The sequence below is a fragment of the Numida meleagris genome, chromosome 4 (genome assembly GCF_002078875.1).
Source record: "Numida meleagris isolate 19003 breed g44 Domestic line chromosome 4, NumMel1.0, whole genome shotgun sequence".
Taxonomy (NCBI): domain Eukaryota; kingdom Metazoa; phylum Chordata; class Aves; order Galliformes; family Numididae; genus Numida; species Numida meleagris.
In genome coordinates, this window is record NC_034412.1 from 65,379,891 (window position 1) to 65,599,601 (window position 219,711).

The 219,711-nt window shown below is 39.6% G+C and overlaps 3 protein-coding genes and 3 long non-coding RNA genes across 22 annotated transcripts; 2 read left to right on the top strand and 4 right to left on the bottom strand.

Annotated features, from left to right (window-relative positions):
• Positions 63–85,801, top strand: RAP1GDS1 (Rap1 GTPase-GDP dissociation stimulator 1; the record flags this gene model as incomplete). Its single annotated transcript, XM_021396366.1, is given in 15 exon segments — positions 63–151; positions 28,929–29,036; positions 44,723–44,845; positions 47,490–47,615; positions 61,039–61,185; positions 68,402–68,530; positions 70,900–71,025; positions 73,698–73,841; positions 74,104–74,235; positions 74,642–74,776; positions 76,190–76,315; positions 77,304–77,443; positions 80,558–80,684; positions 82,186–82,314; positions 85,135–85,801. Coding segments are annotated over 15 exon segments (1,824 nt in total). The 3' UTR covers positions 85,263–85,801.
• On the bottom strand, positions 163–25,120 carry LOC110398589. The gene is made up of 6 exons (XR_002438490.1): positions 22,414–25,120; positions 18,655–21,746; positions 12,486–18,443; positions 12,282–12,340; positions 5,230–5,271; positions 163–2,550 (listed from the first exon to the last, which is right to left on the bottom strand). It is a non-coding gene; the product is annotated as an uncharacterized LOC110398589 (long non-coding RNA).
• On the bottom strand, positions 29,052–43,780 carry LOC110398587. 3 transcript variants are annotated; one of them, XR_002438488.1, is made up of 7 exons: positions 42,912–43,780; positions 42,613–42,736; positions 37,279–37,393; positions 37,095–37,189; positions 32,472–32,556; positions 30,152–30,241; positions 29,052–29,487 (listed from the first exon to the last, which is right to left on the bottom strand). It is a non-coding gene; the product is annotated as an uncharacterized LOC110398587 (long non-coding RNA). The 3 variants fall into 3 exon arrangements; XR_002438486.1 differs by having other exon boundaries at positions 42,613–43,780; XR_002438487.1 differs by having other exon boundaries at positions 29,052–30,244; positions 42,613–43,780.
• Positions 88,118–172,504, bottom strand: TSPAN5 (tetraspanin 5). Of its 15 annotated transcripts, none has more exons than XM_021396380.1 (9): positions 171,986–172,002; positions 113,155–113,205; positions 112,179–112,273; positions 103,667–103,813; positions 101,852–102,022; positions 99,807–99,932; positions 94,706–94,753; positions 94,465–94,581; positions 88,118–88,290 (listed from the first exon to the last, which is right to left on the bottom strand). In XM_021396380.1, exons 4-9 carry the CDS (start codon positions 103,730–103,732, stop codon positions 88,159–88,161), a joined length of 660 nt encoding a protein of 219 aa, XP_021252055.1. In that variant the 5' UTR covers positions 103,733–103,813; positions 112,179–112,273; positions 113,155–113,205; positions 171,986–172,002; the 3' UTR covers positions 88,118–88,158. The 15 variants fall into 15 exon arrangements, with proteins under 15 accessions (XP_021252055.1, XP_021252053.1, XP_021252054.1 ...); XM_021396378.1 differs by lacking the exon at positions 171,986–172,002 and adding an exon at positions 171,789–171,875; XM_021396379.1 differs by lacking the exon at positions 171,986–172,002 and adding an exon at positions 128,493–128,649.
• Positions 172,006–181,934, top strand: LOC110398588. Its single transcript, XR_002438489.1, has 3 exons — positions 172,006–172,118; positions 180,168–180,265; positions 180,762–181,934. It is a non-coding gene; the product is annotated as an uncharacterized LOC110398588 (long non-coding RNA).
• EIF4E (eukaryotic translation initiation factor 4E) lies at positions 195,562–211,563 on the bottom strand (the record flags this gene model as incomplete). The annotated part of the gene is given in 6 exon segments (XM_021394520.1): positions 195,562–200,842; positions 202,711–202,850; positions 205,295–205,408; positions 207,322–207,385; positions 209,255–209,350; positions 211,457–211,563. Coding segments are annotated over 6 exon segments (636 nt in total), but the record flags the coding sequence as incomplete, so codon positions are not given.

Below are 219,711 nucleotides of genomic sequence, written 5' to 3' on the forward strand. Positions count from 1 at the left end.
GCACGCAGCCACCCCGCCGCTGCCGCGCTCGCTCCGCTCCGCTCCGCTCCGCTCCGCTCCGCGCACAGCGCTCCCGCGCCTCCCCGAGAGGCGGCGGCGGCTCCAGGACGAGGAGGAGGAGGAGGCCGCGGCGCCACCACCACCACCATGGGTGAGTCCCCGCTGCGCAGCCCCCGCTGCCGCCCCTCTGCCCCCAGAGGCCGCCGCCCGAGCTCGGCGCAACTTCCCCGCCGGCTGCGGGGCTCGGGGCGCAAAGTTTCCGCGGCGCCCCGGCTCCGCGCAGGCCGGGCCGCCCCGATCCGCACGGGGAGGGCAAGGAGGGGCTGCCTGCCCGCGTGCCGAGGGCGGCTCGGGGCACGGAGTTACGTAAGGCGGCCCCGGGACCTCTCGCCGACCGCTGCTGGCGTGACACGGAGGCGGTCGGGGTAACGCGTTGGGAAGGTTGCGCTGCGGTCCCTGTCCGCTGTTTGAGAAAGACGTAAGGATCTTCGTATTGCTCCGGCTGTGAGGAAGAGCGTTAGTCAAGCCTCCGAATGCAGCCATGTTACCTCTGCCTCTTTTTTCTCTCTTAATGTTGTAAATTAAGTAGTTTCGCACCGATCACCGCTTGGATGGAGCTTCCAGCGAACCCCGCGTGAACCCAGGGAGCGCAGCGTTTGATTGCCTTTACAAAGCGCTCGCTGGGTTTCTCCTCGCTTCCCCACCTCCTCCTCTTTGCACGGCGGCCACCATCAGAGGTTCCCCCCACAGCTGGCTGCAGTGCGGGCGCTGGGGCAGGGGCGGCCCCGCCGGCCTGCGTGGCACCGCGCTCTGGGCTGTGGATCCCGGGGGCGAGGAGCTGTGTGCTTCGCAGGCAGGGTGCCTGACTTCGGCTCAGGACATTGAGATCAGCACTTCCTGCAGCCTCAGGTGCACCGGTTAGTTTCTTTTTGCAGATCAGGCACATCTTTCCCTTTCAACTAGAAGTTTCCATGGGAAGAAGCACTTGCAGTGCCTCAGTTTTCCTGGTCCTGGAATGGCGGTAATACTTGTTTGCTTCCTTTAAAGTGATGGAGAACTTCTGGAGAACGGTTGCAGATAGAAGCTGCCAGGGTCAGGCTGTCAGGTTTGCTCAGAATAAGGAACAACTCTAGCAGTGTAGCAAAGGTCTCTTTTCATGCATCAGGATGCCGGGATTTAGTGAGAATATATTTCCTGTCCCTGTTCACAAAGTCTGGCTGCTAATCTGAGTGTTCTGGTCAACATACAGATGTGACCAACTCTATTTTGGCTCTCAAAAATAAAAACTTCACAGTGTTAGCTAAAACCTCTTCAGAAATGCAGAATGTGCAGGGCTCTGTTTTAGATGAGACTACATCTCAGCTGCAGACAAGTTCGAAAACAGCTTGAGGATCTGCTCCAGCTTGCTGTATAAGTAAGAGTCATTATAACATTTCCAGGAAGACTGAAATAATTTTTCTACAGAATCTGTTGTCACCTGTCTGTAACTGACCAGAGGTTGCTTGTGAAAATACAAGAGGAGCCTTTGTTTCCCCACTCCTTCGCAAATCGGGATCTGACAGCCTTGCCCTTAGAATCCAGGCAAACTCTACAGCCTCTGCAGCAGCTCTTGTTGCTCCAAGGAGCAGAGACTGAAATTAGTTTCACCTTGGCTAGCAGCTAACAATGCTCTCCGCTGTTGAAGATCTATGTTCAATCTCATACAGTCAATGCAATAGCTTCCCCCATTCTGCTCATAGCATTCTTTGGGTACTACATCACGTAACAGCTGCAAATCACTAGAATTAAAGTGAGGATGAATATTTGCAGTGTTTAATTTGTTCTTCCTATGGCTTGCACTACATTCCATAAATCATGCTCAACAAACAGGCATTTGTAGCAGAGTGCAGAAATGCCTTACAGTTAAGCATATGCTTTATTCTGTGTTCAAAAATGGAGGTTTAGTATTAGCTGATCTGTATACTGGTGATGTAAAATGGAAAGCCAAGTAAATATATTTTATTTCCAGTCAAAAGATTTCTGCCACTAAAAATATTTGCGTATATATGGATCTGCATTATCTTTGCTGTATAGAAATCTCTCTGCTGCCACTTCAGCCCCAAGTGTGTATTCCTCTGAAGTGACCCTCAAGGCAGTCATTTCCTCCTAGAGGACAGCGGCTTCCTCTCATTAATATCGGTTCTTCCCAAAATTGTCACTTTTGTTGCTTGTACTTATAGAGTTTTTAAAGTCATGTACACAGAATGGCACAGTTTCAACAACGGTCATCTCTTGCCTTTGTGAGACAAGTTGCTGAAGTGCTCCTGGTAGATAACACTGAGTACTTGAGACGACGTATGCTATACTTCTATTTTTATAAGAACAATTACAGGTTTTTACTTTTCAGTTGCTGATGTCATGCCTCAGTTTCCTGATGAATAGCCCTTTTCTTTGGTCAGTCCTCATCTTTTAAGCTCCAAAACCACAACCTGCATGCTCTGTCACAAGCACATTGTGGCCAGGTACAATGTTTTAATGTTTTCAGGCAGTAGTCATTCCACAAACGCGAATCTATAAGATAAATTGGTATTATGCATTGGCCACTCAACAGTAATGCGCTGGCCCCAAAAGATGGAGAAACATCATTTGTGAGAGTTCATACACAGAACAGAAATACAGATCACACACAAAATTACTTTTATGGTACGTATAAGTTGCAGACTGAAATGTAGATGAAGATCAGTAGCAGCGAAAGCTCATGAAAAATATTCTTGCATTTCAAAGTGCTGGTTGTGATAGCAAGAAGTGGAAGGTGGCCTCTGTTCTGATTAAGCTTAACATGTACCTAGGTGCTTAGCTGGGCAACAAACCGTGAAAGCAACCTGCCAGTTGCACAAAGAGGTCGGGGAACTTCTTAGATTCTCTTTACAATACCTAGCACTAATATCATGGTGACAAGATACTGGAGATACACAGGCTATAATGTAAATGGGTACTGTGCATTTAGTTATGCTGTTGTCAGAACAAAGGCTTATATTGCCCCTCTCCTCCCAAGGCACTACGTTTCCTCTCCTTGTTTCCATACAGAATTACCACAGTTGTCAAGCTCTGGGGCCAGCCTGGTGGTCATGAGCTCCAGATCAGAATGTCACAAGCCACTGCCTGTGTTCATGACATTGGCTCACTCGGTAAAAGAGTGAATATTCTGGCATGGCTGTGTGCAATATCACTTTTGAGAAGATGGGAATAAGCCTGTGTGGTTTTTGTGAGTAATCAATAGCCTTAGATATGAGAGGAACGAAAAAGTCTTCCTTCTGCTAGTTTTCTTACAAGAGATGCAAGTCACTTTCATAGATTGCTTGTAAAAGTGATATATTTATTGCAAAAAAAGATACTTTTTAAAATTATTTTAAAGCTTTTGCAAAAACAGTGGGACTTTGTATAACACTAGCATATTAGTTCTACCCAGCAGGAATACACCAGTTAAATCCAGTATGAGATGTATTAGCACTTCCCGAAGACAAGACTGCATTTGGCAAGAACCTTGTCTTGAAAACAAAACCAGAATAAACTGATTTTAGGCTGTGGTTCTGTTTCCTCCTCAAATAATCTTCCTCAGTGTGTGCCTCTGAAGCAGCCAGAGAGGTTAGGTTAGTTCTGACTGCTGTTAAGTATTCTTAACAAATACTGTTCCTATTTTCAGGCCAATATTTGTGATCTTTTGTTATTATGTAAGATGGAAACCAATCAATTTTATCTTCTGCTTTAGGTTAAGGGCTTCATTCAAAAGTATGTTTCCTAAGAACAGAATATGCAGCGGTAGCTTCAGAAGTCTGTAAGGAACATTTGGCTGTGTAGTCAAAATAAAAGCAAGGGAGAAAGGGCAAAAGAACAGATGAAACCTGAAGGAAACAAAGCACTGATAGTGAAAATGAGAAAGCTACCAAGACAAGAATAGAAAGAACAAAAATCCCTTAAAGGAAATGTGTGGAGGGAGAGAAGTACTAGAAGAAGGGAAAGACAGGGTAAGGAATGAATGAATAGAACAACAGAGAACAGAAATGGCAGAAAGAAATTAGGAGCTCTACTCCCTGATCCGCTCCCAACTCCCAGTTTGAGAAAATAGCCAGGGTATGAAAGATGTAGATTAAACCAGAGCATTTTTACCCTCTTTCTTCGTAATTCATTCTGGCTGCAGCTGACAATCTTTGAGAAGATTTGTTATAATTCTCAGCCTTCCTCAAGTAAAGCTGATCTATTTCTGGAAGTTCTGAGAACTTAATTATTTATGAATATGTAAAAGAAAAATAAATATGAGATGAACATAAACTAATATTTGTTCAATAAAGGACAGAATAATGTCACCATTCGACACAAGACAAAGCTCTGAAGTTCCATCTGTGGCATTTGACAAGGAGGTTGGGTATGATCCCTTAACTCTCTTGCAGGATGCGGTTCTTGTGTTAGGGACATTAACTGGTGACCTAATTACTTGCGTAAGAGAAAATCCACTTTCTAATGCTGACAAGTTCACCCAGGCCTGTGCGTTAAATATCCCAGCTGTTTTTATGCTGTTGGATGCATTACATTTAAGAAGGTACCTCACTTCCAGATTAAAATTGATTAGTAAATACATATAAACTTCTGAAAATTAAAATCTTGGTATGCCTTCTTCAGCTACTGGAGAAATTTTTTAATGATTCTTCGAATGTTAATTAGGCAAGGAGCTTTTCCTATGAAGGGATTTTGTCCTTGCAGTGAAGCTGCTACATATAATCTCACAGGGCCTCTTCTTGTTAAATACGGTCTAGAAACTTGTTTCTGTTTACAAATTTTAATGATAGCAACCAGATGGAATTGGTTTTGGTAGAGTAAGATGACTGCAAAAAAAAAAAAAAACAACCAAAAAAAAAAAAAACCACACAGACTTTTGATCGTTGAAGTTCCACTTAGTCCAAAAAATAGCTGATATGTTTTAGAATTTTCATGTGCTCTAGATATGCCTAACTGAATTTGTAAACTCTCTGAAACAAATGGCTTTGGTTCAAGGAGCTTCAAAGCTGTGCGCACAGCCTGGCGACATTTGTTCAGTCTGAGAGTCACAGTTCCACTTTAGGGAGCTTTGAAGTTGTGCAGAAACCCTGGTGATCTCAGCCCACTCTTAAGCTGTAGTTCAAGAAGATTACGGGCTCAGCAGAGAGCCGGTAGAATTTGGCACATGTATAAACCAGATAACTGCCATTTGCTTACCTTCAGGTGGAGGATGGAGTTTAGTGAAGGATTCTTTGAGATCTGCAAAAAAAATACGCAGTGCACATTAACTATTCACATAAGTACATGTCTCAGAAATGTCCCTGACTTGGAACAATTTCAGATATTTCTTAGGAGAATTTGCAAAAACGTATCAGGAAATAAACATCTGTGTGTATGTGCCTGTTGCAGCTGAAATGCAAAACAGATAAATAGAGGAAAAAGTAGACGTCTATATGAAGTTCTGTTAAAATTTGCAGCCTAAAATGAATGAGAGCATTTCAAGCTTTCCATCTCTAGGTAAGACAAACCTATTATAAAGTTTACATTTACACACTTAAAAATAAGGGAAAAAAATACTATTTTGCAAAGGAAATATTTTACTTGATCCCTTTTAATACTTAGTCCCATTTTCCTCATATTTCAAATCCCTCAACAAGCTTACTGCTTCCTAATTATGTATTATAGGAACATCTAAGGCATAGGTCGGTTCTGAGCTTTTGTTAAAACACCAAATCACTTCTTGTGTGAGTGAAAGCTCTGTGAGATTCATGAAAGTTAATCACAGTTGTATACATTCATCAGTTGGTTTTGGCCTCTGATGCTTGCCAGCTTGACAGTCACAATCATTTTGAAGAAATTTGCCAAATTTATTTGTTTCTTTTTGTTTTAATTTTTTTGTTTACGTTTCTTATCAGTTGATTCGGATTTGGCAAGCCATGTCAGTATCTGATTAAATGCAGTTAAGCAGGTGTTTAAGTTCATGTGGTGAATAAGCAGTCTATCTTTCAGCCTTATCGCCTTTGCTTTTGCAAATATACTTGGGAGTAAGACTGGACAGAGAGAAACATACGAGTGAGAGAGATGGAGACTGAATGAGAAGGCCCAGGCTGATGGAGGAGATCAGCTAAATGACAGGATGTACGGTATGATGAGGATTGAACAGAACTTTGGAGAAATTTGTTGGGGCTGCCAGTAACTGTGGGGGACAACAGGCCTTTGTTGATACTTGAAGAGTCTGTGCCCACTGTCAGCTTCCTCTGCATTTTTACAGCTCTCCTGATACATTAATGTGGGAGCATCGGGACACAAAACCTACAGTTGAAAACTCTCTCCTCACTGAATTCTTCACCTTTCAATGAATGCCTTTCTCTCTGCAATATCCCAGTCCAAAAATAACCCCACACATAACTGTACTGTACTAATCCTTCCCTCATCATATCTTAAAGTAAGGGGGGGGCTGCAGTTCAAAGAAAACTCTCATATGCAGCACATTACAAACTCCCATTTGCCCTTAACTATATCCAAACTAGAAACTAAAATTGCTTTGTATCATATGGATTAACTCTGTGACAATGTTTTGTAGCTGGAAGCTTAAAATTTTTCTAGTTTGAGCATAAATATAATTAGACATAAAAGAGGAGCACCTGCAAGGCCCTGTGGTCTCCAGGTTCAGTGGAGCGTTTGCCTGAGGTGAGCACAGTGCTGAGTGCGGCCTGCTGACTGGCAGCCAGGAACTGCTCTTGAGAGCATATTTAGATACGTTTCCTGTCTTTGGTGTTGTACCAGTCTTGTGACATGACAATCCAGTGACTTTAGCAGAACTAGTTCAGAATTTCTAGCCTTCAAAGCAACCTTACAAGTACATGTCACTATTTCAGGGCTGGTAGCACTCCTGTTCCCTTCCCTAAGTTCATGCTTGTATCCCTTCTCTGTTGAGAAACCCAAGATGGTCTCAATTTGCAGCGCCCAGTGCCCTGCAGGCAAAACTGAGTTCAGCACTGCCAAATAGCTCCTTGTGCTACATAAAGGCTCTGGAACTATTTCCTTGAATCAAAACACTGTTTTATCTTGACAGCAGGAACAAAGCATGCACAGAGAAAAGGGCTTTAAAACCAAAGCGGGAGTGTACACATCTTTCTTATCCAAATCTTCCCTGTCCACAGAATGTTTAACTTACACCTGCTGGGCCTCTGGAGGAACTGACTGAAGTCGGTCTTCTGAGCCCTGGTGTGCGTAGAAATAGCATCTTCAAAGCTGTGACCCCTTCCCCAGGCATACCCCTTCTGGATTTCAGTGAGAAATTTAAGAGGAAATGCAGGGAGTGAATGTGACCATCAGGAGGAGCGACACAGTGATGAGCAGTTTTGGGGATATTTCACACTTGCCCCCGCCTCTTTCTTAAGTAACAAGTAGCCATAATTGTTCCTCCTTCCACTCCCATCTTTTCTATCTTTATGCATTTAACCAATTTTAGGATCAGGCTATAGTTCTACCAGAGGGAAAAAAAAAAAAAAAGGCAAACTGCAACAGAAAATTGGCCTTTGAACACATTCATTGTAAAAACATCTGCTATGATTAAATGAATTTAGAAATACACTTAATAGGCTTTATATACAAATATGTTTGATCTTACGCTGCAAAACCTGTTGAGCCTTTGTTCCTGGATCTCCTTAAAGGGGGATACAGACATGCTGGCTCCTGCCACATGAAATTAGGAGGAAAGTAGAGAAATGATGGAGATTGAGAGCAAGGTATGCAAATACCCATGAAAAATGGCTGACAAGAACCAAGGAAATTCAGTTGTTCTTTGCAGGTGGTGGAGGTGGTATTGTTTTAAACTTTTGCAATACAAATTTCATCACCTGTTTACAGCAGGATAGTGCTTCAGTTAAATCAGAGATACTAATCATTAAGTTTACATGCAGCAGTGCCCAAACTACTATGTGCTTTCCAGGCAAAAATGACATTTCTCTATCTGATGCTATAATGTCCTTATTTTCTTCAAGTCATTTCTTTTTTTATTGTACTCTTCCCACTATCTTCCAAAGCCGTTCTATTCCTTCAGTCCTTTGCTCCGCCCCTTATTTCATTGCCCAGTTTTCTCTAACATCTTCCTCCTCTCTACCTCCTCCAGTTGTCTGTTTTTCTGTCTTTCCCATCTCCCACTCTCTCCTCTTCTTGGTGCTGTCCTTATTAATTATCTGACAGCTTCTTTCTTCATATTCATTCCACTACCTTTGTTAGAGAAAGAATTGAAAAACTGGTGTTCCACTTTCTAATTTTCAAGAGCAGAAGGTTTTTGGTTTTTTTTCTTTCTTCTTTTTAGTTAAATATCAGCTAGTTAAAACCAGTTTAAAATCATTTTTTAGTTCTGCCTAATGTACAATAAGCAAGACTGCATGAAAGAATGTATCTTGTAGGAAAGAAACAGCACAGAATTGGGTCCTACTCATGTAAATGCTATTTATACAGCATTCTTGTACCCACACAAAGCCCACACTGAGTACCACTGAAGTCACTGGGATCCTGCTTTTCTGACTCAGCTATAGTGGGCCTCAAACTATACCATTTTGGTGAAATTGTGCAAAATGGCATGTACTGCCCCATAGAAATACATTAGAAATATTGGCTCCCCAGTTTATACGGATGGGAGGACGGAAATGCCAGACATTGGAGTGATTTTGAGAAGCACTGTTGAAATGTCTTTTACTGGTAAGTATGATACTATCCTGGTGTATAGTATGTGAAGAAATGAAGAAAGAGCCATACTCTGTGCTGAAAAAGATGATCTGTTAAACTAGTTTTTTCTTAAAAATTGATGAAATTGTACAGCTTATAGCAACATGTTATTTCAAGGAAGAGACCAATTTAATATGAAGATAACATTAGAACATCATTCTGTAAAAGGGATAATAAACACAGTGTCATATGCTATTAATATACATAAAGTTCTATCTTGTAGCAGCATAGGAAAAAAGAAAAAATATGTTTCAGAAATGCATTTTGCAGCCATTAGGTAGTGTATTTTGGTGCTTTCTGATATTTTCAGAAAATGTTAGGAATCCCACTCTGTAAGACTTACACACATTATGCTTCTAATGCCACATAGAATGGGGACACTTAACATTCCAAGGGCAAGAATGCTGTGGGAGGAACAAAAAACAATTCAGTGCACTTCCTCAGAATGCATCATCATCCTAGAAATGATCTGAAGTGCTTGTTTATCTTTATGAAGGCTATAACTTCTCCTTTTACAAGGAGAGTGAAGGCATCACAGTTCCCGTTTCTGCTGTTAAGAACAAGGTAGAATTTAAGACTTTTTGTACAGTCTCTGAAAGAGTTCTCTTGTGAATGTAAAATTTGAGTTCTGTGCGTATACCCAGTTCAAAACAGATGGCTCGGGGAAAAAATGCCCTAGATAATACAGCACTTTATGTTAGCAAGGGGTGGCTGTTTTGTTCTGCTTTGTTGTTGTTGTTGTTGTTGTTTTCTTTTTCAAAAGGTTTATTAGGTTGTCTTTCTGATACTAGATAGCCTTTCTGATAAAAAGCAACAGATGTGAGCTGCTGGATTACTTTTTGCATACTCAAATTCTGAACAGTTCGCTGCGCTCAGGCATCGTAACAAACAAGGTGTCAGTCAGAAGCCAGCACACTTCAGCAACTTTTAAACTGCTTGCTTTTCTAAAATCAGAAATGGTCATCAACAAAACAGAACTTTGGCTGTACACAGAGAACTTTTCCTGAAAGTTGATTAATAGGCACATTTTACAAAACGACTTAAGATTTGGCAAGTTGTTTGAAAAACAGCCTTTTCTTTTGGACCCTTCTTATGTCTTAAAAATAAGTAAATGAGACTATCAATATTTTTTTCCCCTTACTGGAAATATATTTCTTACAATCAGAAATATGCTGAGGAGCCTGCATGCAGATTAAGTTTGGACTACATTTGAGGGTGCAGAGATTTAACTTTCAGATCAAAGATTAGATATCAAAATTGAAAATTTGGGGATTCTTGCAAGCTACCCCCTGATATTTCCCTATTTATTTCTCCTCAGAGTCATGTTCTTCTTGCAGAAGCAGCTACTGTGTCAAAATAGGCCCCTTCTGATTTTGGTCAACAGTTTGGAATGAAAATACAGTAGCAATTTTTGTTTAAGCTCTTAGTGGTTGGACTCACAGAGATCATTCAGAATATGTGGTTATTGTATTTGTATAACAGTAAAAGGTTCTGTACTTCTTATGCTTTGATCACAAAGCATGTGTTGAACTTCAGTGTTAATTTTTAATACCTTAAGGATGCAAGTGCAAGTTTAGAAGCCAAATTCCGCTTGTTTACATGAGCATAGTATTATTCCACTCTGTACCCATGGAACTAATTTGTCCCCAAAGTCAGCATATCATTTGAATCTTTTCATTAGAGATGTTTCTGCTGCTTCATCTAATACAACCTAAGGGTAATGTAAAGCCATCAGACAAGAAAGTCTGGTTGCTTTGGTGTGAAAGGTCTGCATGCGCAACACAGAGCTTATAAAATAGCATTAATTTAATGAAAGTAAGGCTTTTTTTTTCAGAGCTGAGACATGACGTCTTTAAATTTAATGCAGCAAACTATCAAATAACATTTTTAAGTGTGTGTTGTAGATTTAAATGATGCTGTATTGCAGTGCTTTAACTGACCTGGTTGCAGAGCATTCAGAAAAGGTAATCTGTTGTAACAAGCTTTGCTGCTGAAGCCTCCATGTAGTCAGATTATGGCCTCAGTTCCCATTGCCCTGTATTACACATAAAGTGACTGCAAATTTGATTTAAATGGTAACTGGTCCTAAATTGTAGTTTTTATATCCTGCCTGGGCATAAACGACTGTAGGATAATGGGCAATAAAGTGATGGGTAATAAAATGATGTCCATAGTGCCTTTGTATCTGAGATGACTTGAAGAAGTCTTGTTTTTAGATACTTGTCCTGGTTTAGTAGAATTAATGGTTAAAGATCTGCATAGAGTTTTGGGGGCTGCAGTGACTCACAACTGTGGAAGCCAAAAAAAGCTGCAGATGTTCAGTGTGCTGAAGAATTTGTGGCACCAGGGAATTAGGAGTTGCATTCTCAAAAGACTGTAGTCAATCCGGTGCACCATGGGATCAGACACAGGTTGGAAGAAATCTGACTTTACATGTGTTACGGAGAAAAGGTAGATGCACTGGCCATGAGTGAAAAATAACAGTCCTGAGCTCTAGCATTAAAAGATTCCTCTTCAGAGGGATTTATAAACACTAACTCATTAAAATAGATTCTCATGCAAGATTTACAAGTGAACGGACTGCAGAAGGCTGCTTTTGACCCAGATAGGGACACAGGAAGTAAGCAAAAACTGGTTAGTTGATTCCTGTCATGAACTCTGAAATATGAAGGTAAACAAATAGCCGAAGAAATGCAATGTGCAGTGTTCAAAAGAGACGCTGGTTCAATATTTATGACAAAGTTTGCTCCCAAAATGTGTTTTTCAGTGTGGCAGTGTACCATTAAGAGAGGTATCAACATGCAAATGTCATAATGATTGCTAGAATTAAAAGCAGAATTGTCAGGCTTGAAGGCCTGTGTGCAGTCCACAACTCCTTAGTTACCTCAAAACATAAGGCTTATGGGTATTTTCTTAATTATTTCATGATATTCACATCAACTCCTAACAATTAATAGGCTGCAAAATTTCAGTAGAGTTAATACATTTTTGTAGTGCTACTAGTAAACAATTCACAGAACTGCCTCTGTGGTACTCATGTTCCCTTTGTGTATTTTTGTCATGTATGCCAACACCTCACAAATTTTGCTACTTTTTAAACAGAGTCACATTTTAAACTGTTTTTCACATTTTAAGTTACAGAAATCGTATTTTTTTCCAAGAATTTAAATCTTGCTAAAATAAATAAGCCTCATTCCAGCTATTTTTTCTGTATTTACAACTGAGGACGACAGTGAAAAGGAGTCCACCTGGTCTATATATCAGTGTTGTGCTCAGATCCTTCTGGAATAAAATGAAGGACTTAACCAATCAAGGTCATTCATAATATACTCATACTCAACACGTTGTATTTTTTCCAATGGTAAGACCTAGCCTCCATGATATTTTATAGTTGTACTGTCTGTCTCCTCTTATGTAGGAACTCAGGCAGTATGAAAAATACATATACTGCTGAGTAAATGCAAGACAAGAATCTCATAATAAAAAATAACAATATGTTAGTAAGAGAAAGGAAATAATGTTATACATACATATGAATGCTCTCTTATCTGTGACTGAGCCCAACACTGTAGAACAAAAGGGTGCTTGTCTGTTTAAAAAGAAGAGGAGAAGATCTGTTACCTAAGAGTTAGACAGCAGGAATAGTCAGATCAAGATTTTTCCAGTCTGCACTCTGCTAATTTATAGCAAGATGAAGCAGTTAACGGTTTTGTCACACAGCAGTACAGACTTACCTATAATAAGGATGTCCTACTTGGATGCTCTGTTAGGAAGCCTGTAGTAGAAACAGTGGAAGTGTTTGAGCTGAAACTTGAACGGATTCACGGATTCGTAGAAGGAAAACAGAGGTGTCATTTGGAAGGATTTTGAAGAAGGGCAGTAAGGATTTTGAAGAAGGCCAGTGCTCTAACCGGGTCGACTATGACTCTATGTAGCTACATCTTGAAGCCTCCATAGTCTTTTTGCTATTTGCTGTGTCAGATGATTCCCTGATTTAGCATTGTCTGCAAAAGATCACCACTGTTCAAATGCATGTCTACCTTCATGCTATACTGTTTTCAAACAAAAAACCCACACTTAAAATCTGCAATTTTTCCAGCCCAAATAGAGCTCACATTTGATTTTTTTATACTGTGAAGTAAAGCAATGATAAACACTTCTTATTTGTGGCTCTAGAATAACAGAAAAATGATTACATACTTGAAAAAATTGTTTGGGAGTATTTGTTAGACTAGCATCTGCAGTTGCAAGTGAACGTGAATTATTGGTAATCACTTAATTCAAGTGAGTAGAGGATGACAGATCTTGATTTGTAGACACCCAACCGACTTAAGTCTGCAGAATAACACTAATGATGAAATATGGATTCTCAGTGTAGTCTAAATGGGACGTCAGCTTTTTCTGTGCTTCTTTACTTACTTAACTGGTGAGATGTGCAGAGAATGACTTGCAGTAGCAATTCATGGGAAACCATTGAGTCCAGATCTCCAGTCATCCTACTGAGAGCCTTACTCAGCATGCCACAGTTCCAATATTGCCTACATCCCCACTTTTCTTTCTGGATAACAGGGGGGAGTACATAACTTGACTTTCCCTCATGTGGGATATGAGCCAGAACACATACTTTGAAGTTCTCCTGACTCTTCCAGTTTAGTCATAGCACAAATCCTGGCGCATACTTGGCTTAACTGTAGAGGTGAAAGCCCCTGGCTAACTTAGGTTCATTTACTCAACACATTTTGCTTTTACCTGTGGTTTTGTTTTATGTTAAGCTTAGGTAATATTTTTTTTTATCAAGCTGGAACAAAAGAAGGCTTTTTCAAGACAGATGAGTCTACACTAGTAGCATTATCTGTTAGTATCTACCACTATTTTTATTCCTCTGCAGCACAGTGTAGACCTGAATAGGATGATCATAGCTTTTGCTCAACTAGATGAGGGAATAATTCATTTTGACAGTGGCATTTAATACTTCTCCAGTGGGGCATAGACTGAACTATTTCAAGGTATTATCACAGTGCATTCTACACACAGGGAAGACAAGCTTCACTATAAAAGAGTGGCAGTGCACAGGGCACGCTTTTCCTGGGATAGTGTAGATTCTTCAGTGCTGGTAGAGGTTGTTATTTCTCTCTTTCTGGGTCTTCATGTAAGCTTTTCTTTGGAGCATTCAAACTAAGATTACAGATGGGAAGTGCTGACAAAGAATAGGGGAGTGTTCAGTCTGAGAAGGCCAGCCATCTAGATGAGAAATAGAAGGAGCTATGCATGCCATGTTATCTGCTGTATATATAGGGGATTTAAAATTACCAGCAGCTACCAAACTACTACTCTATGCCTAACTGCCTATTCAAGTGAGAATGGAGAAAGGAGAAAAAAAATTCTCTTGTAGCTGAAACATTAGCAATTTTCCTGATAAGTATTGCTTTAAGGATCAATTGCTGGCTGTATTAATTAATATTACCACAATAACTTTCTATATGAGGCTTTTGTGTGGTAGTAAAATGGAGAGGAAGGATATTAAAACTGATAATGTATAGGTTTGGGGTTTTTTTTTAGTATAAGCAGCTTCTGGAAGTAAATGAAGTATGGCTAGCAACAAAGCATCACTGATTTATGCCTGCTGATACAGAAGCATCCTGGTCTTTTCCTCTCATTTCATTAAGACCTCAGCATGTCAGTGGTAGTTAAAAATGACAGCAGCTTTTGGCACATGCGCAAATCTACACGTTTACTCCATGAACTATGTCTGTAAGCTTTACCCATATAACGTGACAACTTCTGAAATATTCTTTTCTCCACTTTTCCTTTCTTCTGCTTTCAAGGGACCAGTTGTAATTGACCAAAAAAAAAAAAAAAAAAAAACCATAATTGGAGAACTTATTAGGAAAGATTGTTCCTTCAGCTGTCATCTCTTTGCACTGTTCCAGCACTGGCTGGCATCAGTGGGAATTATATATGCTGACCAAGTGGAATTCCCTCCACACAAGCATTGTAAACATATGCTATAGAGAAGACTGTGTCGGTCCCTGATGTTGCTGCGAGATGCCTCCAGGAGGAGGGGCTAGGACACATTGTTGGAGTTTTTCTGACAACTGACTGACTGTTGCAAAGCTTCCTATGTGTCTCTTGACTGTCAGGCAGTGTGTAGGTAACTCCTCAGTACACTGAGTTATGCAGAAATCCTTGTGACATGCGGGAACTGGTCAGGAAATCACCTCTGCCTCTCAGTCTTGCTGGGTTTTGACTTCTGTTCTCTGCTTCTTTGCTTTCTGAACTAGCACTGTATCTCTCAGCCCTAATGGTAAAAAGATTGGCAGTCCATCAGTAGCTCAGTCCTTTAAGTGTCTGTTTTGGGTAGTTTACTGACACTGTAGAGCAGTCTAACAGCAAAACTGCATTTAATAGGGATGCAGTGCTCTGAAGTGTTCTTTGAAAGTAGCATAAAATAACACAGATATTGGGAAATACGGCCATAGACATTTTTCTGTAGACTCGTGGGTAGGGATAGACTGCATTACACATATGCTCTGGATTTTAGGTGCTGGTTCCCAGTATGGCATTCAGAAATCCAAGGCAGGTGTTTTGGCTCTCTAAACACTGCCTGCAGATTTCAGAATAGGATCAACTACCAAGCTCAGCAGGAAGACACTCATAATTAACATGCATACCACTTTCTATTCAGCATTATTTCCACCTCAGGCCAAGGGCATGGAGTTATTTGAGAGATGGGTGCCTGCATCTTTTCAATGAAAGCCTGAGCCTTTGTTACTCCTCCTTTTCAAACATGAATGAAGGCGGAGGCCTTACCTCCTTCACCTTCCTTGAGATGGGCTGCAAGCCTCAGTAGTCTTTTGAGTCATACATCTATGAAAAGAAAAAAAAAGGGGAGAGTAGTCCAGTCCTTTTCTCTGCCTGAACTCAGAGCTCTGCCATGAAACATCCAGGATCTTGCTATGCTTCTGTGAAATTGTGTGAAGAGGACAGCATTGAATTTGTTTTTTTTTTTAGTGTTTATGTTAATGTGTAAAATGCACTTTCAGTTTGGTGTCATTTACTTTCTTTTGGATGCTAGTATTTTCACTAATATTTCCTTTGTGGTCTGTGAGCATGGGGCACATTGTGCCATGGGGCCAAGAGGACTTGCTTCTTAGAGATCCCTATCAGGCTAATGCGTGGAATTGGCTATGGAGCCATATCCTGAGACGATGAGAAGAATTGTGGATTTGGGCTGAAGGTTAAATTTCTCCAGAATTTGGTGACAGGTGAATGCGATCATTGGAAGTAGGCTTCCTAGAGTCATCTCTGTCTATAAATTTAATTTCATTTTTTTCTCCTGCAATTTAAGGGTTAGTCAAGACATGCTTGGTCATCAGAGGAATAAACAAGTATCTTTGGAGTGGTACCGGATGTTCTTCATTTGAGGGCCATAGCATTTGCAGCTTTGAGGCACTGGCACAGGCTGCTCAGAAAAGTTGTGGTTGCCCCATCTCTGGAGGCACTCAAGGCCAGGTTGGATGGGATCCTGGGCACTCTGATCTACTGGTTGACAACCCTGTCCGTGGCAGGGGGATTGGAACTAGATGATCTTTGAGGTCCCTTCCAACCCAAGCCGTTCTATGATATTATGTATCCAGTTGCCAAAGAACTTCGCATTCCTTGTGAAACATATAGCAAGGACCTGTTTGTGTTTTTTATCTCCTTTAAGCTCTGCCCTTCCTTCCTGAGGCCTGCAGATCGCACAGAGAGCCTGCTTCCTTCCAGGTGCTGTCAGTAGCTCCTTGCTTAGTTTAAGGGATGGTTATTATGCAGTGAAACACAGCGCTACTCCACTTCTCTGCAATACACTCAGATCCTGCTTGTGGGGGCAACAAATTACTTGCAATTTAACACAAGAAGTGGCATTTTGCAGAAATCTTTTGTCTTTTAAAAATATATTTCTTTGAGGGAAAGAAAAAAATCTTGGTTGCCTTTTTTTTTTAACTGAGCTTCTTACAGACGTGTCTTATGAGTATTTCACTTATTTTTGGGGTATTGGCTAAATACAGCTGATTAGCTGGAATGGAGAGTTAATAACTTAATTAAGAGTCATGAGATTTAAGGCATGTGTAAGCCTTTTCTTTCAGAGATTTATTTTTCCTGATTTGCACTGTCAGATTGTCTTGCTCCAAAACCATATTTTCAGTGGATACGTACAGCATCTTCTCACTCAATCAAATGTTCATTGAAATGGTTTGAAATAATCCTTGATGCTTATAACATTTGGATGATGATTTACCCAGCTGTGCACACGTGCCTTAATGTGCAGCCTCAGAACATCAGTCTCATGTTTACTGCTCTGTCACTGTTGTGTAATTTTTACTAAATAAAGCTCTTAAATGCTGTGCAAAGGTTAACAATCACTTATAACTGCAGTAATCACGCAGAATACTAGTGGGTTTTGTGGAAATATTTCTTTTAAGTCTGCTATATTCAGCATTTTGCTCACCATTTTAGTTTTGCCATCTGATTCATCTTCACGTTTGTGTCAGCCTTACATGAAAACTCAGTTGAATCCTTTTCCTCTAGAGGGTATCTGAGTTGATCCTATCAGTGCAGTGCTTTATTGATGCTGTATATCCTATGCATTCCTGAGTGAGAACAAATGACTGTATTAATAGGTAAATATTTATCGCCAGTGGGATTAACCACAGATGTCTATTAATCTTGGTTACACCAGGTTTAAGGCGATATGTGATACCTTTAAAAACAAACTCTAGAGTACATTTTGGCCCTAAAAGCTTCTCGATGAATGATATCGAATTCTGAACATTCAAAAGCCAGTTGTAAATGACTCAGGGCCCCAGTCTTCCATTTCCAATATGTGGGCACCACAGTCTGCCTGCAAGTACGCATTGTTTATTTGAGGCCATCTTAGCCAATAATTTGTGCTAAACCACTGAATTGCATCACGCCACTAATGGCGTCACACCATCTCACCAGCCTATAGCCAGCACTTTCCAAGATTGACTTATTTTCCTTTGTATTCTTCATTAACTTTAGAAAATATTAAGATCCTTTTTCTCCAAGGCATGAAGAAACAATCACATTTTATCAGACCTTCTGTATTTAAAAGAAATTTTTGAATTAGAGGTTTTAACAATTGGGTTTTCAAGAGGAAAGGCTATTCATTCTTATGTCCATTCTTTTCTTGGGCCAAAAGTGTTTTACCAAGAGTAACTTAATTGGAAAATACAGATGGGCACTTAACACCACACGGATTTTCAATTGTAAGATGTTTGTAAATAGAGGTTTTTGGCGTCACCTATTAAATTTGCAAACTCTGTCTTTCTAACATACTGTCAAGGGACAATAGCATAAATAGATCAATTTTTAGAAAAACTTCCAGGAACTTACAGGAGTGAAGCTGCACAGTGAAATGCCTTATTATCTTTTATTTTAGGAGCAGTTTAACTAATCTCTTTTCTGACATTCTCTGTTTATGCTTTATTTTACCGGTGAGATATATAATATTACGTATCTACATAAAGTGTAGAAGAACAGGATACAAAGTGGCCTTTAAAACTTCAGCAGGCTAAATATTTACTCTCCTTGTTGAGGCTTTTGCTAATGTGCTTTGTGTGAACCCTCAGTCTTTCAGTTTCTAGTTCCAGGTTCTGTCAGGTATCAGAGAGGTTTATCATGGAGCCTGCCTGCAAAGGGAACAGCACAGACATCAGCAACTGCAAAGGAGAAACTCAGATCAATAGCTGGAGGAAGGGAAAATGCTTTGCTAGAATACTCGAATCAACCTTGAATTTAACACCAGCAGCTTGAAAATCCAGCATACAAAACAACTTTTTCGCTCATAAAATGTGTGGGAAATACAAATCTATGTATTTTAAGAGTTTTTAAAGGACTTACTGTTCAGAAAAATGCTCAGGGTCCAGACTTTCCTCTAGGATGGCAAGCATTTGTAGGCTAGTGCAGTTTGTATCCAGTAATCACATGCGAAAGGACAACAGCAAAACAAAGAAATGGTATTAATAGATTAAAATTTAAGATCTCTGACCAAGAGTACCGAAGGAGATTACATTAATTGTTAATTTTCAACAACAACTTCATCTTAAGATGTCAGGATATCTCTAAAAATGTAGTGCCGAGTAATTATAGAATATGTAGAAAGATCATAATGCCCTGCCATTCGGTCTTTAATAGATTTTCCTTAAAGCCTCAGAGCATTTCCTAGATTAGTCACTGTTTTACCACTTCTCAGGCTATGTTATTTTCTGTAGCAGAATATTCTTTGTGTCCTAATCATCTGTCTGATGGCTCAGAAGAAATTTGGAGTAGGTAGATCTACTTAAATCCACAGCCAAAGGCTGAAAAGAATGTCAAAAGTGAAGATCTTATGCAAATGCTTTCCAAAACTGTTTTTTTTTTTTCAATTGGCCACAAATTAATTAAAACAACAGTAAAAATATTCTACACTTTTACAAGTCCTATTCCCTTTTGCATTTCATTTATATTAGGACCTCCAACTGTTTATGCATGTGTGGAAGACAACTTACAAAAATACTCCAGTAAGAATGAAAAAGTTGCTCACATCTAACTAGTGGCAGAATCAGGCCTTTCTGGATCCTTATCCTACAGAGATTTAAGACATAAATTGATCCCACTGATTTAAAGAGTTTGTGCTTGATTAAGTTAAAAGGTGTTGAGGGATAGGAATGAGTGTTACTAATTCACTTCTTATAACTAAAATAGGTTTTTGTCTCACTCTCTCTTTCTCAAATCCCAGACCAGTGATTTTCTAGCTAAGAGTTTGGTGGAGCACTGAGTATTGCTTTACTTGTCCCTTGACTGGATATGGCGCTCAGATGGATGGCCTAGATTAAATCTGCCAGTCTTGCAATGTTTTGAATCCTCCTCAACCATTCAGCTATTGCTATGATTATTTTACTGGCTGTTTTGCATTGAAGTCTGTATACCAGGCCAGGCAGCTCAGTGTTGTGTATGTGTGGTGCGTACAACCTTACCAGATGGACTCAGAGCATCACATGAAAAAGCAGATCATTAGGGATATGGGAGGTCAAGCAGGGCTAACTCTGAAGCTAGATCAGGTGGCTCAACATTTCTGTTTATTTACTTTTTTTTTTCTCAAGCCAGTTTTGTTTTTCCAACATAAATTTGAATATAAGTTACAATGCAGAATTTATTTATCATTATTAAATGCACATATTGTAGCACAGTGATTAAGGAATAATTCTATAACCGATTTTGGCACTAAAAGATACATGCTTAATGCATACTGAGTGCAGTACTCATCTGTAGCTGAAATCTCTCTCACTTCAGAGTGAAATTTGTTTCCCCCATGAAGGTATCTGTCACAGGTCATTTCTTTAACTTGCTGCCTACTGTGACATTTTCACTACCTACTCCCATTCCGTTGGCCTTGAGCAGGCTGAGCAGTCTTATGTTCACATTTTTAGAACAGCCATGCACCAGGTCTTCGCTTTCACTTTTGTTTTGCCTAAAAAGGAAATGGGAGCAGCAGTAGACTGAACAATCCTAAATGTTAGAAAAAATACATAAACCCAAGCAACAACCCAAAGCAAAAACTCAGCAGTTTACTTTCAAGGGTAGTTTCAAGCTTACATGCAAGTAAACTTGTTAGAACCTAGCCATCTGTAGTACATTATTAGGTGTGTATCTGACAAAAAAAAAAAAGGGATAAATAAAAAAGCTGTCAAATGACTCTTGAACATTCAAATGGCTCAAAGACTCTTTGTGTGGTAATGTTGGCACAGCTCCTAAGTGACCAGATGGAATTTTGTTAACACTCAACAGGTCAAGGGCTGAGATTTTGTTTTTTAGCTTACTATATTTGAAAAGCTTACACAAAATGTGTCAGGAAGCTTAATATCTTTTTCCTGTTATGCAAAATTGCACATATACCTTCCCTTAAAGCAACTATGTTGGCAGCTTCAGAGGTTGTCACTTCTGTAAGGTGGGTAAGAAGAGAGATGTGAGAGGCATTTGTTATTTCTGAAACTGATGGCAATTAAAAGAAAGAAAATAGATACAGATTCCTGTTATAGATTTGGCTATGTATGATAATTTAAACATCACAACTTGTTAGTCAATTTTAAGGTGTTTTTATTTACACAATTAGTGATTTTGTTAGAAACAAAATTTAGAAACAGACTTTGTAATAAACAGGCAAAGTCTGTACTTTTGTAAGAGATAACAAAAACATCTTACATACTCAAAAAAGCTTGGTTTCTGGTATCAGTTACCACTAGCAGTAGTGATGTCATATTTCCATTGAAAGACACTGGTAAAGATATAAAATTGCATATTTCTGTGAATCTCCTTCTTCTTCTGACTTCATCATGGCTTTATCATCATAAGAATATCTGAAAACTGAAAATCTGCATTGTCTCTAGGAAAGCTCTCAGGATGGCTTTCAAACCAGACAGCAAAAAAAAAACCAAGAAACAAAATCTCTGGCACACCATGGATGCACTGTTTGCCTTTTAAGTGCCTCATTTCCATATTCAGGGCTTTCAGGGAGCCCACAATAGGGAGAAACATGCTGTGTTACAGATTAGTATTTCATAACATCTGACTTCTTAGAGTATCTGAGGCTTCAAGAAGAACACTAATGCAACATCGAATCAGAGTTAGCAATATTAATTCTGAGCCCGGGTATCACATTCAGGAAAATTCTCGCTGCGGACAGAGTAAGATGAGCCTGGGGGCTTTGCGTACAATCTGATCCCTTATTTGTTCAATAACTCAAACTGATAGCATAAATATAATTACGACAGATACTGTACTGTGTACTTAGACTGTATAATTTATATGTACTTACTTGCATAGCGTAGGCCAAAGATCAGATCTAGAGCTTGTTGAAGTCAATAAAGAGTTTTTCTTAGCTTCTTCAGTACTGGAACATTGTATCCTCAGCCTTATACTGTCCGATTTTCATGTATTTATTTAATGCCCAGGTTCTATGTATAAATTAAATGTAGGAGAAGATGATAGGCCCGGTATTTTTAAAAGAGGAACAAATAATTTATTAAAAAACTAACAGTAGCTTAACTTTGTTAAATAGATGAGGCATGAATACATAAAATCTAAATCCTGCATTAAAGCCTCATGTGAATGTCCATTCAGCTAGTGTTATCTATGTGTTATTTTGCTGTTTAACAAGCCTTAGTGTGTACAGAACTTGGAAAAGGTATAGAAAATTGGGAGGCCCATTAAAATATGCAAACAAAAAATTCAGTGTTTGTTCTAATGCATCAGGGAAATAATTTGAAGGAAAACTGAAAAACATTTTCCAGAAAGTGTTTTCCTCTTGCTTGTTTATGCAATGTCTTGATTAATTAACATTTGCTGTTTGTACTCAGCTAACTTGAGTCACATTAGGATCAAAACTTTCAGAGTAGGCACAGTCAGAAAAGGTTATAGTAATACTGTAATCTGCGGAGATAAATCACTTGAAGATTGTCTATAAGAAACTTTAACAATAGAGAATGGAAGATCTCTATCCACTAAGGTCATATGAACATGTATGAATTAAGCTGGTGAACGCAGAGGAGAACTGCATGTTTTTTCTATAATTTTGACTAGCCTTGATGCAGCACATCACTTAGGATAAAAGAGGCAACTTACCTGGTTTGTTACCAGTTTATAATGCAACAGTTAATAAAACCACTGAAGGGATTCAGCTTTGCTTGTAGATGATGCTGTGCGTTTCTATCTGGTGAGAAACTGAAAAGCTTTTGTTTAACAAAGGTCCTAATTAGTATTTTATGTTCATGCCCTGCATATCTCCTGGGTTTTGGTTGTGTGGAAGATCAGGCATCTGAAATAATAAGCTATATGAAAAGAGGATTTGCAGTTATTGGGCAATTAAATGTATTTTTTAAGAAATTGGTAGCCATCTTGTATATCATTTTTTTGTTCTATTCCTACTAACAGAGTACCAGAAAAGATCTTTTCATAAACTTTCATAAACATAAATGAAGACCGTATGTCTTCATTAATTGAAATAAGTATATTTTCTAACATTAGCTGATACTCAAGTGAAGTTTTAGTACCAATTCTCTGTATTAAACAATATATTTTTGTTTTATTTGTGAAAAGATCTATTTTATCCTCTTCTAGAAAATGTTTTAAACACAACTTTTAAGGGCTTTTGTGTTTTCAAACACCATACACCTCAGTAAAGTTGTAATACAATTTCTCCAAGTCTTCAGCGTTTCATTACAAAGTATAAAGATACCTAAATCTGCATCACATTTTCTTTGGGAAGGGAAAAAAAATCTTCCAAGATCCCTTACAGTCTTCTGAAATGTCGTTTGTGTTGCCTTGCCTTTGCAACTCAGGACTTAAGTAAGAAGGAAAGGATCACTGGCATGCAGAAACCAATCGCAGCAGCTACAGATCAATGTAATTATGTTTGTATTAATACTGTATTAATTAAAAGGTTTGACCCTTTTAGTTCTACTTACATGCAAAGGTATATGTTTCTTGCATCTTTGGGGGCATGTTATTGAGGGAGTTCAGAGGTTAAAAAAAAAAGCACCCTTTTTTGCATAACATTGCTGCAAAATTCTGAATTGGCAGATTTCAAGTGAACGAGTACTGGCTGGTGCTTTTTTGTTTAGGTTTCTAGCTTGGTTTTGAATACAAACTAAGTAGCTGTTAGCTTATATAGGCTGACCTGATAATTACTAAAAATAATTATGTAGCTTACTGCACAGGTGGCAATGAGCCATGCTGTATCAGTACTTTCAGGTAATAAAAATGAAGCTCTATGAGAGATTGAGGTGTCAGAAGAACAGACGCTGAAGGAAACAGATAAATGAAAGAGTAACAAGTCTTTAAGACCAGATGGTATATATCTAAGATTCAGAAAGTGTTTAAGAATGAAGCAGCTGAACTGTTGTCAAAAATAGGCAATCTCATTAAAATTAGCTACTATGCTAGAAAAGTAGAGCAAGCGTACCTAAGTTAAAAACAGGTTGCAGCACGAGCCCAGCAAGTAATGATCTATCAGTATTTCCTTAGTACTAGTAAAACTGGTTGGGAAAAAAAAAAACCCTAACTCATCTCCGAACATGGTAGGACACAGACAAACTAGCAGGATTTCTGTTTTAAATTTAACAACAGCAAAGTACTCCTGGATTAGGAAGTCCAGATTCATGGATTTAAGTGCTAATCTGGTTTAGGGCTAGGGTCAGCCTCAGGACCTGTTCAGCACCAAAAATGCAGCTGATAAGACAGGAATTATGTTTCTCACTGTGGTAAAAGTCTTTCCCAGGTTGTTAGGTTGAAACAGATGGCCCAGCAAAATCTAAGCACAGCTTGGGAGATTTGTTTGACCATCTTTTCTTGGTGAACTGGACCACTGAGACACAATGTGACAGTGCAAATGCCATAAAGCCTCCCTGTAGCCCGGTGTGTCGTACCATGAATTGAGGCACCTATTTGTCCAATTTCTGACAGAGTGCACAGTAGTGTATGTCTGGGAAAACACTGGGCAGGGTAGGGACAGGATGAGGCGAGTGGCCTGCTCCCAATTTCTAGTAATCTGCAGATTAGGAATTTCCCAATCTGGAATTTCTGTGCATATTTCAGTATTAGTAGTCATGCATGGATTTTAGTTTCTTCATGAAAAAAATTCTCATTGAATAAATTAAATGAATTCGTTTACAGTTCCAGCTTCATAACAGTTACACAGTTTAATTACATGTAGTGTGAAAATACACTTTCTCCTTTAAGCTTGTTGCTTGATAATTTCATTTCTGTATTCTAGTGGTTGCGTTAGAAGTAATAGTAAATAGCTTTCTTTTCATCAAGTTAGTGCTGTTCATGATTCCATATATCTCAATTGTTTTTACTCAGTCATCTTTTTTACAACATGAAGAGCTCTTACTGACTTAACTTCTTGAGGTACTCCTTACTTTTGCTCAGCTGTTCCTGTGCCTTTTCTACTTCCGCAGGGTATGAATGACCCTGGGTGCCTGGAGATACCTACAGATATATCTAGCACGCCTGCTACAGCACCCATGTCTATTTGTCTGCTCTCTGAAACATTTATGTCTGTGCTTTGAGCTCCTTTACTGACATTACAGACAGAACAATGTCTGCAGAACAGTCTGTAGTTCCTGGTCATCCTGGTTCAGTACAACAGGAATTCAGAATGAATAGGATAACTTGCAACTATAGTGTATTAGTACCTGTAATCACAACAGTATACCAAGTGTCAATCTAAAGATACAGGAAATATTAATGATACATTCAGTTTGGGGTTTTTTTAATCACTATACTGGAAAAAGGTCACAAAATAGAGAAAAACAAACTGTTCAGACCACAGTTATCCATCTAAATACTCTTCTGAAACATTTATTTATTTATTTATTTATTTATTTATTTATTTATTCGTTTATTTTTAATGTCAGTCTTAAAAGAGATCTTTTTGGTGTACCTTGACTTTCTCTGTGGTTTGGATGAAGACGCTTTGGACCCAAAGCAAAATTAGCATGTTGGTTCTTGGGCACAGAAGCTGTGCCGGCAGATACACTACTGGCAACCTCGTAAAACTATTTGTAGCTTATCCAGCATTCCCGAGGCCCTGACCCAAAACAAGGTTGATGAACTACCAATTTTTTATGAGATAAAGGAACAGTACTTCTGTATAAAAGAAATTAGTGATTGAAAATAGGAATGAGTCACAATAAAGCTCTCAGAAATAAGGGTACAGTGAAATGAAATGGAATATTAAAGCATTCATTTATGTGAATCGGTTACTATTCTGTAAAAATGCCTGTGTAAGAGATTGTAGTAATAATGCCATGCAGCCAAAAGCAACAGGAGTTACTAAAGGAATGAATCCATTCCATTTTGCTGAGTGTTTGTGTAATTATTAAGGAAACTCAAAATGCAGCAGGAGGTGGAATGGCCAGTTGGGTTTGACAACTTGCCAAACTCCCCTTCCTGACATAACAGTTTGTATCATTAGGATATATGGTATTAAATTCTGTGGAGTTCAGGGCTTTCCACATAAGAGAACTAATGATTCTGACAGCAATCTTGTAAGCCAGGTGTAAGTAAAAGTGACTCCCTGTGCTTGGGGTCATCAACAAAACAGTTGATACTGCTGTTAAACTTCTGACTTGATGCTTCACAAACTCACAACATGATAACAGATTGCTGAGCAACTACACCGTACAAATGACAGCTAGCCTTATTTTTATCTTTACCATCTTGACCTTGTCCCCTTAAATCTTCCCAACCAAATGAGCTTTCACGTGACCCTACGTACTGACAGAATCTACTTATTCACATTTCTCTGACACTCAGTTAAAAAAAATGCCTTATATTGGTTTTGTCCTGGGGATTTTTTATCTCTGAGAACCTGATCAGTCTCTGCAGTAACAAGCCTGCTGGAAACAGCTTCTACGGAGAGAGAGAAAGAGATGGAAAGGTAAGCAAGAGATGATCACAAGAAAACAATGGGGTTTTTGTATGTGAAAGAAAAGCATCTGCAGCTTCCTCCCTAAATGACAGGCTCAGTGCAACTGTGAAACTGCAGAGATCAGGAAGCCTTGTGTAATTATATGGTAGGAACCCACTGGAGCACTGCTGCCTTTTCACTCTGAATATCCCTGTCAGTGTCATTTCAACTGTAAGGTTTGTTCTTTTCAGAACAATGAAAGGAGGAGAGGGGAAAAGGAACGAAACCTCTGAATCTGTTTAAGATGTATTTGCATATGTCCAGTATTCCACGATGTCAAAGAAAAATGCATCTTTCAAGGCACTAACCTTGCTTAGGAAGGAGAAAGCCCTGGCTTTGGCAAGAAGAGACAAAGTGAGCAAATGACATGTTTCCTGAAGAGTACTTCTTCTCTCTGTCCTTGTGGCCTTGTGATGTTGTGGCCAGAGGCTGGTGTTCCTGCAGTATTCCTACTCATGGTTGTTGGTTTTTTTTGCACAGAATAAGAGATATGTCTAAAGATACTATAGGTTTAGAATTGTAGGCTTGTTAGAAGTTCAGATAGTATCATTATTTATTTTAAAAACACACTTTATGTGCAGTTTCTAATTTAATTTCCCTGTGTTGTATTTTAAAAGTACTTAGAAAATCTAATCTCATTTTGTGAATGGCAATTTGGTTTATATTGCAACAGAGTTTCATAAAACATTTTAAATTAATATGGCATACCGTTGCCACAAGCAGACTGATTTTTGAAAGTTAGATGTGTATGTATGTCAGTGAGATATGCATGTGCTAAGTACCATGACAAATTGAGTCATTTGTCCTAGGGACTGAAATCTTTAGTCAATCACATTTGAAAATTACATCATGCTGCATACCACATGTAAGTGTAGAGTATTAAAATAGTGGACATTCCCCAGAAAAAGGAAGCAGAAAGTGGTGGTGTAGGAAAAGAGATGGGGGAGACATTCTGAATACCTGCTGTAGGTTCTGACGTGGCAGTGCGTGTTGAGCTGTTGATGGAGTGCCATTCAATAAACATGCTGCATTTAAGGCTGCTGGGCAATACCATAAGCCAGTACTGGGGAAATTTGTCTTTTTTGCTGGCTTGTTCTAGGAGAGTGAGGAGAGGTGGTAGGGAGACTGGTGTGTGGTCTCAGGGAGCAGAACCATGTACAGCTTCCCTAGAGGTTTTACAGAGTTGAATTTAGGAGGAGGAGAGTTCCTGTCTGTAGGGTAGCTAAGAACATGCACGTTAGTGAATAAACAAACTAACCACCTGATAAACAATTTCATACCTAAACACCAGGAACTTCAAAAACAAAGCATCGTACTTTTATCTCTATGGGATATTGGGCTGCAAAAATGGAAGTGGAACAAAAGCCCCAGCTCTGGCTGAGAAACAGAGTGGCTCTGGGAGGAATGCAATTCCTCTCCCTCCATGGTACATGTCCTGCAACTGCAGTGGGCTGCCAGTGCCTCACAGGCAAATAACGGCAGCATCAGGGAACCTCTGGCCATGCCTCCCTTCCTTGGCACCATCCCTTATGTGGGCAAGTGAGGAGCAGGGAAAGTGCGGTTGCTGCCAGCTCCCTCAGAAGGGGCTTCCTACATTGGTGTGAGGCTCTGAGGCAGCTCTGGCTGCCTTTCAGGCCCAGAAGATGTGTGGCAAAGAGAGCGTACCTGCGGTTCTGTAGGGCTGGGGTGAAGACTTTCTGATTAGTCACTGGGGAATGGTAGGTGGCTAGACACTATTTAACATTATTTGTTTTGAGTAACAGTTCCTGCCTACTGAGAGAGTTGGCATGGAAACTGCTTCAGCACTTATGTTTTAAAGGGTAGCCCATTCAGCACCAGGTTTGTCATCGGCACGCAAGGTGAGGAGACTCGGCCCGCAGCTGCCAACACTGCTGCTTCACTCCCAAATACAGAGAATACTCAGAATGGCAGCAGTGATACTGCCCTAACTTTTATGAGAATAAGTGGGCAGCTGTTGAGAGTTCCATTACATGGTTTGAGTTGATTTGCGGTTGTTCTTTTTTTCCTAAAGAAGGAAGGGTTATTTAATTATCTGAAATTCACAGAAGATTTCTAGAAAATGCCTTATATTTTTACAGATGAACTGAATTTAGAGAGTTAGCACAGTTTGTATAAACAGTGCTTAGAACAATGTGGTGGAAAATGGCATAATCCTTAAAAGGCTGTAAGCTCAGCACTGGGGCTTTGTGAATGTGTAGCCGAGATGGAAACATACACAGCACACAGAAAATGGCACTGTCAATTATTTTCCCATTGTTGATGGCAAAAAAATTCAAAATGTACTTATTTCCATCGTTTTTTTTTCCATGTACAAGGATACAAGCAGAGATACTGCTGCTGGTTCTCTGAACCAACTCGGCTGAGAGAATATTGATGGCTAAATTGCTGCTCAGCAGCATTTCATAAAGTGCCTGCTGGCATCCTGCTCTCAGATGCAGGAGGATAAATGCATGCGTAAATTTGAAAAGTTTAATTTCATGCGTACCCTTTGACTCCCAGCTTTTTATATCCTCAGAATGCAGAACATTAATTCCTTTTTCACTGATACAGAATTTTGTTTACTTTACAGTTACTGTTTACATTCAGTGCTGTTACCAAATGGCTAAGGACACTGATTACTCTTTTCTTTGTGTTTACCAAACAGATAATCTAAGTGATGCCCTGAAAAAGCTGAAGATAACAGCCGCTGACAGCACAGCTGATAGCTTGGAGGGATGCTTGGACTGTCTGCTTCAAGCTCTGGCACAAAACAGTAAGTTCTGTGGACCTTTCAATTTTTAATCATACCATGCTATCAGTGAATAGAGACGTAATAAATTGTGGCTAAAAGGCTCATGCAAGCAATGGGCTGCTAGACTGGTTGTTCAGGGTTTTTGTTATTGTTGTTTGTTTGTTTTTAAATATCTATTTGTGACATTCAGGTGGCAGTGAAGACAGTGATAAGTAAATACCTGCTATTTGAAATAGTTGTAGTCCAGTCTTTTTTGCAGTATTCTGAAGTAGCACAAGAAATTTCCCAACCGAGGAAAGAACAAGGATGGACAAACGGGCCTAACAAGACAAGGAGAGGGGATATGGGAGCTGCTTGCTAATTCTGGCGAAGAGAGCATCGTTTCCTATTGGTAGTTGGCTACTTCTCCTCATGCTTCTGGTTAACATTTCTTATTTCCAGTAGTCTCAGGCAGCAGAAGTGCGCTGGATACCTAAAGGTGGTCCAAATTTGTTGTGTGTTATGATAACAAAAGTAACTTAAGAATGAAACAAAATGGGGGTTTTGTTGTGTGGTTTGTTCGGTGTTTTTTTGTTGTTGTTGTTTAGTTGGTTTTTATCCCCAAAAAGCTGTGAAATGTGTGTCCCTTCTCCAGGAACTACTGTTAATCCTTGTTTCTTCTCCATAATGTTATTCTGCAAATCACAGCCTTTTGGCTTTCTTGGTGTAAAATACTTCATGAGCTTTTTCACAGTAGAACATAAGCCCCATTCATATCACATCAAAGATGTCATGTGGATAATAACAGTATTTGCATTTAATAGTAGTGCTTTTTTCATTTTAATTATTTTGCAGGGAGATGTTAGCCAGAGATCAACCCACTTTTTTGAAAATGATGAATCATTTTTGTTATAAGTTTATTTATTAGGCATATCCAACACTTTAATCCAATTTTCAATTGGTTTTGGTATTTCCAATACTTCTAAGTCTAATACTTAAACAGAAGCTTAATAAAAAGGAAATGGTATGAAAAAATGATGATGTATTTAGCATAAATAATACAGATTATCATTTTCCCTATGAAAGTTGCATAGTTTTGTAACAGCACGAGTTTAGAAGATGCAAAATGATTTTGTCTAATTGTACAACAAACATACCAGTGCTTCCTCGCAGCAAGATGACTCTGTTCTATCACAGTCTAGGGCTTTGCTCTTCCTTCCAAAATCTTTTCTCTTCTGGTCTTGTGGCTGCTAAAGCAGATAAACAGATTAAGATTTTGACCCATTTCTTTTGGGAATTTTTACAGTATACAGCTATAATCCCTCTGGAGTTTAAACTAATCCAATAGATTGGTTCAAGGAGTATTTATATTATGTAATTATTCTTCTAAACATTGTGGTTACTATTGGGCTAACAGTGTATTGTGAAAATTCGTCTTCTTCGACCAAGCAGCCAATGAATGTCCTTTCTCATAGTTCTCATCCATCCAGTTAACTTCTTAACATAGATTCATTTATTTGACATACTATATATCATATATAAACAGGTTGTATATATGGTAATATCATAAAGATGTGATAGAAGCTGTACCTCTGTGTCTATGTATCAGTACATCTCTATCTATCTACATATCTCACACAAAGAAGATTTTGGGCTAAATGATCACAAATGTTTTACCATTGATGAAATTTACATAAGTAGATACTAAGAGTAACACATAAAGCAATGACAAAGCAAGACAACATGACAGAAGGGCTTAAGGGATGACTTCCATCCCCTTCAGAGTACATAGTTTAAGCAGACTAAAGTCAAATAATCATCTTGTCATTTTAAAATGAGGAATTTCTTTTCTTCATTTTCTGTATATACACTTACATATACATTTGCATATGTGTGTCTGTATATACATACCCATATATATTTTTATATATGTGTATATATTATGGTAAGTGAAGTTTGTGAGGACTTCTCCAAATACTTCATACTGTACAGACTGTTCCCAGAGTGCAAGGAATAATGCTAGTCTGTTCTTTGGAGGGCAGAATTAAATAATGTCTAGGGAGATAATGTGAAATATGTTTTATATGGGAAAGTTCCATTACTTATGTTTACATGTAACATTAAAATAGAAATGTTTCCGCCAGCAAGCCTTCAAAGAAAGGTAGAAGGTGAGTAATAATAATTAGAAGTCTGATTGTTTATGCTAAATTATATATTAATTGTAACAGAAAAAATAATATTAAGATTTCTCAAAAAATGGTTCTGCTTTTCTTTAGGATATTCCCATGTGTATGATTATATTAATTAAGTTCACATTCTGATTATAGTTCAGTAAATTGTTGTATTAGAGTAAGAATAGAAAAATAAACTATGCAAGGAATAGAGTATATTTAAAGAAAATTTTGTAGGACTGTGTTTTCATTGAGAGTTCACCATGGTATCTTAAGTCATGTAACTTAAGTTCAATTCACTTCATTAAGACTGTGGAACATAAACATTATTTTAGGTATAAAATGTAGTGTATTATTATTACATTAATGGAAACCATTCCCATCTACCAGCAGCCAAAAATCCAGTGTATGATTGTGATTTTAACAAAGGAATAAAAATGTTTCATTCCCACAGTTTCAATGCAGGCATACTGCATGTACACAAGAATATTCCTGAGACTATTTCACTGCTTTTAGTTGCTGACTGCATGCATGCAGCATAGTCTTCTAGTTGCTGCAGGAACATATGGAAATTTCCTTTGTCTCCAGCAGTACAACAACAGTTTTGGTTCTATTTGCCTTGCATGCAATCTTTTAACTTCTTATTATGCTAAAATATTACTAATCACTTCGTTCCAACACCGTATTATGTATGTTATATTATTGTTACAATACCATATAGAAAGAGATGGCAAAGCTGTGATGAATGGTGTAGCTTTCAATTTCTTTTTACGCAACCTGCTGTTTCTCCTTTTGTTTTTTCATAATTCTTTTGCCAACCCATCTTTTGATAACAGCAGACAGGCTGAAGTGCTGTGGAACGTGATGCCCCTTGCCTAGCCTTATGAGCTATTCTGCCATTTGTCACACCAAACAAATTCAGGCATATGCATACACACGTACTACAGTACACTAGGGTGAGTCAAGTAACGATTTGTGATAGCTACAGATAAACAATTTGCAGGTCAAATTGAAATGTTTTTGGCTACTATTTGTCTAGGGAGATGGCTGTATAGCCCTTCACATCTGACACCTGTGCCTGAAAAGCCTGCACAGATGGTTTCTTCAGGAGACATTGTTTGGAGAGATGCTTATTCCTGTTTATGCAGACATTTATTTCTTCAGTGCTTCTGGCTGAGGTCAGTCATATGTAAACTAGCTAGAGCCACTAGACAAAACTAAGGGCTATAGGCTGTAAGAAGGAACAATGGCAGAGGAGTAAGAGCTAAGCGCACATTGCAAATGCTACACAATTATAAAAACATACCTTATTTTGTGGACTTCCTTCATCATTCCTAGTGAATACAACTGGCATAGCTGGGTACTTTGCCACCATTCTGTCCACCATATGTCTGAAAGGAAAACACAAGTGCTTGATCTCTCTCTATCTGCCAGCACTCATCATCTCTAAACAGATAAACTTTCTGTGCTTCAGATCTCAAAGGGCAGGCTGTGGTGCATGATCCAGAAGCAAAGTTAGCAGCAAAGGAACAGTCAGTCACTGTCCACTGAATGAAATACTGCCTTCTAGCAAATTAGAGGGTGAAATTCACTTATCACGTGTTGACTTTTAAAAATTGTATATTAAACAAATGACTCCACTGTCTGCTCTGTACTTTGTAGATTTATAGGCATGGTTTGGTGTGTTAGTGTCAAGAAAGAATTTTGCTGACCCAGAAGCAGGCAGCTTACTGTAATATGAAGTGCAGAATTATCATGATTGGAAAAGACAAATTGAAAAGAGAAGTTACGTTGTCAGTGAACTTGATTCTGAGGTTCTGTACCTTTTTTTCAATTCAGCTTAAAAAACACGAAGATTAACTGTGTATTGAAAATGTGATTTCATTTTGTGTTTAGTATGGTAAAATTCCTTCCATTATAATTTGAGACCCCTACAAACAGGGATTGTTTTCTCCCCTTGTCCCCAAAATAGCTTAGAGTAATGAAAAGCTTATGTTGTAGCTGCTTTTTAATGTCTGTAAAGAAAAAAAGAAAATAATTGAAGTCTGCAGAAAAATTTATAGGAGAAAATCAGGGGAAGAAGAACTCTGGTATGTGGTTCTGAATGCATTTTTCTTAGAGAAACGTGGTCATGTCATAGACTTATAGAATCATTAAGGTCAGAAAGAGCACTAAGATCATCTAGTCCAACCATCAACCCATCGCCACCATGCAGACTAAACCGTGTCCCTAAGTGCCACATCTTCACATTTCTTGAACACCTCCAGGAATGGCGACTCTGCCACTCCCTGGGCAGCCCATTCCAGAGCCTCACCTCATCTCCCTGTGTTTACAGTGGAGTGAGGGGCAAGTTCCTCCCCTGGGATGTCAGCCTGCCCTCTGACACCACTCAAACAGCGTGTGCTTGTCTGCAACCCAGGGGCAACTGCCTAACATCTTGGGTGTAGTTTCCAAAGCCGTGTATTTGGTCTGATGTTTCTGCTAAATTTTCATATTAGCAACTTTGGAATGAAAGGGTATTTAGTGTTTTTGTTCTAATTACAATTACAGACGGATGTTCTTCCCATACGTACAAGTGGAAGTGAAAGTGTTGCTGGTGGTGCAAGGGAGGTCTATTTGTTTTCCTGACCAAGTGAAATTGTCAGTGCAAATACTGTAGAAAAATGACAGTATTAAACACTGTCTCTAGTGGCATCATTAGGCTTGTATTACCGAACAATATTACTTTTTGAATAACAAAATGTACCTGAGTATTGCATGCTCAAATTATTTTCTGTTTTGGAACCAAAACCTATGTTACGAAAAAGGAAACAATTATTTGGTTTCAAGAGTTTTGTTTTAAAAGCACAACGTTATGTGGACTCAAAGGACATAGTAACTAGAACTTAAATTGCTTTGTGTAGGAAGAATTCTGTGACACAGTGGATACAGCTTCATCCATTTACAATTTTACTGGCTCAGATATTTTCAGTTTAGCCCTTAACCATTGACAGCCTAAGTTAACAGAAAAATATGATCTCTGAACGTGTGCATTGCAGCTAGGAATTTAGGGAGTTTTATGTATAAAAACTGGGGGGAAAAGAAGACTAAAGCACTTTTGCACTGGATAAAAGTATTTTGAAAGGTTATAGACTTATAATCTTATATAATTCTCACTTTTTGTGAGAAGTAGAAAATGCCTAATTTTTGATCTCAAGTCTATAAAAAACATGACTATATACTGTTGGATTTTGGAAATAATAGGTTAATTGTGTAGAAAAATACAAGAGAAAGCAATATCCATCACTGCACATCACTATGTAGTGATTTATATTTATTAAGCTCTACCTCATAAATGTTGTATCTATCAAAAAAAATACAGCTATGAGATACTCAAATAGAGGTCCACAAAAAAGGACTGCATGAGAAAAAGAAAACAAGAAAGAAATACAGGTTTCCTTTTAAACCACAGACCTTCTGGGACAACAGAAAAAAAATGAAAATGTTATTGCTAGTCCAGACATCCTGCGTTTCAGATACAAGAGGTTAGAGCAGATATAAATAACCCAGATTTGACAGATGAGAAATCTGAAAATCTGCTGAGAACATTATTTTTGGCTCTGATATACTCAGTGTAAGAGGCTGAAAATGCCCACTAATCCCAGCCTTCAACACCTGGCTCCAAAAAGTGTCTGGCATGTGAGTGAAGCAGAAAGGCAAGTACACACATTTCCAAACATTTTTTACACTTAGTTTTTTGGAGTGTAAGCCTATGAGTTCACACATTTCTATGTAAAAATGCTAAAGCAGAATTACACCAATAGAGATAGGCTTAAATGAGGGGGTGGGGCCTCATTTTTGGAATAAGTTTAGAAATTTTGGAAAGCACTTACAGTACAGTGAGAAAGGCTTAAAGTAACACTTCACCTTGTAGATGTGATTGGAAAAGATACACAATTTTCTATTTGTTGAACTGTGCTAATCTCTGATAACTCAAGAAACTATCATATTACTCATGAAAATTATAATTTCAGCATCTATTGTAAGACTTCTTTGGCATGTCAATTTTTCTCCCATAATAAGCGTGATTACTTTGTTTTATATTTTTTCCCCCAAAACGTATTTTGGCTACATACTTCCCTGTTTCAATTGGATGTATTCTCTATGTTGCATCAGAGAAAATATATTATAAACTTCCTGAGCAACTGCTAGTAGGTCTCTTCCATCACTTCCTGCTGTTTCAGCTTTCTAGTGTTGAGATCATGAGCTCAGCCCTCCTACCTAAACCTTCTGTTCAGGTTTTCTCTTGCAAGTCACCAGGAGGTTTTCTAAAACCCCATGGTTCCTATTTGATGGCATCACAGAGGAGGATGTGTTAGCATCTGCTTAAGAAAATGTTGAATTTCAGCGGAGATTGCTGATTTCTCACATTCCTTCCTCAGAGATGAGACTTGCTATCCTATGTCCCAGATCTCCTGTAGGCACTTGCTTCCAAAGGCATCTACTTTCCCATTTTTTATGTCTTGGTGGATTTCCAGTTCTCACAACCATATGTTAACACAGAGGTTATATCTGAGTTGGAAATTCTTCATTATGTTCTGTTCTTCATAACTGTGACTTTCATATGTTGTGAATTAGTTAGTACTTCTGCTCTTCCTATAATTGACATTACTTTTTCTGATCTTCACTGGCCATAGAAGACAGAAGAATTCCTGTTCTGGAGAGCCAAAATCACAGAAAATTCAAAGATAATTTTTTGTAATTTCTAAATTCAGACTTCAAGTAAAAAGATACACTTCTCTGAAATATTTCAAATGTCACTACCAGTGTCTTTGATTCAAGGAAAAAGTTACTTTTTTTTTTTCTATTTACCTATTTTTTTCTATTTCCCTTTTGCACATTCTTTGCAGTTCAGCGTACTCTTATTTCATTCATCACTCAGTCAGATAAGCGTCTATAAGCTGAATTTCAAGCACATCAGAGTGCCATGTGGTTTTAGAGAAATGTTGTGCCTGATTAGTATTTAAGCAGGGGTCATTTCACATTTTATTTCTATGGAAGTAAAAGGTTGGCTACTTTCCCACCCCAAACATCGAAAAAAATAATTTGTAGAATGTTCAGTCCTAGCAGAGTTATTCTAAGAAATAAAAATTACATCTAAAAATTCATTCATTCCCATTGTGGAGGCATTTTAGGCTAACTCATTTCCCTGTATGAAGTGTGGAGAAAAACCTCAACATTTCACAGCTTGCTCAAGCAAACTTGGCCATAAACAACACTAAACTAACCTCCAGTTTTGCAGTCAAATTTGAGCAGAGTAAGAGTAAGATGAGATGTGTCATTTCATGTAGATTGAACCTTTGCACAGCAGCAGAGCCTAAAATAAAACAATAACCACCTATAGGCGCTATTTTGACACTCACATGTAGGATTAACTTTTGGATACTGTCATTTCACGTAGAAGCACCTGCCAATTTAATGCTCGTTACTAACAAATAAGCTGCAACACCACAAGCCAGCAGGCAAGAATGGCAGGACAACACAAAACGAGTGAGCAAACAATGATACCAGTTAATCGCTGGCTTATTAGTATGTAGCAGAATCAAGGCCAACATTAAATTTATCTCCCCTGTAGCACTGAGCTACCTGCCACACCTTTAACAGCACACTGTCTGTGCATATTGGAGACATGAAGTGGTATCTGTTTGGCAGCTGCTAAGTCTTGATCCAGCTTCTTTGGATTCGGTGATGCATAGATAATTCGTTTAATCTGTCTTCTGAAACCAAAGGAGGGAGAGGGAGTGGAAGTGGGAAAATATGAGACTAAGTGGAGGAGTAGTAAGGAATAAAGCAGTGCATATTTTTAGAGGAAGGAAAGAAATGAAAGAAGGGCAGGACAGATGTAAAGATAAACATTTTGAAAGAAAACCATCAAATTAAATCCAGGTACCTGAGTGGTGATGGATGCTGTATCTTCATAATTCCCACTGCCTTCTGCAACAGCTGCTCACACTCAGAATTTCTACTGATTTCACTCAGTTACTGCTGCACAAATGTTCAAACCACAGAGTAAAATTAGTTCAACAAATAGAAAGAAAGGTCACGATTCTGCCAACCTTTGCCAATATTCTTACCTTTAAGGACAAATTCTTATGTACTGTTAGTCCCCTAGAGCTTGAGTTATAGTTGTATAAAGTTATGTACATAGGTTGCTCCGAAAGTAATGCTTCCATTTTATTTCCATGAAAACTGCAACAGATACAAAGAGCACAATAACACTATTTTATAGAGCACATTCTCAGCTACAAAACACGTTTTTTTCGCAACAGTCACCACCATTAGCCAATTTGTGAGGATGAGCTGATTGAGACACTCTTCATTTCATGGTATGACAGCTGTGCATGGCTGTCTGGAACATAGCTCGTCTTCCCTGTTGCTGTCACCACTGCTGAAACACACCACCCACTGCCTAACTGCGCTCACATCTACTCTTTGGTCTCCATAAATGTTCAGCAAGTGTCAGTGAATGTCAGTGTATGCCATTTTTTCCGCATGGAGGAATTCAGTTCCACACCTTTGCTTCATACGCACTCCCATGTCAGACGCCATTGTGTCAGACCGCCCCCTGCTGCCATCTGTCACACGGCAACAGAATGTAGTGGAATATTGGTGGGAAGGTTCAACCTCTACTGCCATACCACCGGCATCTGCCTCTGATTCCATGAGACAACAATAATAACACAGGAGGCATTACTTTCCGAGCAGCCCTTGTGGATGACAGAGCACTTAAAACATTTGGATATAAAATGAGTGCAGCTCCTTTTTCAATTCCTTTGTTTTGCAGCACCATCAGTCTCGATTCCTATATGACAGCAGATGTCAAGAAAAGTATTCTTTCTTCAAAGGTGTATTTCTAGTTTATTTCTCAGTACACGGTCTTTGCTGAGCATCATATAAACCTGGTCTTCATGATGGGGAATATAATGCAATAAAAAGTAAAGCAAAAAGCATAACATAAGCGTTCAGCATTTATAGTTGAATTATATTTTACATCTGTATTATCAGAAAATAATATAACATTTAGCACAATTAGGAGTATTTTGCATAACAAAAAAAAAAGTTTTGATTGGCCTGTAAGTATAAAATCAGTCGTATGTTCACATAGATGATAAGTTTAGGTGGTAGCAGATCACAGAGGAAGAAATTTTTGACAGAAGCATTTTTATAGACTGAGTTTTGATGAGAAAAATGAAGATGGTACATAAAACTCTGAGGAAGATTTTATATTCTGCTAGAGAAGGTTTGGAGAAGATGAAGACTCTCTTAGAAAAGATTCAGTTTCTACTGGCTAAAACATTCCTTTGCTACGCTACCTTACATCACATCCCTCAGAAAGTAACATTACCCGGCAAAAACACCTTACTTACTTTTCTAGCACTGGCAGAATAGCTGCATCAGCAGTAGGGGTTTGTTAGTAAGGAAACTGTCAAACTGAAATGACCATATCTTAGACTAGCATACTCAGACGAACAAGAATTTCTAGTCTGCCTTGGATGCAGATAATCTCTTGTAGCAGAGCCAGAGGTTCAAATCTAATTGGGCCAGCTCAGCCAGTTAAGCTTATTGCAGTCCATTAAGTTTAACTGATAAGACTTACAGTCAAATGCTTTTCTGAAAGTTGGGAATCCCAATGGATATTTTGTAAGGGAGTTTTGTCTCAAATACTGTATTATAAATTGTTCCTTCTTTTTGCTACAGATGCTTATTGCATCTTAGCTCATGGAACTGTGTCTTTTCATGGCACTGTATAACACATAATGCAGAAATGTTTCATCACAAATGCTGTGTATCATATATTATTACAGTATACATATTTAATTTCAACATACTAAATCAAAGCGACTGCTTTTTATTGGACTGTCTCCCAGTAAACTGGCCTAGCTTAACGATACTGAATGGTAATCACTGCTGCTTAGTAGGGTTATATTTTACATAAATTCCTCTTAATAGTGATGTGTTTTGTTAGTGCCGAATAGTTAAATGATGTTTATCCAAGTGTTAAATTCCAAGGGCTATTCATTGAATATACAATGTGCCAAATAAAGATTAAGTGTTATATATTTTTTCTTCTCAGAAGGCTTCAGTGAACAGTAGTTTCAGATAATAGAATATAAAAATTTCTTTTTAGATTACATTTTTGAAGTGCAGTGCAGAAGCAATTGAAAAGCCTGTTCTTTATTTTAAAAAAAAAAGTATTTAGAGAGCATGTAATACACCATTTTAGGTCTGAAATTTCATTCTTAACTTTGGCTCAGTCCCTTATGACTTACAAACATGATTTCTTTTTAGATTAAGCTTTTCCTTAAGCTGCTTTGGCAACAAAACTTTTTTTGAAACATCGGTAGCTAAGAAAACACCTTTGTGTGTAGACAGTTGCCCAGTAAGCACCGGGGAGAATTTTTCAGTAGGCATTTGATCTTGTTTGAGAGCACACTTAAGAGATTGCTTTAAAGGAATATGAAACATTTCCTGCATATATAATGGACAGCTTTCAAATCTGATTTCATTTTTGACCTAAACTAAATCTGCAAAAAGGATTTTACACTATGGGCCTCATATTTCTGTTATACAGACTGAAAAACTGAAGCGTGAGAATGCTGAAGGTTTTACTCAAGGTCCCGTAATAAATTCAGTTTGTGTAAGTAGTGGAGGAGGCATATTAAAATGTTCATACAGGCTGAGTTTGAAACACAAAATTGCTCATGGATGACATTTGTACAAAGATGCCAGACAATGAAGAAGGTAACTAAGGCACTAATTATCAAACTATTTAAGCAACTGGACTACTAAAATGGTTACCTCCTACAGAGGGTGGGTCAGAAAGGTGGACAGGGAGAATTAAGAGTTCAAATAAATCCACCAAACCACATGTCTAGGTGCTAAACTAGATCCAGTTCAGGGTAAGAGAATCTTAGCTGCTTAATTTTAATATTCTGCCTTGTGCTGCAAAGCCCCCATGGAAGTTTTAATGCGCATATTTCTTCATGGAAGGCAAAGCTGGCGTGCATGTTTATTAACTTACTTCATTGGTACCTGCAACAGGCTGTTTGAGGCACGGTTCTCATCCTGCAATTCACTTTTATTCTTTGGATACTGCTCCTGGAGAATTTAATCAGCGGGAATCATGCAGCTCTAGCTGGTTGGTGAATCTGTCTCTCCATCTGTCCTTCCTTCCTTGTTAGAGCTGAGATTTTAATTACCAACATCTGTGCACTATCTCTGTCTCTTCATTAAAAATTAGAGCTGAAGTTGCCCTATTGCTGCTGCCATAGACAGAACAGAGCAAACGCCATGATAAAAGTGTTCACACAGCTGATGGAGAATCCTCCCTCTGTCCTAGAGGTCTAGTTTGAAGGATGTGTTAGCAAGCAGATTATATTTATGAGAAGGAGCGTGCCAACAGAGATATATGTGTGCATTTAATTATATGTATTATTTTTTCTGTTAAAAAAATATTGAATTGGAATGGTCTTTTTGGCTCCTTTCTCTGCAATGTATGCCTTGCTGCAGGAGATCACATCATTTGCTATTCACGGTCTACTTTTTGTCTTCATTTAGTCAGACCAAAATCTCCATTTTGTGGTATGGAAAAAAACAGCAGGAGGGCTAGAGAGAGACAGGAAGGCAGTATACCATGTGAGCATCAATACTTGCTCTTGGTCACATGAACCTTTTTTTGTTTTTTCTTTCTACTTTGGTGGATAGAGGATGTACCAGTTAGAAATACATCCCTTGCTCCCTTTGTTCTGCCTTGCGAGAGAGCCGATGAAAGGTTCCTTTCCCGTTATACGTGGCTCCTCATCATTATTTATTCATGTGTTCGTCCTCCTCTTTCTCATGAGAGCACATGTGGGAGGGACATTATAAAGCCACGGTAATTTTCTACAGTGGTTTCTGGTGGTTTACAAAACAGCTCTTCAGCTAGAAATACATACATTTTTCAAAAGAATACACTGCAAACACGGTTGGCTTAATAAAGAGGACACTGATGGAGCTGCTCATTTACAGTTCTTTTCTCATGTAAAGCTCCACAGCATGGGAATTGCTGCAGTGATAGCCCTCACTAATATTAGGTTATTTTAAATTCTTTTTTTGCTGGAATGAGAAATTGTTTGCACCAAAAAAACCATCTGGTAGTACAACTTACACTCATTGTTCAAAGGAACTGTGCACCAATATTTTTTCTGCTGCTAGCGAGTGCAAAGTAGCGGTATTTGTGACAGATAAGCCTTTCCCTTCCTGATCCCTGCCTTTTCTTTCACTTGAAGATGAAGAAAATGATGCAGAGAGGAGAAAAGGGTGAGACAGGAGTAAAATTTAACAGGAAATAGAGACGAAAGTGTACAATCTAATTGGACTTTTCCCTGTAATGATTTCTGCTACTTAATTAAGCACTCTGATAGCCCCGGTGCTCAGCTCTCCAGCTCTGATCTGTGGCATTAAAGAATTTCCTGCTCACACCCTTTATTATTCTGACTTCAGGCACTGCAAAAACCATGAAAAGTAAAGATATTGACATTTTAATCACATTGTTATGACATTAATAAGATTTTGGCACTGTATGATCTAACGTATTCTTCATCTTGATATCTGGTGATATAAAGAGAGATCCAAAGCTGCAGGTTTGACCTTAGGGTTTTTTCCCCCAATTATGCTGCCATGGCACAGCACTATACTGTATTGTGTGCAAAAGGACTGTTTCTAAAGTAGCATTATCACAGCCCTACAGTTCCTTTCCTTCAAGATAAGAGCAGTAGGTACTCTGTGGGTGGGTTGCACGTGCAGATTGAAAATCAGGCTTTAAAGGAAAGCATATGGAATCTGGACATGCATTTATAGCAAAAGGATTTTTTGAGGTGCAGCACCCTAATATCAGGCAGCCCAGGTTGTCAGGTTTCCTTAGAACAGAAATTGAACAGATTTGTGAGGGAGTGCAGTTCTGATAAAGGAGTTGAAATGGCAGCTTGTTAATACATCATTAACATTGTCTATAATTCCTATTTTCACCATTACAGAAAATATAAAAGGAGATTACGTGGCAGAGGTTTTGTCCAGATCTCACTTGCTCCTATAGAAATATTTGATTTTACACAGCTACAGTTGACAGTACACTGAAACAATTCAAAAGATGACACCTGAAATAAGATTCCAAAATAAAGCCTCAAATGAGTTACTAGGAAGCTCAGAATGAAGCTAGAATGCAGCAGATATGCATCTTTAGCAAATATTACCTCTTTCTTGCATATGCACAGAAACAGGAAAGCAGGCCTTCTTCAGCCTATGAAGAGAATGAAGGGAAGAACTGAGGGGTGCCTGTGCTAAAGTCATTTCCAATTCTTAACAAATTCCATCTTAAAACCTCCAATTTGTTATTTTCTTCTACAGACATATGTTTGAACAGTTAGTACCTGAAATGCAAATGTGCAGTTGACTCCTCAGTCAAGTGAAACGATTGCTGAAGATCTTCATTTGGACGTCCCAGTTTCCACAGGGCATGCCCATGTATCATTTGCTTGTCATTAAGTCCTCCTTCTTTAAGAAAAATACAAAAAATACTGAGCAAAAAAGCTAGATATAACAAAGCAATTTTAAGTTTATATATAAGCCAACTTGTTCCAATTAAAATACCCTTCCTTCTGTAAGTATTTCAAAAGCCCCCCCAAAAAATGTTGAGTTTCTATACCTACATTGTCTTCTAATTACATACCTTAAGAAATGAATTTGTACATTTCAGCACGTTGTAACTAGCAAAAGTTTCGATGTTGGTGCTCAGCCAGGACCAGTGGGATGTTGGTTTTGTGAAGGGGAGAGTATATGCAGGCATGGATCCTGTAGTGCTCAAGAGTTTAAAAAAAAAGTAAAGAAAAGAAAAGAAAAAAGAAAATAGAAGTGAATGTTCTGTTTTCATCTATGTGATACCAGGTAGCTGATATCCCAGTTTCCAACAGGTCTATTAAGCACTATGGTTTTTGTTGATACACACTTACTTATCAGAATAAAATAAATCAGAGCCTATCTGCTACACACAACTGACCTGGAGAAGCACTTAGTTTTATTTACCCATTTCTTGCAGGAAATATTTTGTTCCAGTTGTGTAATTTATTTTTTGTGCAGTAATACATCCATCAAACTACAGTTCATAAAATAAGACTGGATGTCTCAGAAGCATGGTAGGGAAAACTTCATTAATGTCTCCTGCCCACTAACTGCGGTTAAAATCACATGGGCTCACAGATACCTACATTTCTGTCCTTTCAATTTTGAACTTAAGGGAGAGGAATCTCTTCTTTAATAGATTGTGCTTGGAACAGTCTGTAATCCTGACACGATTTCTCTGAATTCAAACTTTCATTTCATTCTTACATATCCATGGGAGAACATACCTAACAATGTGTATGCTAATGTCAGAACTTGAAAAAGCTTCCATGTTAGTCAGAACACATTGGATCTTCTGCCGGGGCCAGCCCAAGCAGCTCTCCTGTGCTGGGAGCATGGGTTGTCTTGGAGCTGCCACGAGGCCAAAAGCCAGTGGCAGTGCTGAGAACAGGAACAGGAAGGAAGAGGAGGACACAGGAGATGGTAAGCCCAATGACATGCTGTTAACTGTTTGCAGGTGAAGCACAGCTAAGAAATGATTGCAAATTGCTACTCTAGATGACTCCCTGGTCTTCTGTGCTGCATTCTGAAGCAGTAGCTGCCATCTAATAATCTATCACACTAATATTTAACTCAAATCCGCAAACTATTTGAAAGCATTTGCAAGATATGTTTTAGTATCCAGTACTTGATCTTTAACTGCAGTGAATCAACGTTCATTTATAGTTTGTATAGAGCTGCAGGCCAACAACGGGGCCTTTACTGTGGAGCAACTGCACAATTCCTTCTGTATAACAGGCAAAAAGATGAAATGATTTGTTCTGAAATCTCCAGTCTAAGTGTTACTTTTCCCTTTCCCTTCTACTGGGACTGTGTTGGAGCTACTGTAGCCTAGCAAAGTAACACAGAAGATACACGTACTGAGTATAAACGAAGTCTAGACTAGGATCTGCTTAGCTCTCCTTCTTCTCCAGTTTCTGCTTCCTGTGCTGCATTACACTGAGCCCTCAAATGTTGGGATTTCCCCATCATTCTTTGAATGTCTGCCATAATTATACATTTCAGAAAACTGTTCCTTGATTTTTACACAGTACTTCAGGCTGCTGCACATCCTATCTCTCCATGGCCTTTGTTTTCTCCCTGTCTCCCCAGTAGTGGCTCAGTGCATGGATGAGTATGTTTGTATATTACTTATAAGCATATAGTCACCCTATAAAGATTAACTGATTCGGAATGGCAAAGTATAAAGTTCTGTGAATGCATCATATAAAACAAATGTGATCACTGACGTATGTCTTCTTCTTGTATATAAGAAAACAATAACATTGAGAATTACATTTCAGAAGATTTACCTTCTTTTCTTCCTTTTCCTCCTCCAAGCAAGCTGATGCACAAGTCATTTTTGTGTGATTTGTTTTTCAGATATGGAGACAAGTGAAAAAATCCAGAAAAGCGGAGTTCTTCAGGTGTTCGCGAATCTGTTGATGCCACAATCTTCCTGCACAGCAAAAGTAGCTAACATCATAGCAGAAGTAGCCAGAAATGGTGAGGTTTTCTACAAGAACTTTTCTGCTGGAACATCTTCAGTTTTTCACCTCACTTGTCAGTATGTTTTACTTCATTTATGTTTTCATTTTGTAGATTAGACATCTTTCATATCTCTCCTTCTCACTCTTTTTGTTTTTGTTGTGTCAAATTTTGTTTCTCAACTGTTTAATACAATCAAAACAGCATTTGGCTGCTGCAATATTTTTAGTCCTCACTTTCTTGCTATTTAGTTTTTAAGATACTCAGTAGTATATATTATTGGACAGAAATAGCATGCCATTGGCTTTATGAAATGTACAAAGAAAAAAAGATGTGCATCATTTGTGCGTCATGTAGCATGCGCAGTTACAGCAGTAGTATATATACATGACCACCTACAGTCACTTGTCTTTTGAGTGTGAGCACACTGAAGGCTCAGATGCATTTGCTAAATCCTTTTCTGAGGTCTTTTCCTCTTCTTTGCCAGACTTAGGAATAAGAAAACCATCTTCATAGTCCGTAACACTACAAAACAATTAGATCCCTCTTTTAAAGCCTTGTCCTCCATTGGTTTATGTTACTCTGTCCTTCAGTGATTCTCCTAACTTTTTAAGTGATTCTTCAGTGTTTCCTTCAAAGGGTCTGGTTCATTTCCCCTCCAGGTTAGTAGAAACCTAAATGATTCTGCTCTTGGTTACTTTCTTTTCATCTATTACTTCTGTGCAAATATATTTGCAGTTTTACTACATGCCCATGAGACAGCAACAGAGTTTTACCATGTATGGCATCACTTCTTTTACTTCCTACCTTTACATGACCTTGATAAATATAAGCGTCCTCAGTGTATTACCTAATAATTTAATTTTTTTTACTGAATGGGAGGCTGAAAGCTTCTCTTCACTCCAGATTGAGGGAATGTAGAGAAAGGGTTTCTTACCTCTTCTCACTGCTCGAGCAAGACCCTAAGCAGCAGCACAGACTGAGACCCTAGATCTTTTAAGGGTAGAACAAGTTACTATTTCCTCTCACAGACCAGAAGTTAAAAAAATTATATGACTAATGATGGAGAGATTATGATAAAGTAGTGAGTATAAAACAAAATGATACAGGGAGAGGCCAAGGAACAGAAAAGAGCTTTTATCTGCAATTAAGATAGGAATTAGTCAAGGGGACAGAGAAGACAGAGGGAGAAAGCAACATGTTTAGTAAATAAACATTGAGATAGATAAGAAAGTGAATTATAAGAAATAAATAGATAAAAAGTTACAAGGGCATCCAATCTGGTAATGACAAGTGATACTATCACCATTTAGGCCATCTCATTTATCACAGTACGGTATCTGTCTACAGTTTTTAAAAGTTTAGTATTTTAGGGGAAAGGGTCAATTTTGCTGACTACCATCTTCTGTTAGACCTGTGCAAATATAAAGATGTTGCTTCATCTGCTTGGTGGTATACCATTGTGTATCAGCACCAGAGGATTGGTTATCTCTGTGACAATTACTTATTTAGCTAAAACAATACTACATGATTAACTACAAAAGGTGCAGTTCCTAATGTAAAGAAACAACAAAGTACGATGTATTAGGCACAACAAAGAAAATATCTAAAGTGTTTTGTACTTGTATGAATTCTCTGAGGTCTTGGCGTTTGGGATTCTGTTGATCCAAAGTCAGAAAAACTTTCTCATCTCTTTATGTAAGGATTCTACATCCTAGTTCATTCATTATCTATGACTAAGCAACACAAAAGTAAACTGGTTGTTAAAGATCCAAGACAGTTCAGGATCAAGAAGAGACATAATTTGCAATTCACAACAAATCAAAAATGTACTGACCTTTTGCCTACTACAGTGCTACATCTCTCATGGTGCCTCAAAGTAAACTGCTCAGTTTGCACTAGTGTCTGAGGGGCTGCCTCTGTAAACTTCCCTTGTAAAAAGAACAGCACAGTGCCTGCCTGACTACAGATCCTCCTGGAGACCAGTATCCAGATTATTTCAGGATAACTGTCTACCTGTGACTTGCACAGATGCAAGAGAATTCTTTGGTTCCCTGGCACCGAGGGACACAGCAGGAAAGGACAGAAATACAAAAAGGTACCCAGTAGATGGGTCCTTTACTTTTCCTCCCAAGAGGAAAGGCTCACATAAATCCCTCTTGTATTTCTCATTCCTTACCTTCAAAATAAAGAACCTTTTACTTAGCTTTCTTTCATTTTTTTTTTTCTAAAGCAAAAGCTTTGGGGGAGTTCTATGGAAATAAAGGGTAAAAAATGCTGCTTCTGTTGCATAGTTTGAGTCATCTCTTGTGTAAGTCAGTAGTTTAATTTATGTTTAGTTTGAGTGGAGAAAAAGGATGTGGATTCACTGTTCTTTTCAACATTTCTTTCTGATTCTAAAAACATGCTCAGTCTGAGCTCTGTTAAGTTAGTTTCCATGGTAGTCAATTAAATATTCTTAATTCCTTCTAAATTAACAAATAATAGAAACAACAAACCCCTAAATCCCAATGTTGGGTTTGTTCTTTAGAAACTTGTGTGCAAACTTGCATTGTTTGTCTGTACTCTTCTTACAAAAGGCCCTGTTGCAATGCCAGGGTAACTAGAATGGAAGAAACTGAAAATAGCAGGCTTTCTTTGACAGGTATTTCATTATTTGCAGAATTCATGCGGAACCCATGTGTGGATGCTGGGTTGATCCCTCCTTTGGTGCAGATGTTAAACTGCAAAGACCAGGAAGTATTGCTGCAAACAGGACGTGCCCTGGGCAATATATGCTACGATAGCCGTAAGTGTTGAGATATACTGTATGTTGTAGATGATGTTGGTAGAGGGAGGGGAATGTTTGGGGGAACTTCCATTGTCTACTGGCATTCATTTTCCTCTTTTCTTGATTTTTATTTACTTTACAACTATTTTGATTTCACAGGATAATTGTACATCACACTTGCATTATGCCTTTTTTGACAGTAAGAAAAAAAACTGCTATGATATCATGAAAGATTTATGGGCTTTAGGTTTTTTTTTTGTTTTTAAACATAAGAAACTAGCTTTTCAGAGAGCACATGCAGTGACCTGAATAGCTAATTATTCTCAAATAGGCTCACAGGGGAAAAGTCAGAGTGAGAAGGGAATATTCATATCTTGCTAGTCTCATTGCTGTGCATAGCTACAAATGTGGTTGAAAGGGAAGCTTCAACTATGTTGCTGATTCTCAGAACTCTTAAGTGGCCAACCAATTGCACCAAGATTACATGTGGTTAATTTTGATAGTCAGGACTTGGGGGTTAGTGACTTGTTTTAGTTTTTTTGTGGGCAAAATAAATTTTGAATTGCCAAGCATTAGCAAATTGCAATGCACTTGTGACTCCATGTGTGGATTACACACATGAACACATGATTTGCAAAAACAAACCAGTGGTTGCAGTGTTTTGAAAATGCAGTCTCCATATTCACATGAAGTAATTAGAATCCTATGGATGTCTGCAGATGGGAAGTGAAATGAAACTGCATAAGCACTTCATTATCTTCAGATTTATTGTCTTATTTCACACTGCAAGAAGTTTTCTTTGTGGTATATTTTGCATTTGCTAAAAGTTTTTGCTGTTCTGAATTACTGTCTGTTTCAAAACCAGAATTATCGGTAGCCTCTTTCTTACTACTTTTTTCAAGCTAGTTTGGAAATTTGCATTTTATGTTGTTTGAAATTACTTTGTCTTTGACCTCAGGGAAGCTCATCAGATTTTCCATGCCGGCGTTTTCATTTACAGACAGCTACTGGTTGAACTTTATAATACTTAATTCTTTCATTTAGGGTTTTATTTAAGGTGACTGATCAACTGAACACCTGCTTCCCCATGGAAACTTCAAGAAGAAACTATTGAGCTTTCTATAACAATTTACTTACTAAATTTTATTTCAGGGTCATATGTGATATAAAGCTCAGTCCCAGGTTGCAGTGGTTTATTTCATGTTAGTAAAATCTACATAACTATGTTATTCTTGTTCAACCCACATTTTTACATGAAATCTAATAAGGCCACATTAAAATGGTTTTCAAGTGTCAGGTATTGTGGACTGCTTCCTGTTTTTACAGTGCAGGACTTACACAGCACAGAAGAGCTGTACTATATGCCTTGTGTTGTTCTTCTGTGGAGCAAAAACCTACAGCACACAGCGATGTGTTCTGTATGCCATGTGTTGCTGCAGTCCTGTAGGACAGTCACAGCCCTCCCTGTGCATTTAAATGAGAACCATGAGCAAGCTGTAATAAAATGCCACAAAAATCAAGACTGGCGTCTTGGATTTAAGTGGAAGAGGCTATTCACAGAACTTGTTTATCACATCCACCCTATCTTGCTTTGTTTCGGTTGTTATCTTAAAGTGTAATGATTCTATAGTTAACTTATCCTAGAATCTTATTGAAGACAAGCACTTTAAATATGCTTATTACTATAAAATTTAGTATATTCTCATTTATGACTTATTTATTTTTATATAAATTACTTTTGTCTAACAAACATTTAGTGGAGGACAGTATTTCTAATCACAGGCATTATGTACAGATTGTCTTTTTCTTTTCAGCTGAGACAAAAGCAGATGTTACTTTTCTGATAACTGGGACTCTCATAAAAACCTGAAATACCTCAGGAACTCTATTATACCATATACATTACTTTTGTTTTCCACTTCTACATCCCATACAATTATAGCATGCAATAGTGTAAAAAGTTCTAAAGGTCCTAAATCAGTGTTCGTGTAAAATCCTGAAATCAAGCCCGCACTGAATAGCTCATAGCAACATTTCTATTCATTGGAAGCCCCAAATATCCTCTATTTCATCTCAGCAAGTACGTATCATTTTGTTTAGTGACAAAAGGAGCTAATAAAGTCTTTGTTTTAGAGGGAAGTCTGTACAACACTGGATGAAAGCTGTGTGTAAAGTGTTTTTTTCCTGTGGGGAAAACCCCAACAAAATGATCATGCAGAGAAGGACAATTCCCTGATCATTTTCTCTTGATAAAATGAAAATGGCACTGTTTCTCAGATTTCCTGCATGAAGGCAAGGCCATTTCCACATAAGTTCTGGAGTGGTTACTCCTGAAACGCTGCTGCCATGGGAGAGCTATTCATTGCTAAATCCAAAAGCTCAGGTTTAATACTCTTCCACAAAGAAACAGGGGAATTACACACTTGCTGGCCAGAGATCACACTGAAAGATCTCCTTAATGAAAGATCTCCTCACTGAAGACATGAAATGGAAGCTGTTACTTAGTGACATTCTCTTCTCCATTAAGTTTGGGGTAACATGCACAGTGTTATCATCTAGGTGCTCCTCAGTTTTAGACCCCTAAAATAATGCTGAATAAATTCTTAGAGAAGTGAAGAAATAAAACAGAATAAAATGCATTTCATAAACAATTAAAGAGAAAAAATAGGTCAAATTTATCACAAGCAGCCATGAGAGCATCCTTTTTAAAGCATTTATGTTGTGAAGAAATCTGCTTTATGTGAGTCTCTGAACATCAGCAATACAGGCAAATATAATTGCAAAGCAGAATAGAAGAAAGCTTTGTTACTTCTGATGAGGCTTCTAGTCCCCCAGCCTTCCTCTTATAAGCATAGATGAAAGAAACAGTTGAGGCAGCCAAAAAGATTTTAACACAGGAGCAATCACACTATGCAAACTGTTCCATGCTGTCCTACAATTTAAGAACAGATACGTTGCTGCATGTTCCTGTACAGCCTGAGAGTGTTCTAAATGCTTTATCTAGTAATGCCGCATACACCTCGTTCCCCAAATCTTGGTCAAAGCAGAAAGTGCAAAGCAAGGAAATGGAGGTGTGATCTCTCTGTCCTCCCACCTGCTTTCTCTCCCATTACAGCCTGTATCGAAAAGTCACTTGAACTTCTGTATCCCAAGACAACGGATTCCACAGCCTCACTCAGGAACAGAATTTTGTCTGAATTTTATGACCAGATGGAAAAATCCTAGCCCACTCATTCCTTATAACCACCAGTTACTTTTTGCTTACAGGCAAAGGTAAATTCTTGGACTTTGTCTAGTCAGAACATAAGACCTATCTTTGTAGTTGTTTTGCCACTCTTTCTCCATGAAATAAATCAAAGCTACCTTCCTACTGTCCTCCTTTCCAAAAACCTCATGCCATTCTACCAGCGCTGTTTCTTTTTTTAAGGCTGTTATAGATTATAGGTCTTATAGGAATTATAGAAACACCCCAGTTTTGAACTGATTGGTTGACAAACCTCTTCCCCACGTTTTTATACAACATTGAGCACACTGTAGAAGCTACTGTAATCACAGTATAAAAGTCATAAGAGGAAGTGAAAAGCTAGGATGTTCAGAGCCTGATTCATAAACCATACGGACCAGAACGAGTAATTCACATTGACTTCATTTGAGACAGCATCTTACCCATTAAAAAATAATTCCTTCTTGCTGTTCAGAACATCTAAATATTCTAAATATTCTGAAAGCTTTCACAGTGAAATAAACCCTCCACATATCTTATAAGAGACATGAAAGAATTCCCATTCTGCAATTCCATAGAATTCATATCAATGGTAGAGCTTAGAGACCTCTTCAGGGGTTCTCAGATCAATTACTATTTGCTCCATTCATTCCCTTGTTTCTTCACGAAACCACCAGCATGCATGCACGTTTTCACCAACCACACTTTGTGATATAAACAGCTATACAATTGGAAAGAAATTAAAAATGCCATCTTGTTCTGAAAGGGCTGTCTTCTGGCAGCTGCTTTTCTACCTTTTCTGCAGGATATGTACTGGATCCTTTTCTTCCCAAGCCATACATTTCTATCAACCTAGTCATACTGTATCGATGGCAAGACCCTTGCTATATCTCACCTATATGGCCTCTCACATAGACTCACATCTGTCTTGATCCCACCTTTAACATTAGACCATGAACATTATGCCACCTCTTAAGTTAAAAAGAACTTGGGTGCTATATATTCTATATACTCGGCTGCCCATCCTAGAAGGATGTACAGACCTCTTGCAGAAGGAAGGCTATGTACAAAACATACAAAACTACTCAACTGTACAGTTTCATACATCTTTCAGGAGACAAGATTAATTTCAGGATCTAAAGCTGAAAACCAGGCACTTAAGAATTAAACATACTGGAAACACATCAAATTCATTCTTCAAAAAATGGCATAGCCTTTCTCTGTACCATATGGAGAAACAGCAGAATCCTAAAACGCAACTGGTGTCAATAATAGCACACTACTGGCTAATTATTTTTATGAAAGTCACCCTGATTCATGCAGCGAGGCAGCACCTTACCACAGTCTTTCACTTTGCTTTGTACTAGATCCTAACGAATGCAAATACCACCTACTAATCAAGCAGTATCATGAAACTGTGATCAAAGGTTGTAACTCACTGCTTGAAAACTGACTGTTTGCAGAGGTGTAAAATTCTAATTTTCATAGTACAGCAATACTGTGTTACCTCTAGACCTGTCCTCTCTAAGGTATGTTTCAGTCTTAGAAAACTATGCTATATTTTTTAAGCTTGGAGTCCCTGATAAAACACTATTTTTTCCAAGCCTCAGCAGAACAAGTATTGCATCAGCTAGAAACCTGAGTATACCATATGCATGCCAACAGATATTTTCACAGTGATATTCAGTACTTATCAGCAATTAGTCACAAATGTTCTTAGGAAGCTATTAAACAATATAATTTTAATTTATGGCTGGCCAAAATGGAATCAAAATAAATCTTCCTAGAGCACTGGAAAGAGCTGTTTGAAGGGTGACAAAAACATGAATTCTCCTTCTAAGGCTATTACTCTTTTCAGACTTTTATTCTACATATTGACCCTACTGAAACAAGTGACAAAATTCTTACAACTTAAGCCAAAACTTAAAAGCAGCCCACATAAGAAAAGTAAACAAATAAATGCAGTTTACCATGTATTTGAACTTCTTCACATCTTTAAAATGAATATATGAGGCTGATTTTCTTGCATTTTAAAGAATTCAGGTATGAAGAGTCCTGTATATTTTCTGCAGTGCTGTTTTTTTTCCTCTTCCAATATTCTTTCCAGGAAGGTTATTTGAATACGTAGATCAGTATTCTGTCAGTACAGGAACCAAGACTATAAAAGTAACTGAGAAACAAAGCAGATTTTTTCCAGTTCTTTACTTTCTTCCCCTCTGGCATTTCATTCACAGACTTTAAAGTTTGTGCTTTACTCACATTCCAACATCCCCCTTAATACTGAGGCTGCTGCTCATCTCATCAGTTGTCCAGCCAGCAGAATGGCCTGAGGAGTCAAGGTGGATGTGAGTGCCCTATCTAGAGCTGTACTCACTTCCATGCAAAGTAGTTACATACCTGAGATGGTGTCCAGTTCATTTATCAATGACAACTTGGCACCTGGCCTCCTGAGTGTGGGCTGTTCTGCGGTTGCAGTGCATTCCTTGTTGCCCTCAAGTCAAATCAGTGGGCTGCCTTCTGCTAAGGAGGTAAAAGATTTCCTAAAACAAAACACTTGCTGGTCTTTCCCAAGCTGCATTCCTTGAAATTGGAGCATCTCCTACAGTCACCAGGCTGCACGCTGCTCCCTGGAATTGCTTCAGAAGGCCAGATCTTCTCGCTCCTTGCAGATTCATACTGTGGGGCAAGAGTAGCACTAGCCCCAAACCCAAGACTCTCCACAGCTTTTCCCAGGGCCACTTGTTTACTTGGTACTCTGAGAAAGTTTTTTTCTTCTCAGGCCTAGTAAGATCTGCAAACATGCTTTGTTGGTTTTTTTGTTGGTTGGTTGGTTTTGCTTTTTGCGTCTTGGCCTTATTTCAAACTTCTGTGGGTCACACACTCTGAATTTGCCTCTCTGGCTGCTTTGCTGGAGGACCACAGCTCCCTTCAGCTGTCAGCACTGCTCCCTCACAGTGCCAGGCTGAGCTTCGTGCTGAGCTCCTTGCAGCAGCACCCAGCAGAAGGTCTCTGTTTGGCACTTGGTTTTGGTCTGCTCAGATCCTCGCTCTTGGCCAGATGTAGCTGAGAGACATCACTGCATCCAAAACCCAGGAGTAAGAAATCTAAATTAATTGATGTGTGCAGGTTTATTCTGTTAATAGCGTGAGATGCTATAAATGCCCACCTACCAGCATAGAAAAACTGTTTGATGGGTTATTGTATAATTGGATTCCATGATTTATTTCATACTATATGAAGTAAAAAGTATAGGCTGGCTTTAGTTATGACTAATGCTCTCATAAACCTAGAGTAATTTGTTTGGCTGCAGTGAAACAACTCTGGAGTTGCGTGGAGTCAGAAAATCCACAGAAGAATCTGCTATGAGCATTAAACATGGAAAGGAAGGCAGAGGGGAGTGCTGCACTGAGCCAGGAGGGCCTTTGCCTGTCCTTGGCTGAGCTACTCTAACTTATTCATACTGCTTGTTTTCCTTGCTTTTTAATAGAATTCATGAGTGGAAATTATTACACTTTAGAACAAAAGTCTCCTTGTTCTTTTGTCTGAAATTAGAAACAGGTGATTTTTCTTGTATCTGACAGAAGAGGAATCGGAGAAACAAGAGACTTTTCGGAAATAAATTGAGAATTTCATTGTGGCTTGCCTCTGGCTATTGCCTCAGCATAACTTGATGGACACTGTGATACTGTCACATTTAACCTGTCCCTTCAAATGTTCAGCCAAACTCCTGACTGAAATTCCATGATACTTGCCAATGGAGATGAAGGCTTGTTAGCACTATGGTGCACTCAAAATTTAACATATAATAAGTCTTCTAAAAACATCACTAGATTTTCATTTAGATAGAAAATTTTTTAAAGTGATTCACTGGAAGTGTTAGTGAACACCTGACAATTTATTTTAGTCAGTGTTTTATCCTTCCTCTGCCAGTCCAATACCCAAACTGAACCAGGCTTCTGTGTCTGCTAGCAGCCTCTGGGCCCATACACCACTGCTTCAGTTGTCACTACCCAGTAGATATGCTGGCAGCAATTTTATCCAGAAAGACTGATGCTACACATTTTCAGTCCTTGAAGATATTATATTAAAATACAGTTTTCTGTTTGCATTTCAAACTTACTGTTCACCTCTTTACTATTTTAGCAATTGTTTCTGAGACAGTACTCTCAATGAAGCTGGAGTTAGAGCTAATGACAGGTGCTGGCAATTTGAGATCAACCAACTACAAGACTGTTCTATTTCTGTCTGCAGCAGGCATGGCTAATTGAGAATGATTTTTTTCTCCGCAAAGGAAGAAAAAGACAATAATGATTGATTTTAAACAACAGGCAAATTTAAAAAATTGTACTTCTGGCAGTCACATTCATATAATTCCTGAAGTAATTAAATAAATGGAAAGGAATTTCAGTACGAATAGAGCAATCCCAAATCAATTTGACCATTCAAGTCATAAAACATTAATACCGAAGTATGGTGTTGTTATGCCCTGTTGCTTGTAGACAAGTACACAGAAGACGTGGAAAAAAGCAGCAAATAATACCGTCAGTGCAATATAATTACATGAAATTACTTTCCTTGAAAAAATGAAATTAATGGAATGCTGCTCTGTGTTCTGCAGTGCAGTTGTAGACTGCAGTCAAAGAACTGATAGTACAGAATCTACTGATTTAAAAGCATACACAAATAAGTTAAAAAGTCTAGTCAAGTATTAAAATTGAATGGCAGCATTATAGTCAAAGTTTCGCCTTCACAATGTTGAAATAGAAAAAAATAATAGTAAACCCCCAGTTAATACGAGTGATTAAGGTTTTCCTAATATCTGCGTAGATAATGTGGTTTATGCTAGGTAAGAGTTTGCCCCCAGAATTTAAAATTTTCATTCTACTTTCTTAATTGAAAGAGAAAGAAAAAACATGGAAGTGGGGCCTTTCTTCCTTTGGAGTTCTGCTCCTGTTGTTTTTTTTCACCACATATAGTCATAATTTTCTGAATGTCACATCATAATTTTCTCTGCAACAGCCAGTTTGATGTCACAGAAAATTATGATTTCAGGTGAAAGCAGACATACAGTGGAAAAAAAACAACTATACAAACAAGTCCAATAAAAAAAAAAAAGAAAATAAACACAGAACACGAAGAAAGAACTCTTCCCCCCTCCTCCCTTGGACTACTGCAAATTCATCTTATATTAAAATAATGTTCTCCATAAAGCACTGGTTCAGCCTAAGCAATGTTTTGACCACAAAGAACGCAAGATTAGAGCCAAATGCAATAAAGCTGAAGCACTTCAATGAAAATAGTAGTATGCCATTTAAATGATTTAATCATTACAGCCAACTGCAGAGTAAAATGATTTTAAAATACATACTTAAAAGAAAAGTTACATTTTTCTGTGTCACCAGAAGTTGCTCTCTTGGCAGTTTGGTTTATGCAAATCAGGGACTCTGTCTGACAAATTGTGCTCTCCCTCAGTGCATAGATCAGTGCAGCTGTGTATGCCAATAAAATTATATTTCTGTCCCAATCTGTGTGAAATACATGTATCTGCTTCTTTAAACATCACTTGGATTGACAGAACTTGAACTTTGCATTAATAAAGGCTGGTATAAGAACAGCAAAGTTAATTTAAGCTTTAGGTAAAAGAGCATTGGTAACCTATTTGCAAAAATATTTTCTGATCTGTCTGTATTGTGGCACAGTCCTTTGCCTTATATCATTATGTCTCCAGAAATATAGCCTTACAGTGGTGACAAAAATCATAGAATTGGTGTGTGTTTTAGAAATAACTCATTAGCTGCATGCAGCTCATAATTTATGTTGTTTTCATATTTTAAGCTGTATGTTTTTTTTTTTCTCTTGATATCTTTTAGGGTTTGGTAGTTGGTTTTAGAGTTTAGTAAACTGGGGAAGAAAACTCAATGAAAAATGATGCAAACACATCTATGGGAAAGCGAATTTAAGCTATTCTAAATTCATGACATTAAGAGCTCCGGGAGTACAAGTTCAGACTGACAAACTGCATCTGAATTTCTGCGGCTCTGTCAGATACCTGAGAACATATTAAGCGCATAGAAAAAGAATTTCTGTATTATCTAACATAACACATTATTTTAGTTATGCATATCAATCACACTCCAGCTGTATGGCAATATCTTTATATTTTTCCTGAAAGTCTTCAGTTGTTGGAGCAAAAACTTTCTACGTTACGTATCGTTGAATGAAGAGCAGACAAATCGCATGAACAGAGGGTGGACATAGAAGATACTCTGCAGTGTGAAAGCAAAGATTTGATCAGATAGGAGAAATGTTTGCACCAGTTTTTGCAATAAATGAAGGCTGAACAACTATAGGTTCTAATGTATACAACAACCCCTCTGACAAATAAACCCAGCCTGGAGGAGGGCCAAGCATGGGTCCTGAAGAAACCAATCCTCAATGAAGAGAGGCTGAGAATCCGTAGAGAAATAAAGGGCTGCCACAGAGAGGTTTTGCATTGGCTTGCTGCATCTTCCGAGATGACAATCAAGGGGAATAGGTGGGCAAGGCACTTTCCCTGAGATCTACTAGTCAGGGGCAACAAAAATTTTGCTCTTTGGCTGGTGCATCCCTTAGATCCTACAAGAGTGGGCCACAATGAAATTTGACAGAAGTGTGCATAGGAGGCATGAGAGCCATCACAGCTATTTGATAATCCATATTAAAACCCAGTTCTGTGTAAAACTCCTGTGAGTAACTAAGGATAGATGAAGAGACTGTATTCATTCCTAGAGATGGTTGTGTTGGACTAAAGGACATTGGGGAAATAGCAACTTGTTCTATAATAAATCTCACAATACATTTCATTGTAGGAAGAAAGCCATCCCTCTGCTCTCTTGGGTTGCTGTCATTTTGCCATTTTTAAACAGTATGGTGTTTACTTAAAAAAAAGTAATAATGCAACGTCATTGCCCTTTGTGAGCTCTACTGAAACATTTTAAAGCAGAAATGTGAATGCTCATTAAACTGTTCAAACGTTGGTCTCATAGGAACAGCAAATGTTTATTTAAAAAGGTCACAGGAATAAACTTGAACACAGCTTCTGTGAGGCTGGAAGCATTCTAAGAGTGGGAGTTCATAGAGCTGTTGAACTGCAAGGTAATAGTTGGACTGAGAACAAGACACAGCAGCATGCTGTGGTCTTGTTTTGACTGTAAATGATTTGGAGTTCGGTGAGTATTCTTGTGTGCAAAATCTGTTTCTTAGCAACAGAGCAGGAAGAAGCAAGGCCGTAATAAGTACATGGAGTACTCTGAGTCAGAAATTAGCTTTTTGCTTGGGGATGCAACAGAGTGTCATAGCCTGAGCTTGGAGCGAGTAGTCAAGACCTTGTGAGTTTTCCTCCTACACCTGGTACAAGATTCTTTGTGGCCTTCCACTAATGAGCTGAGTTAATCCTCCGGGGCATAAGGAGGCAGCACCAGGAGTTCATAATTATAGCACCAGCCCAGGTCTGCTCTTCACCAAGCTGCCTTGGGCAGAAAAGCAGCTATACAGGGTGAGCCTAGCATGGGAAAGAGATGCAGCAACAAACTCAATTAAGGCACCTCTTCTACTTTAGTCTGCCATTTTATATGGTCGTGTCAAAGCTGGCACTTAGATCCAGCCACCTACCTGGGAGAGGTCCTGCAGTTCATTTCACCTTACATTTGGAGTATGCTACATATATATAATTTCTCAGAGTGAGATTTGTTGCTAAATCTTTCCACCTTAGTTTTGCTGTTGGTACAGTGTAAGTTAATTATCTATGTAACAAAAACCTGGTGAGGATTAAAAAATGTATCATACATTGAAGTGAGAGACTACCATGTACTGAAAGATACAGATATAGCTGGTTTTGATATATAGCTTCTCTGACAAAACAGAGAACAGAACTGGAAGGATGTTCAGATCTTCATTTGTTTTAAGGTATTATCGCACAGTAATTTTCAGTGGAGCTGTGTCAAATTCTATCCAGGTAAGGAACTTGGTTTATAACTGTTTTTGGTGGGTTTATGGTCTTTTTCTTTTTTTCTTTATTTTTTTCTTAACTCTTGCTTCCAAACTCACCAGACTATACCTTTGCTAAAGTATTTTATATGCAGTTCCATACCTAGACATGTAATTAGTTTGACAACTGATTTTTATCTCAAGCTTAATTTTATCGTGGTTTTAGTTCAATTATTTCAATTGTATTATAGTAACTTGAAGACCAGTCAGTCTATTTGATCCAGAATCAGTGATTCAGTTCTGTTTTGCACACCTATTTTGACTCATAAAAAAGGTGAGTCAAATACAAAATCATGTATTAAATCTGCAATCAAAAAAATTCCAGAAGATACATAAAACAGTATGCTGGAATATTCAAAGTTTCTTTTTTTCCTTTACTGATTTGATAAACGTAAGCACTTAAGCACTTAATGTGAATAACTATACTGGCATACTATATTATGATGTGGAATTGTATTTCATTTCAGCATTATGCCCATGTCTGCCACTGCATCAAGGATGTGAGAGGTTTATTCCTTTTGTATTTCTCCTTTTTTCACACTCCATCCTTGACACAGAAGTTCTTATCTTGAATTTGTTAGGCTGTAAACAGATTTCAGTTTCTAATTTTTCAAAATGAAATATACATACGTGGACTGAATCACAGTTCCCTAACGTTCCGATCAGGTCAGGCATAGAAACAGTCACGGCAATGACATCTTTCCTCTGCTACGCATCTGATTTCATGGATACCCTGCAAAACACTTATTACTGTGGTAATAAACTTAATAGCTGAGATCCACCAAGAATTTCCCTTATTCCTCCAGCTCCACTCAGTACATTACCTGAAGTCCCTATAAATATATATACTTCTTTATATATACAAATGGTTATCACTATGGAAGAGTTTTTCTATATAGCTATATATTATATATATATGCTATACTATATACCTTATATAGAGAGTAATTATATATATAAAACTATAGTTATAACACTTTATTTAGATATATATACATTTTATATATGGATATATAAAATTAATACGTTATACCTCTTATACTCCTTACATTCTAATGCAATATGCCCCTTTTAAATGGTATTGACAAGAATTGGGAGATTTAGAAACTTTTTAAAGAGCTTTGTCCATTTTTTAGTGGAAGATCATATTATAAATGAGGACAACCTTGGTATATGTACCACACATGTTGCAGAATTGGGAAAACTTAACAGCTAAACCTCCAAGCATCTCCATTATGGGGAGGGAAAAGCGATGTTAAGAGTGTGGAACAGCAAAGGAAAGATGAGATCTTCAGTTGGACCATTAAGAAATGGAGGGCTGAGGAGCAGCGCAGATTTTCATCCAGATTTTCCAGTTTATTCCAATTGTACCTCACTTGGAAATCTCTGCTTTTAGAAGCCATGCAATTAAGGTTATTGACTGTTGTCTATTGCCTGCTGGGAAAGGAAGCAGTATAGTTGATTACTGTAATAAAGGACAATTTTTCTTTTATTCATACACTGATACATCAAATTGGATTTGCTGTACAGAGAGTTCCATATAAAGATTATGGTGTGTTATTTATGAAACTTCAGAATATTGTAGTATATTGCAATGAGAATGAATTTTCTTTCAGCCGTACAAAACCCATCTGATAGTGGTATTAAATTCCAGGTACGGAAGTATGAAGAACACGCTGTGTGCCAGTGAGTGCTTGAACAGAGTTTGTCACTGGGAGTTGATACCTCTGGTCTGCTTTTCCATTTTTTTTTCCCATATCCCCTTGCTCAGGGGAGGAAGTTATTCTTTATTTCAATTTCTCAGTCCACATAACAGCAGGAGTAATTTAGCTTGTCCACAAAGCTTCCAGGATACGTGTACTAAGTTTTGCAAGTGCTCAGAACCTTCCTCTGGCAAAATCCAATGTATCTTCAGAATATTATTTTTCAGCTTCAGGGACTCTGCCTCAAACTAAACATCTGTACAAAGATATTAGCACCAAGTGGTTAATCCATTTTGTTGTAGGTGTTCTCACCTTCCCAGCTCTGTTGCACTAGAAGCTGGCCATCAAGTGTCTTTATAGAGGAATTTGACAATACTGAAGAAATGACTTCACTGTTTAAAAACTTGGCTTTGTATGATTACTGCAATGTTTGGGGCTCTGTGGTGGGTTTTGGTTTCATTTTTTTTTAATGTAATTCTTTGTTTTACAGATGAGGGCAGGAACGCAGTTGACCATGCAGGTGGTGCACATATTGTAGTAGACCTTATAAGGTCGCTGTGCAGTAAAACAGATCCAGCCAGTGAGAAGCTCTTGACTGTCTTTTGTGGCATGCTGATGAACTATAGCAATGAGAATGGTAAACAACACCAAAAAACTTGCTTTATGTCTACCAGGAGAAAAACCCCATCCAAAACCAAAAAAGATAAACATTAAAGCCAGCTGTAGGTCTATGTTGTGGAAACTAACATTAAATTATTTTAAAAGATCAACTACCTCAATTTACATATACACTTTTCTGTTTCAGTATAATTACATTCCAAGAAATACTTGATATCTTCCTGAGGCAATTCCTAATAGTATGAAGTTTTAAAATCATCATCTGTAATTTACTTTTACATAAAAGCAATACATATAGATGCATCATACACCTGAGGAAAAAACAGATTTGCAGAAGCAAACTAGGCTACGTTGCATCCTCTATTTCATTTAGTATCAAATGGCACTATAATATTGTTTTTTCCCAGGCACACAGTATTGTTTTGTTGATAATTTTGGTTAAATATACCAGTTTTTCTTAACCATTTTTCTCCTTGAGAAATGTATACGAAACCACATATGTTACTTATGTTACATATGGGGAATAATTTATATGCATGTCCAACACTAGTCTGTGCCTACCAGTTATGAAATTAGGTTTTTTATCACACTAAGTGGAAGTGTTTAGGGGCTGGGACAACAAAACATGATAGTAGCTTAAGTTAGAAACCCTAGACCACTGAGGCAAAGAAAGCAGTGTTCAACACTAGCTGTACAAATGTCCTGATATTTTAGTACCTAGTTTGCTTCTGCGTGCAAGTGTGGTAATATGCCAAGGCAAATTTTGCAGCATTCACACATGTCCAAGTTTTTCTAAATGGGAATTTCTAAGAAAATGGGGAGAAATGAGGAAAGCTGAATAGAGACTGTTCTCCTGACTTCTAATGGCACAGATTACAAATGTTGTTAGCTAATCACACTGTTTCTTCAATCATGCTCATCTCCTGATTTGTAGTGCTTTATCTTACGAAAAAATAGCTTCTTTATTAGCTATTCCCTGTTTCTTTACCATTGTAACTTACCACTTCCTGCGACTCACTTCCCGTGACTCACTTCCCAAACCTGTGTCCCCAGCTCTTCTGCTTTTCAGGAAGGTCTAAGGACCTTCTTAATTTTTTGACCTTTATTGTATGAATTTTTAATCTACTTTGTCATCTCTTCTGGTATAGTTTTTCCTCACGCATTTTCTGCACCATCTCTCCAGCCCTCTCGGCTCTTAGTGTTACTTCTCCACCTCTAAATGCCATCGTTGTATGTATCTCATTTCTTTCTCTTGTTCTTACATTATTTTTCTATCCTCTTTTCCTAGTAATATCCAAGAATACTTGTTCATAGTACTTCTGCCTTATTCAGCAAATAACAACTGTCTAGTTCCTTTATTTCATGCAGTCTTCAGGAACTGTTTTGCTTGATGTCTGTGTGTCACATATTTCTAAATTTTATACTGTTTAATCCATTATTTTCTTTGTTTAAATACGTAGACCAAATAGATTTTCTCACGTATAAGATGCCACGATCCTCTGCATTAAGACTGACAAGCTTCCAGTATATTTGGTAGTTCAGGACAGACCAGTTCCAAAGTGCAGTACAGAGATACTGCATCAGTTTTGCTTCAGAGACCCAAGTTCTTAGCAAGTCATCCATAGGTAAACTAGTTAGGAAATAAATCTCTGAAACAACAGTTTGACTGTTTTAAACATGGAGTAAATTACTCATCCCATCTAGTAAGCTGGCTTCTTCTGATACAGTCTATAAAGAAGTTGTGTAGTTCAGTGACAACTAGGAGGATTCACTAGCTGTTCTGTGCTCTGCTAAAAGACATCTTTCATTTCACATCAACTAACAAACTGTCACTGGAGCCACTGAAGCAGGGTCAGAAGTGAGAAATACTCCCAGATCCTGGATCTGTGTGCAGACCTCCACCCCATCCCAACACCACATCAGGGAGGAATGTTGGAGGCTTACCAACTCTCACCTTCACCCCCCATACCTGGTGGTCTCTGTAAGGGCTTTCTATAGGGACCCATTGCTATGTCGTGTAAGACTCATGTCCTGTAGCTCCACTGTACTCAGTGAATCTGCCCGCCAACTGTGGCAACCAATAAAATGAACCCCGAATAATCTGCCAAGGAAAAAAATAAAATCATAGGATACAATTTTAAGAAGAAAACTCAGTGACTGTACCTCCAGCATGTGTATGGAGAGACAGGTGGTTGGCCTGCTTTCCAGATTTGTTTTAGGAGCCACAAGTACAGCTGCACAACTGTTGTGAACTGCTCTAAAAATACTACCTGCCAACCATATTAAATTTTCAGGACTCTAGTCTTTGTCAAATATGAGCCCAAGAAAACCACTGACTTCCATGTATTACAGAATCAGTTGGATAAATGCTGAGTAAGTGCAGTTCTTCGCTGACCTGTTAAAGAGGAAAACTCAGGTCACCTTGACAAGGAATTGTACTCACAGATTAGCTGATGCTGTTTTCCAGGATTTACTTGCAAAAGCTCAATCCTGTGTTACTTACAAAGAAGGCAAACGCTGCATTAGTTTTACTGAGGAATGAGAAGCATGGGATTGCATCCTAGAGTCTCAGACTGTTTTACCCGTAGTTACGGAAACAAATTGGACAAAAAAAGTATTGGAAGTATGAGAAGAAACTGTTTCAGTCTTTGAAACAGCACTTTCTGTTTTTACTCTTTCTGTAATCTTCCCCTGCTCAGCATGCTATGTTACCAAGTTACAGGTGGGGACTTTGAAGATTTCTTTACCTTTTCTAATGACTCATGCTCTCTGAAGTTGCACTTGCTATCCAGATAAGGATGATTACAGTGCATTTGGTGTAGTTGCATTTAATTATCCGTGAACACCCTAATATTTTCTAATCCTTAGCAATTTATGAGCAAAGAGCTTATGAATTATTTGATTCTAAACATCTCACTATTCACAGTATACTAGTTGCCTTCTTTTTACAATAGTGACTGCTTAATTTTTAATAGCAATTAACTACCTTAATTTTTTTTTTTACATTAGAGATTCATTCTTAAGTGCTTCACATTTTTTGATTAGCATAGGGCATTTACCACACACGAATTTTACAAAAATGGCAACTAAAGAGCAGCTATGAGTAATATTTTCTTTTCCTAAACAGAGCAAATTAATCTAGTATTCTTATATCTTGTGCTGGTTCTGCAATTGTAGCTTCATTCATAGTGTTGCTGTCTAAGCTTTAAAACTCAGATTTCCTTTATAAGGTTCTTGTGCCATCTGCTCATGTTCTAGAATTATTTTTGCCTGATGTCTCTCAGTCCTTCCCTTTGCTTCCTTAGTAGCTTATCATTTCATTAGGTGCTACAGTGTTAACAGAACAAACTTGGCTTTGCACTTCTTTTAAGCTTTAACAAAAAAAAAAAAAAGTGTTGATTTTTAATTGCATTGATAGAAAACAGGGATTTTTTGATGGGATTCATCCCTTTGTCTTCAGTACAGATTATCTTGACCCTCTCTGTCATAACTGTATTTTACTACCTGAATTCTATCAGACGCAAATAGCTCATCCCTGTGTTCCATTATTATTTCTCAAAATGCAGAGTTGCAGGGATGGCTAGGAATGGGACAAGCGTGCCACACAATTGTGAATGGTTTTGCTCATGCTGTAATTCTGTTAAGAAGCAAGTCTTGGCAAAAGTCTGTAAAAGTTCTTTCTTTGTCAAGCCATGCAACAGCTGTTTTGGCACCTTTGTGTGTTCAGCATAGAGGTTGTCTTTTTCATTCAGTGCCTTTTTAAGATGTAAAGTTATGATGTTAAGTCATATAACTGCCAACCTTTTCTTATTATCACAAAATTCTCAGTGACTGGAATGAAGGCTGGGGACTGTCTTGCATTGTTTACCGTCTGCAGAATCTATGTCAATACACAAAGAATGAAAGGGAGATTTATTGTTCCATGATTATGGTCTAATAGCAATATTTCAGTAGTGCTTCCTTCTAAGACTTACCTTTGCTAATTTTCATGCTTGCCATGGTTTTTGTTTCATTTCATCACTGCTAAAAATGTATAGCGTGCTTTCAAGACCTAAATATACTTTAAATGCAAGGTAACCTGAAGCATGTAAAAGCAGATTAAAAGTATGTTTGTTTTTTTTTTAAGATAGTGATATAATTTGCTATATAATTACTTAAATAGATGTGATGATAGCAAGCAGGTTTTTGCAGGTTATTAACTTATGCCACCTATTTGTAGAAGACAGATTTTCCTGTAGTGATATAATCACTGTTAGTAATGAAACATGATGACTGGATGTTTTCTGAAATTTTGTCCAACATCAAGCAGTAGCCTAAATCAGCATTTTGAATTCAAATGCCCCCAGTAAAGTTCTCAATTTGGGATATTCTCCTCAGATCTTACTCTTTGGAGTTTCCATGTGTGTCACCGAAGGACATGGAGCCATTGAAATTCAAGTTTTAGGTAGGTAACTATTTGTGCTGGCGCATGTATTGATTGCCTTTTATCTACCTGTATATGCATCTGTGCAGCATCACTATCAGTGCTTTTCAGCCCCGAGAGAACACAGGCGTTTTTCCAATGCAATATTTGATAGCAGTATAATGAGAGAGTTTCTTTTCTGGCTTTAAGTCAAATTCTGAAGTGGTATTCAGGTTTTCATGCTTCCTGTTCAGCATGCATCCAGCTCTGCTTAGGAAGCTGATAGAAATGCTGTTTCATCCTGAGACGTGATGTTGCCTGGCCTTGAGCTTTAGTTCAGCCCTACATCAGACAGCTGCTTGTAGGACAGATGCATGTTTCCCCTGAGGTTGCCTCCTGCTCTAATAGGGCCCTAGCACTTCATGCAGTGAAGGGTTGACGTTACGCAGTTATTCCAGGTTTTGCCTCCCATGCGGCTTTGTGACTCATGAGGTTGTCCTGTCTTTGTGAGGAAAAAGTATATCCTTCTGCTTACTGTGGTAAGGCATCGATATTCTGCCCAGATTTTACATTATTGGAAATTCCTGTTAACCATTTCCTACGCTGTAGGCTATTCCTATGTTCAGGTGCTATCCTTCCACACCAGGGAAAAAAGCTGGCGTGGAGTCAGATACAGCATGTGACTTTTGACCTAGTACAATTATTCTCTCATGGTATATTTTCTTTTTCCCTTTTTCCTCTTTAGGAATTCTGGAGTCCCTTAAACCAATGCACTCCACACTCTCTTAAACAATATATCTTTCCATTTGGCTCTTAAGATTCCTTTTTCCTTTCACGGACGGATGTGATTTCCCTCTTCCCCATTTGTTTTTTGCCCTTTAGACTTTTTGTATCTATTGTGTTAAAAAAAATAAAAGAGCAGAAAAAGAGCACTACTCAAAATACAGAGTTTATGTTTCTGATGTCAGAACACTTTGCCAAATGAAGCCCGTAGAGATTACTCAGAGATTGAAGCATAGTCTAGTAACGAAGCAACATCTTTCCACATAATTTTCTATGGCATTTGTGGTTTGTGTTTTTGTTCTCCTGCTCTCCATGACTACCATTTTTCCTTCACAATTTTTAAGTGTCTGCAAGGGACAGTCAAAAATCAAGGAGAAAAACAGATTATTTACCAGTAACTTGAGTTCTCCTACACAAACATTTTCTCCACAGAACCATTCCAGTTCCCCCTCCCAGGTTTTTTGATTAAGAGTTAGATTTTTACAGTCAGTTTGGAATGAAATAGGAGGCGTTGTAGTGACTCACACATCTGCTGGAGGTAAAATGGCATTCAATGCATGCGCTAGTGCAATTTGTACTTACCTGAAATTTGACAACTTCAACAGCTCTTTGATGTCTCAGATGGTGTTCTCATAAATTTCTCTAAAGACCATGAATCTATGGAAGAGGTAACACCCTCCCTAAAAAAAAAAAAAAAAAGAAAAGAAAAGAAAAAGAAAAAAGGGAAATTCAGTTACTGGTAAGTAATACAGTTTTATTAAAGACATCAAGCCATAAGAATTCCTGCTCATCCCCAATAACCTGTAATAACTGCAACATTTATTTAGTATATCAAATTGATTGTTATTCAAAAAGTGTTTTATACCAAGTATAAATAAACTAAACATTCCAGAATCTTTTCATAATTAAATGAAAATTTCAAAACACATGTGGCAGAATCTGGAAGATAAAGAGGTTTCTGAGCACATGAGATGATACTAAGTCTGCTAGACTTCAGCTGTAAGGTGTTTTTATCTTCCTATAAAAATCTGAAGTTTCTATGGCTCTGATTCCACAGAAATAAAATCTCCAACTGATTTCAGCTGCTCAGGAAAAAAAAGAACTCCCCTGTAGGGCTTGATCCAAAGCTAAATGAAAAAGCAGAATTCTGCTGTATTCACTAGGCTTTGGATCATTGTCTTTTGAGTCTATAACATTAAAATGTAGTTGAAGTGCTTAGAAATAAAGGAAAAGAGATGCTTAGGAAAACTACTAAACATCTGGTGTGTTCATGTCTGCTTCATTCTATTCAACTGTGACACAATGTTTTTCTTCTTTGCTGTGTTATAGGTAATGTTCAAGATAAAATATGGTTATAAATAATCCTTTAAAACAATCATGTTTCTGCCTAACCATCAAAGCATCTTTCTATTTGCAGACATCTAGGAGCAATAACTTTCTTACTTGTAAATACTATAAACTTTCATCCTATGCAAGAAATTATCAGAATGGCTTCTAAGGACTTTTCTTAAACCTTCCATTTTTTGTCTTTATTAAACTTTCTTTTTTCTCAAGCTCCTCATAATCTACATTGTGACTTCCTATGTTTATAAAACTTCTCATGTTTATTTCAGTGCCAGTTTATATTCATTCTACTTTTAATTTTCCAGTTTTTATCTTTAAGGGAAAAAAGTTTATAGAACCATGCTCTCAGATAAATAAGTTTTTCACTGACGTAGTTTTATTTCACTCAGCTAGTCTCAGTCAGCTAAGAATCAAACCCAACTATATTAGGAGCCACAAAATTACCAGTAGCCGCATGATGCACTATACCTTACTGCCAGAGCAGGAGGGAATAATTACGGGAATATATCCCATCACCAGGGGAAAGGGGAAGTCTGAGTCCACATCCCAGGTCTGGACCAAATCCTACTGCAGAATAGTAGAGGAGACAGCCATTTTAATAATGCTTAGTCTAGATGTTGCTTTGCGTGAAAAATGCTGTTCTGATTTAAATAACAGTACTACAAACACAAATACTAACTCATTGTTGTGCTTTCTTTTTACATAGATACCCTGCAATCACAGCTTATCAATATGGGTGTTATTCCTACATTAGTGAAATTGTTGGGTATTCATTGCCAAAATGCAGCTCTGACAGAGATGTGCCTTGTTGCTTTTGGCAATTTAGCAGAACTTGGTAAGTCCGCAATATTCATCTCAAACTTAGATCCAGTTTTCTTAAAGTTCATTCTTATGATTAACAGAAGTCTTGTCTCAATGCATTCCTACTGGTAAATATGAAATTTAAAGCAAGCAATTTCTGCTTCTTATCTCTAAAATTCATAGTTGTCTCTTTTTCCTTTAGTTACTCAGATTTATTTGGGTACTTAGTATGCCTTATGTTTTATGCTAACATTCTTCAGTGCAACTAGGCACATCTTAAATCATCTAAACAGTATTTCCTGAGCACTGCTATTTATAGTGAATTATTTATTAATAATATAAATAATGTATCCTGGTGCAGCCCCACTAAGTCCTATCAGGATTAAATTTACCCATGGAATTCACTGAGTGAAAATGAGACAGGCACAGTTTTTAAGTCTGTTTGTACAACATTCGTTTAGGTGTTGAGTTTTAACACGTGCTAATTTACATACTTGCACATACATACCGTGATACTTCCAAGCAAGGGATTGTGTTTTTTAACAAGTTTGTGTACAACTTCATTTAATTTGAAGTTTGTGATGATGCTTCTATCCAATTCCTTTGCAATTGCATAAGTGTTCATTGGAATTCAGCAAGGTGTAAATCAACAGGTTGTTAGGGCCTGTATTTTATCACTTGTGTTTTACATGGGTGTTGACCTCTTACAAACCTATTTTGTCAAATTTTAGTCCTATTTATTTACTCTAGAGTGTAACAATATAGCAGCTGGGATTATCATCCTGCATTTCTAAGGATATCCTGCAGTTCAGAATATGAAAAAGATATCTGTGAGTTAGAATTATTTGGAGGCCTGAAATTATTCAAGCTGTCCTACATTTGTAGTTTTCAAGGCCAGAGAGAATATTATGTGGCCATCTAGTCTGGTCACGCACATAATGCCTTTATTCATAGGAGGCAAGTTTGCAGAATTAAACAACAGAAAAATTCATCATTAGCACTATAGAGATGAATAGATCAGAGATCTTCAAAATAGGCACTAACGTATTCTGTCTATACAGTAAAAAATGTAATACAACATTTGCTGGAAATTCTACTGCTACTAAATCACACCTAAAAACGTAAAGATATTAAACATGACACTGGGCACTACATTTTCTTTCCCTCTTTGGGAAGAGTCAGCACCGGCCAGCTGAGCAACAAACCTGGGAAAAAAGCTTAAAGCAGTTGCTTCCCTTCCTGTTCCTGCACAGTGAAAAGCTGCTTGCTCTTTAAGATTGGCACAAAATTAATTTAGCTTTTAATACTTTAATCTCCCTTAAGCAATAGCTTAGCCAATCACATTGCATCTGTAATATTTTATTTTTGCCATGTAACTTCAGGGAACTTTATTGTCAGGTTGTCATCTTTCATCACTTGAAAGAGACAACTGCATTCTACAGATCCCATGAGAAGCATTATACGAAACTGTGTCAAAGTAGGGGGAAAAAAAACAATAGAGAGAGTGGTGGTGGTGCTTTTAAAATACCAGAAAGGTCAAAAATCCACTTAGAATACACAATGCAGTCATACATATAGAGAAAAAGCAGCAATGGAATGTGCACAAAAGGGGCTAGGTCTGCAGTTTATGCTTTTTCTCAGTCCTAGATCAATTCTACATTAAAATAATCTCTAACCATCCACTAGAGTATTAGCAAAGGTTCTGGAAGATTTAATTACAGATGGCCCTCAGGAGGTGGCAACTGGAGAACGCAGAACACCGGTCCCACCATCTGCATTCCCTGTAAAACTGCCAGTTAGGAGGAATCAGATACAGGCAATAGAATTAGATGCCTCTGTTGAATCCACAACACGTGAAGAACCACTATCCCATGGGAAATCTCCTTGTAGCCACCTCACCCAGCTGTAAAGCTGTGTTATGCTATCTGTGCAGTATGAAACTGCCCTACAACAGCCATGCACGGATTTTAAAGGAAATGTCACTGTCACAAGACCATGTAAACACAAAAGCTTTCAGTATGACTCTTCATCTCTCCCAGAGAAAATACAGTATATGATCTGCTGGTCTTCCTCTTAAGCTTAGGGTAATAAAATAACATCTTTATTTTTGTAACATTACTGTTTCTATAGCTACCTTTACATTCGCTTGGACAGAAACAGCCCCAACAGCCTTGATCATGTACATAGATCTTTTCGAACAGCCTTATTCATAATTGAAGTCAGTACATTTGCTTTAAAGCATTAGACTATTTCTTTCCATTTCGTGACAAACACGAGTCTATTGTTCTTGCCTGTGAAGTACATTATTAGTCATCTCACTGAGTAAACCTGGTAAAATAGAAAAAAAATCGTCCTAGCTTTTGATTTGGTTTGTTTACTTGATACGAAAGTTTTGCTTTGCAGAATCAAGCAAAGAGCAGTTTGCCTACACAAACATTGCTGAAGAGCTTGTGAAACTGTTCAAGAAGCAAATAGAGCATGATAAAAAAGAGATGATCTTTGAAGTTTTGGCTCCCCTAGCAGAAAATGGTGAGCATTTGATTTTTTTCTCTTACAGTATTTTTAATTTAAAAAAAAAAAAAGGAACGGACATGTTTGTCTCTCTCAGGGACTAACAGCAGAGCAATTGGCTGCTTTGTTCGGCCATCCCCAGGGTTGATCTGTGCGATGACAGTTTCAGATGAAGCAAATGTGCTTACTGTCTGAGCACATGACAGGGGCCTACAAATTGCTGATGCTGATTCCACCTCTGATTCATTCTGTATATTTTATTTCATTCTACCTGCAGTGGGAATATCAAAAGCAGCTTACAGAAGAGTTTACAACATTTATCTACAGAATACTGTGAATATCAAAGACACCTATCAGAGCTGTTATAGGACCGTTACTTTCACTTCAGCATCGTATTCTTATCCTACATTTTGAGCATGATCCATTTGCTTGACAAGTTGTGTTTTAAAATCAGTGGAGCTTACTATTGATTGTTACTTCTCTGAAGTAGCCAGCAGATTTCTCTCTGTGAAATACAGAGAGCTCCATTTCCCCCTTAAAGCTTACAAGAGGCTGTCACAGTTCTGTAAGCCCTGAGGAGCAAAAGAATAGGCACAACCATCGGCTGAAGCGTTCATAATCCATTGTAGTACCAATAAATCAGTCACTGCATCATTTGCTGGGATCTCAGAACCCTCCCCCAGCAGCTACGGAAATATTTTTGCAAGAGATAACTTAATTGCAGAGCTAGGAGGACATTCTGTGCTTACTTTTCATTGCAAAATCATTTACACTGAATTTGGTGTTTGGTGAAATATATTATCATCAGCCCCAGGAGACTGAAGTTTATAGTCTGGCTTGAGCAGTGAATGACAGTGACGCAGGACCATCATTCCAGCATGTACCTCTGGAAAGACTCACGGGGGTTTGTATAACCTTCTATCTGCCCTCAAGTGAAACCAAAACATCAATTAACCTGTGGAGCTGGGTCTGGAAAGCAGCTCAGGGTAGGAAAGATAGGACAGTATTTGATAATTGTAGACTCAGAAGATTTAAGTTTCATCCTACTCTTTTCAGTATAAATCAAGACACATTTTGACATCAATTTAAAGATGGGATAATGTCTATTTTTGGCAGCTCCTTTGTCTTTTATTGCAAGTTATATGTAAAACAGGATTCCTTTTTTTCAGTTCTAAAAATGTACACTTTGCCACAATATATTCATTTATTATATAATTACTAGAAGCAGATCTAAGAAGTTCCAACCTTGGAGACCGACACAGAATTGGTCTACCATTCTGTGACTTAGACATATTTCATTTCAAATGCTTAATTTTTATCTGTTTTACAGTCATTGTAAACTTTCATAGGTTTACTGCTGCTGAATGTAACTCAGCTGCTTGTGCTATGAGGCAGTCAACTGAACTCCTCCACTGTGAAGCCAAGGCATACCTAAATGAGCACGAGTTCACTGTGCTAGTGCTGTTAGGTGCTTTTGATTATAGATCATTGGCAATCACCCACTAGGCAGAAACATCTAGATGAATTATTGGCAGAGTAGATTGAGGAGGGTTGTCTTGTTTGTTTGGGTGGGTGGGTTGGGGAGGGGTGTTACTGTTTGGGGGGTTTTGTTTTGCTTAAAGAACCTCAGTGCAAAAGTACCTATTTAAAAATATCCCAATTAAGTATTTTGCATTCTTTAGAAGAGTTCATGAGAAGGTCAGCTGCTCTGGGAGAAACAATTTAACTCAGGCACAAAGCTGAGCAACAGCAGTAAATGGACAGGATCAGGCATCTCCTTTGAGACTGTGCTCTCTGAAGTCAGGATGGAAAACTAATGAAATCACTTTCACATAACAAAAAGAGGTGGCACAGCATCTGGTGATTTGCCATTCTGACTTAACAGGAAGGGAATTTATGTGTGTAAAGAAGGAGATATCCAGCTCTAAAGTCACAGGAAAAAATGTGTTAAAAATTGTGTTCTAGAGACAGAAAAATTACTGCTTCAAAATCCTGTATCGCTACCTAAACAACCCATTCATCACCTTCTCTGTTGAGCTTCATTTCTAATAACTAAGAAATGAGCTTGCCTCAGCAGTTTCCAGCTTTTCTTTGATCACAACAAATTTCTCTCCCAGCCCAGCCTGCTGGATTTGGCCTTTCTGTACTCCTGAAGCTCTGAACAAATGACAGAAATCTTGGCTCAACTGAAAGAAACGGGTCGTTACTTGCTCTGAAATTTCATTTTTTAAAAAAATCTGTATTTTATACTTGGGTGGCTCAGTAAAGTCAGTGGCTCTTCTGTACACAAAACAGAAGATGCTCTCCTAGGTTTGTTCAGCAACTCAGTCCAAATTCTTTGGACAGCCCAAGCACAGCATGGCCCTTATCAGTGTGCTGTGCAAAGACCAAGATGCCAGATAATTTCTGCAAAGAAATTTGCTTATTTTTGAGAAGAGCAGCTCCACACTGCTTCACAGTGCATAGATGGGGTCTAAGGGCAGTGCAGAGCTGGGGGTGCACACCTGCTTGATGAATTATGATGGAAGTTGACTCTAAGAATGCACAATAAAAAAAAATCGTGGTTTTATCTACACAAGCTGTCAGTGAAACACTTGACATTGCTACTAATTTTGGCTGTCCTGCAAGTAGGTACAATGGCTGTATTTTAAATTATAATGTTGACTCCTTCTATCCCTACTATTTCACAGATGTCATTAAACTGCAGCTGGTTGAAGCAGGCTTGGTGGAGTGCTTACTTGAGATTGTCCAGAAGACTGTCGACAGTGACAAAGAGGATGATGTTGCAGAGCTTAAAACAGCTTCTGATCTTATGGTCTTATTACTGCTTGGAGGTAAGTGCAACGTGTCACTTCTGCAAAGCAACAGCAGACACCTGTGTGCCATTTGGCTGCTGAATGTTACTACTTATTAAACAATTTTCAAATAACCTAAAGGACCTGGCAGTTAACATTTAGTAAGTTAGGTTAGATTTCATCTCTCATCGAATGCAGGAGTGGATTGATTGCAGTGAAGGTGGTAGAGCTTGACAGATATAAAGAGAAAAATTTTCCCTAAGACTTCTTTGGCTTGCTGACTATCTGCTTTTTATCCCAGATGAATCCATGCAAAAGTTATTTGAAGGAGGAAAAGGCAGTGTGTTCCAAAGAGTACTTTCATGGATTCCTTCCAACAGCCATCAGCTTCAACTTGCAGGAGCACTGGCTATTGCAAATTTTGCCAGAAATGGTAAGAAGTCGCCATACTATCTTATTTGTGTTTAGCTGTGCCCTTCTATCATGCTACATCTGTAAAGATACAAAGAAAAGATATAGACTGTGGTAAAGCTGGTAGTAAACTGTATAGCAACATCAGTAGTTTCATATTTCACTATCCTGAAAAGTATTACGTCTATTTTAAAAAAATAACAATTATAAAAATGTTCGACATCTATAATAGATGTACAGGGAATTTCTGCCTTCTGCAGTGCTTCTATCATTGTTCTAAATTTATCATGAGCACAACTCTCATTGACAATGGTGGTCAAATGCTCCAACAATAAAATCTGGACAGGAGCAGGGAACTGACACTTCTTTTCTTAAAAAGCTCTCATAAAAATCTTTCATTCACAAGTGACTTCTCTCATCTTGCACAGATGGAAACTGCATCCATATGGTGGATAATGGCATAGTTCAAAAGCTGATGGATCTGCTAGACAGACATGTGGAGGATGGAAATGTAACTGTGCAACACGCAGCTCTGAGCGCGCTCAGAAACCTGGCTATTCCTGGTAAGCCTCCCTTTGCTCTGCTACCTACCCAAGGGGAAATTCTGCTCTCTTGACTTTAGAGCTTTTGCACAGCAATAGCAACCAGCAGTTTTAAATACATCTCAGATCTGTCAGCCATCCTTTGACACTTCGAAGCCACAGTCTCATCCCCCACCAAGGAAAGGGCAGGGAGCCAAGGCCTCAGAAAGGCAGAGCACTGCTTTTTTGTTTGTTTGTTTTTGTTTCATTTGGGTTCTCTTTCACAGCCCAAGGTCCCCACCAGACAACAGTGAGGAATATATTGAAACACTGCATCCCCCTGTAACTTCCTAAAGCTTTGACTATTCAGAAGGTAGAGCTGGAGGTGAGCTGTTAGAATAGCCAGCCTGTTCTGATTAGTTACTGTTTGGAGACAATGAACTGAATGCTAATTTTGTCATTTTTGATAACTTCATTTGTGACTTTTGATTATGCAAACATAAAAGGCAGAGCACATGCACATAAAACCAAAACAAACCTATAATACTTGCATATTCTTTCTCATACAAAGCCACAAAGTCTTTCATCCATTTAACCTTATTTTACTTTTCAGTTTTGACAAACAGTAACTTTCTAAAAATGATTGTGCATACATATTAAACTCATGCAGCTTTTGTGCTACACCATTTGCTTACCTTGCTTAGGTAATTCTGTTAACTTGCATCAACTGGAAAGCTTCCCTGTAGCCTGTGCTCAGGAATGTCAGCTAGAGACCTACACAGGACTTAATGAAAGTCATTATAGAAAAATGAGCAAGGAGTAAGTGGCCCCAGTGATGAACTGCTTGTTAAACGCTACTCTGAATATGAAATAAACATCTTTTTCTAACTACGATATTGGACCAAGTTTGCACCTTACATAGATTTCAGAGAGCTCCATGGAAGCAGAGAATGTAGACTAGTGGAAGGGATGAAGGAGAGCTCGGGGAGGCCACAGTGCTGTTTGTATCGAATATCACAAGTGGGAAGAGGTCACTCTGCTAATTGGATGCTTTAGTTCCTTTCCCTGTACCAAAGAGAAAAGTGTTGTTGGGAATCAGAGAAATTTCCCCCTATTTTGGGGTGTAGGTAAGTACTGGCCTGGGCTTCTGCTGGGTTCATTTTGTGGAGGGCTCCTTTCCTAAGCCGTGGTGGGGAAGTCTGGTCTCCACGTTCACGGTGAACACTGGAGGTTACGTTTGCATGCTAGGATAAGGCACTTCATTTCACACGTGTGTCTCAGCAATCACAACATTTTCCTACAACACAGCATCGTCAGCACACACTCATGTTCCTGAAGTCTGTGTTCACAAGCTATTTTTCAAACTGTCTGAAAAATTGCACCAAGACTGTCTTGGAAATAAACTGCATCTTCCAAAAACGTTCTCGAAATCATTCCTGTTCTTTATTCATGCAGTTGTAAATAAGGCTAAGATGCTATCAGCCGGCGTTGCAGAAGCAGTATTGAAATTTCTCAGATCGGAGATGCCCCCTGTTCAGTTCAAGCTGCTGGGAACATTACGAATGTTAATAGATGCACAAGGTAAAAATAAACTGTTCTCTATGTTAAGTGATTCACTTTGGTTCACTCTGTGATATACTGCTAAAACTCTTGTACGAGAGAAGCAGAGGGTTTTTGTTTGTTTTTTTAATTGTATTCCTGAAGTTTTGGAATAAATACATATACAAAGGGAGAGAAAAATGTGGGTTGATGATTTTTTTTCCCCTCAGAACTCCCAAACTGACTACCAGGGACCCTCAGAATAGGTGTCAAATGCTTATTTACTTTTGTATTTCAGACCGCTCCTACACTGTCACAATGTGAGAATGCACTGCAGTGTGGGAGTTGTAAGCTACCACTCCAGTTTTGCTGCTCACTTGCTGCATTTTCTAGCTGTACCGAGCTTCTTGGAATGTACTAATGCACTTTCTAAATGATAAGTTGCAATTTCAAAATGACGAAACACCTTTCGGTTCTGCAGCTTATTCTGTACCTACAATGTGTATTTTTGAAATCAGATGTCCGTTAAGTTATTAATGAAATAAATTACCAAATTGTTTTTAACCTAGTGCAGCAGATTTCTGGGAAAACAAAACAAAACAAAAAAGAACCTCAAAACATTGTAGTTTACCACAGCTATTAGCTATAAATAGAAATTCATTTAAGAAACTTATGCAACCTATCATCTACAAAATTTAGCTGATGACAATAGTCCTTTAAATTTTTTAGCTATCTCAAATGGGAATGTGGCATCACCTATATTTTCACTGCTGTTAATCGATGCACAAACTTCAAACTGGGCTGAGTTAAACTGAGTTTCACTTGGGAACTGGGTTATGAGTGTTTTTGATATTTGTCTCCATTTTCACTGGCTTTAATTGCTTCCATGCAAACTAGATTTTTCACACAGTACAAGCTGGCGAATTTCTACTTAAACTCTTTCTAGTAAGTAACTTTCAGCTTATTTTTCTAGCGCTTGCTTAAAAAATGACAACTTCTCTGTTGTGTTGTTGGCTCCGGCAATATGTAGCAGAAGCAGCTGAACAGCTGGGAAAAAATGCAAAACTGGTGGAACGATTGGTGGAATGGTGTGAAGCCAAGGATCATGCAGGTGTGATGGGAGAATCAAACAGACTACTTTCTGCACTTATACGACACAGCAAATCTAAAGTAAGTTAGTGGTGAAAAAGTTCAGCTTGTAAGAACAAAGAGTTACGTCTGCACTTCATGCTGTTGGCAGCCAAAGCCTCTTGTATGTAAGTCTTCCTGAGAGCTAAGTTGGTTGATTTCCTATTTCACATCCTCTCTATCTCCAGAACCTGCCAGTCCGAGAGAAGCACCAGGTTTAAACACTCATTGGAACTATGTAGGTAAAAAAAAATACAGAAGCCAGTCAAGGAACATGTTAGGGTGAATATGGCTAAGTCTCAACCTGTTAGAATTTGCTCTGTATCCAGCACAGCTTCAGCATGCCACATTTTCTACTTAATGATAATATATGAAGAGTCATTGCATTTAATTATGATGATGTTGCTATATAGATATGTATCAAATTGCTGAGATCCAGAAATAGACTGTCCCTCTGCTTTTCTCATGCAATATTTCAGAGTTTTAAGATTTTAATGAGTCATTAGAAATGATCCTCTTCTCTGAATTCTATCAGAAGCTTGCTTGTACGTGGTACAAGGTATGACATTAGGAGAAACTGTGACCAATAAGTTTTGTCCCTCCCATTACTTTTGTATCAGCTTTTACATTAACAGTCTAAGTTGTAACATCCAAGCACATAAACATCCAAGTCTTCAGTCCTTGCTCAGGGGGAGCATTAGGTGAAACAGAGCCTTAGAAGGAACATACACACCTCCCCTAGAAACAAGATATTCCAGGCTCTGACTTCATTGACTGAGTTCACTGATACAAACACAGGTTGCATCATGACTGAGCTTAACAGGAAGAAGCGTGATGTGGAGAACTCAAACCAACAGTGACTTCTTCATTTGTCCACAGTGTTTGCAAAGTGAAAAACAAAATGTGGACCCATTCTATGCAATATCTCTACAGAAACAAATCAATAGGACTTACAGAGACCTACACCTTTACTGATTTCTAATATTACTGTCTCTTCCTAATGCTCATTCTCCATTTCATGTCCAGTTTTCAATTTTCAGTTTCAATTTATGTCCAGTGTTCCCACTCTGAGTTCTGTTCCTTCCCCTCACACCACCTACAAGGTGCTACATGTAGATGATGTAAGAAGCCACAGATACAAGTTTTTTATACCCTCTACAAGAAAACAGAATTTAATCCCAAATGCAGAGACAATGGCTTTAAATAGATATTAAGATAGCACTTAGCAGAATTATCACAGTTGTATTTCTGTGTGGTTTAAGTACTTATATGAGAAACTTCTTTGATAGAAGAAAACAGCTGAGAAGGCTCTTGGTTTTTTTTTTTTTTAATGCATTTACTGCCCTCTAGGTTTAGATTGTGGACATAACTGGTTCTTTAGTGCACATTAGATTTGAAATCATTTTTTAATTTAATAGTATTTGGGCTAACATTGAGAAAGGCAGCAGTGGTTTAGGAAACTTCTGTTCTGTTGTAACTCACGAGTACATACTCCCTTTGTTAAGTTGCACGAGTCCCGAACCTGACTTATCTGACTTATTACCTCTTATCTGCTTGGCACTGCCATTTCGAAGGTGATGTTCAACTACAAAGTCATTAAAATGTTGATGTCAAGACAAATAGCCAAAATTCCCCACCAAGTCAAACAGAAATTAGCAGCTCCCAGAGTACTCCAAGAAGTCCCAAAGCAACTTTGGATTTCCACCAGAAATATCACAATTAAGAAAAGCTATCATTTTAAGTAAGAAAAAATATAGAAACTACTTAGATGCTTGCAGACATGACACCATTTAAAAACTTTTTTTTTCCTCAGTGATAAATTCTTGAGTCATTAGTCTGTGACTTGTGCCACAAGCATCTTCAATATGATCACCTACAAGTATTTTAGTTTTCAAGGTTGTGATCATATTGTGTCTTTTTCCTTGCACAAAGAATGTCACCAGACAGTCCGTGCAAGCACTGGAACATAAATTATTCTAAACACATGTATCAGTTAATGAGCTGGGCTTGTGGTTGGAATTGGAAAGGGATGTGTGCTTTAAATGGAAATTCAATGGGGTTATAAATTTAAATTGGATTCTTATTTCAAGAAACAGCTGCTGCTTCAAATCTTTGCACCCACAGAACAAATAAAAAATAAATTAAAAAGGCAAACCACATTTCCTTGGACAGTTGCCCCTTGGCATGCAAAGTTACCTGACTTCCAGGCAAACCATTTTCAAATATTTTCTGTGCACATGATGATGAAAATTCGCTTTAGGTGCAAACTAGTCTTTTAATGATAGCATACAGGTAATCAGAATGCAGACACCAGAGATTTTTGGTCATCCTTCATTACATATGTAATGCAGATCAAATTTTGAACTTGAAAAGAGAATCCTGCTTGCATACTTTTGAACTGCTTTAATGTCACTTAACTCAGCCAGCATTTTCATTTCCTAGATCTTAGTCAACAGTCCATTTTAATTGCTGGCTTTAGAACAAAAACTGACTCATCAGTATCTCATAACTGTCCTTTCCTAGCCAGCCTTGTATTTGAAGCATAATTCCACAATACTTCAAGAGAATGTTGTTCATTTTTCCTACACAATTTCTATTAAGTAGTAGGTATAATATTTGCGATCTCACCTTTCTGAACATCTGGTAGAAACTCTGAAAATCCATGGAGAGATGAAGCATGGAGAGGTGTCTGGATGCCAGCGTCACTGAATTGTATTCTTGTATTGCCTTATCTCAATCACACAGTTTGTTGGGTGCGTTTGATAAGCTGCTCTCAACATGACAACTTAAAGGGAAAAATTAATCATCTTTGAACACCAGCAAAGTTCAAACACAGCAAAGGGTACTCACTGTTAGGCAACTGACCGTTTGCCATAAGAACTTGAGTTAGACAGTAACTTGGAAATGTGTCTTAACTCAAGCGTGGTTAAGTGGTGTGGTTTAATAAGTTCTATCTTATAATTGCAGAGTTAACAGCAGATTATTTATAGGCTCACATGAACATACATTTACATATAAGGTGATTAAATGTGCATATAGTCAATGTGTATCCTTACCACAATAACTTTGTTTAAATGCAATGTTTAATGTTTAAAATGTTTAAACTTTGTTTGTATGTAATGCAGAATTTTTTCATTTCTATGCCATTTATTTTAGGATGTAATTAGAACGATTGTACAGAGCGGTGGCATCAAGCATTTAGTAACCATGGCAACCAGCGAACATGTAATAATGCAAAACGAAGCTCTCGTTGCCCTGGCACTAATAGCAGCTTTAGAGTTAGGTGAGTATCCCAATAGCTAACTCTGTCTGTGTTCTTCTGAGCCTGTGCTCAAGAGAATCCCTACAGGGAGAGTCCTGCGAGTTTATTTTGCAGTGGTGCTGCTTCCACCTGCCTTTCAGTAGCATGGAAATACATGGCAATTTACACGGATAAATAGGCAAGCAGTAAGTTTATGCAGAAAACTGAAGTTTGCTGGTTATACAGTATCTAATTTTCTATTCTGGTAGGTGATCACAGAATCTAGAACAACCTCTAGATTTCAGATAAAACCCAACAGGATAACAGTTAAGAAAATTGTAATTTAGAGTGGAGACTATGTGAACGTGGTCTGGGTACACTGAAATGGTCAATCCCCTTTTGAGAGGGCTTATCAAAGTAAAGCTTTCACTTACCTAATCAGTGAGAGCTAAAGGGTACATATAGAAGTGGATGATGCCCCCAGAATATGTCTATTATTATTATTAAATTCCACAGAAGTAGATGCTAGAGTTGCCATATGAAGGCAGAGATGATTAAGTGTCTTGACCTGCCTCAGCTTCACAGAATGGCTTAGGTTGGAAGGTACCTTAAAGACATCCAGTTCCACCCCCTCCTGCCATGGGCAGGGCTGCCACCCACTAGATCAGGCTGCTCAGGATCCCATCCAGCCTGGCCTTGAATGCCTCCGGGGATGGGGCATCCCTAACTTCTCCAGGCAGCCTGTGCCAGTGCCTCATTGCCCTCTTGAGTAAAGAATTTCCTCCTAACAACTAACTTAAATCTCCCCTAACTTGGCTTACCAAACAAAGAAGGGTAAATGCTCAGTGGGGGCTTCGTTTGTCCTGTTTGCTTATTAATTAATATCATGAACAATTATTACATACTTTTGCTCTTGATTTCATCTCTTATCACTGCATACCCACAGAACTCTACATTCAACTTCCAAATCGCTGCCAATGCATCAGAGAATTTTTTTTTATTGAATGAAAATGATATTCTCACGAGTCTTTTAACCTTTCAGACATCTAAAGGTTGCAAGCCTGAATTCAGTATGTTTCTTAGAAAACTAGAAAGGAAAAAATTCATACCCTGATCTTGCAAAGCCTTTCACAGTCTTAATAATAGACCTTGAGTTTTCCTACCATGAAGTCAAGAATTCCACTCTCTGTATTAAACTCAGACAAACTGTCTAAAAGGAAATTCAGGAAGTAGAAGTCTTGTATGCTTAAATATTGCAAGTGTTGGCCTAGGTAGCTAGAAAGCCAGGCAGATTTTCCATTAGCTCACTTCACATTTGACATTGGATTTTATCATTGAACATAGTGATTGTCTTTCAAGCAGTTAGGTTATTTTGCATTTTTATAGCAAGAGCTGTGATTCGTATCATCATACCATCTAACATGTTCTACCACAGCACCAGTTTCACTACAGTGAAAGATCCATGCTTCCATAAATGGCTAAAACATGAAAGTATCAAACAAAGCACCAATTCCAGTTTCACAAGTTTTCACTTGTATTTCAGTCACTGCTGAAAAGGATCTTGAAAATGCTCAGCTTGTTCAGATTCTACACAGACTGCTATCAGATGACAGGAGCGCTCCAGAAATAAAGTACAACTCCATGGTGTTGGTCTGTGCCCTTATAGGATCTGGTGAGTACCTGGGAGGGACTGCTTTCCTAAGACATTTATCTAATCTTTTTGTAGCCTGAACATAGGGCATGTACAAATACACTGAGACTGGTTCTCTGATCACTATGAATGTGCACAGAATGGCTCAATTTACTGTGACACTTTATTTATAGGGTCAAGAAAAAGAGGTTGTTAACTCTGTTTTGCATATTAACTGCAGAAATTGGATTCTGGCTTCTGCAGGAACTGTACAGTATCAGGCTGTCTATGCAAGCATGCAGATAACAAGTTAATTTTCACCTTTAGCTGTAAGTTCCCTGTAACTGATGTGTTATGGTGTGATGGCTGGTTTGTTGTTTTTATTCAACTTACTCAAGTAAAATTAGGTAGAAGAGAAGTTTGCAAGGTACCTCTTGACTTTAAATTCCTACAAGAATTGCAGGAAGTAAATAAAGACACATACAAATGAGAACTTAGTACAACATGTAGCTGTAAGTCCTGCCCTAGGAGGGATCCTCACTCACCTTCTAGGAATGGTCCTTCTCTTGGCAGCCTGAACATGCTCCAAGCACAACTGTTTGTGGTCGTTTTGGAAGATGAGCAGGAGGTGCTGTAACACATGCCACTGCCGGACACGGCGATGCAGGGAGTGGAGCAGGGTATCACAGGGAAATTTGATCTTCAGCTAAGGATTCAAGAAGTGGCTACATTTCTTTCATTCACTGTGGTGTTCTCGTATGCAATGACAACAAAAATAATCATCCTCAGGAATTCTGCCTGACACTTACATTTTCACTTCTCTGAGTCCTGTCACCTGCAAGATTGACTGACAGTGTTATTTAAAGTCAAATAATTGTCTCTCTATTCCAACAGAACAAAGAGCAGTCTTCCCTTATTTTTTCAGGATTATCCAAGTGGCAGAGATCAGTCTGCCACCACACTGTAAGCTTTGCCTAGACATGAGGCATCTTGGCAGTCTCCCAGGGAGCAGACAGCACATTATTGCAGTGCACAGCTGTGAAGAACTTCAGAGTTCTGGGGAACCAGAGCTTCCCCAGTGTTCAGCCCTGCTTCCTCATGAATAGACCTGTGTAAAGATAGTCAGTATATAAGAGCAACAACTGAGGAACCCTGGTATTAAGTTTTGTTTACCAATTCATTTTAATCAGAGGAGAGAAGTGAAATCACAAAGAGCAAAGTCCGCTCTTGCATGTGAAAATATGAAATGTATCTCTTCCAGCTCTGCTGCCTCTAACATTTTCCCTAGTCTCCATATTTTTCATTTACAAGTTCCCATGTTCTATTGTAAACAGACTTGTGTAGCCACAGTTCTGTAAAAGCTAGAAAGTGGTTGTACTGTTTCAATTATTGATAAGTTTAATTCTCCAGTGTCCACTCTTGTTACTGTTCTTTGTTATAGAGTATCTGGCATCAGATTTAACTTGATACTGCCAACAGCTGTGCGTTAGCAGTAAATACACATGCATAAATATATGATTTTTGCCACCTGAAGTTGCTGTTGCAACTGAGTGAATGGGTGGGAAGAGGGAAGAATGAGGGCAGCAGAGAATGGAAGTGTGCAACCTAAGGAATGAGCCAAAGCAGAGTATTCCTCTCTAGCACAGTCACTTGTGTGCAATGGTCGCAAAAATGCACAGGGCACACCTGCTCAGCCACTGTAAATCACAGCAAGCTCCTAAAAGGCAGTTCAGTAACACCGCTTAAGCATGATGATATCTTAGAAAGGGAGATGAAAGTGCCTACACAGCCTAAGCACCCAACAGCTTCACTGATGCTGTTTAATATATACTGGTTCCCAGGTGCACAGCAGTGTGAGAGTTCCCAACACACAAAGACAGGGATAATTACAAGAAAAAAAAAAGTGAAATCATGTGAACAACAAAGTAGGAAGGGAAACAAATGCCCAAGTGTGCTGTAAGGAAAAGCCGTAAACATGTATAACATATATAGCATAGCTAATCTGAAACAGATGGTTCTGGGAAGCTTCTGGGAAGCTCAGGGATTAAGGCCCTGGCAGCACCTGGGAAGCAAAAAAAATACATGTGGGTGTTTGTTAGGTGTTTGTTGCTGAGTGGGAATGGACTAAACAGGACACAAAACAAAACCAGCTGCTTTGGCTCTTAACTGTGGGAAGTCTAGAGCATAGGGTTTTGAGTAAGCTCCCTACTTTAAAAAACTAAATAAATTGCATCAGTTTTGTGGGTTGTTCCCAACCTTCCCTTTTTGACATCAAGTAGAATGCTACCCAGGATAAGAACCATGAAACAGTCTCAAAGTCTCAAATACAAATTCTGTATACATACGCCCAACACATTACCCGATGTGTTATACTTGTGACAAGTTCAGAGCTGAACCATAAATGGGCAGCTACCAGTGATCAAGTGGTGACATATCCTCTTCACACTCCCACACAACCACCCAGAGCTAATTTGATACAAATGAGCTTTGCAGTGAACCCTTCAGGCAAATTTGTTCACTCCATCAAAACAGTTTAAGGAATCAAACAAAAACATTCAACTAAAAAACTTCCTAAGCATCTCTTCTGGAAGGCATTCCAGGTGGATTTTTGTAACTCCTATGCAGAAAATTCATCCTTCATCTCTACCTGAAATCTATGGGGTCTGGGCAAGCCCAAGGCCCCAGAGACTTCCTCCATTCTTAAGAGCAATTCAAAAATAAAAAGATGACATTTGTGGGCATATGCACATACACTGGGTACAGGGTAGTGCTGATACTTAGCAAAGCATGATGTGAGGCACCTTTCCTGTTCTCTTACCCATCTCATACAAAGCACTGTTTCTTTTACTGTTTCTTTTCCAGAATCTCTCCAAAAGGAAGTGCAGAGCATGGCTTTCCTAGAAGTCGTATCAAAACTCCGCAGCCATGAGAACAAAACTGTTGCCCAGCAGGCCTCGCTAACAGAGCAGAGACTTGCTGTAGAAAGCTGAGGAAGGTCTTGTTTTCAGTGCATCCCATCAGAGATTCCACCTTCATCCTTTGTCCTGCTGTCGCTCCTGCTATGTTTTCCACTGTATCACTTGTGCATGCGTGTAATGTCCCCACACAAATCGATGAACTGCTGTAGGTACCCATTCAAAAAGGTTTCTAAAAATTCATAGGTGGTGTTAACATGAACCTGTCTCCACCCGTAACTGTTCTACTTGTATTCTTGTTGCTTGGGCCACATAGTAGAATGTGCATGTTGTAGTCCTATGATGATGTAAAAGTGGTACTACACAATGACTCTTTCCTCACACCCCCGTAACTGCATAACAGTGTACTACTAAATTAGGGACAGTACAAGATGCAGCAAGTCCAGGCTAGTGCACTGACTGTAGGATTAAGAAGTAAATCTAGCTCCATTTTTGGTGCTCTGAAGAGACAGGTTTGAATGCAATGTACTGCTGCTCATTCACTGGTCTTGCCTATTAATGTCAAATTCGTGATACCTAGAGGTAACAATAAAAATTTCAGTGCTTTCACTTTATCCTGTGGTTTGTCCTTTTCCATACTCACACACAGAAACTGTGACTGTACCAGCATCTACTGGTGAGGAGCCCTTCTTGTTCCTGGCTCTGGCCCCAGTGCAATCATTGACTGCCTTTCAGCTGCAAGAATACAAAGGAAATAATTCCAGCCTCTTTCACTGTGTATGCTCGCGCAGAGGCACTGTGGTAGCTTAACAATTGTGAGTTGCAACAGCAGTACGCTATGCAATCCTTATCCCATAAAGCTGTGTGGGTACAAGTGCTGCTGGGCTTGCTTGGGTTGGGGTGGTTTTTGTTACTGTGTTTTGTTTTTTTTTTTAGATGGATTTTAAAAGGCATATCTTGCAGCAGCTTATCAAGAGAACCCCATCAAGTGAGAAATGCATGCTGCTCCTCACCTAAGTAAAGGAGAATTCAGTGCTCCTGGTGCTACCCAAAGTCTCAGGCTCCTTGCTTATCAACACAAGCCAAACCTAGAGGCAAAGCACCCATGCGACTCCATACCACATCGTTGCAAAACACGGCTTTTGGCCTTCCCAAATTCACTGCTGGGCTCTGTGAAATCACTGGGCATCCCACACTGTGATGGGAAGATGCCACTCATGCCAGGAAATGAGTTATGCGCATAAGCTGCGTATGAAAAGAGAATGGATGCTTACTTCAGTCTGTTTCAGATCTGAGACTGTACCAAAAATCCAACAGATGCTACAGGAGTGTTCACACAAAAGATCAAATTTCATCCATTTAATCCAGTGCCAGAAATTAACTGGCAACAATCAGTAAAATGCTCAGAAAAAGCCTCAAGTACCAACTGTACAAGAGCCTCTAATTAAAAAAAGAAAAAGCACTTAAAATACATATGTTAGTAACAGTTTGCAATAAAGCCACCTCCAGAACGTAGAGCTGTGGACACAGACCGCAATCCTGTGACATGGTGCTGTGAATAATGCAGAACCTCTACACTGGTAAATGCAGCCTGCATGTTTATAATCATGTTTCATAGCAGGCCCACACGTGCCCAAGTTTTCTCAGGCATAGAAAGAATTTCCATTAATTCCAATAGATTCCAAAATACATTAGAAAGACCATTTATCAGTGACTTACCCAGTTCTAGAAAGAGATTCTTCATTCCTTTAGACACTGGTATAAACCACAAGTGCTCACATGAGTAGGCCATAACAAAGGGGTGACAATTCCCATTCACCTACTTGTCTAACGACTTCAAGTTAAACATCAACCATATCCTATCACTGAATTTTTATTAGAGATACTATTAGCACAGCAAGGGTAAAGGCCAACAGTGATATCCTTTAATTTTCAGATGGTTTCGTTTCCCAAGACAGAATACCAAGTGACTTACACTTCTAGATAAAGACCATGCTAACTAAGCCTGCACAAGCGCAGAGATGGTTTTATGTCATGGCAGAAGAAGGCAATTGAAGAGACTATCTGTCCACAAAAATGCTGCACTGATCTGAGGCATGTACCAGCCTGCAGGACATTTCTATGTAGTTGGCAAATCATTTGTCCTCTCAGCTTCTCTTAATTAGAGAAATAGGATCTAAGAACAACAGTCAAACAACACAATACAAAATAAAGCCAAGTTTATGCTGCACTTTGGTGTTCAAGTCTCTGCCTGCAATAGGACTAGAAAGAAGCATGTGCACTGGGGCGGCACGTAACCTGTCACAGCCAGAAGCTGTCACAAGAGAAATGATCATGATCACTTGGCCCAATTGACTCCAACTCTCTGATCGCACCAGATCAATGGAAGATGACAAACAGCTCACTGGCCCCTAGGAGTTCAGAAATTGTATTTCTTGGTGAAACTTATGGGAAATGCCTCTCACAGAGCCCTATTGGCCAGAACAGAGCTGCAGGCTTGTACTCAATGCAGGATCCTGATCAAGCCAGGCGTCGTAAGTGCTACTAAGATGGAGGCAAGCTTTTCCACTGCAGGAATAGTGGTGATAAATACTACAAGGGGAATTGAATCTTGACCTCCCAAGAACATTTGAAAACTCCTTCCAAGAGGTTTTGTCAATCTGTTTTTCAAAGTGCCCCAAACTGTAGCAAACCAATGTTAAAATGTTAAAACTATGCTTATTATTTACTGCAAAACAATGCAGGTTGATGAAACACTATTTTAGAGATATTGAATTGGATTTGCTTTCCCTATAGCGTTTGAAATACTAAAAAGTTTTTTTCACCTGTGTCAACAAGTACAAGACATCATTACACGCTTTTACCTGCACAATTCAATAAGCCAGCTCTCACTATTTCTGTTTCGAAATGTTACACTTAGAAAAATTAAATTTCCACTTCCCTTCACAAAAGTTTAATTCATGACAAAATGCTATACTCCCTTTGTGCTGCTCCCTGCAGACATACAACTTCTGAACACTTCACGGTCACTAAAATGACTATGGTGGGAGCTCCAACAGCTGTACTGACCAACAGCCACAGCAGCGTGAGGAACACCAATGACCTGTCAGAAACAAACAGAGCACATTTGTTAGCCAGACGTCAGTAACAGCTGACACTAGATGTGAGATTTCCTCTTTTGAGGATGTGTTGTTGAGATATTAGTTTATTACTCATTTAAGAGCAGCCATTGGCAGCACAAAACATGCTTTGTGACTACTTCAGAATGTAAATTCTACTATGTGCATGTGAGATCCAGGGATTTATTTCCCCTGCTAGTCTGGGGGAGGGAAGAGGGTGGCTTCTCCCAAAGGAGTTTTGCCTGAACTTTGTGTCTTCAATATTAAGTGCTGCACCACGAGTACACATTCACAACACCGTATTTCACGCAATTTTATTTATAAAATTGTAATTATCTAACAAATTGCATATAAAATGATTTACTTCAAGTAGATACAGAGTACTGCACAACTATTAAAACTATTGTGTTGCCCATCATAAGTGTATTAAAACATACTTAAAAAAATGCATCTATTAAAAAACAAAAACCCAAGAACACAAGTAGCATGACCAAGACCACTTTCAATAGCTTAAAATGAATTACCAGGAAGTATCATTAACTTCCTAAGTATACTCCAGTTACATCCATTGAGATCAGCATGTGATACAATACCACAGTCTAATGCTAAAGATGACAATACATATGCACCTGATCTATGCTTTTCTCCTAGACCGAAGATAACTGGTCTGAAATCAGATAACTAAAGCTCAAGTCAAACTCTACTGGGCATGCAGTTCTGTTATAGCAATACTTTCAATCAGTAAGTGTAGTTGGCTTTTACAATCAATTTTACATCTGATAAAAAAGGAACACAAGAGAATACATTCATATAAAAAGGAATGATACACAAAGGGTAAATATCAACACCTTTCCTTATGCCATTGGATGAACCAAGTGCAGAGATTCAGTTGGAACTGATCTGGAACACACTTATCAGAGATGGATCTGAGCCACAAAACCCAAACCTCAGCCTCCCCAGAGATCAAGGCAGTATCAGGTCCATCTCTGTTAAGTACAAAGAATGAACATGAACATACATACATACAGACGGAACTTCTTGTCATCAACTTTGTATTGCCGAAACACAGTTGACATTGCTGAACACCTGCATGGTGCATGCTGGCAGTCACAATGTTGCTTCATGTTAAGGGAAGAAGATTTTTATTTTCTTCAAGTGGCAAAATTTGGTACATAGCAGATCTACCAATGTAGATTCTTTTGTTTGCATTATACAGTTTTGCTACCAATTACAGACACCCCAAAAAGCTTCAGAGAGAAAACAAAAATGGGAGAGAGAAACTGGAATGCTCACCAGTTCTTGACACCTGTTGAGATCTTAAACTCCCCTCTAATCATTTGCAGAACTACCACTGCAATGCACCCAAATGGCACACATACAACAAGAAAGGAAACTGAATTAAGAATACATATGAGAATTTCTCTTGTGATCAACGTTGTTCATCAGAATCAATTTTGCCAAGGACATCTCTAATGAAGTAAAAATGCAGATATTAATTTGCCAAGACTGCTGTCCATGACGACAGCAATTCAAATAGCACCAAGCTTAGTCCTGCCGCAAGTGATGGTTACCTCCCAAAACTGGTAGGGGGGCGCCGACTTTGATTCTCCAGTTTACAGTCTAATACTATTCTCCTAATGCCAAGTAGCGAAGGGAAAATGCAAGGGAGGTCCTGTTACTAACAGAGCTTCACCCTCTCCGACTGCTTGCTGCAAGTGGGCCCGGAGACACTAGGTGGCAGGCGACTAAAGAGCTTCTGCCTCACCGGCAGGACGAGGCAAAGCACAAACGGCCACTTACTGCACTCAGGTTCGGTCAGTAAAGTCACACGGTGGACATCTTGCTTGTCAATGTAATCATTTCGAGGGTGAAAAGCAGTCATGTGCAAGAATCATTTAATCTGCATGCTACTATTTACATTTCAAACACTATTTACACACCAGAACCACAATTAGCATCTCTCTTAAGGGGAGAGAAGGCTTTCAGGACAGAGCACACTTGAGCAACGTCTCCACTGCTTCAAACTCTAAGGGGTACAATCAAAATTACGGATTTTGAAACAAAGATATTTACTCTCTACTGAAACAAACACACAGGCAAACCAAACATTTGTTCATTAGGTATTAAAAAAACACACACACACATAAGAAAAGGCTTGTGAATATGGAGAGAGAGTATTTAGAAAGCAAAGGAGCAAGGATTGTGGTGCCCTTTGCTAGGGCTCAGTGGAGAATTCAGAAATGGCTTTAAAATCAGGGCTATCACTGAAGCAACCAGACCTCTCAGCAGCAACACTTCCATCACATAGGAAGTGCCCACCAAACAGCTGTTTCATGCTCCACAAAGGGCCATAAGCGTGACAACAAATTTCTGAGCAACCGCTGCAGATTAAGGAAAGTTATGCTGACCTCTGAACTCGCATTACCCACTAGCACATCAGGCAAGCTAGACATGGCCAAAAAGTCGTACTGCCTACCATATCTTATTGCTTTGGAAAATGAGCCCATGTAGCCAGCAATTGTGCTCTAGTTGTGCTCACCTGAAATTTCTGTAAGGTTTTCTGGAAGAAAGCTTGACTGATTTTGGTAGGCTCTGAACATAACAGACTGACCTCCAAGGCCTCCCACAAGCTTTCCAAACTGTACACCTAAGCTGCCAGTAGCTGGGACATTTCTAGGACATCTAATCCAATCTGTAGACAAAAATGTGGGATTTAAATGTGCGATACAGGCAGGTAATCCTGAACATTCAGTATTCATGCATCAAATAACTGTAAAAATGAGAAAAGCTAAGGGTGTTGTGGGGTGGGGGAGGGAATTAGCATCTGCAGCAATAAATACAAGGCCTAGAAAAATAAATTTAGTGGTTTTTTATAAGAACAGTCACTCTGAGTATCACAAGGTATATTGCACATTTGTGTGTACATGTGCAAGTGCTGAGAAAAAGACTTGCTCACCTCAGATCATTTACCTTCCTATCAGTCTAACACTGCCAGTGCACATCCAGCAGACTGGAGCTCAGAGAACAGCACAACAAGACAGAAGGCCAATACAGTACAACTGCAGAAATTCAAGCAGAGGAATGGAAGTTGTTTTCAGAAGCCCAGAGCAGCAACAGCAGTATTCAAGATCAGTGGCAATAAGGAATGTTTCTGTAATACAGACTTTTTTTCTTCAAAGCAAAGCGCTGGGTCACAACCAAGGCTCTTGAGTGAAGAGCGTTCCTGAACCAGACTTCCCTGATTTCTCCCCACACCATTTCATCAGTGCAGCAATATAGGTGCTGATGATCTGTCTGTCCTGCTGCTATCAGGCAAAATGGTGTGTCCCTTTGTGGGAAACAAACACCAGTAACTCCTCAAGATGAGGAGTGACTAAGAAAAACATAACACTGTGGTGAGGTGGAACCATTTTTATTAAGGACAGTGAATTATAATTGCTTGCAAAGGCCTTTAAAAAAAAAATACTCTGAGTCATGGCTGGCCTTTAACAGCAGACACCATAGGATATGGAGGCTGCCTGACTCAGAGACAGTCAGTGGGAGTTAACCAGAAGAGAATGAGGTAATACTGAGAGACAGAAGGACCACAGGACTTTCTATAGCATCTGTGGATGGATCGCCAGTGTGCCCAACACCAGTATTTGGAGGGGGAAAAAACACAGTCGACTAAAGCACAGAAAGGCAAAATGTACAAGGGTACGTATAACCACATGTTTAAGAGCCGTGGGACCAGAAAAGACCTTAATAGGCCACCACAGCAGCCTCCTATCCATCCCCCACAGCAGGGACACTTGGAAAACAATGCATTAATCTCTTCTAATCCATGTACTCCTTAGAAAAGTCACCTCTTGCAAAGAGGTGCTACACACCTTTTTAACCGCTCTTTTACCAAAGCAGGAGCAATGTGCGCATAGCTTTCAAGGCTGATTCTGCAGATACTGAAAAGGGTCAGAAAAGAAGCTTAATTTGTACAAAGTGTGATGAAACTACCCAAGTCATGGCCACGTTTGTAAATTCATTATTATTTTTGAAGAACAACAAATCAAACTTTAAGATGGATGGAGTCTGATCTAATTCTTCTTCCATTATTTGAGCTTGATTCCAAATTCTGCTCCTTTGTCCATTTCAAGAGTATGTTTTCCATTTTAGAACTTCTATTCAATTGCTTCAAGGAATTTTTTTGTTGCATTTTAAGGAACAATGGGACACATATCTTCATAGCAAGAATTTGTCCACCGGAAGTAAGCATTTACTCTGGTAAAAGCTATTCTCTCCAAGTTCCAAAGGAATGGGATATGATCTTCCCATAATCACATGCATTTACCAATAAATAAGTTTGGATTAGACTGTATTAAAACATATGCACAGAATTAAAGCACTGGAGTGTCACAGATTCTTACTCTACAGCTCATGCAAGTGAAAAGAATTGAAGGAAAAAAAAATAAAAGAGAAAGACCAAAGCTTCAGATAGCAACAGACCAAGAAATCATCTTAAAAGAAGTTTTGTACAAGCATATCAAAGCACTAATATTAGTGAGATCCCTAAATATATTAGGTTACACTAAATTCCAGAGAAAAAAGATTTAGCCATATCAGATACATATGCTTTGATTATTTTTTTAAGTTAATATATAATTCATTCTTTGAATAATAATATTCACTTGGACCCAACATCCACATTGCTTTCATACATTTATACAGTTATATCCCATTCTTGCCTTAAGAGACTGATGTCCTAAGATGTGGCAGCAACCAAAGGCTCTACAACCCTTGTTTGTCAAATATAAAACTCCTTTCCCTTCATACAAGGGTGGAGGAAAGGAAGAAAGACGCTGATAAAATTAGGCGGTTCTCTCTGTGAGCTTGCTGATTCCACCTTCAAAGTACTACACGGAGATGGCTGGAAGCTTGCGTTAAAAAAAAAAAACACACACACACACCAAAAAACTAACTTTCCCTTGTTTTAAAAACAGTTTCATTTACTGTACAATAGATGCATAGAAAGTTGCTTCCTGCTTGATGAGTTTAGGCCTGTAGCTACGTTTATCTGTGAAGAAGACTGTTCCTTTTGAGAGTGGTGAGGTGAGTGACCATCTCAGGAATATTTGGCAGCTACTAAGAGCTCACAACATGAAGAATAAACAGTATATCCACAGATTACAATGATGCAACTCTGTCCCACTGCACACACCGATTTTTAAAAAGTGTCCACTTGTTACTCAGGATCAAGAATACAGTAGAGATTCACGGCTCAACAGCTTTCAAACTGGTGGCTTAAAGCAAAAAAAAAAAAAAATTGTCAGTGAGCAGCAGATTTTAAAGAGCCCACTCCTCTCTTCCTCACCCCAAAGAAATAAGAGTTCACTGCAATATCAGGAACTTAAACTTGAGACTATGTGGGAGAGAAGGTTTCCCTGTCACTCGTGTCCATACAGCTTGGTGTCGGAGCGACACACTGGAGGTTTCAGAGGGTTTCGGTTGTCCAGTGTCTTGTTGTGGTTACTTCAGCAGTTTTTACCAGCTGGCTCTGACAGCCTCAATGTCACTAACCAAATTCTGGGCTAAGCAAATCCCAAATATCTGGAAGAGACAACAGTTTATTCATTTGGAGCATTGGACAACTCTTTACACACAGGCAAACTCCTTCGGTTAGACAGAACTTTGATAGGAAAACAAGTAACAGAAAGTCAGAAATTAAGTTAACAGTATGTGTTGACAGAAGAAAGTATTGAAAAACTCCTGTAACCCTCATATTTTTATAGTGTTGCTAGGTTCCAGGAAATTGAAGTGTTCTATATTTGCTTCACAAAAGCAACTGTAAAGGCAATCCACTGCTCATTTAAACACTATCAGAATCTGTAGACCTATACAGGCTTAAAAATCTCTGTCCAATCTCAGTCTAACACAGAGTGTTGATTTTGACCTGTGAACAGCTGAAAAGGAAAATCTCTACTGACAAAAATTAAATTCCTCTTAACACATACAAAAAAAAGCCTCAAGCATTTACCACACCTCACTAAAATCTACAGACCTTATATTTCTAGGTGAAACTCGCACCGTATTTCCAATTCTCATATTCAGTCCCCACCCAGCACCTACACTGTTTTATTTCTCTGCTGTTCTTCTATGCAACTCATTACAAGGAACACAACATTTACCTGCAGTAATGCTATCCCAATGAATATACCCGCAACTATGGTAAGATTGTCCTGCAACCATTTCTCAAATTGAGGGACACAGCCTTTAGTGTAGATAACAATCTGCTGATCAACTTCCTGTCAGGAAATAGGAAGAAAACAGAGGTAATTACATTCAATTATCCCACCAGTAAAATAATCTGTTTTTGCAAGAGGGATTCAGATCCTTAGGACACATTAGAAGAGAAAGAAAAATGCTTACTGGTTTTTGCCTTGCATCATAGCCACACTGGGTATTAATAACATCTTCCTAGGAAAGAGAGACAAACAGGAGGCAAATGAGTGAAAAGAAATGTCTCCAAAACATCATGTGCCAACCTGAGTTGGTCCTGTATGTAGTAATATAACCACCCCAGTTTTGGTCTACATACTACTTTTTAAAAGATTCTTCTCTCTTTCATTCAGTGCTGTTAATTATTAGCAAGAAACAAAAACACAAGGTGAAAAATACTTTCAGCTCTCAAAGGAGCACAGTTGGAAAATCAGCCCTCCACCTGGGTAAACCCCACATTCCATATGCAAGCATTTGGAAATCAAAGCAAAAGGATTAGGAAGCATCTGATTGAAGAAAAAGAACTTTCCACTTAAAAGGTTTTGCCTGTTTACAGAAACTGCTGTTAAAATTTGTCAGGGTTCAGTCATGAAGAGGTGAGAAGGAGCGGTTCCATTCGCAGAAGCTGCAATTCTTACAGGATGTCTGTAAAAATATACATAGAACCTAGTTCCTTTTCAAAACAATAGAGGAAAAAGAAGAAATGGGTAATGTTTACTAGTGCCCATTCTTTCTTACGGGATCCTAATACCAATGGGGAAGGAGTTTTCTTCCTACTGCCTCTGCTTCAGCACATCTCAAGCGCCGTTAGCAGGCTATGACAGACTTTTCCTACTGAACAGGTGCTACCCAGTGGAAGCTGAAGCTGACTTTACTCTGTATATACAGGTATTTCAGGGCAATAAAATGAAGCAACTACTTTGCTGCAACTGCAGCAAAATATTAAGTTACTGGCTAATATAATAACAGTGAGCAGAAGGAACTGCTCAAGGAAGTCAGAAAATCAGCCAGTATTAGCCAGGTGTACTGAACATCACAATTTAATCAAATTGTGGAAAGTTAGAAACACAGCCAGGAGAGATAGATTTTAAATAACAGCCAAACAGAAGAAGAAATCTCCTATCAGCACTTAAGCTCCTCAAGCGTTTTTCCACTTTTCAGGAAGTACATCAACAGGTACCAGTCCTGTCAGTTGCCCAAGCTGAATTCCCTCAATGGACCCTTAGGATTTGAGTAATTTTTGTTTTTTAATGAGATGAATGCTCCTGTTCCAGGGCCTAGAATATCATAAAGCCACGCGCTTCAAGGCTTCAAAAGCAGGTAAGATTCCAAGAGAGGGATTTTAAGCTCTCTTTTTCGTGCTGAACATCTACTTGCTTTATTACCAGTGTCTTCTGTCTTTAACTTCAGGATCTGATAACTGAAAGAAAGTATGAAGAATGAAATGGAAATACACCAACTTTCCTAGGCCTTGCCTGTAGAAAAACATAGAACATTTCAACTTGTTTAACTACAAAGTGAACTAAAGGAGTCTAAATTTGTTTCAAATGAGACTTGCTTTGGCTTAGCTTAGACTTTTCACTTCCTGATTTAAGCAAAATTAAATGCTATACCAAAAGAAAGTCCTGTTCAAGAAAGCATGCACATAACTATTTGCATCGGTCCAACACTGCACTCTAATTCCAAAAGAGAGAAATGTGCTTTCCCATGGAATAGATCTGTGTACGTCATTGCACATAATAAAGCTATCACAGCTTGGTTACATTTATATTCATTACATGCATTAGGCAGTTTTTATTTTAAAAGGTAATTAAGTGTGCTGCTTCTCTACAATGAATAAGAATGAGGCTTATCTTAAAGTTTCTGGTTACTGCATCACCCCCTTAAGAACATGAATAACTACATACACAGACAGAAAACTTTAGCACAGATTATGTATTTATAGCATTACATTGTAGCACTGTCACTGGTTTGGTTTTATAACAACTATATTTTTAAAACTGGGTTGTGATGACCTCTGTGTGTGGGTGGGTGGGCAGACTGGTGAACGTTAGGGGAAATCCTAAGCTTAAAGTAAGGCTTTAGCCTAACATGCTTTCCATTTTGTTATAATACTTTGTTAAGAGACATATAGATATTCACAAGGAATATTTAAACTAGTGTGAAGACGCATTCAAATGCAGAGGAACCGGAAGGCAGCATGTGCACATGCAGGGCAAAGGAGGGTGGCAGCAGAATTGACTACATGCCAAAGCAGCAACTGCTTTGCATTAGCAAGGCAGGAAGCACCTGAGCTGCCCGCTGGCAACTCGCCTGATTTTAGTCAGTTCTATGGACTCAGATATTCAAGGAACTAGAAGTCATTCCAGGTGGAGAAAAACTACCTGAGCCACATCTGAACTACCAGATAAATGAGCACTCACAGTCAAATATATGCAGTGTTACATGGAATTTACACAAAATTGCAGGGGTTGGAAGGGATCTCAAGAGATTATCAACTCCAACTCCCCTGCTAAAGCAGGTACCCTAAAAAGGGTCACACAGGTAGGTGCCCAGACAGGTCTTGAATATCTCCATAAAAAGAGACTCCACAACCTCTCTGGGTAACCTGTTCCAGTGCTCCATCACTCATTCCATAAAAATATTCTACCACATGTTTCTATGAAACTTCCTGTGTTCAAGTTTTAGGCCATTACTCCTTGCCCTATCACTATGCACTACCAAAAAGAGCCTGGCCTCATCCATTTGCCTCCCACCCCCCTTCAGATGTTTATAAACATTAAACAGATCTCCTCTCAGTGTTCTTTTCCCCAGGCTAAACAGACCCAGGTTACTCAGCCTCTCCTCATACAGGAAATGCTCCAGGCCCTTTATCATCTTTGCGGCCCTCCACCGGACTCCTTCTAGAAGAAGGAGTCTTTCTGTCTTTTTTGAACTGGGGAGACCAGGACTGGTCACAGTATTCCAAATGTGGCCTCACCAGGGCAGAGTAGAGGGGGAGGATCACCTCCCTTGACCTCCTGACCACACACTTTCTAATGGACCCCGGGATGCCATTGGCCTTCTTGGCCACAAGGGCACACTGCTGGCTCATGGCCAACCTGCTGTCCACCAGAACACCCAGGTCCTTCTTCGCAGAGCTCCTCTCCAGCAGGTCACCTCCTAGCCTGTACTGATGCGTGCAATTATTCCTCCTCAGGTGCAAGACTCTACACTTGTTCCTGTTAAACTTATCAGGATCCTCCCTGCCTAACTCTCCAGTCTGTCCAGGTCTTGTTGAATGGCAGTGCAGCCTCCTGGTGTGTCAGCCATTCCTCCCAGAATTGTATCATCAGCAAACTTGCTGAGGGTGCGTTCTATCCCTCCATACAGATCACTGATTAAGATGTTGAATAAAACTCAGTCCAGTATCAACCCCTGGGGAACACCACTGGCTCCAGGCCACCAACTAGATGCTGGGCCACTGATCACAGCTCTCTGAGCTCTGCCAGTCAGCCAGTTCTCAATTCACCTCACCGTTCACTCATCTATCCCACACTTTCTACACTTAACTACAGTGTTTAGCAAGACAGTGTCAAACACTTTGCTGAAGTCAAGGTACACAACATCCATTGCTCTCCCTCATCTACTCAGCCAGTGATGACATCATAGAAGGCTACCAGCTTGGTCAAGCATGATTTCTGCATGGTGAATCCATGCTGACTACTTCTGATAACCTTCTTCTTTCCAATTGCTTGGAGATGGCATCCAGAACAAGTTGTTCCATCATGTTTCCAGGGACAGAGGTGAAGCTGACTGGCCTGCAGTTTCCCAGATCCTCCTTCCAGCCCTTTTTGAAAACTGGAGTGACGTTGGCTATCCTCCAGTCTTCAGGCACCTCTTACATTTGCCAAGATCTTTCAAAGATGATTGAGAGAGGTTCAGCAATCACCTCTGCCAGCTCCCTCAGCACACGTGGGTGCATCCCCTCAGGGCCCATGGATTTGTGTGAGTTGATTTCGGCTAGATGCTCTCTGACCAGATCCTCCTAGTTCAACGGGAAGTCTTCCTTTCCCCAGACTCTCTCTCTTACCTCCAGAGTCTGGGATTCCTGAGGGCTAGCCTTAGCATTAAAGACTGAAGCAAAGAAGGCATTCAGAATGTCCACCTTCTCAGCTCCATTACCAGGGCACCCACCTCATTTAGTAGGGGGACCCACATTTTCCCTAGTCTTACTTTTACTGTTGACATACTTACAAAACATCTTTTGTGTTATCCTTTACCTCTTTTGCAAGGTTTAACTTCAAGAGGGCCTTGGTCTTCCTCATCACATCCCTACAGGACCTGACAACATTCCTATATTCTTCCCACATTTCATGGACCTTCTTTCCTTTTAGTTTATCCATGAGTTCCTTGCTCATCCACACAGGGCTCTTGCCACCTTTCTCAGATTTCTTACTCGTAGGGATGCACTGATCTTGAGTTTGGAAGAAGTGGTGTTAGCCATGTAACAGCCTCTAGGCACACACCTATCCTTATTCCAAGTTTTTCACTGTCAGTGAACTGCTTCCCTATGCTCCTGATCATGTCCATACTATTAATGTATGGCTCCAGCATCTTCTGCTTGATAAACCAGAACTATTTAAAAGGACATGAAAATTTATCAAAAGAGCTGCTCCTTCAATCAACTTCTGACACTTCAAGTCTGATCTTAGGTGACTGCTGGACAAACTAATTTTAAAGGGAGACAAAGAGTGCAAAGACTTCTGTGGCTGTCTCAAGACTGTAACACAAACATACACCAGTTCTTCAGAACACAGGCTGTCACTTATTACTGCACCTAGCACAAACCAAGCCAATGTGACTGCAGTCTCTGGACACTCCATTAAATAATGAGCAATATCTGCTTTAGAGTGTCTGACCTTACAGTTGTTCTTTAAGGCGGAAAGTGAAATATACTGACGATAATCAATTATAAGCTCATATCCTTCAACTCAATATGGATTTCTGCTTTTTATACTTGCTAAAATTAACATGTACATTCAGCTAAGCTTGTGCTTCTCTCATTCTAATGAAAAACAGCAAACATGAAAAGCATACAGTGAAGACTTAAGTTAGTTCAGGATTTTTGCTGGTGGAAGAGAAATTAGTAGTTACGCTGTGCTTCAAGTTAAAAAAGGTAGAAAAGTTAAGATCAAGCATGACTTCCAGAAAAATCTCATACAATCATTTAAAATTGAACAGCAGACCCCTCCTCCAGACTGCGACTTACGGCAGGGTCTTTAGTGCAGCAAGAGAATGGCACACCACAGCGCTCTCGACTTGCATTGGAATCTGTGCAATTGAAGTAAATATTAAGGTTCCAGTCATCAGCTCCGAAAGCCCCGCAGCACTGCCACTAGAACACAGAAAGGAGAGCTTTTTGACTTTCAGTATCAACAAATCTCAGCATTAAAACATGCACAATTGCTGCCACTTTCCTTCTAGCTTTCCATAAAGAATCTGAGATTCCCTCATTTAATTGCAGATGCATTATTTAATTTTTTAAGACCACTCCAAACTTTTAAGTTGTTCTAAAACTACCATGGAATTCAAGTTCTGTTCACACCCTGCAATGTTGCTCTTTGGAGAGAAAACTAAAGAGTGAGCTGATGTTCTAAAACCACAGAGTTGCACAGTCCTAGAAGCTCAAGCCCCAGGGACAGTATAGTCAAGTGTGATATTCTGCCCGGTCTAATGTGCCATGAGTTCCTAACAAATCTGATCAGCATCAAGTGCTGCACTAGTATAGCTACTCCATTTGCCAATTTGAAGGAATCTTTGCTAGGCTGTAGACTAGTAAGAATTCAGCATTTATCGCACATAATGGATTGCACAAGTAACACCTTAACTGAAGGAAAGCAGAATCCTTCAAAAAAATGCTTCGAATGTTACACTTAGTCTCTGGTAAAAAAATGCTGAACCTGTAAAGAACAGACTGGACTTCAGTGGAGCACTGATGATTTACAGCACTCCAGAATCTAGCCCCAGGACCCCATCTACACCAACTAAAAACATACTAATAATAAATAAATAAATCCAACTAATCACATTTTTAAACTCTAGGAATGGCAATTCTCTCCCTCTGGATGTAAATACAGTTCCATCTGCATTACCAGAAATATGTTGTCTTCAAGTCTCATCTCTCCTAGCTGAAAAAGTAGCTTGCTCTCCAGGCTCACGCTACCCCGAGTTAACTGTCAAGAGTGGTAATCCAGTTATCTAGTGTCAGACTACTGCAAAACTGGATTGTAGCCTTTTGGTTGCATACATATGCCCCACTGCTTTAAGACTTCCGGCCTTCTTCAAACTGGAAAAGATTCAAATGAGTACAAGGATCCGCATTCTATTACTCACTCACATTTTCCCCAAGGCATATAGAAGCAAACCAAACACTGAATAAATTTATTTGCAGAATATATAACAATAAAGGGACATTACAACTTCAACCAACACTTAATGATGCAGCTATGCAGGGCCAAATTCAAAGTGAAGTTCATAAACCATAGACCAGAAGAGAGTAGTGGAGCAAGAATGTACTGGCAAAATGGACTGCGTGTGAAATCCAGTGCAAGATTCCTTCACATGCTGGCAAATTTGACCTCTGAACCTGCACAAGCATGTGCATCTGACTTCACTCTTCCCTCCCCTTCAGGTGCTGCTGGAGTGTCCTTTAGAGATTTCTTAGAAGGACTTTTGGAATTGCCCACCTCATTAGGCTAAAGGCATTAAGTCTTCTTGAGACAGAACATCAGTTTCAACAAGCCCCCATAATCTCTGTCACTCTGCAAAGTGGTGTAGCACCTCTAATGTTGTTTAAACATCACTAACATTCAATTTATAACTGAATACGTTTTCATCAAGCTTAGAAAATTTTTTTGTGTTTGTTTGTTTTTTTAAACAAAAGTGATAGCTCCTACAAAAAATATTTTGAAAATAATCCCCCCGAACTATCTTTACAGACACATACAAATATGCTCCAACAATCTGAACACAAAACTCTTATGGTAACTAGTCAGTTTGACACACTTATCTTTAAAAGCCTTCATGAATAAATCACCCCAACTCTCCACTTTAATTGTTACGCTGAATAATACAACGAGAAATAAGCCACTTTTCACAGGTACTGTGAGTTTGCAGAAGTTCTGTGAATACGGCTAGAATTACATTCTAGTATATTTTTGTTAGTCCCTGAAGAAACCAAACAGACAGGAAGTAACAAACAGAGAAGGTATTTCTTTAAAGCGAGCATTAAAAAATGAACACAGTCCTACTTACATATTCCTGCGTAAAGTCTATGAGGTTTTGCAAATCAATGTCATCTCGGTATGCTCTGATGTTGTTGTTTATAAAGAAATACAGCTGGTCCTTGATCCAGTCTTTGAAAACAAATGCTAGAATACCAGCAGTGAGTTCCAAGAAGAAAATAATTCCAAGAAACACAGAAAACTACGAAGAAAAAGAAAAACATTAAAATTATTTTGCTGTCTTGCCAAAAATTTATTTTTCAAGGCTCACAATTATGCCTGGTGGTAAAGCTTTGTCTGTTTCAGAGCAAACTCAAGCTACTCATGCAGACAATAAATTTTAAATTAAAAATACATCTTTTTTTCATTAGAGCTGTAGTACCATACTCTTAACTTTATTCTAGCAAATAATAAAAACACCAGTGAATTCAAGCATTGGCACCTAGAGCAGGACATTTCACTGGAATTTCCAGAGAAGTCCAAAATTGTTCACTCTAAATTTCAACAGAGATAGCCACCTGCCAGGCTCTTTGAAAACTCATGTTAAATTTCTGTGTAGGCACTCTCATTTTCAAAGGCACCGAACAACAAATAGAACAAATTAAATGCTGTCTATGTGACCTTCTCTTTAGACATCCTCACTGGTAAAACTCTGCCTAAGTGGGTAAAGCAAAAATTGCTAACAACAGAAATTAATTAATGACTGAGTCAGAGAGGAACGTCTATGGAATGACTCACATCCACATTAAAACCAAATGAGGCTGTGATGATTAATGCAAATACAATGGATGCCAGAGGCATTACTAACGATCTGCTGCTTTCTCTATGCGTTTCTACTGAGTTTTAAAACACACAGGGGTCTCATATACTGGAATTCCATCCCTTTTGCAACTGTGCCTTTAAGTCTCATTTTAATATGCTCTCTGTGTTTGCTCAGATGCATTTTTAATTCCTCTGTCAGCTGCTGTATAGGAAGCTATTTCTAGTGCAGCAGATGGGTATGTTTTAGAGAAGATGAGAGAAAGAAAGAAGAGGAAAAAAAAACAAAGTTTACAATAGCTTCTCTCTCTTTTTTTTTTTTAATAGAAGTAAGAAGAGAACAAGTTAAAACTATCTCAAGCAGCTTTATAAATGGCTCAAGAACCATCAACTGCCTCCTCCTGAAATACAATGTGTCAGTGGGAACCAAATACGTGATCTGAAAGCTGATTTTTCACTGGAAACCTTTTTGTGTATATACTAACAGTTAATGGTTATGAAGACAAATACTATCCTGGCTGTGCTCAGCTCTGGAAGGTGCGACAGGAGAGGAAAATATCTTGAATTTATTCTGCATCTTAAATTTACATTAGGCAATGAGATCTTTTCACATTATCTATACAGTACAGAGCCGGGTCTTATCAGCAAGCAATGCCTTCCTAGCAGTCCTATCTCTTCTGTACCATGATGGGAACTTGCACAGCAAAAATTACATGGTTCACATTCAGTTGTGTATTAAACATTCCTCCTAATTCACAGGCAGCTGGTTATTGACTTTAAGTTCAATTCAGGTTCTTAGCGACAAGAAGGCAAAATGTTAGGCTATATCCATATGAAAAGCACTAGTTCCATGCTATGATTCTTACCATTGATAGTTCTAAACATTAAAAAAAAACAACAGCAAGCAGCAGAGATTAAGATCTATAAAGTGTTAACAGTTAATCAAAAGAGATTTGGAGAACAGTCTTCTCACATCAGTAACACCTCCTGCTCCCCAAAAGGCATTTTAAAATCTTTACACAGTTAAGCAGGAATACCAAACATGACTTTTGCCATGTAACTACTGAATGCCACAGTTGCTACTTACAAATTTGAGGAGAAAGGTATTTTCTCGCAAAGCTCCAATGCATCCTGCAAATCCCAAAATGAACATAACTCCTCCTACCACTAGGAAGAGCCAAACTGGATCAAAGCCACCCAGGTCAGTGATGGAAGAGATGTTGGACAGCACTCCCTGGGAAAGAAACAATACCAAGAGATAACACACGTGGCCAAGGTTTCTGTAGTAAACATTCAGCTTGCATTTTTCTTTTTAAAAAGGTAGAGGTTTAAAGTAAACAAATGCTCTTCAGCACAGCAAGAAAATGCAATTCATAAAATCTCTGCATTAAACAGAGAGATAAAAAGGGAGATTATGTTCAATATTTCTGAATCAACATATGGGAAGAACAAAAAAGCATTCTTCTAGAATCCTCTGCAAAAAGTCAGATTTACACATTTTAATAAAATTTAACTCGATCTTATTACCCATGGGGAGATGCATTTTAGGTATCAGACATGTTGTTCATGTAAGCACAAACTTACAAATGTTAACAATAGAAAAAGCAGCCAACAGCAAGAGCCTTTACACTCAGTATTTACAACAACTGACAGAAATTAGAAGTGAGCTCCTCAGTTAAATGCAGCACTTTGCAACAACAAATTTTATGTTATATTTTGACAATTTAGATACCTGGCTGATTAAAACTTCAGTCACCCACATGCCAAAACCTCATTACGTAAGTAAATTATGGCTACTGTCTAATCAGTTAACATCAATTTCAATGTATCTTTTTGCTAAGTTTCTTAGTAGGACGGAAGGCCATTTTAGGACACGTCTCAGGAGATGGTATGCACCAGCTTGGGTTAGATTTATCATATGGTAAACATACTTTGGATAAGACAGTCAGCACAGCCCACTTATAATGCCATTAATCCCTTAGGTACAGAGCTTGGGTTGTGATGCCAGGAGTCTTGAGGACCTATTTTATTGATCTGAAAACATTTTAACCGGAGTTGAACAGATGGGTCATATCAAGGAGCAAATGCAAAGTCTTCCTTATTCCAGTGAGTTTGCAGAGGAACAGTTACAATTACACAAAGCCTTCTGGCAGCAAAACAGCTGAAGCATCACTGTTTCTTCATTTAACTCCCTGGTGTCATAGGTCAATACAAAGCACACTGCTGCAGTGGACATTTCTTCATGTGTTCCTTCAAAGAAGTCTGAACACAGGCTGAGTGTTTTGGACTACTGCTTTCTCTATTAACTCCTGAATTAGCTATGCCTTGAAAAGCAACAATACAAATCTTCTCCTCTACAGCTTCTTATTTGCAGATTTATTCTCAAGTTTTTCATCCTTTTACTTGTTCCTGCTCACATCCACTTTGCTTCTTTTGCTCCCAGAACAGCAATTGTTTTGAATGATGTTACCATAGCATCATTTCCAAAAGTTGTTAGTAACACTGTTAACAGGTAACTCTTCGTAACTGTAGTTTTGGATCTGTGATTTTGTTTTTTAATACTCAATTTGAGCCACCCCAGCATGTAAATAGTCACGCACCCAGTATCTCCAATACAGCACATCAGTCTGCACTTCCATAATTTCCCACACAAAACTGATGCTGAGTAAACTGGAAATGAAGACAGTCCGTAATACTGTTTACTTCTGAATGACAGACTGGATGAAACAGGTGCCTGAATTTCTCCTATGCACACAGCAAGGAGTCTTGGAAGAGGCCAGCATACCATAGGAAAAAGAAAAAGAACAACAACAGAACAGAACCTAACTCTAATGTACAAACAATAAACAAGAACACGAGTCAACATTCTCAGACTAGATTTTCCTCCTACTAGGAAGGCTACTGCCTGACAGAGGGATGAAAAAAATATATTCACTGCTTTCCTCCTACAACATATACAGTACTAGACATTGCCATTCATTACAAAGGAAAAATAGATGTAATGCATAATATAACACAACGCTGCTCAGACCCAGTATTGCTGTCAAAGCAGACCAGCTGGTATGCCCCCTTTTCTAAGTAACCAGTGATGAGGTGGTACAAGTCAGAATGAATTGAACACTTAGCAGTAGTGAACACTTAAATCAATTTGTACAGAAGCTTACCACCCCTGTTTCTTAATTACACGAGAAACAAAAAAAGAAATCAAAGACACAAATTTCTGGCTAAGAATAACAAACAATAAGCAGCATAATCTAACATACAAATCTCTGAAAAAGGCATTGGTTTGGACACATGCAAGTCAGAAATCACAAGCTCTGTCCCAAGGAAAAGGTCTGCTGTAATGACTTCCAAGTCATTGGAAGTCCATGACAAGTTTGGAAGTCCTTTCTATGTTTCCCCCCATCTCATAACATGAGAACAAGTTATGCCTCAAAGCAAAAACTACTCCTAATTTCTTTTAACATTAGCTCATTTATTTTTCACTAAAGCGCTATAGCAGAGTGTAAAAACAGTCACTGGAAAAAAGACATTGCCTATTGCAATTATTTTACTTCAAAAAAAAAAAACATTCAGAAGGATGAACAGTCATCTAAGTCTCTCTTCATAAGACACTTCTCTCTTGGATTTTCAAAGAAAAGAAAGAACAGTCTAATCAAGTTATTTCCATCTGAAAGTAGTAAAATACAAATGCAAGATGAAATCCAAATGTAATTCAGCTAACACCTGTAGATCCTGCTCTTTGAGAAGCTCGTCCTTATATAGATAAGCGTTAGTAAGAAGAAATATACAACTTCGTACTTTGTCACACCTAATGACAATAAAATTTAGCAAATTGGTTGTATTTATTTTCCCTTTCTGATCATGCCCTTTCCCACCTTACTTGATTTTCTAGCATTGGCAGTTTCATGCCACTCTGGCATGTCACAAGCTGGCCAGTCACTCGGCAAAAGTCACTCATCTCAGCAGAGTTCTCCTCCAGGCTCTGACTATTCAGGACAGCTGTGATTTGACATGCACTGAAGTAGAACAATATAGGCTTTATCTGCCATTGTTTGCTACCCTTGGAGAGCACCTTTATGTGCATCTTTTGCTAGTCCACATATGGCAATCATAAACCAAGCTTGGACAAACTCCAAGTAATGCATCCTGACAGCACAAAGCATACTGTGTAGTTCTCATTTGTACTGTGTGCTGTTCGCATATGAATCCCAAGTTACCAGTATTCTGGAGATACCTCAGGATATAAAGTCTTCAGAGTGGCTTTGGCAATAGAACAGTTGCTAGCAAGAGGAATGACAAACACAGACAATGCTCTGTGCATACACCTAGGCTTGCACAGAGGTGGTGGCTTATTCTGGGGAAAGTACATGAGTCTCATAGTTGCCAATTCTTTCTTCATCCCATCTTCAGCCAAAAGCAGAAGGAAGCATGTATGGAGCTGATTGAGGAAGAGGAATCTCACAAGATAACACCGCTTTCTCCAGTGACACTGAATCCTCAGGGCTACCAGTCATGCATGTAATAGATGGTGATTGTTCGCCAGCTCATCTCTTCCAGGGATGAAAAACCTAAACACACCACCTGTAAATCTTTTAAAGTTGGACTCTCTGCAAATGAAAAGGAATTTTTCTCAGCAAAACTACTGCAGCAGTCCAATCTTTACCACAAAACAGCTGCAAGTACTATTGATATTCTGGCATCTAAGAGGAAGAAAAACATTTTTTTTCCTAAACCTATATTCACACTTCAAAAGTATGGTAATGTTTCTGGAGTACACACACAGCACTTCTTTGGTAGTTTAGACAAATGCCTAATCTTTACTTGGCAGAAAACGCTTTGTGCAGAGGTGCACATGCTAATACTTCTATTCTCCTAGTGCCACCAATCCACTGCAGTCCCACAAGGAGACCAGCAGGACGTATGCTCTGGATGAGCTACAGCTCATCTGCTTGCTCTGCTCCCCCAACCTCAATTGCCTGCTGTACATTTGAATGTCGGGGTTCTTAGTCTTTTCATCCCTCGCAAGTCACTACTTGCTTGGCGTTATGAAGGAGCAAAATCATCATCCATAAATGAACTACAATCAATAATGGTGAAATTATGAAAAAGTTGCTTTATTTGTGAAGAGTATTTGATTTTGGACACTAGGACAGAATGACACAGGTATGCAACTAGAAAGACTGGAATCATATTCCTAACCCACCCCACACTCAGGAGAACAGTCGAATGAAACAGCAGGACCTGCTCCTTTCTCCAGCAAAGGAGTGGTGGAGAGGCATTGGAGGTGCCTTCTGCCACACCAACAAACACCAGATCACCAAGCCAAGCCCATCAGAAGCACCTGCAGGAAAACAGGGAGGTGACATCATCTAGTACAGGAGCAAGGGCAGAGCAAACCATTTTAAGAGAGATGCCTGAATCTAGTGACTGATCCTCTGTTCTCATGCTGCTTTCTTCACGTGGCCAGAGCCGAGCACCCTACAACAAGCTGGATCTCATGCATAGCTCAAGGCAAAGGAAAAATATTGGTCTTGAAGACAGTTATTTGATAAGGCCTCTCCCGATATTATAGCTGTACTGTTGCTTGCTTTTATCCCATCAAAAAAGATGACGGATTCAACATATACTTCAAAAAGGATAAGGGTCACACCCTTGCTGCTTTCTCCATCCCACACAGAGTTTGCTGGGACCTGTACTGCTTTCCAAAGACAGATCTCTAACTGCACATCCAACCTTTGATATTTGATACACATCTATATTAGCATTTCAGTTCGTTTAAAGGGACTCCCCATAAGCTATGATATATATTCAGTTCATATTAATGGTCTTAGACCACACAAACCAGATTACTGACAAATGAAGACACGCCCCCATAATCTACAACCTGTGCTCCAGACACTTGGAGGCATTCAGTCCATAGGATCACTCTAGAATTAGCCTGAAGAAAACAGCAGCACGCTCAGCAATCCCCATGACAAACAATATCCCAGAAGGCCATAAAAAGAAGAAATCATCACAAGTAGAATGGAAGAACTCAAGAAGAAATGCACAAAAATATTTAAGATGGAAAAAAGCCACTAAACTGCTCTGCTGCAGAAGTGCATCTCCACGGTGAAGAAGAAAGTGAGTAGTCAGAAAAAAGGTTCAGCAATACAAGACCTTCAAACATTTCTTCTCTGCAGACTAAGGATTAACCTTTCCACAAGCCTGTCTGCAAGACTTAGACATGCTGGCAAACAGAAACACACAGGAGTGATTTCCAAATGTATTACTTTAAAATGGAAAAAAGATCTACTTTCACAATCATAAAATTTTTGCAGTTTCTCCATTCTGTGCCTCTGAATAAGCATGAAGAAGAGAACAAGAGTCATCAAAATACGCCAAATTAATTCCACTCCAGCATTTTGTCTCTGCAATCAAGAAACTAGGTGAGCGATGTTTACAGAACTTACTTCCTTGTTTTTTGTTGGTTTTGCATTTCCTACAACAAATAGTAATAGCAGCAGAACTTTAATTTCCAAGCTTCTAGTGAAGGAGACAAGCCTAGCTGCCTTGTTGTGGCAAAGCAGAGTTCAATAGGTGAATGACTGGTAGAAATACATACAAGATACAGTTTTTTTACATTTAGCAGGATTAATGGTTACAGGGTGTTGGAACACTACTAAAAATTATTTGAAAGTGTCATTAGATAATGAATCTTTATGTACTGAAATCTAAACTTAAATGTACCAGTGAGATTTAATTGATGTGAAAAAGTTAAGTTTAAAACTTGAGATCCAGACCAAGAGCTCCTACTCACCAAGAGCACCATGCAGGCACACAGACGTACCACACTGGTATTCCAAACTGTGCAAGTCGCCTTCTGAGCCAGAGTATATTCTAGTTACTCTGATTTAACAAGAAAAACTTTGAAACTAAACTTACGCATGTAATCAGCCTCTTCCATGTCTCCCACTTCATTTCAGCCAGCCTTTTAAGTGAACTAAGGCTAATCAACAAATTTTGCAAGGATCTAAACATTTTTCCCCACTTTAGCATCTCTGCTTTTACAACCTCCTACCTAATGCAGACTCCAAAACGTCAGTATTTTCCTTCTAAAAGCTCCCACTCCACAGTCCCCAAAAGCCTCAGAAGACATAAAAGCAATTCATCACTCATTCTCACTACACTTGCATATAAATCTCCTGCAGGTAGTGAGAGAACCACAAAGTTTGTTTCCTAAGTACCTACTGGCATCATACCATGAATGCTCTCAATGAGCCTTAAGACCACATTATTTAATATTCACAACCAAGGAGGGAAGTAGACATTTTGTACAGGGTTAATTTGTTTGTAAAAGGCAACAGAAAAAATTGCTTGAAGTGGTTTAAAAAGTTAGTGAAATACGACCGTATATTTTCCCCCGCTGCTGAGCAGACACAGGGTAAGTAGCTTGGGCTTAGTACAACCTCTTTATATGTTAACAAGCTGGGGGGAGGGGGAAAAGGGGGGTGTCAGCTGCTCAGTGGATGAACTTCTTTCTCCTTAAACGGTACTAGACCAAGTCTAGTGTGCCTGAAAACACTGTGAGATTGTGAGCTACACAGCACATCTATGGTATAGACAGCTTTATTCATCCCTCAAGTTTATTGTCCCCACCTCCAGTTCTCTTTCTGAGTCCACGATTCAGAATGCTAATTGCCCAGTTTTTGTTCAGGCCTGGCTGGCTGGCTGTCAAGCCAATTCTACTGCCTGGTTGACAAATGAGCTCTTCTGCCTCCCTGCAAAGGAAGGTCACGAGACTGTACAGTGTGGCTTTTTTTTCCACTTTTTTTTTCTTCTTTATTTTAAAGTCTAAAGAGAATTCAAACCAATCTAGCAAAAAACGAAAACCAGCCACCAAATCAACAAATCTATCACAGTCTCACCTGGCAGCAGACAGGCTTTCTGTAAAATGTGGATTACTACATTACATCCTGCATTTTTAACTTGGCCTTGTACGCTATTTTTCTGCGATGCAGCAGAAGTGCATACAAGTCAATGACCAGGACTCAGAACAACACAGCTAGACGTGAAACCAAATTATTAAACATAGAAATAAATCAAAAGCCTCCCCACTACTACATCACCTCAAAGTACAGAAGTCCTTCTGAAGACCTACTCTGGCAAAAACATGATAAATTTATGTTTACATATTATACAATAGTACTACTAAGTTCAACACTGACAAAGATTTAGTTCATTGGGACAGCAGCAGTCTTCACAGCATAACACACTGTTCAAACAAAAAAAAAAAAGGGTTGAAAGGGTTTCAAGGTCCTGGCACAGCACATCACTGACAAGAGCCTGGCTCCATCTTCTTCGCACCCTCCCAACAGGTATTTATAGACAGATCCCCCCCACCTCAGCCTGTTCTTCTCAAGGCTGAACAGGCCCAGCTCATTCAACCTTTTGTTGTAGGAAAGGTTCCTTATCTTCATGGCCCTTTGCTGGACTCTTACCAGTATGTCCATCTCTCTCTCCTGCTGAGGAGCACAGAATTGGACCCAGCACTCCAGGTGTGGCCTCACCAGTGCTGAGCAAAGGGAAAGGATACTCTCTCTCCACCTGCTGGAAACCCTTTGCCTAATGCAGCCCAGAACACCATTAGCTAGAGCTGCCTTTGCAGCAAGAGCATGCTTCTGGTCAACCTGGAGTCCGCAAGGATCCACAAGTCCTTTTCTGCAGAGATGCTTTGCTGTCTTACAGTGTACCACTACAACAGACCACGATGCCTAAGAGATATTCACATCAGCCTTACACACAAAGCAGAATAGCTAGAGGAGTGCTTTTCAGTCAAGTTACAAATCTTCCAAGTATTTGGCTTCACCTGCTTGTCTGTCACCTCCAGCTCCCCAGCTGCAGCAAGAACAACTCTGTATGGGATGTAGCTGATCTACCTCTCCAGTTGCATGGGGACTACGATTACCTGGCACCTGATCCTAACTGCAGTTTCTGGCCACTTCCTGTCCCCAGGAGATGCTTAAGATGACACGATAACAGATATACAGATCTTGAGTGAAAACATGAACCTTGGACCCTGGTTATTTACAGTTACGAATTGAAAGCATTCTTCCTTGGAAGTGGAGGTGGTTTCACATATAGACAATATAAAAAAACAAACCAACCATCTTTCAGTTAAAACAACCTCTAGCTGCAGGGGTAGTGTATTTCAGACTTCACAGACTAGACTATAGCTCTTTTCCCTTTACCTGCTCATTTATTCCAAATAGAAATAATTTGTGTTACCATAGAAATGATACAAAAATGTTAAGATCATTTCTAGTAAGTTACTCTGAAATGTATTACTTCTCTGAGGTTTAGACACAGGCATCATAAGCTCTATGAGTATGCTCAGATAATTCAGTTAAACATGTTTTTACATCTCTGCTGAATGACAGCACCACTTTCCAAATCTATTCAAGCCTTCCAACATGAGCATCATGTGGTAGGTAAATATAGATGTATAACACACTTAAATACAAATGTGTATATGGTGTGAGATAGTTAACACTCTATTACTAGCACTGAGAGTTAGTTTTTGCACAGAGCAATTAGAATTTCAGTCAATAACTCACTTCTGAATCAGCAAAACACGTCCTGAATTTAAGTGGCAAAACTCCAATGTTTCCAATGTGGTGTTTTGTTCTGCTGCAAGTGCCAGTTATTATGCCTGAAGTGAACATTAGTTTGAAACTAACTTAGTGTTTTCCATCAAAAAAATTACTTAACTAAATATCATAGCACCATTGTTATCAACCAGGGTTGGATTTTGGCTAGTTGTTGGTGATTTTTTCCCCTCAATTTTTTTAAAAAATAAGGAAACTCTGGCTTTAATTTTAGCAGTTGTATTTTGGTAACCTAATACATCCTGACTTGTTTTGTATTTTATGTTTCGATACTTTATCTTCTAACTTCTGCAGCAAGCAAACTAAAAATCAGGCTTTGGTTCGCAAGTGAGTGCTCTCTCTCTCTCTCTCTCTCTCTCTCTCTCCACCTTTTCCTTGCTTTATTCCCATTTCCATTTACAGTCTCAAAACAGAGAGCTTTCCAACGGACAACATTATATTCTGCATAAATATATATATATATTTTTTCTTTGCCTCAGGTTTGGTTTGGTTTTCATTAACAGAAACAGCAACAAGCATGCTACATGCAGGCAACAAAGCAGAGAATGCTCACTTTCAAGACATTGCCTTCGGACACATGTAGGCTCCTTCTCATTCCTAGGGACACGTGCAACAGAGACACACTGCCAAAACTGCCTTCAGTAGAGCATTCTATCATCTGTGCTGCTATTTGAGCGTGTGTGGATTGAAATGGTTATTTTATGTGCAAGTGTCAGCCATGATTTCTTGCCAAAGCATTCTTGGGAAAAATGCCTCGGATCTTCCCCTAGGTGAACCTAGCCAAGGTTGTGTTTTATTTTCTTGACAGAGAAGCTTGATTTTGTTTCAGCAAAAACTGTGTGGGGACACTAAATGTACAGCGTACTAGTATTCCAGTATTTCATCAGAAAGAAAAAACATTTGTTTGCTGCTATATTCAACTTACCTTTTCATTCCATGCCCACAATCCAATCCCAAGAAATGCTATGCCAAGGAACTAAAGGGAAAAAGAAATGAAGAAAAATATTAGAATAGGAACTATAAATTTAGAGATTAATTTATTTTAAACATACATATTACCTCATCCTCTCTGGTGGATAATCAATTTTATCAGGAATTTGGGGTCTTCCTAAGAGTTTTAAAACACTAATATAGTTGCATTTTCTTTATTTTACAACTCAACCATTAGAACTGGAGGACTTTACATGTTGTACAGCTCATTCAGTGATATCCCGCATAGAAACAGTAGACACAATAAATGTCACTTTCTCAGCATCATGCAAGTAAGGCTTCTCAAGCTTGACGGATTAGCTCCAAACCGAACTTCACAGACAAGTAACAAATTATTTTCCCATTGCATTATCCACTACCTGTCATCACACCACTTACAGATCACACACATTAAGAGAAAGGGATTTTTAAAAAGTCCTCAATACACTTATTATCAGTTTAAGTAATGTTACCCACAAACACAGAAAACTGTTAAACATAATATGACCCAAGATTTGAGGGAAAAAAAAAATCTAAAAGAGTAAAAAATTTAAAAAAAACTCTAAAGTCAACATAGAATATCTTTTTAAAACTGAATTTCTAGTATTTAATATAGGAAGATATGAAAAAACACCCCTTCTCCACCAACAAGACTCAAAAGAGAATGTTTTCCCAAACAATGGAAAAGGGAATAGCATTTAGGGTTTTGTTATGTCCCTGTATCCTCCATTCCACTGAATAATTCAAGTGCATCATTCCCCTCTCAACACTACAGGATTTCCACATAAAACCCATATTCAGAATCTGTGAAACAAGCAGAAAAGGCAGACAAGCACTCCGTCTCCTGACACCACCACTGTATATTTGGCCTGATACAGTACCAGCAATCATACAGAATGTTTTAAACAAACGTACTCTGGGCATCTGAGCATATCTCTGAACATTCACCTGTGCAACTTTAATCCTTGTTTTTTAAATCTCATGTGCTGGCTTAAAAGAAAGTTATATACACTCTAATTTCAGGACATGTAACGGAATATTGCTTGAACATCAAACTCGTGCTTTCTTGTGGTTTCCACACAGTGAGGTCCACAGATTTATTTTGGCACGTAGTACATTTTCTCTTAAGATCTGCGTAAACAGTCAAGTATCCTAACGATTTTTTTTCTTTTGCAAAACAGGACAGAAGTGTTTTTCTTTGTTCAGAAGTGGGAGGAAGCACGAGTATGGACTTCTTTCCCAGAAGTGATTTCAACAACTTCAAAGCAAGACTCCTGCTTCCTTATATACACTTAAGTGGCAATTTTAGCTTCCATACCACAAGAATTTATATAAAGCATAATTCAAAGGGGAATATACTCACTGCGATACCCTGAAGTTCCCAAATACCTCTCACATCTGTGAGACACTGTGCAAACGTACTCTGCCTGCTGAGCAAAGAAGGCACATACTAGACACTGCTAGCTCACCCAGAAGCACATCTATGCTACTCTCCTTTTTGATTTGAAGAGTCGTGCCTGCTAATTTAAACAGTACTACAAGCCAGCACTCCTCAAAGGGAACTGTCACAGGCTTGGCTATATTAAATGCGTGATAAATGGAAAATTTTCTTGAATGGAAAAAACAGAACTGCTGGTCAAGACAGTCTGCTATTTCAGCAGCCTTGACTGTCTATAAAGTACAAGAGATGGATTGGGAAGTACAGCCTCCTGTGACGTACAACACGAGCAAGAAAAGGTTATCTTACCTGTACCAAGAATGCTTTATGATTGGACAGCTTGCCAGAAGTAGGCAATCCTTCTGACTGGAGTGATTATTTAAAGCTTGGTGAGAAAAAGCTGTAACAAGTTTCCAAATCACTTTCAGGCTAATGCAGTTATTTTGCATTAACTGGATCTTTTCCTTCTTTCTTACATAGCCAAAAGCACCAAGGACTAAGGAATAGGAGGGGGGGAAAAGAAAAACCGAGTTTGGGAATGGTGAATTTTCATTTCTACAGAGACACAAAACACTGTTCTGTGAGCAGCTGAATGTAGTTTTGAACCGAGCAAGCAAGGAAAACTAGAAAGAATTTGATCAGTGCCTATATATGTAACTTAATAGCCATACACATCAGCTGCAAGCCTGGCTCAGATCCACTAACTGTATTAAATGTAATCCAGTCAAGTGTCCTTATCATTCACCAGATGTTGAAGCTTACAAGGGTAAGGTATTACTTCATGAGTTGCAAAAGGTAACTTGTAGACTACATGGATCTCAAGACAGACTGATCTCATTGTTCAGTTTGTAAAGCGAGATGAGACTGCACTACGCTAAGCTGAAGCACCTACAAAAACTGATACTGTCAAGCTTCTGGCAAGCCTGTTAACAAACACGAGGAAGCATTCTCTTGAGAACACTCAGAGAGGACTCAAAGAAATGCATGCTGCTCTGTCCTCTTCATACTACAAAATGGAAATCTCAGTCCAGTTGCCTTTTGAGCAGCTGATGAAAGAGCAACAACAGACAACAACCATTAGGAGAAGAAAATATTCAGGATGGAATCATGAATTCTGTCACAGGATGCTGTAGAAACTGAATATTTCACGGCATTCAGAAGCAGGATTAGATAAATTCATTTAGGATCCACAGCTATCAAAGAGTGACTTCAGCACAGTTTCTGGCTCAGGAAGTTTTTAAACCAGAGCTTATCAGGAGAATGTAAGCAGGAAAAGATCCCCGTACAGATGCTCTGTTGCTCCAACACCTTATTCCTTTGGCAAACACTTACTTGCATTAGTAGAGTCAGAACAGTGAGCAAGGCATGCAGCTGGCTTAACTCCCAACACTCGCTCCCCAGAAATGCCTACCCTCACACAAACAGCCTGCTGAGCAGATGAAGCTCAGAGGAATGCTCTCAGTAATCCCCACTGGCAGAAGAGAGATGTTAGCTAGGAGACTTATGCCTCTTCCCAGGATTAACTTGAGAATTCCTTGACAATTATGAAATAAACTTTTGTGCGGCCTAACAAATGTAGGAAGTGCTCAGCAGAAATCCCTCTGTATTTTTGCTGTTAGAAGCAGAGGTAAGGCAAGATGCATGCTCTGCTTATCTTACAATTCTTCTGCAGACATCTCCATGAGGGTCGTATTCTGTTTGTTTGTAACCAAAAAGAAAATCTCTTCGCCCTAAGCACGTGGAAAGAGAATGGCATAATAGACATTTTCTCAATTAAGTCTGGAAAACTTAATTTACATCCTTTAAATTATTCCAATGAGTAATCAAGAGGTGGAAGTTTGCCTCATTATTACAGGAAAGATAGCCTTAATTCTCCCCAGAGAGAATAAGACCATTTAGTCTGACTGTAAATGGTCACTGGATCTAGGACAAAGCTTATAAAACCTTGATTATTTTTTTTTAAACAATAGCTTGCACGAGAAGATTAAAACATTCCTCCAGAGTATCATGGCATTACAAAAGACTTGCACAATAGCACTTTTTAAGTCAAAGGATTTTACTCCATAAGCACCAAATAAACGTGTTCAAATTTTTCTTTTCTAAAGCACGTAGCAATATTTGTACTCCTGCCCTACTCAAAGTTTATGTGCAGTTTTCAGAAGTGGACTGATCAATAAGTGTTTCATGCCGCATATATCTTATTCCCAGTCTTCGCTGCATGGAAGAAAATGATTTTTTGTTGCTAGGGATACAGCATTATACAGAACACTATTTCCTTTGAAGGATGCTGGAGTAAATACTAATGTAAACATGAGGTACAATTTCAGAGAGAGATGCGCTTAAGTAGAGTGATCAGACATTTCTTCATACACCAAACTTTTCATTTCAGCTGACGTTCTTAGGTGACTTGGCAGCAGTTTTCAGTCAAAAGTAAGACAATCGCAGACCGAACAGCAAAAAGGTTGGTTAATGTGCCGTAAGCCAGTGCATGTCCATGTGCGAATGCATTATTGAAGAGTTGTGAGAGAAGGAACTAGAGCACAGCTACCTTTTTACCTTTATCACACCATACAAACACACTAGCAAAAAGCATGTCAAACCTGAGAAAGCTCAGAGACAGAACTTCCTAACAACTGCTTTATTAAGTTGCATCCTTGGCGAGCATGCAGATTTCTCATCTGCCCTGTGTGCTTCAAGAGCTGTGTGTAGTGTTCACAAGGAGACTCTCTCAGGATTCCTACAACTGGTTCTGTGTTTCTTCCTTGGCAATATCCTGCAGGTTCTTCACACTGCAACACTTCCTCCCGTGTGATTCCAGCCAGTACAACGAGGGACACCAAGGTACAGTAGTTTACCGATAAACACAGCAGTGATCAGGACACTATGAAGAGCTATATTTCACATCCCAAAACACAATCAGGAAAATACAGCACTTCTGAGCTTTGCACATACATAAAAGCGGCACTGACAAGTTCCTAACCAACTCCAAAATCCCAGACGAATAATTTTTCCCTAAGCACTTCCTCTGTAGCAGCCTGTGTTAACATGCACCCGCAGAAACTTCAAAGTCAGAACACTCACTGCTTTCTTTAAAGTATTTTATACTACATCAACCTCTTGGCTTTTCAACCAAGGGCAAAAAGGAGCTTAATTACTCCATCAGAGCACAAAAAACTGTTGTTACTTAGCTTTAGGTGGTCCTGGCAGAGAAAGGATACCAAAATGAATTTAAAATAAAGGTTCACGCAGTTTATTTCTGCTCTTTATGCCACTGATGTGCATCATGCTTTAAGTACGTCAATTTGTATGCTTTCAAACAAATGAAATAAGACACCGTTTCAACTCTTTTCTCAGCCTCACAGCTTTCACCAGGACCAGTATTACACAGGAGGCAGACAGCAGAAGTGTGCTTTGTTCCTGTTTCCCTACACTGCAGTTCCAGCATTTTTTCCGTTCTGAAATCAGCCTAGCACAGCATTTCATTTTCAGGTGGCTAAACACATGTTGTGGCCACACGAAAGGCAAACTGCTCAAAGTGTACGCATACATTTATATATTTATGATAATGCTTACAACAGAAGTGTTCACCTAAAGCCCACGTCTTGCTCACCTAGAGACATTACCAGCAAGACAACTTGATGTACTACAGTTAATGAACAAAGCTGCTGCAAAGGTGACTAATTACCATTTTGGTTCATAGCGACATTCAGGTATAGACTGAATATAGGCTAAAAGATGTCCAATTTATATCCATTTTATGTGCAGCTTTTAGAAAAATATTAAACTACATTTCACAGATAACTGTCCTTGTAATACCTGTTATCTCCCAACATAAATCACACACATGGGGAAGAAAAAAAATCCCAGTTTTCACACTCTTTTTGTTCAGCTGTACAACTGATTTTATAGAATCATCCAAAGTAGAAAACCAGATCTGAGAACAATGAGAAAAGCCACCTGCTCCATCCTGCAGGACCCTTAGCATGGTATTTTCTAATGAAGAATTAAGCTTGTTCGAACCTCCATTTTCAGTGCAAGGTACTGTGGCTGTTAGTGCACCTACTATTTGCACCAGTATAAGGTTTTCTGTTTCATTTGTTTTAAAAGTAAGCCAATTGTACTCTCTTCTCCTGCCCCAACTGCACAGCCATTTGCCATTAGTTTTCTTACTGCCTTCTCCTGTTCTTTAATTGCAAAAGCAAGACATCTGCTTTCTGTTATAGTTGCTCTATGTATTTATTTTATTACTTTCTGGTGGTGCAATCGTAAGTACTGCCAATCGGCTTGTAGCAAGAGTCCCTAAAGACTGAAGTTCCTCTCCTCTTGTCCACACAAATTGATATACTAGAACACATAAAAAGGAGGATGAATTAGACTCAATTTCTCCTGCTCCAACTTTTGAATAACAATTCCCCTCAAGCCTAGATAAAATAAATTTAACTCTTTCCAAGCTCACATTAAGACTCTCCAAGCTCAGGTCCTAAGTGGGAAGACAGAAATTCTGCTGCATACACCTCTCTGTGGGCCTCTTCCTTAGCCTCCCATCTGAGTTACACTAAGTGCTCGGTCTGCCTCTGCTTTTCCTCTCCAGCCTTGTTCTCTCTCTGTACCACCTCTGGCTTAGGCCCCTCCCCTGCAGCTTTTCTGCCTCTCTGCCTGAAGCCACTTTCTATTTATAAAAAGACCCCAAAATCCTGGAAGTGGTGCTGCAGCAAAATATGAAAACAGTATGGGATTAAAACATAACCACAAGGAGCTGAAGTGCCTGGAAGCTTAAAATAAGAGAACTGAATGTTGTATCTCTGCTCTCACTGCATTGTCCAACTGCCGAAGAGAGTCTGAAGTCTAAAACCTAACTTTTCATCCTGGTCTGCAAATAAGAAAAAATGCCAAGGTAAAGAACGTATGTTCTCCTTCATGCTAGGCTGAAGTCGAGTGTCTCAAGAGCAGTGCTGTGAAGGGGTTGTTGCCCAGGGCTAGCAGCTTCCTGCCCCTGAGGTCAGTGAGACCTCATCTGGCTCCATTCTTGTTGCTGCACGCACCTGGTTTGCTCATTTCCACCTGAGCTATGGGCTATTCAGGTGCGGCCCCACCACCACTCTTCATACCTTTTTTTTCTAGAGCTATTTTTCCATTAAAAGAAGGAAACAACAACTACAAAACAAAGCATACGTGAAACTCTCTTTGTGAAACTGATATACAAATACTCATTTCAGCCATTGTAACATCTAACTCAGGCATTTGATATAGCAAACAGAAAAGATCTGATCTACCTTTTTCCTTGGTAACAAATTGATTTAAGTAGCAGAGCCAGGGAACACAAACAGGTACGTTTGTCAACACAGCAGGATGCTTCCAGCACTCAGCAACGCCCCCAGGGACAGCAGCCGTAGCTCCCAGCTGCGCAGGCTGCCAATGCAGCAGGAATCCCCAGCTCCGCTGTCCCGGCAGCTGCGTTCCCGTATCCCAGGTCATTTCCAGGGACTGCACTGAGATCCATTTATTAACGGGAAGCCAACATGTGCAGGGTGTGAGGGAGGCGTGAAAAGCCTGGGCAGTTCTGGATAGACAGGCACACTAAGTGAACGCCACCAGCTTTACAGGTAAACTTGGGCTGAACAGTTTAACCCGGCACTTGGTGTAGTTTGAGAAGAAACTACACAGAAACTGGAGCACACGCTGCATGAACGTGGATGGTAAATGCACAGCCAGCCTGCAAATACATCAAGCTTTTTCCAGCAAAGCCTGCAGTAGTTCTTACCATCACCGAATACTCCCTCCTAGCTCTTTTTTAGGAGTCCCCACTCAGAAAGATATTCAAAGCCATTTACATAGCAACTGGTAGCACAGTACCCTCTTCCAGGAATAAAGGGAATATAAAGGGGCTATGGTAAGCTTATCGAGTTATTTGACAACACAGCAACTGTTCTGTTGCCAATGTTGCAGCCAGATGCGCACTACTTTTGACAATACAAACAAAAGCATAACCTCAAAAGCTGGGCCAGCTGTGTCCATACATGCCTGTATATCCCTCTTTTTCAGAGATGTGGGGAAAAGAAATAAAGCCAAAACACTAATTAGCCAGGTATCAAAGTTATTTATGATAACCATACACAATTACTATCAGCCAGCCAGATACACGAGGTTCTGTCAAGTTACTTATTGTTTTGCATCTCATAGTCCTTGAATAGAGAGAAACGCATGGTTGGTGGTGTTAGCCACCATCAAACTCTCCACATTTCCCACATACCACACCACAAGTGGCTAGAACTGAAAAGTTCAGATGAAATATTAAGCCTGACTCTGTGGGTCTCTCAGCTCATGTTTCAGGGGCACCGGTGGTCTGTGGACCACAGCTCTGACAAGTTCTGTTCCAGACAATGAGGTAATTTAACCCAGCATTTCTTCTTGGAATGCACTGCTTTGCAAATCTAGAGCTAGTGGATGCACCCTTGATGCACACTACACAAGGTTATCCGCCAAATTAATTCAAATTTTTACTTGATATCAAAATTAAACAATGCTTTATTAGATAGTTCTATACTGAAAGATAGCTTCCTAATTTCCAGATCAAGTAAAATTTACAGAAGTAGACTTCAATTTGTCATTTCACCAATAACATTACTTGGCTGGGGGCAGAGCAAACAAAACTGTGATTTCAGTTTCTTCTCAAATAGAAGCAACGTGGAACAAACAGGAGGCAACAAATGGTCACAACACTATTTAGCTGAAGGTTTTATTCCTAGGCAAAAGTTCCACACTTTGGCAGCAAACAAAAGCAGCTATAAAACAGCTGCTTGCCTAACTGAAAGAGGGCACTAACCTTTTGTCTAGTCTGCAGACAGCAGCAAACAGTGCCCCTGTTATTTCTCATTCTCAACAGAAGAATTGGGGGCTTGACTAAACACGAGAAGAAAATGCTCTCCACTACCCTAAAGGTGCCCCTTCAAAGAGCTGTTACTTCGTGTGATACCGCAGTCTGAGGATGATTTGCTCCTAACACTTGTGCTGGACTTGTTTTGGAGATTACAAATTACTATCCACTGCAACTTAATTTGAAGGCCTTAAACTTGATTTAAGAATAAATTCATTGAGAAAACAGATCTATGTTGTAAGATTTCCGGCTCACTATGGTAGGGCCTATTCTTCTCATCCAACTTCAGCTCAACCAACAGCATGAGCACTATTTTCTAGGTCATATAAAAGGCTCATATATTAAGTACAAATTTTATCTCTCATTTTATTGTCACTTTGAACTACACTATTTCCATAAATTCTAACTCTTGACGATTGGATTATCTTTGCTTAATGTAAAATCTTCTGGCTTGCACAAGTGCTAATAGCTAATTCCTCCTGCTGACACCTATCAGGAAAAGAAAGCATTACAAAGTCTGTTTAAGGGAAGTGGAAACGCAGCTGCAGTACATACAGATGGCTCGCTAGGAGAAAAGCTATAAAAAGGAAATGACGCTGCCTTGCCTCCTTTTGCAGAGCTGTGCTACTGCAGTCAGTCAGTCTTTGCCTACCCCTCCCTCTTCCAAGATCAGGGAGGCATGCTGCTATCACAAAGATGCGCAAGCGTGCACGTGCCCACCAGACAGCCTCATTTTCAGCCTTGCCTGTAAAAGCAAAGTTGCTGCACATAAAATCCCAGCTTTACCTCCATAGTCATCACTGAAGAGGGCAGTACCACAGGCTGGATGTGGCTCTGGGCAGCCTGGTCTAGTGGTTGGTGAGCCTACCTACGGTAGGGGGGTTGAAATTAGATGACCTTTGAGGTACTTTTTAACCCAGGCCATTCTATGATTCTATGACGATCATTTTTTAAGAAAGCTTTGAAACAGTAGAATGATCTTCAAAATGAAGCCTTTATTTTTTATTTTAATTTAGTGCTAGAGTGCAATTCCTCCTTCCATACCAAATGTAATTTTCTTGCTATTTTCTTACTTCCTACTCTGCCCCAGAAGAATTTCCAGGCACAAAGTATACAACAGCACAAAGCAGCCTCTTCATAGAAAACAAAGTATGTATCCGGGGTAACTTTCCATGCCTATTTGAACATTCTTATAGAAGAGAAGAAAAAGCATTTAGTTTTCAGTATTTGGGTGCCACAGTGTATCTGTTTCCCATGGAACATTTGTCCCACGCAGAATCTCAAGTGGGACCTCAGCAATCCACAGACTTAACATAAGCCTTCCAAACAAAAGCCACCATATTTAGCTCAGCAGGTTCAAAGATAACATGACCAGGAGAACTCTGCCTTTAAGAGTCCCAAGGGAATTCACTGGCCAGTGCCCCTTAGGGCATGCTGCACAATAGCAATGCACTAGGGTACAAACTGAATAAAACAGCAGACCTCTATCAGACTGAGGGACTCTGAAGGCCTCCTGACCACCCCAAGCGCAGGCATCTCATCCTCAATATTCAAGTCAAGGCTACAAGGAGATGAAGCAACATGTGCAATAACAAACCTGTGACAAGCAGATGCACAAAAAAATTATGGCATTTTTCTCAACATTGCTGAAAAGACACCATCTTCTTACGAAGTAACTCCACACTGCAAATAACAGCTTATGCCAGTAGTACATTTACATGGAAAAGGTGATGCATCTCAGCTGTTAAGACAAATAATTCCAGTTAAAAATACCAGTGTAAAGAAGGTATCCTGGCAGAGTTAGCATAAAAACTTGAGCACAGATCTAAAGGAGAATATGTGCAGCATACATCTGCTAAAGCAAACAAAGTTCAACACCTCCCTGCCTGCACTGCAATTTGAATCCAAGTTAGCAGAGAAAATAAACATTTTGCAGCACAATAGTACTGACCTAATGCTACAAAGAAAAGACAGCTTAGTATTTCAAAAACATGACTGAAGTTTTTCCTTATCTGGAAAAACACTACTTAAGTCTTACCCTAAGGTAATGATTTCAGTTTCACTGGAAGCCCTGCTTTTGTTTAAGAGCAAGCACATTTGGAAGCCACTTCCAAACACTCAAGAAATAAATGCAAACAACAAAAATTTAACAGAGCAAGGAAAAGCAGTATCAAACAACTTTTTCCTGTTTCCCAATAATTTCATCTATTGATCTCCTTACAAAAGAGCTGCATTTGTGTCTTGGCTAATACAGCCAAGAACATGCAGAACAGTCTGCTCGCTTTCTCTTTCATTTCAGGCATTCCTCTTCCATTCCAGAATACTTCAGAGTAGGAAGCTTCCATCTTCATCTGTGTCCTAGTTCAGCCACTAAAAACGTAAAAAGCCTTTTAGAGTGTAAATTATTTCCCTTTGCCTTTTCTATTATTATTGTATTTTTAAATATTTCTTCACTTGGACTGAAGCATCTGGAGATAGGAAAAGACTTTCAAGCCTGGTCCCACCCTGCAGCACAAACATAACAGTTCATCTGTGTAAGGCTACAGGGAGAAAAACTGAGAGAAAAGGTCTTGGGCTCTACCCAGTCTGTGACAACCTGTCACCATGGCTGCGGAGCCATCAGCAAGAATCCTTCCCCAGTACCTCACGTCCTTCTCCTCCCATAGTGAAGAAAGGTGACCCCAAACAAACTGTGGAGGGCTGAACATATGGGAGGTGCAGATGGAATGGAATTTAACAATCCAAACACAGCATCATGTATTTTAGGGATACAAAAATATCTGCTATAAGCTGAAAACTTACTCCCTGGAAAGATGACAGAAAACAGCCTTAGAATTACATGCATCCATCTGCAAGCTAGTAAGGTGACGGGATGTGAAAAAAGGCAAAATAAGACTATGAAATTAAAAAAAAAAAGAAAAAAGCATTCTCAGAAAAAAAAAAATGTATAATTGCTTTCTGTAAGTTTCCCTCGATCCCTCTAACTCTACAAAGGTTTAAAACAGCCAGCACCACTAAAAATGTCCAGGATGGCTGCAGTCCCCTACGTGACTGCAGGCTGTTCTTTCAAACATCACATCAGCACTGTACAGCTGGACCCTGCCAGCACCAAGTTAGTGCATGCATTACAACTCCTGTATGAGACCCCGCTGTGCCCCATCAATATTCAGTAATGGAACACGTCTCTTGAGATTTTTTTGACACAGGCTCGTAATGCTTAGGATGTAGCTGGATCTACTCATATAAAAATTCGGGTTCATTTATTATAATTTAACATAAGCAATGCTATGAAGACATCCCAGTGAGCATATACTTAAATGCAAACACAGAAACGCATACAGAATAACACTCCTACCTCTCTAGAGTGCCTGGGTTTTGTTTATTTTAAAATTAAGCAGCGCATTTCCAACAGCCCCTCCACTGACTGTTACACTTAGGTCTCCATTATTCCTCTAACCCCAGCACTCTTATTTTAGCATTCTTCTCTATTTAGCATTTGACTTTGCATTCAGGTTATATCTGACCCATCCAATACCGGTAGCTCACTCGGCTTGTTTCACACAAACAGCAGGTGGATGGTTTTCTAGGATTAGGCCCATAATTACTGTGTCCCGACACAAACGCACTTCACTGGATGCTTTTTAATTCAAGCCTCCATTCACTCAACTGTTGTCAGCCCTTTCCTCTTGCCCCAAATGTGGTTCCAGCTTCAAGCAGGTTTCCTCTGTGTATGCCACATCTCCATAAAAATTACAGATTAATTCCAAGATACTTGGTACAGCAGTGCTCCCTACTCACACAGCATCATGGAAGGGGCTCAGTGCAACGTAACCGCGGCCCTGGCAGTGATGTGCTCTTCCAGCAGCATCATGTGACCTCCACTTGATTTCGGTCACTGCCAAACAGGCAGGGTGCTGTGTCAGAATCTTTGTGATGCACCAAATCAAGCTATTACGCTCTCCAGCAGTCACCCTCAGGGCATTAGAAAGGGAGAGACTGGGGAACAGTGTGTGTGAGGACAGAGATGCCACCAATAGCTTTTGGCCTTGCCTTCAGCCAATACAGTAATTAGCACTACCACCTCTTGCCTCAGTCAGAGCAGAAGGAGAAGCTGCACATCTGTGTAAGTAAGTGATATACCCCAAATTAAGGAAAGGAGTTATTTCACTATCCCATCATTGTAGTCAATATATCTGATGCTTATGTAACAACAGAGGACAACATATCTATCACATAGCTTTCTACACTGTCAGTGTCGTCTATCGCCGCCTTGTTGAGTGCTCCTACTCTTGCCTCTCCTACACAGCTCCCAGTGAGACACACATCCCCCAGGATACACTAGAGGAACTCACAAGCCCCATTTTGTTAAGCGAGCCCGTGCACTCCTCCAACACCACCGTGTATGTGCGCAAACAAAGAGCTTACAATGAGGCGTGAGGCCATGTGGAGGCTGGAGCTGTGAAAGCAGCAGCAGCAGGAGAAGGCCCACACTCTACAATGCTTCCAGCGACTAAAAGAGATTGGGTTTGGCAGCTGGCTAAGCCAAGTGTCTGTTCCCACGAGACACTGCATCCACCAGCAATCTAGAGGTACACAATAGCCCCGAAGATGTTTGAAAAAAAAAAAAAAATTTTAATTATGGGAAAAAAGGAAATAAATTTGGAATCATTAGTTCTCCAGGCAAAGCATATACAATGATAAGGATATACAAACATACTAAACCCTGACATAATTCTCCAGGTTTTCCCTCTTGACTTCAAGGGCAGCTGAGAGCTACTAGAAGCTTTTGAAAATCCTCCCCATCATTACTGCTAATGTCCGCTGTAGCCAGCTTAAAAGAACCAATTTATTAACACAAACATAGCTAAACCAAGAAGTGGTAAACCAGTAAGCTTGTCATTATTCAGAGGCCATCCAATAAGCTAAAAATAGTACTGCTGTATCTGAAGCCACCTGCTGCATCTCCTCTTCAAAAATGTTTTCTTCTGAAAGCCAAATTTTCATCGGAATATTTACCACCATTCCCAGATCTTCTACTCTGTCACTTTAAACCACAAGCAATCGGTTTGGCGGCTTAAAGGGTTTTACCTCCCAGAATAGCTTCCTGCATTTTTGCATTATTTCATAGACTGCATCGGTCTAATTTACTTTAAATGCTTACCTCCTTGGAAAAGTAAGGCATCTTACAGATCCAGGAGGAAAGAAAACATCATATGCAAGGATCGTTCTTTTCACCAGTTTTAAGATTACCTCAGTTCTTGACTCCCGGTAAATGTGAAATAATTTTATCCAGTTTGAGTCAGAAGAATATACTTCTATAAGCTTATTAAATGCACTGATTTCTCTCTCAGTATAACTTCACTGATCAGTTTAACACACGCTTAGGCAGAGACACTGGTGCTCTTCCTACTTCTGCCACATGAATCAGCAGTAACTTCAGAGGAAAAACCAAAGACCCAAGCTCCCACATAGCTTGCTCTACGCAAAGTAGTAGTATTTTTAAAGCTCTGCAGGTTTTCCATAAGTCAGGTCTGAGAACACTGGAAGTCTGTACCAAAATAGTGTGACAGCTACGCTGCGGGTCAATCTCACCTGACAGAAGCAATACAATTAAGAGCTCAGCTTAAGCTTGGGGATATACTTTCTACTTAATTCACTCCTCCGAATCCTGTCACCAAGGACTTGATGAGAATCCAGCCATTCTCCTATTCCAGAGTTACACAGGAAATACAATGATACAGATGACAGAACTGTCGGATATGGATACATACATGTATACTCACCATACACGCACTTAAAACTTTGTATAGTAGTTCTCTTCTCCTATACAGCTTTATAAGTTAAAAACAACATCAGTAAATTCAAAAACCAGAAAAAGCTTTGGCATATTTTTGACGTAATAAGATTTTTCATATCGGTCAGAATATTTCTGTGGCTCTGAAGAAAAAATATAATCAGGACCTATTAAAAAAAAAATCCCGTATTTCAGACTTCAATTTTTTCCTTCCTTCTCCTTTCCCCTTTCTTTTCTTTAAAGTGAGTCTGATTTCTTTCTAATATTTATACTGTAGTTAAACTCAAATCAGTTTGTTTTCCAGTGCTCAGTGAACTTGAAAATTGCCCATCTGAAGAAGTCCCCTTGGAATTACAGTAAGCAACTGCTATTCTTAGCACAGCCTCACCACATACAGCAGGGTAAAAGCTGCAGGATAAGCATCCAGGTAAATTCTCAATAGCAAGAATTTTCATTTCATAATGTAACGTACCACCCTGTAATTTTAATGCAAATGATGAAGATTTGTCATAAAAAATGAAAATATCTGTTTTTAAAAGCTTTAAAATGGTCTGTGGTCAATGAGAGACTCGTACACGGCCATCAGCTTGGCCTTTTTCCTAAGGAAAAAATGTGCTTCCGTTTTCCCACACCTGTGGTAGGACTGCCAGCATGCAGGCACCCAGGCTGCTGTTCCAGAGCAACCTGAGCTGCTTCAAGTCCTGCAAGACAGCTGCCAGTCCCACAGCAATAGCCTGGATACCCTTCCTCTTCTGAGATGGTGGTATTTTAGTACTCTGCCTTAGTAGTCAATGCCTTCCAGATTTCATATGCAGTGCAGTCCTTCTTATAAATTACAAATTTTTTTTTTAAGTGTCTTAGTTATGCCATGATTTCAGCTTGCAATTTTTTACCCTAAATTTGCAGATTAGAAATTGCAAACTGTCATGTTATCAAACTTGACAGTTTAACCAGTAGTCCCTCATCCATTTCTCTCACATCATTATAAAAGGGCACTGAGGAAACGCTTCTATGTAAGTTGTCACTATTCACATTGCAGAAAGACAGCTATTTTTAATGCCTTTAAATTAACAAGGTTACTGCTATACATTTTGCACAGGAAAAATTACTTATAGAAGTAAAATTCTTTCACCCTAAGAGCCAACATCTACAAAAAGAAGTGCCAAAAAATGTTTATACACAGGCAACCTCATAACTTCCATCAGCTCTCCGTTTGCACAGCAGTAAAGTTTTGAGTTGGTTCACATGCTGTTGGCAAAGTCATCAATCAGCATTTTACTCAGGACAAATTATCCCTGGTCCAATTCTCAGAGAGCACTCTTTGAACAAGCTCTGCCAGTGGAAATGAGCGAATTTGTGATGTCACAAGCGTATTTGCGCTGTATGACATCGCCTAGCAATAGCTCAATTCCATTCCACAAGAGAAAGGCTGTAACCTGGGTAATAATTAAAAGGGTTCAAGAAACATCTAATTAATTAGTAAGGGGAATCTTTCAACTTTGAATTACTGCCGAGTGAATAAAGTACATCTTTAGATCAAATTACAAGAAAAAGAAAAGCATACATTTCAGTGCAATTGTATAATGTGGGGTATTTTTAATCCCACAGAGTATCTACAAAAAGGGATTAAGAGCAAGAGCTTGGGCCATTATAGCAAACAAATAAACAAATTATTGTAATCTGAGCTTTTAATATATTTTAGAGATCAGAAAAAGACCTCAAAGGTGTAGTATTTTTTTCCTAAAATTTACTAAAAGTAACATCTAACACTTACTAAACATTTTGCTACGTATCACTGCTGTATTCCATTGCTGAAACTATTAACTCTAACTAGGCCTCTTATAAAAGTTCCAGCTATGGTTCTGGTAGAACTGACATGAAAGAAAAGACAAGGAGTGCTACTTCTAATTGATTTAAGCTTGGTTGAATGAAGAACAGAACTAAAAATAAATTTGTTTCACATTCCCATGTTCCATTAGGGATTTAGAATGTTTTACACAATATTCAAAAGTCTTATTTAATGGTATTAATTTGTAACCCTTTTCATTATTAAAATTTTATCCGTCTACTAAATCCAGTTAACTGGGGATTAGGCCAAGAAATTGTAAACATATTTCCCTTCAAAATAAAAGTAGCACTGGCAATGCTGTAGACAACGTGATAGAAAATGAACCTCCACCAACGATTAATTTCTTTTTCTGTAAATTCTAGAGCATAGAATTTAACACAGATGAGCACTGTCAGCCCTGTTGGTCTTATTTTCTTTTTGTGGTGAGTTAAAGACATCAAGCACCAATGTTGCAGGTTCTTCAGTTTGAGAGTTAACTGTTTCCAAACAGTTGGATTAATTTTTACTGTGGCACGAAACACAGAGGATGGCAACTGCGTAAGGACAAGATGCTGCTGCTGAAATTGCAGGAGAGGCACGGTAACCGATCGCTCGTCTTTCCGTGTGTACAAAGGGTGTGCCCTTCAGTTCTGGGCTGTATATTCCAACCGACTTCCATCCTGTTTTTCTCCCACTTTGATGCTCTCATCCCTTCAGTTGAGAGACGGTGGATGAACAAAAAGCATTTTGTTTTGATTTATAGATGAGGACTTTTTTTTTTTTTTTTTTAAAGTCTAAGACCACCTATACTACGAAATGTAAACAACTCAGTTTTACACATGCAAAGATGCGCACAGTTAAAATGCAACTTTGGTTCAGATCCTATGCTGCACCCACAAAAAGCGTAAGAGTTCACTACCATTAAACAAACAAATGCTTAAAACTACTCCCATACTGTTTAAATCCTTACTATGTCAAAGAAACTTAAAATAACTGTGGAAGATGAAATCACCAAAAAGAGGATTACAACATATGGAAACAGTTGCAAGCTTAGCGAAGTTAAATATTGGCAGCAGTGCAATTCTGCAGTTGCTGATAAAAAGCTTTGGGCCTCAACTACAAGGCACTGTTTTCTTCACCTTTCACTGACCTTAATATAAAACAACTGCTAAAACATATATAAGTCTTTTTCTTTTTTAGCGGTAGTAACCTGAATCAGGAACTTTTATTAGTATTCCCTAAGGTCATGAACTTTTATTGACACACCAGACTGTTTGCCACGCAGTGTCAATAATCTGCTGATTAAAGGTCTCTACTAAGTCCCTCAGACACGATAGACCGTGACAGCTTAATGATCCGCTTATTATAACCTGGTGCAAGATCCTTCTACAAATTAACATTTTCTCATTCCAAATTAAGCTTCAAATTTATGAAGTTTAGAAACGAGACCAAAAGGCCTGAAGCTGTAGATTACGTGAGTAACTGAAAGAAAAGAGATGACAGCATCACCCCAATGAAGTCACGGAGCAGCACGACCTTCAGTACTTGTGTTGCAAGTTGAATATCAAGAGCGCCTGGGAAGTGGCAGCCCGCAGTGACAGCTGGTGGAGCAGCAGCGAGACGGCAGCTCCAGCGCCCGAGCCCTCTCCATGGTTTTGCCACTGACCTGCAACAGGGCCCCGCACAGGTCACGTCCTCTCCGTGGCTCACTTTTTCCTACCATTTTTTGTCAGCTAAATAGCCAGAGCTCTTTGCAACAAGGCCAGCTCAAAGCCGCTGGCCGAGCACAATGCCATCTCTATTGTATAGGCAAAAAAAAAAAGTAGTTTCTCAGGCTCAGCAAGGGCAAAGTGTTAATGAAACACTGGTTTCTTATTGTTCGCTTCGGCAAGACTGGATTGGGGGTTTTACAACAGATTATTGCTGGTTCACTTCCACTAACACTTTTATTACTGAACATACAAGAGAAAGAAAACAGCACGTGAAAAAGCATGTAGCAAAGGGTTCGTTATAGCAGTACTGCTAACACTCATTTGGTTTTAGTAATATAGTATTACAATAGGGGGAAAAAAAATCCAGTGTTTGATAGATTTTAAGATATCAAAAAGACAATACCAAAGGAATAAGGAAGACAAATGTGCTGTTACAGAGTGGTACTGTTGTCATGTGACAAAAAGATTTGGGGGAAAAATGAAAGACAAAACACACAGGGGCCTATCCTTTCCAGTGGCCTGCCTTAAATGCCAGCACAAAATAAACCTAACAGCAGCCTTATCAACTGCTCACACCTGACAAACTTTCAACAGCATCAGGACATTAAAGGCTGTTTTGATATCTTTTAGTCACAGCAGACAGCTATACTTTAGAAGACGTAATTACCTTGTCTGATAAAGCCAGACGTGTCGTCTTCTTAATAAAAGCCTGAAATTCAAAGGACAGAGAAAAGAAAAACAAAGCAAAGAACATAAAAAGCAGGAGAGTACGTGATTCGTATTCTCTAGTTTCTTTTCTGCTTGCCTGTCCTAATTGAAGTGCATTTGGGATCAGCACAATGAAACCCAGTAATGCCACAGCAGATCCCAAGAAAGCAATGGCTCTAAGGCTGGTGGTCACGAGCTGCATGCACCTGCCCTTGCCCAAGTAACACAAAGTGCTGACTGGACTGAGAACTGACCCCTGTGGTATCAAAAATAAAAATCGTGGAACTATGGGGTGGTAGGAGCTGAAAGCACAGACAGGATCCAGACAAGTCAGTGAAAATATGCTAGCAACTGCACGGAAACAAAAGAAAATAAACCCCCAAACTGTGCGCTCTCTTCTTCTAATTTCTCTCTAAGGCAATACAAATTACTTATTTTTTCACTTCCAGATTTCTCCATCTGGTTTGCATGTCCACCCAGTTCCCAGAAAAGGAGAAATTTCATTATCAAATTGGGCTTGCCGCAAAACCCGTTCTGGGACAGCAGTTTTCTTCCACTTCATTTCCACCGCAGACTGCATTCACTGCATTAGATTATTTAAAACTAAACAAAAAACTCCACCACCATGCACAGAAACTTGTTTTGACATGCCTTTAGGCAGCAACTGGCTCTAATCTGCTTCTCCAGAGACACCAAAAAAGCGTTCAATGCCCATCCCAGGCCCTGCAACATGACACCCTGTGAATCAACTATTCAGTGTCACACTGTTCTTTTCAATACTTTCTGACATTGTTAGCAAAGAAGACTGCAAAAACAAATTACCCAGAGTCTTCCATATCAACTACCAACTTGAAGAAGCTACTACTAACTTTGCGTCAACTTAGCTGAGTATTTGCTGCACAGTCCCAATAGTTAAAGAATGTAAAGGACATTTTCAGTTTTGACTGTTCTTGATGTAATTTTCAGATTTCCTTAATTTTGAGGGCTGATTAATTTCCTCTTGCAAAGAAGAGAGCTTTCTAAAGTTTAATTTTTTCTGAAAATTTTTCATTAGGACTGGCAGGGTAGTTAGAGTGGATCAGATACATGAAGTAGCACTCCATAAACCTGAAATGGTTGATAACTTCAGAAGGTAGTGACTCCTGAAATATTCCTATATATATATATATATTTTTTTAAATCCCTATAGCCCTTCAAGGCATTCTTGGGGGTCAGTAGTTAAAAAAAGAAAGGGATTTTTAAAAGCTACTGGTTTCTAGTTTACGGAGTATACAAAAATCAAAACCTAGGTTCCTGATGACCAGTTCTATCATGTTTGCCCTATACCAAGGCAAGCTTCTGCCAAGTCTTGCTCCACTTGAAAAAGCAACAGAACAGCTATTTATTCAGATGTTTATCAAATTTCCAAAATCAATAATGGCTCTGAAACAAATCAAATAATGAGTAATAGCCTCGTTTCCTTCTTTCTGAGAAGGGCAAACATAACAAGAAAAATAAATAAAGAAATAAAAGACCTGACAGTTGTCTTTGTGTTCTTTACAAAATGAAAGCCGACGAGTTTGTTAGGACGAGTATTCTTTCTATTTTATGCACCGGGGCCAAATTTCCATTGTGCACATCAGGTGTTCTTACAAGACACTCACTGCATTTTGATCAAAAAGTTTCCCTGAGGACAGACACTGCAGCTGTGCAATGCACAGTTGAAACTATATGGATTAATGTTAACATACAAAATAAAAAAAACCTGTTCTTATAGCAGTATCCACCCACAATTTCTCTTGTACCCGTTTTGGGCCCCATTATCACCAGCAAGACTAGTCTTGAGCATTTTGTAGGAATTTGAATTAACACACTCTTATAACCAAGGTTGTGGAAGGTAATTTTTACTAAATCCACTAGGACAGCAAGAATGAGGAGAAAAAAGCTAGGCCATGGAGTAATTCACCGCCCTTCACTGGCAAAACGGAAGGCTGTGACAGGCAAGTTTCCAGAGGCCTGTTCTATGTCCAGCATTATTCAACATTTTTGTTAACACCCAGAATGAAGGAAAAGGGAGCATTTATCAAGTTTTCTTATGGCACTTACAACGTGACTTCAAGTTTCTTTTAGCAGAGTACAGAAATCTTGACAGAATTAAATAATCCATTCAGAGCAGACAGTGTACAGGGAGTTATTTGCTAGCAGAAGAAGGCAAGTGCAGAAGTGCAGCACTGAGAACATCTGAGCACATGGCAATTCCTCAGAAAAGCACCCAACACAGGATTACTCGAATGGCTGATGGCTGTTACGACACTCACTGCAGGTAAATTCTGCCCAGATTTCAAAGTCTCATACCCATGTTTAGCATTTTCACCTTTCTCAGGAGAATCCCCCACTTCCCTTAGCTTTCTTGCTCTAGGAGAGCAGCAGCAAAGCCCTTCTGCAATTTCAGACACAGTAACAGTTTGCTTCTCTGGCAAATCTAGCATCATACAACACTGCTTCTTTACTGAGAGAATATGATAAAACCTTTGTTGTTGCTGCTGTTAGTCTTTGTTTAAACACCTGTGGTAAACTGTAAGCTGAATGAGTCAACAATAAGAGGCTCATACTAGGAACCACACTTCACACAGAAGCTTATAAATGAAGCAGAATAAGCCTACAAAACAGAGTAATCCTTATGCTATATTTAGGCCACATAAGGCTTAGCTAGGTGTTACACCTGGTTTTAGGCACTTGGACAAAGACATGGATCACTTAGAACATCTAATGACTGTTGGCCTAAAAAGAAGGAAGAGACAACTGAGGATCTTTATTTAAAAACACAAAGGAGAGAGAACTGGTAAACACTGCAGAAAGAGGGAATAACCTGTGGTCTGCGTTCACAACCCAAACTGCACTAGGCTGAAATTTAATCAAGGAGGTTTTAGACAAGACATCAATGAAAGCTTTCTAACAGAAGGACAATAAAACCTCTCAGCTTCTCTGATGAGCCCCTGCCTGTTGCTCTGTGAAGGGCGGCAGCCTCCTCCCCTGCCTGCATCAATACGCCCACGGCCTGAGAGACTGAGGCCAAAAATGCACTGAGTACTTTGGCCTTCCCTGGGTGAGCCACCACTAAGTTACCTCCCCATTCAACAACAGGGACGTGTTTCTGGGAACTTCCTTTTGATTCTGGCATACTTGTAGAGACCCTTCCTGCCAGCCTTTATGTCCTTAACCAGCTTTCATTTCAGCTACACTTTGGCTTTCCCTCATAGCATCCTGGTGCCCAAAGGAGGCTTTTACACACTTTGTCTTGCCTGTTCTTGATTCCATTTCCTCTATGCTCTTTTCTCACATTTGAGCTCGCCAAAACTCCTCACTTAGATAAACATGCCTTCCCCGAAATGCTTTACACCCCTGTACAGTCGTATGACTTGTTCCTGACCTCTCAGTGAGCCTTCTTAAAGACTGTATTAACAATATCGACGAAAGAACAAAAGCATCAAATTTTTGCTTTATTTTTCTGAGATCCAAGCTACAGGACAGGGTTAAAAATTCTGCAAAGGCAAAGACACAAAAAAAACCTTGTACGTAAGTTATAACTGAAGTTACTATAGATCAACTTAAAAGCTGTCATTGTAATTATTTTGCCATCTCTCACCCCATCTCCTACGCCTTCAATGAATAGACATTCTTTGCTTTCGAGCTGAAAGCTCTTGTGGCGAGAACAAGTTGAATGTACTGAAAGGTTTTTTGACTGAGACAAAACAGTACAAACTGAAGAAACCAGTGTGAGACCTCAAATTTAGCAGCGTACACTAAGGATAATAAACCTTTACACATCAACACTTACAGTATTATTCTTTAAAGGCGGGATTTTTTTTCCTTGCTATAAAAGACTTAATACATTTTTACCATGCTGCAAATGATCACTTCAAGAAACCTGATGATTCTACTTTTATCCCCAGGTCGAAAAGGGAGCTAGTTCATCTGTCCAAGCAAGACTCTTCTTGGCCATACGACTGCCTTTGTCCTCAGACTGGGAAAGACAATAGATCCTCTTAGGAATCATGGGTACCAAAGGCCTGAAATTGTTCAATAGATTTTCATGGTGTGTAAATCACATCCCAACTACCTGCCCCGTGAAAGCTTTTTCTCATGAACCTTGCTCCTTCCACACAATACAGTGGTCTAGAATAAAAGAAATATTTACAAGTACAGTTTGTCTTGCAGAGATTTATTTTAAGATATTACTCCTACCAAAAATATACAAACTGCACCAACTGGAGAACTCTGAGAGAATATGCTATTGCAAAATGCCAGCAGCTGTCACATTGGTCACCATAATATCAATTTTGTAAACTGTAACCTTCTCCAAGCATTCCCCAAAAGGGACATTTCTAAGGCACATGTAAGATACACAAATGTTATTGTCAAAGTTTATTTGCAATGTCACTGCTTTATCCCGTAATTCCTTTATTGAATGTGGTCCCCACTCTCATTAGGAAAAATACATTACAGAAAAACATATTTCAATTACCAGAGGGAAATAAAAGGTAACTTGAAAATATGACAGGTGCCTGCTGCAGTCACATTTATAACAGAACATTCAGGATTTTTCTCTCTCTTGAATGAAAAAGATAATTTTCAAGGAACAAATGAAAAAACATTCTACAAACTGGTCCAAGAAAGAAGCAAAGCAGGTTGAAAAAAAGCCAAGAATAAGATGCACCACAAAATTTCTGTGATATAACCCAATTTACACATACAAAATCAAAAATGCACATACAGATACCTGCATTATCCTATCATACATCAGGTTATTCCACCATTAATGAGAACTTCCAAGAAACCTCTGAATTGTGTGAATAATAATAACACTTTTCCAGACAGGACTGAAAGCTAGACAACCTTCTATGAGGAGTAAAGTGCTATCTTCCCAGACTACTCCAGAAAAGAAGTGAAAACTGATAAAAGTTTATCTGATGTTTTTTATGCAAGAAATGAATCTCCATCCACTGATCAATGTCAGTGGGGCTTTTCCTACCTAGAAAGAAAAAGCCTGGTGTTCTGCTCCTCCAGGTCATGAACACTCAGCTCTTTTCAAGTAAGAAGGAGCAATAGCACTTGAAGCCCTTAAGGCTTTTCTCAGATCTCAGGACTAGAGAACAGTGATCTTCAAAATACAGAGCCACCGACTCATGAGGCTGTTTTGCAGACCTCATGATAATTACGTTTTGCCACTAGCTACTAGTAACTTGTTATTCATTACTCAAGGTTCTCAGTTATGCTTGGCTCATTAGTTTTCACAAGCACAGAAAATATTTAAATTTAGTAGTCCAAACTCTTCTCAATATTAGGTTAAATTATGGCTGTCAAAAACAAAAGGATAGTAAGACAAGAAAACTCCACAGAACACAGGTTTTAATCCTTCAGTATGTATATTAAAAACCCAGTATGAGTCACTCTGTTTTTAGTAGATGCAAATAAAAACAAATGAGACAACAGATTGCACTGAGCATTGAAGTCATGGGGTTGATGAACAGAGAAGCTGAGGGCCATAATGAGATAAACTGTTACTACATGACCAGGAGCTCTGAACCCAGAAGGAACTCTATGCCAATCAGCAAGCATTTTGAGAGCTTCACCGGTAATCCATTGGTCAGCTCCATTGAAAGCAGTTACGTCATCTTATACAGCTAAGCAAAGGCAATACCCTACCACTACCTTATGAGTTGCCGACAGTGCTGATTCAGAATGATTCTACAGTTGACAATCAGGCTGTGTACTGCCAGAGGAAGACCTAGAAACGAGCTAAAAATTCAAATGGATAATATAAAAGAACATTATCAAGTCTTAAAGCAAAAACATCCTCGACCTAGAAAAGATGACATTTTGATACCCTGCCAGGGTCTCAACAACTTAACAAAAGGTTTCTGTTCCAGAGCAAGAAATCAACAAGTTTCTTTGATGGATAACCATGAAAGTTATCACCACAAAGTAATCAAGAGCACAGCTGCTTGGAAACTTGCTTGGTATGCAAGAGATTCTGTTCTGTTTAATTCCTCAATTTTTCTGAGCCAAGAGCTGAATCTGATCTGAACCTCTTCTGCTCACAGAGCAAAGAAATAAACCAGGTTACCAGCCAACCAAAAGAATTCCACACTGAAACAACAAGGAAATTAGGAGAATTCTTTCCTCTAAAGATAAACAAAAATTAAAAATAAAATTAAAAAGTAGATACATTTTAGAAGTAATTTTAACAAATTGATTTTTTTAATGAGTAAATTAATTGATCTTAGAAAGGGAAGTATTCCTTTATTTATTATTATCAAAATGGTTTAATTCAGTAACTTACAAAGGCTAGGATCCTTGCCTGGATAGATACAGCTCTGGCAAGCAGAAGCCTTTGATGAGCTTCCAGCTAACTGCTCAAGAGGATTTCTTTAGGGCTCCCACTGTTGTAACACAGCATGAAAGAAAGTTACTCTGTCCGTAGAGTCACATGACAGACTCTGAAGACGTTTTTGTTTTCAGGGAGTAATGACCTGGCTAACACAAGCTCCTTCTAGTATTTTTCAGCCCTGAGCTGCTTTTGCTATGTGGAACTTTATGTAACTCACACAAGTAAAATCGTCAAGGGCCTGACTGACTCATCTAACCACTGAGGATAAAATGCGGTGTCCCAAAGGAACAGTGTTAGTACTTCTCCAGCTGAGAAACTGTAGTGGCATTTGCTCAAGCACTTCTGCTGCTGTTTTTCCCATAATTACTTCTTCAAGCCCTAATCTGTTTTCATTGGTATAGGTCCATGGCTAGCAAGGAAGCTATCAATGCTTCCTTTGGGGAAAGCTGGGATACAGCTTCACACAAAGAAGCTTTTAAATAAGTAGCACGCTTTGCAGACCAATTGGCAAGTACTCAATATCTGCTTCTATTTCGGTAAGTATCACTGAAAATACATTAGCAGAATTCTGCCCCTTTCCTCTGTAACATCTCCTTAGTCTGAGTCAGGCCACTTAAAGTGACCCGTATCAGAATTCCTGCCCCAAATATGACCTTAGCTAGACAAGTAGACATCAGCACAAACACGTAACAAAAATAATTCTTTCTGCTGCTTCCCTCAAAGATCATGCCAGTCAAGGCCTGATCCATGGCCCGTGTCTAGCTGGCCAATTGCACTTCAGACACATAAAACAGATGGGTCATGAGCTACTGGATACTGAAAAGCTTAGACTTAGAAAGAAAGGATATTTGTATTTAAATCCACCCCTGAAAATCCGCAACAAAAGGCAATTGTTCTTACTGGTAGGCATTTCATCTTGATGCTGGATCAGGGCCACTGGTGGTTCAAAGGCCGCTACATTGATAACTCAGAATTGGTTGTCCAGTTCATTCCCAGTCCAAAAAACTCTTCCAGATATCTGAAATTTCCCAGTCTACTCAGAAGTCATGCAAAAGGCAGCCAAGATGACAGCTGAACAAATGAGGCTAAAATTTTGGATGGAAGCCAGCAGTTCCCAGAAAACAGATCTTCCTTCTATATTCCGTTCTTCCAAAGCAGCCTACAGGACAAGAAGCAGCAAGCAATTTCTTAGGGGAACATTAATCCCTTCAGAAATTGGGAGGAGAAGAAAAAAAAAATCAGAATCCATGAAGATAAAGAAAATAACCCTGAAGTAGAAGTAAGGGAGAAGTGACATTTTCAGGTTTATTTCAGTTGATTGGGCAAACACACATCAGCTGTGCCTTTTGTTGAGAGCAAGGGAAGACTTGAACAAGATCATGTACAGTAGAAACTGTTTCTTGAAATGTTTCTTCTTTGCATGATTTCATGTAAAGTTAGCAAGGCAAGTGAAAAAATAACCCAGACTAAAGAACAAATTCAGCCAAGAGTTTATGTGAGGCCAAACTAGATCTCTATTTATGAAACTGAAGAAGACTTAAATGACTGGCTACTTATGAGTAATTATCACAACTATTATAAAAAGATTCGTTAAGAGAATTTTGGCTGTTATATAATTATCCTATGGGTCACCATCTGTCTTTAAGTCTTCAGAAAACTAAACATATGTTGTTTTCACCAACTGCTGTAGTAGATTCACATTCTCATCCTGCTTACGTGCTGCAACATGAAAAGTCTATTCATATCACTGAGAATATACTGGAGCCAAATATCAAACTATGCTCTGTGAGCAGGTTATTTTGAAAACCAGGCCAGTTCCTTGGGTGTTCAGCTCAAAACTCAATGGTGCATAGTGCAGAGACCTTTCACTAACTCAACATTTGTAGTTTTACATATTGCTTTGCTGAAGCTTTCCTTTGGCAAAAGAGATACAATCAGAAGTACTGAGGAATGCTTACATTATTCTTAGCTTCCCACACCTTTCAAATTCTGGAAGAACATGGCTCAGAGCTGTAACTGATCAAAGGGTTCCTACCTATAAGCTCCTGAGACAGGGTTCCTACTCCATCCTTTTAGGCAAGGTGGTAATTGTGAGAACTCCCAATGCTGCTCAGATGTGTGCACTCCTTTTCCTCTCAATAAATACCACATACATGGTCCAAAGGGTTTCCAAATGATTACAGAAGAAGAAAGAGGGGAGCCAACAAACACGCAGCACATTATTTCCTCTGCATTCTATCCAGCAGATCAGCAAAAGTTTGAAGATTAGTGTTTGAGTGGTGGTACTTGAATTATCACACAAATGCCATCTCCCAGTCCACTGGCAGGTGATAATACAGGAATGAGATGCACAGTTCAGTATACACCCTCCCCTAAAACAGTTATAAGTTGTCATAAATTATGCTAGTTTCTTACACATGCTTTGCTGCTTTGAGAAACTAAAGTAAAAATAAAAAACAAAGTGGTTGAATGGAGGAACAGCATTAGAAGAGCTGGCTGAACTCTACAGAAACAGGATCACATACAACACAAAATATGGAACAGAATTCTTTACCTATACCTGTGTGTATTGTGTGTTTTCACTTCAAGAATCCTCAGAAACAGATCAAGATAACAGTGCTACTGAGAAAGAATAACCCCAACAGAGTATTATTTGGTAAAGCCAGGCCTTTACCGCAAGTTTATATTTCTTCTTTTGCGTGCATGTACGTGTGGTTTTTTCTTCCCAAAAACATGAATTTAGGAGAGTTGCTAGAATTTACCATAGTCACTAGGACAGCCACAACATGATTAACTGCAGTAGGATGTCCCTCTTGCCAAGTGCTTACAAAAGTAGCAAGAGTCTCAGACCCTGCATTTATTTTCACTTTTATAAATTTGCCAAATGATGATTTTATAAAACAATGGCTATCAATTAAATGATGGCTAGATAGAAGTAAAATTATCTTAACTAAAAATCAAACTTTTGGCTGAGCATGATACTTGAATTATTAGCATATGTTAGAGACTGATGACAAATCCCCCAAATATCAGCCTCATATAGAAAAGTATCTACATGCCTTTAAACAAAGAGGTGCCATACAATGCACCAGATTATATGAATGAGTAGGAAAAACAGTTACTTGATTCCAGCACTATACCCTTTAGAGAAGAATTTTAAAAAATGTACACAGAGCCACGCATACTAACTAGTACTGGGGAAAATTATCTTCACGAGCCATCAGCTTCAGGTCTGAGAAGTACACGCACAGGGCTTAGTTTGTGTAGCCACATACATGATTAATGAGTGTTTTTATAAGCAACATTCCATTCAGTTGAGAAGGAAGGACACCTCATGTGCAGGAACAGCACCCAGCATGCTTTTGTTCTGCAGGAACAAAAAGAAATTATGAGCATACAACCCAAGGACAGAATAGGAGCCGCCTGGTGCTAAGCCTGTGCTGGGTGGGCAAGCAAGGCTCTCTGGCTACTTGGAATGGTTTCTCCTTACTCTCCTGACACTGGGCAGCATGGAAGAGCCCAGCTGATCCATATGCAATTAGGATATCTACCCTATTAAGAGATGCTTCTGACAAATCTCCATTAATTCCTTCTCTCTTCCTGAACCCAAGTCAGCTTGCAATTTTTCTGCAATTCACTACTCCAAGAGTAAAGAGGAATACAGGATTAGTGGAAGAATTATTTTGAATCTCTCCAAGCACCAGCATCCTCTTGTCAGAATTCTTCAAAATCTAAAGACAAAGTAATCAAGTAGGGTTTTATGGGCCAGACTACTGATATACTAAATGCTTACAGCTCCATCAACAGTGTTGTGGCTGGGAGCAGGTGAGGGGTAAAGTAATAACTGTATATCCATTGCACCCAAACTGCTTCAGCATTACATCTTAAGTCTGACACAAAATAGAAATTTAATATACTTTCAGCTCTGTAATCTAAAGAGCTAAGATAATTCCACTTGTGAGGGAGCTGTCCACCAACAATAAAGCCACAAACCAAAAACCCTACAGACAAGATTATCTGCAAGCAGACATGTTTTTCCAAACATCCTTGCTAATAATGCTAACTTTCCCCACATTCATTCCTTTCAAGATAATGCACCCTTCCTAAGAGACTTTATGTAACTTCCCCTTTTGCTCTCAACTGAAATAAAACCCACAGAAGAAGACATCACTCAGAGCAGCACTCATCTCTACCTAAAGTTTAATGTGTAACATAAAACCATTTAGAAAGTCTCCCAAGTAATGAGCAATCAGCAGTGGCAGTTGGATGAATTTAGGTTTTTCAGATCACATTCCTTGTAGGCTTCATTCTCAGGTACAGTTACATTTACATACCATGAAGCAAAGCCTCTGGAACAGAAACTGTTTTGTGAGGAGGGGAGTTGAAGAAAACCTATTCCTCTACCTGCAATTTCCCTTCAACTCTGTAGCCGGTACAAAAATCATCAGCCCACAACCTGTAATTCATTCCTGAGGTCAACTTTAACTTGTACCTTGCATTAGATTTCTCAGTTTCAAATGTAGTAATTTCTGCACCACTTAGCTGTTTTCTTACCTCTTCATCATACTGCCTCTTACAAAAGGACTTTCTTTTCAAAGTACATCCTTATAGTTCGTGTACATTGCATAAGTACCTATTACAGTGCAACACGGACCATAAAACCAATAACACATTTTCCTTACACAGTGAACAAAGCAAGGAATTAGACTACAACTCCAAATTCACTCTTTATATCACCATACTGCAAGTACTACTGAAAGCCAGCTTTCCAAAATAAGATATTTTACAAGTACATTGTCACTATCAGGCAACTTTCCTCCAGGAAATCATTTGATAAAGTTATGTTGGATAACTAAAATTACGGAATTTATCATTTTAGTAAGGCTTGTCTATCCAGCGTTAGGCACCCTGCTGTACAGTTTTTAAGCAAAAACAGTCATGCATCTATTATACACTTGAAAAAGCTCAGTCTTCAGTGCTGATACATGCACTACAGTTTGATCAGTAAGGACTGGAGCACAGCAACGTTTCCAATGCATGAATAAAATCATCTCCAGTAAATGAATGCTGGGAAACATTACTTCAGAAACAAATCCATTGTTAGAAAAGGTTCTTTCTTTACCACTAGTTGCTATAGAAGTATTTTGATCAGTGCTCTTTTGTTGATTGTTTGTTCCAATCACTGTGCTTCCCTAAAGATCATTCAAAAGAGGGTAGAAAACAATTTCTTTGAAACAGAACCTACGAACAGAACCTGAATCTCAGCTTTTGCAAAGGATTTAAAAGCATTCACCTAAATTTACTATTATGCTGTCCAGTGAAGCAGGCTTCAGTTATCTCCCACTACAAAGCAACTCATAACAGACTCAGCAGTACAGCCTTTGGGTGCAAACATTATGGTAAAGACTCACTCCACTTGATTAAAGAAACCTGTGCACTACAAAAGCAAGAATACCAGCCTTCTCACATGCAGTTAGCTCTGCTGTTCTCCTGTCAGAAAAAAAATGAAGTTTCACTACATCACTTCCCAGCCATAGTGTTTCTTGACGTCTGCCAAAGGCATGAGCAGCTAAGAATGTGTGCAAGGGTGACAGAAGAGCTTTGCAGGTAAAAGAAAAGTACACCTAACGATATCTGGGTGAATTAAGACCGGAAGATCTTGGATGAACTAGCAAGAAAGCCTTTGCAACAACAAAAAAAATTTTCATCTGCTTCTTCAAGAACACAGGGTTGTCTGTCATGGAATATCGTTGCTGGAGAAGTACATTGTTAAGGACAGGGCAGGAACACAGCATGCAAAGCTGATCAAGGAAGCAACTCAAATCAGCACAAACAACAACCATCCTATGCTTTCAGTACAGGCAGAAGAGAAAGGTTATATACCATCATTAACAGGTGTGGGTGTCTCAGTCCTATTCAAAGAGCTAATAAAAGTGGTATAAGAGTTGTGTACCGGGTATACAGAATCTCTCTTGGCAACATTCACACATTTATTTCACATACTACAAACTTCATCAGAACAGGCAACAAGGTGAAAACATTCATGCTGCTAAAGAGCCATCATTAACCTCGTAAGTCACCACATTGCTACACTTAGCTGTCAAAAACTGCCTGCTGAACATTGCATGGGTGCGCCTCCATCTCCAAGCCCATCTCCTGCTTGCTTCTTTCAGGGTACGTGATCTCACATCTTTTGAGAGAATGGAGGGTAGATTATTCTCTACTGCTATATCAATTTCTTACTATTAAAAAACATTCATCATGAATACATGTGTCAATAATGCCATCTACACTTCAATAAGTTCAAAGAACCACTTCTTAGTAACGATGTTAAATACAAACAGGGCAGGAAGGTGCTTCCTATCTCTGTATCAGTCTCCCCATTCAGTATATACGTACTGGTCACTGTGCATATGTGCACGGTGCAAAGCAAAAGAAAGAAAGATCAAGTAGTAATGCAATCCTAAAAAAAATCCCCAACATTTTCATGTCAAAATAACCCAAACCACGTATGCTGCTCTGCAGGTCGCTCCCCTCTTTTTTTCTAAGATAAGAGGTAAAAATGCAGGCTGACAAAGCTCAAAGCAGGTTGCAAAACAACGCTGAAGAGCAGAGATTCACATGGTATGGAGAACTGCTGATCTACTAAGATGAAGCAGACAACAAAATGAAAGCTCATTGTATAATTACGCTAATACATGGCAATTTACTTGAGAGGAAGAAGGATTAAGTAGTCTTGCAGCAAGCAACTTGTATTAAACAGAGGGGAAAAAAGAATTGAGGATGAGCAGGAGCCACGGTTTAGGTACATGAAAAGTAAATGGAGTAAAATAGATTTAATACTCACATTAAAAACCACAATCTTCAATAGACTTGTCAAACATCCATCAATTATCACATCTGCATGCGAAATAAGCCTTTTAAAGTTTTAAACGTTTCAAATTTGTGTGCCATTGCATTTAGCTTGCAAGCTGAAAACAGTGACAATACTGAGCAACACCACTATGTTTCTCCATGACTGACCCTGATTCTCCTTCCAAAGGTTACATATGGGCACATACTGGTGCCCTTTCTGCACAGGACTTAGTCTGTGGTTATGTAAATAATTTTTCATCAGCAGTAGATCTTAGGCCTCAGACCTTCCCTCCATTGCTCATTCCTGCTCCACCCTGGGACATAAGCTACCTCTTCCTCAAGGCGCTAGCACATCTCTAACTATTCTCTAAACTAGAACTATGAACTATGTTGTTTGTTTTTTTTTTTAAAGGAAATAGAAAACATATAAGGAAGAAACCTTTGTGTATCTGTTTGCAGCCTATATCACTTCAGCATTTCAGCTTAGAGGGCTGTCAAACATTTATGTCAGTACAATTAACAGTGTCTCCTACCAGCAGATGCTGGATGAGCACAGCAAAGACAGGGATAATAATTTCTACCAGATCTACCACCAAGACAGCCAGTCACTTCATATTGCACCCAGCTGAAACTCACGGAAATTATTCTGGAAGTAAAGAGGCTCCTCAAAAAAGCGTAAGAATTATTAAAAGGGGCAGGATTTTCTGTTTTACTCTTCGAGGAGTTACAGACTCTTAATTCAGAGATCTGGAAGCACCACAAAACACAGTATTACTGCATGGAGATTAGCAACTAAAGAGCTGTAATATCCAAGTACTTCAAAATAAAGCACCAGGCATAATTCACACCTCACTGCTTTCTTGCATATCTCTTCTACTGGGACTAGAATGTACTTGACAATGATCCAGATGCACACACAGCACTTAGTGTAACTGAAGTTTTGAGGAACGGACCACAGTCATCAATGGTGAAGAAAACAAAGGGTCAGCACACTTGGGAAGAGTCCTTCTTTTCTGCTTCTCATACCACCACAATGTCTACCCCAAAGGGAACCCCAGTGAGGAAGGTAATCTCTAGCACACACTGCCACATCCAATTCACTCCATGCTATCAGAGCCCACTAACACCACAGCTGCTAGGAGAATATATTCCCATATCATTGGTGGCCATTCACTTCAACGTGGGAACAGCACCCACTGCTTGACATTCTGCTCCTTTAGCTGACCAACAGTTTCATTCCCTCAGTGTACCTGGATTAAAACAGTCTAGAGAAAAGCTATTTTAGCAGTGATAACACGTTTTAGCAGATTTGAGAAACTCCCTGTAATTATGCTACAACACCTTCTTCCACATTTCCAAGTGTACAGCTCATTTCTCCATGGTCCCTAGGGATACAGGCCATGAATACAGCTCACAGAAACAGCCTGCAGAAGTTAATTTTGCTTTCCTTTATAAAACTGAAGTAACAAAGGGAAAGGGAAGCAAACAGAAATCATGCTGTGATAAAACCACGAGGGTGGAATGACATTTGGACTAACTGCTTCTTTACGTGCAGATCTGTTCCTTTCTACCCAGAGATGTAGTCCAGATCTTCAAAGTGGAACTTCTTTAAAATAGAAAAAAAAAGTATTTGAATAGTTCCCTACACTCACGTTATTGAATGTATGATGAAAAGCATACTGAAACTAGATTCAGTTGTAACTTTCATGTAAGTATGAAGTATTCTAATGTTGCATCAGAGCTGCTCTGAGTTTTACACAGCACTGTGGAACAGCAAACGTGAAGAACATACAGTGCAAAAACTCCTCTGCAAGTTTGACTTTTACTAGAAGAACTGATTCAGATAACAATAACCAGATGTTCTGGTTATGTAATGAACTCTTAAGACGTTTCCATGCATATTTTCTACTGCAGTACAGATCTCATCTTAAGTGCCACTTTTGGTTGTTCCACAGAAGAGTGCTTGTGCTCTGTATTCATGTACACAATCAAACACTGCTTTACACAAGCACCTCAAAAAGACTGAACTATGGAACTTTTATACTTGCATAAAAATACTCTGAGAGCAGCAGTGGATGTGCACTGTATGCACTATTAGTAAAAGAAAACCCACACCACGTAAATGAAATCAATAAATAAGGTACTGAAGATCCAACAGATGGGAATTTTTAATAAACAGGCAGAAGTTACAACCTCATTTGTTACAATCGTCCACAACCTCCTTTCCACCTGCTCTAGAAAGCGACAAGAAGAAAAGACAAGGGAAGCAAGCACCAAGTTTGGACAACATTTTGAAAGAAATCAGCTTTCGACAATGTTAACGAATGTACCTTCTGAACAGAGTCTTACTGTACATGTGGCATGCTGCAGTTTGCCATGGTCACTGTTCAAAGGCTTTAGCTTATCTTAGAAAGCAAGGAAGATCCCCCATGCCACATGCTTGATTGGCCTCACCATTTAGTCAATGCACCCACGGGTAGTCAAAACATTGAGTTCTTGCCAGTACTCACCTACAGTCGTTGGGAAACAGCAAGCTCATCAGCAACTTCTCATTACTGCTTTGTTCATTCACGTGCTGAATATTTACTATGCAAAGGGACAGTTCAACAACAGCTTATTGCCTTAGGTCACGCAATCTAGATATTTTACTATTTAAAAAGATTTGATGCACAGATCTATTTTTTCCTCTCTCTCTCTTCAGTCTTAAGGGCTGAAAAACTACTTTAGATGTTACAATCGTGTGAAAATTAGGGACTTATATTTTGCGTTGAAACTTGAAGTTGTTTGCCTACTATTGAGTCTAGCTGGGAAAGTCTTGCTGGGTGCGTACATCAGCCAACAACATCAACAGTTCCACAGGCACACAGCTCTCACAAGAGGTCAAGGACATATCAAGTGCAGCTGCTTTTACAAGAATTTTTATCACTTACAGGGATTCTAAAAATAATAATTGTGTCTTCAAATTTGGTTTCAATTTCACCATGTTCATTAGTAACCAATAAAGAGTGCAGTGGCATAAAACATGTCTCTCAATACGGTGTCCAAGAATGTCTCTATACAGAAAAAGTCTGCACGTGAAGAGACTTGTAATACATTTGTTAGCATTCAGCCATCTTTTTCGAAGCAGAAACAGGCACTCAGGAACAGCAGTTGATAGTGGAGTTGAATATCCAGAGCAACTTTGGTAACTTATTTTCTTTCTATGAGGTAAAACCACATTTTAAGTCATATGACCATGTGGAGAGATCGGTATGATTCATTTGCGAAACTTACCACACAGAATCCAAACTTCCCATCCAGGCTGGATGGGGCTTTGAGCAACCTGGTCTAGCAGGAAGCGTTCATGCCTATAGCAGGAGGGTTGGAATTAAACAATCTTAAAGGTCCTTTCCAACTCAAACCATTTGATGATCACCACCATGAAGAGCTGCTTCTTAAGAGAAATCATAGTTTCCTTTCCTTCACAAAAGATGTTCAGTTACAGGAAAACTATCAGAAACAATAACCTTGGATATTTTGACCTTGCAAGGCACCATGAAGATGACCATACCATGACTACCCCAATACTAAACAGGAAAACTTGGGAATAAAATTTAGGAATGTGCTAGGAGTCCCAAGTGAAATACGGAAGTGTCAGAATGTCATCAATCATCAGGGCATGTCACACATCCTTCTAAGAGCAACCTTTCAAACAGCTGTGACTATCTGCTCAGAGCAAGGCTGAAGCTGAAAGTCCACCGTTTTCTTGCTCTGCACAAGTGTAATGATAAGTAACAGCTGAGGCAACAGCTACAAAAAAGCAACTCCCCCTCTCGGCAGAACCCAGAAGAGCTCTCTTCAGCCTCCAGCAGCAGCCTGACATCACAGACTAGTGGCTTTATGGTCTAGCAGGCCTTGCCACAGCCAGGTGGATGTGGCTCTACACTGGAATGCACTTTGCTCAGCCACCCTGCTTTACCCTTCCTTCACTCCCAGTTCTTGCACTGAAGATACAGTCTCAATACTCACCCTGGTTATTTCAGAACTTTACATTTTTATTTTAAAGTCTTCCACAAGATTTTCCAAGTCTGGTATATGCCTTCAGTGCAGTTTATTATCAAAAGGTGTTGAGACTTTTGAAAGATATAACCCTTGGGGAAGGCAATAAGCGTGCATTATATCCATGTTACTGACAAATACAATTAAAGAATTAGCTCTGCTGAATTACAAATCCAAAAGCAATAGCAACAAAACAAGCTCCGTTCCCTACCACATCCCCTAATTTTGCTCACCTTTCTAGAAGGCTTGTGATCATACACTGCTATTAGCAAGCTAACCTTACCTGAGAACAGGGGCTGAATAAAGTGCTGCAAAATAAAGCCCTGGCAGGGAATCATGGAGCTACACAGATTTATCTCCTCACTGAACCATTCCCTTCTCAATGCACTAAGACTGAGAGAAAAGGAAAAGGATCACAAGGATAGCTATTAAAGCTTGAAACAACAGCAAGAAATAAATGAAATATGAGAACATAAAGGTTCAAACAACCCACCCACAGCAAGCCATAGCCACAAAAGTGACACCGCCTGCAGCACACAATTCAGGTATCTGTAAGGGATGTCACTGAGAGATTGTCACCATCTGCTACACACTGAATTTCTTCAAGCAGTTCAGAACAAACAGATGAAGTTACAAATTACAAAAGATACAGCTTTAAGCAACATGCACCATGGATCAGAAGTCCCTCCATGAGAGTTTTTGAAGCTACAATGTGGAAAGAAACTGCGCTGTACTTTCAAAGCCAAGAACTCACTTCCTTTGTCACGCACTACCAGAAGCTCACAGATACTAAGCAAAGTGGAGGAGAAAGGAATGGGTCTTCTCAAACTCAGCTTCACTCCTCCCACCCCTTCTCATTAGTTGATAATTCCGTTCAACCAGGATTACCAATCTCCAAACCACTCCCACTCTCACTGCATCAACGTTAGCATTGCAACAACTACACCTATTCCTCTTAATGTGGCAACAACAAACACTGGGCTAAACAAAAACACCAACAGAATGACAAATGGAAAACAATAGTTTTTACTTTTTTTTTTTTTTAAATTGTCACCCTCCCCTTGCTCTTGAGCTACTTCACTGACATGAATACCATTTCAAGAAGTTCACTCTCATCCCAAATTCTGCATTGCTATTACCATTCCAGGTAATTCAAAATAAAATGCTGCTACAAACATATATCTGCATGTTGCTCAGCGTGGATGACAAACAAGTTACCATTACTTAGTTACTCAATCAGTTTCTTTTAGTATGCCTGGAACAGGAACAGATATACTAGTTTCACTAGAGAAGCTATTACAACACAGAAACATGAACACCACTACCGAAGAAAACATTAGGGTGTTGCACAGTCGAGTGAAAAAACACACCCTTGTGCCAATTTGGTCAATAAAGATGTTTTCAAAAACTCCTGCTCTTTCTCCTTTAAAGCATTTCACCAACAGAAGAGCAATGCTTCCAGACAGGCAGCATTCTCCATGCAACAACTGTTCTCTACTATACCAGGGCACACATTTGTTTCCTAGGAAACATGCAAAAAAAAAAGTATCTAGCATGTTAAATATGCAAATAAACTAGGTCACGCCAGCCATATTTCACTCAATGGAGCAAAGAATTCACAACTCATATTTTGGAGCACAGCATTAGTTTTCCAGTAACTGCTCAAAACTAACCAAGCTTTATTCTTCCATGGGCACCTCTGATATACGCTGCTTTTAATGACTAGCAAGGAAGAGCTTCAGTGAGAAAATACACATTGTTTTAATGCCAGGAAAAAATATATTCTTAATGCAAGTGTATTTGTACCAGATAGATATCTGCAAAGCCTACTAAATTCTAAGCAAAGCACGTCACCAAACCAAAGCCTGTTACTCCAGTCCAAAACTTAACCAAATACTAAGCAAGTTTCCACCATAATCGCTAGTCAGAGCAATTGTCTTCTTAACACCCAGACCAGGCCAAGCTTCACCACAGGAGGTGGATGAGGAAACAGAACAGGGCAAATGACCCTTTTGAACAATTCTTTTCAGTGTTCTGAAGCAGTTGTTTCCCAGGTTTCCTTTAAAAATAGACAGGGTCCAGCAAAGGGTGAGCAGGTCAGTTCTCAAAAAGAAAAAACACTTGTGTCCTATTCTTTCTTAAAAAGCCCTCAAAATCCCACTTGCTTCAAGAGAATTCTTATTTTGGAGAAGAAAACCAAGGTGCCCAACTACAAGATAATATTTTTAATAATTTGCTTTTTATTATTACATTTGGAATGACATTACAAGAATATGCTAGGTGAGAAGGAAAAGCATATTTATCTGTTATTTACAGCACCTGCAGTAGTACCCACAGGCAACATAGGCAAGTACCACTAACCCAAATCAAGCATAACAAAAATCAAAACCTCACAGTCAGCCTGCCTGACAGCATGGCAATCTCCTAGCACAATACTAATGAACAAAGCATCCTGTGTTGTAGAAGGACCATGCCAGCAAGCCTAAAAACTGTCAGCTGGATCATACGAGTATCATTTTCCAGAATAATGAATTCTATACTACAGCTACGCACTCCCTTTCTGACTCTGAGCTACTGCTAAAGAGTCTTTTCAGCTCATATTAGACAGTGAGCTGTAACAGAAGTGCACTGGTCACAGCTGAGAGCAGAATGAATATTGCCTCGAAAAGAAAGCTATTTATATTGCTTCTACAGCCTTTACAAATCTCACTGTAACAGCGGGCAAGTACAGTCTACCAAGTACTTCAAATACCACTCCTGATCTTCCAGCCTGCAAAAGAGACATAGCTTGAACATCAAAGGCAGGTGCCCTCATGACCTCTTGACATGTTTTGTTAGCCAAGGTATTAAGTAGGAAAAGGATGCGGACACACTGCTCAGTCCTCTTCCTCACCTTTAACAGATAACACAAACAAAGCTATGTCAAAAGTTCAGGGAAATGTTATTTATTTAATCAGCCAAGGAAGTACAGGAAGGAGCTTTATATAAAGCCAATCTTCTGAACCCAAAAGAAAGTCCAGCAAAACTGGTACACAAAAATGCATTCAAAGATGATACAATTATAGAGACAAAAAAAGAAGTTAGCAGCATCAGCTGACAGAAATGGTACAATTCCTGCAACTAAATTTATGAGTCCTCAGCAATCTTTTTGGATGTCTCACCACACCTCATACTTTTTCTATCACAATATTCTTCATAAAACATATTTGGGCTGATCATCATTAAGCAGAAATCTGTGGGCCTTCATATCACCGCAATCAGCAAGCCAGTGCACACAGTATTTCTCATTCTGACAATAGTGAAAGTTTAGTGTTTAAAGAGGAAAAACAAAACATAACACATCAATAGTCTGTTAAAACAGCAACTCTCTAGATGAATAGCTAATAAAGAGCAACTCACTCAATCCAAGTGCTAGCTGACAAGCTCACATCAGAGACCTGGCATGGTTGGGCTGGGGTGAGGTTCCCAGGAAAAAGCTATCAAGACCTACAGAACCATCCTGCCACTGCTCCTCTGCAAGGATGCTGCACAGAGACTCGCTCTCCCACTCATCCTGACATACCTGGCATAGAGATACAGGATATCAGCAGGCAGGACTATTCATTCAGCACATGCAAATAATACTAAATTTACTGAAGAAAAAACACATACACTTTTGTGTTTGTTTATTTGCTTTCATGTAACAGCTTACTTGCACAATCTTGTCCTCTTGCTGCACCAGCAAGGTAGCTCGCAGTAGCCTTATTAGCATGATAAAAGGAGCAGACAGAGCAAGTCCGGATCCTGCTACTTCCCTCCCCAGAGCTTTAAAATCAATTACATTTTTTAAAAAAAGTCAACACATTTTAATGCAACACAAGTGTAGAGAAAAAGGAAAAAAAAAGAGGAGGTGTGGCAGGATTCTGAGCTTCGGTAAGTTTAATTTTTAGGCTTTCACAATGCAGAATATTGTATGACTAAATGAGATAGCGTATGTATTCGTTCAGAAGAGTTATCTGAATTACTGGCATTTGTTCATTGCTTCCAGATTTGAGGAAACAGACGCAAAGAAACTCAGTAACTGCTTAATCCTAAACCATTTCAGTCCATTTAGTGAATCACCCTAACGGAGCAAGGAGTAATCAGCTCCTCCCCATCTAACCTTGCAACAACGTAATCCTACTCTGAGCAATGATTACTGAACATAAATATAAATCACTGTAAGAAGTGAGAAATGCTGTGAAATTCATTACATTACAGTCAAAGACTCAAGAAGGTACTGTGAAAGAATTCCCCCCCACACACATACTTTTTAAAAAAAATTAATTATACCATTCACCCAAGGGACTCTGGGTAAAAAAAAAATGCAGCAATTTTCCAATGGTCTTGGAAGACCATTCACCTCAGCATCAAGCTTTAAAAAGAGCACTTTTTGAGCATCTGCCATCACTAGCACCACATATGAAAACTGAATAAAGACATGTGAACATTGACCCTGCTTCTTTTGCATACACCTGAGTACTGCATACAGCTGCAGTAGGCATCAGTGAAGATATTCCAGATACCTAATATGCGAGTAGGGGAATGGAAACTGAGCCCAAGAAGCAGCTACCGCATTAGCAGGCACTCTGGCAAGGCCACTGTTTCATTAAGCAGCAAGGAAGCAGTTAAAGCACTTAGCAGTTGACTCCAGAGGTATTTTGTTCAAAGACATTAAAATAAATCTGATTATGAAGGTAGTAATGCCATTTTGTTCTTGTTAAGTCAAACTGGTAGATATAACAGCAATTCCATGGTTGGTCCCATGATTATTTCCAAATATTACTACATGCTTATACAACTTCCACAACTACCACGATAGTGTTAAAAAAAAAAATTAAACAGGGGAAGTTTTCAAAGAGCACTTACATCATTTACAAATCTATCATAGAATCATAGAATGGCCTGGGTTGAAAAGGACCATAATGATCATCTAGTTTCAACCCCCCTGCCAAGTGCAGGGTCGCCAACCACTAGACCGGGCTGCCCAGAGCCACGTCCAGCCTGGCCTTGAATGCCTTCAGGGATGGGGCATCCACAACCTCCCTGGGCAACCTGTTCCAGTGCATCACCACCCTCTGAATGAAAAACTTCCTCCTAATATCTAACCTAAACCTCCCCTGTCTCAGTTTAAAACCATTCCCCCTCGTTCTCTCACTATCCACCCTCATAAACAATCGTTCCCCCTCCTTTTTTTACGCTCCCTTCAAGTATTGGAAGGCCACAATGAGGTCTCCCCGCAGCCTTCTCTTCTCCAAACTAAACAAGCCCGGTTCCCTCAACCTTTCTTCATAGGAGAGGTGCTCCAGCCCTCTGATCACCTTGGTGGCCCTCCTCTGGACTCATTCCAAGAGCTCTGTGTCTTTCTTGTACTGGGGGCCCCAGGCCTGGACGCAGTACTGCTAATGTATGATTACCATGCAACATGGACTTCAGCATGTTGTATTATCAATGAGAAATTCCTATCAGTCTCCTTCAGTACATTGTCATTTTTGATGATGGTCACAGCTTCTGTAACTTTTGAAAGTTTTCACCTAATTCTCTTTCCTCTGAACTAAGGCTTGCAAATTAAGACCCTTCTTCCACAGAGCACAAAGGCAGTGCCAGTGATTTCTAGGAAGGTTTTCTAAGTGCTTGAAGCCTACCCTTGTCCAGCTCCAGTTTAGCTTCATTAAAGAAAAAGTTCTGGAAAAATATTGTCATCAAGTTATTCCCTTACTGTATCAACTACAATAAGGTGCCAAAAGAACCAAAGAACATCTGCTATGTCTGAGGCATACAGAGTAAAAACAAATCTAAAAAGAGCCCCACTTGCTGCCAAAACCCCATATACACAGCTTGGTGAGGACATCCACAAAACCAACCTCATGGCATTTCGCCCCACCGTCATGTATCCCCCTCTGCCCTCTAAGAGTTAGAGATGCCCCATACGAACAGTGTAAGATATCAAGGTTTAAGAAAATACAGCCCCATCAGAGAAAAGACTCCACTCACTGCTGCACCATCAGTCACAGGCACACAATGGCAATATAATGGTTCTGCTGTTTCTAAAACTCTACATGACCTCATGGGAAGAAGGGGAGAGAAATTTGGCCTGTATCTTCAGCATACAAAAAAAAGAACAAAAATAGTCTCTGTTTTTCCAGAAATTATGAAAAGGATTTGAGCTTCTGATGAAACCCATGTTGATAATTCTTTTCTCTACAAACTGCTCAGTCACTCAAGTTCATAAAACATTCCGAATGACTGGATTGCTCCACCTATTCAGCCCAGCATTAAATTAAGACAGTGACTGAGACAAATGCAGAGGAAATCCTCGAGAAAAAAAAAAAGAAGAAAGCCAAGTGAAGACGATGTAGAAGGTCTGATTTGCCATTGCAGTGTCAGCCAAGAGTAGCCACAGGAGACCTTTGTATTTTAATTTATGCTCTCTCAGTCAGGCTGAGGAGCAGCAGCTGCTGCAGCGAGCAGCAGAGAACGCATGGCTGTCAGCAGAGCAGACAGGAGGGCAGTCCTTATGCCCACTACCCTGTAAAGAGAAGAAAGATAGCAGGAAAAGATTTCCCCAGCAGGGACCCCTCACTACAAAAACAGGTTTTGGCTGGCAAGAGCAAAAGCTGTGCTCTTCAGCATTCCTTGGAAGCAGAAAAACAGAACCGGGAAAAAAAATGAAAGAAATATAACATCTTAAAGTATGCTGCTTACATTGGATGTTATCAATGCTAATAGGAATCACATATTCCAGCAATTACACCTTTGGAATTATTCATAATCTCAACCATTAAATCTAGCTTGCAGAGTTAGTTTCTCATTCAGTAGAATCTATCACATTGAAGTGCAGGGTATGATGCAAAACAGTTACACATCAAACTCCAAAGGTGGAAAGGAAAAAAAAAAGTGAAAAGAAATCCCCACATTCAAAAAAAAGTTAAACACAAAAACCAACCACCAAACCCTGCCAGCTAAACTAAATCACATGACTTTAAATGATAAACTTTAAAGTGTTTTGTCCCATTGTCCAAGTTTTCATTGAAGTACTTCTAAAATAGATCCCACACAGCAAATAAAAAAGATGTCCCTTTGAACAGCTTCTAAACTGTTTACTCAGGCCTACGCTTCTAAGCAAAGGCTTCCTATAGGAAGAGGAATTTAGATTAAAATGTTATTTACCTGGAAATCCAGTTCCCACTGGGATCAGACCATGGACCTGGGAACAAGAACTTTCAAAGGCGTTCAGAAGCACTCTTTTCTCAGTGAAGCAGAAATTCACAACACTCTGTATGTTTTGTTATTTTTTCTAAGGCTAGTAAGCTAGCTGAAATCTGAAACGCATCTTCCACCTCTGCAGTCATCTCACTTTAAAGGATCTAATTTTTTTTTTTTTTTTTGCTAAAAGCATGTACCATCAGATAGTCTAGTCCTTGCCTTCTCTTTGTTCAGCCAGATAGAAGTAATCATCTATGCCACTTCTGTTCTCCCCCCCTCCCACAAATATTGCACAAGCAAACAAGAAAAGTCAAACTTACATCAGATGTTAAATTCGGTGATAAGATGTAAGATGACTTCCACAAATTTGTATTGATTAAAGAATACAATTGTGCTGCAATACAATCTTGTGGACTTTGGAACGTAATACCTATACAACACTGATGAGTTCACTGTCCTTTCTGACCACCAACTTACCTCAGGCAATACCTCAATATCATACTCAGCACAACACCAGTCTGCTTCGGAGACAGCCTAGGCAGCACTCCCCAAAATCCACACATTTGCTTACAGACCTCCTCAGGACCCAGATGAGGCATGAGCTTTCCACTTTTCTCAGAATCCCTGTACCACTATCAGGCAGCAAAGATGCAGGTTCAGGACTCCCTGATTGCTAAATAATGACAACTATCACAACAACAGAGAAGCAAGGCAAGCTTCAAGCATAAACAGAGCTATGTTCCTCCCACCCAGGAAGACATATTTAAACAAAAATAGTTTGTATCTAAAGCTTCTGCTTCAGAAAGGTAGTCTTAAACCAGACCATAATCGATTATAACGTGCAGGTTTAAACGAGACATTAAGAACAGGCAAGTTTGAAACAGTGCTGAATAAAGGAAATTTGTACTACCTAAACAAGACTGCAACACAGGTACTGACAAACCTGTGAAACAGCTAACGTGCTTAACTAAACTGACTGCCAACTATGTATTAGTTTTCCTTCCAAAACATTGGATAGACGGTATGGCTGAGCTTTCACATACTAATAATAGAGAGTCTTCAAAATAATAATGAAAGAAGGGAATAATCTGGTGCCTGCCTAAGAATATCCTTCAGGTTCACTTGTCTATCACAAAGTTCTCATCTTTCACCATACAATTTTATTATCAAATAAGAATCCACCATAACTAGTGACAGAATAAAATAGTTTTGGTGGTGTAGGCTTGCTTGTTTCTTCCCTTTGGTGGGCAAGGCAACAAGCGGATGAAGAAGGACAGAAGTGTCAGTAACTACAAACCTACATTAAAAATTGTCAACAGAAGAACTGATCATTGCCAAGGCATAAGAGCAGGTACTACATATGCTGCTGTTAAATATACCCTGGCCTGAAAATGGTTAATTTATAACAACTGGAGGAGCTGTGTAAAGACCCAACTAGGTCACCAGCTGCAGACTTTGAACTCTTCTTCCCAGCAGCAAGCTTTTTCAGCTGTGACATCCAGCTGCAGTTTCCTTGGACTGGCACACTTACTTGGCTTTATACGCCTCCAACATTCATAATTCAACCATCGGAACTACTGAAAAGGAAAGCATTCAAAATTCTTTTCTCAGTGGTGTTGTATGGAAAAGTCAGGGCTGAGAGAAAAGGTGTCCCAAGACGCATTTTTCAGATGCAAGACTTTCGCTGCAGTTTCAAAAAGGGTAGGTAGCTGAATATGAAAGTTAATAGACTACAATCCACAGAATGCTCTATTACATGCTTGTTGGTACTCCAGCTCTCCCTAAAGTAAGCCAAGCCCAATAGAGAAGACATACAACTAATAACTGGATGTCAAGTCTTTCATAAAGTTAGAGATTTAAGGTGCAACTAGAAAAATTCACAAATTAAAAATCAATCTAGGGGCATCAAATACAAATATCCTAACTCTGGCTATGAAAGGCTGGGGATTCAGAGCATATTCCCTGAGTACTACCACTACCAGCCCACATTGTTCTAATACTTTTCACCGGGTATCTACCACTGGCCACTTTTCAAAGCTCTTCTTAGTTTGCTTCTTTATCAGGAAATGCTTCAAGCTAATTTTAACAGTAGAGCACAGGGAGGCAAGAAGGGAAGCTCGAACAGGACACCTCACAGCAGATCATACAAAAAAGCTTCAAAACAACTATTCTGTTCAGTCTTCTGCAAGTTTTCATTCTTACATTTCATCAAAATTCAAGAATTTTCTTTTTATTTTAAAAGCAAAATACCTCTTCTTGAAGGCAAAACATTGAGCAGTAATTCTAACTATATCTGAATTTAAATGAATGTGTCATTATTTTATATATTCTTATTAAAGTAGCATAATTCTGACAATGACAAAGCCATATTTAATTAAGCACACAAAATGACTCCCAATACTCACTTTGAAACTTCGGCTGTTACTTCTTTTGCTCCCTATTTCTTTACCAATGATGATAAACTGTTACGAACATTTCACAAACAACACTTTCATAACCCCACCCTGTTCTCACTCTGAATGCTGAGAATTTATTTTGAAATTTCATAACAGTTTACAGATACTGACCACAAAGTCTGAACTGCTGGCATTATCTCAGACAAAGCCAGAAAGAGGAATTTGTATTAGACGCTTACACATTCACCCCAGAGCTCAAGAAAGTAAGAAGAGTGGACCTTCACCAATCTTCAGTGAAGTACACTGGAAATACCATTCCGGGCACACTCACAGTGTGTTACACCAGACATCCTTAACCATATTAATAATTTAGTTTCCAGATCAATATCTTCTTGTAGTAACTCTAGCCCTTCAGATTTCAACATACCTTTCACTACTGAGGCTTTCCTAACTAAGTCTGGGATTGGTCTAAGGTATTATTGATAAATTCAGATTTCAGAGTTAAAGATCTTGAGAACAACAGGGGAATGACAACATACCCACAGACTTAACAGCTAATTAAGGTGAGATTTTTCAAGGGACAACATATTGTTTATAAGGCAGTGCACTGATAGGACAAGGAGCGGTAGTTTCAAAATAAGAGGGTAGATTTAGGTTAGACATGAGGAAGAAATTCTTCCCTTCAAGAGCAGTGAGACAGAGAAGCTGTGGATGCCCCATCTCTGAAGGCATTCAAGGCCAGGCTGGTGAGGCTTTGGGAAGCCTGATCTACTGGGTGGCAGCCCTGCCCACGACAGGTGGGTAGGAACTTCATGACCTTTAAGGACTTTTCCAACACAAATTGTTCTGTGACTCTATGACTGATCATCTGTTCTTTAGATGTTGGTCTGTCCATAGAAATTACCAATTATTTAAAATATTTGTTGCAGGGTCAGCGTTTGACATGAACAGTACTCACATAAAACCACACAGCTTTCATGCAAGGCAGTTAAACCTGTTGGTGTCTTCAGAAGCAAAATGGTTTAGCAACTCCCAGAGGTCCCATCCTCACTCTGATGGGTACGTTTTCTCCCATCTCACTCCTCACACCTTTGTTTCGCGTTGGTGTTTTTTTTTTTTAAATATATATACTAACAATAAGAATCAGCTTTATACTTCTTTAAAGCTTTCCTTAAAGGCAAAAAGAAAGGCTGGTTTTCCTGTTCTGTTGCTGTTTTGCATTTGGGTTTGGTTTTTTTTAGTAGTATTGCAACTATGGCTATTAGTAAATACTATTACTATCTACACATACTGTGTTACCACAAAGTACAGGACAATCCAATAGTAGAAGTCAAATGCAGTATTCATCAAGAATACTTTTAGACAGACAGTTTTTCCATTTTCTCTATCAATCACCTAAATATAACCAAAACTACTCTGAGATATTCACCTTCCATTCAGCTACAAACTGGTTTTCAGATTTGATTTATATACATAGCTACTTTTATGCTTTGTTTACAGAAATTCTTTTATTTGCCACATTAGCTTACTCAGACACCATTAGCAGCAGTGGAACATATTTCATGCAGAAGCCATTATCTTCAGCCTAAGATGTTGTTAAAGTTCAGAAGCCATTAATAAAATGTGGTGATTTTTTATGTGGCTAATGGTAGACCACATAAGAAGTGGTACTTAACAGATGGGCATTAGTAGCTCCATTGGACACAGATTTACCATGAAGTTGCTGCTATTACATACACGTCTGGCAAAAGCCCAATTCAGTGCTCAATACTGTACTGGGAATCACGAGTTTAAAAAAAAAAAAAAAAAACAGTTGTGGCCAACTTGCTGTCCAGACCAGTGGGAAGGAACATAGCCAGCAGAAAACAGTGTTAAGCGATAGCTCAGTGCACGTAAAGCTATTTCATACAAGCACATAACCACTTCAAAACTAGAGAACACTCACACAACAATCTGCTTCAACAGTTACATTCTCTCAGCACTATAGGTATTAGGTTCACGTGTAGCTTTTGTTATCAAGGGGAAGCTTTCATTTAAAAGATCAGAATGGTCAGAAGGATACTTACTCCAAGATGTAAACCAGCAGAAACACCTGACAGGCTCCCCTGTTCTTGACAGAGTTTTTTGGTTAAACTAGCTTATTACCCATTTGGTCAGCTCTTAGCTATTTAGGCAAACTGAAGTAAGGGCTCCAGCTCTTTCCTAAGTTTTTTCAGTGTTTTCTATGGAGGACCTCTTGCAGCTTTCCTCCCACCTCCTTCTTTATTATTTACTCTTTCACTTTTTTTTTTTTTTAGAAAAAAACAAACAAGCAAAAAAAAAAAAACATTGCTTGAAAACCAACGGTCTAATTATGCAGCTGCCACCAAGTGATTCCTATTGAAGTCCACAGGAGCTGCTCTTATGCAGAGGACAATGCCCCAGGTATTTCCAGTGCTGAAAGTCTTTATGTTCTACACCTTAAGTGGATGAAAGCAAGCCACGCAGGAGGCTCATTCAAAATTAATACTACATCAAGAAGTAGATGAGGGGAAGGGAAGGCACTTAGTAATTGATCCACTGTTTGTTTTCTGTGAATTCTGAAATGTCTTTATGTACATATTTATTTTGGTTTGACTTTTTGTGTTTGGGTTTTTTTTTGTTGTTGTTTTGTTTTGTTTTTTTAAGATAGAGAATTTTTAAACCAAGATAAAGTCCTATTAACAAAACAGAGTGAAATAATGAGAGAGAGCTCTCTAAGTGGCACTATGATAGCAGTAAATGCAGAAAAACATCTACCCTGAAGGCAGCATGGAGATGGAATAGAGAAAAAGACAGGTTCCATTCAGGCAGAATATGACTACCCTACAACTTCTACAAGATTACATTCCCAAAGTTAAATACCTCCTGCTTTATGATCAAGATTTGAAGAGTTCTACACTCCTGCTCATCCTGTGAAAAGTTACAAGTTTCTTTTCTCCCCACCACTCACACAGAAGTCCAGTTGCACCCCACAGTGGAGACAAAGTCCAGCCTTTCAGCTTATTGTATAAGCTGAAAACACCTGAAGCTGGGAGTCTAAATGTACTCACACAAAAATTTGACACCACAACTGCAATGTTGCTCTACCCTGCTCTATAAATGTAGTCTGCAGGCATTTTAAGAACAAAGTACATTGGCAGATTGGTACAAGGTTGCCTTTTCGAGCAAATGAAAATCTGACCCTTGTACACTAAGATCTAAATAAATAGCAGATCTCACTGAAGCTGACAGCTCTGTATAGATACAGAAAAGTAGCTACACCGATTCTCAAAATATTTTGGACTTAGGATGCTTCTAAGAGGTATAGCAGCAGCAAACAGCCTTTTTTAATCTCTGTCCTCTACTGAACAAGCAACAGTACTGTGACTCTGAGCTTCAGAGCCTTTCCATGTGCTTCAAAAAAAAAAAAAAAAAGACAGTATGCTCCTCAAATCCTTGCCATCTTACAGTCTTCGCCACAGCCCCATCCATCCATTCCACCTCACCTGATTCTACCTGGCTCATTTCTGCAGCAATTGTTCGTGAAGCTAAAATGTGAAAATCTTTACATCAGAGCCAGAGTGGTGGGTACTGCTTTGATATTCATCAGGTACATCAACTAAGGAAATGTTACCCATAAGGCACTATCTGGGAGGTCTTGCACCAACACTGAGGCTTGCTGTTTCAGAAGTAGATGCTTGCGTATTACATTGAAAAAAAGCCAATTTATCATGAAACAAGCTGTTTGTCAAATAAGAAAAAGTGTCTTATAAAAGGATATCAAAAAAACTAGTGCTATTTGTTACTTCCTGACACTTTCCTGCTGATTTCTGGGTGGATCAAGTAAGAGTCAGCAAGCAGCACCCATACAAAGGCCTCTCAGAGCACTGTATCGACCATAAAGGGGCTCCTGGGGGCTAAGCGAGAGCACAGAACCCAGATGACTTTTGGGTTCCAGGAGAAAGGATTAAGAACAGGCACAGATAAACACGGGAACGCAACAGCAAGAATAGCCTCCGACTGAAAGCTGGAGTGGATCACAAACTGAAAGGATGGCAAATCCAACATCAATCCGGTATGCGCAAGAGGCTTGGTAATTTAGCCATGAAGTAATCAGCTGCTACTGATAAGCAAACTGCAGGTAATGGTGGAGCTGAGTGTAACTTCGAGGTCATTTATTAGGCTTGGCATTTAAAATATCCATGAAATTCTGGATGAGAATGAGTTCACTGGAAACCCCACCTACATACAACATTCTTGGATGGGGAAAGCTGATAGCAATAGCTGCTGTTCCCCAAAGTTGCCCTTTAGCCTCTGTCAGAGGTTAGCACCTCTGCAGCACAGCTAATGGTGTCACACATCACTGGGGGACAGGAGAGTATTACAACAGAAAACAAGAAAGGCCAGATGAGGGTTGCAACTTACCTACTACAGTGTCAAGAACCCTTCAGTATCTTGCTCATCAAAACTGGTACCGGTTTTCTTTAAAATACAAAGCTATAAACTGCATCTATTTAGGAGCTACTTTTGGAAAAGAGAAGAAAAGCAGAGTCCAGCAAGGATGTAGATCACATAAAGATGTAAGCAGCTTCTGTCCTTAAGTCAAGCACACTAGTTACTAGCATCAAAAAAGATTTTGTATCATGAAGTCTTGATTCAGGTGTAACTGTGAACCTCTAGAATACTCAGGCAGGAATTTTGTCTATCTTCAGAACAACAGGACATATTTGAAGATAAATCAGATTGCTTACATAGAAAAGAAAGTAGTGCTTTTCAGCCATACTCAGCCCTGGGAAACGGGAACTCCACTGACGACCATCTCAGAGCTCCCAGGAGCAGCAGAACATAGGAAAGCAGCCAGTGGAAGATGGCCACAAAAAGGCCTCCTTTCCAGGTAACAGAATTTAGATGAGTTTCCAGTCTCTTTAAGTCCTGCTTTTAGGCACATATTTTAATAAATGTCAGCTCTTGTAAGTCAATATTTTTGTTTCCTCCGTATGTATAAGGTGTATTCTCTATATAAAGTAGGTGTGCATATGTATATATTCATATCTTGCTACATGCTCACTACATATATTTCCCACCACTAAATACTTACTTACCTGTTCGCAACAAAGCCATCAAAAAGGACACTCAGTAATGGATAATGATGATAAACACTCCCTGCTCTTCAGAGAGCAGATCATTTGCCACCCCTTCCAGGAGACCGCTCCAATGAAGTACGTTATTACAGAGTGGCACAGTGTTTGGAATAACATTTATGGGAAGGACAAGAAATCAGAGAAGTATGTGATGAAGCTGTACGCTTGCATTTAAGTTCACATTAAGTTCACATTACAGGCAGGAAAACAAAATGTTGCAGAAGACATGCTATTCAGTGGGAGGAAAAAACAGAGAACCTGCTCTCATAAAAATAAATGCACTCCTTATGCATATATATACAAAGCAAAGGTGTCCAACAGGGAGAACCTGTGCTGCAGGCTCTGACAAAATGACAGGTGGGAGATCTGCTAGGAGTGCCACCTCTCCCAGTACTGCCGCATCTTTGCTTAAGACACCAAAACTTGGTTGAGAGAATCTGCCCTCTTGGCGTAGAGAAAGGGCCCTGACGCAAAATAACATTCTGCATCATGGAACATTTGCACCTAAATCAAACTAAATTAAGCTGGACTCTCATTAAGGGTAAGCCACTAATGCTAGGAAACACCCAGTAGGCTGAATTCCTACAAGCAGCCTTGCAATTTCATTTATGCCACATTCATTACCCTGTAACAACTGGACAAGCTACTGAGCATATGACAGTAGATAAACAAAAGGTTTTAACTCCTTAACATTACAGTCAGCAAAACTGAAGCCTCTACAAACCCAAAATATGTCATACATCTAAAGGCATCTAGTTTCCCTTTACTTCTTTCTTTGAATGCAATATACAAAGAAGCACTAGACACTTTTAGGCATAGTTTCACTTGCCTGTTAAGGGGAAAAAAACATATTTAGGCAAAAGCTGCTACAGTCCTTTGATTTTTGTGCAAGCAGTACTGCTGTTGAGAAAAATCAGACAGTAACAGGTACAGAATAGGTAGACAAGCAGTTTTCATAATACGTATTTGCCTTGTTGCAAAAAGAAGACTAAAAGTCCTCTATCACCACACATCAGGAACTTTGCTTGAAATGATTTTCAATATTATTTGATGTAATGGAGCCTTCACTAGGGATTTTCAAGGCCGGGAAGAGGCATATTGATTTTTCCCCCGTTCTGTGGGAAATTGACAGTTCATTCATAAGATCTTCTATGTGTGCTGAAATGCTTATTCTAAATGGTGTCCAGAGAAAAGCAACTGGAAAGCTGAAACGTTAGCTGAAGGTGGAGATTGATGTGTATTAAGATAAACACTGCTACTGCCATTTGCCTCATTTGTTTTCTACAGCTGAAGGAGTGGGATCTGACTGTTCTGAGCACCTCCACAAGTCAGGCCATCTGGAGGTTATATGAGATCACACTGAGTCAGAGTTTGATACCAAATCAAGCTCCCTTGACTGCAAACCCCAATGTGTCAGCGACATTTTTAAATGTGAGTGTTAAGGGGAAGGTGAACAGCTGTAGATCTTGGTTACAGAAGCAGCCACACACAGGGCACTGAGACTACAGTGACAGCCACACCGACCCACTCTTCTACTTGTGCATAGTTCTGCTGAAATCAGTGGAAATCCACATCCACAGGGAGGCAACAGGGAACATATTTTTTGGCAGGAGCAGCAGCAGACTCACAAGAAATGGGATGTTTTCCAAACTCGTACAATAGTACAATGGAAAATAAATTAGGCCTCGAAACAGTGAAGAAAAAAATCTATGTTTTCCTGGATCTTGCACTGTAAAAGTGCACTAGAATGCAATTCAATATATGAGTAAAAACAAAAAAACAAAAACAAAAAAAAAGCCAAAAACCACACAACTTTTTTTTTTAATTCTTTCTTGCATTGCAACAATATTTTCTAAGTTTTAATAGGGAAAAAAAAGATTAAAAAAACTGGTATGAAAGTATAAAGTCACTACGAAATTCTAATCATGAAGTCATGTATTTAGAAGAGTTAAAGCTAATTTTCTTTACTGGAATGCACTTCTATGGTTAACGGTGACAGTCACTTCTGGGTCACTACTAACAGAGCTGGGTTAACTCCTGAGTTGCTCAGCTCTTTGCTCCTGCCTACATCAATAAAACAATTAGAGTCCTGTTGACAGGCTGCTAGCCACGTATTTGAGAAATGTGCTGCATATTTTGGGCTACACAAAGTATAAGGCTGAACTTACCCTGTAGCATTATACTTTAAGACTGGAATTCCCTGCCTGGCAGAATTAGGTCACAACATTTCTCTGGGTCAAAAATATTCTTTCACCCCCTATTCTAACTGGAAGCAAAACAATATTCTAAATGCCCATAGCAGATCTTCACTGGTTTCTGCCCTTGGTTCATGCAGTAGAAACTGTTGAGGTACCTACCTATGCTGAGCATTTAACAATCAGATTCTTGCTCCCAATTTCTAGATTGTAGTGACCTTGGTGTCAAAAACATTCTATAATGCTTTATCTACACAAAGTCTATCTGTAGCAAGGAAACTTGAAGGGAAGTATCCTGGAAGTGTTTCACTAACTGTAACTTAAGTGTCTCATCCCCTACTAATTACTACCTATGGCATCTTACAGAGTTTAAGGAATAAAGAATAAATTAAATTTTGCTAAAAAGTACAAAAGTACTTCAGGATTACTGTAACCTAAGGAACTAAGTGCAAGAGTGTTTAAAAACAGAGTACATACTTGGAAACTCCTCTGCACTGGAGAAGACAGAAGTTCCTCACATTTTTGTTCCTTCCAGTTCCCACATAGGACAGAAGAAAAAAATAAAACTTGAAAATTACCCCTACATCTATTTGCACTACCTGACATGTGTTCAAAATCCACTTTATTCCACAACTTAGCTGCTGCTTGCTTTCCCTGTGTGCCTTTGTAGCATATAGAGTAGCTGAGTATGCACATACATGATAAATATATTATTGAAGGGTCTATCACAAAGAGGTCATCTTAGTGAATTAGGGTGGTATGTTTACTTTCACTGAGTCACAGAATCAGCAAGGTTGGAAAAGACCTCCAAGATCATCCAGTCCAACCATCCACCTATCACCAACGTTTCCCACTAAACCATGTCCCTTAGTACCACATTGAAATGCTTCTTGAACACCTCTAGGGACAGTGACTCCACCACCTCCCTGGGCAGCCCCTTCCAGTGCCTGACCGCTCTTTCAGAGAATAAGCTTTTCCTAATCTCCAACCTGAACCTCCCCTGGAGCAACTTGGGGCCATTCCCTCTTGTCCTATCAGTAGTTACATGGCAGAAGAGGCCAACTGTCACCTCACCACAATTTCCTTTCAGGTAGTTGTAGAGAATGATACGGTCTCCCTTGAGCCTCCTCTTCTCCAAAGAAGACGACTCCCCTGAGTCTCCTCTTCATCAAACTCAGCATTCTGGAACATGGATTTACTGCCTTTTTTAGAAAAACATTACAAACTGCTTCACTTGCTGAAGTACTCTGCTGCCACTGCACATACTCAGGATGTTGCTCATCAGCTTTCCTCCGATTGGGACACTGAAGATTCAGAATGCACTCTCAATGCTCTGCAGTAGATGTGCCATCAGGTGAAACTGGTAATCAAGGTGGAAGTCTGGTAAATACATTTACCAAATCCACCTCTACAGCAGAATTATGTAAGCCGCATTTAATAGTTCCAATAACGTGAATGTTAAGTATGTTGAAATCGAACACAGTAAGTTGCACAATTAACCACAATCAGTGCTTTTTCCCTAGTTCTTAATCTTGTGTCCTTAGGCTTATTCAATATTCTGCAAACTCCAACCATAAAATAGTTTTAAAACAATAACATTATTTACGAACAACAAGTTTGGGCAACACAAATACTTACGAAGAAGGAGACAGCTTCATCTATGTTCCTCATGTAGATCTTTCTGAATAACCAATGATACAGCTTGCTACAAAGTTACTAGGGAAAGCAGGACAGGAAAACAGTTTTATTCCAAGAATGACCTCTGCAAATCTGAAGCAAGTCCCCTGGAGCCAGCAGAGCTACTATACTTTTGTATGCATTTAAAGGGCTGCGACTGTGTCTGCTCAAAGACGTACCGAGGAATTCAGAGCTCCCAAACTCACATGAATGCATCTATTTTATCAATATGTACAACATACATTGTGACCCTTCAATGTTACAAAACAGTTATGCATTTTCTCCAGACAAGGACCCTTCTGTTTTTGGCAGGACCATTTGCAAAATGCTCTCCAAGTTACTGGTGATATTACATTTTAAAACAATAACAATAATAGTAATTTGCTTATTAAAAAAGGGGAGAGAGGAGTGAGGGAGAAGTGATCAGAACGTCATTCACTTCCACTGAAAGAGCATCTTCCCTGTGCAAATTTATAAAGATCAAGCATTACAGAATGCATTTGAAAGCTGCATGGAACAAGCCTTATGAGGATTTATTTTATTTTTTTAAAACCAGTGTGGCAAGGCAAAATTACATAACAAAAACTTCCTTCATGGATGTCTGAAAAGTAGCTGGCATGAGAAAATGATCTTCTGCCCCTTTGAAAACAAACTACCAATGATGTACAAAATTCAATAAACAGTCTATTTCTTGTCCCTCAAAGGTCAGTGCACTTTTCCAACACTTTTCCCACAACACACTTACATAACTTCATTCAGTTTTCTTTCTGCTGTCTTCTGGTAATTCACTATTTAGACTCCCATACAGTTACCCTAAAAACCAGCACATGTAAAGCAAATCAAAATACAAAGCATGACTTGCAATATTCTGATGTACCATAATGGCAGCATATTCCACTACTTAAAGCGAATCACCAGAGAAAGTAAAGGTTGCTGTCTGAGGAGTCAATGCTTTCTATACATTGTTCCCATTAAGTTAGGGTCAGGGACCTCCAGCTTACATGGAAATTCAAATTTAAATGAAAGTATATATTCATAGATCCCATCAAGCACAGTAAAGCACAGAAAGGAATTTAAAGCACTTCTTGGAACTAAAAGTCTGTTTAAAACTGTCTTGCAGAAGTAGAAAGGTAAGAAGGGGAAATGGTTCTTGCCTTCTCAGAAGTAAGGTGACCTACTTTTATTTTTTGCATTAGACCTTTGACATCATTCTATATGGAAGACTACATGGGGTATGGGGAGATATGTAGGTAAAGAATGCAAGTCAACGATAAAATTGTTTTCTTTTAACTTGTATTGTGCACTCAGTTCTTACCTAGCTCAGAATACATTACAGTTCACCTTGATAAAGACATGAAGGCTCACAGAAAAGCCTGACTATTCCACCAGCCTAGAAAGGCAGCAAACATCACATGGTGCTTTCACATAGGCATTATGCTGGCCAAGTTAAAGCACAGGAGTATGCCCTAATGAGCAATCAGCAGAATGGCAGCTGAGCAACAGAATGGAAAGCAAAACACTGAATTCTACTTTTTCATCTAGATATATTTTTGCCTATTTGATCTCCATTCCTAAACATTATATTGCTAAATGCAGGCACTTCCACAGAACACTGCAACCTCAAAGTGCTCTGAACAAGCACTTCGGGTATGTTTACCCACTTCCTAGCACTGGATACCAAAAAAAAAAAAAAAAAAAAAAGAAATTAAATTGGCAAGTATACCTAGAACATGAGTTACCACAGTCTTGGAGGATATAGTTCTCTTCTAAAACAGCATGAGATGCAGAGACAAGGGCAAGTTGCCTGGGGTGGAGCACAACCATCTCCATAGAGTATCATGTCACCTTTCCTTTAGTCACAGCTAAAGACATAGCACTAGAGTGCAACTTTCCATATTAATTATTCCAACAAATCAGCTGTGCTTTTTAAGGAATGAAATAACAAATTAGCACAAAATAAAAACAACTGAGAAAAAGATCTGACAATTTATTTTGCCTGTATTCTATAGCATACAAAGCCTCCAATTTTTGTATTTTTTGTAATACCTTAACTAGCATATACAATCATTCCCCACAAAATTTCAGCAGATCTACAATATTTCTTTATTCGAGGCACTGACAATTTTCTTGTCAAAACCATTACTCTTCCAACTCAGTTCTCCTTATTTTTAGACCAGTGTTTTATGATGCATAATAGAGGGTATTTTTTCATTTGTTTTCATTAAGATTTTAAAAGGTTATGTTAAAACCAGCACATAAGAAAGCTTCAGAAGTTTTAACAAAGGCGTTCCACATATCTAAATGTCTAGAAGATCCCAGGAGAGCGTCACTGGGATTATACCATGACCTCTTTATCATTTCAATCTATTTATAAGGACTACATTAATGGCTATGTTTGATGCTCACTTTCTGCGAACAGCCAACCAAGCCTGCAATTTTCCTTTACAGTTTTTCCGGCCCAGTTTCACGATAGAATATTAAACAATTTGCTGTTAATTCAATAAAAGCTTTAAAATGTATTCTGCAAGAGTCACGGTCTCACTTCCCACCCTGGTAACAAATGCAGGCCTCCTCATAAAAAGATAATAGAAGAAATGACTGAATTCATGCAAAGCGCTTTTTCAGCGTGGATCTCAGAATGTTTAGCCAAGGACACCAGACGATTTGCATTTTCCAAAACAGGTAATCTGTAAGCAAGGGCCACACAGCAAGCAAATGGCAGAGTAAGCGATACGCTCAGGTCGTTGGATTACCGCTCCAGCAGCGCAAAGCCACGTGGCCCAGCAAGGTCTCCTATAACCCATTCCACTGCACCACGCAAAAGCTGCATGTGCCAGCCTCAACAGAACAGGAATAGGAAAACAACCAGCCACTAAGCACCGAGAAGATACCGCTTCCCTATTTCCACTCTCTGCACATTAGCCTTCAGAGAAAGAAGCAAACAGGATATCCACCTTCTTATATGCCTGGAGGAGCAAGATAACACATTTATGTGTGTTTCACCATAATCTCCCTTCTTTGGGTCTAGGACACGTCATCACACAAGTGTTCCTCACACTGCCCTGCTGCCTGCTCAAAAACATACATGTTCACAGCAGTGTATGCCCCTGGGAATCAAAATGAAAAAAACAGATGAGGGTAGAGAACCACAGCAAACTCAGCCATTAAACTTGAGCAGATCATAAAAACGCAGCAGCTACTGTAGGGCCAGGATACTCATCTGCAACAACTCATCACCTCAGGTCTCATTCTTAGGCCAAGCAAACTTTGACATAAAGGTAGGCATCTGCTGTCATCTTCATTCTAGCAACATACCTCCTTGATTAAGGAAAGATATTTCACTGTAAGAGTGTCATTAATCAAAAAAATCCTGTCCCTCCAAATCATCCACTCCAGGCATCTTTACTTCCCAGGCACAGAGACATGAGGTGAGCTATAGGTCTTTATAAGCCAGATAAACACCTTCCTCTCTGCTCACCGAGGTGATAATTGCAAGCTCAGTATTGGCAAGGTTTCTCTCCTCCATTCTTCATCACTTACATCCATTAAAAGACAGTGGTGTTGTTTGGTTGGTTGTTTTTTTTTTTTTTTTTTTTCAATTGACCCAAGCCACCTTTATAGTCCAAAGAAGCTAATATACCAAATACGTACCCAACTTGTTTTCAGATTCCCTTAGAAAGGCATTCACCCTGCTGGGGTTCACGCACTTTGCTACTGCTAAATGGAATGCCTCATAAAAGGAGGGGATCACACACATAAGAGCCTTCACCCAACTTTCATGTTCTATGCAGTGCTAAGAACTCATCGTCCATGTACACACAAGATCAATCGTTTATTCCTTCACTCTGTGGTTCCAAAATTTGGAATTTACACCCAAAATAAGCTGTTTCTCCTTCAAATCCAACACACTGAGAAGATGCTAGAAACGCTAACCTATGCGGGTTACATCCCACCATATGGCTCTGCCTGCTCCATGGCCGGTGCTGGAACGGTGCAACAAGACCCTGCGGTCTGTGCAGCGTCCCCCAGAGACGGGTGGCTGAGCCGCTGCCTCCCTCCTGGTACCCCAGCACCGCTCCGTGCTGATCACTGACCAGAATAACGCCGTTCCACGCGCAGCTCGGCATTGTGTAACCGTTCCTGTACGCAGAACTTGAGCTTTGATTTCTTGTATCGTGCATATATATATATATATATTAGTACAAATATCACCACGAACACAAGGATCCATCCCCTTCCCAGGCCCGTGTGCCTGGCTGCTCCCACACCACAAAGCAGCTGGGGGCTGGGGGCCGGCGGGGGGGGGGAAAGGGGAAAGCAAGAAGCCCCTGGGCACCTACAACAAAAGCCGTTCGGAGGGCCGAGGAGCGGCACAACCCGCGGGCACGCCGTTAGCTGTGAGGGGCGCGGAGGGCCTCGCCCCCCCCCACCTCGCTCCCGCCCGCCTCGCGCCCAACTGTCACGCGCGAGCCGCGCTCGGGCGCCCCACAGCCGCTGCGACCTCCCTGGTGCCCGGCCGGGGGTTGCGCCCACTCACCCAGAAGATGACATTGAAGCCGAAGATGAAATATTTGATGCAACAACTGACTTCAGGCCCCTTGTAGTGCTTCCCGGACATCCTCTGCGCTCATGAAGACACTTTGCTCGCGGCCAGGATGAAAACCGAGGAGGTGAGGGGATGAAAAAAACAAAAACAAAACAAAACAAAAAAAACAAAAAAACATAAAACGGGCGGCTGAGGGCGGGGGGGGGGGGAAGGACTGAGGGAGGGGGCGGCGCGACGGGCAGAGCTCAGCGCGCCGCGGAGAGATGCGGCAGAAGCGGCGCGGCGGCGGCTCGGCTCCGGCTTGCCGGGCGCCGGGGATGGCCGGCCAGCAGCTCTCGCCTTCTCCTCTCCCGCATGGAGGAGGCCCCGGCTGCTCGCAGCGGGGAGAAGGGGACCGGCGGGAGGTGCCTAGGCAGAGGCGCGGGGCTCACAAGCGCCCGCTTGCACAGCGCTCCCTCCCCCACAGCGGCAAGGGCCGCCGCGCGAGCCCCGCCCCGCGGTGGTTGGGGGCAAGGGGCGGGACAAAGCCCACAGTCGCGAGCGCCGGCGGGGTGATTGACAGCGCGCCACGCCAATCAGGCTTCGCGGCCGTCCTGCCTGAGGCGCCCGCTCCTTGCAGCGGGTGTCCCAGCGGCGGGGTGCCTGGGGGGGGCGGCTGAGCCGCCGGGGTCTGACTGCTGTGGGGAGCGGCCTGCTCGGAGCTGCACGGGCTGTGTAACTGGTCGGTGGGCCTCGGCGCGGCCCCGAGTCGGTGTGAGGGCAGTAGTGGGGGCTCCTGGCAGCGCTGAGGTGAATGCCCTCTCCCGTAGTGCCTGTAGTCAGCAATAATGACGAGAACGCGTGGCTTCGTGGAGGATTTTCCATTTTTAAAGGTTAACCAGACCCTTGGCAAAGGGTCTATGGGCAAAAGTCACAGATCCTGCAGTCCCCCTGGCAGTGGGGGCAGCGGGGTCTGGGCAGAGCCGGGCAGCAAGGTAACAGCGAGGCTGAGCGGAACCGAGCACAGCGCTCCGCAAAGTGCTCCAGGAGCCGTGCCAAAAGCACAGCCTGATTGTAGGTCGGCTGTGGTGATGAGAGGGTGCGCAACCCTAATTGCACTGTGTTCAGATTGTTCTGAATGGATATCTTCAGATCACCTCCCACCTGAATTTGTATGTGCTACATGCACAGGAACACAAGAAGAACTATTTTACGGCGTTTTCTAGAGTTCCTATTGAACATACACTGAAGGTATATCGAATCTGCCAGCTGTAACATTGTATTCATATGCTACTTGGGATTCAGAGTACATGCAGCCTAGCATTGACAGCCTAATAGCATTTCCTGGCTGAAGGATATCATGGTTTCAATCTTGCAAGTCTTCAAAGTTTCCTGGCCCAGCAATGATAAGCACAATACTTTTAATTGAAAAGATGGAAGACTTCTTTGTAATAATAAATTATGTCTCCCATTTCTACCAGACTGCAAGATAACAGCCTTCAAAAGTTTGATATTTTTAGAACTACAAAAAATAGTCTTTGGTTCAAGATCACCTCATGCTGGTTTTGGAGCCCTGGGCATGTGTGTTTTTTGAGTGAGGAAAACATTTCCATCAGGTGTAGTAGATGTCAGGGAGAAAAAGCATCTGCTGAAATGGATCCATGAAAATTAGCAGGGTGTTTGTGGTAAATGAGAAATGCATGCAACAAAAATTTATAACATGGATATAACTGTATAGCTTACCATACGAGCGATGTGACTGTGTATGGTGTTAGAGTGTTGTTAACACTGTGTCTTTTGCAAGACCATCCATGGGAAGAAGGTAGAAAAGTAATTAGTAATACATAGATTCTGTACCAATGAATGAAAGCACATTTCTGTGTACAGCACAGTAATGGTAACAGGGTATTATTATTAAGGTGCTGTTTTTACAAGTCATTTCAAGTATTGGTGACAACCTGTACAAACATTGATAATATTACTGTCACAACACCCTACTAACACCACATGTTGGCACCCTTTAGCATTGTAATGCTTCACAGGCAACAGAAAAATATTGCAGAATAATATTTATTGCACTATATTCAGTAACAGTCTCTGATAGCTTGCCTACCAATCCATTCATTCCTGATCGACAACTTAAAGAAAATGCAACCTTTCTCAATTATAACACCGTATTACATGGCTTCAGTTGCATTCTCAATTAAGAATAGTATCATCGTTGCCAGGTCATTTCAAACACAAAAGCTTTTCATGTTTTCCCACCATTTGATCAGATTAAGAAGAATTAGGGCTTGTAGCGTTAACGGTTAAACTGCACACTTGAAGACGGTATTGAACACAGAGCCCTGCTCTTTTTAATTCACTCTGTGTGGGGGGTTCCCCTGCAGCCTTGGAAATGAGCAACTAGACAGCAAAGGCAGCGGAACAGCTTTGATATAGGTAATTGATCTTTCAGAGTGCTGGCTAGAACAGAGTCCACTGCACCTGCAACAGCCTCTATGGTTTCTAAACACATTTTATCTTCTGTCCTAAACAAACAGGAATTAAAAAAAAAAAAAAAGAATTTGGCTTTGTGTCATCACTTGTGGATCCTTTTTTATATGCTTTGGTGACCTAGGTCTGGAAACTGAGCATGATTGACTGTGGCAACACTTTAAATTCAGTGTTAGTTACTAGACGACACTGAGTTCTAGTGTGATGTTTTGGTACAAAAGCCTGAGGCAATACTAAGCTGAAGTGAGCAGATGATATTACCTTTCCTTGCAATATGGTGAGACAGTTATTCAAATTCTGTTGCTTTATAATTCATCTGCCTAGTTACAGGAGAACTAAGGGAGAGTATTTCAGTGACAAAGTAACGTTTCTAGAAGCCTAGTGCTTCATGAAACTAGGCAATGTTTTGATTTACTACTGACTTGGGAGAAAAGGTCCTATCTGAATGATTAAATACATTTCCTGTCCCTAAGATCTAGACATCAACAGACCTCTGACCAAAAGCTGACCAAGACTGATGCTGGTAAGTGCAGGAAGTTTGATAAATATCTTAGAAGGGGAGTAGTCGTAGACTTTGAAATCCTTACTTGAAGTAAAGAGCTCTCATCCCAATTCCTCAATTTGGTCATTTCTTAAATCCAGCACTTCTGTCTTCACATCTGTCCTTGTTTGTTGATCTCTAAATTCTTAGACATTTTCCAGGGAAAAAGAAATGCAAGTCTGAGTGACTTGAGATGAGATATGGCTAAGTAGCCTATTGAAGATGGAAGTTCCATGAGATAACACATTGCTAATGTCACCTTGTGCCGCATTTAGGGAGAGCTGTGGTCTAAGAAAAGCTTGATATCTGTGTTCCTAAGTCTAGTTATTTCCTGGACACCTCATTTTAGTTGAAGTTTATACAATAGCAATCTTTTTTCCATGAAGAAGCCATAGAGCTTTCTGGAATACAAGATTTATGGAGTTAGAGGTATTACCTACATCAAAATATTTTTCAATCTTTTTATCATCCCAGCTTGTGATACCATTTGTATTCATTTAGTACTCTTACAAACATAAAAACACTTTGTTTTCTGCTTAGCAAATGCCCAACATCTAAAAAGGGAGGGCTTTTTAGGCTTAAAAGTTCCGAGAAAATCATTTCACAGAGCCAGACTCAGGTGTTGAAACAAGTTGTGTTGGCTTCAGTGGATTTATGTGCTTTATCCCAGTTGTGAACATGGCTTCAGTTTTCTACAAGAATAAAGCAAATCTTTTGAGTTCTTTCACAACTGCGAGGATTAACTAATTATCATTAAGGCTGACACTAGTTAGTGGCTTTCTGGTGAGTATTGAGCTGCTTTTTCAGCCTGAAACTAGGCCTCTGAGTACTGAATAATAATATCTTCTTGCAGGATCAACCCAATGCTGTTATAATTTGATAACAAAAGCATTGTTGTTAGGCTGAGTCACAAAGCCCTGAGCATGTCTGTACATCTACAGAGTGAGAGGCCAGAAGCTGAAGTTAGGGCACATCAAATAATAACCAGTAACCAAGCACATCACATCTAATATTACTTTCTCAAGACAATATGAATCTAAGCCTTAAATTTCTTTATCCAAATGCTATACTTCTAGTGTAAGGTTTTATTATTTCTTTTGTTCTTACGGTAAAAATAATCATATAAAGAAACTGCAGGTTCTACTCGCTGCAGTTCCCTCTAGAATTTGACAGATTTTGGAAGAAAGATGATGAGAGCTACTAACTAGAATGCAAATTACCTGAACAGAACTACAAGCAGTAATGGTCACAAGATCCACCCAGCTGAGCTCTACTGCTCGCAGTCTGCAAGCTGGCTTGCTCAAGATGAGCCCAGACAAGTCCTGCCGCAGTCTAAACAGAAAGACAAGATACAGCCTCAGAAGTCCCTTTGGAGCAAACATCTGCAAAATGAAATATGAAGACCATTAGTGCCAGAAATGCTACTATCAAACCGTAGGGAAGAATAATGCACCCTGCTTTTTTCTTTCTTGCATGTAAAAGGAGTAGGTATGGAGGGTTTACCTTGTTTAGGGTTCTTTGCCAGGAACCTCAAGCTGACACCTCTGCTGCTTTTGAGAGGAAGAGGTGGCATGCTTCCGCCCTCATGCTGTGCAGTTCAAGGCTAGGGAGCAAACAGGGCTGCAGCTGCACAGTCTTGCTGCTTGGGGCAAATGCTCAGAACTGCAGCTCTGGCTCTGTAGTGCAGTGCCTCAGCAAACCCTAGCTCTGGAGATTTTTACAGTGTGCTTCCTTAATACTTCTCCTAACCAGGATATATGACATTGAGGCAGGAAAGGTCTGATGTGCCTGAGCCGTGTCTTGCTATCATACAGTGACTGAAAGTGGTTCGAAGCACCTACCACTTACAGCCAAAGCTCTCAAAGAGCATTAATTTTTACTTCTTATAATTTTGTATGCAGGACAGTGACGGGACATAATGGGATAAAAACATATATACTATTCTACGAAACAGTCTCACATCTGCAGTCCTGAATTAGTGGTGACTGCAATTCCTATGTAGGCAGTCCCCTGCACCTTTGTTACTGGTGTTACAGGGCCACTGTCATTAATACAGGGATAAATGTAGACTCCAGCAAGTGCCAAATACATTCTTTTCATTTTGAATTGCTAAAGGCTCTGAAAAAACTCTGCAAATTTGGGAACTGTTCACTTCCTCAACAGAAGCATTCGCTTGTCTGTTTCTGAAGGTTTTGGTGTAATTCTTTCAGATGTTCTGTCCAGAAATGCAACTGATGTTTATCCTATGATGGACCATTTTTGTAAGTTAAGGTCCTTTTGGCTTTCCAAGGCCCTCTGAATTACTCTAAGCCATTCTTCAGCAGATAACACAGGACACTCTCTCTTCACAGCTCAGGTTTAACTTATGGTGTTTACTCTGTAACAGCACTCAGGAGAGTGAGGATTTCCTCTGAGTGTGCTTTTAATGGTGGTAAGGTTTTCTGTAAATCCACTATTTTAGGTAATCTTTGAATGTATTTCCCTACAAAGGCTTCCTTTACACATCCCTAAGCCAAATGATCTTCCCCCATCCCTCTTCCTGTGCAGATTTTTTTCTTACCTGGGGGCCTGAATGAGAGCTGTCCAGACAAGCAGTCCTTCAGGAATCAGCCTTGCATCTCTTTCCAGGCAGATCTGTAAATCTGTCAGAAGGTCAGGGAATGGGAGCAGAAGGTTAGATGAGAGAGAAAACGTGGTTGCTGAAGGCCGTAAATGCAAGCTGCAGTCAGAGTGGTGGGAGGGGAGGTGCAGAACAATTCATCTTGGAACCTATCTTCTAAAAAAGCTTTCAGCTTTGGGTTCACCGAGAATGGAGCTCAAACATGTTGAAGTAGATGTTTTGCTTGTTCAGTCAGGAATTCAGCACACAGCCCTCAGTTCAGGCAGAGCCTTAAATCATCTTGCTGAAAACAGTGGGAAAAGCCATCTATACAACAAGTTCCTATTTTAAATCAAGGCAACAATTTTTCATTGTTTTCTGATTCAAATAGCTGTAGAGATGCTATACTGTGAAAGGGCTCTGTATCATTGTAGAGCCAGAGCCTTCATGGCAGAATATGGACCCAAAACCCTCGAGCAACAAGGTGCTCGAGTGAGCCAGTCTCTAGCAGGATCACGTTTGCTCAGCTGTGGTAATAGTAGTGCAAAAGGTCCTTCATCTTTCTTGTGACGCTGGTGACTCCTGCCTTTCAGGCTGTATGACAGAGCATATCTGTGGCCTCTAATTATGTATTAGGATGCTTTTGGAGTTCTGTGAACGAGCTGATAATACTAAAGGAAGATGACTGATACATTTAACATGATTTCTTCATAATCTTGTGTCCAGTTCTTACACATCTCTATTCACATCTGACAACAGTTACCACATAGTAGGATCAAAGATACCACTGTTTCCTGTAACCTTTAGTATTAATGCTCTTGATTTTTCAGATATAACACAAAGACACCACAGTGAATACTGCACTTTTCATACCACAAATGATCAGGTCACGCTTAGGAACAAGATAAATAATACACATTTATTAAAACATTTCCAGAAGGCCTAAAACAGCAGTACTACAATCTTTACAAGACCATGCTGTGTTGTTAAGGGATTTTTCTTTCCCATAGTGTCGTGGGAGAAACAGAACATGCCACCGGTAATGCTACATCTTCAGCAGATAGTGCTCTGTTCTCAGAGGTAGCATACTGTTTGTGATAGGATCAAGCAGCAGAAGATTGGGCTCAGGCTAGCCACATTTAGTTGGGAACTGCAGTATTTTGAGAGACTGAGGGGCCAGTAAGCTGGGTCCAGATTTTGTTTCTAGAATATTTTCAATTTCAGAGTTAACACTTTATACTAAATAACCTCCACACATTACCCTTCAGACACCTTTAAAGTGAAGATGCTTCAGAAAAAGATGTAGTTTACTTGTTTGTAAATCCGATAAGTGGAAATTTCCAAGCATTTTTTATTCTCTCATTCAATTTACAAAATCAGAAATATTCAAGTGGATGAAGAAAAAAAAGGAGCCACCAATATTCTTGTCAGGTTTCAATTGCTTTTGAAAAGTCTTACTTTTCATAGTCTTGTAGTTTGCTGTATGATTCCCTGTGTTAACCTCTGAGTTGGCATGGGTGGAGTTCGTTTTAATTTCCTGCTTCTCTTTACTGCAGTAATTATACCATCAGCTATTTTGTTGTTATGGTCTTTTAAGAAAATTGAACTGCAAGTGACTGAAATCTGAGCCAGTATTTGGAAAAAGAGAAGAAATCCTACCCCAGATGTACTTCTGGATCCATCTCTGCCTTACTTTTTCATGTGCCACCTATCCTTCTGTTCATCTTCCTCAGCCTTTCTCATAACTATTGAAGAGCCCCAACATTTCCAGGTTTGATGTATCATTCCCCTAGAATAGAGGCAGGGACTGCATCTCTCCTTGCTTCTGCAATTGGTCAATGCAAAATGTGACAGCAAAACAGCTAAAGGAATCTTAGTTTTAAAGTGTATCTCTCTGTTGTTTTTAACTCAAGGATGCAAATATCTGTGAACACATAACGTGGACCCAGTAAATTAAGAGGAATGGATCAAAAAATGCAAAGAAGAGACTGATAAGCAGGAAAAAAATCTGTAACATCTTCAAGAAACAGATTGTCAATGGTTTAGGGCCGGTTCAGCCCAGTTCTGTGACCAGTGGGGTGGGGGAACCCACCAACCCACACCCTGGGAGAGGGGGGAGGGGAAAAGGGGAAAAGGCCTAAAAACATGGGCCTAAAAACAAAACTGTGGCAACGAACTAAGGGAGAAAAATAATTTACTAAATATGATAGCAGAATGCAAGCTAACAAGATATAATACAATATGTTTGGAATAGAAGCTAATAAATTAAATAATATGAGAGTGTCCAAAACCAAAGGCGAGATGGCTAGGGAGCACACAACCACAGAGACGAGCAGTAAAAGAAGGAGCTGTCTCGTTATTTGTGAGCAGTTTTATCTTTCCCTCTAAACGGAAAACAGAAAGGGAACAGTGAAAGTCTTCTAGGAGATGTAGTTCTTCTCTTCTGAGAACCAGGTACATCCACTACATGATGTTATGATGTGGAATACCAATAACCGAAAATCATAAAACCATGACAAAGATGTATACTTTATCTTTTTCTCTTATCTGCTTTTCAGGGTAGTCCTGCTTGCCCTGTGCATTGTATCAGCCTGCAGTCATCAGGGAAGCTGATGTTTTTCACCCAGAAGTATTAACTTCTTGGAAGAAACTGACTGTAAGTAAAATAATTTCTGTTTTGGCAAGGAAAGTTATTTCGGGACAGAAATATCCCTCCTGAGCAAAATCAGAATGACTAGAAGTCACACCTCTCAAAACTTTGCAAATGATGCCTAACCATATTCACCAGACTAAGATACGTGGCTATGTCATGACTTCTCAGGAGTTTATCATGATCTAACCCAGTCTGAAAGACTAACTGTAGAATGTGTCACACTCATCCATGCACCTATGAAATAAAAGACTCAGTGAAAGTTGTGTTACATGTCTACTGGAATGCAAAAAGAACGGCAATAGGGAGCTTTTTCTTCTTTGTTTTTACTTTGCATAATGTTCATCACTTTCTTAGAAATTAGCAAAGCTCTCAGTATGTTTGAAAAGTTTGAACTATTCATCTGAAAAGTAAATTTGGTAAAAGCATGCGCTGTTAAAAATGTTAAGTTATAAAGAGAGCGGGAAGAGAGTTTACAAAAAGTCCATTGTTCTGCTTTAAGCATTGTCAGCTTGAGAAAACTGAGAGCCGAACAAAGAGGAGGTCCAGCCATCTAGTGGTAAGTGGCACTGCTGTGCAGCATACTAAAGCCTTCTGCAGGCATGCTCACAGGCAAATGCTCTGTAGAATGAGAAAGGGACATTTCACCTAACTGTTCCCAAATTTTCATAGCTGCAGCACTCTATTGTAGTAAAGTGTCTAGCAAATGAGTATATTGGAGCTAGCAGCTAAGTTAGGAGAAGGGTTGCCAGAAGTAACCACATCAAACATAATGTCAGCTTTTGCTAGACTGAAACAAGGAAGATCCTAATAGTCTGCAGTCAGCGTTATCTTTCTCACTGCTGTAGCAACTAGATATTCAAAGAATGTTCGCGCTATAGAGGTACCTGATTACAGCAGTATGTCTAGAGGGTGTGCACAGCAGAATGGTACAATGCTCACGAGTCCCGCTTCACATGGGGAAAAGAGAGTTGTAAGCCAATTGGCTGTCATGAAACAAGAAGGAAGCAATCGAACAGTTACACAGAGAAAGCCATATGCTTACTTCAAACTAGGATAAAACAGTTACCTACCAAATTTTGTTGAGAGTGAACTGTTTCGTATTTTCAGTACAGTTACAAACTCAGAAAAAGCTTGGCAAGGCCTGAAGACACATCAGAGCAGAACACATGGAATACTCCAAGGGAAGAGTTGCCAGAGCTCTCATTTCAGAAGTGATCTGTGCTTAGAAGCCCACATTCACTTGAAACCAGTCAGCTGCAAGTTCTGCAGGGCCTAATATGAAACTCACTTAGGCACAGAGAATGGGCATCCAGTGGGATAACCTATGCATCCTGAACATTACAATGCCATTTCTTTCAGTGTTTATTGAATTTCAGTAAATGCTTAAAGCCAGGTATCTGTTTACCCAATTATACATGCAGGTACTTTACTTACCTGATATTTGTGATGAATCCTGCTTTACCACACTTTCAGGGCTGCCTGAAGCCACAGATGTTAGAAGGTGAAGAAGGAGCAGAAAAGCCATGATTTCTACCTTTCTTTCTTACCCTCTAGGAAGTGGAGGTAGCGGGTGGGCTTTAATGAACTTTCTTTGTTTCCAAAGAAGGGCAACAAAGCTAATGAAGGGTCTGGAGCACAAGTCCTGTGAGGAGCGGCTGAGGGAGCTGGGATTGTTTAGTCTGGAGAAGAGGAGGCTCAGAGGAGACCTTGTTGCTCTCTACAACTACCTGAAAGATTGGTGCCAGCCGGCAGTCAGCCTCTTCTCCCAGGTAACTAGTGACAGGATGAGAGGTAATGGCCTCAGGTTGTGCCAGGGGAGGTTTAGGTCGGAGATTAGGAAACATTTGTTCTCAGAAAGAATGGTAATGCATCGGAACAGGCTGTCCAGGGAAGTGATGGAATCACCGTCCCTGGAGATGTTCAAGAGTAGATGTGGCACTCTGGAACATGGTTTAGTGGGCACAGTGGTGATGGGGTGATCACTGTACTAGATGGTCCTGGAGGTCTTTTCCAACCTTAATGATTCTATGATTCCAGTAAATCAGCAGCCAGGTCTGAAGCCAAGCCCAGAGGCCAGCAGCTGCTGCCTGTTCATGACTTCAGCAGTCAGTGAAAGGCTAGAGCATAACGCTAAGTGTGAGCATCCTCCTTCAAAACCTCCCAGTCTGCTTACTTAGGTAAATAATGGCTTTTTTTTTTTTTTTTTGAATTACAGTAGTATCCAAATCTGCATTCCTCTGTTGTGTATTTTGGATATTCAGTGAATATGGGGCTGTATGCACTCCGAGCACCAATGCTGTCATAATTTATACTGCTTTGCAGGTTGCCAGCTACACTCTGCAAACACACTCCTCTCCTGTGGTTATTTTTGAAGCAGCTCCTTAAAACAGATGTCCCCATATGTGTCTCTTCCCCTTTACATAAATAACAGTTTGCCTCATGCTCCTGTCATCCTTTCGAACTACAAAAAAAAAAAAAATTTAAAAAGGGAGAAGAAGAGTATCCCTTTCCACTGGTGAAAGATTTTTTCTTCTTGGTGGTCTTCCCTTCCCTTCCCAGGATTCTTCCCTCTTTAGTCCCTTTCCAGCTTTCTTCCACTTCTTCTGCTGACTTTTAGAAGCACTTACTAGCACCAGAATTCTCATAGAAACTTCCTCCTGACTAACATTACCAAGGAAAGACCCACACATAACAGCTACAGTTTGTCTTCCTGGTATCATCCTCCTTCAGCCAGTAATACCATTGCATGTCACCTGTGCGTGTCTGTTTTGGACATCCCCTTCTCTAAGAAGGAATCCTTCTTATTCATTTTATCCTTCACTTCTCTTGCTGATATCAGCATCAGTATATTCCTAAAGAAGTCAATTCAAGGTGTGCAAAACAAGCTAGCTTGAGATGCATGGATGCTGACACAGTCCTGCAAACCCCATGGAACCAAGCCAGTAATACCAACAAGAACCATTCGATCCTAATGCTGGGAAGAGCTGAACCCATCTGCTATGCTTCCTCTTGTCTTGTCAGCAACCAAGTCTGGCAGGCCATTGGCAGCTCTCAAAGGATGGGCTCTGCTCTGCCACAAAGCAACAAGCCCCAGCTTGGACTTCTTGCCCAAAGAAATTTCAGAGAGCTGCCTTGGCTCCGAGCTTATATAACTTTTAACAAACTATTTTTAGATGTTGAATCTAAGTAAATCAGCAAAACAATCAATCAATGTGACCATCCCGATGATTAAAATATGCTCTGATTCAAAAAATATATGTATATGTATATATATAATAAAATATCCTTGGGAACATTTGGCCTAAATGATGTTATGTAGTATTGTCAATGCACTCAGGGACTGATTCTGCTAGCCTTGCTCATAGAGCATCCAGGAAGCATCCCTGTGGGTCTGAGGGACACTGATCAATAGGGTACTTTTTATGAGCGCAGGAAGTAAGCATAAAGCAGCAGAGGTAGTGGCAGAGTAATTGTGTAGGCCTAAGAACTTTGCTCAGAACTCAGCTCTGAGCAGATCAATAGGAGTTTTTTGATTTTGGCTCGGGTTGGAGAAATTTTACCGTGCAGCTTACTGGGCAATGCTTCCACCAAAGTACAAACCAAAACCCATTTGCAGAGCCAGTGGCTAGAACAGAAGGATATTTTCCTCTGTAGCCAAGGCCCGACACAGCATCACCCGTTATAGTACTGGAACCTCAAACAAGAATATAGTCTATAAAATGCAATCTCTCAGAGACAGTCCTTGTGGTAAAAGAGCACTCCTGAATGGCTAGTGCTAGGATGCCGAGCAAGGTTTCAACAATTGCCCATGCCACTCAATTATGTTTGTTTCTTGACAAATGTAACTTGGGTGATGGGAGCATGCACAGACTGTCCAGCTTCACACCTCCTCTTCGATGTCTCTGAGAGCAGCGTCCTAAATCTGCAGGAGCTTTGTTGCTGGTGGCACAGGGATTATAAGCAGACCATAAATACTGAGAGAGTGTTTAAATCAGACTAATAAGGATTGGACTTTTTCTGCTTGTATCTTCTGTATTTTTTTTTTAATTTTTTTTTTTTAACTCAGACTTTCTTTTAATAGCTGTGCTCCCCCTAATGCTGGAAAGGGAAAGTAGCCTTCTCTTATATGTTGTCTAAAAGGAGATTCAAAAGAAGCTGCATACGCAGACAACATTTCTAGACTCCAAAGAGGTTCTTAGCCTTATGCTACACCTCCCAGCATGGCTTGGCCAGCAGAAGAAACTGAGAATCTTGCCCACTAGGCACAGCTCTATGCTACTCTGTGAACTACTGCACAGCTGCTGGTTTAGCACAGAGAATGGATCTCAGCTGTGATTTCAGGAGGAAATCTTTGGGCCAACCCCTCAATAATGGGAAAGGGAAAACTTTCCTTTGGCAAAGCAGCAGTTAAAAGAGGAAAAAAACACAAACTCAAAACCAATGTGACACAAACCTGGAGACACACTAAAGTTACACTATGGGGCCCCAGCTACTAGGCATGTTGAAGACACTCCCAGATAAATACAAAAAGAAAACAAAATTTCATTAGAGGAAGCAAGTTAAGGGCAAATGTCCCTAGTCCCATGATGAACCAGCCCCACAGAGCAGCTGCAGGGCACACACAGGCTCCAGCCTCCATTCACTGGCTCTCCGAGCCCATGGGAGATGGTGAGAGCATGGTTACATGGAGCTGAAAGGCCCTGCTGAGAAGGAGAGGATCAGGCCATGTAACATAATCACATCCTCTCTCCATCTGTGGGATCAGGGTGAGCAGACCAACTAACACTCATTCTCCTGTAACACCCTCTGCCAGAAACACAGAAGTTTCCAGCAAGTTAGTAAGGAAGCAAAGGAAAGGAAGACAGCAGAGACCTCTTCCTTACCCACTGCACTGGGTGGAGTCTTAAAATCCTCAGTCTATTTCAATCATAAGCCAAAATGAGCAGCTCTGCTGTTAACATAGAAGAGGGGAGGAGAGAATTGATGGGGCAGTTGCTGGGGAGCAGGTAGAGGATGACAGATGGTAGCACAGGACACAGTGTTGCTGGCCATCTCCCCATCTCAATCAGGATGACACCTTTCTCTCCATCCCCATGCAGCCAAGCCTTCATCTATTCCATTCCAGCAGCCGGGAGGCTGGGCCAGAAAAAACTTATTCTGAGTGGTCGAGACACTGCCTTTGGAAACGTAGAGAGGTTGCTGCAGGGCATTTCTCTCCTCACCCTGGCACACACATCTGCTCCAGAGCCACCTGTTCTGGGCACCTTCTGAGCTCTGCTGCCACCAGCTGAGAGAAAACAAACATCCTTATGCAGTTTCAGTTAATTTTAAACCAGTGAAAGCTGATTATTTCTTAGCAAGCTTAATCCATGGCTGCTGTCTAAATTCAAAGGGAAAATGTCTGTGTTTTCCTTTATATAACAGAGAAAAAGAGAAAATGGGAGGAAAATAGGAGAAAAAAGATGAAAATCACAAATCAGAGGAGTTGATGTCCAGTTTTATCCTTTTTCTTCCAACTATCACTGTAGCCAGGAGCTTAAATTCAAGTGCACTAAAGCTCTTAGCAAAGTGTGGTCAGCTGTGTGCTATCAACACTCCCCTCCTGCAGCTAACCCACTTGCACACTGAAAAAAAATATCCCTGAATGTCCAAAGCAGTACATTTCAAAAGCAGGAGCAGCAGCCAATGGAAAACCATGGAAACTTTGATACTGGTGACATCAGAGAACAAAGGTTCAGCAGTACATGTCATGCTGACTGCATCAAGCCATTTGCAAGAGATGTACTTTGACCCCAAATCCCATTTCTTCCCATTTAGGTGTATTAACTGAGTCAGAACTCCCTCCCACATACCTACCTTCTATCTCCATTAATGCATGGCATTCTGCCACACAGGGAACCAAATACGTTCACCCTCTTCATCAGGTCACACAACAGCCCCAGCCGTTCTTGAGACTGAGCAATTCCCTGCTGCTGCTGCCACCCAAGTCTCACACAGGCTGAAGCTGATTCAAAGGCAGCAGACCTCAAAGTCATATTGAACAAAACTGATCCATTCCTCCTGTGCAAATTACACTGGAAAAGACAAGAGTGGGCAAGAATGGTCTGCAGGTATCCTAAAACAATTTTGTGTGAGGAGCAGAGCTGGACTGAAATGAGGCCAATGCAAGGAGGTTGTTCACATCCTTGCAGGCAGGGGACTTGAGGAAGGATGCAGCCTTGTCTGCACGTGTTACCTATCTTGGCCCTCTGACAACAATGCCAGAGAGAAAAGAGTAATACCTGCACTCCGATTCCCCTTCTCCTTCTGCAGATGGCAAACCCTCAGACTTTCAGACCGCTTTGATGTCCTCCTATGCTCCATCACGGCAAATATTTGCAGGACATACAGCAGTTCTCTGATTGACCTGTGCTGAGCTGTTTCCTCCTTAGACTCAGATCCTCCATTCACCCTCTTCTGCTTTCTAGCCTCTACCCAGTTGTACAAGGTTGAATGGCACTCCTGAATCCCTTTGAATTTGATCTACAGTAAAATGTTTGACTAGCACAAGTACTGGCAAAGTGGCACCAGCACAGCCTCGTAGGTCTATATAGCCCCTAAGTGAAAAAGCTTATGCTAAACTTGGGAAGCTTAAAATCAGTCTCTGAAACAGATTGAATAGAGTTAATGGGACCAGCAGCTCTGTGGGTCCAGCTGTACGCAGTCCTGGTGCTCCACACTAGGCTGTGAATGCCTGTTCTAGGACAGGCAGGAGCTCTTAGAGGAACTATTTGATAAGTATCACCCAGACCGGTCTGGAAGGAGCTTGATATCATTAAGTTTGTGGCACAGAGTCAAATAACATCCTTGCAGGCTTGCGAGCCAAACCAGTGGCTCTGATGAGAATGAGATCATGAGCACACGTCTGAACATCTGAAGCTTCATGTCATGGAGTGACAAGAGAAGGAACCTACTGCAAATAAACACCATCATCAGTAAGAGGGTCTTGTAAAGGTCCATAAGTTTCAAAGTTCTTTCCTTTAAGCAGTATTTCTTTAATCCACAATGGCATGGGGCTGCCCAAGGAGCCATGGTCCCCTGCAGACATCCACACCTTCTCATGTGCAGTGCAGCTGCCTTGTTATCAGCAGGGCCCACAGAGCAGCAGGCTGGTCACATTATATGGCTGCCTTAAGCTGTCTCTTTCTGATATATAGCATGTGTCCTGCTCTAGCAAGGGGATAACCCTTACTCGCAAATGTAAGACAAGCCTAGCAGTAACGCTAGAGTCAGGCCCATCGAATGCATCTAAAGGGAAAGCTGGCAGTGTCAGGCAGCCAGGTGAGTTTGAAACCTGTATTCCACGAGGTAATACTGCCTGACAGAAGCTGCAGATCAGGTCCATTGCCCACTGCATGTTTATAGGCTGTCCAGAGTCACAAGCACGGTGGGAGCCTCTGGCAGTAAGAAAAGGGGTAGCCTGAGTTACCTCACGTGCAGTGAGGTTACTGGCTCAGGGTAGGTGGAAGCAACCAGCTGTAGTTCTAGCAAGAACTGACAGGGTGAAGCAACTGACTGATACCGGGAAGTGCTTAGTTCTGCATAACCCACATTGAAGTACAAACTGTTCTGCCCTGGATAGAATATGAGCCATCACACACAATAACACATCTCTTCTCTCAGCCAAGTGTATACCCGCTGAGTCAGAAGACAGGAAACACATCCTTCTCCTCTTAGGGAAACCCATCCAAAGATATGGAAGATACATCACTGTGACATTTTTTCCACAGGCCACATCCTGTGGCAGATGTGTACTTGCAGATGGCCATCCTGGGATGGATACCACGGACTATTGCTTAAGGAAATACACATTGTGATTTCATGCCCCGCTGGCCTTGCATGGGCATGTTTTAACCTGACTGGTAGTAAGAATACAATTACGAGTTCATCCACGCACATTACACCTGCATTTCAGTAGTGTAGTGTATGTGTTCCCAGAGTCCCTTCAAAGCAATGGCAGCCACTAATGCGAGAAGGACTAATCACACTTAAGGAAAAGTGTAGAGCAACGAAAAGCAAGGGAGCAATCCCTGAAGACAGTGACAATTTGTTCACACCCTCGATGGTATCTGACAGCAGAGGAACAGCTCAGATGGTTCCAGTAAGGCATTATGCACAGAGTCAAAAAGCCAGGGCCCCACCTGCTGTACCAGGAAGGACATACACACAACACGGCCCTTCCCGCAGGGCTTCACAGCAGGCCCAGCACACGCAGAGCTGGGGTGGCCTTACCTCCTTCCTGTGTGAATGCTCATTGTCTTCTGAAAGATTTGTATCCCCTTACCCTGTGGATGTAGCAAAATTACATTTAAAAGCTATTATGCTGAAGGCCTCGTATTTTATGGTTCTATGGAGGCAGTAGGAAGGACATTCATTGAGTTTCCCCTACCAGAAAAACCTGTGCAAGAATAAAGCACAATTGGTTTTGGAAGTATTTCTAGCTTCAACTAAATTTGTCTGGGAAGGAGTTAAGTTTTATTTCAGTAGACAATATGATACTTCTAAGCCTGATAAGACATTTCTTTGGCAGAGAAAAATTATCAAATAATCCCACCTGGGAAAGTTGCAGAGTGGGGACAGGCTTTTTCTCCTCTGCAGATACTGACTTGATCAAACACAGAAACCTGAAACTCAGGCTCAGTAACAGAAGAAATATCTATGAGGAAGCAGATGAGAGTTCTTGTACATAACAGTATTTATCATTAGCAGCAGTTCTTTCCTTTTTGGAGCTCCACCATTAATTAATTTATTCTGGAACAATCAAAACAAAAATAAACAAAAATGCCTTCCTGTTAAGTGGATCCATCCTTTGCTCTTATGAATCCACATACTTTTTTTTCCAGATTTCTAAGTCTGACCATTGTCATGCAGGATAGACAAAATCTTAATTTGTGGGGTAAAAAGTAAGCAGAAAAGAAAAATTAAAGCATCCTCACCCACTGTTCTCACTTTGACCTTCTTTCACGTTGCAGACATCAGCCAAACCTCAAAAAACCTGTGAGGTGAGGTGGTGGATGGAGGCTAAGCTCTGAAGGAAGGTAGTGTGAGGGAATTACTAGAGCTCCATTAGATTGCTCCTCATTCTTCCCTATGAACCTGGCTGTTGCCCTGGTCCTGCTGGTTTGCAGTCACAGCTCCTGTGCTGTAGAGCCTTGTGGGGAACAGCTGGAGGTGCCTTGCTGTGGCAGAGAAAGATGAGCTTAGGCCATGAGCTTTCCTTCTCCCCATGCCTCTTGTTTGACAGCAGAGCTGAGACAGTGAGCTCTGATGTTCCCTGGCAAAATGCCTGGTATGATGAAATAAGACTGGCTTTGTTTATGGCTGTTTCATTCATTAGGTCACAAGGTTCCCAAAGTAATCGAGAACCCCAGGGGGCTGTTTGAAAACAGCTAACACAACAGGCAGAAGCACGGAAGGCATGGTGCCTTTGCAAATATGCAATGTATTTCATTTGCCATTTGAATTCATTTTTCATTGAAAGAGTACTTACAGAGACAGAAAAGTGAAGACACTGTAACTATGGACAGCGCTGCCCAGAGAAATCCACACTTCATGTTCCACCTCTTACTGGAGTCAAAAAGCAAGGCTTGTATTTGAAACAAACACAGTCCTCTTCATGAGCTGAGGTGGACACAGGATGGGGTAGCAGATGCTGTTTTGCAGAAGTGCTGCTGCTGACCAGAAAATTGGCTCCTACTAGTCCAGAATCTGGTTTTCTGCTTCTGACATGCCATTATATTTAAGATACAAACTACTAAATTACACTACATTTACTTATATACCATAATATGTGATCTGCATGATCTTTGCTGGAGGAAACTAAGTTAACCGCATTTTCAGTACTCAGAAATTGAGCAACCCAAATGAAGAGGTGATGCATGTTGAGTTGCAAACAGAACCAATAGAGGGCATAGTTTATATATATATATAGTATCTCTGCCTTTTTTTGTGAAGTGACACATCTACCACCAAACTAAATTGGAAGGGAGGCTCAACTTGGGACAGCCAGGCTTGTTTGTAGAAAGCTGCTGTGGAAGATGTGTAAATGGCACTGCCTCCTTGAGAGGTATCATAATACTGGAAGTTCCATTGCCATAAGGACATCTGAGACCAGTACTATAAAGCTGTTCAGAAAGGGACTGGCCAAGTGAGTGGAGGCAGATCAACCAGCAGCTATTAAATAGGATGGTCCAGATGCAAGGTGGCTTTTATTGCCAGAAGTTGAGAAAGATCTGTAGTATGATCTTTCATTTTTTACACTGTTTTTGATCATCTGCCTTTAGCCACTGTTGGAAACAGGAAACTGGTTAAGTCAAAGTTATAAGCAAGTTAGGTCAGCATTATTATCAAGTCAGCAGATAGCAGGACATTTTAGTTCTCAGCCCCAAGCTTAAAATAAGCATGGTCAAGAACATAGGGAAGGCAAATGGCAGTGCTCTCAGCTGAGCCAGAAAAGTAATTTTCTGCATGAAATGCTTTAGGTAGTAAAGCATCATTTTTGTAGCTTAACTTGCAATAATAAAAAACCTGTGCTTGGAGGGATATTTAAAAAATTTTTTTAAGTCTCTAACGGGTAAACAGGCCCTGATTTAACCTCATGGAGAAGACCATCTTTAGTGACATCCTAATCCATGGAAACATTAATTTAATGAAAGAAAATTGCTTGTCAGCTGTGGCCTGCGTTACATGTAAATATAATTCATTCTTTTCACTTCTACTAAAATTGGTAGATAATAACTAACAATGTGAATAAAAATATCACAGCTTTGTCCTCCTGAACTGAATGGAGAGCAACAGATGCATCAAACAGAATACCAGAATACTGAAGGCTGCACTAACACAGGCACTGTCTGAATGCACCGTGACTGAAGAGTTACCTTTCTAACCATGATGGCTGTAAGGAGCTGCTGTATCTATGGCATTGCCTGTGCTTTGGACTGCAGCAGGGCACAGGAACATTCTCTGCAAGTTATTTTCCTTTTGCACATTTCATGCCACTAGATAAAGAGGAACATAAAAAGCGCTCGGTGCAAAAGGCACCTCATGCCTGACTGAAGTCTATTGATTTTTCCAAACATTGCTCAGGTCCCTCTTTCTCAGGCAGATCTAAGCACAGAGCATGTTTTGTGTGACCCTGCACATGTGGCAGACAAACATGATGCCAAGTGTTGGGAAAAGGCAAGGAGCTGCTGGCCTGTAGCTTGCTTCGCCTGTGCTTTTCAACAGGGCTACTTTGGGCATGTGCTGCTTGCTGCCATAGTGCAGAACAGCTACCTGCATTTGTGCACTTACCACCCAAAACTTTCTGTGTTAATACTTTATTACTGCTGGAGGGCAGATAACAGCTGGTGACCAGCGGCTGGAAAATGTGGTCCTGTAAGTATTTGAATTAACATCCAAGCACATGAGCCAGGAAATATGTGGGAGCAGGCTCAGCTGCACAGACTTTCCAGGGCAAATCTGAGGTGATAGGTGCACCTGGATGAGCTCTCACAGCCCTCAGTATGTGGTCTGCAGCTGCAGGGAAACATGTGGCCGTGTCCCCTCAGCTCTGCTCTTTGTGCAGGAGAGGGAGGGCACCCAAAGCCCAGGGGGACTGCAGCCCAGCTGGGCTGGAGGTGGGCTAACCTGTGCCACTGGCACACAATCTCCCAGAGGAAGCACTTCACCCTGCTTGAGCTTCCTCATTTCTACCTCTTTCCCTTACCCAGAGAAATTCTTAATCTATACCACCATATCCCCATCCCTTCTCTGGGCCTCTGCAGCAAGATCTAGATCCCCATGGACCACCCTCACAGTGCTTCATGACAAAGCACAAAAATAAAACTTTGCTGAAAGGAAAAAAGAGAAATGGAGTTTTTTAAGCTGTCAGCCACTGTTTTCTGCATGGGTGAAAAAGGAGCTAAGAACAGGGTAAAAGAACTTGAAGTCACAGGGCACGAATTACTGGAAAGCAGCTCAGTCATCAGTGTTCACTGGTGTTTGCCAACAAACAAATAAATTACAAGGTCCTACAGGTGACAAAACAAAATGCTCAGTAGCAGCAGTTGCATTTTCTACTCCAACACTCCACACATTGACACAAAGATTGGACAGCCTTAGACCAACCAGACCTCAAGGAAACTCATGCTTTTCTCTGCCTTTCCTACTTTCATGTCACCCAAGAACCATTTGCCAACACCTCAGGAGTACACGGTCCTCATGACAGAGTCAAGGTCTGTCTGGAGACCAGAAGCCTTTTCTCTTCTGGTTCAGGATTCATGTTTCCACAGGGACCTCACTGCACAGAACTGCACACTCATTTCCTCCCATTTAGACTTCTGCAGTTAAAAGGCCTTCACAGTCAATGGTCTCAGGCTCAAAGGAGAGCTCAGACTACAACCTGGACAATCCAAACTGCCCCAGTGAAACAATTGGTCTGCTGCAGTGAGGGAGCAGCATGAGGTGAATCAGAGCAACCTGAAACATTGCATAAAGGTAAGGAATGATAAAGCTATCGTGTGCTCAACAGTCACCTCAGAGAGCAGCTGCCCTAACAACAGGATTTGATGCTAGCTGATGAGGAGCTGTAAAACTTGTTCCACCTTTATCACATCTGATTCCAGGCTCAGCATCTGCCCAAGGGAATGCTGTGGCTCAGCCGCCTTTCATTTGTCTTTGTGACCATCGTTAACACTGGTTTCCTTGCTGGAATTAACACTGAGATGACGCTTGCTCGCCAAGTCCTCTGGCACAAAATCTGCAGTATGAGTCACCCGTGCCCTCATGCCATTACGAGGTATGGAACAGCTCACACAGGCTATGCCTCTGAGTTGTTTTGGAATTTCATATCCAGCAAAGGACTGTTTATTGCGTGTAGCCCAGCAGCTGCCTTCTAGCCCAGCAGAAGACCACCTGGGAAAGCTTGGTGCTCTGGCTGGCACAAAGGAACACTGCACAGAGCTCCCCTCGTGCTGCCCATATTGCACATCTCCTCAGGACAAAACCGACAGATTCTACTAGCCTTTGGGTTATCTGTTAGATCCAGCAGGAGCTGTTCCACTGCCCCAGCAGCTCAGGCACGGCTGAGTCATAGTTTCATTACCCTTTGGCATGCTCACATGAGCCTCTGCTGCTTCTTTTATCTGTTGCTGGACTCTCCTCCCTACATTTTCCTGAGTACTGTTGAAAGACTGTTGCAACTACATGCATTCTCCACATTGCTGCAGCTCAGCTTTGGAAAACCCCTTAAACATACATACCAGGCCCCATGGAATTTGTTTTCCCTGCCTTTCCCAGCAAGTATACTAACCACCAGACCAAGTTTATCTGCACCTAGCCTGCACACACGTGCATTCACCAACACTGCTCAAATGTTTTAGCACTCCAGTGCTGCCAGTACAACCAGCTGCAGACTGTTATAAAACACAGCAGGCTACAGCTGAAGTTTACCTACATTACAGTGAAGGTGTGTAGACTTCAGGAAATCCAAGTCTGTTGTGTAAATGTATAGAAATTATAAAAATGGAGTAGGACTAAGTTGCTTCAGAGAAATTTTATTAGAAATGACCCTAAATCATATGCTTCAGTGCTATTGAAATGTAGCTGCAAGGGTGTAACAGAGGAGAGGCTGCTGGAGTTGCGTTCTGTTCAGAATTAATCATGTCGTGGCAGGAGACCTAGTATTTCACATGAATACCTGTCCTGGGTTGTATCACAACATCAAAAACCCCCGCAGGTGACAGGTTTAGTGCAATAACATCAGGTGGCTCAGACCCAAGAGCACATTCTTGCGCTATAATGAGCCCAGTTAGAGGACACGACCTTAGTGGGCAGAGCTGAAAACCTCACCTCAGTACTGCAGCTCACTGCATGTAACAGATAGCACACATGGCAAAAGCTTACACCCAGTTCCACATTTCACAAAAACGTGAAAGCATCATCTACTCTTTAATATATCATTTGTATCTACATGTTGAAAAATCCCCCAAACTGTTATTGCCGTTGCAGCTTTTGACTGGTATTCACCACTATTACAAACTCCAATGCATTAGTAATTCCCAGCGTACAGATTTCTCATCTTTCACCTTCACTGAGATCTGAAGAGGTCACATTAACAAGGTGAAGCAACCATGATTTTGAGGATTTAGGGCTACTTCTGCCATCTCCTGTACAATGCAGTGCAACCTACTGTTGGGAACCTGCTTTAGCAGGCGGGATTGGAGACTCAATTCCTGGAGGTCCCTTCCAACCCCTACGATTCCGTAATACTTAGAGAAATGTTCCTGCACACATGCATATATTGACTCCAAAGCAGTGAGAAACATTAACTACACAATAGTATTTAAAGGGAAGGGACACCAGTTCGTTGCAGCAGACTTGATCTTGGAATAACATTGCTTCCCAGGAAAACTTGAGGGTGCTCAAATCTGCTTGAATTTTCACTTCTTCCCAATATACCTTTGAACAACCCTTATGGCCTGAGAAAACCTGAGTTCTGGCTTTATCCTTCACTCCTCCTCACTGTCCCTAGTTTGTGTGCATGGAGGCATTACACCTCCGTTGATGACTTCTAAGATTTGAGAGACCTTTTATTACTTTTTTTAAAACCTCCAAAATTTGGAATGCATGTGTTCCCAGACTCCAGCTTGCAGACGTTTATCCCTTGCTTTAGGGAATGAACCCAAGGATGAATTCACCAGGTCCAGGGAAGCATTAAAGCGGCATTCTCCACCTCTGGAAGTCAATACCATTTCCTGCCTACACAATAATACTGCCACATCTCAAAAACAAGAAAACTGTAGCCAAATGAGTTTACAGCAGCAGAATTGAACACCTACGCTTGTATCCCAAGAAAGTCTCCAGTATTAAGTGAACAGCTGTGCAGTGATATGCCTACAGGGCAAGGGCCTTTTACAGCTCCTCATGGATTGCCTACACCCAAAATAAAGCCTTTTCTGAAAGTTGCAGGTATTGTCTCCAACTTAAGACCAGCTGCAATTTTCTGCCAGCTCATACCACCGAACAAGTACACTTAGACTCCACTCCTTCCTGCTGGAGAAACTATGGTAAACAAGGGAAGAGCAGTCAGCAGCATTTTCAGTCACGCTAACTGCGTTGTTTGGAACAAGGCTGAGCTGTGGACAAGGCCAGTGCAGAAGCCCTCCCTACACAGAAACTCCAACAAACTGAAGAGTGAATGTATTTCAAAGCAGCAGCTTATTCATTTATCCTTGATTTACATTTCTCAAAATCCCATACAGAGTCAAGAAGCTGAGACATTCAGTTCCTCAGAAGCTTTATTTTCATTCAAGCTACAGAAATAAAGAAGTACCTTTAAATTGGTCATCATACTTTCTGCATATTTATATGGCTCAGGGTGAAATGCACTAAGATAACTACCCTGTACATAGGAAAGAAAAGGCTCAAACAAAACATAGCTCTTATTCCAAACATGCCAAACCTTAAATGTAAGGTTGGCTTCAACTCTTTGATAATGTAACATTAATGGACAAAGCATAAGGAAAAAGAGATAGATCTAAACTATCTACTATAAGCAAAATCCAAGATTAATTACAGAAAGTCATCCAAAGAAACCTTTTAGAAATAACAGTATTCTACTCTGAAAAATAGAAAAAATAGATGAGTCATTTTTGCTTTTATATGATATATTCACACACATACTTTCAAGTATCATTTCCATTATTATCATACACGGCTAAAAAAAAAGAAGTGAAAACCCCGTAAGTAGACCATGCCAAAAGAGTCACAGTCTTTATCTCGGGGGGTTAGCAACAGCTGAAATTCCACACATTGTAGCATTGTAGTGACCAAAAAAGCAGTGTCTGGACTCTGCGTAACTTTTACTTTTAATTTAAAACATTTTAGAAAAAAATGAAATGAGAAAAGCACAGGCAATCATAAACCTCACCTACTCATGGTTAAACTTGTCACAGGCTCAGTTACTAGCAGGGGATAAGAAAACCGAGTTTAGCACACAACTGATACCAAGAGACTGACTTCAGCCAGGTTGTTTTTACATTTAAGGCATCACACAAAAAGCGCTGGGAAACAAAGCAATCATGTTCAGTCACAATTCACATTTAGTTCTCTGGACATCAGAATCTGCTTTATTTCTAAACAGGAAGGCTTACGGGGCATCCCATAGCCTTTTGGGAAAATGGCAGTCAGCCACTCAGCATGAGCAGCAGAAATGACCACGGAAAGGAATTATATGGGAAGGAATTTAAGTGCTATTGAAGGCCTTGTTGCAGAGCTAGATGCCTGCAAACAAGTTCTGGCTGAATACAAAACTCTTCCACAGATAAAGGGCAGTGATACTGTTCAAGCAGCTACACTGTAGAGATCAAAACGCAGTCTTCAAAATTCAGCAGCTTCTGGAGCTTTGAAATGGTAATGGGGAGGTTCAGCAGGTGCACTGCATAGCTAAGACTGAGGGTGGTTCCACACTGCTCATATGCTTTGCACTCCTGCTCACCTAGCTGGGATAGAGTCTTGAAACAAAATGGTCAGGTATAAACTATTGTGATGTCACTTTCAGTTAACTGGTTGCTGAGAGATGGGGATGAAGAGAGTACAGTTGTAGGAGTAGAGAATATCAACAAATCACCTAAGCAAAGTAAACTCTTGCAACACAGCCTCAGTTCCCAAAAAAGAAGACGTCTTGCTGAATATGAGAAGGCACGCATTCTTCATAAGAACTTTGTGAGACCTAATTAAAACCTACTCAATGAAAACTGTAGAAACCATTGACTGTTCTTAAGAGGGTAATGGATTCATACAGAAATCATCTAAAACTAAGGACCAGACAGCCTGAAAGCTCTATGGGTTTTACCAGTAAGCTCAACCACATTGTTTAGTTCTCCCCAGTACAGGATGTCCTTTAAAAATCTAGTTTTCTAGTAAAAATTCTACTGCAGAATCGAACGTAAAGCTTCTTGCAAGCAGGAGAGGTTACATATTCCAAAGATGATCCATGTCACTTTACTAGGTTCAAACCTAATGTTTTTTTTTGCTTTTATTAAGGGTCCCAGAGAGTATTTCTCTCAGTCTTTCTGAAGGACAAGCTATCATTTTATTAGGTAGATGTTTTAAGCTCATTTTAAGGTTTGCTAAAAAAAAAAAAAAAATTCCAAATTCCCACAACTTGATCAACTCAGTAAAAATTAGTTTTCCTGAGCTAGAGACAGTCTGAAACAAGACAGTGAAGCTACAGATGGACAAGAAAGAGATAATCAAAACCACTGCCTATTCCAAGACTTACAGGAGACCCAGAAGCTGTTGATTCATACGTATTCCTCATTTTTTCCCTTCTTCCCAGGCTATATCTTGGCACATTCATGCACATCTTTGAACACAGTCACTTTTTTTTTTCTTTCCTTGCTTCACTGGTTTTGTACCATATTAAAAACACCTCAAAATAGACACTTCAGACATTTATTGTCCAATCTTCTCAGGCTTACTGAAACACATTTAGGTAAATGGTTAGCTGTTGTCAGAGTTTAATGACATTAAATATTTTGCACAAAACTAGTTATTTAAACAGATTTAAGTGTCTACTGCCTCTTGTTCTATAAGCCTGTGGCTATTTCATTAATACACAGAATGGGCAGCTCTCAGGTTTCTCCCATAGTATCCTGTAAGAATACAGACTACACGATCATAACAACATTATGCAGCACAAAACAATTGGCAAGTTTGAGAGAATAAGGTTCATGGTCACTTATTTCTTTCTGGCAAGAAATCACAGGCATAGGTTAGATATTTGATGAAGTAAATATGTAATTTAATTTTCGCTCGAGTCTCCTAGAAACACAGCAATTGATATTTGAGCAATGGAAAGCTTCAAGTCAACCTACTGCAAATTTTCAAGCTATGGTGCAAGTTAGTTGGCCTCTTCAGTAGGCTCAGGCTCAGAAATTTGAGACTACACTGAAAATACCATCAGTCACCTTTCTAGGTGAACAAACGCAGCTACCCTAAACAATATTCTATTCAGCCTTGTAGTGAAATTAAACAAAAACAACACTATAGCCTTCTCACAAGAGCATCCAATTTAAACTTGCAGCTCTTCACAGATGGACAGTGCTACCTACGTTTTTGAATTATGCTCACTTTAGAGAGCTTAGATTCAGTGCTCCCAAATTACACGTATCTAAACACTCAGGAAATCGATTCATCTTTACCTTTCCATGCATGCAAGTCTTACTTATTTAGTATAAATACTAGCTTACTAGGAAGTGTCAAAGCTATTATAAACCTTACTCATCTTAGAAGTTATGATACAGAACAGAAATGGTTTACAGAAACTTAATTTGAGCTTACTTCAATTGAAGAGATGACTACTAAAGTAGTAAGTTTGAAAACAGGTACAGATCACTATATTCTATGAATGGCCCTATGAAACAAACTCATCTTGCTCTACAACCCTGCTGAATCAGGGCAGGCAACCAGTTACACCAGAATCCCCAGAAACCAGCATACAAACAGCCTAATGGTGCTCCCCACCTTCAACGCCCATCCTAATTAATGACCAATACTGAAGGCAAGTATCATTAGATGTCATGAGATACGGATACCTGCTATGTAAGTGTTTCTTTTTAGACAGAGATTCAGAAGCTAATGTAATGCCTTTTTGGTATTATCTAATGCGCTACTTATAACATTTCTTACAAAATGTGCAAGGAAGTGTTTAAGTCTACCTATGCATGTAGAAATACTTCATCAGAGGCAGGACCGAAAAGCCTAATTCAACTAAAGCTTCATCACCAGTGAGTGACTAAACTGGCTTTAAGGAATTTAGTTAAAGACCAATAAACCAATACACATCTGCCGTTAAGTTTAAAGAGCTATATAGTCCTGTTAAGATCCTAACGGACTAAAAATTAAGAACACCACAACACTGATTTGCTGTATGCTCTACTTTTATACACAAAAAGGTTCTAGTATTGTACTCAAAGTGAGAATTGAACTCAGTGGCTTTCTCCAAAATTTTCCCCTAATCCTGAATGTCAAACTAACCTGCAGCTCCCACAGAAACTTTCAGACCAAAGTTTTGTTTCACAGTAAGACATGCAAAATAGACTGTCTAGTTCCTCATACATTTGTTTCGTTGCCATTTCTCTAGTGCTCTTATTTTACACAGCTATTATATGCTCATAGTAGAACCATTCACTTCAGTGCTTCTACTGTAACTGCCATATGAAACCAGATGGCCTCTTAAGTACCTTCAAATGTCTTGGTATGCACCGAAGTCAAAAAAGAAGCTGTGCAAACCATGATCAGTTAGACCAACCACTAAGAGAAAACAGTAACCATATCAATATAATTTCACTTTCATTTAGGCTGCTATCTAATGGATTTATTAAAGTTGCAACAAACCATAGCTCCACACTCATCTTTCTTGGAACACACTACAGTAGAAGCCACAGCAGAGACTGCCTTGTCACAAGAAGTACAAATACTTGCTGTGCAGATGGAGAAATAAAAGGACAAATCTAGTTGTCTAAAAGACAATTCACTGTACACATTTTATTTACAGTTTTGTACACTGTCTTAATATGAATGGGACCGCTTTTCTACTTGAGCCATTTTAACCAAAGCAAAATAACCTAAGTAATACAAAGTGTTAAAATACAGCATAAGATACAAAAACAGACATACTATTTCTAGTAAGGAATGTAAATTATGGTGTTACATTAAAAAAATCCACAATTATGTTCAGGAAATCACACAAACAGATCACTGAATTTGACTGAAATGCATAAATTTGTATCAAAGCTTTGATGTTACAAAAAACAAAAAATTACCAAAGAATGCACAAAATTAATGTTTATTCCACCTTTGTCATATTCCCAGATTCTTCACCAATGTTACATGAGCAAAAACAACTGAAATCAATATATCACTAATGTTATCAAATAGGGAAAACAAATAAATTAATCTAGCAGCCATCAGCATAGGTTACAGCAAAGGTGATGCTGTATAAAAAAATTGCTAGAAAACTGTATGCACCATACTCTTTTCCAAACCAGCAAAATGTTACTGCATCCAATGCAAATGTAAAACAGAGTAATTTCCTGCAGGTACAGAAATGCATCTTTTCTGAATACTGTGGATAAACAAATGTTTTTTGTAATAGTAATGTTTCTACCAAGCTATTACAGAGTGGGCCAGGAAAACATTTATGACTCAGGGGATGTACTAAAATTCTGATTGGTAATGGTTACTTCAGCCAAAATAGAAAAAAAATGAACACAGAAGTACAAGACAAAGGCGAATTAGACTTCTCACAAATCTTAGCAACATTTAGATGGAAATCAAATTTAAATGTAGTCCACTCTGCTTTTGAAGAGGCTTTGGTTCAGCTCCCAAATCTCGATTGCTTGACGCAGTCTCCTATGAAAGAATACTCAGAAGGTGTCTTCTTAAACAACAAACCTATTTTTAGTGGTGGAGCCGCTCTTAGTAGCTGTGTCTGCATGGGACTGATAACCAATCACTATCTTTGGAGGAAGTCCTAATCTTTCCTTGTATACTCTCCTGGAGAAAAGAAACAGAACAATAATTTAAGCAAAGCTCTTCATAAGGAATCAGTAACAGGACAGCTGCATTTAAGATCTTCTGACATTTCCATGGAAGTAGTTGCCTGTTTAGAAAGTTTCTCAGGTACAAGTAAGGGACTTTAAACATAAATTTTCTAGCATGTTGCATCAAGAAAATCTGTGTAAAATTCTTGTCAAAAAATTATGTACATAACTGTAAAACACTGATTCTACTGCATTCACATGACTATTATCAACATCAAGCTGTATTCCCACGTACAGAAACAAAGAACTACAAAGAAGCCATCATCCACAGTTCCAGAACTGCAGAGATGGTAAAGTAACATCAAATGAAACAACAGTTCCCTGGAATACAGCCAGCTTACACTTGTCAGCTGAATTGACTTGTAGTCCTTTCTTTAAAAACTTAGGGAAAGCAGGACCCCCACTGCCCCCAGTTCAATACAGTGCTGTCATGGACAGCTAACAAACCAAAGCTTTAGGAAAATCTCAGCGTGGATCTTTAGACTTCTCAGATCAAGTCATCATTAGCCCCCCCCACCCACACACAACGCTGCTTAGTTAAGGGTATAGGATGTAAGCTAGTGGCTCTAGGTTGCAACCTCTGACTAAGATGCAGAACAAGTGTTAACAGCACTGTTAACAAAATGAAGTTAATTATTTTAGCTTACCCTGATCATAATGGGACAGTTTACAGGATTATAGCTTGCTCCAGTTTTAACTGTTAAATAAAAGCTTGATGTAGTGTATTTGGAGTTATGGCCACATGACAACACGTAGCTTACTCAAACTTTTGTCAGTTTGCAAAATCTCAACTTTTATAGGTAGTTCTTTAATGGAAGCATCTTAGCCATTTAGTTAACAACACACTGAAGTGCACTCAAATAACCTTACACCAAACCTAGCAGATATTTTCCACCAGCAGAAGATGTGTACTACAGTTGTTTGTCTATTGTTATCACCTTTCAAGTCTCAACAAGATCATACCATAATCAGATAGTCACTGTAAGCATGACCTCACCAGATTCACAGAGGTCCAAGTAAGGCACATCCTAAGAGCCATCCTGAAAGTTGCTATGCCTGACCATTGAATTCTGGCTTAAGACTGATTTGCTGAACTCGGAACAATCTGTGTAAGCCACTGTAAATATTCAAGAGGCCTTCAATGACTGAATGAAACACCAGGTAATTTTGAAGCATCAACATCACAGCAAAAAGAATCCACTGGCTTTAGCAATACTTGTTAAATAGCAGACTTAACAGAGATAGCTATTGTCTTTTACCAAAACAAAGATTAGAACACACTATTATATACGTCAGGTCCATGAAATCCAGAATTTGGTTTGTATGCAAATAGACAAAAAGTAGGAAAACCATCTGTAATTTTGCAATGCATTACTATCCACCTCTTTATCAAATATAAGGACATGCTGTTAAGCTTGATCTCCCATTTCTAAACATCCATTCCCTAAGAACAAGCTTACCAATGCTCTATTGTTAGTGACTAGCCAGCTTTACAAACTGGCATGCTGCAACAGAATTTACACTATTTACAGAAACTATTTACAATACCTCATTATGAAACTAAAAGCTCCTGCCAAGATCTGTGTTCAGCTCTTGATTATTTCTATACTATAGCAAAGAGAGTACAGTAGTTCAATGAAGTTGCTGACACAAGCCCACAAAAGCTACACAGTAAAGCAAACAACTTTATACCCAGTTACTTGAACTTGGAATACAGCTCTGCTTAGGTTACATTTGCCAAAAGTGCATTTTTTAAATTAACTGGCTTTAAATGCATTGTTACACTTCACATTCATTTGAGAAACAAATCACATTACTTACCCTATATGCGTAACAGCATCCCTGTTTTCACATTCAGTTGTCCATATTGCTATTTTATCACCTTTAGTTCTAACATTAACAACAGCACCACATACATCATCGCTGTAGTCATCAAATGACTCCCCAATAAGGCACAGCAGCTACAAAATAAAAAATAACAGTTAAAGTAGTTCAAAGTCGGAATCCTGCTCCATTGACAAAACACTAAGTACACTTTGAGGAATATCACATTTTACTGCTTATAGCCACAAGTCATACAGCAATAGTATTCTGATTACTGCAGTATCTTATCAAAGTTCCAAATGTTACAAGTGATTGTAAACTCAGTTGGCAGTAGCATCTTCCTCAAGTTTGTCTCTTCTATTTTGACAGGTGCAAGTTCTGACAGATGATCACTTATGTCTCCCTCTCAATCCTCAATCCAAAAATGTGCAATAATTAAAGGAATTTATTATTCTTTATGAAGTACACCTAACACAGACAGACAAATGGGAAATTTTAGTTTACATTCATTAACTGGAAGGAACCTGTGAAAAACTACTTGAGCAATGTGTCACCCGTATAAGATCTAACTTCAATTCTGAAACGCATCAATTCAAATACAAATCAAGTACCATTCTTTAAGTTAATGAAGTATTCCCTATCAATATACTTCAGAAATTTCAGAGTTCCCAAAGACTCTGAAATGGGAATCAGTATCCTCAACTGTTTGTACTGCACGTCCAACAACACCAGTGTACGAATAATACAAGATTCTCCCCCCAGATTTCTAATGGTGCAGTTTGGAAATGGCAAAGATGATAACTTGATCTGAGGTTTCTAAGGAGTTATATCACTAACTGAAAGTGATGCTTAAAATCTTCGACTTTCAACTTGTGCAACACGATTTTCAGATATTCAAAGCTGATAAGTTCTTGTCGTTATTGTTCTCCACACTGAAGTATTCACCTCTAAACTGACTTTTTTTTTTTTTTTACTTCACTAGCACACTACATTTTAAATATACTGGCCATTATATTAATTTTCTGGAGTCACTTAGAACATTTCGAAATTCAACACTCTTGCAAAATATTAAACAAAGCAGGTCTTTCAGTGCTCCTGAGAGCTGCAAGGGCTGAATTCATCAATGAAATAAAAAGGACAAAGTGTGCTACTGAATAAATCGGGTATAACTATACATACTTCAAAGATTACATCCAACAGCAGGGCACACACATCCACAAAGTAATGAAAGCCGTAAAGATTTAAGGCTAACCCACACAAACATTCAAAAACATTGATCAACAGCACATAAGTAAGCAAAGACAACTACAATACTCAATAAGCACCAGTCAAGCAAATTTTTCAAGAATGCTACACAAGAGGAACGTCTTCTCAAATTAAGTTTAATCTCCAGTTCAGAATGGTAAAGACTGTTATATTTTAATAAAAACTTGTTCCAAAGAAGAGTGATAAAGAAAGACTGATTTTTATTGGAGATAGTTGGTTACAAATAATTATGGAAATTAGATAGACAGGGTTATTTTAAAGAATGTCTCAGTCACCTGGCTTTTTGGGCTGTGCCATCACTTGTTAGTAAACAAAAAAAAAGTCTTAAGCCTACACGGTCTATGCGTTTCCAATCCATATGAAATGTCTATCAAGAGTCAGAAGGACCTACACAGATGTTTAGATGGAGTGGTCAAACGCACATATCAAGAGTTGTGTCTTCTCATGTAAAACCGTATTGCCCAGTAGTATAATGTCTAATCATCCTTTCCTCAAATCCTAAATGCTCTTGTATTTTGGACACCTTAACTTTGATTCCAAAGGCCACTCCTCTCGTTTAAGAAGCAGAATACTTTCTTTTCAAACAAGCAGAGAAGAAAAGCTAGTTTGATTAGTTTTGATGAAATTGCTTTGCATTATATCGCATATAATAGATGCCCCTAAAAACCAGATCATATCTTTTAGACTATTTAATTGGTTCCTAGGCAGTACAACAGTATTCTTTTCCACAACATATCTACTGCAACCCATAGTATTTCTAAAAGTACACTTAATGTTTAAAAAAAAAATACCCCAAAACAGGTAACAGTGATGGGGGGAAAAAGCCCATTTTTTATAGTATACAGGAAGATTTTGCTACTCCTTCCTTACTCTAGTGTTAGGACAAGTACAGAAAGAAGAAAAAACAATTCTAAAACTTGTTTCAGCAAGACCAAAACCTGGGAACTATTCACCTGTAAGAGTATTCATAAACAAGTAATTTTCTGTGAGCAGTTAAAACAAATTTGAGAGTCATATTCAAGACCAAGCATTACTCTGATAGCTGTGGAAATATGCCTAGAACATTCTATGGGAAAAGGTTTGTATAACGGACAGCAATCAGGAAAATTAAGAAAATATTCGACAGCATACAGCTACATCAAGCATCATTTTGAAAGATCACAGTTCACATGCAGCTTGTCAATAAAACACAGCCTGTCTGGGAATAGTATGCTGGCAGGAAACTAAGTCCAGAGTGGCACACAGGAATAACAGAGCTGTTAAAATATTAAACATGCGTTTCTTCAGATGCAACTTTTAAGGCCATATTACTTACTGTCTCTAGCCAGAAGCGATCAAGGTCACTTCGTCTCTGCTGTTTGGTTAGTGTAATTAGCCATCGGCCTCCTCGCTTGTTTTTTTCATCTTCCCACATGGGTTCAATCCCATCCTGAAAAGAACAGTTAGAAGTTAAATCAGACTTGGCTTGTACTTTTCCTTGGGTATAACTAAAAGACCGACGATAACTGAAACAGCACCATGAAGTATAGTTTGATGCATACTTGTCTAGAAATACCTCTGGACCAATACTAAAGTTCCAAAACTGCTTAGAAAGTACACCTTTCCTAGTGTTTTTTCTTTTAGTTGTTTCCACAAAAGATTCTCAGCCCAAGCTGAAGCCTTAGCTACACAGTATAGCATAAAATACGTTGCAAAGTCAAACATCCACTTTGCCCTCTCTGAAACCAGATAAAATTAGCAGCCACATTCTGGAGTCCTTATTTTAAGTCTTGGAATCAGCACAACATTGGCCAAGTGCTCCGCTTACATGTGAAGATTACTTCACTAAAAAAATACCCTGGCAGTCTCTCTCTAACTTCCTGCGCACACAGGGTGAAAATAAGAGGGTTCTAATCACTAGGGCCACACACACACAAAAAGAAAAACAGCAGACCATTTAGCAATAAGTTACGGTCTCATTTATGCATTACCAATGGCCCTGTACCACATTTAGTGACTCTAGATGCGTTGAACCAGCAAACAAGTCAGCTGCCACTCTCACACCTACCAGTTACACTGAACTACAGGAAGGAAGGCCAGTCATCAAAAAAGCAAGTAATTGTCTGGACAGAGAAATTCAGACAAGAAATGGCTATTAAGAGAGCCACGCTATAGAATTTCAGCTGCAACCTAATTAAATGTTCAACCTACAGGATGGAGCAGTGCCAGTTCACTTTCTCAAATTTAACACCCTCACTGGCAGCTGCAGAGCTCAAACTGCTTCATCACCTTTAAGAGGAACTCTTACGAGGTCACAATTGAAGGACAACAGCAAGAGGTCACTCAAGTCCACAACTGCTGACAACTCTATACCTGTTCCATATGAATGGAAACAGAAGTTTCTGCTGATAACATGCAAACACTGAATAGATGCACACAGAGACAAATTTAGGATTCAGACAAAAATACAAGCATGATCTGTATTTATCCTAAGATTCGAAGGGATCAGTTTCTTAACATTTACCAGTAAAGTTTCTCACAACATAAATATTGTTACCTTCTCAAAACCAAGCATAACTACCTCTTCACTGCCCAAAGCTGCTGGGATTTACAATTTGCGTACAGCCTACTGAGGGTCCCAGCCAGGGTCTGTTTCATAAGCAAAGGAGAAGCCAGGCATCAGTACTTACAGGATTATTTAGGTATCTGAATCCAGAAAGGAAGCTGTATGTTAGAAGCACTTCGTAGAGGTTAGGAATTAATTTAGAGCTCCAAATCAGATGTCCACTCCAGACAAGAGACGGGATTTCGTGTATAATTTCTCCTTGGCATTTTCTATTAGCTAACTTGAATGCTCAATAACTGTCAGCCTTGTGTACAGTTTTCTATTTCATGCCTAAGGAATATGGCGCTTAACTGGTGTCATAAAAATTAATTACAGGAGCACTGTGCATCTGGCTAGTAGTGTTCGTTCAGAATACCAGAGAACATTGCAATTCTGCATACAACTCAGTCATTTTAACTGATTTCATGTGACACAGTGACAGAGCTGGAAAAATCTCTCATCATAAAATTAAGACTTAATTATTCATACAAACATCTAAAAGCCAGATTGAAGATAAACATAGCTACAGACTAAAATGTTCCATATTTAAAATGCTAAAGGAATTACTTGCATTTTCAGTACCGTAACCGTGATTTTTCAGAGCACACGTATTTTGGACTTCCTAAAAATTAACACTTTTAGGACATCTCCAGCTGTGCTTCTACATGTCTGAAATGAAATGTTTGGACAATGTCTTGCTTAGTTGGGAAACCATCGATCAACATCCACAACTGAAGAAAAATGGTTAGCAAGCATACCTTAAACAGCGAGTAGTCACAACCAGGCATTAAATTACTAGAGAGCTGGATATGGTTGTATAAACTATTGGAGGGAAAAACAGCAGGATTAAAAACAAAGCACTATTTTAAGGTACAAAATTCTTAAAGATTTAGGACATGACTGAATAAGATATAAAAATTAAACAGCATTAAAGTTATTTCAGAAGCAACCCTGTTACCTGTGATTTTTTTTTTCAGGAGTACAAGAGCATTAGCTTTAAGAAGTTCTAGCTTAGAGAAGCAGAATGGAAGCTGGTTTCATCAACACTTGCTGGGATCTCACACCATAGTATTTTCCAGAAACATCATTCCTTCTTCTAAACTTAGTTCTAACAGTTATAAAAAACATAACTCATTGAAATTTCATGCAACAAAGGAAGTTTTGTGCATGTGTACTCTCTCTCTCTATATATATGCACACAATTTATATTCCTTATATACTTATACAATTTATACTCCTGTGGTTATTCTCTCTGCAGAGATTTTTAAAATATTCAATTTGATTTTATTCACTATAGTACTCTGCAGCCAAAGATTGTAGGTCTGATAATTCACACTGAAATAAGAACTCAAAAGGCAAGAACAGATGACTGGAAGAACAAAACAAAATACACCCAGAATTAAGATTCACAACTACACAATTCAGAGCTAACAAGTTAAGGCAGTATATATAGCCTCCTAGCAAGACGATAGGTGCTTTTCTTTCCTGCACTGGTAAGGTGATATTTCAGAAGATGGTTTGCATCTAACACTAAATTGTAGTCCAAGACCAACTAACATTTAGGCATGGTCCAGTACCAAAAAGAAAACTAATTACTGTGACTGATTTTATGCTTTGACTGGAGACATCTGAACACTTACGTTTTCATCACAGTCTTGATTATATTGCTCAAAAAACTTACCCATCACCAACTTTACTGATAAGCTTCAAACAACTTATCACACATCCCACGAGGGGAATGCAAAAACTGGTTTCAAGAACAGAACCCTACTCCCCTCCCTCCAATGACTGTACTGACAAATACTAGCTTAAAGTCTTCAGCATATTTCTTCTCTGGTGGTGCTACTTTCACTGATGAGCTTTATTACTCCACACTTAAGAGGCAATATCACTCCCTTACCGAGGTGAAAGAAAGCAGGCAACAAAAACCCTGAGAACCATTATGCTCAAAGTAGCACATAGCACCTAACTACGATCTAGTATATAATGCCTGTTTTCCATTCTCAGTCTCACACTACTTGCACAGTACATTTTTCCCCCCACATTTCGTTATTTCAGAAGGTGAAGTCTTCCAGTAAGTAATGTGAATTTAAATGGAGCATCTGAAAAGCACAAGTCTCTCTTTAATAGCAAAAAGAAAGCCTTTTGGAGTTTAATTGTTTTTGCAGACTTACAACTCAGAATGAAGGTATTTTCTTCTTTAATCTCTACAGTTCTTTCAAGGATGCCCCTAATTTTCATCAGTCTTCCAGATACTATGCTCCAGATACAAGCATTCTTGAGAACGTGAAGTAAGCCAGCCAACTGAGAATGTAACCAACTAGCAAAATTTGGAACTAAAAGACAATCAGCTCCTCTGAGAGTTTACAGATTCATGTCAGTATGAAGTAGCTACTGCACAAAGGCCATTTTCTAAATGAATGCTATGTATATATGACCATAAGCACTGCTAGCAGCAAAAAAAGTGCATTTAAAATATGAAGAACTTCTCCAGTTACACAATTCAAAGGTTATATTCTAGGTTACATTCTAGCAAATGCTGAAGAATGAGGTAGACCTGGCCTTCAATTTCATAACTATTTCAAGTTACATCCAAAGCATTGCGGTTAATGAAGTACTTTGTTTTCTGATTTTAGCATAAACTTTGCGAACACATATCAGTATTGTGCAGATTGAAACACCTTTACTTACGCCCAAAAATCTTCAACAGTATCAAACTTTGAGATCAGACGAAGATTTGCTTGCCAAGTTTTGCTCTTGTCATTTTTAAAAAACCAGAGTGCCCATCTAAAGGAGAATAGAATAGAGAATAATAGCATCTAGAAATTAAAGTACATTAAAAATAAAATTTGGTATTAATTATATACCAACTAATCACAAACCTCAAGAGATTATTAGCATGGAAGGCAGTTTTCATTAATAGGCAACATGAAAAACTCATTTCTAAAATCTAACTCTGCAAATCAACAGTATGTATCTTAGTTGCAACAGTCATTGGAGACCTGATCATTTCATTGAGGTAATTATTTCAAATACCTTTGGGTCACTTCTAAGATTAAATTTCTAAGCTTCAGATGTTTCCCCTTTTTGCCACTGGTAAACTGCAAAGTCCTACCACCAGTAACAATTACTGTTTGATGCACCATCAACTAGTCCAATCAGGATCTCAGCTGCCTTTCCCACAATTTCTCTGGGAAAGTCAAAAGCTAATTGTATCAGTCTAAGGTTACATATATGAATGTTTCCCTAGCACCAGGAGAACAAATGTAAAGACAAGTCACTTTAAATTTACTCCTTGTTATTGAACTACCAGCTGAAACGTCACTTCAGGATTTTAGATCTGTATACATGAATACTCAATTAAATTTTCCACCCTATTTTTTCAATGTCTCAACTGAGTGCAAGCTTCAACAAATTATATAAAAAACAACCTTTATACTCAAAGGCATTCCTTAGAAATCTGAAGAATATCGTCTAAAATGCTGGAAGGGGATACCTAGGGAGGTTTTTAACAGAACAGGTTTATTTCTCGTTTTGATCACTTCAGGAGTACTGAGCTCACTCAAGTTAGCACTAGAGTAGAATTATCTTCCCACAGTACTCCTGAAGTCACCTGGCGTCCATTTGTTGAGACTTTCCCTGACTACTTCAAACCTTGCTTTAGAAGTTAACTATTTTCTAGAAAAAGCCCCTCACCACTCATAGGAAAGTGTCAGCAAGAATTTAAGTGAAGTGTTTACAGGAAAAAGGACACAAGTAGACAGGAGAGAACGAGGGGAAAAGATGAAACATGCAGTATAATTCTCATTTGCTCAAAACAGAAAAGAGTAAGGGGCCAGCCACACGGCAACACATTCTCTTTAGGGGACCATTCAACAGCAACTCCACAGCAGCTCCTTAGCTGTGTGGAGTTTCCTAGCTGTTCTATTTGAGGTGTATGTATTCTGCTGCAGTCACTTTGCACATTTAAACAAATTCAACCTGTAAGCTTAATACTTCTTTACTGCAGAAAGTTAGTCCAAGTGTTGGTTTATCAGGAAATTTTATACTTGAGAAGTCCTCGCTGTCTCTGCAGCACAGTCAGAAAGCAGTAGCAGCTTACTAATTTAAGTAGTACCTATTTCTGCACGCTAAACATAGAATTTAGTTAGGAGGGCTTGGATTTTTCAATGCCTCTTCTTTATTTCCAACTTCTGCTCCTTGTTTTTTTGATAAAAATGAAAATTCAAGTGCCCTGCAGCTTTTTCTCTTAATGAGACATTAATACACGCATATGCATTAGCTCTTTACAGTGTTTCTTCTGCTGTGCTTCCTACAGGTGATGACATTATTACTGTAGACACCAACCATTCCAGATGTTTCAAGTCTAATAAGCAGTTTGGCTGAATAAGGCAACTTTACTACCTTCAGTTCCATATCACAGTTTTTCCTCTTATTTGAAGGAATAATACTGGTTTAAAAAACTGGCAATTCAATTGCCAGAAGTACAAGGCAGAATAGAAGGATTTCCAGTTCCATTTAGTAGCAACTTCATCTCAGGCATCAGTCTCTTAAAACACACTGTACAACAGAAGCAACAACAGTTCCTCTTTCCTCCAACCAAAATAGAAAGCTTGTGCTTTCCCATTACCTGTCTGCAGGAGTTCCTGGTGGCAATACGAAAATTTGAAAGGATTTCAACTTCTGGAATTAACACTCTGAAAAGGCTCTAAATTAAAACAGGATCAGATTATATTTTCTCTACAGCTTCATTCATTGCAAAGACTGTTAACAAAAGATATACTGAGAAATTTCAAAACGCTGCTAGAAAATAAGGTAAATGAGACATCTGGAAAGCCACAGACTTTTTTTCTGTTGTTGGCCAGATTATAATCATGCTTCTGTACTACTCACCTGTTTTGTAGTGGATGCTTAATATACTGTTCAGGGCTGGCAACCTCCTGAGTAGGCGCTGGCTCGGTTTTCTCCTCTTCTGAAGGTTGAGGGTTGGGAGTGGTTTCCTGTTTGAAGGAAGGAGTTATTAATAAGATCCTTCTCAATTTTCACTGAGGTACTATTAGCTCTTTCAAGTAACTTTAAGACTGCAGAAACTTAGAATTCCTCTAACTCAAATTGGATTGGGAGGGTGGAGTGCCTAATCACATCAAAAGCACAATTGGTATCCATTTATCCTTCACCATCTGAACAGGCCCTACAACACTATCTGCAGGGGCTCACACTGAGCCGTTCATCAACTTGCTGCCCCTGTAATTTGTTCCCAGCTCTGTTTACTGAACAAGTTTGTCTTCAACTAAGATGCTGCTGAGTTATTTCACAAATACACAGTATAGTACATTATCTAGAATAGGCACCTCCAAATTAATTCCCAGAACAGTAATACCTTCAGAATGAAAATAAGATGATTTCTGGATGAGACAAAGCGTCACTGGAAATAGTTACAAAGTCCCTGCTTATTCAGAAAAAATGTGTTATTACAAGTCTGAGACATGCCCAGAACTCCTCAATACGAAATCCACTACTATAGGCAAGGAGAAACTAAACTGGTAAGTAGCTATCTTTATTTGCAATGTCACTATTAACAAAGTTTCAGGCATCAAGCAACATAATTTAAACACATATTGGTTCTCAAACTTGAGTTTGAAGTTTAAGTTCACATGGTTTACCACAGGTTTGACCAATCATGTTCCCCCCCCAAATCTCTAGAGTGTCAGAGATATCAAATATTTTCACACAAAAGAGAAAGACCATGACTCCCCCAAGCTTGTCATTTGAGAAACCACTGTGTCAGGTTTGCAATTCTAATGGCATACCTTCAGAGCAGGAATACAAAGCTTTACTGTGAGGCCAAATGCTCTCTCCAGTTACCACCATTTCTCCCTAATCTGCAACTGATGCTAGAATATTGCAAAAAGACAAGAAATGAACAATAGAGCTCATTTCCTCCCATTAACCCAGAAAAAGCACTTCAGGAATATAAACAAATATGACCTACAGCAGACCCAAAGACCTTAAACATTCCTAAATGCAGCAATACAAAAGTAGTACTTAAATTGAGCTTAATCTTTGTGGTCTTAAAAGAATAAAGTAATGTAGGAGTGGATTAAGTCAGTCATCAAATGAAGGGAGCAATTTCCAAGTTACTCAGTTCATCATGACCAGAGCTGCTGAAAAGTGGAATGATTTGAAGTGACAACAAGCAGCACTTAACCGTCACAGGACCAGATGACAAACTCTTCTTGCAACATTTAGAGACCTGGCTTAATACACTTCCATTACCAATGCATCTAGTGCTAATAAATATAGTAGTATAGTTTACTTAGAGAAACTACACCTCTATGCTTGGGAAAAAAATGCTTATTTTAACAGTCTATCTAGCAAAGACATTAGTTCAAAAGCTAACCCTAATTTATATCACATTTAAGAAGGCTTTCATACACTCCCATGCTCAGACTGAGATGAGAAGGCCTCTGAGGCAATTAGAGTACTGCTTTGATTTACACACTACAAGGGGTAGGTAGTACAATCTCCCACCTCTTTTAAGAGAATAAATGCCTTCTGAAGAGTCCCTAACGAGGGCCATCACCGCTTAACACTGCTTCTGTGGGTTTGTCAATCTGTCCGATCTCCTCCAGTGAAATACTCCAACAAACTAAACACTTCTTCAATAATTAAACAGAGCACCAGTATTTCAAATCTTATCCAGAGTAGGATTTCCAGTGTTAGGCCCATCTATTTTTAAATTGATGGGATTAGATCCACACCCTTCCCTCTAATCACACACAGGAGTCCCAGAGAAGAAATTAAGATAGTCAGTGCACAGAGGCCACTAAATACACCAAAGCAGCATTTCAACAACTCCCTCGAGTCACAGCTTGCAGCATACATGAGATCAAGGCATACACAGAACGCCCTGCCAGAGACTTAATTTGAAGAGTTCAAGAAATATTAGATGTGCAAATACAAAAAAAAAGGAAAGATCTCATTGGTATTTGGGAAGTAAACTAAGCACAAGGGTTTGCGCTAATGCTTGCTTTATTCGCATTACTCTACAGTTGTAAATCAATTGTAAATAGTAGATGTCAAGCGCTATCACACTGAAGACTTTTACATCCATCAGTATCTTGACAAATGCAAAGTGCTTTCCAAAAAGTCATTTCAGTTGAGAATCTCATTCATATTTCCTCAGCAAAAAGCTTTCAACATACAAAGAGATGATCCTAGCATCTCCCAGGTCACTATTCCAGAAACACAACAATTCTAAGTGGAAGAATCAGTACAAAACCAAGCACATGCAGGACTACCATATAAATGCAATTTCTCATTTTTAAGGCAAGACAGTATCAGAAAGGCTTAAGGGAGCACCCACAGACAATGCAAAAACACAATGAGCCCCAATACCAGCCCTGTATACCAACAGTCACCCTTGACAGGGTAACCACATGAAAGTCCATTTTGGAACAAATGGAGTCATCTGACTCCGCACAAATGTTTTCAACTCACCATAATAATAAGTCTCTTTTGTCTGTCTCTTAAGTCTGTTTTGAAAGCTACGCAACTTTAATGAAACTCAGACTACCCATCCTTTCAAGCTCTTGCCCAAAGCAGCACGTGACAACTCACTTTTAAGACTTGGCCATGGTCTCAGCTCAGGACCACACAGATCCCCTTGAGCATGAGCCCTGCCTGAGGAAGACTCCACCAAGGATAGGCACAGCTGCACACACCACAGTGAACCTGGAAACAGGTGTAAAGCTGGAAGCAGAGCTTTCAATCACAAAACTTTTCTGCTTAATCTCAGGCAGAAGCTCAGAGCAGCTTATCTGCACTACCTTTTATTTCCCAGTGCTATCCATCAAAACAAAAAGCACTTTCATTTTTGGTTAGTTAACCATACCAGCTCCCTTTTCCTTTCATCTCATTTATCTCACCATTCTAACCAAACAGAAGTGTTTGTATAGCAAAGTATTTCCCATTAATCAAACACAAAGCACGCCAGTTCAGTAACCGGCAGAGTCCCTTTTCTTGTGCCCAACCTCCTTCCAGCTACTGAAATCCTACAGCAAACCACAAGCACACACACAACACTGCCTTTACCTGATTCTATAAATATAGCATGAATTAAAGTTATGTTTCGTGTATTTTACCAGTTCACACCTTGAGGTCTTGCAATTGCTGCACTATTAACTTACAGCCAGATCCTCTCCACCCAGTTTCTGGGCTCTTAGACGTACATTCATTTACAGTATTTTACTATTGCTCATAACTAATGCCTTCTTTAACCTAAAATTGACACTGCGTCTACTATTAAACCATCACTGGGTTCGCTGCTTTTAAAACAGATGTAATAAAAGAGGGTAGCATTACCAGCTAGACTGGAAAGCTTCATATGGCCAATCCTACTCCTCGAACACAAGACAGCACGTAATTAAGAGTGACAACTGCTACCCACATGCTTTTTGATGTAGGAATCAGCCTGCAGAAGTCTACGAAACATTCGCCTACTCAGCATTCAGTGACTGTGCCTATCTGCACGTTACCTGGATTCTGACACTTGCAGACTTAATTGGTGTTATTCACTCCTTCTCCACAGCGCGTAATGACCAGCGTACGAAAGGAAGGTGTGCACGTCGCTGGGACAGGAAATGGGTGCTGCTCATTGCAAGAACTGCGTAGTCAGGTTTGTCTATTTAAAAGAAGCAACCCGCTTGACTAGGTTCCACCCAGTGTTTGCAGATACCGCCCAGACCACATCCATGATTTAATAATCTACAAAAGTTGTTTCGGAAGTCCAGTTAAAAGAGTGACATGTGAGGCTGCATCCTTCTGGAACATACACCACTACACATTCTTGGTGAAACTTCAGAGAATTCAGCTCGCAGAAGAAGCTTGTGCAGTTTCTTTGAATTAAACCAAACTAAGATACATCTGAGAGGTTCCACCTCCTTGCTTGGGGTTTCCAAAAGAAGAAAAATGCATGGTCCAGTTAGCAGATGTCTAGGGCAAAAGCATGTTAGTTATCTCCTGGTGCTTGTTGTAGATACCTGCTACTGCACTACAGTTAGGACAACTCACAAAGTAAAAAATCAAGAGCTATTTATCTCAAATACTCTAGACAAAAAAGGATTTAAGCCCACCCACAAGCAAATACTATGTGGTGAGAGAAAAGAGAAAACAAATGTGGCCTTCTTCAGATCAGCAGGACTGACACCCAACTCTGAGGAATGACTATACAGAGGTGAAAAAAAATCACATGGAGTATGTGTATTACCAACTGGAATAAAGGTACCAGTAGCACACTCCTAGAAATCTGGCATTGTAAAATGGCTTTCCAGGCACCAGAACAAAATAAACTCTAGGCGTAACATAATCGAGGCCTGAGCCTGACAGGGAGCAACTACCCTGACAGCATATGTTAGAACACCACAGATTTCTAGAGCGTGTTTAAAATTAGAAAACAAACGTGGGTCATGATTTTAAGTGACTGATACCCCAACAAATCAGGGGAGAAATGCAACAGGAGTAGAGGAGGATAGGAACAAGAGACTGAATTAGTAAGTAGTGCCATATCTCACACCACTCTGTGCTCTGCTGCTGCCCATGCTACTGGAACATGAAACCTACAGGTGGGAAAAGATGACTAGCAACACTTAACACTAAATCTTAAGATATACACACACACAAAAAAAACCCTCCCCCAAAACTGCTGAGAACAGCTTAGATAACTCAAGGAAAAAAAGTTGTGTGACTCTTCTCATTTCCAGAACAGACCAAAACGCACCCCAAATTTCTCTAAGTACGTGGAGCCATTCTTGCAACCAAGGCTGGAATTGCACATTATTGCCTGAAAAAATACTCAGTTTTCAGAAATGAATTTTAAAACGTAATTGTGTATGAATGCTCAGGAGGTCACTCCTCAACCACAGAAACCAAACTGATATGCCCAATTAAAGCAGGTAACATGCACAAGATAATGGGACAAACAGCACTAGACGCAAGAAAAAAATGAGTGCTGATTAGAAGATTATCACTGAACTGTTCTGCACATTTAGAAAAAAACTTAAGGCCATAAAATTTTAACTATTTACATCCATACATAATAATCAAGGACAAGTGTCATTTTCAGGCAGTTAACAAAACATTACATAGCACAGAAATCTACAGACAACACTTTTAGCACTTTCACTATAGGAACAATTTTGAAAAATATTACATTTTAGGGTTCAAAAAAATCTCCCTTTTATACTTCATGCTGTCTTCTAGCACCACTCATTTGATTCCCCACCCTGTCCACTCAGAGCTCACATTGATCTTTACTGAGCTACCAAAGGGTCACGCTTCCTCATCAAAATTTCTTATGTACCCCTACACCTACAGGTTGAACCAGCAGAAGCAACACAATGCGGTCTCATACTATTTTTAATGCATTCGCTCGAAATAAGTTTGAAATTCTATATGCTCTGTGAAATGTATCTGTTCTTAAATTGCTTTCAGAAAGATGTTTATCTCAGTTACAAGATGTCCAACACATTCCTTCTCTTAAAATAATACAGGAGGCTTTGTATTGCCAGAAATGTAATTTACAGTGAGGAGGTCAACTTGAGCTAGAAGCTCTCAATTATTCAACAGCACACAAGATACATTTATGTTCACCGTACTACACCTGAGCACGGTACCAATTTCAACCAGAGCTGGACAAGGCCATAGATGAAATACCTAGTAATAGGAGTAAACCTGAAGTGGAACCTGGCCTGCACTTAATTTACATGCTAGCTCTCTGTCACTAATACCTCTCAGCATGCCTTGTATTTGAAGAACTATTTCTAACTTCCCAGAACTTCAAGACTCTACACCACTATGTTTATATCCCCTTAGGAGTAATACCATTTCATTTAAAGGAAGACCAGCTCAGTTTTGAGTCCTACCTATTTTGCCTAAACAAGTGTTTCTGAAGTTACGTGAGTTTACGCTTGAAATGTGAAGTTAGATACCTAAGAACCACATTTGACCAAGTGCAAAAGTAGCTGTCACAAAACAAATCAAAGAACCACGATGTTTGTTTCCTATCTGAGCAATGAGGAACCAACTGCTCCCACATAAATTACTTCCACAGAACTTATCCCACTCACGTTAGTTTCTCCGTGGCTACATTTTAAAGTCACCTTTGGTAAACTACTGTTTACTAAAGCATTACTAAAGCATTACTATTGGTTTTGTTGTTGACTTTGTGGACTTTTGCACAGTGTCATCTGATCGCATTTAATCCTCAGAGGCTACAGATGAACAAACTAACAGGACACACTTCTGCATGTTCTGGCAAATTAATCTAGAACAGTCTTAAAAGAGCAACCGTCTGGGAGAGCACAAGATAAAAAAATTGATAGTTCCTACTTTTCAGTTTTGCAGAGGATCACATTTTCTCTGCAGTGGAAGTATAAGCCACTGTACAACAGACTTACACATACATAAAATAATCTTGCTTTTCTTAGCAGCTTCCATTGGACTCTGCAGTACCACAGCCTCAAATCTCAATATTCCTGAATAGTTTCAGTAAGTTCTTTCCAGCCCCTTAACAAGATATAAAACATTTCTAGAACTTGTATGTTAATGAGAACGTGCATCACTGATTTTAGCAGGACTCTGATAAACCTCAGACCAGATTTTGAAGGTCTACAAGAAAAGAGGCTCCCTATGATCACAAGGTAATCAAATTCCTAACATCCCCATAGAATTAATTTGTTCAGCGGAAAATTATGCAGTATTTATGCAACATTAAGCATCTAAAATCCCTGTTACTATGTAGGTTTGACTCAATGCTCAGATAGAAGTGTGAGCCACCTAGAACAGTAATAAACAAAAGCTTAATTATTTAAAGACATTTAAAAATAAGCAAGCATAGCTGATAGTTGTTTCCTCAAGGCAAGCATATTTCATCGCAAGCAGACCCTTCAGCAGCAACGTTGCTTGAACAGTTCCAAGTGTTGCTCTGTCCTCCGCTCCCACTGGGTCAGCACAACTGTTTATCACCGCATGATAAACTGGATCTCGGGAACCAATCTCAGTGGGAAATGGTGTGACAAAAGCCATTGTTTGTATCTGGCTAAATAAGGCCACAGATCTAGTTCAGTACGTGATCACACACTTGTGCAAAACTGATGGAAAGAACACCTGAGAGATAGTCAGGCTTGCACCAGCACCACAGCTAAGGGAGTTACAAACCCACACTCTTTGCGTAGCTCCCATTCCCAGTGGCCATCAATATGACACACTGTTTATCCCAACACCTGCCAAGCTCAGCAACCATTACAAAGCACTGAGCTGACACAAAGCTCTCACCTCTGGAAATGCGGCTAGAGCTCAGAAAGATCGGGTATGGGATGCCAAACCCAGTGCTTAACACTGCAGCTGGTGACCACGGGGAGGGTACTGCAGCTCACTGTCCTAACAACTGCTGTTCTGCCTTCCCAGAACTGCCACGCAATTTACACATGATGGCCAACCCCAGCGTTCCTTGTAAATAAAGGGAGTTTTTCCATTCATGAAGAAAATTGCAAGAAGAGCGCCAGCATCCTTTACAAAAGGGTACAGGATCATCTCACTCACAAACTACAATTAATCTTTACTTAAAAACAGCGATTTAAACGCTAAATACTACAACGGAGGCACCGGCTACCCAGGCTCGGTACGCAGCCGCCAGGAAGGACCCCTCCTTCAGCCTCTCCTCCTCATCCCATAACCATGCGGTCACCCAGGGCCGACGAAGCGTATGAGACCAGGGTAACAGCAGCCTCGGCCAGCTCCAGCCGCTCCAGTTCTTCGGGGAAACGCAGGCAAGAACAGCGCTGGTAAGAGCGCATTATCACAAGCGCACACGGGAAAAAAGAACGACGTTTTCAGTTATTAAGAAGTCCCCATTAAGCTTGCATCGAAGTGCGGGCACTGAGGCGGAAAGGCGCCATCGCCGGGACGGGCCGCCCGCTCCGCCCTCCGCCGCTCTCCCGGCCGCTCGGGTCCGTTAGTGCCGCCGTTAGCGGCGGGCCGCGCCGGCCCGGCAACATGGCCACCCCCGCGCGCCACACGCGGCGCCGCCCGCCACCACCGCCTCCTCCTCCACGTCCTCCTCCTCCTCCAGCCGCCGCCGCTCACCTCCC

What these genes read in the sequence shown, in the direction of transcription:
- TSPAN5 (XM_021396367.1), bottom strand. Translation starts at nt 123,224, where the DNA reads ATGTACTACTGGCATAAGCTGTTATTTGCAGTGTGGAGTTACTTCGTA. An exon ending in TGTGCATCTGCTTGTCACAG is followed by an intron (nt 113,206 to 123,107) that starts GTTTGTTATTGC and finishes TTTTCCCTTTAG; the next exon opens with TTCCTTGGCATAGCATTTCT. An exon ending in TGTGGGCATGGAATGAAAAG is followed by an intron (nt 103,814 to 113,154) that starts GTAAGTTGAATA and finishes TTTCTTTCCCAG; the next exon opens with GGAGTGCTGTCCAACATCTC.